Source organism: Hemicordylus capensis, chromosome 3, assembly GCF_027244095.1.
Source record: "Hemicordylus capensis ecotype Gifberg chromosome 3, rHemCap1.1.pri, whole genome shotgun sequence".
NCBI classification, from domain to species: domain Eukaryota; kingdom Metazoa; phylum Chordata; class Lepidosauria; order Squamata; family Cordylidae; genus Hemicordylus; species Hemicordylus capensis.
In genome coordinates, this window is record NC_069659.1 from 324,622,439 (window position 1) to 324,870,404 (window position 247,966).

The 247,966-nt window shown below is 43.5% G+C and overlaps 1 protein-coding gene across 6 annotated transcripts; it reads right to left on the minus strand.

Moving 5' to 3' along the window:
- Nucleotides 1-29,633: 29,633 nt before the first annotated feature.
- Nucleotides 29,634-234,145, minus strand: LOC128349399 (1-phosphatidylinositol 4,5-bisphosphate phosphodiesterase eta-1-like). 6 transcript variants are annotated; one of them, XM_053305602.1, is made up of 24 exons: nucleotides 233,871-234,145; nucleotides 207,343-207,460; nucleotides 118,438-118,584; nucleotides 116,203-116,446; nucleotides 110,051-110,180; nucleotides 107,022-107,192; nucleotides 95,565-95,658; nucleotides 89,748-89,951; nucleotides 87,351-87,471; nucleotides 85,066-85,237; nucleotides 79,362-79,469; nucleotides 74,151-74,312; nucleotides 68,119-68,187; nucleotides 63,115-63,209; nucleotides 62,373-62,470; nucleotides 59,152-59,331; nucleotides 56,551-56,658; nucleotides 55,511-55,635; nucleotides 53,690-53,774; nucleotides 48,403-48,549; nucleotides 44,220-44,299; nucleotides 39,069-39,134; nucleotides 36,380-36,746; nucleotides 29,634-34,384 (listed from the first exon to the last, which is right to left on the minus strand). In XM_053305602.1, exons 2-24 carry the CDS (start codon nucleotides 207,419-207,421, stop codon nucleotides 32,313-32,315), a joined length of 5,124 nt encoding a protein of 1,707 aa, XP_053161577.1. In that variant the 5' UTR covers nucleotides 207,422-207,460; nucleotides 233,871-234,145; the 3' UTR covers nucleotides 29,634-32,312. The 6 variants fall into 6 exon arrangements, with proteins under 6 accessions (XP_053161577.1, XP_053161578.1, XP_053161580.1 ...); XM_053305603.1 differs by lacking the exon at nucleotides 39,069-39,134 and adding an exon at nucleotides 37,247-37,306 and having other exon boundaries at nucleotides 233,871-234,144; XM_053305605.1 differs by lacking the exon at nucleotides 39,069-39,134 and having other exon boundaries at nucleotides 233,871-234,144.
- Between the last annotated feature and the right edge of the window lie 13,821 nt (nucleotides 234,146-247,966).

Here is a 247,966-nt window from a genome sequence, read left to right on the forward strand (position 1 = left end):
TCTTGAAAAGAAGAATTCAGAAATTTGTTTATTTTATTTAACGTATTTGCATACCACCCCAAACGGAAGTCTCTGGGTGGTTTACAACAAAATAATAAAAACAACAAGTGAAAAGGTTAAAACATTACAACAATTTTTAAAACTTAAAATGTTAAAACTATTAAAAATCATCAAAACTCAATAAACTGGCATATATAAATATGCAATATGCATATTTAAAGTGGGGAGGTGGGGAGGGAGAAGGCAAAAGGCAAAGGGAACCAAGGTAATCCAGCTGTGTGTCTGTACAAGTTATTCTGTACACTATTCCTTTCAGTCCACAACTGCCCTCCTTCATTTTACATACTGAGCAATCTGTCTTGTCACATTTCCTATCCTATAACCTCGTTCTCACCAGATGTTGTTTCAATGTCTTAGCTGACTGTGAACCACCACATTGATCTTAATGTCAAAAAATGTTTTCTGACACTGTCTAACAAAATTGTCAGATACAAAAGGAATTTTCAAAACAGGTAACATACTGGGTTGGCACAGTATTTGGAAGTGGAAATTCATCTTGTGGGGAATAGTCCCAATACGAATTGGCATAGGAAACCAGCAAAGAAAGATTTGAGTATTAATAATACATCGGCACATCCACATATTATTAAAACTCACACTATGGAGAACATACTTAAAAGAGCAGTAACAGTCTCATCAGAGGAATACAAAGACCCACCAAAAGAAAGAGCTTTAGCATTGGGACAAAGTAATGGCTACAGGCTTCCTTTAAGAAGAATGGCAGGAATTAAATTTGTACCCGGCTTACCTGTTCTGAAAATTCCTTTTGTACCTGATAATTTTGTTAGACAACGTCAGGGAACATTACATAAGTATGACATTAAGGCCAATGTGGTGGAAATATTTTAAATGAAAACCTCTGCAGAAACATCATATGTAAAGCTGTTCCTCATCACAAGACTCCAATTCCATTTAAGCTGTCAAATGTTTCCTCCATGCAGCTTTTGTATATGTGCAAGACTGACTGATTTGTATGCAAAGATTGTGTGACTGAACAGATGGATTTGACAGCTAGAGCATATTATTTCATACCAAATGGCAGTATTATAAGTGGAAATCTTGTAAACCTGGCTACTGTTCTCTTAACCACTTGTTTAGCAATATTGCCAGCTTGTCGAGGGCTCGTTATTACACACACATGAGATTAGGTTTGTGAGGAAGGCATGAGCACAATTCTCAACACAGCACTTGTGTTCTTTATGGGATTGGCTTTATATTCAAGATACCAGCACTCTGGGGGAAATTAAGATTCTCTGTATGTAAACAAGCAAAAAAACCAAGGGGCTCAGACTGATGCCAGAAAGAACTTTCCAGACAGGAAGACCTTCTGAAGGCATTCCCAGCTGTCCCAAACAGGAAATGGAAGAAGAAGCATCTCAAGGAGATTTTTTTAGCTAACATGAGGGCTTGGTACCTTTTGTCACTGGTTTTGTGTCCCAGTCGTAGAGTCTCTGGGCAGATCCAGCTATTTTATTTGGACTAACAACCATCAGCAGAGTCAAGGGCGGTGCCACCAATGAGCAGATGGGTTCAAAGAACCTGGGCCACCGCCCCTCAGGAGCTGTGCCTCATGCCCCAGACACACACACCCCCCGCATCTGACATCAGACACGGGGGGGGGGCATGATTTAGCTCCCAAACAAGGCCATGCTGCCCCATTTTTGAGCTAAATTGGCCAGCGCTGCATTTGCAGTGTGGGCGGAGCAACTATCCCTGCCTTTTAAAGGCAGGGAGAGCCAATCCTGGCAAGGTGGCCAAATTTGCAGATGACACAAACTAGTGAATTTAGCAAGGAGAGTAGTGAATTCCAAGAGAGACTGTGAGGAGCTCCAAAAGGTTCTCTCCAAACTGGGTGAGTGGGTGACAAAATGGCAAATGCGGTTCAGTGTAAGCAAGTGTAAAGTGGGCAAAAAACCAAACTTTACAAATATGCTAATAGGATCTGAGCTGTCGGTGACTGACCAGGAGAGGGATCTTGGGGTTGTGGTGGACAGCACATTGAAAGTGTTGACTAGTGTGCAGCAGCTGTGAAAAAGGCTAACTCCATGCTAGGGATCATTAAGAAGGGGATTTAAAATAAAACTGCTAATATTATAATGTCTTTATAAAAAACTATGGTACGGCCACATTTGGAGTACTGCGTACAGTTCTGGTCACCCTATCCTAAAAAAGACGTTGTAGAACTGGAGAAGGTGCAGAAGAGGGCAACCAAGATGATCAGGGGCCTAGAGCACTTTCCTTATGAGGCAAGGCTACAACACCTGGGGATTTTCGTTTCAAAAAAAGTTTAGAAACTGTGGGAAGGCATGATTGATGTTTGTAAAATAGTGCATGGTATGGAGAAAGTTGATAAAGAGGGAAAAAATTCTCTCTCGCATAACAGTAGAAACAGGGGCCATCCCATGAAACTGAATGCCAAGAATTTTAGGACTGACAAAAGGAAGTACATTTTCAAACAATGCATAATTAACCTATGGAATTGCATGCCACAAGATGTGGTGACAGCTAACAGCCTGGATGGTTTTAATAAATAAATAAATAAATAAATAAATAATAAGAGGGGTTTAGATAAATTCATGGAGGACACGTCTATCAGTGGCTATTAGTCTGAGGGCTATAGGCCACCTCCAGCCTCAGAGGCAAGATGCCTCTAAATACCAGTTGCAGTGGAGTAAGAGCAGGAGAAAGGGCATGCCCGCAACAATTACCTGTGGGCTTCCCAGAGGCATCTGGTGGGCCACTGTGTGAAACAGGATGCTGGACTAGATCCAGCATGGCTGTTCTTATGTTCGCCACAATTTTCCCCATTGGTTGTAATGGAGAGTACTGTAGCAGTGCTGTTTGCACAACCACTTGTTCTGAACAGCACTGGAACTGCTTCAAAGTCTGCAGCAGCCCCAGGGTGGAGCATTATTGTGACGTAACACTGTACATCACATGGACCATTCAGTTCTAAAACTGAACTAAAATGCCCCATACACCTTAAAGGGGTCTTTTCAATAACTTTCTTTTAAGTGACAAAAATTTCAGGTGTTGGGGGCAAACGTATTGTTGGTGTCACAGGGCGCCTCCTGTGAATTGATAATTGGTGGCCAACATTCCCCACCACCAACATCCAACATCCCTCCAAGTGATGTATTCTGAGAGGTAAACAGCAGCATCCCCAGACTTAATGGATTCATACAATACAAAAACCAGCTTGATTCTGTGTAATGTTGAAGACTCTCACTGTACTTTGCCTAATATTTATACAACCACAGCCTTATATTTTAATAACTATTGCAACCTTTTGCTTTCTGCAGTAAACTGATGAGCTGTATACACAGAAACGTCCCCAGAGTAAATCACCATCTCCTGATGTCTTGGTAAGAAAATTAAGCTGAGTACTCTCAAGCCCCTCCGTTCCTCCTCAATCAGTACATGTGAAAAGAATTTCCTGAAAGCTCCTGATAAAAGTGAAATAGCACCACGGGATGTTCTCCCTTCGGCATCTTACTCCCTGCAATCAGTGTGTCATACTGTGAGAATATATTTTAAACATCCATCACTGCTCAATCAATCTCAATAATTTACCCAGTTCCTGCATTGGCTTTGAGCCTTCGATGTCAACTGAATTCCTGCAAAGTGGTGGTTCTGAATAATTATCAGTTGTTTGCACTGGGAAAAATGAAAAGTAACAAATCACCAGGGCTGGATGACATCCATCCAAGAGTCCTCAAAGAACTCAAATGTGAAATGGTCAACCTCCTTGCTAAAATATATAACTTATCTCTGCAACTGGGCTCTGTACCGGAGGACTGGAAAGTAGCAAATGTAACAACGATTTTCAAAAAGGGATCCAGGGGCAATCCGGGAAATTACAGGCTGGTTAGCTTAACGTCCGTTTCAGGCAAATTGATGGAAAGCATCCTCAAGGATAAAATTGTAAAGCACATAGAAGAACAGGCCCTGCTGGGAGTGAGCCAGCATGGCTTCCGCAAAGGTAAATCATGCCTCACAAACATTTTGGAGTTCAAGGTGATCCACTTGACATAGTATATCTGGATTTCCAAAAAGCTTTTGACAAAGTTCCTCATCAAAGACTCCTGAGGAAACTTAGTGGTCATGGGATAAGGGGACAACTACATGTGTAGATTGCTAACTGGTTGAAGGACAGGAGTGGGGTCCCCCAGGGATCTGTACTGGGACCGGTGCTTTTTAATTTATTCATAAATGATCTACAAGTAGGGGTAAGCAACGAGGTGGCCAAATTTGCAGATGATACCAAATTCTTTAGGGTAAATGCGGTTCAGTGTCGGCAAGTATAAAGTGATGCACACTGGGATGAAAAACCCCAACTTCAAGTATATGCTGATGGGATCTGAGCTATCGGTGTCTGACCAGGAGAAGGATCATGGGGTCATGGTGGACAGCTCATTGAAAGTGTCGACTCAATGTGTGGCAGCTGTGAAAAAGGCCAATTCCATGCTAGGGATCATTAGGAAGGGGATTGAAAATGAAACTGCTAATATTATACAAAACTATGGTGCGGCCACACGTGGAGTACTGCGTACAATTCTAGTCCCCAAATCTTAAAAAAGGACATTGTAGAACTGGAAAATATGCAGAAGAGGGCTACAACAGCTGGGGCTTTTTAGTTTAGAAAAAAGATGACTGACGGGAGACATGATAGAGGTCTGTAAAATCATGCATGGTGTGGAGAAAGTTCTCCCTCTCACATAACACTAGAACTAGGGGTCATCCCATGAAATTGATTGCCAGGAAATCTAGGACCAACAAACAGAAGTACTTTTTCACAAAACACATAATCAACTTGGGAATTCCCTGCTACAAGATGTGGTGACAGCCAACAACCTGGATGGCTTTAAGAGAGGTTTAGATAACTTTGGATAATGAGAAGAGAGCCAGTGTGGTGTAGTGGTTAGAGTGCTGGACTAGGACCAGGGAGACCCGAGTTCAAGTCCCCACTCAGCCATGATACTAGCTGGGTGACTCTGGGCCAGTCACTTCTCTCTCAGCCTAATCTACTTCACAGGGTTGTTGTGAGGAGAAACTGAAGTATGTAGTACACCACTCTGGGCTCCTTGGAGGAAGAGCGGGACATAAAACGTAACAACAACAACAACAACTTCATGAAGGAGAGGTCTATCATCGGCTACTAGTTGGAGGGCTAAAGGCCACCTCCAGCCTCAAAGGCAGGATGCCTCTGAGTATCAGTTGTAGGGGAGTAACAGCAGGACAGAGGGCATGCCCTCAACTCCTGCTTGTGGCTTCCAGTGGCATCTGGTGGGCCACTGTGAGAAACAGGATGCTGGACTAGATAGGCCTTGGGACTGATGCAGTAGGAATGTTCTTATGTTCTTATGCACTGGGTCTGTTACCATTCTTACCATGGCTATTTCATGGATATCAAGAAATTGCCAAGTTACCTGGCTAGGATGGATTTCATTTTTAGGGGATTTGAGACTCTTAAGACATTATGTATGTTGGACTTGTTAAACAATGTGCAAACAGAAAAAGGGAATGCGGCATGAAAGGAGCATACTATTACATAGGGATGTAGAAACATAACTTAAGCTTGGCTCCTTAAGAAAAGGAGGAACTTCTACAGAGAAGCACACTGATTGAATGATAGGGAAATGGGCTGAACAAGAACTGAACCATGAAGCTTGATTTGGTGAACAATACAATCTCATTTTACTTTCATGAGAAGAGATTGCCTGACACCAAAAGCCTGAAACCATGTTGGTCTGGTATTCAGACTGAAATCCTTTTGCAGACTTTGTAATTAATTTATTCATCCATTTGGTTTTTGTAGCACATAGAGGATTGGGAACTGCTGGCATGAATCAAATGTGGATTTAGATGTGCCAATGCTTCATATGGGGAGATGCCACATATATATAGATAGACATTCCAATGTGCATTGAAAAGCCCCTTTCCATCTGCATTCTCACACCAAATATTTCCTAATCCTGCTATCATTCAACTCAGCTCAATACTCAAGCAAAAAAGTAGACAGAGAATCACATGCAGTTCAGTATTGTTGACTGTAAGACTTGGAAAGTGTCCTTTGATTGAGCTGAGGCTAGGATGGATAGATAGATAGATAGAATACAGGCGTTACAAGAAGGCGAGACACATAGTTTCAACCTCCTTATTTGGGCTCTACAAACTAAATCTCTATGTAGGTGAGCCCACCTACATTTGGAGAGGAGAGCTGGTCTTGTGGTAGCAAGCATGAATTGTCCCCTTAACTAAGCAGGGTCTGCCCTGGTTGCATATGAATGGGAGACTAGAAGTGTGAGCACTGTAAGATATTCCCCTCAGGAGATGGAGCTGCTCTGGGAATAGGGATGTGCGGATCAGTCTGGCGGTCCGGTCCGGGGGTTCGTGGTCAAACCGAACCACCTCCCCAGTTCTGTTGGACTGGAACTGGACTGCTGGGTGCAGTCTGGCAGGTCCACATTTTTTTAAAATTTAAAGTAAATAAGAAGTACCTTTAACCCCTTTGGGGGGCTTGCTGAAGCTGCGGGGGGGGGGGTGTTCCACGTGGGTTCCCTCTCCCCCCACCAGCCTTCCTCATCACCACCGTGGCCATTATATAAAGCCTTTTTGGCTCTTTCGGGCCTCCATACGAGTGAGCAGCCACCATTTTGGTGTCTGCCGCGCATGTGCCAATGCCCTCTGCGAGCACCGGGACCAGACCGGTGGGGGTTGATGAGGGGCCTGACCGAACCGGCCTTGTTCCATTCGAGGCCGGTTCGGCCTCGAACCAAACCAGGCCAGACGGTTCCATGCACACCCCTATCTGGGAAGATGATGTAAATATGTTGGCATGGCTGACCCGACAGGATTGATGGTCCCTCCAGATCCACTTCTGTGAGTCAAGATAGAAATTATGTAGATAAGAAAGTAGCAGCTTAGCTGCACGGACGAAAGCGAAGGATGACTCTCAAAGATAAAGTAGTAGAAACAAAATAAAGTCCCCTTGAAACTAAACTAGGTACCCCCCTCTACGATATCTGAGCAATAACTGAAATAAAGGAGCAAGGAAGGAACAGAACAAGGACAGGCTGAAACAAGAAAGGTTGAACAATCATAAGCACGAGGAACACTGTCTGCGGTAGGCAACATTGCTGACAGTACTGTCTCAGGAACAGCGTTTGCTTGATATAGGGCTCAAGATAACCGGCAGCCAATCAGGCTGTCCTGACTCAGCATTTCTAGTCACTCTCCCGCGCAACTTATGCCTGCATGTCTCCCACTGAGCCTTTCTCTTGGGACGTCTTCTTAACACTGGTGAAACTCCAGCTTCCTCCTGATCAGTCTTCTCAGCCCTCATCTCTGCCAGCTGTTCAGATTCCCCTGTCTGCTGCCGTTCCACCTCAGCTTCAGAGTCTGTTCTCACAGCCAAATCCTCCTGCTGTGTTTCTGAGCCTGCTTTTCCAACCAAGTCCTCCCGCTCCTTCTCTGACTCTTCTGACTCAGAGGTCTGGGCCATGACAGAAGAGCAGAAGGTTTCAAAGTTCTCTCCCTGGCTTCTCCAAGATAGGGCTGAGTGAGATTCCTGCCTGCAACCTTGGAGAAGCCACTGCCAGTCTGTGAAGACAATACTGAGCTAGATAGACCAATGGTCTGACTCAGTATATGGCAGCTTCCTATGTTCCACCTGTGTGTAAATGGATGCACAGCACTAAGGCACTATTCAGTGTACAGCATAGCAGGTGGGATCCAGTCTTTAGCAATATGTAAGAGTGGTTGAAGGGCATTAATGATGCAGCACCAAAAAAAAAAAAAAAAACCAGTAAGAAAAAAGAGGGGAAGAAACCCAAAAGGTGCTGGATAAATTGGTATTGTCTTTATTTTGTAGCCTGGCGCGTTTTGAGCATTACTCATCCTCAGAGGCAAATATGCTGTATCTTTGTTCACTTATTTGAAAACGTATCTTGCATTGGCAGGAATTCTAGCAAATTGAGGATTCTCTCAATTTGCCAAAATAAAAAGCGCACTACATGATGTAATGGTGACTGAGTAAGAGAATGGATAATTAATATTGTAGCAATTTTATCATGGGTCAGTTGCAGCAGGCTGTGTCCTCCTAGGGGTTATATAAGGAGATGCCTAAATCGGAGCGTGACACAAGCTGGAGTGAACAGAATTAATTTAAATGAACAGCAGCTCTTCTCGTCTCCCTCTGATTTCCCCCTCATACAATTTTCTATGCGGATTTGAATAAATATTGGCTTATAAATTCAACCCTCTCACACTAATCGACAATTTTTTCTAAGCCCAGAAAATTAATCTTGTTGAAATTTTCTTTCTCAATTCTGATCTTGGGGAGCTAAACTTTCAGAAGTCATTTTTGTGGAAGGAGTTGATGGTTCATATGTTTGTTGAAATATATGTCTATCCTACCCTTCTTTAAGTGGCACAGCGGGGAAATGCTGTGCCACTAACAAGCAGAAGATGGCTGGTTCGAATCCCCGCTGGTACTATATTGGGCAGCAGCTAAATAGGAAGATACTGAAAGGCATCATCTCATACTGCGCGGGATGAGGCAATAGTAAACCCCTCCTATATTCTACCAAAGAAAACCCACAGGGCTCTGTGGGCTCCAGGAGTCGAAATTGACTTGACGGCACACTTTACCTTTACCCTTCCCACAAAAATCTGAAGTCAGAGTAGATGGAGATATCCCATTTATACTCACAGTAGTCCTGTGAGAGACAAGTTAGGCTGAAAGATAATGTTTATGGATAATGTTTACACCTCTTCAATTTGCATAGGAAAGCATGCCAGAGATAGCGATACAGGTGACTGAGAGAACCTCTTAGCAGCCCCTTAATTATTTATTTGCCTGTTTTTAAAGAGATGCTGAGCACTAGGGTTGTGCTTGCAGTCTGAAGATAATTCAAACTGAGTTGCTTTAAAACTTGGGCTTGAACCTACAGAACCGCTTGTGAGGCAGATTTGGGTCTTTAGAAATGTAAAATGGTTTGTGCAGCTGCCTTGCTTTATACCAAGTCAGACACTGGTCCATCTAGTTCAGCATTGTCTACACTGACTGGCAACAGCTCTCAAGATTTCAGACAGGAGTCTGTCCAAGCACTGTTTGGAGATGCTAGGAACTGAAGCGAGGGTTTTCAGCATGCAAACCACAACAGCAAGCCTGTCTCCTTGTCTATTTCAACCCTCACTCCCTATACAGCCAAATAGGGGGACGTCCATGTGCCTACGTTGGTAGTTCTACACCTGCACACAGTGGGGCGGCGAGCAAGGGCTTACCCACAGGAGTGTGCTGGCCACACCAGCCACTCATGAGGGTGTTCAAAATGGTCTCTTGGACACAATGCCCTCACTAGAAACAGACCAGCTTCCAGGAAGGGTAGTTGCCCCACTCCATCAGGGGCGTAGCCAGCCCGCCGGTGGCTGTGTGCGGCTGTGGCGGGCACGCCCGCTAGCCCCTCCCCCCACATCTGACATCAGACGCAGGCAGCCTGGAGGCTCCGTTCGGCCGAGAGAGACTCAATTGCTCTTTAACTGCCGAAGGGGCTGCACGGCCCCTTCGGCAGTTAAACGAAGGCTGGCATTAAATGAAGGCTGGTGCTGCTTTCGCAGCACAGCCCAGGAGCAGCTCTTCCCTGCAGGGAAGAGCCACTCCTAGGCTGCGTTGCAAAGGCAGCGCCAGTCTTTTAGCTCCCAAAGGGGCCGCGCGGCCCCCGCTTGGGAGATAAACTAGCTTCCCTGAGTCTGACGTCAGATGCGGGGGGCGTGTCGGGACTGCTCTCGCGGCCCCTGATTGGTCAGCGGCCCGGGTTCTTTGAACCCATTGGCCCAATGGTGGCTCCACCCCTGCACTCCATAACTCCAGGAAGACAGGGGGACAGACCTTCCAAAAAGGCAGGTATATTAGTGCCAGGGAGATTACAGTCAGGAAAGAGGTATCGGGCAGCAATGTGTTGTAGGACTGGGTTGTTTGAGGCTTCTCTCCTCCACATTCTCGTGCGTCCATTTGGAGTGCTGTATGTGTCCATTTTGCACATCCATTTTGAGTGCTGTATATGTTCACGCTTCAAACCATAAAGGGGGTGCTCCCAGAACTTGCACATTGCCCTGTGTGTGTTGCCCCTTGATGTGTCAGCAACCCACCCTTCCACCCCGGCTCCTGCATGGAAAGGAACCACCTTGTCTTTGGCAGGCAGGAAATGACTGTAGGGGCTGTAACGAAGAAGTGTGTGAGATGTTTCAAAAGGAAAAAAAAGTGCTTTATTTGCAGGAGCAGACTTACAGCAGCCTCTTGGGAAACCTTAAAGAGGACAGCATTCAACAGGGATGATTCAGACCAAATAGATGTGCACAGAAAATGCAAATGTATGTATGGGTTGGAAGGTTTGTGGTTAGGGATGTTACAAACGTGTGTGTGAGGGGGGGGGTGTTTCCAGCTCCTATCACATACATTCTAAACCCGAAGCAAAGCAAGATGGGGTGCAGCAGTGGCTGTTGGGTAATATCTGCCTATGCAGGAGCACAGAGCCTTGTGTGGAACAGCGTGCCTATGTGGTGGAGAAGGATGGGTGAGGGGTTGCTCACCCTCCCCTACGCTCTGCTGTTCCGAAGCAGCAGCTTGTGCATGAGCATCACTCCAGTCTCTCTACTCTTAGCCTTTGCCTCTTTCCAGCCCCAGCATGTATGTGCAGCGGACCTTGTATGGTCCATTTCTTTTTGTGCTGGGAAGAGCAGGAGAGGGTTAGTGTGTTTCTGTGCATGCACCCAGACTGACTTTGAAACCAGGCTCCTGGTCTGGGGTGGTGTGCGGCGGTAAAACCTTTGTCTCTATCAGGGCCTTCCATGGTGGCTGCTGTGGAGCTGCACCAGAGGGCACCTTCTCCAAGTAGTCCAGTTTAGTACAGACTACTTGGCCAAGCAAAAGACATGGATGATACTTTCCTCAGTCAGATTACCCAACTTTCATCTGCAGGAGATCTAACTCTGCTAAGAATGGTAGATCAGATAAATTCTTGACCTGCCTTATCTTTCAGAAGATAGAAGAAGGAACAAGGGGACTCTCCGGGACTTAATCCTTAGAAATAGGAAATCATTGGCTGATCAGATGAAAGTGGTGGGGGCCCTGGGAGAAAGTGATCGTGTCATCCTGTAATTCATGATATCAAGGAGGGGAAACTGCAGGAAGACAGACATGTGCCTTGGCTTTCAGAACAACTGGTTTTAATGATCTCAGAGAAAAATTAGGTAGGATCCCATGGCTAGATATCCTAAGGAGAGAGAGAAATTAAACAACAATTAATCAAGAGCTTCTTGGAAACCCGCAGACAACTATAGTGGTAAATTCCTTTGGAATATCTCTGCAGATAACACCAAACACACATAATATTGTTAAGTGATAATTCTGCTCTAACCTCAATAATGTTATCTTGGGTTAAATTTAGAAATATAATTAGTCTGCATGAGTCTCTGCTGAACCCAGGAGTATAAGTTCAGTCTAAATTGTGCTCTCATTTTTCAGTGCAGCAAGGGGGACAAACAGAACTAGAGGCTAATCGCTTTGACAAGTAACAAGTGAATGGCATGGAATGTAATTGCCTAATGGTGCCGAAGCAAAGAAGTACATCCAGCTGTTCAAAAAGACCCTGGTTTTGCTATTGATCAGTTGCTGGTATATAGGAAACAGCCCACATTCTTTCCTTAGGAGATGCAGGATATCTTTAGATGCATTGGATCTGTATGAGCAATATTTTTAGGTTATCATCCTAAGATAGACAGCTCCATTTTTTTAAAGTAATGTTTTTCTTGTCTTGGGGCAGGATATATGTCAGCTGTCACTGATAAAATGCCTAACAAAAACATCTCTGCTTGTTAAAAGCTCTTTTTAAACAGTTCCAGCATTTCATTCACCCTATCTATCAGTCAGCTGTCTCTAATAGCCTGTGTTCAACACCAAACCCTTTTTAAAATACAAATGTCCAGTTGAACATTTGGCAAATGTCCAGGGGAATTGGAGTTAAGATCTGGAGCATCCTAAAATGCTTGGCAGAAAGTTAGCAACAGAAGTTGGGGGGGGGGCACAGAAAGTGCTCTATAAGCATCCCAACAACCACTTTTGGATGAATGAGAGGCGGTGTGGCATGATGGTGATGCTGTGACCCTGGAATCACCGGCTTTAGTCTCAGTGCAGAGCAATCTTAGCAGCTGGCTTTAGGCAAGTTGTCCCCCAGCCTTAGCTCTCTGTAAAATGTTTGTAAGTCACTGATGAAATTCAGGGGTGAAATTCAAATCCAATGAATCAATTCATGAAATGGAATAACGACATCTTCTGTTAGGGAGTTTTTCAAAGACCACTGAAGTTATGTACACAAGGCACTTTGATCATTTCAGAAATAATGCTTCACAAACACCAAGTATTATATTTTTGTTTCCTTTGCAACTTCACTGAGAGGCAAGTGACTGGTGAAGCTACGAAGCTACTGAGTCTGTTCACACAAGGAGCCCTACCAGGCTTGCACAGCCCTACCTGGGTAGGGTTTGTGTGAAGTGCCGGGATCATGGCCAATCCCAGTTCCCTCCCCCACTGCCCACCAGGTAGCCCAGAAATCTTCCCTGGGCTATTACCCAGGTAGAAGGGCACAAGTGTGTCCTTCTACCAGGGATCCTGGTCATGTGTCTGCTCAGCCTTCCTGCAGCCTGAGACACAGAGCCAAGTGCCTAGAGTGTCCGGCTTGAGGGGGAATCTCCCCTGCAATGAACCGTGTTCCTTGCACAGTGCATTATGGGATTTGTGGAGCCTGGGCAGTGGTTCCCCAGCCCCCATAACACTGCAGCGATCTTGTGCACAACGGCAAGGCAGAAGTCTACAGGAGATCATATGGGGGAACTTGGGTATACTCCTACCTTCTCCCTAGCCACCTGATATTTCGGTCATGTGAATGACCTTAATGTGTCATTAAGGTCATTCTTTGTATATTACTCAATAAAACTGTAACATGTGATGGATATCCTTCAGATCTTCTGAAGGACGGTCTTGTGATTGCTGCCCTATTCCACCTGTGCCTTCTCTCTGGGTGCTTGACTTGTTTCACCTGTCCCCAAGGACCAGAGAACTCTCATGAGAGGAGAGATTTCTGGAGTCCCTTGGCAGCATATATTGGAGGGAGGCACACCAGATGGCATAGCCGGCGGACTGTCTGTAGGCGGCCGCTGAAGCTGGCCACCAAAGGGGGCTGGCCTTTGGTGTGGGACTGAGGTCTGGTGGGGGGGAGTTATAAGGTGGGGTTGGAGGTCTGGGTTGTTAGTTCTCCCTTTTATTGGGTTGTGCCAGGCCTTCTGTTGTAATGTGTTTGGGTTCTCTTGGGCAGAATGATGCTGAGTGTGTGTCCAGTGGCTCAGGGGCAGCTTTTACTGTTGTGGTGGGGAACAGAAGAATTGGCATTCGCAGAGCAGCTGTCTGTTACAGGGAAAGGGAAACCAGTAATTTAGTAACTGTTTCCATTTCCAGCTGCCCTGTCAGCTCTCTGGCCTCGGGGAGCAGTTCCAACTTCCCACATAACCTAGTCTTGCTCCTTTGCAATACCAGGTCAGTTCAGAATAAGACCAAAATCATCCATGACTTGATCATGGATGAGGGAGCCGACCTGGCTTGTAGAACTGAGACCTGGATGAGGGAAGCTAGTGGCCCAGTTTGGGCTCAGCTTCTTCCACCAGGTTACTCTGTTGTGGAGCAGGCTAGGGGATGTGGGTGAGGGGGTGGAGTGGCTGTGATCCATAAGGAAACCATTTCCCTTACCAGGACCCCTGTGCGACAGTTGACTTATATTGAGTGTGTCTTTCTAAGGCTGGCAACTAGGGATAGATTGGGGATTCTGTTGGTGTACCATCCACCCTGCTACCCAATCAACTCCCTAACTGAGCTGACGGAGCTGGTCGCACAGTTGGTGTTGGAGTCACCCAGACTTTTGGTTCTGGGTGACTTCAATATCCATTGTGAGGCTGACTTGTCTGGTGCAGCTCGGGAGTTCATAGCGGCCACGACAACTATGGGCCTATCCCAACTAGTTTCAGGACCAACTCATATCGCCAGCCACACACTTGATTTGGTCTTTTGTTTGGATTGGGGGGTGTTCCATGGGTGGGGGATCCTGTGGTTTTCCCCCATTGTCATGGATGGACCACTACCTGGTTAAGGTTGGTTTCATAGTCACAACCCAGCCCTGCAGGGGTGGAGGACCTATTAAGATGGTCCTCCCGAGAAGGCTGTTGGATCCAGTAGGATTCCAAAAAGCCTTGGAGGGTTTTGATGTTGGTCCTGCCAGTGACTCTGTCGATGCCCTGGTGGGACCCTGGAATAGGGAACTTACCAGGGCAGTAGACACGATCGCTCCTAAGCGTCCCTTCCGATCTCCTTTTAAAGTGGCCCCTTGGTATACAGAGGAGTTACGGGGTCTGAAGCAGCAAGGTAGGCGACTGGAGCACAAGTGGAGGAGAACTTGGCTTGAATGTGACAGGACACAGCATAGAGCCCATTTGAAGGTTTATGCGGAGGCGGTTCGTGTGGCAAAAATCCAATTCTGGTCTGCACGTATTGCTTCTGCAGGTTCGCGTCTGGCAGAGCTGTCCCGGGTTGTGAGGAGTTTGATTCGGGCTCCTTCTAATTTAAACCGATCCCCGGGGACTTTGTTCTGCTGTGATGCTTTTAATGGGTTCTTCATGGACAAAATCTCCTGTTTGGGGGCCGACTTGGATGCCACTGTTTCTGTAGAGTCTATTAAGATGGTGTCCAGCAATCCCTCTTGCAGTATTAGATTGGATCAGTTTCAATCTGTGATGCCTGATGACGTGGACAAGCTGCTTGGGACGGTGCAGCCTACAACTTGTTCTCTGGATCCTTGCCCAATTTGGCTGCTTCTATCTAGCAGGGATTTTGTTGGAAGTGGCCTAGTTAATATCATTAACTCATCACTGAGGGAGAGTAGGATGCCTCCTTGTTTGAAGGAGGCAATGATTAGACCACTTCTTAAGAAGCCTTCCCTAGATCCCTCAGTGATGGGCAGTTATAGGCTGGTCTCCAATCTCCCATGGTTGGGTAAGGTGATTGAGAGAGTGGTGGTTAACCAGCTCCAGGCGGTTTTGGAGGAAACTGATTATCTAGACCCATTTCAAACTGGCTTTAGAGTGGGCTATGGGGTTGAGTCTGCCCTGGTCGGCCTGATGGATGACCTTTACTGGGGAATTGACAGAGTGAGCGTGACTCTGTTGGTTCTTTTGGATCTCTCGGTGGTGTTTGATACCATCGACCATAGTATCCTTCTGGATCAGCTGGGGGAATTGGGGATAGGAGGCACTGCTTTGCAGTGGTTCCACTCCTATCTCTCAGGCAGATTCCAGATGGTGGAGCTTGGCGACAGTTCCTCTAAAACGGGAGCTATTATATGGAGTCCTTCAGGGCTCCATTTTGTCACCAATGCTTTTTAATATTTACATGAAACCACTGGGTGAGGTCATCAGGAGATTTGGTGGAGGGTGTTATCAGTATGCTGATGACACCCAAATCTATTTCTCCTTATCATCATCATCATCATCATCATCATCATCATCATCATCATCATCATCATTTTCATCATCAGGAAATGGCATTCACTCCCTAAATGCCTGCTTACGGGCAGTAATGGGCTGGATGAGGGATAACAAATTGAAGCTGAATCCAAGCAAGACGGAGGTGCTCATTGTGGGGGATCGGAATTTAAGGGATGAGTTAGATCTTCCTGTGCTGGATGAGGTTACACTCCCTCAGAAGGAACAGGTATGCAGCTTGGGAGTGCTCTTGGATCCAGACCTCACCATGGTATCTCAGGTGGAGGCTAAGGCCAGGAGCGCTTTCTGTCAGCTTCAGCTGATTCAACAGCTGCATCCATTCCTTGAAAAGAACAATTTCAAAACAGTGGTGCATCAGCTGGTAATCTCCAGGCTCGACTACTGCAATGCACTCTATGTGGGGCCGCCTTTGTACGTAGTTCAGAAACTTCAGTTAGTCCAAAATGTGGCAGCCAGATTGGTCTCTGGGGTAACCCGGAGAGACCATATTATGCCTGTCTTAAAACAGCTGCACTGGCTGCCGATATGTTTCCGGGTGAAATACAAACTGCTGGTTGTAACCTTGAAAGCCCTGAACAACTTGGGTTAGGGTTACCTTAGAGAGTGCCTTCTTCGGTATGATCCCTATCGCTCGTTGAGGTCATCTGGAGAGGTCCGTCTCCAGTTACCACCAGTACGTCTGGTGGCAACTCAGAACCGGGCCTTTTCTGCAGCTGCTCCTGGTCTATGGAATGCACTCCCGGCAGATATCCGCAGTTTAGGCTCGCTGTCGGCCTTTAGGAGAGCCCTAAAAACCTATTTGTTTCACCTGGCCTTCCAAGGCTTATAAAGTGTTGTTGTTTTTAGAAGTATTTTAATTGGTTTTAAATAGTTTTAATCATTTTTGAATTGTTTTTATATTGTTTTTAGCATTGTTTTAATTGTGGGTTTGTCTTTTTAAAAGTTGTTGTACACCACCCAGAGCCTCTGGATGGGGTGGTTTATATATGTAATAAATGAATGAATGAATGAATGAAAAGTATGTTTTAGATGTACATGTAAAAGATGTGCTGGTACCATGTGTAAATATCATAAAATGGCAGAGCTGATCTCAAACAATTGGGAAGTGAGGTAATGCATATACAGATGCATACCTATGTTTGGTGAGCCAATGGAGGAACTGTGTCAAACTGGGAGAAAATGTCATATAAATGAATGGCATAGAAGACGGTCTCCAGAGTGTATTTCACGTTACTGACTCTCTTCCAAAACAGAATCTTCTTTTCAAATACTTCAGCATGGCAGATCATGCTGAGGATCTGGACCGATTAACCCTTTGACTGCACTTACACTGTCATTTTTTACAGGAAATGGCACCAGGAGATGAAAAATTATCCACTTCTTTGGTTACTCATTAAAAGGTATCTTTTAGAAAAGATAGAAATTTACAACCAATATGAAGTTATTACTGAAAACCAGAGTTACTACTGCCATGCCATCTAAAAACAGAATTTGAAGAGATATTGGGACTCCTCCTCAACTGAAATCTTTAAAGAATTTTGAGGGGAGCCCAAAGAGAGGATTTGATGAAATTTCACATCTTCCTGCATAGTTGAATCTTTCACCATGAATATATCTATACTAGAAATGTGTGTCAGGTTTATACCAGTATAACTGCCATTGCTTTCCCTCAAAGAATACCGAATACCATCGTTAGTAAACTGAGGAATAGTTCAACTTGTTGTGAACTAGCTCTGTGAATATACAAAGGAGGGCCCCAAACAAAAAGAACCCGTTTCTGTAGTCCTGTTACCTGAGGGTATGTCTATGTGAGGAGTACCTTTCTTTCTTCCTGTGCTAGCCTGCCTCCTTTAACTGCTTGGCAGCTCAGGGCATAGTACCCAACTGCCCTCCCTATAAGGTACAGTATTTTGCGACAGAGTCAGAAATCAATTTGAGCATATACAGGTGAAACTCGGAAAATTAGAATTTCGTGCAAAAGTCCATTAATTTCAGTAATGCAAATTAAAAGGTGAAACTGATATATGAGACAGACGCATTACATGCAAAGCGAGATAAGTCAAGCCTTAATTTGTTATAATTGTGATGATCATGGCGTACAGCTCATGAAAACCCCAAATCCACAATCCCAGAAAATTAGAATATTACATGGAACCAAGAAGACAAGGATTGAAGAATAGAACAATATCGGACCTCTGAAAAGTATACAGTGTACTGTGCTTGATTGGCCAGCAAACTCGCCTGACCTGACCCCATAGAGAATCTATGGGGCATTGCCAAGAGAAGGATGAGAGACATGAGACCAAACAATGCAGAATTGCTGAAGGCCGCTAATGAAGCATCCTGGTCTTCCATAACACCTCATCAGTGCCACAGGCTGATAGCATCCATGCCACGCCGCATTGAGGCAGTAATTGCTGCAAAAGGGGCCCAAACCAAGTACTGAATACATATGCATGCTTATACTTTTCAGAGGTCCGATATTGTTCTATTCTTCAATCCTTGTCTTCTTGGTTCCATGTAATACTCTAATTTTCTGAGATTGTGGATTTGGGGTTCTCATGAGCTGTACGCCATGATCATCACAATTATAACAAATTAAGGCTTGACTTATCTCGCTTTGCATGTAATGCGTCTGTCTCATATATCAGTTTCACCTTTTAATTTGCATTACTGAAATTAATGGACTTTTGCACGATATTCTAATTTTCCGAGTTTCACCTGTAAAACTGGTCTAGGAACCCAGACTGGACATATCCTTGAAATATTTGCTGTTAAAATCCATTCATTTTTCATGTACACATTTTTATGCAGCACAACATTTTCTGATCCTTTAACAATACTGACTTTCCCTCTGTCATGCCATTCTTGCTGCTCATTGTGCTGCACAGATTTGTAAAGTAGATGGGCGATGCTGTCCTGAATTGATGTACTCTTTCAGACAGTGAAAACAAATTAATTCAGACCTGCTCACATCACACACAAATGGCTGTTCTTCATTGGGATAGAATAATGGCCTAGTCCATGCTTTGATTTTTAGCCACTAGGCAACAAATATATTCATTAAATGAGAAATGGGGCCAACACACCATTTGACAAGGTTTAATATTTTCTCTCTTGTGAATATCTTTAACGGAAAGAAAAAGAAAGCCAGAAGTCCACACATTTTTCCTTGCAGCATGATCAACTGTACGTCAACTTTTAGACTGCCTTTGGATGTAGTGTGGAACCATCCACATTCAGGCAAAATGAAGAGCTCCCTCTCTGCAGTCTCGCTGACCGCAGAGAAGAGAGGGAACTAGCTGCTAGGGCTTCCTTCTTTAATGAAGGACAGCCCTGGCAGCTGGAGAGAGGGAGGAGCAAAGTGGGGGAAACTGTGGTGCCAGTGTTTGGACATAATGCTGGCACTGTGGAACTGGAGTAATGGCAGCAAAACACGCTACAAACTGAAGATACAAAAGACAGTTCAGGGAAGGACCCCTCGGGTCCATTTCTCTACAATACTGCGGTTGCTTTCATTTAGACGTACAATTTACAAAACTGGAGGTGAAGAGTCCTCCCATGGTATTGTGTTATGTGCGAATGTGGCCTCAGAAAGAAAAGGAAAGAAAGGGAGCAATGGTGTAGGAATTGACTTCTTTTCAGTTGCCATTAATGTATATGCCAGCACATGATATGCTCCATCTTGCTATGAAAAGAGGATCAGAAGCTTTGGCAGCACTCCGGTTTTCTTTCAGGACAGAAAGACATTTAAGGGAATTGCATCTTTGTCTGGTTTTGTTTACTCAGCAGGATAGCTAAGATTCTGAAAGGTACAGGCAGCAAAAATGTCCAATAGGCACAGCATCTACTTTGTTACTGTCAGTCTTCATGACACAAAGGTCATTCATTCTTCTACATTAACTGGGAAATATTACCTCTTTAAAATACACTCTTTCATGCTTCCCCCCCTCCCCAAACAGTTGGATGTTAAGGCCAACCTTTTATAAGCAAACTTTCCTCCCTGGAGATAGTACTAGGAAGTTGAGGTTCTTAAAATAAAATAAAATAAAAATAAAATAAAATAATTTACAAATATACCAGCTGAACATGGAGCAGCAGGCAAGCACACAGACACACTTTTAAAATATTTTATTTATTTATTTATTTATTTATTTTATTTATACCCTGCCCAAACTCACGTCTCTGGGCGGCCACATCCAAAATAGTGGCTGACATGCCCTGCAGTATGTCATGGGCAGTTCAGAACCACCTGTGCTACTCTAAGGCTCTAACAGACACATCTACGCTGTGCTATTTGCATGATTTCCAATGCCATCACATAAAGATGAGTTGTATCAGAACAGCCCTCTTGCCAGCACTGTGTAAAAGCACAGGCAGCTCTAAACCATTCACGTTGGGCTGCAGGGCATGTCAGCCACTGTCAGCATCCCCAAAAGCAAACATCATGCATTTTTAGACAACCTCCACCCATGGGTGTCTGGAGCGGGACAAGAGGAGGCAGAGCCCCCCACGTGGATTGACCCAGTCCCCACTGAATTCAGTGGGGCATAGCCACTACTGGACAAGGGGGGGTCAACAGTCCTTAGGCTGCTGGGGTCAGGGGGAGCTGAGAAGGCACCCCTCCTCCCCCAGCACCCTCTTGCCCCCTTCAACAGTTGGTTGGCGATTAAGAGAGTTGATTGATTGATTGATGATTGATTGATAAACCACCCTTCCAAAAATGGCTCAGGGTGCTTTACATCAAAATAAAAACAAACCAATTAAAATCAAAACTAAATCAACTAAACAATTAAAATCATTTAAACCTTAAAATCATTTAAAACCAACATTAACAATTTAAAACCATAAACCTAATGAAAAACCTGGGTGAATAAATGTTTCCTCACTGCCTTTTTTAAAGTTGCCAGTGATGGGGAGGCTCTTATTTCAAAAGAGAGTGCAATCCAAAGCCCAGAGGAACCAACAGAGAAGGCCCGTGCCTGAGTAGCCACCAGACGGGTTGGCGGCAAATGCAGACGAACCTTTCCAGGCAATGGAGCACGTGGTGAAGAAGATATTGAGGCTATTGAGCCTCCGCTAGCCCGATTTTCTGCAGTCGTGTGAACCACCGGGCTCGGCTGCAAGCCCAGTGGTTCTAGAGTGGGTAACCCGCTCAAGTACCCCTCCCCTAAAAAGCGAGCGCTCCGCAAACATGGTTTTTAAAATTGTAAGTAGCCGTGGCTCCATGCCGCAGCTACTCATGAGGAGATCCCCGGAGGGGAGGTGAAAATCCGCCTCCCAGCTCCAGGGGTCTCACCAGCATGCCCTGCATGCCCCGCCCACTCCCTCCAGCCCCCGCCAGCTCTGTCACGGAGCCGGCAATCATGTGGGCGGCCGATCCGGCCACCCAGGGCTCCCGCTATGGTTGTCTACGGGAAGAGCGGGCTTAGCCCGCTCTCCCCGCTCAGCTCGCCAAACCGGGTCTCACTGATCGTGAGACCCGGCTCATTCCCTTAAATACCCAGAATTAAAGAGAGTGAACTGAGGGCTTGGGGAGTAAAATGGTATGGAACAGAACAGAGATTTTTCAAAGAAAGAAAAAAGTGGGGGCTTAGGTAGAGGCAGGGGTGAATGAATAAATGAATAAAGAAATGGAAGCCCATTTGGTCCCTGTTCAGGACCAGGGACTCCTCAGAGGAGAAGCAGATCAGAAACAAAATAACTAAGCAAGGCACCCTAACTCTGAAAGGAGAAAAGATATAAAGAAAAACATCAGCACTGGTGTATGTTATAAATTTTTAAAATTCTGAAACATCTACACATATTTACCATTAATACCCGAAACAACCACCCTTATTTACAATTATTTAAGAATTTTTGCCACAACTGTATTTCAGCATTAACAAAGTACAAGGACATTTTCTTTCCTCTCCCATGTCACCAGAAGTGATATGATTGATTGATTGATTAAGTGCCATCAAGTGGGTGTCGACTCATAGCGACCACATAGATAGATTCTCTCCAGGATGATCTGTCTTCAACTTGGCCTTTAAGGTCTCTCAGTGGTGTATTCATTGCGAGTCTATCCACCTTGCATCTGGTCATCCTCTTCTTTCCTTTTCTTCAACTTTCCCCAGCATTATGGATTTCTCAAGGGAGCTGGGTTTTTGCATAATGTGTCTGAAGTATGATAGTTTGAGCCTGGTCATTTGTGCCTCGAGTGAAGATTCTGGATTGATTTGTTCTAGGATCCATTGGTTTGTTTTCCTGGTTGTCCATGGTATCCTCAAAAGTCTTCTCCACCACCCAAGTTCAAAAGCGTCAATGCTTTTTCTGTCCTACTTCTTCAAAGTCCAGCTTTCACATCCATAGAGTGTCACGGGGAAAATCATTGGCTGAATGATTCTAATCTTTGTTGGTGTAGACACGTCACAGCATCTAAATATCCTTTCCAAGGCTTTCACTGCAACCCTACCAAGTGCTAGTCTGTGGCTTATTTCTTGACTGCTGGATCCTTTACTGTTGATGGTCAATCCTAAAAGGCAGACGCTATCCACCACTTCAATGTCTTCATTATCACTTCTGAGGCTGGTTGCTTGTTATATTTAGTTATCTTTAGTTTAGTCTTATTTACATTTAACTGTAGTCCCATTTTTTCACTGTGCTCCTTGACTTTCATTACTAGAGCTTGCAGATCATCTGCATTCTCAGCTATCAGAGTGGTGTCATCAGCGTAGTGCAGGTTATTGATGTTTCTTCCTCCAACTTTAAAGCCATGCTCATCTTCTTCCAATCCAGCTTCTCTCAGTATATGTTCAGCATATAAATTGAATAAAGTTAAATACCATGCTACAAAAAAACAAATCAGAGGGAGAGGTGTGATTTTGGTAGGAAAAGATTTCTCAGATCTTTCCAAAGCAGGTCTGAGTGGTGGCAGCAGAAATATCTGGTGATAGGGTGGTCTTCACATCACTCCAAAGAAATGCACAGAGAATGAAGTGTGAGGTTGCCACTACAGGCATGAGAGAAAAACCTGTCATCGCCCCCCCCCACACACACACACCCTGTTCAACTTTGTAGAAAAATCAGGAATAGCTTCCCCCCCCCCCGCAAGTACTTTGTGTTCCATCAATGTATTAGGCTACATTAGTCTGAATACTTAATTGCTCAGATCTGCTCAGTGCATAGGGATGTGCAAAATGTTTTGATGTCAAAATGTTTTGACTCAAAATGGGCTGTTTTGAGTGCCTTGAGCTCAAAACAAAATGTCCTTTTAATAAAGGGCTGTTTGAGCTTGAAACAAAACAACTCAATTTCAATTTGAAATGTTTCAACGTTACAAGAATCATTTTTTTTTTTTGGAGGCCCGTTTCCCTCCCTGCTGATTGGTTTTCTGGTACTGGCTTGTTATCATGCAAACCAAATGTTGTCATGGCAAACTCTGCTCCCATTGGTTGGGGGCAGGGAGGGACCCCAAAAGGAGGGAGTTTCAAAATGTATTCAAAGGGACTGAGAGAACCCTTATAGTGGACCTCTCTTGAAGAGGATACATCAGGAGAGGAGGAAGGAAAGTTTGATTTTGTGGTTTTCTCAGCACTGAGTATAATACACTGTGCTATTGCTGCTATAACTTTCTGGTTGACAAAGTCAGTACTTGGGTGCCTTCCTTCCTTGAGTTGTGGTTTGTTTTGTTTGTGAGATAGTGTAGTGGTGAGAAATGGACAGTGGTGGGTGTGGGTGTGTAATTTTTTTGGTGATTGCTGTGACAAGCTTAATGTCTTTGAACTTGAGATAAACTTGTGCTACACTCACTGCTCTGGTCTGCTCTGCAATCTGCATTGCAAGGTGTACTTAATCAAAATGTGGCTGAACTTGCTCTAGTTGAGCTTATGGCTATGCTTGCTGCTGCTAAGTGTGCTGCTGTGGCAGCTGTGCTAGAATGCTAGAAACGTAAGTAAAGTGTGCCGTCGAGTTGGTGTTGACTCTTGGCAACTACAGACCCCTGTGGTTGTCTTTGGTAGAATACAAGAGGAGTTTACCATTGGCTCCTCCCGCGCAGTATGAGATGATGCCTTTCAGCACCTTCCTATATTGGTGCTGTCCGATAAAGGTGTTTCTGGAAACATAAGGAGTCATAATTGTGGGTGAGAGAGCAACTTCTGCCAATAATGTTACTGCAATGCAGGAACTGTGGCTGGCAGTGCATTCTGGGTCAGAGATTCTTTTTTGGCCATTTTTGGACTGTGTTTGAAATGTACATTCTGCATTGGGAGGGACAGATTCTCTTTTACTGTGTGCTCCTTCAGTGTTTTTCAAGGCATGGCTGCAAAATGCATTACATACTGTGAGTGGTTTGTTCCAGCCTTAAGGAACAATGGGGAAACTCAAAACACCCCATTGTTCCAGTAAGGAACATGGGTAGTTCCTAGGGAAACCAAAGTGGGCTGTATGGTAGGGCATGATGGGTGCTACCTACCACCCAACCCACAAAAGAAATGGGCAAGCAGGAGATTTTAAACATTTTTTAACCTTTCCCCATTCCCCCCAAATTCTCATAGGATCCTATGGAACCACGTGATCAGTAGTTCCAGGACTGAGATTGTAAAAAATTCCTAGCAATCTTTTCCTCTCTAATAAGATGAGCAGTCTAAACTAGTAGATAGTGGAGATTTAGCCGAGATTCATTCAAAATTCTGCTATTAAAGCAATACATTCCTAACTGCTGTTCTTAAGCAGTATTTGAATGTGTCATTTCAGGCTATTTGTGTTTTGTTATACAGTACATATAAGCTGAAGTCTGCCAGGCCATGGGGCTTGCAAACCCAACTGAGGAAATACTTGTTTGTCACTGATTCATAGCTCCAAACATACACTGCACCTTCAAGCATCAAATCTATTTAAAGGCCAAAGTCCATTTCTGAAGGCACCATCCTTTCAAGACTAGTTTTAAAGATTTCAGATCCTGTCTCTTGTAATGCACATATTTTTCCTTGTCGTTTTTTCTAAGCAAAGCCAGCAGAAACCTCCAAATTCAATACAACAGTGGAAATGTATTTTTTACCTTATTACCTGTTGTTTCTTAAGCTTCTATGGTCACAAAGGAATCTTATAAACAAGAGATTTTGCCATGTAGCTTGTATTGTGCCTTTATCACCAAAACAGAGATAATGTGTGTGGATTATTGCATCCACCTCCAGTGTGATTGACTTTCTATTTACTAACTTAACAGCTTTTAGGCAAATTCCTGACACAAGGGTAAAAATTACACCGGTTATGTAAATGAGATGAGAAATTCTTCCTGTGACCTACAGGTGAAACTCGAAAAATTAGAATATCGTGCAAAAGTTCATTAATTTCAGTAATGCAAATTAAAAGGTGAAACTGATATATGAGATAGACGCATTACATGCAAAGCGAGATAAGTCAAGCCTTAATTTGTTATAATTGTGATGATCATGGCATACAGCTCATGAGAACCCCAAATCCACAATCCCAGAAAATTAGAATATTGTGAAAAGGTTCAACAGTCTAGGCTCCAGGTGTCCCACTCCAATCAGCTAATCAATCCATAACACCTGCAAAGGGTTCCTGAGCCTTTAAATGGTCTCTCAGTCTGGTTCATTAGGAATCACAATCATGGGAAAGACTGCTGACTTGACAGTTGTGCAGAAAACCATCATTGATCAAAGCCTCAAAAGGTAATTGCAAAAGAAGTTGGATGTTCCCAAAGTGCTGTATCAAAGCACATTAATAGAAAGTTATGTGGAAGGGAAAAGTGTGGAAGAAAAAGGTGCACAAGCAGCAGGGATGACCGCAGCCTGGAGAGGATTGTCAGGAAAAGGCCATTCAAAAGTGTTGGGGACTTTCACAAGGAGTGGACTGAGGCTGGATTTAGTGCATCAAGAGCCACCACACACAAATGGATCCTGGACATGGGCTTCAAATGTCATATTCATCTTGTCAAGCCGCTCCTGAACAACAAACAACGTCAGAAGCTTCTTACCTGGGCTCAAGAAAAAAAGAACTGGTCTGTTGCTCAGTGGTCCAAAGTCCTCTTTTCTGATGAGAGCAACTTTTGCATCTCATTTGGAAACCAAGGACCCAGAGTCTAGAGGAAGAATGGAGAGGCACACAATGCAAGATGCTTGAAGTCCAGTGTGAAGTTTCCACAGTCTGTGTTGATTTGGGGAGCCATGTCATCTGCTGGTGTTGGTCCACTGTGCTTCATTAAGTCCCGGGTCAATGCAGCTGTCAATCAGGAGATTTTGGAGCACTTCATGCTTCCTTCCGCAGACGAGCTGTATGGGGATACTGACTTCATTTTCCAGCAGGACTTGGCACCTGCCCACACTGCCAAAAGTACCAAAACCTGGTTCAATGACCATGGGATTACTGTGCTTGATTGGCCAGCAAACTCGCCTGACCTGAACCCCAGAGAGAATCTATGGGGCACTGCCAAGAGAAGGATGAGAGACATGAGACCAAACAATGCAGAATTGCTGAAGGCCGCTATTGAAGCATCCTGGTCTTCCATAACACCTCAGCAGTGCCACAGGCTGATAACATCCATGCCACGCCGCATTGAGGCAGTAATTGCTGCAAAAGGGGCCCAAACCAAGTACTGAATACATATGCATGCTTATACTTTTCAGAGGTCCGATATTGTTCTATTTACAATCCTTGTTTTATTGGTTTCATGTAATATTCTAATTTTCTGGGATTGTGGATTTGGGGTTTTCATGAGCTGTACGCCATGATCATCACAATTATAACAAATTAAGGCTTGACTTATCTCGCTTTGCATGTAATGCGTCTATCTCATATATCAGTTTCACCTTTTAATTTGCATTACTGAAATTAATGAACTTTTGCACGATATTTTAATTTTTTGAGTTTCACCTGTATTCTTTGCTGAGAGAAGCCTGATTCAGGCATTAAGCTGTACAGGTGTACGGATGTCTATACACTTGTACACATGTTTGTGTGAATAATTGTACCTGTGTTCATTTTAGAAGAACCTGGTACAAGTCCTTCAAATGCATGAGACATAAGAAGTATACTTGTATATTAACCCATGTTTTAACTTTTTGTTTGTTTGCTTGTTGTAAACCACCGAGAGACATGAGTTTTGGGCAGTATAAAAATATTATAATACCTGCAGTACTGGGCAGTATAAAAATAAATAATACCTGATTTCAATGTAACATGTGAATAACCTGTGTAAACTGTACCCACGTACGAGTGTTGGACATAATGTGTGAATGAGTCTCCCTTGGGCATCCCAGGGTTCTAAACAGAGGAAGAATTTCTCCATGAGTACAGTGTTTGTCTCTTCAGACAAATGGTGTCATTAGGGAGAATTGTGGGGGGAGGGTAAAGAGTGTGTTGTGTGGAGGCAAGGCTTACAGGTGGATTCTTATGGATGCCACACTCAAGGACAACACCCACAAGAACAGTATAGAGCTACTCACAAGAAACACACATAAAGCATTTCAAACCTAGTTATCAGTTGCTTACATTCAAATGTAATGCCTGCTAACTGAGCAAAGAGGCACCTTTTAAAGTGGTGGTTCTCATATATTTAGCAGGAGGAAAGCAACAGTCCACATCCAACCCCTTCAATGGCTGTTGCTGATGTCTCCTTTGTGTTTTCCTTTTAGATTGTGAGCCCTTTTGGGACAGGGAACCATCTTATTTATTTTCTATGTAAACTGCTTTGAGAACTTCTGTTGAGAAGTGGTATATGAATATTCATAGTAGTACTAAATACTGGGAGATAATCTTGTCTCTATGGGCAATATTTCATGATTCCAGTAAAACACAGGGTGAAACAACAGCACCTCTTGAGCAGATGGTCTAGCTCAGGATACAGCAGCTTCCTATGCTCCTATGAAACACCAGGAGTTACTTCACACCACCAGTGACAAGGGCGCTGGAGTGGGCTGTGGGGAAGGCAGGTTATACTCACCTTTCCCACAGACGGATCAGCTTGTGTTGCTGGGCGCACTCCCTCCCTGCACACCCAGACAATTACCCCCTTGGCCAGGAAGTGGGGTCAGGGCTGGGATGTGTCATTTTGGCCCCCGGAATTACCAGGATGCACCGTGCAAATGTGTGGAGCATCCTGGGGATCCTCCTCCCCTCCCCAGGCTCCCCACAGTGTGGCAGCCGTGGCTGCCACATGAGCAAAAACAAATGAGGTAAAGGGAGTGCTTGTTCCCTTAACCTCATTTTAGAGGGTGGCTAATTGGGCGGGTTTTCCACCGTGTTGCTGCTGGGATCAGCCTGATCTTGGGGTTCACATGCATGTGCAAAACCAGGCTGGGCTCCCTCAGCCCGGTTTTGCACACGCATGTGAACATCTCCAGATGTGATGAATCTGTGCACATCTGCTTCAAGTGAATTCTAATGAGGGAAGCTAGAAGATGTGGGGTGCTGGTGGCCATGCACTTAAACAAATGTGTAGTTTGCCCAAAGAAGACCTGTTAACTAACCAGGGAAATCAGCTAAGAGTCCTAGTTATCTTTTAAAAAGTAGGGGGAGAGTTTCTGTCCTTGTGAAATTATGCTTGAAAGTGGGTGGGCAATACCGATTAAAAATCTCAGAAGCTAGAATGCATGCTCAGTAGGATATTCAATCAGAATGTATCCATATGGTGTAAGATAATATGTATGATAATGCATACAGGTTATAGTATTCAGCTTTTCTAGTAGCAGAATGTGCATTACCTTGGAGCAGAACAACTTTAGAGCTGCTTGACACAACAATTAAAAAAATGTACAATTCTGAATGAAGCCTTGGGAAGGTTTCAGACAACCCAAAGAAAGTAAGTGGGAGGGAGTCAGTACTTCTATCCCTTTCCATATCATCTGAATCCAGAAATGTTGGGTTGCCCATGTTGGGTTCCCTCAGCCGCCTGGCATTATCTGCCCAACTTCAGCTCTTGGTTACAGATGGGCAACTGTTGGGTGGTGGCAGAAACCCAACATTGGTAACCCATTTCCAGCTTTGGACATGGAACAGGGTGGAAATACCAGCCTCCTTACTTTCCACCAGTCATCTTGACCCGCCCATTGAAATAGAACTTGAGGGAACAGAAATCCAAGAAGACTGTGTAGTATTTATTTTCCATCTTCCATACTATTTATTCAAAATGTAGAATAATGTTTTGGGGGCAACACAAACCTCTGGTTATCCAAACATTCAGCACAGTCCATTCTGCTATAGAAACAAGTGTTAGGTCCAGAAATACACAACTTATCCGTTTTTTTCAAAGTTGCTACTACAGTCATACCTTGCCAACTGCTAGGGTTCCATTCTGGCAAAAGCTCGCTGTTGTCAAATTCACGGTTGGAGAGGCATTATCATTTATGGGAAATAGGGGGTTAGGGGAACCATGACCGCAAAGATACCTAAAAATAAAGGAAAACATACACACACACCCCAGTGCTTAGAAATCACAAAAAACCGTGTAATATCGCTGAGTCACCAAGAAGAATGAGCAGATCAAACCTCTGGAAAAATTTTGAACCTCTCCTCCCAAATCATTCAAAGCCATTTTAAATTGGCAAGGGACAGCAAGGTCAGCAAGGGTCACCAAGAGAATGAGCAGATCGAACTGCTGAATCCCCCAAAATCACAGACACCCCCCCCCCCAAAAAAACCCCCCCGCTGACCGTGGATACTCGAGTTGCGGTTGGCAAGACCTGTCACAATTTCCCATTCGCATATACTCAAAGTTGGTAAAACTGTGGTTGGTAAGGGATGACTATTCTCATTTACTGGATACTTTCGCAGCCTCCATTGTATAAAAACACACAGTCTTTTAGACTACGAAGAGTTAGGTAGAATAACTGTCCATCTTGTGAATGATCAAGAGTTTTCTTCCTGAAAAGAGTGAATGTGATCAGCACAAATATGCAATTATAAACTGCCAATCACTTGCCATCACTCAGCTTTGTTGCATTTAAAAAACAACACTTAAGTGCTTAAAAATTTATTTTAATGTTTCTCTTCCATGAATACAAAGAATATCCTGTATTAAAAAAAGAAAAGAGGTAATAGGTACAGGTCTTTTACATAGAACAAAAAATGTATCATGCCATGAAAACAAAGCCCCTAGGACAAAGGTGCATTATTCTAATTTATCAAGAAGAGTTTGGACAGGCATTCTTTTTGTTTTTATTTTTACAATCACTCCCTTCTTTCAGCATTAAACAGAAAAAGCCCTTGTCTCAAAACCACAGGATGATAAGAAAGCCCAGCTGCTTCTTTTCTGTTCTGCATGGAGTAAATGTGGCTTAACTGTGTATCACTTTGCTACTGTGCTTCAATTACATTCACAGCCAAATATACTGAACAAATATACAGAAAGCACAATTTTCCCTAAAAAAAATTGCTTTGTGCTCTCATTTCTTCCCTATTCTGAGAAGTTTAATAGATACCAACAACATGTAAACAGTTACATATATATATATATATATATGAGGAAGGACCACTGCTCAATGGAAGAGTATCTGCTTTGCATGCAGAACATCCCAGGTTCAGTATCTGGCATCTCCAGGTAAGGCTGGAAAATAAACATCTGAAACCTGGAGGATGGGTACTATTCGGTGTAGACCATACTGAGTTAAACGCTTCCATAGAAAAGAAAGATAGGAAGACATAATCATTCTATGAATCCTGGGTTAGGTTTTATTATGAGTATACAGTGTGTGCGCCCGTCTCCCACACTTCCTTGGTATATATGATTACTTTTAACCCTCATACATCTGCACCAATGCTAACCATGGTGAATGTTACTCTGGTTCCTTAATAAGGATTTGGGAAACCCACATCCAACCCTGGTTTCAAACCCTGGTTACATGGTTATTCTTGATTATAGTTAACCACTATTGTTAGCACTGATACAGACATAATGAAGGAGAAGGAAAGAGAAAGCCTGTGGCACGTGTTTAGGAGATCAGGAGCATGCTGGTCTCTGATGCCTGAGTTAAAAGTGAATATGTCAGTGTGTTCTTTGTTCTTTAAAAAAAAAAACGAACTTCCTGTTTGGGGAGGAAGGAATGCTCATTTCAAGAGTTCCCTGGTGCCCCTCTTTTCTTGATATTTTAGTATTTGGGATTTTGTTTTTGTCATCACTAGATGTTCTGCAGTGCTGTTTATTTAGTTACACATAGGCATTGTGTGTTAGAACAAGGAGATGGCCCTAGAAAATTCCTAGTCTTTAATTCCATTATAGATGGTAGGGCAGGATTCAGCTAAATTTCACAGAATCAGACTCCATTTAGCTTACACAACCACTGGGAGAAGCCAGAACTCATTCACCATTTTAGAGAACATTCACTCCTAAAGGACTACTCCAAGTATGGTAAGAGTTTTATCAACCACACTGGTTCAAAACAATCAAGTACCCCACAAGGGATTCAGATATCCAGCACACATCTGCATGAGTTCTGTAAAGCTGTGTAAATGATGCAAATCAGCAACTGCAGATCTGGAGTTTTTAGGAGTTCTGCTAAATCAAAATTAGCAAAAACAAAAACAAACTCAGAACTAGGCAAAGCTCCAAAGGAATCCCATACTCAATATAGAATTTTGGGTGTTTCATTCTTTTCAATACTAGGAAGGCAAAAAGAGATCCAACAGTGAAGAGAAGTCGCCCTTGCTCATTCAGAACTCCAGAAGCCAATCAGATACTTCTCATTTGTGCATCACAGATACTGGAACTAAAGTGACTTCCCAAAACAATTCAAATTCTTAAAATCAAATCTCACATAGACATTTATATTTTAAAATGTGCCACTGAAATTTGAGCTCTGTGTCCCATGCCCAGAAATGAAGCTTCCTATGTTCTTATTTTCTCAGAAATCTGTATGTGAAAATTCAAAATTTGAAAAGATAACACATTCTGAATTTAAAATTTCCACCCTCAAAATTTATAAATTTTCAAATGCATTACATAAATTCATCAAATTTATTGAATTCACTTTGAAGGATTTTCAGCTAATTTTGGAGATTGGGGAAATTTGCTTTCATCACTGTATAAGTCCTACTGTACAGTCACCTGTGGGAGCTTACCATTATTATCTATTGGTATCTAATAAATTTAAATCTATTTAAATTTATTTAAATAAATCTATTTACAGGTGTAAATAGCTAATAGCTAATTTAGACTTTACGGCATTTATCAGTTTTCTTCAATAGCAAAGGGCTCTGTTGACTGAAAAATAATCATGTGGTTAGGCTTGTGGTAGATCATAAGTTGATAACCATTCTAGAACTCCCTAAGGATAGCTAAATGATAGGAATATGGAGGGGAAATGGCATTAATTGTAGCATTTTACAGTGACTGATATCTGTTCCACATTCTGTTGCACATGCATTGCAAATACAAGACATCATGACCTACAGCATGCAACCAACAACAAATGCATCATGTTTGTGCATGATCTCTTTAAAAAAAAAAAAAAACATTCATGAAGTTTTACAACATCTATTTACAAAAAACTCTGATGGAAATGGGCACATTAATTTATGACAAGACTCCCAGTTGTGAAAAATGCATTTCTGAGTAATTTAAATGCTCATGGTTGCACTGCTTACTGATAATCCTTCATTCAGTGAGAAAGCTTGTAAACAATGAAGATGTACATTTATACAATTTACAGTCTCAAAAGGAAATAGATTTCTGGTTTATCATCTTCACTTGACTTGGTATCTAGAAGAGAGTCATCAGAATAAAACTGATCATTGTATCCATAGCGTAAAGTTGTACATGCACCTTCTGGGACACCTCGGCCTTCTAGGTCATCTGCGTTGAAGTTATCTAGATAACTAGATATGTACGATCCAGTGGAATGTCTATTGATAATGTGAGGAGATACAGAGGGCTTATTTCTAAAGACTACCCCCGTTACATTACCACTGGCATTAGAAAGTTTTTGCTTGCTGGCTTCTTGTCGCTCCTTGGCACGGCTAGCAATGTTTCGCACTCTGCTCTGACTCCTGGAAGACAGTTTTCGGACCAACATTTTTGAGCAATCGTCATTCTTTTTAGAACAAAATGGCTGGCAACCATCCTCCTGATCAAAAGACACTAGTTTTCTCAACTGTTCTGTCAGAGGATCTGTAGCTTGTGACTTCTTAGCTTTCAGAGCAGCCACCGTCTTGTCTCTCATGCCAGATGTGATGAAACCTCGACTAATGTACTTGTATTTGCTTTCGAAATTGCAAGAGATATCTTCTGAAGTTAGATCTCCAAGACTTTTGGATTTGCACGGACTTGGCTGTTTTTGAGCTGTGGGAGAAGGATAAGGCAAAGCATTCTTGGACCTCAAAGAGGAGTCCATGGTGACTCTTTGAGAGAGGTTTAACAAATTGTTCTGTGTATCTGAAATCTGCAAATAATTATTGTACAGAAGATCAACCTTTTTGTGTTCTGGACAAGGAAGATATTGATTTTTTTCACTTCTACACTTGAAATCCTCAATTAGGTTGGCACTGCAGAGGTCCTTACTGTTAAGGTTCCCAAAGATGCTCTCGTTATAGTGCAGACTGTCCTGATTATGCTTGAGTTTCAAAGGAGAAGCCAGTTGGCTCAGGTCTTCTCTCTTATATTCAAATGCAGTAATCAAGAGGTCTTGGAACCCTCCATCAACCTCCATAAGGCTGCTGCCTGTAGAATTTACACAAGTGAAAGGGACAGCTATATTGTACTCCAAGTCTGAGCTGTCAGAAATGCTGGAGTGGCTATTGTCAAGAGATTCCCAGTTTGTCCCACACTTCCTTTTGGGGTTTGCTTTCAGCATGCTGCCTGGTGAAATGCAGGAAAGCACTGCATTGGTGTCTTTTGCACAATGGTCTTTTGCAACCTTGTCCACTAATTCATGGCTGGAATCTGGAGAAAGAGAGGCCTCATGGATAATTGTGTACAGAGAACACCCTGTTGTCTCAGGGGTGGAGGTCATAGTTGCTTCTAGTGTTGATAATGATACAATAGGTGTTACACTAGGAACTTGGGGGTCAAAAGCTGTATTTGGATAGTTTTGCAATGTACTTGGTAGATACGTAGACTTCATACTAATGTTCTTACTGCTGACTCCAGGAGGACTAGAAATTGCAGCCAAATTCATTTGGTCATTTGTGACATCCAAGTGTTCTATCAGTGATGAGACAGAACTACCCACATCAGTCTCATTGGTTAAAGAGACCTCATTAATGAGGCGAGAAATGTCACTATCTTGCATGGCAGGTGTGGAGTGAAAGTCAGGGACATCATAACAGGTCGCAGAAGATGCATCAGCTAATGTTAAATTAGTTAGAGCACTATTAACAACTGTATGAGATTCAATGTTAGGCTTTTTATCTTCTTGAGGAAGAGAACTTCCTGCTACTGTTTTTTGCTCTTTGGATAGCACAGTATCCTCCATTGACGTTTGAGCCATGCAAGACAGGTCTTCATTTTTTTCTCTTTCAAGTTCTTCCTTTAGATGAGCAGCTGCACTGGAAATATTACTTTTCCAGTACTCAGTGGAGAAATAGGTTTCAGCTATTCCAATTGCAAAGTCCAAGCTTTCCGCCTTTTCACACACAGGTAAAGTTGCACAACCGCCAGTCTTGGGAACACCTTTTTTAAATGGAGATGCAAACTTTGTAAAAGACTCTTTCTCTGGAGGAGAGGAGACCAGTTCTTTCGAATTTGCTTGATCCTTGCTTGTATCATTTTTACTTTTGGCTAAATCAATTTTAAAAAGAAAAACAATAGTTAGGAAGAATGCTCTCTCACCTGCTTATGACAGTTTTGTCTTGAGACAGACAAATGGAGAATGTAAAATTGTTCACAACTGTGAGAGGATTTAATCATGGGGTTGTGCAGGTTTAGTACAAATTATCCAAGTGGTATGGGAAATGGCAAAATATATAGTTGGAGGCACTTCATTGAAGGTTTTAATGCTTCATTACATCATCACAATTATGATGTAATATTTGTTGTAAAGAATGTCAATGAGGTACCATAGTCTGGATATGTGGCATTACCTTCAGCTGTGTTCCTATTCAGATTTGTACTATAAAGAAGCATGGCAAACAAAGACAGAACAAAACAGCTCTGTTAAAAACACCATTGCAAACAAGAGGCATGCTTATCAGAACTCCTGAATTACACATTCAACATCTGGACTCCATGCACCATAGCATCAGAAAAGCAGTGATTTTCTAATGCCACACATTCATCAGAAGAATAGGAATTTTAAAAATTCCACTGGGTACAGTTTGTTTCTCTATCTATATATCTAAAATTCTAGGACTGAATAAAACTATTTTGCATTAATGGTTTAAAGATTGCCATGAAAAAGGACAACTTTATGAACAATGCACAGGCAAGACTCTGGCCAACTTTTAAATAACAGAATAGGGAAAAATGAATTCCGTACTCAGTCCTCTCACCTTTACTCAGGTTGTACAGGGATCTTTTCTAGATCCCTATATATGGCTGTGAAACAAACGCTTGTGTTTTTGGTAAGAAAGGAAGGAGGGATAGATGGGGAAAACTTAAGGATCAATAGGACAATGCCAAACATTACAAACATGTTTGGAGTTAATGGACAGCCTCCATTTCTTACTCTGCGTTTCCACAGTCACTTCAAATGAATAATAAATAATACATCATAAATGCAGTCATTTATGGCTAATGTATGGCTTCATCAAGCAAGCAAATATATAAGTAAATAAATTGTAAAGGCATTTGCCGCTTCATAGCCTGATATCAAATTATCTGTTTGTTTATGGTATATCAATATTTTGTCCCCCAGCTCTAAAGATTAATTGATTTCCACCGTTTTTTGTTTTTTTAAAAGACTAAAATTAAAACCCTGGGTTGGAGAAAAGAATTTCATGTGCTCCATGAACTGTTATTTCCTAGATGTTCACAAAGAAGGAACTTTGAAAGTTTGAACTTTGAAACTTTGATATTACTTGGTAACAAATAAAGATCACAGTTTTTCCTGAAACAATCAGGTTTATCAGAAAGTCAGGTGATCTTTAAGACTGACTAGGTACTGTCACTTGTTCACTGCATTAGTGTGCAAGATCCTGATGACAAGATCATAAAGAAGTGTTCTTAGTGGAGATCATGTCATTAAGAAGTTCCTTCCCTTTGGACACTGAAATCTAAAACTGAATCCTTCTGAAAGTGCTGGAACGCACTATTATACCCACACTTGGTGGCGTGGGACCCCTTGCCTGTGGTATAATCCCATATTAGTGGGATGTGTGTATGAATGCAATAAGCATGCAGGTGGATCTCTCTTGTTCCATCAATACTCTCCCACCCAGCTGGTTGCATGGGAAAGAGCCACATGAATAAACATGCAATCAGCACCTTTGCACTAACTGATGCTCACCACAATGCATCAGCCTGAATGCTGGTGTTCCAATCCTAAACATTTGCACCACCACCATCCCTGCAATACCAATGCAATATCATGATTTGTGACTCTGCAGGTTTCTCTGATGTCAGAGAAATGCTACATTCAGAATCAGATTATTCCCTAGATCACCTGAGTTCTAGAGAGCTACTTGCTGCATTCCCATGCATGTTTAGTTGGGAGATGTCCTATTAAGTTTAGCAGAATTCACTTCCAAGTAAGTGTGCATAGCATTTGTAGCCTTAGAGGTGAAGAACTGAGCTGATTACTAACTTTCTAAAACAAATGCCTTAGAAACAACTTACCAGAGGTATTTTTAGATTTGGTAGCATCAGCAGCTGTGGTAGCATCTTGATCTGGGGATGGCAAACCCACCAGAAGATATTTGTCAACCGGCATGGAAATGGGACGTGCTTGCAAACTCCTGCTTGTGCGCCTTAGAACACCTTCCTTGTCTTTCAGATCTGCTCCCTCAGATGCACTCTCTTTAAGCTCAGTGGCTTCCTGGAAGCCCATTTTGCTCTTCTTCCTGCCCTTTGCTGGAGCGCTGGCTGTGCGTCGGAGAAGTCGTTCCCCGATTGACCTTTTCCGAACATAATTAGCACTGTTTTCCACAGAATTATGTTTGGGGTTCTTGTTAAAAAGTCCCCTGAGTCCTATCAGTTGCTTGTTCTAGAGATTAAAAGAGGAAGAAGAAGGAAGTACTACAGATTTTAGGAAATTATGGCCTGCTTGATAAACGGTTGCTTATGCACATTGTCTGGGTGATGAATGAAAAGGAAACCTAATCAAACAACCAAAAAGAAGCTATTAAATCAAACAAATTCACATCTAGTTGATCCAGGAAAATACAGTCACAGCTCACCATGAATTCATGCATGTTTGAAAACATTTCTCCCCATCAGGAAGGCAGCCTGCCATGACAGCAAAGGAACTTTACCAGAAGCTTCCTAATCACACACGACAAGCTTGCAAGGAATGTCCTGAGGTGAAGGTTGTCCTGCCCAAGGACATGGAGTTGCATCATGACATGGGCCACCTCAAAGCAATAGCTCAAGTTTTCAAAGTCTTTATGGGAAATGAAGTGACATGGCAACTACAGATCATGCGATTGGGAATGGCTCCATAAAAAGAAACCTGTGCCCAGAGATTGCATGCTAAATAAAGGCTACCTTTGTGGCTCCTAGAAAGTGCATTATAGTATAACTGGGGTTGAGGATTAAGGGACTCCACTGAAAGGCAAAGAGAGGCAAACACGTCGGGAGAATTTTTGCAAGTTGCTCACAAGAAAACGATATGAGACATCAAGTGTTTTTATAGAGATAAATATTTAAGTTAGATGGCTATTTCAGATGATTTGCTGCTTCTTTCAAGTGGAGCAGCTCAGCTATCTTGGGGAAGAAATGTAATGTCTGAAGATGCACATCCCAATTATAGCTTCTACTTGAGGCCCATTCACATGCTATGTTCAACACTCATATAATGAGTGAACAGTGTACACAGGTACACACAAGTACAGTCATTTACATAAACACATGTATGAGTGTACACTCGTAGTACACTCGTACAGTATAATGTCTGGATTGGGCTTTGCTGATGGCAATTTGATTAAGTGCAACAGCTCAGAAAAGCAACACCACACTCTCATGAATCAAGGTATGAAAAGTTACAACTGGAACAGCTCAGATGTTGCTTCCTCCCTGTGGCCACGTGCCTAGAAATGCTCAGATTGCTCAAAATGAAAGAAGCATCACATGTTTGAATTAGCCCACAGGGAAGAGGGGCATGCACAATTGCCTAGCCAATAGCATTTGCGAGATGTAGCCAAGTAGCCAGAAGCCAAGTAACCAGCCAAAACTTTCCTTGAAAATTAGTCAAGGAAAGTGATTTCATATCATCTTCTGAGGTGGTTTGCTAGATTTGTTTTTATAGCTAGGCTCATTTTTTCTACTTAACTTGGCTCTGTCTTGCTGTAATTTAAAAGCTCTTCTCTAAGCTGCAAGACAGGGAGGATCCGAAGTGGGTCAGATTAAGTCTTTTACAGAAGCAGCAGAAAATAATCTGTCCTGTCCTCTAGTCTTTTATTGTTCATATTCAATATATTTTAACAAGATGCCCCCTCTGTAATCTAAATATTGAAATGTTATATGCCTTCTAAATACCTGTTTATCTGCCTGTTTTAAAGAAGACCTGAGCTGACTGCCAACATTCTACATACATGCATAAAGAACACAGGAATCAACACGAGGCAAGGAGGAGTCATGGAGAAGAGAGTTAATCAAAGCAACAAGCCACAGCAGCAGCCCCACCCCTAGGCCACCAGGGAAGAAACAGAGAGGTAAAGGGAGAAAAGGGATAGGAAGCGAACATAGGAAGCGGCCATATACTGAGTCAGACCATTGGTCCATCTAGCTTGGTATTGTCTACACAGACTGGCAGTTAGTAGGATATGCCTACTAACAGCAGCATTCAATGCACTATATCAGCCAAACACTAATTTTATCTGACAACAAACTGTATGTACAAGCAGAGCAGATAAACAACTATACATTTGCTCTGCATTATTTCAGAAAAGAATAATGACACTACTAAGTATATAAGCTAGTGGATGCTCTAAGTCAAAGGCTGGCAATGGAAGGCCATGGGGTCCCATCTGGCACCCCAGGGCTTTTTTCTAAGGAATGCTTTCCCCCATCCTCTGTCCCCTGAGATGGCTGATTATAGTTGTCACCACTTAGGAGCAGTGTGGGGAACACAGGTTCCCTTGTGGGCCACATGCTAGCCCATGGCCTAATTGGGTCAGCTCTTTGCTTTGTGCTACAGAAGACCTCATTACTCAGAGCTATTTTGACCCCAAAGGACGACATTATTATTTTCATCTCATACTGAAAATCAAGCAATTTAGCAGCATCTCAAAACGATGGAAGGGGTATGCAAAACCTAAAAACATGCTGACTTTCTGTAACAATGAAGGAAGTTATCCCTTGAACTCACATGGGCAACTGGGATATACGTGTCTGGGATCTCATCCAAGTCAGTTTTAGTTGTTTGATTCTTCTTCTTTTTTAAAAAGTGCATCATTAATAAATATGCCTAAATGGCAGCTCAAAAACTGAAACATATGTTTAGATAGAGACCTGGAGTGATGATAAATTCATATTTTGAAGTGAAGACCTATTTGCTCACCACTGATTTCTAAAAAGACCACTGCCATGAATAATGGTGCAATCACCAGTTAAACAGATGCATAGGTAACAAAATGAACCTTGGGAAAGCCAGGGGACACAGTTTTAAGTAAGACACAGGATGTTTCTAATATTAGCTTTTGGAAACCAGGTATTTTAATAATCATATTCAGTCAGATCACATTTCTTAAAATATACGGTTTTTTTAAGGTATAGTATACCGTATGTATACATCAACATACACATTTCTTAAATGTATAGTAAAAAAGAAAAACATGGATACACAATAATACAATCCTTTATGGCAAATTAACAAACAATTCATCATTCTTCTACTCACTCAGTTCTGTAGCTTCTGATCTAGGCATCTTCTAAATAAGCTTGTAAACAATATTTGATAAAATTTAGTAGTTTAGATCGGAGCTCCGATCTATCCTTGGAACACTTTAGTTCCTTTATATTCAAAGGTTTTACGATTTAGGATGACAGATTTGAGTTCATCCGCTAGATTTTATCAAAGCTTGCCTTAACTGCTAAAAGCTAAAGTTTTGCCTGGTCTGCTCTCAAGATTCTAGATCTAAATGGTCAAGATCTAAACTGCAGCTCAGGTTTAGCAAGATTGATCTTAATTACCAGCAAATCTGCCACAGAAGATTGTTTTGTTTTGTTTTTTAAATCTAGTTTCAAAATCAGTTTTGCTTGCACACCTTGGTTTAATCAGTCTGGGGAGGAGCTGTCTTGAAATGTGCTTGCTTTGATCTAGCATGATTGTTCCTGAGCAGCAGATGATAATTGTCTATGTTGTTGATGTATAGAGAATCAGGTTAAAAAGAAGGAAAACTTATGCCACAATTAAGCAGGGAATCTCTGGATGATACGGATTATCTGGACCCTTTTCAATCTGGCTTCCGTCCTGGATATGGGACTGAGACTGCCTTGGTCACTCTAGTGGATGACCTACGCTGGGAACTAGACAGGGGGAGGGTGTCCCTGTTGGTTCTGCTGGACCTCTCGACAACATTCAATACCATCAACCATGGTATCCTTCTGGGCCGCCTCTCAAGTATGGGAATTGGAGGTACTGCGTTGCGGTGGTTCCGGTCCTTTCTTGGGGGGAAGGGTCCAGAAGGTGGTGCTAGGGGACTACTGCTCAGCCCCGTGGCCATTGGCCTGTGGGGTCCCACAGGGTTCGGTCTTGTTCCCCATGGTGTTTAACATCTACATGAAGCCGCTGGGAGAGGTCATCCGGGGACTTGGACTGAGTTGTCAGCAATATGCGGATGACACTCAGCTCTATCTCTCCTTGTCACCTGATCCTAGGGAGGCAGTGGATGTCCTGAATTGGGGGCTGGAGGCTGTGATGGGTTGGATGTGGGCTAATAAACTGAAATTTAATCCGAACAAGACGGAGGTACTGTTGGTCACTAGGAGAGCCAATCGGGATGAGAATTTACCAGTTCTGGATGGGGTTGCACTCCCCTTGAAGGAGCAACTACGCAGCTTGGGGGTACTACTGGACCCAGCTCTGCTTTGGGAAGCTCAGCTGGAGGCGGTGGCCAGGGGTGCCTTTGCACGGCTTCGACTAGTGCGCCAGCTGCGTCCCTTTCTCGAGAAGGCAGATCTGGCCACAGTTACCCATGCCTTAGTCATGTCACAGCTGGATTACTGTAATGTGCTCTACATGGGGCTGCCCTTGAAGAATATCTGGAAACTGCAGCTAGTGCAAAATGTGGCAGCTAGGTTTTATCGGGAGTTGCCCGGTGGGAGCACATCACACCCATTTTGAAAGAGTTGTACGGGCTGCCAGTACGTTTCTGGGTCCAATTAAAGGTGCTGGTTTTGACCTTTAAAGCTCTTAACGGTTTGGGCCCAGGGTACTTGAGGGACCGCCTGCTCCCAAGGGTTGCTGCCCGCTTGACGAGGTCATCTGAGGGGGCTCTGCTCTGGGTGCCGACAATGAGAGAGGCTTGGCTGTCGTGCACTTGGGATAGGGCCTTCTCTATTGCTGCCTCTAGGCTTTGGAATGCTCTCCCATGGCCATTCACTCCTCTGACTCCATCACAGTTTTTTGAAAGCTTGTAAAATCTTGGCTTTTTACCCAGGCCTTTACATGATTGTTTTATTGCTGCTTCTATGTGTTTTACTCGCATATAGTTTTTATGTTTGTATTTTATAGATTTTAAATTAGATTGGTTATATATTTTTTGCTTAATATTTTTATTGTCATTTTAATTGTATGTTTTTTTAACTTTTGTAAACCGCCTTGGGATTAGTTTTAATGAAAGGCGGTATATAAATGTAACAATAAATAAAATAAATTAAAATAAATAAAATAAAATAAATCTCTAAGAGTAGCTCTTGCTTTTTTTGCTCAGTGAAAGGGAAACTGACCAGAACAAAGGAGTTTGGATTCTGAAATGGGAGGAAGAGGGCGTTTTGTATATGCACTTAAGAAAAAGCATTTCTGTTTAAAGTAGCTCAGTATTTGCCTTCTAGAGCTGCTCACTAAACAACATAGGGAAATTTACCAAAATAAATCCTTCTTCCCATTTCTCAGCATCTACTACCAGGGGTGGAGCTAGGGGAGAGGGGGCCTGTGTTCACCCCTCTTCCCGGAGGCCCTTCGGATATAATGAAGAACACAGGGAGGGGTGGAGCTGGGGGGCCCTCAGGAGCTGCAGGATCCGGGTTCTTTGAACCCATCTGCTCAATTATAGCTACACCCCTGTCTGCTACACTGATTTCCCATGCCCCTCAACTAGTTTTTATTGTTGTTGTTGTTATTATTATTATTATTACATTTATATCCCGCTCTTCCTCCAAGGAGTCCAGAGCGGTGTACTACATACTTGAGTTTCTCTTTCACAACAACCCTGTGAAGTAGGCTAGGCTGAGAGAGAAGTGACTGGCCCAGCGTCACCCAGCTAGTACCATGGTTGAATGGGGATTTGAACTCGGGTCTCCCCGGTCCTAGTCCAGTACTCTAACCACTGTACCACACTGGCTCTCTTAGCATCAGTGCTACTAAAATGGCTACAGCATTCAGTTATTAATGGCATGATCTACATTAAAAATCTATACGCTGGGCAACAGACACCCACCTTCTTGCTTAATTGCACAGGGATGTTTATATTGCCAAGTGTTGTTCTAAAATACTCATCTAAGGAATTTAGCAGAAATTCTGAAAGAGCAGTTTCATGAAAATGCTTTTGTTTTGCCATTTTAAAACCTGAAGCAAGTTTTAAAATATCCCATCTTCTGAAACACAGGGGGATAACAATGGTTCTGCGTGGACATGGATCAGCGCACAATGCGAACACAACTCAAAATGTCTCAGACAAAATAAAGATATCGACACAAACACATCTCAGACAAAATAAAAACATTTAAAGACTGCTGCCCTCAGCCCCTTAGCAGGCAGGGTATACCTAGCAACCATCATATCTGCCACCCACCCCCCTCACAGTCTTTGTGAATGGAGAAAAGGGTGGTTCCTTTATTTGGAAGAAACTGGAAGTAAAGTGGTGGGTGGGGAGATTAATTGGAAAGGAAAGATGGCCAGTTAGCACTTGGGGCATTGTTAACTCATTCAGGTTGGAGATCCACATCAGAAATAAACCTTTGGAGTGCACATATTATACATGTTCATTCATAGTTAGTTAATACTTACATTTACTTAATGCCATTTACTTGCACACTATTTTTATGAAGAACATGTAAACTGCAAAAACTACAGTTTCTTATTCCAGATAGTCTGAGTCCGCCCTTCAAAATATTTGAACATATGATCGTGAAGCGATTACTGCCATTTCCTGTGCTTGGGTAATTACAGTAAATGGCAATTTATAGGGCACAATCCTGATTGTTCCATGTGCAGAAAGCAGGGTGCAAAGCAGTTCTATCAGAGGCCACACTATATTCTTCCCCTTTCTCCCCATTCCATCTTGATACTCAGCCACCACCATCGTGCTCCATATATGCTACATTTCTAGGGAGCCCACCAATGCCTCTTGTTGACGTATCCAGTGACCTGTTCCTCTCCAGGACTCCTGCTTCTGCCAAGTCTAGACTGTGAGTCGAGGGCCTGAGAAGCAGTGGGTTGCTGAATACTTCTTTCAATTGAATACTACCATGAGTCAGAAAGGGAATAACCCTCAAAGTGAATGTTCAGTGCTGATTTAAACACGAGAATGGTAAAGCAAGAAGAACTTTGTGGTGTTGCACACACCCAGAATCTCACTTGAACAAGGTCATGTTGCTTGCTTCTGCCTCACTAGCCCACTGGGCATCCACATGTGGTGTGCTAATGCTGCATTCATAGTGGCCAAGGGACTGGTTTAAATAAGAGGCTGGGCGTGAGCAACACCAACCATGTGGGTAGGTTCTTCTTTAAACCAACCTGATGTGTGATGTAGCACAAACAAATAGCATTGATGGGTAGGCACTGAGGTTGCCTGGTTAGGGGAGGGACAATTATACTGGCCTCCAATAGAGCCATTCTGCTTGCATGGAGCAACCAAGATTTGTCTCATATGAGGAACACAATTTCCCTAGATGTTTGGTACTGTACAATACACATGGGAAATGGTTGTTTATCATCAAGCCTGATATTCTTCCTTAGACTGTTCTGTGTTCAATTCTGTTTTGTGTCCATGTTGTATTTCTCAACTATATTCCCCTTCTTCTTGTAGATTAATTTTGGAAGCTGTTCTGGAATAGTTTGGGAGAGAACTGTACTGTTTTATTTGCCAAATTGGGAAGAGAGAATATTCAGAAAAAAAATCTAAATATCTTAAGGATGCATGCTTAAACATAGTAGCAATTATAAATAATTGCTACTATGTTTAAACACATGTCCTTAAGATATTCAGATTTTTTTCAATAGAAAATGTTCAGAACAAAATGCACACCCAACAATATCCTGTTACTGCAAGAAATAAGACAACAGCTCCTCACTTACCTTTCCATAAATTTCATTGATGGTTATATGTACAAATATAGAGGCTTCAGTCAGTCCCTCCAAGTAAACATGCCGGTACCCTGAAGAAAAGGAAAGCCAGCTATTTGAAATTTTCAGGCCAAGATGCTACTCCCACCAAACTATAAAGGGTTAATATATAATGGGGCTGTTCTCACAACCATAAACAGAGTTGGCAAAGTGCCCAGCTAGGGTAGGGGAGCCTGATCGGTGGCTGTGAAGGGAATGATTGTGTGGGAGCTGGGAAGGACAGCTTTTCATCCATCTTTGATAAAATGCTGAGGACAGAATATGAGTTGGGTGTGCCCATCCGACCCACCTCCTGGCTCCCATACGATCACTCTCCCTTCCTCATAACTTGATCTTGGCAAACATACAGCTGCCAGTCGGGAGCCTTCATCTCTCCCCTACCGCAACTGGGTGCTCCACAGGCCGTCAGGATCGCGAGAACAGCCCTAAGATAAAGAGCGTGCAATGACAATTGAAGTTGGGAAGCCCTACAAAACCTCCAGGGAAAAACAATAAAGTTTGTTTGTTTGTTCCCATTCCTTCAGTGGAGGAATGGAAACTTGCCTCTAGTTTTTGCTAAATGAAAATGCCGAGGCTTTTAGCTTTTAGCATGTGAGTGCTTGATGCAAGTATAACTGTAGTTCCTGTTCTGGATGTTACACAGGAAATGTGAAGAGCATGCTTTCAAGTTTCAAAGTAATAAGCTACAATGGCTATATTTGAATCTACTTTACCCATCATTTAATATAATCTGGGGAGGCCCTGCTTTATGTTCCATCATATTCATAGACCAGACTGGCCTCCATAAGAAGCAGGGAATTTTCAGTTGCTGGCCTGGGGCTTTGCAATGTTCTTCCATTGGCTGTGCTTTTGGTTCCATCCCTTCTGGATACAAGCAGATTAAGAATGTTGTGTTTCAATCCTATTCCAGTTGGTAGTTCTCATACTTGATTAGTGGCTACTATGTTTTGCTGTTGGTTTTGTTCATTTGGGTTTTGATTTGAATTGTTTTGCCCCTATCTTTGGCAATTTTTAAAAAAGGCACTGAAGACATTTTTATTCACCCAAGCTTTTCAGTAGATTTATAGTTTTAATACCTTTAATGTTGGCTTTTAACTTATTTTAATGTTAAGGATTTTAATGTTTAAATTATTTCAATTGTTGAATTGATTTTAATGTTTAAATGATTTTAATTAATTGTAAACTGCCCAGAGAAGCAAGTTTTGGGCGGTATAGAAGTATGTTAACAACAACAACAACAACAACAACAACAACAACAACAACAACAACAACCCCCAGTGAGGCACTACCTTGACGTGGTTGTGGGGCTTGTGTGCTCTGATGAAGGTGAGAGCTATGCCAGAGGTCCAACCATACTGGACAGGTCTCACCAGAGGAGCCAGACAAAGAGTGCCTCTCCCATCAACAATATGGTGAGACGTAACTTTAATAAATCTATACCGGATCGGTCATCGCCCGGGTCAACAAGGACCGCGCCAGGTGCTATAGTCCCTGGACATCTGGTGGCAAGTGGGCTACAGGACTCAGGATCTTCAGTTGAGCAACCAGGGCTGGGACAGCAAAGCTACTGGAAGAAACGTCGCTTAACCGAAAAAAATATACAAAAAATGCCAACAAGGAAATAATAATCTGCTATTACAAGTCTAGTCCAACTAGAAGAGGTTATTTAAAAAAGAATGTACCAAATTTGGAAAGAGAAGCATCCAGATACAGAAATAACAGAACAAAGGCTAGCAGACCAGAGAAGATACATAATAAGAAATAAAGTATTCACAGGAGTTGAGCTGGAAGAACTGCAAAGAGCAACACAGGCTCAAGATATGGAAGAAGAATTACCACCAACTGAAGCAGTTGCTCAGGCGCAGATGGAGAAGGTGTTGGAAATAGAGGATACCACTGTTGCTGAACTGTTTCAAAATCAAAACCAGGCAACCTCCCCTTTGCCTTCACCTCAAAAACCCAAATGCCGTTTAACAGAAAAGCAACAAGAACTAAAGCAAAAAATAACTGAGCACATGAACCAAACAACCACCAGGGTTCGACTTCCCGTTCTAAAAACAGTTGCCAAAAAACAACTTGCTCAGGCATTAAAAGATGTCAATGCTGCACTTGCAGAAATAACAACCAATAATTTGCTTGTTTGTAATCGCCATGACCCCACTTTCACAAATACTAAACAAAACAAGCCTCGGATACCAAACATATAAAACATCAAGTCAAATCAACCATCTGCTGTACATGGACGATCTGAAGTTGTATGGAAAGTCCCAGTCAGAAATCGAATCACTGCTAAACACTATCCATATATTCAGTAGTGATATAGCAATGGGGTTTGGACTAGACAAGTGTGCTGCATTAATAATGAACAGAGGGAAAATAAGAAAAACAGAAGGAATAGAACTGCCCAATGGAAGCAACATCAAGAACCTGGAAGAGAAAGAACCTTACAAATACTTGGGCATTCTCAAGGCTGATAACATCGCACACACTGAAGTTAAAAGAAAAATGGGAAGTGAATACATCAGGAGAGTCAGAAAAATCTTCAAGTCCAAACTCAATGGCAGGAACATCATACAAGCCATAAACACCTGGGCTATACCTGTTATTAGATACACTGCAGGAATAATAGACTGGACCCAGGCAGAGCTAAAGACGCTAGATCGTAAGACCAGGAAAATCATGACCATCAATCATGCTCTGCACCCCCACAGTGATGTAGATAGGCTCTACCTCCCTCGCAGCTCAGGTGGAAGAGGAATGCTGCAAGTCCATCAAACAGTAGAGGAGGAGAAAAGAGGCCTTGAAGAATATATAAGGGACAGTGAAGAAGATGCACTTCAAATGGTCAGGAACGCGAAACTATTCAACACCAATGAAACAAAGCAGGCCTACAAGAAAGAACAAGTCAAGAACCGAGCAGAAAAATTGAGAAATAAGCCCCTGCATGCTCAATATTTACACAATATAAGTGGAAAATCAGACATCACCAAGACCTGGCAATGGCTTAAGAATGGCAACTTGAAGAAAGAAACAGAGGGTTTAATACTGGCTGCACAAGAACAGGCACTAAGAACAAATGCAATAAGAGCCAAAGTAGAAAAATCCACAACAAACAGCAAGTGCCGCCTTTGTAAAGAAGCAGATGAAACAGTGGACCACCTAATCAGCTGTTGTAAGAAGATTGCACAGACTGACTACAAACAAAGGCATGACAAGGTAGCAGGGATGATACACTGGAACATCTGCAAAAAATACAAGCTACCTGTAGCCAAGAATTGGTGGGACCATAAAATTGAAAAAGTTGAAGAAAATGAAGATGTAAAAAAAGTCGGACTTCCGACTACAAACAGACAAACATCTGCCACACAATACACCAGATATCACTGTAGTCGAGAAGAAAGAAAAACAAGTTAAAATAATTGACATAGCAATACCAGGGGATATCAGAATAGAAGAAAAAGAAATAGAAAAAATCACCAAATACAAAGATCTACAAATTGAAATTGAAAGGCTGTGGCAGAGGAAGACCAAAATAATCCCAGTGGTAATTGGAGCCCTGGGTGCAGTTCCAAAAGACCTTGAAGAGCACCTCAACATGATAGGGGCCACGGAAATCACCATCAGCCAATTACAAAAAGCAACTTTACTGGGAACAGCCTATATTCTGCGACGATATCTATAACCATTGACAATAAAATTCTGGCATCCCAGGTCCTTGGGAAGGACTCGATGTCTGGATAAAACAAACCAGTCAATAATACCTGTCTGACTTATATTATTATTATTATTATTATTATTATTATTATTATTATTATTATTATTATTATTATTATTATTATTAAACAAACAAATAAAATTTAAGAATCCCCACTCCAGCCTGGTCATATATCAAACTTAATTACTTCAGTCTTGTCTAGACTTAGCTTCCGATGAGGACTGTTTCCTCATTTGTCTGTATGTGCCTTCCTACTCCCTAGCCCATACCTCGTGTGCTTGGAACATTGCTTGTTCTCCTCACCCTCCACATATCCACAGTGTAGATGGAGACAATTTGCCATTTTCCCTCTGGTGCCAGCCTGCTACTGGACTTCTGGTTTTCAGCTGAAGAACAGACATGAAAGCAAACTGTACTAACCAGGCATAAGGCTGCTGAAGGCCACAGTTCTTTGTCCAACAAAGTCTCGGCCAATTGGATCGTGATCCCAAACAAGAAACCGAACTAATGCTACCTCAGGCATGTGGACGGTGAAAGTGAGAGTTTCTTCCCAAACAGGATTAAAACCTATGAAGGGTAAAGCATAAAATAAGTCTGGGGAGAAGCAAAAAGATATCTATGTAAGCTGTCATCATTATATATCAAAGATTATCAGATGTTCATTGAACAGAGCACTCAGGAGGTACTTTGCTTCTGGTCAGAGATCGTATTCTTCTGGCACCTGGACTAATGTCTGCAGAATATGGTGTCCTCTGAGACTACAGAAACCAGTCACCCCTGCTTGGAAGGATATTGACATCTCCCAAAACAGGAGTAATTTTCAATCACTTACTAAAAGATCCATGAGAGTAGGGATGTGCGAGCTGGCTTGATTCGAACCAGGCTTGAAACTGAACCAGCCTGGTTTAGGCGGTCCGAGTTTGACCTGGATCGACCCTCATTTCTAAGAACTGGCTCACGGGCAGTTCAGGGGGTATACTTGTAAAAGGGAATCCCCTTTAAAAGTACAGGGAGGTTCCCTAGTACAAGGGGTGTGTGTGTGTGAACAAAAGGGTACTTATTACCTTTAATTCCAGGTGGCAGGGACAGTGGACAGCTGTGGCAGAGGCTCCTCCAACCCCGCCTGCCAGTCTCCCAAATGACAGCCCAGGCAGGCTGTGGCCCGGTTCAGGCCTCTGCACATGCAAGGAGGCCATTTTCGTGACCTTCTCACATGCACAGAGGCAATTTGCATCACCACACAAGTCATGGGGTGATGCAAATAGCCTCTGCACACGTGTGGTCACAAAAAATGGCCTTTGCATGTGTGAAGAGGCCCAGACTGGGCTGCAGCTGGCCCAGGCTGTTATTTGGGAGACCAGCAGGCAGGTTGGAGGAGCCCCCACCATTGCCTCTGCCTTCCCTGCCACCTGGAATTAAAGGTAACAAGTACCTTTTTGCTCTCTCTCTCCTCCTTAGGCTAGGGAATCCCCCTTTATTTGTAAAGGGGAATCCTTGCCTGATTCCCCATTACACGTATACCCACCAAGCTGGCCTGCAAACAGGACTGGACCCGGTTTGGCCGAGGCCAAGCCCAGGCTGGCTAAAATTCAGTCCAGTTTTGAACCGAACTGGCCTGGCTGATTCAAACCTGCCCTGAGACAGTTGTTTGCCTATATGACAGTGTTCTTTGGTGCAAGGTCCAAGAAATAGTGGTGTCTCCTATGGGCCGCAAGTGTGGCTCCCTGGCTGAGAAGCTAACACACAATAAGGCAGTCCACACCATCAGAAACTGGGTAAGACAAGCATCCTTCCCAGATTGGGGAGCTACACACAGAGGTGCTTCACACGATTAGTGTGAAGCACCTCGAGGCAGTGTTCCCTCTAAGGCATGCGCGTGTGCTCACACTCTTTTTTTTTTGAATAATGTATTTTTCTTGTTTTTCAACAAGATGACAGAATAGAAAAGAGACACAGGAAAAAAGATAGATAAAAGTAACTTTACCATTAATGTTTCTTAAACATCTCATAATTACATACATCAATCGGGAGGTTCAGCAGCCCTCTGTTCTCCACCTTCCAAAAAACACACACCCACACAAAACTGCCCTTGCCAAGAATTGTAAAAAACCCAAACAAACAAACAAACAAAAAACACAGAAATACCACTTTAATTAGCCGTCTATTCTAGAAAGAAAAGCCAAATCTTGGATGAGGGTGTTGACCCCGAACTCAGCTGTAAATTATGAAAGGCTCCCAAACAGAAATAAATGTTTCATCTGAAGTATTCTATAAGTAAGCAGTAACCTTAACCATAGAGGCATATTCCCATGATTTTAATAACCACTCATCTACAGTAGGGATTATTTGTGGTCTCCATTTAGCAGTATGTAAGCTCCTGGCTGCAGTAATCATAAAGACAGCTCCAAATACATAGTAGGAATATTTCTACTAAGGAATATTTCTACTTAGTAGGAATATACTCACACATTTCTTGATGTCTGCTCAGTTAATTTTAGATCCCGCTCAGGTTGAATCAGGAAGGCCCCACCCATTCTGAATGTAGGCGTGCACACACGACCTTGATACTGCCACCCAGAACAAAATTCATTCCGCACACAAATGGGAAAAAATTAGAGAGAACACTGCCTTGAGCTGGTTTGCGGGTAGAGAGGGCTTAGCCCACAGAGCACTGAGCGGCCAGATCGGCCGCCCACACAACTACTGGCTCCATCATGGCGCTGGTGAGGGCTGTGGGGATCGGGGGCCGTTCATCCCCTGGAAGTCCCAGAATGCCCCGCATGAGCACGCGGGGCATTTAGGGGGAACTCCAAGCCCGGGACGCTGCTTGTAGCCTCCCAGTTGAGGGTCTGCTTGTGTGTCACCGCATGCCATGGCAGCACACGAGCAGAAAAACAAGGTTAACTGAGTGCTCACTCTGTTAACCTCATTTAAAGGGAGGGGGAATTAGGCGGGCCAGCCGCCTTGGAACCACCAGGCTCTCCCGCGAGCCCGGTGGTTCCGACGATCACCACTGCTTTCACCACCGCCTAAGCTAGGCTCCCTTATTATTTATTTATTTATTTATTTATTTATTTATTTGATTTATATACCGCCCTTCCAAAATGGCTCAGGGCGGTTTACAATTAAAACAAACTTATAAAACAATGAAAAGCTAAAACAAATTAAAAACAATAACACAACTAACAACTTAAAAACATTTTAAAACAAAAATTAAACATTGTCCCCAGATCCCAGCTCAAGAAGACACGTAGACTTAGTATGGAAGAAAAGGGCCACAACTTTGTTAACTATTACACAAGGCATGGCAGACTGGAACACCAGGTGATTAATCACCCTTAGAGAACAGTGCGAGCCAATAGAAGCAGGTCAGAACTCTGAAATCCTACCCAGCACCCTACTGGGCGACACACCCTGGCTTGGGAATGGGCAGGTACACCCCACCCAATTCCTTCAAAGCCGACCCCCCCTTCTGTAAGAGAGGATCTGGATACTTCTAGGCATTCGTCCACCCCGGACCGCACAGCCCAAAGGTTGGAGAAGTCCTGAAGCAGGTTCATGGCAATCATTCTCCCCGTGCCGCACAGGCTACAAAGGAGAGATTAACCAATCACCCCTTTTACATATCCAAGGGTGCTCACCGATGTTCTAACCCTCAAATTACCACCCTGCCCGCACTGTTCCTGCCATTGTGGCTGACCTAACTCTAACTACGCACCCAGGACACAGAACGGAGTAGGCGAAAAAAACCCCAACAGTGGCCAATGCGTTGGGAGCAAAAAATTCCTACTCGGCCCCTTCAGGCGGCCAGTCGCTAGACCTGCTCTGTACCGGGGAGGGAGGGAGGGGAGAGCTCCTTCTCCTGTGATTGCCTGGCCCCAACTGAAGAGAGAATGGAAAATGGGGCGGGGATCGGTCGATCCTGGCCGAAACCCCGCCCCTTGACCAAAAGTGTCAAATGGAACCCTTCCTGGGCTTCGTGCAGGACAGGCTGGGACAAACTCCCTCCCATCTGCACAAGGCCGGGGTGTGTGTGTGTTAAGTAATTAAAAACCCTAAATCAAATTAAAAATTAAAAAAATTTTTAAAGCCCTGAAAGGCCAGGCCAAACAGATATGTTTTAAGCCCGCTTTCTGGTGATCGTCAGAATAGCTTCACAATTTTCGATCATGTGTGAGCAAACAATTAAGCAGGAGGAAAGGGGAATGATCATGTGTGAGAGAGGAACTGGGTTGGATGGCACCATCCTTGCATGCAGAAGTTCCAAGTTCCCACCTTGGCATCTCCAAGATAGGGCTGAGAGAGACCCTTGTCTGCAACCTTGGAGAAGCCTCAGCCAGTCTGTGTAGACAATACTAAACCAGATGGACCTCGATATAAGGCAGCTTCCTATGTTCCTATATACTCAGCTCCCAGACCCAGCATTTCACAAGGTAGGAGAAAAAGCCGTCCTACCCATCTCCTCTCTTACACATGATCACTCCCACCTCCTCCCACCTAGTTGTTTGTTCACAGATGACTAAAAACAGAGTGTGCACGCAGCTCCCGAAGCTGGGTTTGACACTTGTCCTACCCAGTTTCTGATCATGAGAACTGCCTTAATCTTTACCACTCAGAGAAAGCATATGTTTAATATTAAACAAACGAGAGTGAAGTATGATACAATTCTGTGATGATAACAAAATCGCCACCTATTCAGAGCCTGTTCATTGACTTCAGTGGAGGGGCAGCTCCACAGAAGCAAGTAGGAACGCACAGTGGTCCAAGACCTTCTGGACCCACATGGAACAAGCACATCAGGATAACTGGTTGCAAGTATGTAGCATCATTAACAATATGCAACTGTGCAATCAGATAGCAGGAAAGCAAACCCTCCTCCCCAAATATATAGAGTTCTATTAATATCAGTCTTGTTATAGGAACAGGCAAATGTGGTTCACCACAAGTTAGTCTCTTTGATTTCAACTGTACTCAGGTCTAGTTCATACATTCTAAAATGGCTTCACGCAATATACCCTGACTGCCCCAGAGAAGAATCCAAAAGAAAAGCAGTTGTATATGAACACTCCCCACGCCCACAGTTTCTTTTGGGGATTCTCATGATTGCAGAGTGGATTTTTTTCATATGGGTTTTTTAATATGGGAATCTCCACCAGGGACTGCAGCCATACCTGAGGATTGCTCACTGCTCATGCTATGGTTCTCTGCATACATGCATTGCCATTTATGGCCTCCAAGTAGGTCTGACATCCTAGCAGAAATACTGTTTTGCAAGTTACAAGATAAGAGGGGTGTGTGTGTTACAATAAATGCTTGAGAATATTGTTCACATAAAAGACACTCTAGGTAGAACTGGGCTTCTGTCCCATTGTAAAGCCTAATGCAAGGGGGAAATAGGATCCAAGGGAAACAAGCATGTTAAAACAAGATTAGTACTAAAATGCACAAAACTTTGGGATAAAAGCATATGGGCTCTATCTTATCCTGCACACTGAATACATCTGCATAACATGATTACTCAACTCAGATTATTAGGTATTCGCTGAACCTTTACAGTGGAATCCTATGTATGTTTACTTGGAAGTAAAACCAAGTATGCTCAAAAAGATTTACTTCTAGATAAGTAATGCCTAGGATGGCAGCCTTAGTCACACCCTAACATTTGGAAACATAACACATAAGAGAGGGTTCAGGTTGTATCTCTTACCATTGTCATCTACTACTCTGGTCTGGTCTTTGCAGCAATCAACTGGCAACCCAATAATTTCCACCTCAACAAAGGGATCAATTATCTGTATTTTTGGAGATGGGAAAAATAGTCCAAATAATCATTATACGTTTATGAAATGCACACATAAAATGTCAACTGAGATTGTTATACCAGGAACTTTTATTAGATTGCAACCAGGACATTAAAACTTACCACTTGAGATCTTAGTTTAGACACAAGCCAAAATGTGGACCCATTGGTATACCCAGATGAGACACTAATCAGGTGTCTCCCATACTGAGGGGCCATGACAGATCAGCAGGATCCCAGGAACAAGCAAGAAGTGCACCCATACAGTTGAGGGTCCAAGTTCTCACATACTACAGGTCAGCTGTGGCCCACAGTCGACAGATGACAAGTACAGCAGCATGTTGCTTTGTCTCTCTAGCATTTCCAGTTGAAGCATCTCAGATAGGACTGGGGGGAACCACTGAAAGTTACTTTGCAGAGCTGCTGACAGTCAGAGTAAGACAATACTACAGGACTGAGTCAGCCATATCTGACTTGGTATAAGGCATCTGCTTACTTATGTGTATCTTATATATAAATGAAAATAAATTACTATAGTTGGGTTATATTGAACAGTACTCTGAAAGGGTGAAAGAACAGATTATAAAATTTGCTGTTCTGGCAACATGGGGCAGTTAAGCATTCAGGTAACTCTAAAGTATTTATGAAAAGACTTAAATCTATGTCTAGTCCAGCAAGTACACAGTTCTGTCAGGTCATAATGCAAGCTCTTAAAAAAAAAAGTCTGAACGTCTTCTGTGGGCAATTTGTTCTACTTGTCTGACATACGGTTTTTAATATCACAATATTTTGTAAAAACCTTTACTTATATACAATGATTTAAGGATATCTTATGTAATACTTCCCATACATTTTTTAGATAAAAGATTAATTAAATTGCTTAATTGCCCTACACTGTATGGACAGCAAATCTTATTAGTGAATCTTTCCATCCCTTGAGGGTGCTATGCCACGAAGGGTAAAAAGAATCAGTAATGAGGTATCAAGTCAAATATTCTGTGTAAAAAAAGAAAAGAAAAGAAAGAGGAGGGATGTTTTCTATTCAGAACAAGACAAGTTTTCTACCAGCAATTACACTATGGAAAAGAGAGGTTCTCTTGTGCCAACGTCAATAATTTATCTTTTCATTTCAAATATAAAATAGTAAAAATCATGAATTATTGAGGTTTACAAACTCTCAAAGCAAAGATTATTAGGAAGCAAGTCCCTACATTATTAATATATAATGCCTTTTACAATTGTATAATTTGGTAAGAATTTTAATTTGAACGCTGGTAATAGCTATGAGTGAGTAACATTAGGTTTGTAGCATGCATATCCTTAAGAAATTTATGTGCAATTAATATACAAAATATTGGATACTCTAATGATATTGATCAATATCATTTGCTAAGCATTAATACATGAGCTCTGCTAATAGAAGAAGTATTTATGCTGGGCAACATCCAGATTGGTTAGTCATGACTAAGCACCACTGAAATAAATGAGACAAGTCAGTCAGGACTAACTTAAGTCCCATTAATTCAGGGCTGCTCAACTTTGGCCCTCCTGCAGATGTTGGCCTACAATTCCCCTAATCCCTGGCTATTGGCCACTGTGGCTCAGGATTATGGGAGCTGTAGTTCAAAAATAGCGGGGGGGGGGGCTAAATTGAGCAGGCCTGCATTAATTTCAGTGGGATTTCGTTCTGACAGTTTGGATGTTGCCCACTGTATCAATACATTTTACCTCTCCTCTGTCTCCTAGCATGGAATCTGGAGGTTTAGGTAGCTGTTGCCCACTGATGACTTTGAGTATAAGTTGCTTCTTAGGGAGAGCAGGAAGTGGATCTGAAGAATAAGGATTGAATGTACCTAGAGCGTACAAAGAACATGGAAAGGTGCAATAATTTAGGCAAGGAATGGAACATATCCAAATAAAAACACCTCCAAATAAAAGGAATTGGAAGGAACACCTCCAAATAAAAGCATACAGTCGTCAAGTACATAAGAACATCATAACATCCTTGCTGGACCAGGCCTAAGGCCCATCTAATCCAGCACCCTGTTTCACACAATGGCCCACCAGATGCCTCTGGGAAGCCACAAAACCAGGAAATGAAAGCATGCCTCCTCTCCTGATGCTACTCCTCTGCAACTAGTATTTGGAGGGATCCTGCCTCTGAACATGGAGGTAGCCTACAGCCATCAGGATTAGCCAGATGGGCCAGTCTTCCTTGAATTGGTCTAAGTCCCTCTTGAAGCCACCCAAGCTGGTGGCCACCACCACATCCCATGGCAGAGAATTCCAATTAATTATGTGCTGTCTGAAAAAATTACTTCCTTTTGTCCGTCCAAAATTTGCTCATAACAAATAAAGCTGAGGCAACACAAGAATTTATGCAACAATATCTACACTTAGCATGTTCTCTGACTCTCTCCCTCTCTCTCCCTCCCCCCTTCCGAGCATTCTAGGGCATTTCTGTACTTAGATTTCTGCCTGCCAGTCTAGATGACAGCAAGCATTGCATATATTCATTAGCCATGGATTACAAGGACAGATTTGTATTAATTAGCTCCTGCAATGGTTTGAGAAATCCCAGTCTTGTTTAGTACATTGCTTTTGCTCTGGTAATTGGGTTCTGGAAGTTGAACTCTATCAGCTTTGCCCTGAAACTTCCATCAGAAAACTGCCATGATTATTGTAGTGAGCATACTGCAGCATGACTGCATAAAATAACGAACATATAACAGCACACAATGGTATCCAAGGCATTTGCACAGTCCTACCTTTGCACATCTGCTGAGGTTTCAGGATGTATCCACAATTCCCATTAATACTAAATTTGGCTTGGTTTAACTGCATCACACGCCCATCAGACTGGTAGTTTAACGCCACTGTAGAATGAACCAAGTTTTGGATTGTTAAAAACTTCATCTGATATAATGTTGCATTATTTTTTATTCTCCACATTTTATATCCCACTATTCCTCCAAGGAGCCCAGAGCGGTATACTACATACTGAAGTTTCTCCTCACAACAACCCTGTGGAGTAGGTTAGGCTGAGAGAGAAGTGACTGGCCCAGAGTCACCCAGCAAGTATCATGGCTGAATGCGAATTTGAACTCGGGTCTTCCTGCTCCTAGTCCAGCACTCTAACCACTATGCCACATTGGCTCCAGGTGGATTTTGTACCCTTCCTACCCCTACTCCCACTCTGCTGTAAGGAACTTTGATTAGGAACATAGGAACATAGGAAACTGCCACATACTGAGTCAGACCATTGGTCTATCTAGCTCAGTATTGTCTTCACAGACTGGCAGTAGCTTCTCCAAGGTTGCAAACAGGAATCTCTCTCAGCCCTATCTTGGAGAAGCCAGGGAGGGAACATGAAACCTTCTGCTCTTCCCAGAACGGCTTCATCCCCTGAGGGGAATATCTTGTAGTGCTCACACATCAAGTCTCCCATTCATATGCAACCAGGGCAGACCCTGCTTAGCTATGGGGGCAAGTCATGCCTGCTACCACAAGACAAGCTCTCCTCTTCTAAACCATTAATTGAAATGGTAACTCCAGCTTCCCCGTCACAGCACCTTTCACTCAGCCCCCAGACAAGTGTGCCATGTGCAATAGCCCGTGTGTGTATATAAACTGATTTATTGAGCTAGTCACAATCACCCACCCATACCTTGGTCACCCTGAGGCTCCACTACTGCAATGCAATGCTGCCCTTGAAGAGTGCTTGGAGACTCCAGGTAGTTCAGAATACTGCAGCTAAACTGTTGTTGGGAGCCCAGCAGTGGGAACATATGACCTCTATACCCCACTGTCTTAAGCTTCCAGTTCATTTCTAAAGGTAAAGTAAAGTGTGTCTTTGAGTCAATTTCGACTCCTGGCGCCCACAGAGCCCTGTGGTTTTCTTTGGTAGAATACAGGAGGGGTTTACCATTGCCTCCTCCCGCGCAGTATGAGATGTTGCCTTTCAGCATCTTCCTATATCGCTGCTGCCCGATATAGTACCAGTGGGGATTTGAAACATATTTCTAGGCACAATTTAACTTGCTGAAATGCCTTTAATGGTTCGGGACTAGGATATCTGAAGGACCACCTCCTCCCAAATGAACCTGCCTGCACACTAAGATCTCCGAGTGGGGCTCTGCTTCAAGTCCTGCAGGTTCAGTGGCATGTTTGGCAGGAACCTTTGCAATGATGGTGGCCAGACTGTGGAATCCCCTCCTATAATGGCACTCCTGATAGGGTAGAATAGTTAGCCCCAGAGTAGCCCCTTTTAACCCCAATGCACCCTGAACAGCTAGGCTATGGGGAGTTTTAGGATTAGACACACTAGACCCAGACCAGCAGTTACAAAATCAAAATGTGGTTTATTTTAGCAAAGGCGTAAGCCAGCAGGCCAAAAAGAGAGAGAGAGAGAGAAAAAGTGCTGCTGCATTCCTTACTGCATTGGTGGTGTCCATAAGCACTTAGAACTTCTACAAGCTGGAGCTACCAGTCTTTGGCCCCACCCCACCCACTTATCATCTGGAAAAGAGCTGGACATGTGGCAGCAAGCAGGAATTGTCTCCTTTGCTAAGCAGGGACTGACCTGGTTTGCATCCAAATGGGAAGCTACATTTGTGAGCACTGTAAAATATTCCCCCTAGGGCATAGGGCTATAGCTCAGTGGAAGAGCATCGGCATGCTTGCATGCAGAAGGTTCCAAGTTCCCTCCCTGGCATCCCCAAGGCAGGGCTGAGAGAGACTCCTGCCTGCAATCTTGGAGAAGCCACTGTCAGGCTAGATGGACCAATAGTCTGACTCGGTATAAGGTAGCTTCCTAAGTTTCACTTTACATTATCACAGGTCTACACTTTTGTATAGTACCACATGATTAATCAGGATAAGAATGGCAAAAGGGACCCCTGCTAACTTGGCAAAGAGGCACCTTTTAACGTGTTGATTCTCTTTATTGAGCAGGGGGAGAGTAACTGGCCCTATCCACCCCCAGCACAGTACCTCCAGTGACTGTTGCTGATGTCTATCTTATGTTTCTTTTTAGATTGTGAGCCCTTTGGGGACAGGGATCCATCTTATTTATTTATTACTTCTCTCTGAGAACCGCCCTGAGCCATTTTGGAAGGGTGGTATAGAAATTGAATGAATGAATGAATAAATAAATAAATACAAACAATATATCAGAAATATTACCTCCCAGAATGTCCTATTGTCAAAAGCATGGCATTAGTGTAGGTTAATGATGCCAAAAACACAATGTTAGAATAGGTAACAACTGAGATGTAGACAAGTAAACCAAGGTAAGATTCATGCATATCTCTCTCTCTCTCTCTCTCTCTCTCTCTCACACACACACACACACACGCTGCAGCACTTACCCAGCTGACAGCCGACATTCCAGTAGGCTAGAGGGTTGAAGTTGCTGGAGTCAATCCGGTATGCAGATGGATAGATTCTGGTGAGCTGCTTCTGGTTATAAAGCATAAACTGCTCTGCCTTCTGTTGCACAACCTGGTGAGCTCTTGTCTCGCTGAAAGACAGCACATTCCCCACAGATCCTGCATGTTGAAGAGGAAATAAATGCCAGGAAAGGGGCTACACCTTCTATGTTACCATTTGAACATTCCTCAGGCGTGGTTTAAAATGGCTTTCTTACAAACATGGGTTTATGCACTCAGGCCCTGGGAGCCCATGGCATAGGAAACACCTAAATAAATCATTCTTGCTCCTAGATGAAAATGTGAATAACTAAATTGACCTAACCATCCTTTTTTTGGGGGGGGGAGTCTCTTTCCACTCGTTTGTGCATTTTTCTGCACCTATTTACAGCTGTTATTCCTTTAATCTGCTGCAGCATGATTAAACAACAACAACAACTTTAAAGGGCTTCTCCATAAAGTGGTCAGTCAGGGCCAAGGTCACAATGAAGCTGTGATGATGTCATGGCTGAATGCAGCCAATCGTATTTGGCTGCATGAGATGATGAGTGACGGCAAATGACGTCAAGGGTTTGCCTTCACTCTCAAGTGCCACCACTTGAAAGTGAAAGGGGACTTCTTGGCCCACTGTTGGAGCAACAGGGTCAATACCCCTTTGTTTTGCTACCACGTGGCACTTTGCTATTGGCACAGTGTTGCATAAAAGCGCATGTGGGCACGACTCAGATTAATGGGTTTTGAAATAAGTTCAATTTCATAAACATAAATATTCATGTTGGCATTTTCGAACCATGTCTACAGCTGCATATTAAACAGAATTCATGTCCACTGTAATGACTACTTCCTTGTAGATGTATAACACAAAACAATTTATCTAAATGAAGAATGTCTGTAATATTCAGATGTTCAGCAGTTCAATTCAGGAAAAAACCTCCAAGTGCTGTTTTTGAGGTGGGGGGGGAGTTGTTTTTGTTTTTTGTTTGCAGAGCATTACATTCAAATTGATTCCCTGGATCTGAAATAGATATTAAGGATGTCTAGAGAATACAAAAAGGATGTGACAAAAATTCTGAACTCTCAAGACAGATTCAGCAAGATGGCTGGTCTCAATCCCAGGGCTGTGTTGTCAGTGCCTTTAAAAAGCCTCATTATTTTGAGCTACTAACAAAAATCTGTGGAAATAATTATATAAACTAAACATATTTGTATCTTGTCTGCTTAGGTTAAGGTGAGGTCAGAGTACTTATGTTCCATCCACTTAGCACTGGAAATGATAACCAGCTGCTTTCCATGCCGCTGAGATTTTGTTTGGGATTATAGTAACTACAATTGCAAGAACTCCTTTGCAATCATATGACTCGGTTTGCAATCACATGCAAACCGCCCTGAGCCATTTTGGAAGGGCGGTATACTAATCAAATCAAATCAAATCAATCAATCAATCAATAATAAATAAATATGAACCAGAAACTTACGCCACAAACAAGTACTTTTGTCCATTTCATTTCAGTTGCAGGGACACCTGCACACGTTCAGCTCCCTCACCGAAAGCAATGGGTCTTACTAGTGATTAACTTGGTTTTGATTCATGCACTTGCTTTTACCGGGGTGGGGTGGGAAGCGGAGCAATGGCTGACATACCGTGCAATGTTCTGCATTCATTTAGCATAACACAGGCACTGCTGCATCTTACTAATGCAAAGAAGATTGTGAAGTACCCAGGGACTTGCATATGGGGAAGTATAAATATGTATTAAATAAATAAGTTGCGAAAAAGCACACTTGCGGAAATGCCAAAATTGCACAAGGGACTTGTGCAATCACCTGGCCATTAGTTCCAGTGGCTGTGTATAAATATATAGAATAAGTTGAGAAAGCACAACTGGTGCAAATGCTGAACTTGTGCAAGTAGGCTTGCACAATCACGCAGCCATTGGAAATAATGTCCAGGCGATTGCACAAGTCCCATGTGCAATTCTGGCATTTCCGCAAGTGAGCGCTTTCGCAACTTGCATTAGGACGACACAGCAGTGCCTGCGTTGTGTGGTATGTCACCCACTGAGTGCTAAGAGTGCCAAATGCTTTGCCTAGTTCTAAATTGTGCACTTTTGTTATTCTTGTGCAGAATCGAGAGACACACACAGTTCCTGTGACAGAATCAGGAGACTTGTGCTCTGTAATTCAGATCCCTCTAACTTAATTCCACCAGATGGAATTAATTGTTAATTCCAATTAATTAATTAATTGTTTCTTGGAAAAGCTGTCAACATGTTTCGAGTGCTGCTTTGAAAATGCTTGTCAAGAAAAGATCCCTCATGTTTGATCCCAATCTTGACTGGAACAGCTTTGCACCCAGATGCTGACTCTGTGCACAGTAGAAACGTATGCACATTAGCTCGGGTTCACATTCAAGGTTATGCAATGGAACAAGTATGAGGCCCACTCACATGTTTCTTGTGGATACAACCTACATCCTAGGGTGAGGTAACCTAGTCTTAGTGAGAGCTAGTGTGCTACAATCCACACTGTAATGCAATAATAATTCTGCACTTTAAATAATGTTGCCCGCTTACCGCAAATCCCTGGAATAGGGAATGCCGCCTTGGGATTGTTTTTAATGAAAGGCGGTATATAAATTTAACAATAAAATAAATAAACAAACAAACAAACAAATGCTTTGGGGTGCTATTTTATTGAATGTTGTTTCCAGTTTGAGCCATGGTTTTACTTTTCTGCAAACCTGTGAGCACATGAGCCAAGCGCATAAGATAATGGAAAGTGCTTTAAAATGGCATTTGATGTTGAGTTTGAAAATAAAATGGACTGACTGTAATCCACAGACCACTTGATCCAGGGGACGCTCACTGAAATCTCGTTGCTACCTCCAGGACTACAACAGGAGTAATGATCTTGTCAGTGATTTCTGGATCACATATCTTGGGTACAGATCACTGGGAACTTCTCCTGTTCAAGTCAAACTGGTATGAATGAATGAATCATTGAATGCTGAGCAGTAGCAAAATATACTCTCAAACAACTTGTATTGCATTGCAACATTGCTTCTGAACACATTCCCAATGTGCTCAGTCTTTATCAAGTAATAAATACATGCCCTGCAAAAGGAAAACATATGCCTAAGTATTCACACACAGTGGCCTTACCATCATCAACTATGTCTTGAGCAGCCACAGAATTTGTGTATACCACTAAATCAGAAAGATCACGGCACAGCTTCATGGTTTTTCTCCGTCGGCCCAATCTGTCGAATAAAGAAAAATATTAATTAAGAAAAGATTATTTCCTAAAAGTAGATAAAAGTGTAGACTGCCTTCTCTAGCATGCCTTGCTATCTGACATCAAGCCCAGAAGAATCTACTTACAAAGCATACCAGTCTTTTCTTAAATAACAGCAGTTATCATCCAACTAGAAAGCACACCATAAAAAAATATATACAAGAAAATAGAGAAAATAAATAGGCTGGCTAGAAGATGAAACAATTTCCAAGACTGATTCATTTTAACCCTGTATTTTCTTCTTCTTCTCTCCTTGCATCTATCCAACAGAAATAGCAGTACCTGGATATAAATCAGTTATATTATTAAGTGAAGGCAAGACTCACAAGAAACTTGAGGCAATAGGGAAAGTAGCTTGGTATCTACAATAAATTTTAGATTTTATTTATAATACTCACTTTCATAATTAACAGAGACAGTCTTTGAGGTACAATTTATTCAAACTGTTTTCATCTAAGATTGAATGTGCCCTCTTCTCCACCTCCAGTGCATTTCAGCATTGCTGCTGCTCATTCCAAAAGTAATTGCTATTCACATTTCATGAAAAGGGGGCATTAGCAGAAAGCTTGATCTAGCAGTGAATGGCTAGGGGGAAGTGACAATACCAACCTGCATAGTTGCCCAGCTTCCTTGCCAGAATAATTTTGTTGAGAATCCTCGTCGTCAGATGTGCTATGAGATTTGGACCTTGGTTTACCTGCCTTCTGTTTGAGAAGCCCAAAGTAGATGTATTAGTATTGTGAACATCAAACTATATGAAGCAGCCTTATTGGTTCAGTATGGTCTGGTCTAGCTAGTAGTGACTTTCCAAGGTCTCAGGAGGTAGTGCTTCCCACCCCAGCTTTCTTGTAGCCTCTTACCTGGAGATAACAGGGACTGACTCTCAGACCTTCTGCATGCAAACTGGCATGCTGCTGATAAATGGATCCTCCCCATTGTGTATTACACTAAAAGCTGTTCAATTTTGTTGGGCTGCATTATTCATTGATTAGAGGACAGGGCCCTCAACATTACCACCAGATTTATGCTAATTTTCCCAACAAAGTATATAAAGTAAAGTGTGCCATCAAGTCGATTTCGACTCCTGGCAACCACAGAGCCCTGTGGTTGTCTTTGGTAGAATACAGAAGGGGTTTACCATTGCTGTCTCCTGCGCAGTATGAGATGATGCCTTTCAGCATCTTCCTATATCACTGCTGCCTGATATAGTACCAGTGGGGATTCAAACCAGCAACCTTCTGCTTGTATAATCCAACCAAAATTAAGAGTTTGTAGGTCCTGTTTATTTCAGCTGGAGAGAATGAAGCATATGCATAACTCTCCAATTGAATTTGATAGCACTTGGACCATTGAAATGTTATCGAGATCATATACACCAGGGACTACAATCCCCAGAAGCCTGCACGTCCTCCCAGGAGCCATACAGGCTATCCAGTCGATCTTGCCTTCTCCCTCCACTGCAACGGGCAGGAGAATGACCTATCACCTGGAATATCCATTGGCTGCAACAATGCAGTTAGTTCACAAAAAATACAATAGCTGAGATCTTGACTAATAAAATGCACATGTAAGGAAGGTCTGTGAGGACGTACCAGGTGCCCTTGCAAAACTCCCCCAGTCCTCCTGTGTGTATGTGTCTGCTATTGTGCCAGACAGCTCTTTCCAAATGGTGCTCACAATCCGGACAGGCTCTACAAGACCGGAAACACATCATTGCTTCTCAACATTGTGTTGCCAGTCTTGTTGAGCCCTTCCGGAGTACGAAAGTGCTCAGAAGCAATGTTCCCTCTAACAGGGATTCCCAGGTGTTGTTGAATACAACTCACATAAATAAATCGAAAAGATTTAAGATACTCATTTACAAGAATGTCAGCAATCCTTAGTGCACATCTGTCAGAAGCAGAAAACAGGGAAGCCTGCTAATTTTGTGCTGCTCTACAGATTTTGAACGCAATTGTATGTTTTAGGTAGCATGAATATCACAATCATTGTATGGCACAAAGTAAAATTCAAAAAGCTAATAGGAAACATTGTTAAAGTTACCCCTGCTAACTTGGCAAAGAGGCACCTTTTAACGTTGTGATTCTCTTTATTTAGCAGGGGGAGAGTAACTGGCCCTATTGACCCCCAGCACAGTACCTCCAGTGACTGTTGCTGGTGTCTATCTTATGTTTCTTTTTAGATTGTGAGCCCTTTGGGGACAGGGATCCATCTTATTTATTTATTATTTCTCTGTGTAAACCGCCCTGAGCCATTTTTGGAAGGGTGGTATAGAAATGAAATAATACATACATACATACATACATAATCTCCAAGCAAAAGCCATTGCAGCTGGGGATTCTGGGAGCTGCAGTCAACAGCATCTGGGAATCCTTCTTAGAGGGAACACTGCTCAGAAATATGAGCCCTTCGGCACAACAACACATATACGAGGACTGCGGGAGTTGCACAAGAGCCTTCTATACTGATTGATTGATTAAGTGCCATCAAGTCAGTATCGACTCTTATCGACCACATAGATAAATTCTCTCCAGGATGATCTGTCCTTAACTTGGCCTTTAAGGTCTCTCAGTGGTGCATTCATTGCTGTTGTAATTGAGTCCATCCACCTTCTGCTGGTCATCCTCTTCTTCTCTTTCCTTCAACTTTTCCCAGCATTATGGACTTCTCAAGGGAGCTGGGTCTTCGCATAATGTGTCTGAAGTATGATAGTTTGAGCCTGGTCATTTGTCCTTCGAATGAAAATTCTGGATTGATTTGTTCTCGGATCAATTTGTTTGTTTTCCTGGTTGTCCATGGTATCCTCAAAAGTCTTCTCCAGCACCCAAGTTCAAAAGCGTCAATGCTTGTTCTATCTTGCTTCTTCAATGTCCAGCTTTTCTTCAAAGTCCATACTCCCCAACGTGGCAGCTATTTTGGAGGCTGCCACGCCAGCACAGTCAGACCCTGCATGGCTGACCGTGCAGGCGCAGCGGCCTCCAAAATGGCCACTGTGCAGGGGAATAGTCCCGGAAAGAGCCAAAGATGTCCAAACCAGATGATTTTTTAAAATGAGGAAGGCCAGCGGGGGGGAGGGAGGGGGAACCTCCACAGAATCCTCCCCTTGCCACCTTGGAGAAGCCACCAGAGGGGTAAGTTTAAAAAAAAGATACACACACCCCCAATTAGTATTATTTTACTAAAAGGCTTGACAAACCCCTGAACGGGGTGTGTGTATGTTCGGTCCAGGGTCGAGCCAAACCGGGTGTGGTTCGGCTAGTTCCCAAACCTTCTAACCAAGTTGGATTGATGTTGAATAGGTTCAGATTCTAGCCTGTTCACACATCCCTATAGGAAAGACCAGCAAAATGCAGCCTTTGAAGCATGCCAGGATCTGAAAGGGCATACACTAAAAACACTCCAGCAAATTTTGGCTACAGTTCTTATAAATGGTTTTAGGCTGATGGGGTTATCTTATCATCTTTTGAAATGTACTGCAATCTGCAGCAGTTGTTTTTAAAAAAAATCTCAGAAGACTGTACACATATACAATTTTCAGTAGAGCATCACTAAATATCTCTCTAGCCAGAAGCATTAAAAAATTCAAAATATTCTAAGGTTTAGATCATCATTAAATCTAGTCAGTCATTTCTTGCAAGGGTCATTAAGGAGAATATTCATTTCATTTTTTATACAGATATGAAGAAAATGGGTCAGGTCTAATTAAGCTAATTAGCTGAAATGATCATATTATTGAAATATTTTGCAGTCTTCAAAGCAGTCAGTAACTGTAAGTTCTTCAGAGGCTGATATCTTTAATAAGCATTTTACTATATAGCATTTGTTCTCTCATCAGTGTGCTGGGAATTTCAATTGTTAATAGCACCCATTAGCAAATATAAGCTGTATTTGTGGAACTCATCTTCAAATTGAATTAATAGCACAACTCATTAAGTTTCCTTCTTAGTTCCTTGAAAGCCACAGAAATTTTACAGATGAGAGAGAATGTGTGTGTGTACACAAACCTGTAGCAGAAGTTTATTAAAAAGAAAATGAGTTCTAAACAGATCTTATATCTTTAAAAACCCCTCAGCATAAAGCTAAGTTCTACGTTCTGCAGCCTTAATTTTGAAAAATTTGGGCCTGGTTATAATCAGCCTGAACTATGCTTATTTTCTTTTATTTAATATATTTCTATATCCTGTCCTTCAACACAAACACAATTTAAAATGCAAAATACAATGCAATAAATACAAAGTAAAATCAAGCGACAATAAAACACAGCAAGAGAACAGCACAGGAGCAGATAATTCTATCAATAGCAATTTAAAAGACCTGGGAAGGTAAGAAAAGGTCTTTGTCTGGTACCAGATCATCATCAGAGTAAGCACTAGGAAACAAACATTCTGCATTCTTTATTACTCTCTCTCCTTCTCTCTAATAAAGTTGCCAGCTCCTAATCTACTAGTGCTATCTGCTATCATTGGACATTGGCAATTGACACAAGCTTCTGGTGGCTTCTCTCCATTCTGAGTTTACCCTGGGCCAGTACTGATTTGAAGCTTACTACCGTGTTTCCCCGAAAATAAGACAGTGTCTTATATTAATTTTAGCCCCCCAAAATGCACTAGGGCAATTAGCGGTACAACAGAAATTACTGCTAGGTCTTACTTTCGGGGTAGGTTGGGGGAAAAGGGTACTAGCAGCTTTCGGGGAAACAGGGTACTAGCAGCTGGTATGCAGAGTCTATACTGAAAACATGTGGGTTAGGTGTAATGGGTGGGTCCATAGCTCAGTAGTAGAGCATCTGTTTTGCATGCAGAAGGTCCCTGGTTCAATCCCTGGCATCTCCAGGTAGGGCTGGGAAAGACTCTGAAACCTTGGAGAGCATCTGCCAGTCCGTGTAGACAATACTGCACTAGATGGACCAATGGTCTGATTCAGCAGAAGGCAGCTTCCTATATTCCTCTGTAAGTGCTACCAGAAGCTGTGAGAAATGCTCCAGCGACGTCCTTAAGGTACATTATGTCAGCCCCACATAGAAGTTAGGGATGTGCCAACTGTATCCCTTATTGTTGGTAACTCCATCTTCAATGTCAAATGTCCAGGCTACTTACTGTATGTGCAAAAGCAGTTACATTACTTTTGCAATGTAGCTCTAAATCACTGTTCTGCATCACATGCTTATTATTAGATTATCTTCAATAAGCTTAAATGCACATTGTACTTTCCATGCAAATACTCATTCTCTCTAAGCAGTATAATGCAGCTCTGAATCAAGAATGCACATATCTTGCGTCACTACTTATTTCATAGATCTAATGATAATCTCTGTTGCCTATTTGGGACAGCTATCTGCAAAATAACAACAACAACAGGAGCCAAAAATCATAAATATTACCAAAATCCCTAATAATCACACCAGAAAAAATTACTTACAGGGCACCAGGGTATACAAGCTGGGAACCTTGCTTTTTAACATAGTTTAAGAACATTGATTTCTAAAACTGGATCCAAAGCTGAACTATTCATCCTTTGCAGTTGATACTTTTCTGCAGTTTCTGCCTTCTTGGACTCATTTTATATAGTAAAACCATTCAACTAACATATAATGAAAATTCCAATTCTGCTTACCTTATGTTTACCAAAGTTGCTCATTAGTTTACTGTGGGATTTCTTGCCACTATCTTTCATGTCTGAGTTCTGTGAAAAAAATAAGTAATCAACACAGCTTGGGACTTAGGAACAGTTTTTAGTAAAAGAATGTTATTAATGCAAAATTAAAAGACCACCTACTCCCACACAAACCTGCCCAGATGTAAAATATAATGAGACATGCTTCCCTGAATGTCTGAGTCTTTGAAAGTTAAATGGGTTGCAACCAGGGAAAGAGCCTTCTATGTGGTGGGGGCCCAATTTTTAGAATTCTCTCCCCAGGCTGGCTTGCTTCACACCTAATTTGATGAGTTCAGAGCCCTAGCTATAATTAAACAGTCGGGGGGGGGGCGGTTGACAAATGCCCATGGGAACCTGGGGGCAGGGGCGCATCTAAGGTGGGGCAGACAGGGCATGTGCCCCGGGCACCATTTGAAGGGGGCGCCATTTTTTAAAATTAAAAATAAAAATAAAAATGGCCACTGAAAACAAAATGGCCATCGTGCATGCTCAAATGGCCTCTGTGAGGCCCTAGGCCATGCCAGGCCTTGCAGAGGCAATTTGAGCATGCACGGTGGCCATTTTGTTTTCATTTAAAAATATATATATATTTAAAAATGGCCACCACACATGCTCAAATGGTCCCTGTGAGGCCCTAGAGGCCAGTGGGGGAGAGGAACCTTTGCAGACCACGCCCCCACAGCCTTTAGGAAGCCCCCCGAAGGGTCTACAGGTTAAAAAAATTAAAAGAAACTTTAATATAAGTCACTGTACACATATTCAGATTGGCACTATGTACAGAGAATCAGGGCTTGTGAAGACTGAGCTGAAGCTTATGAGCTAGGATTGTATTCTTTTGATCTTATTTTGCTTCTTGTGATAAGTGAGTTAAATGTGATGTATTAATAATATGGCTATTAATGGTGAGTTTGTCTTTTGAATCAGTGTGAAATCCTTAGTATTAAGGCCCACTGGGAATTTTTTGCTCTCTTTCTCTCATTTTAACTGTCTTTCTGAAATACTAGAATATATTCTAAGAATTGACACAGTTTACTCTGCATATCCTTTAATTATTTTCAGAGTATCTGGGAAAAGTCAAATTCTCCGTTTATTTTTAAAACGTATGTAATAGTGATGCTACAGTGCATAGTAGAGAATTAGACAGGCACTTCTGTTTAGTTTTCCAAGTACACCTCCACATAGTATTTGGGTATTTCATGAGCCCCAGCATACTGAAATTTGTAGTTTTCCAGCATTTTTTTTGTCTGGCTACGTCCACTGCTAAATAGTTTTTGAAAAATTAAAAGATTAACGAGCTTGAAATATCAGTATTTTTCAGCTGATATTATGGTAAAGTTATCTGAAAGATGGGTGTCAGATGTTTGGACAGGGGGCGCAATTTCAGTGCTTGGCCTAGGTGCTATTTCCCCTAGATACACCTCTGCCTGAGGGGCAGGGTTTTAAGAATTTGAATGACAAGGCAAGGAGAAAAGGCAATGTCACAAAGGTTAAGTATAACGGGATCACATCTGGAACAACCAGTTCTTCAGTTCTTGCTAATTAATTGACCATATGCTATACTTTAATATCTAGCAGTCAAGATGTCTTGTGTGGTTCCAGGAATGAAATTATTTGCATATGATCGTTATGGATTGCAGATGAAATACAGCAGGATTTTGGTGCCTCAAATAAACAAAGGCAGGAGATAAAATAGAAAGCAGACCCAGGAGCTGAAGGGGGATCAAAAGGAATGCTAACCAAAAGGGGAAACACATTGACCTTCATACTTTTAAAATTCTAAGATAAATGGGGAATAAAAAGTCCAAGGTCAGAGACAGATGTGATGTTTGTTAGGCCACCTGAGATTCATTGTACAAGTGATCCCATGGGTCATCTGTTTGATGATCTGTGGCAGGATCCAGTGTTACTGTCAGAACATCACATCCTTTCATCTCTCTGAAGAGCTGAAAAAGGCACTGAAATACATTTCCTCAGCTATTCACACTGCAAGTCCTTCCAGTTACGCAAGACGTAGCCTATGGCTTAAACATTTTTTTCCCCCATTAGCTTTCTGTGAACAACAAGAGAGTATCCCCCACCCCCACCTGACTTAGTCAAGCCTGACAAACTCTTAACCAAAATTTTCAGTTATTTATTTTCCGGTCAGGATGCAGTTTATACAGTGAGGAATCTCCCAAAAATGCACATCTCGCCTTTACAGACACATTTTGAGAGAGACTAGAAGCATGGGAAGAGGACGCGCAAGTTACCCATGTTTCCTCTCTCACCACCTCCCTGGAATGTCCAAAGAGTCCAAATTCACACATGTGAATGAGATGGAAGCATTCCCAAGAGAACAATAAATATCATATTTCTGTAAATGAGAATGCATAGGCTTTTTCAGACACACAAAGGAGAAATCTCAACCCAGTCTCAAGCAGGTGCCACTTCATTGCCTCTCACTGATGGGAGAAACTAACATCTCCCAGGCACAAATAAAGAACCATACAATACCATAAAGCCTCATGAAATTAAAACTAGGTACTTCTGAGCAATTCTTAGATGGCCACTGTGGCTGTGGATGCGAGCTGGCCAACATTATCTGGGGACCAAGTTTGAGAACCCCTGCCACAGGGTGAACATAGAGATTGAGAATCTAAACAAGTAATCCCATTCTTCATCTGTCTATTCTACGTGCTTTCTGTTCACTGAGAGAGCACAAGCCCTTCAGCAGGATGAAGACTTGCAACAGGCACAGTTATGAGCGTTGTAACATGGAGCACCATTGGGACATGTGGGCAAGAACTTCGAGGACAGGGCAGGTGGCACTGATGGGGAGGGCTCCAGGATACTACTGCCCACAGAGACCTTTCAAGAAGGGAACCAGCTCATCATAAAAGGGCAGCATTTTCCTCACCACCTCCACTTGCTGTTGAAAGTGGCTCATCTCCTTGCAGAAACAGAGGTTCTCCTGGCACTGGGCAGAAGTCCAGGTGCCACCCATTTTCACCATTTCCTCAGACAGCTGGTGGAAATCAGTCCCATTGCAAAACTGTATTGCAGCACTTGAGTATATTTATTTATTTACTGGATTTCTGTACCCCCTAATATAGAAACCTCTAGGCAATGTACAGATTAAAACATAATATAAAATATAAAACATTTAAAATTCATAAAAACAGATTAAAATCACAATAGAGAAGAAATATTAAAATTAAAATTTTATATAAAATTTATTTAATGTATACATTTGGTATAAACAGGGGTAGGAAAACCTGGCTCTTCAGATGCAGTTGAACTACAACTCCCATCTTCCCCAGCCATAATTTATTGTCGCTGGGAATGAAAGGAGTTGTAGTTCAACAACAGCTGGAGAGCTGTCTACTCCTGGCTTTGGGGCTCATTCACTATCAATGAAGGCTCCTGTTTGTGTGTCTATAACTTTGTTTTTTCTTAACCTTGTACACCTGAGAAGTGGTGGAGCTGGAAGGAAGGATGTGGCAATATAAACTGAGATGATACTGTCACCAAAGACAAGACTCAACTCAGTGGCAAACTCAGGGGAAACAGAATAAAGTTGCTAAGCACAACTCCAGACTCTGGCCATCAGCTGCATGCTGCTTTCCCAGACAGCAGGCTTTACTGGGGGTTTTCTGCAAGGCTTTACTGCAAGTTTGAAGTTGCCCCCCAAAAACAAAGCAAAAAGTGGATTTTTAAACCCCGGATATAATTTTTTTTTTTTAACCCTGGGCTACACTAATGCACGATGAAAACCCCGAATTGTGTGTGAAGTGCTTCCTGATAGCTCGCAGAGACTTTGGAGGTAAATTTGGCCAATATGTCCTCCATTCCAGAGAAGTTGCGAACTAAAAGCCAGGTGTGAACAATTCCATGGAGAGTTTCTGCAATTTATGTTAGAATGACCACTGGAACACACAGTTGTCATGCAAAAAACAGGAGGAACATGATGGATATACGCTTCATACCCAAGTTTGGTGGGGGAGGGCAGAGACTAGTACTGTGCATGGACAGCATTAGAATTCAGTTCTAAGCTGGAAACCATCTTATTATCAAGTCTTCTTTGGGAAAGTAGTGCATTTACCTTGTTTTAATCTTGTACTGGGAACAGCCTTGAGAGCTCTGAGAGCTCAGCTGTACAGAGGAAACAATCAGTATGAGCTAGATTGTGAGTGGAGCTGGGCTTAGAAATACAGAGCACTGAGGAAGATGTCAGAACCCGAGTAAGACCTGCTTGTCTGCTTTTGGTTTCCATCCATTCAGCAATCATGCCTCCATGGTGCAGTTGCCTCCAGAAGCAGGAAAGCAACCATTAGGGATGTGAGAGCCAGCTCAAAGGCTCACCTCCAAACAGAACCGGGGCCCTCAGTCCAAGGCCTGGTCCGAGTCAAGCCATCCTCCAGCTCAAAGACCCGAACTGTGAGCTGGCGCGAGGGGCCCAGCAACTATTGGAGCATGACCAGGCCTGAGATTCGGGAGGCCGGTGGGGGTTGAAGGAGCCCTCGCTATCCAATTCCCCGCCATCCCTGCTGGATTTTAAGGAATATACTCCACATTGCCTCCCGCTCCCACAGCCGCTGCCATCCCATTGCCACTGCTGGCTTGATTTTAAAGAAACATACTGCAATTTTTCTCACTCCCTGCCATCATATCCCTGAGCCATTTTGGAAGGGCGGTATATAAATCAAACAAACAAACAAACAAACAAACAAACAAACAAACAAACAAATATCCCTACCACGACCACAGCCACTGGCTTATTTTTGAAGGTATTTACTATATACTACATTTTTTCTCCCTCCACCCCTTACCCTTGGCAAAGCCCTTTACTTGTCAGATTCCCCTTTACAAGTTTACCCCTTGAGCCGGCTCCTGACCTGGCTCAGGGGGCTTGATGATCGGACTGGACCAAGCCCCAGCTCGATCAAGCCCGAACTGCCCAGTTCTGTTCAAATTTAGCTCGAATTTGAACCGAACCAGGAAATCCAGTTCCATGCACGTCCCTAGCAGCCATAGCTGCAGTTTGCCAATTTGGACTTCACAGCAATCCATTATTCATATAAACCACCGTTTGCAAAACAGCTTCAAAACATAGGAACCTAGGAAGCTGCCTTCTACCGAGTCAGACATTGATCCATTTAGCTTAGTATTGTCTACACAAACTGACAGCAACGTCTCCAAGGTTGCAGGCAGGAGTCAATCTCAGCCCTATCTTGGAGATGCCAGGGAGGGAACTTAGAACCTCAGATGCTCTTCCCAGAGCGGCCCCACCCACTAAGGGGAAAATCTTACAGAGCTCACACATGTCCCCCATTCAAATGCAAACCAGGGTGGACCCTGCTTAGCAAAGGGGATGATCCATGCTTGCTACCACAAGTCAAGCTCTCCTCCCATGACTCTTTTCTGGTTTAACTGATTTCAAACAGCTGTCAATTCAGACATTATGCCAAACAGTGAACTATGGTCTGATATGTCTGGATTGAGCCAATAACAACAGACCAACTGCAAGTCAACCCACAAAATGCTCAGCCACCAGTCAGATTTTAAAACCTTCCTAAACAGAACATTTGTGATCACTAGTGAGCCTGACTTTTTACTTTTTCCTAAAAAATGTGAGAATTTTTTTACTATTTTTCCAATTAAAAAAAATAGAGAGATAGGAATATTTATGCCCGATTATCCAAGAGAATTTTCTGCAACTCTGCCAATTCCCAAGAACAATCAAATATAAATATATCCCCCTAATTCAGAACCTCTAAAATATCTTCTAATATACTCTCTCTCTTTGCCTCCTGATTTGAAGGGAGAGAAAAAAAGATAGCTTCTTTGAAAAATGTAGCTCTGTAGGGTGTTTTGAACATTTTACCCTGCGGGCTTTCTTAGATATAATGCTAGTGAGACTATTTCTTTTAGATGGCAAGCCTGCAATAAATCTAATCCAATATCAGCAGCATTGGACTTGAGGTACCCAGCAAAATAGGAAAAATCCTTACCTGTTTGAATTTTACATTTAAGCCCTCATGTGTTGCTTTTAAGAGTGCCCTCACAGTAAAGCTGTCGGGGTCTTCTTTGTCCCTGATCTGAGATTCCTTTAACAAGGATTCAAGTTTCTTCCTTATAAAAGATTCCATCTGGTGCTCAGTGGTGCCATTACTCTGAAACAGATTAGTAAATCCCAATGCAAAATGTTAAGTGATCTTGAAAAACCAAATAGTACAGGATCTAGGTTCTACACACACGAATTATTCTCCCTACAGGTTCAGTTCTACTCCAAAGAAGTGTAAGTAATGGTAATTCACACAACCATTTGAAGAATGTGAATTAAGTTTGTCAGGCTGGAGGTATGCTCATGGTGAAATGTTCACATGATGGTTTTACCATACACATACGCTGAAAGTCTGCATGCATTTTTGGCATCACCACAAAACTGCCCAAAGTGGGTTGAGCAACATCATGGCAACCGTGTTTGTCATGAAGCACTCACCTAATCATTGCTACAGTCAGAAGGAGGGATGACATTACTTCAACTGTGGCGAGACAACTTGAAAATGTAAACTTGCCCTGTCCCACCCCGCAGAAGCAGCAGCACCACCACCACCACCACCCATCTTGAGAAGTCAGTCTCCTTTCTCTAGTTGAGTCCAGCTCTTTTCCAACTGGGATCTACTTGCCATAATGTTTACACCCTGCCGCCGCCACTACCCATCCTGCCCTGCCAACCCCCTGCCTTTGCTTCAGCTTCCTCAAATATAAGAAGGCTTAACCTGGGGGAATGGAAGGGATTAACAAGCAGCAGGGAAGGCTTCCCTCCTCACAGGACCTCTCCTTAGCTTCTGATGATGCACAGACTGTCACTTCTTGCTGTGGACCATAGGGTTGAACCAAATGTTACAGAATGGGCAGGTTCACACTTAATGAAGAACCAGAGAAAAATGTTACCTCCCTCCCAAAAGCATGCTCTCCTCCCACCCATCTCTGCATGAATGCCTACTACATTTGTAGGTTAGGATATTGACCCTGGAGCTCAAGTGGGTTTCAGACCTCAGGTTCCTTGGAGCAATATGCTGAGATGGGTTCATGAATCCAACCAATCTCAGCTTGTCATAACCAACAAAGGAAGCATGCATGCACGTGGGGATGGGAGCAGGGAACGTGCTCTCCTGGGGTGGAAGGAGGTGGGGTGAACCTCAGGTTCTGTGTTAAATGTGAACCTGCCCAATGTTGATTTGTGAAATTCAGAAGGTGTTACATTTGGGCTTACAGTTTAAAAACCTGCTCCACTCCTGTCCAGAGTCTTGCATATCCCTTTTCATAGTAAAATAAGAAGGTGAGATGGGGTTCAGCTACAAACTGTAAGCTGACACCCATCCTTGTGCATTATGTTGCAAATCCCATTTCCTAAGAAGTACTTCATATTCTCTACTGTGATTTTCAGGTTTCCTTTACAGAAAAGAAAATGTGTCCATGTAGAGTCAGATTTGAGGGGATATAACTTTTGTGGTCAGTGCATGCACTTGTTTTGGATTGTGCTTTGAGCACCCAAACTCAATCCACCTTTCTGCATGAGCCAATCTCAAAGTGCAGAAGTCTGTGTTAATCAGTGTCTGCAGCATGTTGATCTTCACAGTCATTTGAGAAAACAGAATGCAGCTTTTTCAAAACAGCAATGTATCCAGGGTTCTTCATTTCCATTAAGTGTTAATTTGACTTCAGAGAAAGAATAGTTTGGTCCTTGCATCAGACAGGGCTGCAATGAGCATCTGATATTGTGAGGAACCCTGAGATAAGAGAGTCTTTAAAAGGAGTGGGCAGATGGAGCTGTTTTGAGCATCTGCTCTCTTTAAACCAAATCTGATGGGACCCTGCAATATTAAAGCAACCAAGCAATTCCCAAACATGCCTACAAAATGTTTATGTCCCGATAGCTTATGCAAATGAGGAAGCTTGAAAACAAAAAGTTTGTTCTGCAAAAGTACTGCTGAACACAAAAGCTCTGCTGTGAGCAAGGTGAACAGTTAAAAAAAACCAAATTCACATGTTCACATTCTGACCTATAATCGCATCTGCTCTTGCCAACTCCTAAAAATGGCCAACTTTGTACCAGACTGTTACTGAATTTTTTGACTCTTGTGGAAAATTTTGAATCAGTCAAGTCTGACTTCCTCTCAGCTGGAACACAACATCTGTTTCATGATAAAACAGCACGGCTACATTGCCACTGACTGTAAGGAATTAAAAATCCATTACCATACAAAAGTGTTAAGCATAAATGGAACAACAAGAGAAGAAAATTGATGAGGGCAAAAAAAAAATTTTAAAGGAAAGACTACAGAAACAAGTTGCAAACTTGGAAAGTGAGACAAATCCTTAAGAACCAGCAAGTTGAATATTTCAAGTCATGTATTATTATTTCTTGTTTACACAGTCAGACAGGTGTTATTGACTGATTTGTTTTATCCAGACATCAAGTCCTTCCCAAGGACTTGGGATGGCTGAATTTTATTATCAATGTTGTTGTTATAGATATCGTCGCAGAATATAGGCTGTTCCCAGTAAAGTTGCTTTTTTTAATTGGCTGATGGTGATTTCTGTGGCCCCTATGGTATTGAGGTGTTCTTCAAGGTGTTTTGGAATTGCACCTAGGGTGCCAATTACCACTGGGATTACTTTGGTATTATTCTGCCACAGCCTTTCAATTTCAATTTTCTTCTATTCTGCTATCCCCTGGTATTGCTATGTCGATTATTTTAACTTGTTTTTCTTTCTTCTCGACTACAGTGATATCTGGTGTATTGTGTGGCAGATGTTTGTCTGTTTGTAGTCGGAAGTCCCATAATATTTTTGCATCTTCATTTTCTACAACTTTTTCAATTTGATAGTCCCACCAATTTTTGGCTACAGGTAGCTTGTATTTTTTGCAGATGTTCCAGTGTATAATCCCTGCTACCTTGTCATGCCTTTGTTTGTAGTCAGTCTGTGCAATCTTTTTACAACAGCTGATTAGGTGGTCCACGGTTTCATCTGCTTCTTTACAAAGGCGGCACTTGCTGTTTGTGGTGGATTTTTCTACTTTTGCTCTTATTGCATTTGTTCTTACTGCCTGTTCTTGTGCAGCCAGTATTAAACCCTCTGTGCTTTTTTTCAAGATGCCATTATTAAGCCATTGCCAGGTCTTGGTGATGTCTGATTTTCCACTTATATTGTGCAAATATTGACCATGCAGTGGCTTATTTTTCTATTTTTCTGCTCGGTCCTTGACTTGTTCTTTCTTGTAGGCCTGCTTTGTTTCATTGGTGTTGAATAGTTTCTCATTACTGACCATTTGAAGTGCATCTTCTTCACTGACCTTGATATATTCTTCAAGGCCTCTTTTCTCCTCCTCTACTGTTTGATGAATTTACAGCATTCCTCTTCCACCTGTGCTGCGAGGGAGGTATAACCTATCTACATCACTGCGGGGGTGCAGAGCATGTATTATTATTATTATTAATATTATTATTCTATTTACACACAGTCTACCAGATGTTATTGACTGGATTTGGTACTTTAATTATCGGGCCCTTTCCAAGGGTCTAGGATAACCAAAGAAAAGTTAAAGATAGTGTTGTAGTATTCGTGCTATCCCGAGTAGTGTGGCCTTCTGTAGCTGATGTGTTGTAATTTTATCGATGCCCAAGGTGTCAAGATGGTGTTCAAGTTCTTTTGGTACTGCACCAAGGGCACCAACAACTGTTGGCACCACTACTGTTTTCTTTTTCCAGAGCTGCTCAATTTCAATCTGAAGGTCCTTGTATTTAGTTATTTTCTCCAATTGTTTTTCACTGACTCGTCTATCCCCTGGGATTACAATATCAATTATAACCTAATTCTTCTCGATGACTGTCAGATTCGGCGTACTGTGAGCTAAATGCCTATCAATTTGTATTCTAAAATCCCAAAGGATTTTTGCCTCCTCATTTTCTGTGCCTTTCTCAATCGGATGATTCCACCAATTCTTACTTGCTGGCAATTTGCAATTCTTGCAAAAGTTCCAGTTGATCATTGCAGCAACTTTACTGTGTCTTTCCTTATAATCAGTCTGTGCGATTTTCTTACAATATACAAGGTGCTCAACCATCTCATCCACTTCCTTGCATAACCAACACTTACTGTCTTTCTGGGTCTTATCAATTTTTGCTTTTATAAGATTTGTTCATAGTGATTGTTCCTGGGCTGCAAAAATGAGACCTTCCATTTCTTTCATCAGTGTCCCCTTCTTTAATTACTGCCATGTTGTGCTATTGTTGACTTTCAATTGCATGTCATTAAAGAACTGACCGTGCAATGATTTTCTGTGCCATTTTTCTCATCAATTCCTCATCTGCTGTTTTTTTATTCCTTTATTTTCAACAGTCCTGTCTTACTCACTTCCTGTAGCATTTCTTCTTGGCTTTCATTGATATATTCCGCCAATGCTCGTTTTTCTTCTTCAACACTGTCTGACTTGCAACATTCCACGTCCACCTTCATTTCTTGGCAGGTACAGCCTATCAATATCACTTCTTGGGTGCAGGACATGATTGATGGTCATTATTTTCCTTGTTTTCCAATCCAGCGCATCCAATTCTGCTTGTGTCGAATCAACAATACCTGCTGTATATCAGATTACAGAAATTGCCCATGTGTTGATTGCTTTGATAGTGTTACCACCATTAAGTGGTAATAATAATAATAATAATAATAGTTATTATTATTGATACAGCATTATCATTTATTTTATACTTGATTTTAAATTTTATCTAACTGTTAATTTTAAGTTTATAATGTGATTATATGAGCTGCCTTGAGAGCTAGTTATAGGAAGTATAAAAATGTGCTACGTACATACATAAAATTATCATTGCACATGGCTTTTTAAAGGATACAGTTCCCTGCCATGAGGAACTTGCTCATTTCAACCATGTGGAGGCTGAGAGAGTGATGATTAAGTGGGTAGGATCCATGACAGGCCACAACTACATGGTTCTTTTACTTAGCATTGTAAGATCTTGCCACAGGGAAGCAGCTCCCGCAGAAAGTGAAAATGAGGCCATTATGGGTTCAGGGCATTCTAACCTAAAATGTAGTAGGGAAGTATGACCCCATCTGAATCTAAGCTGAGTAGGAAATGCAGGTTTACACACCATTGTGGGGTGGGGGTGGGCACTTGCAGCTTATAGACTCACATAAGAGAGCTTTAACTTGCAGTCATCTTCAATTTCATCAGCACTATCTTCATCAGAAACGTCTCCTTCTTCAGCATCTGCACCAAGACTATAGGGGAGCTTTTTACCCTGGAAACAAGCAAAATAATGTAATGAAAACAGAAGTTACTAATATTTTAGAAAATGGCATAAGAAAACAATCAATTTCTTCTCTTCATTCCGACATCCTTCAAACATGTGATACCTCATTTCCTCAGAGTCTCCTTTTCTCTAAGTTAAACCAAAAACAGTTCCTTCTAGTTTTCTTCACATGATCTGTCAAATACCTATTTTATCATCCTTGCAGCTCTCCTTAGACCATTTATTATTATTATAATATAACTCCCGTAACAAGCATGGCACTCTAGAGAGTAACTACAGAGACGGGTCCCTGCCATGAGGCGCATACAATTGGATGTGACATCTTATTTGACATCTGCTATGAGCAACCTTTGTAACTTCTCAAAATACTTCTTCGCCTCTGGTGTCCAGAAAGGAGCACTTGAGGTGAGAGCAACCCTTCACAGTTTTCCATCACCTGTGTATTTGTTATGAAAACAGTTTGTTCTTTCACTAAAATCATTAATGAAGAACTTTGGGCAGTGCCAGATGCTGCAGTGATCTCTGCAGAACTCTGCAAGATATATCTCCCCAGTCTAGTGTCAATCCCCAAAATAAAGTACAGACTGAATATAATGCAACAGATAATGCAATACATCATATTTATTTTTATAATTTGATTTCTATACCGCCCTTCCAAAAATGGCTCAGGGTGGTTTACACAGAGAAATCATAAATGAATAAGATGGATCCCTGTCCCCAAAGGGCTCACAATCTAAAAAGAAACATAAGATAGACACCAGCAGCAGCCACTGGAGGGATGCTGAGCTGAGGTTAGATAGGGCCAGTTACTCTCCCCCTGCTAAATAAGAAGAATCACCATGTTAAAAGGTGTCTCTTTGCCAAGTTAGCAGGGGTAACTTTAACAATGTTTCCTATTAGCTTTTTGAATTTTACTTTGTGCCATACAATGATTGTGATATTCATGCTACCTAAAACATACAATTGCGTCAAAATCTGTAGAGCAGCACAAAATTAGCAGGCTTCCCTGTTTTCTGCTTCTGACAGATGTTTACTAAGGATTGCTACATTCTTGTAAATGAGTATCTTAAATCTTTTCGACACTAATGTCAAAAGCACAGGCCTGCAAGCACAAAAGCGGAGAAACATGCTGGTTCTAATAGTAGGAGATCACTTTATATAACACAGTATGCACTTTGGGACCGGTTTATTATCACATAACAATGACAAATAGAATGCCAGCCCCTTGCTACATTTTACATTCCTTCACTGTCTATATTTTCCTAGTTCCTCTTACCAAGGCTGAAGGAACATTCAGCTTTCTCACGCCTGGCTCTATGCAAATATAATCGTTTATCTTCTTTAACCGTAGTTAAGTGATATGTCTCAATACCTCCTCCATGACTACAAACGAGGATGTGAAACAATAGTTTGAAGTGGGCTTGCAAACCATAGCTTTTGGTGAGTTTTTGTGAATGCTTGTGTTTCAAGCATATTTCAAATTTCAAAAACATGTTTCCATTTTTCTGGATGTTTGAGACCAACGCGGCAAGCGGATTCCCACTAGGGAGAGTCCACTTACTGGTTGTAGGCTCACATCCACTAGCAGGGAGTGGGTTATTATTTATTGTTTGTTCAATTTTTAGACCGCCCTTACAAAATAGCTCAGGACAGTTCACAAACATCAATACCCTTTAAAACAATTTAAGAGCACTGGAAAGCCAGGCCAAACAGGTAGGTCATTGGGCTCTCCTAAATTCTAATAAAGAATTCAAATTACGGATGTCTGCAGGGAGCGCAGTCCCCAGCAATTCTTTAAACCTATTTCCTCAATCAAACCCATCAAAGGACATCCATAGAATGTCTAGGAGAGGAGAGCTGGTCTTGTGGTAGCAAGCATGACTTGTCCCCATAGCTAAGAAGGGTCTGCCCTGGTTGCATCTGAATGGGAGACTTGATGTGTGAGCACTGTAAGATATTCCCCTCAGGGGATGGAGCTGCTCTGGGAAGAGCAGAAGGTTTCAAGTTCTCTCCCTGGCTTCTCCAAGATAGGGCTGAGAGATATTCCCGCCTGCAACCTTGGAGAAGCCGCTGCCAGTCTGTGAAGACAATACTGAGCTAGATAGACCAATGGTCTGACTCAGTATATGGCAGTTTCCTATGTTCCTCCTTCTGTCCCCTCACATTTCCACTTTCTGCCCCTCCATTTTGGCAGCACTGGGGTGCATCGGCACATCAGAATGTTGCCTGAAACCTTTGTGCACTGGCTCATTGGTATATTCATTGATCTTGAACCCGAATCCCACAGAGCATAACATGCACGTCATGGAATACAGCTGAGACAAAAGGGTGGAAGAAAGCCACCTGCATGAAAATAAACCCATGTGGGGGACCTCACTCTTATAATGTAAGGTAGGAGAAACAGAGGGCGATAGATGTGTGTGTGCTGTGGAATGCGTACCATTGTTTGTGCTACCAGGGCTCTATGTGTTTGTGAACAAAGCACCATAGTAATGATTCATGAGGGACTTCTCCCCCTGTCTTCGTCTTGTTCTACCATCCTTTTCTTGCCAAGGAACACCCAAGGTCCAAAACATGCAGGGGAAAGCGAGCTTTCTCCAATGTGTTTCTGTCTCTTTAAATGCATGAACTCCAGGGATGTGGCATCCAGCATTCCCTCTAACAGGGAATCCCAGATGTTGTTGACTACAACTCCCAGCATCCCCAGCTGTGATAGCCTTTGGCTGGGAATTATGGGAGTTGTAGTCAACAACTTCTGGGACTCCCTGTTAGAGGGAACATGGGTGGCATCCCTGTTGCTAAGCAGTGGCAGGACAAGAAAGACGATGGCAGAGGGTGGGACAGCAGCTCCCAGTGCTGACCAGCAAGAAACACGGCTGCCCCAGAGCAGATGCATTTCTGTGCTGCTCTGAGCTGACCTCTCAATGGTAGCAGGAGGGGCTTGTGCACAAACCCCTGCTAACTTGGCAAAGAGGCACCTTTTAACATGGTGATTCTCTTTATTTAGCAGGGGGAGAGTAACTGGCCCTATCCACCCCCACCACAGTAACTCCAGTGACTGTTGTTGGTGTCTATCTTATGTTTCTTTTTAGATTGTGAGCCCTTTGGGGACAGGGAGCCATCTTATTTATTTATTATTTCTCTGTGTAAACCGTCCTGAGCCATTTTTGGAAGGGCGGTATAGAAATTGAATGAATGAATGAATGAATGAATGAATGAATGATTTTTTTTAAAAAAAACACGAAAGTTATAATGGCAGCAAAAGTCAGACAACACAATGCTGCCTTCCAACCTCAGGTTTCGCAGTGAAACTCACTACAAACTGAGGGTTCAAATTCGGGTTTGGGAATGAAAACAGGCCTGCGGTTGGGTGGCGGCACCCCGACTTCATGCTTTTGGATGATCACAAACTGAAACCAGTTTGCCTCTGGTTTGGCATTATGTCAGAACATGGCCATAATCCATTGCTGACATTCCAAAATCCACAATTCTTACCAGAATTAAACTGGAGCAGAACCCATGGGATATTAAAATGTTGGAACAAGAACAGAGAGGAACCTAGGGGACCTGATAATTCCTATACAAAACCAGGTCTCATTGGTACCTTCCTGAACATACCCCTTTGGAGGAAAAAATGGTTTCACTGTACTTTTGAGATTGTAACAAAGGTTAAGGCAACAAGCCATGGTTAGCACTAACCATCACTGTTATGCCTCCACCAGCCTTTGTACTTCAATTTAGGCTCCTGTAATTTGATAATGGACTGGCAACAGTGGAAACATTTAGGTCGATGGACTATACAAAGGCACACATATTGAGGGCATTTGAAGGATACAATGATAAAAACATTATTCAGCCATGGTTTAAAATTCCAGGGTCCTCATATTTCTCCAGTACAGTATGACAAGACCATCTTAAAAACACATACACACATTGGGACTTGACAGCCAATATAACAGGAATAACAAAACCTTTAGGAAGACAAATTCTTTGACAGGGTGGATTCATGGAGAGATGGGCTATTCAGAGGGCGCACTTTCTTTTTCTCCCTAAAGGTTTTCAAATGCTCCTGTCCAAGGAGCACTTTTTTTTTGTCAGAGTGCCTTTGTGTAAAAGGATCTTTGGCTGTCTCATGCCTACCTTTGGCAGGCTATTCTGTTCCGTAAAATGAGAAGGTTAAGGCTGACACTCTGTTGCAGCCTCTGAATCAGAAGCAGACACAATAAAGAGACAAGAACAAGTGGTCACCTATCACAACTCACAAGAGCAAAGAAACAAAAAGAATTCTCTTAGACTTCTCTTGCACAGAGCATGTGGATATGTGCAGTTCATTTCTGATCGGCACATATTTTACCGGGGAATTGGCAATATTACAACAATGATTTTTTTAAAAAATAGAATTTGACCATTCAAAAAAAATTTGGTTAACAGACCATCTGACTTTATATAAGGCATCTTCATATGTTTAGGTACATACATGAAAGGAACTTTACGTAACCAAAACACATAGCTATCTGCAAGACTACTTTATAAAGTACTTACAAACTATTTTATCCTTTATGCATCTAAGGTTTATACTTGTCTGATGCTATAGTAAGTGGGGCTTTCCCTTGGTTATTTTTAATAGCAGTGTACAGTGACGTGCTGCATCTATCATGCTATTCAGAATGCCAAAACCTTCCCTAGAAAAGTAGATCAAACTGCAATATTTTGAAGTGTATTATTAATAAAAGGTCTGACTGAGATTGAAGCTCCGGAAATTAAATGCACATGTTACCGAGTGTGCTCACCTGCATCATTGATTTTGATTCGTACCAAACACCAGTAAGGAATGTCATTCTACAGAAGATACTTTCTTTGCTGCAGCTGCTGTCTCCCCTGTGTTTCTTTTTAGATTGTGAGCCCTTTAGGGACAGGGAACCATCTTCTTATTACCATGCTTTTTCTGTGTAAACTGCTTTGAGAACTTCTTTGTTGAAACGCAGTACAGGAGGTTCCTTGAATCTCACAGGAGTAACATTCCAGGAAAGTTCCACAAATATTAAAACTACAATATTCAAATACTAAGCCGACCCCCACAAAATGAGGTTGGGTTCCGGAGAAACACACAGGCTGCCTGGGGAGGTTTAAAGTTTAAATGCCCATTTCTCTCTGTGTTTCTCAGCTGGCATGTGGGGATGTTTTTAAAAAACCCAGAGCAGCTGGTGCATGGTCTGCTCCAGGCATACCAATTTAGTTAGGGGGTCGTTAAAGGGGTTCGCTAAGTGAAAAAACCCCATGAATAACTGAAACTACCCCCACTAATAACTAAATTGGCATACAGGGAAGATGCCCATGAATGGACAAAACTGCAGGAGATAAACCCACAAACGTTGAGAGTCTCCTGTATAACAAATAGAACATCAGCCTATCTCTGCGACGAGAGAGAGAGAGAGAGAGAGAGGGAGTAGTTCCAATACATTTTCATTTTCCCCCACACACCACAGCACAACTTAGGAGGGCAAAATCTCATCTCCCAAAAAGAACATAAGAGGAAGAAAATGGGTTTGGCAACTAACAAGTGTCACTTTCTATAGTCATTTACCTTGACTAGGATTTTGCCTTTCAGACTCTGAGGACTTGGAAGCTGCTTGGAATCCCCACTGCTGACAGAAGCCAAGTCCAGTTTGTCACTGAAAATCTCCTTGAGGTATTGAGCAATTTTCTTTTGCTGTTGAATACTGCAGTGATTTTCAATAGACAGTATAATTGGAAACCTAAAGGAGGGGAAAATCCACAGTCTTAGCCATTCATCTTGACAAACACCTGACCCTCCACAGTGCAACTTATAAACACAGAACTTTTATGCATCTGCTGGTTTTATAACTATGTTTCTACATCTTTTTAGGATCACAATCATCTTTGAAAATCCTCCCTAAGTAGGCATGAAAGCTGGCTTTTAGGGAAATGGAGACTACGTCTTAATAAATAAGCATAATGATGGAAGAAGAGTGGAACTGGAATGTCATGTCATGCTTCCTTACCACCTCCCTTCCCAAAATATATTGGCCCTTTTCCAAGGCCTTAGCCTGTTCCTCTGAATGGAACATAGAGAGATGCCTGCATCTCTAGATTACCCATAATTCTGAGGGAGAAAGAACCATAGTCTCTAGTTATGTGGCTCTTTCTTCATGTATTTCTTAACTTCTGCAGCATGCCTGCTTTCTTTAGTGACAATGGAGCAGGGACTTGCTTCCATTCAGGCCTGATGCTTAAATATACTGAGAATCAGTGGTGAAGCCCTTGGGTCTCTAATGAACAGATTGTTCCCTTCTCCCGATATTCCCTGTTCTCTTCTCTCAATCTTTCTATTGGAACAGCCAGGATCAGGAATGAGGCATGGAGGGAGGGAGGGCAACTTAAACGCTTTGGTGCCTCCCCACATGGTGCTGGACTAGGTCACACTCCCACACATACAGGTGAAACTCGGAAAATTAGAATATCGTGCAAAAGTCCATTAATTTCTGTAATGCAAATTAAAAGGTGAAACTGATATATGAGACAGGCGCATTACATGCAAAGCGAGATAAGTCAAGCCTTAATTTGTTATAATTGTGATGATCATGGCATACAGCTCATGAAAACCCCAAATCCACAATCTCAGAAAATTAGAATATTACATGGAACCAAGAAGACAAGGATTGAAGAATAGAACAATATCGGACCTCTGAAAAGTATACAGTGTACTGTGCTTGATTGGCCAGCAAACTCGCCTGACCTGACCCCATAGAGAATCTATGGGGCATTGCCAAGAGAAGGATGAGAGACATGAGACCAAACAATGCAGAATTGCTGAAGGCCGCTAATGAAGCATCCTGGTCTTCCATAATACCTCATCAGTGCCACAGGCTGATAGCATCCATGCCACGCCGCATTGAGGCAGTAATTGCTGCAAAAGGGGCCCAAACCAAGTACTGAATACATATGCATGCTTATACTTTTCAGAGGTCCGATATTGTTCTATTCTTCAATCCTTGTCTTCTTGGTTCCATGTGATATTCTAATTTTCTGAGATTGTGGATTTGGGGTTTTCATGAGCTGTACGCCATGATCATCACAATTATAACAAATTAAGGCTTGACTTATCTCGCTTTGCATGTAATGCATCTATCTCATATATCAGTTTCACCTTTTAATTTGCATTACTGAAATTAATGGACTTTTGCACAATATTCTAATTTTCCGAGTTTCACCTGTACTCCACTATGGTATGACCTGGAGGGGGGAAGCTTCCAGGGCATCAATGAGAGCTTTTATCTTGAAACAAATACAAGCTGGAGGTGGCAATCATGATTGGGGCCATGCTGGGAGGCAAAGGGTTAAAGTCCCAGCTATAGTCCTGATCCACGGTCAGGATAATGGATATTTGAAAAACCCAGCACCTTGGCTCCACCCGTGAAGCAGACCTATCATCCATTTTGGCCCTTACTTGGAAGTAAGTCCCATAAAACAGATAACACTAAGTACAAAGACATGCCTAACCAGATTGTATCCTATAAACAACATCCAGACTAAGTAAGAGTGATGATCTGCCTGATCCAGCAGGGCTGTTCTTATGTACTTATGTTCTTGTGACTAAATCCCCACTGAAATAAATGGGGCTTAAGTTAATCATGACTCATTGATTAGTCATGACTAAACTAGTCCAGGTTTTGCTTTGTCTTGAAACAGTATATATAGTTTGCTTTAGCTTTTAAAGGATCCGTTATTAAAAATCGCAAATGCTAAATCTTGCAATATAAACACAGCCGTAGCACAGCATGATTTTGATGTGTAGTTTAGGAAATGGGTCTACCTACTGTGAATGCAGAAAGTTCCTTTTCTACTTACTCGTTTTTGGCAAAAGCATTTTTGTTGATCACTTCCACAACATCCTTAAAAAGTATTTTGGAAGTCAGAGTATAACCATGATGCACAACTGGCTCCCCATCTGGGCCATCCCAGCAGTCCACTATCAGGATAAGAACATTAAACATTAAACAAATATCCTTTTGAGGAACAAACTGCCTGCCACCCCCCAACTTCTTATGTTCTTAACTCTTTAACTGGAAAGATGTTCAAACCATGTATAAAATGCCTGGCACATGCAAATCCACTTCTCAACAAATGGACATTCTCTTATTACATGCTCTTCTAAAATCTATAGAGCTCACGCTGGCAAATGATTAAAGCAGTGTTACACTATTATCAACATCAACCATAATTAGCAAGACTACCTGCCAAGAAAACCATGGCAGATGTCTAAGAGTTCTAACTCCTTTTATTCAGCTGGAGTATATTCTGGATTGTGTTCAAGAATTGAAATCGTTGTTGATCGAATTTGATCATTTGCCCCCGCCACCTTGACCTATGTTAGCTGAATATATAAGGCACAAAACTGGTCATATGAACCTATGAAGAGGCACAAAACTAGTCATATGAACACACTGAGGCTCTACACATGGTCAAGGCCGCTCTCCCCACAGACGATCATCAGGCTAGCCCTGGGCGGCTGGATCAGGGCAAGTGCGCAGGACATCCTGGGGAGACCCCTGAGGCTGGGAGGCTTGCTGTTGCCTCCCGGCCGGGGGTCTACTTGCAAGTCACCACAGTGCGGAGCTGCACTGTGGCAACTCATGATCAACTAAACGGGGTTAGTGGAGCACTCGCTCTGCTATCTCCAAGGGTTTCAGACAATGGCCTTTCCAAGCACTATCTAGAGATGCCAGAAATTGATCCTGGGCCTACATGGAACTTCCCCACTCATTACAAAGGTCAGTGTAAAAGGTGCTCAGAGGCATTCCTCCAATTAAGTGAACCAGAAAGCCTCATTTGCAGAGCAGAATGTAGACAGGATCAGGTTAAAGGAATATCCCATTAACATTGGGATTAAAGTGACTTATTTCTTCCTGGTTTTTAAAAATGTAATTTATATACAAAATACATAAAAGTACATTAAATAACATTCTTAATAATTTTGGCAGATGATGGGAAAATATACAACCATAAACCATAAAATATACAACCATATACAACCATAAAGATCTATCTCATTCAGATAGGTTGTTAAGTAGATAGATATAAAGCTATCAGACAATAAAATTTAAAATGAACAAAAATAGCACTACTAAATGTGTTTTCAATATGAATATATTTTGTGTAGAAGTACTTTCGTGATTGGCCCCATAAATGAGACCAGTGGACTTGACCAAGACAAGTGCATAGGCAAATGCCATAAAAATTTGATTCCATATTTTCCACACTGTTGGAAATGATTACCTATGATTTTCTAAAAACAGCAATAGCTATTTTCGTCCTATTATTACCTGTGAGAATATTAACAGTTTCTTTTGTAAACTGAATTTTGTGGTTTATGGCACATTTTGATTTTAAACGGTTAAACATTGAAGTGCTAATGGAGTTTACATGCATATGAATGGAATCTATCACCAATATTATCGAAGACGTTCTCAGAAAGTATCTTACCTCTTTATTGCTACTATTACTTATATACTGCTTTTCAACAAAAGTTCTTAAAGCGGTTTACATAGAAAAAGAATATGGCAAATATAAGTAAAAAGTACTTTGTGTATAAGTAAACAGAGCACCACTGTATAAGACTTTTGCAACACTTTTCAGAACTCTGGTATTGTAATAGGAGTCAAGACTATTTAAATTAACAATTGCAGAGTTTTGTTTCAAGTTTCTGCAGAGACTTTTTTTTTTAAAAACCCAACCATAATCACTCCAGCAAGCCTTCTGAAGAGTCACATTATAAGGAGGAGCAACAGCTCACTGTTAGAACACATGCTAAGAGCCCCTGGTGGCGCAGTGGTAAAACTGCCACCCTGTAACCAGAAGGTTACAAGTTCAATCCTGACCAGGGGCTCAAGGTTGACTCAGCCTTCCATCCTTCCGAGGTCGGTAAAATGAGTACCCAGAATGTTGGGGGCAATATGCTAAAATCATTGTAAACCGCTTAGTGAGCTCTGGCTATAGAGCGGTATATAAATGTAAGTGCTATTGCTATTGCTATTTGCAGAAATCCCAGGTTCAATCTCCGACATCTCTAAACAGGGCTTGGAAAGACCAAGTCTGAACCCCTGGTGAACCCCTGCAAGCCCAAGTAGTTAATACTGAGCTAGATGGACCAATGGTCTGATATGAGCCTGACAAAATTGACAGTGTTATAGTGTTTTGACTGAGTGCAAAATCTGAATAAAATTAAGTTTTTTAAAAAGTGGACACCTTCAAGACATCGGCAGCCATCTTGTAGGACTCGGGCATACATCTCAACTTTTGACTGAGAGAGAAGCTGGTCTCCAGTTAGATAGGTGTTGTGAGAAGAAGCAATGTAATAATTGCAGAGGGGTTGATCCATATCTTGGTATACTTCGCTGTGTAGTGGGTTGAATACATCACAGGCAGGGCTGCGCATGAAGTTGGTAAATCCTTAAAGGAATGAGAAACAGATGGGCCTCAGTACAAAACTATCCTAACCAAAAAATGTTTCCGCTTAATAACAAATGACAAGGAAGTTGCTTAGTCATTCAAAACAAATGCTAATTCTGATTTGTCATTGACACTTGCCTTGCTACCAGCCCTACCAAGTTTATCAAGCAATTCTTTTGCCTCATTAATCTTTGCAAACAATAGGTAAAGGCAGGTCACAAATCAGAGAGGAAGAGAAAGAGTGCTTTCTCATGTGCAGTACTGGGTCATAACCCTCATGAAATTTTTATTGGTCTGTGCCTTGCTTTCATCATTGTCAAAAACATATCAGTTTAAAGCTGCTTTTAATCTACTACTATTACGGATACTTATTTAATGCTTTTAATCTCCCTGAACTTGACAGTTGAAAGTAGCTGCTCAGAAAGTCTGTGTATCACATTTTATAGCAATGATCTTCACTATTTTTCAAATACTATTTTGGCAAAACAACAATAACAACCCTTCCATGTAAGAGCCATTTCCTATCTCTCTGACCTCCATGCAGTGATGCACTTTTCTCAGAGTCGGGAAGGGCGCTTTAAGAGAAACAGAGCCGTGTCAAGCCCCAGTGCCATCTTCAAAGGCAAGCACAGAGTGCTGGGAAGCGTCATCCCAGACAGGGATGTGCACGGAACCGGTCCGGAGGTCCTTTATGAGCCTCCAAACTAGTTTGAAGAACCAATGGTTCCGCCGGTCCAGCGCTGGTCGGGGTGGCTCTTTAAGGGCAGGGAGGCTGCACTTATCCCTCTCGCCACTTTTCCCCCGCCGGTGCTCCGTATATTTCCCAAAATCCATGGGGTGGCAGCGTACCTCCCTGCCGCCCCTTCCCCCGTTGTTGGCCAGAAATAAGGAAGTACTGTGTGCGCCCACTGTACAGTTGGACCACTCCTACAGATGCTAAAGTTCTCTTAATATTTAGCCAATCCATTTCCTTTCAATCCCTGCAACAGAGATAAAGCCTACTCCTTCTTCTATGTGAGCCCTTCAGATATCTGAAGACAGCTGCTCCCTTAGTCTTTTCTTCTCCAGGCAAAACATTCCCAGCTCCTTTAAACATTCCTCACAGGACTTGGCTTCCAGACTCTTCGCCATCTTTATTGCCTATCTCTGAAATTGTTCCAGTTAATCAATAACCTTCTTAAAATGCAGAGCCCAGAACTATTCAGAGTATTCCAAGTGAGGTCTGACCCACACAGAATAGAGCAAGGCTATGACTTCTCTTGATGTGGACACTACACTTATTTAAAATTTTGGTTCTATGTTCCATCAGGGCTCTGGGAGCTCCAATGGAAACATGGAACTTTCCTGCCTCCAAGGCTTCATTGTGCATTTCAGTGAAGGGGTGTTGTAGTCTATCCAATAATCTTTTGCAGTTTGTTTGTTTGTTTGGACATTTGTCCTGGGCCGGCGGGGGGGGGGAATCCTGTAGAGAGTGTGTGGGAGGAGTCAGAAAGGAAATGGGAGGAAAAGGAGAAGGAGAAAATGGAGGTGTTGCTGAATAAACGTTTAGTTGAATCTACATAAGATTTCTTTGTGTGCTATAAACAAAGAGGGAAGTAGCTATAAAACAAAGGGACACATCCATTTTCCCATCAGCATTCTCAGAGCCCCATAAAACAAATGACTTATGCTGGTGCCTTACCATGCTGAAGGCAAGCATGACATTAAAATGGGGGATCATAGCAAGAAGCAGCAAAGGAAAGACAAGAGATATGAGTAAGTCCCTCTCCAACCCATCCCCCTTCATTTACTCCAGTGCTCATCTACCACTTACTGATGAGAGAGATTATATTCTGGCATGAACATAAATTTATGCTGCATGCATCTAGGCCAGGCCTACGCAACTTAGGCCTCCCATCTTTTTTTTTAACAACAACTCCCATAATCCCCAGCCACAGTGGCCAATAGCCAGGGATTATGGGAACTGCATGCCAACATCTGCAGGAGGGCATAAATTGAGCAACCCGGATCTAGGCACACTGTTGACTCACAGTATAAATTAAGGAACACTGACAAGCAGTAGATTTAATTTTAAAAAACTACCCCAGCTGAAACAAAGTGGGGTTAGTGCTGACAGAAAAAGCACTAAACAAATAGAGCCAAAGATCTCCTTCTACAAAAAACAACAATACCAGAAAGATTCAGGCAGAACAATATAAGAAAATTTCAATAATAAGTGAACAGCAGTATAAGGCTATGAAGATCCCAGAACTCCAAAGCCTGTTTATTAAGCTTGTTTTCAGCCTGTGTTTACTTCAGCCTCTCAGGGAGGACATCTGCAAGAAAAATTCTCTTAGGCCCTGGAGACCTTCACTGTGCCAATTCCAATGTGCAGATTCAGGCAAGATTGCTCATGATGTCTACTGCAGTTCCATCAACAAAATCATCCCACTAGAAAACACAGCAATGCAGGGCATCATCTTTGCTATCAGAATTTACTCCACAACCATCCTGAGAAATTAGTTTTCATCTCTAGTCTTTGAATTCAGAAATTATCTCCCTTTCCTTGATGCTGCCATGAACAATTTAGAGCTATATATAGGCTCTGCATGAACAGGGTGCAAATGATGCAGCCAAGCCTGCATGCATGGAGTGCTTTTTTAAAAGTATGTTGAGATTCCAGTTGCCCCATCCTTGATGGTCTTCTAGCATCATTTAAAGAACAAACTTCTTTTGTTTTGGCATGCTGTCTATCTAATTTGTTATCTTCCTTCTTTGTATTATAGTTTGGGTCCATGGTTTGTTTTTATTGGTTTGTCGTGGTTTTAAATCAAGGCTGCACAACTTCAGCAGACCACCTGTTTTTGGACTACAGCTCCCATCATCCCCAGTCATAGTGACCAATGGTCAGGTATGATGGAAGTTGTAGTCTAAAATCTGCAGGAGGGCTGACGTTCTGCAGCCCTGTTTCAAATTGACATATAATTTGTTATTTAGTTTTGCATATATACAAAGACCCCAAGATAATAATCACCATCATAAGAACACCCCAAAATCAAAAGGTATTACACTAGGCTCTTTTAAATCTGCTCCAGTCTGAAGCCTACTCTAGGAAGAGAAGAAGCAGACCTTAGGAGGTAGCAAGCTTTTCTAAGATTTTTTTAATTTCTTCAAACAAACAGGAGCAGGGGGAGGTTTTGAGGGGCTGATATCTCTTTAGGGAAGAAGTTCCTCTGTGTGTGTTTGTGTCTGTGTGTTTGGTTTCTGCCAGGGCTTGTTTTTATGGCTGTGTGGCTTTTAGATTTAGTTTCTCTCTTGCCTGGAGAGAGAACATGGGAGGAGTCAGCTAGGGCTGAGGTGACGCACAAGTGGTGGGAGAGACCACATTCCTGTTGAGCCTGTTTGCCTCAGTTTGAAGCCCACTCTCTACTAGGGATGTGTACGAACCAGTTTGGAGGCCCTTTTATGGGTGGCTTGAAATTCGAAGGTGGGGTAGTGGTGTCACACTTTAAGGGCAGGGGAGGGTACACTTACCCCTCCCTCCACTTTCCCCACGCCAGCGCTGGATATTCCCCAAGTCCTACATTTGCTCTTTGGCCGGCAGCAGCTGGCACGTGTGCAATCGGTGGGCACGAGCATGTGCACGTTGTGAGCACTTGGGTATGCTGCCACCCCGTAGAACTTGAAAAATACCGGGCGCCGGCAGGGGGAAAGTGGAGGGAAGGGTAAGTGCATCCTCCCTCACCCTTAAAGTGCAACACACACACACCCTGCCATCGAGCCACCCAGTGTGGTTCTGTGCACATTCCTACTCTCTACATAAGAGGCAATGGCCAGCAAGCTTAACGAACAGGAATTAGCAAACAGGGTCATTGGAGTTTTGCATAGAGTTTAGTGGGGGAAGTGTGCAGGAGAGCTTGAAAGGAGCCCCCTTGATCACAAGGAGCCCAGCGGGAAGAGAAGGAAAGTACTACTCCCTCTTCCATATTCTGGGTAAACAAAGTTTCAACTGTTGAATAGCTGACAACTTCAGCTAAGAACCAACTTTCAAATAAACAATCTCCAAATACTCTAAACAGCCAGCAAAACCAGATATGAAAATAGAAAGCCAGCAGGGGAGGGGTGCTTCACAGGGTTTTGCACAGAGTGTTGCGTGTATGATTATCTGCTCAATGGATAGAACTAGAAGATGTGTGCTTGGTGCATGGAGCTCCTGGCTCTCAGGAAACAAGTTCATTCTTTCAAAGCCAAGGTGGATGATCTGGAGAAGCTCAGAGAGTCAGAGAGGTACGTGGAAGAGACCTTCAGGGATGTAACAGAGGCATCCCACTCCCAGGCTGATGGCTCCTCTCCTGACAGGGAGAATGAAGGTATCCGAGAAGCAGAACATCATTCTGAGGAAGAGGAAAATGTTCCATAGAAGGGACCCCTTTCATTTATCCTTGCACAGGGATACTCCTCTGGAGTGTGTGGGGGCTCTTAGTAGTGGGGGATTCGATCATTAGAAGTATAGAGAGATGGGTCTGTGACCCACGTGTAGAACTGCATGGTGCAAAGGTTGCAGATGTCACGTAGTGCTTTGTAAGAATCAGTTGTCATGGTGCATGTCAGTACCAACGATGTAGGGAAATGCATTTGGGAGGTCCTGGAAGCCAAATTTAGGCTGCTAGGTACCATAGTGAAGTCCAGGACCCCCAAGGTATCATTTCAGAAAAGCTACCAGTTCCACATGTAGGGCCAACGAGCTGAGGGGTCTCAATGCCTGGATGAGATAGTCATGCCAGGAGAAGGGGCTTAGAGTTGGTAGGCACTGGGATACATTTTGGGGCAATCAAAGCCTGTACAAAAGGGATGGATTCCACTTGAACCAAGATGGAACAAGAAGTTAAAACCAAAAAGGACTGGGAATCACTGCAAAAGGAAATCAGGAAGGTGTCAAAGAGAGACAGAGCTGTAATAATGAGTGACTTCAATTACCCACACATAGACTGAGTAAATTCACATTCTGGTAATGACAAAGAGGCCAAATTTCTAGATACACTGAATGACTGTGCCCTAGAACGGCTGGCCATGGAACTAACCAGAGAGAAGGTAACCTTGGACTTAATCCTGAGTGGTGCCCAGGACCCGGTGTGAGATGTCAGTGTCATAGAACCTTTAGGGAACAGTGACACACGTCGAGTACTTTCTGTTACTTCCAGTCGAAGAGGACACGAGGTGGCAGGGATGTACGCTGCCACCCCAATGTACACTTTTGAAATGGAGTGCCAGTGGGGGAAACACAGTGGATGAGGTAAGGGCACGCTACCTTCGAAACAGCCGAGTGTTTGAACCAGTTCGGAGGTGCTCAAAAGGGCTTTCGAACAGGTTCGTGCAGATCCTTACTCTCTACAGGATCCCCACTGGGATAAACTTCTAAACAACAAAACATGAAAAGATACTGGATAGAATACAGCATCTTTTCTCCATCAACTCAAACACCTCCATTCTTAGTGGGCTGCCCTTGTACTTCAATTGCCTGCCACAACCTTTACATATCAAACCATGCCAAGGAGAAGAAAATGCTGCTGAGCCTTTTTCTGCATGACAGCATTACAACACATCATCTAAAACCAGAAACGTTAAAGATGTTACCTTCTATGCCCAAAACATTTTGGGTCTTGTTTTCTTCTGAAATTTCAAATTTCCGAATGATGTCCAGACAATACTCTGTTGTCACATTATTCATCTGCACCAAAGACAACATTAATACATTTTTGATCCTTCATAGTATGTGACCAACATGCCAAAATCTACTTCAGGCCCCAGCATCTACTTCAGAAATCCCATGATCACACACAGTGTGCAACCAGCCAACCATGAATACAACTGTCAGGAACAGCATTCATCAATGACCTTTAAAGGAGCTGAGGATTTTTGTGTGTATGATTTTTGGTGGAGGGTTTGTTTGTTTGTTGTAAGCATCCCAGCTTGAGATGAACCCCATAGAGAATTAGCAACCACGACTAAAACAGTCTTTGTTTCATCACAGCAGCTGTTTGGTCAATAGCAAATAAGTTTCGATAATAAACACTTTAACATCTTTCCAGGCTGAATTACATTCCTTTCCCAAAGAATGTGAGGTGCCAATGTATTATGTTTCCCCCCCACTGAGAGTACATGACAAAACAAAACAAAAAAACCCAGTGGGGAGCTACAAGTGGACCCAGTCCGCTGCAGTGAGAAACTACAGTTGGCCCCAATGTGTTTCAATGGTGTGCATATGGTGGGGCGGGGCGGGGTGGGAAACTGTGTAGCTGCCTCACCTTTTACAGGAGGAAATCCTTAAAGTTACCTCCTTTTTCATTAATTCATTCATTTAAAATATTTATGCACCACCCCTCCAGTGTCATACTGCTCAGGGAGGCTCACAAAATTAGTGGAACATAAAATAATATAAAATTAATTTTAAAATGACTAAAAATGGGACCCAAATAAAAGCAAATTTAAGGTTGGAAGTTTAAAAGCCCAGCCAATAAAAGCTGCAAATAAACATTTCGAAACAGATGTTTGTTTGTTTCTTTTAACCCTGAGAGAGAGAGAGAGAGAGAGAGAGAGAGAGAGAGAGAGAGAGAGAGAGAGCATAGCAAAGCTCTTCTTCTGGAAGTGTGTTCCAAAGCTGAGGTGCCACAATAAAAAAGGCCCTGTCTGGTCCCTGCCAACCTAATCTCAGTCAATGGTGAGGTTACCAGCAGGGCCTGAGAAACATGTGAAATGTCCCTTACTGCAAACCTCACCCTCTGAGATACCCTTGCCCTCCTAATTAGTAATGTAAGGAGTTCTTGTCAAAAGACAACCAAATGTAACAAATGAATGCTTGTAAGAAATGCTTCACCTGCAGTCAGTTAAGTTTCATACACTGGGACCATATGGTGGTTATTTGCTCTGCATGTCTTTGTGCTCCTCTATACAACCATGACCTCCCATTTTAAAAAAATTATCCTTATTAGAAAGTCCTCTTGGTTTCTCTCCAAGCACAAAATTTGTGGACACAGTAAGGGACAGGTAGCTCACTTTCCCTCAGCTGACACAACTGTCTTCCCCAACAGACCCAGAGATGGGACCTGAGCATTGGCTGATAGAAATTACTCTCAGTGAAATGAAAAGAACAAGTTAAGAAATTAACTTGTTCTTTTCATTTCAAGTGGACTACTTTGACTTATTTTCCTCAGTATGTTGGTCAATGCTCTCTACAGCTAGCAATATTTCTCATCAGCAAAAGAGAAGTCACATGCACTATTTTGGCCTCTGCCACTTGTCACCCCATCTGGTCTTGTGGTAGCGAGCATGACTTGTCCCCCTAGCTAAGCAGGGTCTGGCCTGGTTGCATTTGAATGGGAGACTACATGTGAGCACTGTAAGATATTCCCCTCAGAGGATAGAGCCGGTCTGGGAAGAGCAGAAGGTTTCAAGTTCCTTCCCTGGCTTCTCCAAGTTAGGGGGGGGCTGAGAGAGATTCCTGCCTTCAACCTTGGAGAAGCCACTGCCAGTCTGTGTAGACAATACTGAGTTAGATAGACCAATGGTCTGACTCTGTATAAGGTAGATTCCTATGTTCCCATCCTTAGACACCCACGCATAGATTCACCATGTGGAAATGGAATGTGGACTTGCCTCCTGGCAACAGTGTGTCATCAAATGAAAGGTACTTGCTTTTCCCTTCAGCTAGCTAGACTCCATTGCTCATTGGTCAAACTATTCCTGAGGTAGGCATAAGAGTGTCAGTGTGTCACATAAGCCCTATTCAGTGGTTATAAATAAGGAGGTTGTAATTGCCTACAGCCTCCAAAAATGCACCAGAAGTCTGACCCGGCACACATAACCTGGTAGGTCAGCCTTAATCAAGTCTGATGGCGGGCACTTCGATGATCAGCAGGCTCGGGCTTCCAAGCCTGCCTATCACAGAAGTGCTCACCATCATGCACATGTCTCCTTATTTATAACATCTGATTAGGGCTATGGAGCTCCCATAGAAGGAGCTCCCCATTCACCTTGAAGAAGAAACTCCACACACATGCACAGAGTCGAGCCAACCCACCGAAAATAATGTGGCGCTTGGTGCAAAAGCAGTCCACATGCACACTGAAGCATACATGGAACTCTGCAGCAGATGCAAGAACTCTGCTCATCTTTAGGATTTTGATTAGATTTCAGGACATAAACTAAAGTCCTGATGTTCCAGATGCTACACAGTAGGAAGGTGTTATTATCCAGACAAAGATGAAGAAGTATTAAGCTTTTTTCTGTAATTGAGGTATAGCATGCAACTTGCCACAGTAGCCACTTACCCCAGCGTGATTTCAATGACATTTAATGCAGTGTGTAATATTCATTACATAACCATGATGGCTCCTAAAGAGCGGGGGAACCCATTGTCAGTATTTCTTTAGATTTCTATAATCCAAATTTTGTCTGACGAAACCTTATAATCTAAAACTGACCCCTTGTAACATACATTATATTTCCTTTGTGCTTTGATTTCATTTGTTTCCTGCTGAAGAAAAACAACTCTGTATTCTTATCCATGTTTCAGTCATTCAAAACACATTCCCTAGAAATGCTCCCTTTAAATTGTTACTATTACTACTGTGTATCACCATACTGGTACACACAGCATATTAATGAAAAATATTAGAATTTCAAAAGCAAATTGCCTGGAAGATACAAAGAAAAATATCTCCCTTAGACAGGGTGATAAGGTTTTCTCTCTTTTAAGATTCCACCTCCCAGCAAGATGGCAATGCCAGTGACTAGCCCTTTTCAGATGTTATAGCAAAACAGCCTGTACACACTTACAAGAGCAGAAGTAGATTGGAAATCCCACCCCGGTTTGTCACTCACCCGCCTTTACTGCACCACCATATCTGTGATTGGGAGGAGCTTCCATGATTGAGAGGCTCGGGTGCCCAAACCATCCAATCACAGAAGCTCCCCACGTCACAGAGAGTGTTAGCCACTTCAGACAAATGCGGCTGTATCCATGAGCAGAGGAGGGAGAGTGACAAGCTGAGGCAGGTCGTCCAACCCACTTTAGCACTTGTAAGTATATACAGGCTATTTTGCTATAACATCCGAAGAAGCCATATATTATCAACTTTTTAAATTCTGTGCCAACAGTTTAATGCACTGCCACATGCCCTGCCATGTCATAAAATGTTTTTTTTTTTGTCTTCCAAACATATATACCCCGCTTTGAAGCAAAACCATCAAAGCAGCTTACAGATTATTGTGTTATGCATCCTCACTCTCATACACAGTTCTAAAGGCAACCCTTAAACATGATTCAATATGTAACAAAGAAAAATCACAGTCAATGCTGCACAGAACTGCTGAATTACCGCTCAGTCTGAAAGGAAAAGCCCTCTTATAAAACTCAGTCTTTGCCAGTTTCCTAAGTAACAAAAGAAAGGCAGCCATACAAACTTGCATAAACACAAGGGTTCCAAAGATATGGTGCCACTCCAGAAAAAGCCCTGCTAACTGGGCAAAGAGGCACCTTTTACCGTGGTGATTCTCTTTATTTAGCAGGGGGAGAGCAACTGGCCCCATCCACCCCCAGCACAGTACTTCCGGTGACTGTTGCTGGTGTTTGTCTTATGTTTCTTTTTAGAATGTGAGCCCTTTGGGGACAGGGAGCCATCTTATTTGTTTGTTATTTCTCTTTGTAAACCGCCCTGAGCCATTTTTGGAAAGGCGGTATAGAAATCTTATTATTATTATCATCATCATCATCATCATCTAATCAATACCTGATGAGCCTTAGAAGATGGTAAGGTAAAGTATGCCGTGGAGTCAATTTCGACTCCTGGCACGCACAAAGCCCTGTGGTTTTCTTTGGTAGAATACAGGAGGGGCTTACCGTTGCCTCCTCCGGCACAGTATGAGATGAGCAGCATCTTCCTATATCACTGCTGCTTGATATAGTACCAGCGGGGATTCGAACCAGCAACCTTCTGCTTGTTAGTCAAGCATTTCCCCACTGCGTTACTTAAGGTGGCTTGGAAAGTGGTAGCCGAAGATAGGTGGTAGCCGCAGATAATGATAGCACTCTCAACAGGGCCTCCTCTGAAAATCATGGCCAACACTTTGCTCTCCCAAGCTGGACTACTTTTAGTCACCCCCAGGTTTACAGGCTGTATATCTAATCACCAGGTGCTAGGAATGGCCATCACATTCATGATTTCCTTGTGAGCTCCCAGAAGCATCTGGCCACCCTTCCTGTTGAGATCTGGCAAGGCAATTAACAAGAAGAGACTCCCATGGCAGAGGATATTGAGGGAGTGGTTTTAGACAGACTTGAGCTCCAGCACTTTATTTTAAAAATATTCCACTCTCATCTCTGTATATCCACATTTTTATTATTTTTATCTTTTTATGAATTTTAAATGATTATATTTTTATTATGTTTTTAATTCTGTATATCGCCTAGAGATTTTATATTTGGCGGAATATAAATTCAATAAACAAATAAAGTAAGTAAATATCCCGAAGGATATTTGACATACATTCCAGATGCATGAGGTTTAGTAGGATAGTCCAATAGGACAGCCATATCTAGATCTTTAAAGATTTTCACCAGCATTTTAAATTGTCCCCAGAAACTAAATGGCAAACCAATCTGTTGTTTTTGTTGTTGTTGTTATTATTTTATTTTTTAAATGAATAGACTTCTTTTCAACAATGGTAACAAAAAGAAGTGCTACATGTTAATAAATTGGATGTAGAATTTTGTACCAGCTGAAATTCCAAGCAATTTTCACAAACAGCCTCACAGGGTGTGTTACAATAGTTTTATATAGAGCAGGAGTAGCCAACCTTTGCTCTCCAGCTGTTGTTGAACTACAGCTCCCATCATCCTATAATGTGTAGCTAGGAATTATGGGAGCTGTAGTTCAACAACATCTGCAGAGCCAAGACTGCCTACCCTGATCTATAGCTAGATATGAATCAGTATGATGCCTCTTGTTGTTGTTGTTGTTTATGTTCTTATTTGCATAGAATATATATTTAAATGTAGCAGCTCTGCTTCAGAGAACACGGTGGCTTGCATGTGCTACTTGGCTTTGTGCTTTCTATTTACAAATAGCAACCTCTTCCCCACTCCTTCAAAATCTACTTTTCAAACTGCAAGGTTCAAGATCACCTTGTTGTGTGGTCAGCTTTGGGAATCAAAACTGCCAGGAAGTCATACTATTAATGCTTGGGAAATTGATATTTTTCAATAGAGCACAACATCTGCCTAAATTGTGACCACTGGATATGCAATTGCATTAAAGTCAGTGGTGGAAACTCTGGCTTGTGATTTCACAGATTTAGATCTGGCTCATCATTTACTTCCCTCTGAGAAGTCCTGCATGGGATGACAATCTCCAGAAGCCCACATGTTTTCCCAGCAGCGCGTGGGCTTACATAGGAAGCTGCCATATACCAAGTCAGACCATGGGTCCATCTAGTTCAGTATTGTTTTCACAGACTGGCAGCAGCTTCTCCAAGGTTGCAGGCAGGAATCTCTCTCAGCCCTGTCTTGGAGATGCCAGGGAAGGAACTTAAAACCTTCTGCATGCAAGCAGGCAGATGCTCTTCCCAGAACGGCCCATATCTTACAGTACTAACATGTAGTCTTCCATTCAAATGCAACCAGGGCGGACCCTGCTTAGCAAAGGAGACAATTCATGCTTGCTACCACAAGACCAGATCCCCCCCCCCATACCAGATCTCCCCAGGGAGCATTTCCACACTTCCTGCCCACCCTGTCCTGAACTCCCTGTGCTGCCCAGACATCTCCACACCATTGCTGGAGAATTAAAGGGCCCCCACCACCAGGAATGCTATCTGGGACACTTGTAGTCTAATGCCTCCTGGTGGTGGGTGCAGGGAATTCCGATGTCAGAATTCCGAATTTACCAAATTTCACAGTCCTACAATCCAGCCAAAGTAATGCACATTTAAATTGTGCTAATTTCAGTGGTGAATTAAATAACCGTTTCACACTTCGCTCCTGCCATCCCCAGAAATAAATGAGATTCAAGGGTGCTTCACTTTTACTGGATCACAACCATCATTTTAAGGTACCTGGTAATTCAATTGTCCCAGTGCCGTGAAACCGTACCTATCACTTCTGATCTCAGCTCAAGAGATTTGTATTGATGCTAAGGCCTATTCCTTTCTCTAGGAATACAAGTAAACAAACAGTGTTGGTTGAGTGAAATAAATCTCAGCACTATAAGTGCTGAAGTAAAACTGAATTCTCTATGTTTAACCAGCCTTATTGGCACAATGACCAGAATGGGAGACCTGCAGGAGCACACTTTATGAAACAAAAACAGTGCCATTCTATATCAGTACTTTTATTAGGACCAGAAATTAGAGAACATGAGACTTCTATGAATACTGAAGGAGGAGATGGAGCTGCACTTATGTGGGAAGGGCAATAATTGTGCTCCTCCCATTGCACTTCACATTTTGCATTTTTTACAAACTTTGATCATAGAGTAAGGAAGCATTTCTGGCAGCTATTCAAATGGAAGTATAAAATAGGAAGTACTGTCTCAGTTTGTAGCTTAGAAACCTTTAAACATATCTCAACTAAAATTTTAAAACCTACTGGTATCACATAGGACATCAGAAATTAGAGCTCTTCATTGGTTAAAAAATTGATTAAGTGGATGTGTCAGGTTCTGTTTGATTGCAATGTTATTCCTAGCAAACCCTTGTACAATACAAACCAGTTACTGAAAAATGTAACTCTGGTTTCCTCAAGGCTCTTTGAAATCAGCATGGTGTTCTATGTCTATGTTGCTGGAATGGAAATTCTAATCTGGTCAAAGCCTGTTCAAGGAGAGATGCCTTCTCTTTTGAGCTCTTCCGGAAGCCACTTCACATTTCACAGCAAAAGATAAATCCCTACATTTCCACCGTGGTTGACTTCAGCTTTTCTGTAACACTTGGAAGGCATTCGAGTGTCTGAAAACATGAGGTAAATATGCAGCTGCACCGTCAGCCAATTGTGGTAGAAATGCAGGAACCCATCTTTTCTGAAACATACAAAAAGACCCTAATTGCAGGATAAATAAACAGTTTATTTATGTTTAAAAACCCGTGTTCACTTGACAGATGGCCCTTCCGACACCACAGAGGTAGTGGAAGAATGCTCCATGCCCAAATGCAGCCCTTTTAAAGGAATCCACTCCTCACCAAACGGGTGAGCTTAGTTCAGATTTCAGAATGTGGAACTTGAACTGGATTCTGGCAGTTGTCAGAGCTATTGGTGGTCTTGCAGGCCATGTTTGGCTAATCCCTGATCCCACTATCTGCAGACTCCAGCTGTCCTTTACTGGCACCCCAACATTTGTCATCTACTTGTCCATCCAGGCAGCTAGCTTCTTTCCTGTCCTGTGCAAACCCAGCCATCCTCAAGAGATTATGTCCCATCCTTACAGGTCCGATGCCGCCAAAGCAGGGCAACCTATCTCTGAAGCTTCCATATATGCTCAAATATGTACACATCAACTTATAGCTTTATAATTTACAAGCTCCCTTGGCTTTCAAAATCTCCTATGGATATTTTCTAGAAACCACCATAAATTGTTGCGCTTTTTAATGATAAAATCATGCCTTTTATTACATCAATGACTGGATTTTATGGAAATTTGTGTTAATACGAATACGACAAATATTTATATATCATTTTTCAACCCAAGTTCCCAAAGCGGTTTACATACAGAAATTCATTAATTGATTGATTGATTGATTGGCTGCCTGTCCCCAAAGGGTTCACAGTCTTAAAAAGAAATATAAGAAAGACACCAGCAACAGCCACTGGAGGGATGCTGTGCTAGAACAAATCCATGAGCCTTGGATTGCAAGGAAGGGCAGATAGAAGAGCAAAACTGAATACACTGAGGGCAATAAAATTCTTTGTATTACACTCATGTACTGCTCACAGTCATGAAAAATAGGCATTTAACAGAGGTTGTTGTTATTCTTGTGGTCCTGGAGATAACAAAGCAGTTCTCTAGATCCTCATCCCAAGCAACAGCAGTTATGCTTACTCAACATTTGAAAGACTGTGATCCTACATTTAAAAATGTCGGAGACCTAAGTATAAAGGTTTGGTGGGGCTCTTCAATAGGCTGGTTGAGATGTAAAATGGAGCCAGAATTAAGCTTTGGTAACATATCCTAGCCTTGGGAGCACTTACTCTCCCATCCCCTTTGTATACTGAGGTCAAAAGAATTCTACTTCCAATTCTGGTCCTGAACAAGCATGGATTGCTCATTATAACTGACCTGAGCAATCCCGGCTTATCCAACCAGAATCTCAATGAAAACCAAGATGTGAACCTGGGATTCAATCTCAGCTTGAGCTCACCACCAGCAGATACCTGCCTGATGTGCATTTAGTTAGTTCTTCCTTTGGGCTTGTGACCCAGTGCTAATTTTGTTAGGTTGATTTGTGATGGCCTAATATCAAGTGTGGATGGTTTTGCTTTGAGGTAGGGGACCTGTAAGCACATGTCCACAATCACAAAAATATTGCTTTGGAAGCTCTGTGCTCTAACCATCCAGGCTCCCCAAACCAGCTGCTATTTTTTTGTCCGGCACCAGTGCTAGAATAAAAATTGATCACCCAATTCTGAAGTCTGCCCACTCCTGCCTTCACTGGACTAAATTCTACTGGTGTGTAAGTGTCAGCTTTCAGGCTCCAGTGATTTCTTATTACTGAAGCACTTACATTCATCCCTCTTCTGTTACTCACTGGCAGAACTTCAAGGCTCAGTGAGCTAACCATTCCACTGGAACCCATTGTGGCCTCCAGAAAGCAGGTCATAATGTTGTGCATGCATGCAGGCCTATGAATGGATAAGCAGGTGTTTCTCAAAGCCACTGATCCAGGGTGAAGTAATGGACACAATATAACTGTCTTACATGAGCACACTTGAAGAGCTCCTGCTATTGTGATGGGGACAGAAGAGCCTGGGCCTATGACAGCTGACAAATGTGTTGCTAATGAACAACAGATGACAAGCTGAAGTTGGATCAACAGTGAAACAAAACACCAATTATTTATAAGCAGGTGTGGGCAACGTATATAGCCTGCAGCCCAGAGACAATGAAGCCGGCAGCCGGTCTTTACTGGACCCCTCAAACTCACTCCATTTGAAGTTCTTTCTTGTTACAGAAACAGGTTTGATAACGTGATGAACAAGCAGAATTGTTTTTCTGGTGGATGTCCAAGTTCCACCCCCACTACCTGCCCCAAGTTTCTGACATTTCAGCAATATGCAACTTACACCCACACCTCTTGGCTGCTGTAGTGAATTGAGTTGTTAAAAACTGGGAAAGGCATTTCTGCCCATGGTGTGTTAGAAGCTATGGGGTTTGAACCAGGAGCACTAGAACTCAGGCACAGATTTTTCTTTCTATATTCTATGCCACTGGAGCTGGGGGGGAGGGGGAGGAGGAGGGTAGAGGAGAAAGCTGCAGGTGGTTTTGGCTGGAGCACGACATCACAGGCTGATATACCTACGAAGGGAGGTATAACAACCATCAGCAGGTGTTATGGCAGGGGTGGGCAAATGTGGCCCTACAACTTCTATCATCAGCCGCAATGTATCTTTATTATGGAGATGTGTGGGGGGAATGTGCACACTACTCTGTGTGCCTGCATTCCACATACGTTGTTGCACAATGCAGCGAGAAGGGACTTCTTGCGTAGTGTTCTCCTTTCCTCCTGAAGCTCTCTGTGACCACAGAAGCATGTCAAAGAGGGCTGAGATCAGTGTTCCCTGTCACAAGGATTCCCAGTTGTTGCTGACTACAACTCCCAGCATCCCGAGCTGCAAAGGCCTCTGGGGATCCCTGCTACAGGAAACACAAGCCTATGATGTGTTTCCACAGGGACACAGAGGACTTCAGGAGGAAGGGAGAGCAGTGTGCAAGAAGTCCTGGATCACTCCATTGCACAACAGCACATGCAGAATGCAGCCATGTGGAGCAGTGTGCAGACTCTCCCCGCAGCCCAGTAACACCTGCTAAAGTACATGATTCCTTAGCCGGTAGGTCAGCCACTGCCTAGAACTCTCCTTGTCCTGTGGATCAGGTGATCACAGAGAACCAGTCCTCCATCACTATAAACCTCTGAGGTCCACTTTACAATTGGGCAACTTTTGTGAAGCCACCAACCTATCCCTCTGTGCCTTCAGAATAGCTGAATGGAATTTGCCAGTCCTCAGAGCTGAGAGCTTGAAATAGTAACAAGATAAGTTCATGTGTGCAAAAAAAAAAAAAAAAAAGGTAGAGAAGTTGATAGCTAAAAGATCAGACAAGATAACTCTGTGAGCTTGATTAATATAGACTCTTGAGTACCTTTAACATTGAAGCCTACACATTTAAGTCACTGGCTATAAGGAGCAAAGCAGACCAAAGATTCACATTTTCTCCTCCATTTTTGTATATTGATATTAGAGTTAAAGACATGTCTGTTGGTAATACATACGAATATGAGCATCTGCACCACAAATAAAGACACTTGTTCACATACTGCGTAGCAAAAGTCGGGCAATTAAGTACGCCCATGCTGCTGTACATGTCTAAAACAGCACCCATGCTCTTATGGAACAGGGCTGTTCTGCTTGACAAAATTTCACAAGTGCCGTTTCACAACACTACCTCTGTTGGAAATAATTGCACCATTTTAAGTTAAACTGGAGCAGCCCTTTTCCTCATCAGCACAGGCAGTGTTTTAGACACAGGTAGCCGTGCAGGCAGAGAACCGCCCACATTTTGCTGTGCTGTATGTGAGCCAGTCACTTTTTAAAGTGCTGCTATCAATATTTTTTAAGGGTCAAAGATTTAAATGGAAGAAGTGGTAAATATTTCCAAAATAATTTCTTTTCCTGTACACTTTATCTATTTCAGCCTCCAAAAGTTTTAGCTGATTAAATGATAAAAGAGAAGGGGTCTTCCTGCTGTGCATTAAGGTAAAACTAGTCTTTATGAACAAATTTTTATTTCAGTCAATGACTAGGACAGTCCTTACTTATTTTCCTACCTTTTGTTCTACCTTCAGGAACTGAGCAAACTCCTCAACTGTGAGGTGATCTTTCTTGTCACTGTAGCTCAAAAGCAGCAAGTAGAGGTCACGTCTTAATGACATCATCTTGTAAAACACAGAAAACTCTTCAAAGGTTAAGGTACCTTGATTGTCATCTGTGTCAGCCTCCTGAAGAACACCAAAAGGGTAAATGAATCAGTTAGCAGGAAAATATTTTTCATAGAAGAAACAATACTTTTTGAACATCCAGTCACTCAATTTAGTCCTTGTACCAACTCATGACTTGCATTAACCATGGTTTAGAATCAAAACCACGGTTTGGCCTACCAGATATATGACAGATGATTCGTGGTTAAGAGCCACTTGTTTCCTTCAAAATTTCCACCTTCTCATCATTCAGCATTATGATTTCACATCCGTTTCTATCGTGTAGCAGTCTATATAGCGATAGCCACAACTATGCTTCATCAATCACACCAAAACCATAATGAAACTACCTTCACTAAGTACTACCTTTACCACATACTACCATCACCACAGGGTATCCTAATATGCGTGCCCTACTTTTTGAGATAAAATCTTTGCAAAGCAATTTCAAAATGTAAGCACAATAATAAAAATAATAAAAGCAAACATTCATTTAAAAAAACCCAAAAAAGATGTCATGACTGAGCCAATGTAATGCTTCAAAACATCACTAAATCCAAAATTATTGCAATTTTTAAATTATATTCTGCAATTGCCATTGAGAATCTATTCTATGTGCCAGCGTCCCACTCAGAACAGAGCAAGATTTAAATTTATCTACTGCATGTATCACATGCAAGTAGTGTTTGAATGGGTAGCATTAGCTGCCTCCTGATATATGCAAAACTGGCATGTGAGTAGTGTATGCCAACAGAGTTCAGGCTTACACACCATACAGTGGTCCCTCGACTTACGAAGTTAATCCGTTCCGAATGCACGTTCGGAGGTCAAAAATTTCGTAAGTCGAAAAGCGCACCCACGGAGGTTTAAAAAAATTCGTAAGTCGAGTAAGCCGCATCTAAAAATTCGTAAGTCGAGGAAACCGCATCTAAACCGCCAACGGTTTCTGTTCGTAGCTCAAAAAATTCGTAAGCATGCGGCCATTTTTGTCGTTCGTAAGTCGAAAACATCGGATGTCGAGTAGTTTGTAAGTCGAGGGTCCACTGTACATACGTTAGTACGTTAGTTAGTTAGTAAAAACAATGGTCACCAATCACTCTGCTAACAGCCGTCACAGAACTCAAGACATAAGGCAGAGTGCAGAAGATCTGAGGCGGTACACAAATATTTCGTTTGCAACCCTCTTGCCTCAAGGATTTTTTAATTAGCAGTCAATTACATATGCATTTTATTAGGAATGCACAGCAAGGGCTTATAAGGAACCTACATGTGCAAAGGAAGAATACCTTTGAATACCAGATATTAACATGATGAAGGATGTTTGGATGAAGTATACAACTACCAAACAGGATGCATGCTCTTGCTTCCTGCTCTGGTCTTTCATGACAGCAGTTAGCTCCAGAACAGGACAATGCGTTACCCCACTGTACCTGCAGCATGATCCTAAGCATGTTTACTCAGAAATAAGTCCCACTGAATTCTGTGAGGTTTACTTCTAGGTAACTGTGCATAGGAATTGAAGCTTTGACATCCTTAAATCTTTATCCTTGTCCAAAAATGCCAAGTGCAGGAGGAGGAACAGCATTAAGTGTTGTGCTTACAAATATTTATTTTAGTGAGACGTGCCATGTCAAAGCTTCATTGTGAATTTTATAGCAATGCAAACTTCATCTGACTTTCTCCAAGTAGTGTGATCTGAGGCTTAACTGGCTCTATATGAGAAGTCAGCCCAATGCTACACTCCTGAATCATGAATCAAACTGGAACAAAAACAAAGAAAAGCTACAACCATTTCACTTATGCTGCCAAAATACTATTCAAGAACACAACAGCAGGTTTCTGTAAAGAAACAAAAAAATAAAATACTAAACCCCATCTTGATTGCTATTTGAGTTTGTCCTCAGGGAAGAAAGGAGAACTTACAGTATGTTATTATGGGTTAAGAGGGACAACTTTGAGCATCTGCTTAAGAGGATTTGCTTGGGATTTACAAAGCATTTCACAGCAGATTCTTAAATATTGTTTTCTTCCATGTAGGTGAGTCCCCACAGAGACAAACTCAAATAAGTCTGCTTTCTCTACTAAGTTTTAGACAGCTGACTGTAAGCCATTCAAGGAGGAAAAGTGAAAGAAGGGTTTCACATAACACATCCAGAAATACTATCAATCACTCTTCTAAAAAGATGTTTGGGTTTTTACAACCTATTTAACCCACACTTGCAGATTCAACGGTAAATGTGATTTGTTTGTTTGTCGTATTCCCCTGTATAAAATCTCAGGGTGGTGTGCAATTTAAACAAATAGCAACTAAAGCCTAAAAGTCTTATAAAACAGGTTAAAACCATAAAACAAACATTAAAGCTTTAGAAGTAATTTCTCCAAAGAAAGAGTTAGCTGTTTGATACACCCTGGGCGTTTGGGAATTTCTTCAATGCAGCCTTGTGCATCCCATTAAAGTTTGTGTTGGCACTAATACTGGGGAATCCCCCCTCTTCTGGCTGCACAATGACATAAGAAGCTGCTTTACTTTCAGTTAAAATAATGGCATAAGGGCACTGCTAATAAAACACAAGGCTCAAAGGCATGGGGTCTGACAGTGATTAATCATTGCACTCATCGCAAAGTCTATTCAGATCTTGGTGCCCGGTCTGCCATTAATTAAATGTTATAATTCAACTGAGGGAGGGATACTGCCAGACACTGGCAATCCAGCCAGAGCCAGATGTTGACATGACATGATTAGCTGGTCCCGGTTGCCTCCTCTCTATGAAAAATTAATTACATTGAACTGCCCCCTCATTAGTCTGTGTCAATAACCTCAGGTTTCTCTTTTGAGAGGCAAAGACTTATTTACAAACAGAGAACAAAAAGATGCTCACCTGAAACATTTGTCTTACTTTTCTCCGGGGCAGGTTGACGTTCAGTTTATGCATCAACTGGTGGATCTCTTCAATATTCAGCAAGCCATCACCATTCTTGTCTGCTTCCTCAAAGGTCTGCTTCACCCAAGTGCAGATAAATTAAGGAAAGGGTAGACGGCTTACCCTTTAAGGGTAAGGGCAAATTAAAGGGTAATTTGGCTTACACCAAATGTTTTGGGATTTGCTTTTAAATTATTGAAAAATACAAAGCATAAAAACCAAGTTATATAACTCAGGCACCAGCGGACAGTAGGATGACAAGGAGTGGAGGGTCACTTTCATGTACAGTTGTTTTCCTGTGTGAGAGCATATATAGCATAGATCGGACCTCCTCCTGCCACTGGAAATACCAAGACATGCATAGCAGCCCAAAAGGTTAAGTGGCTGGGGTTCACTAGAGAAACAAAATCTATTGTTTTCCCCTACCATTGTTCTGCCTGAGGCAAAGGCTCTGAACCAGTTCAAAATGTGGCATTTTTTAAAAAGTGCTTAGAGTGCTGGACTAGGACTGGGGAGACCCGAGTTCAAATCCCCATTCAGCCATGATACTTGCTGGGTGACTCTGGGCCAGTCACTTCTCTCTCAGCCTAACCTACTTCACAGGGTTGTTGTGAGGAGAAACTGAAGTATGTAGTACACCACTCTGGGCTCCTTGTTGGAAGAGTGGGATATAAAATGTAAAAACATAAAATAAAATAAATTGTTTTGGGTGTTTTCAATGAGAAAATTGAAAATAAATAGTTTTTAGAAGTTTTAAAGCAGGTGGCTTTTATGAAACTTGCACTGTTTCGTGCTTTGCATCCGCATTAACGCAATAATTGGTTTGGGTCCAAGGTATTTAAGAGAGCCTCATTTGTCATGAGCCCTCCTGCCCATTAAAATAATCTGGGGAGGTCCGGTTATAGCTACCATCAGCTCGCTGGGCAGCTACTCGGGACCAGGCCTTCTCTGTGGCTGCCCCAGGGCTCTGGAATGCACTCCCTGTTAAAATCAGAGTTTCTTCATTTCTGGCTGTTTTTTAAAAGCCCCCTAAGACACATCCATTTTCTCAGGCTTTTAATTATTTTTAATTGGGTTTATATCATAATTGTTTTAATAAGTGTAGCCTGTCTTTATATTTGTTGTATTTTAGCTTCTGTACACTGCCTAGAGATGCACATGTCAGGCGGTATAGCAATAAAATATATAGCAACGTAGAAAGATGCCATATACCATGTTCAGACCCTTGGTCCATCTTGCTCAGTTTTGTCTACTTTACACTGACTGGTGGCAGCTCTCCAAGGTTTCAAGCAGGAGTTTCTCCCAGCCCTACCTGGAGATGCTGCCAGGGCTTGAATCTGGGACCTTCTGCATGCAGAGAAGATGCTCGACCACACTGAGCTACTACAGTCCCATCTCAATTCAATGCATAAATCCTCATGGCTGACATTCTGACTAAACTGATTCAAGGAAGTCCCACTAAAACGAAAAGCACAAGTGGGGCATGGCTGATGTGTCCTGTTCATGTCAATAGGACTTTCTCAAGCAAATTTAGTCAGGAAGTCAGCCATTGTGTTCAAAGGGATTTACTCCCAGGAAAGCATGCACAGGATTGCAGGTGTTTTTTGTTTTGGTTTTTTGTCTTTGCTTATTTATTTTCTCACCTGTATCTTAAAAACCACAGCACAAAGGATGAGTTAAGTGCTGGCCTTAAATGATGACAAATTAAAGTGAGCAAAGCTGTTTTTGCATATGGCTGCACCACAGTCGGTGAGGTTAAAGCAAGGCTGAATTATTGCTGATTAAAAGATATTCCTTCTGCAACTGGGTGGCCAGATGTCACTAGATGCCAATTGAAGAAGAATGGATGTTATGCCAGTATGCCGAACAGGGAAGCTTCTGAGGAAACAGTCTCTGCCTCTACGAACAGGGACTTCCAGGGTGTTTCAATCACATTGACAAGGCACTGTGGGCTAGATGAACCCTAGAGCATATGGTAATAGCTTTACCAAGACACCCAACTTGGTGTCTCCTTCCTTGCAGCAAGCTATTTTTGTAAAGAAGGTGCTACTGCAAACTCATGGATCATGATCTCAGGGTAAGATCTCATTCACAATAGATCCTGAGAGATACAATAGTCAACATTAATATACCACAAACACTTTTGTGTGTTGCACATGAAGCTTCCCGGACTATATCACACACACACACACACACACACACACACACACACACACACACTCTCTCTCTCTATTTATATATATATATATATATATATATATATATATATATATATATATATATATATATAATGAATTTATATATAATTTATATAAATTCAATAGATAGATAGATAGATAGATAGATAGATAGATAGATAGATAGATAGATAGATAGAATCAATGTTAACTGTGCATGGTGAGAAGTAATGTCTCCTTCTGTTTGTCCTGATTCTAACCTGATCAACTTTAATGGATGGTCCCAAGCTCTAGCAATATACAACAATGAGGGGAAAAATGTTCCCTCTTAACTTCCTCCAGACTATGCCTAATGCTGTGCAACTTTGGTTTGCACAACCACAAGGATCATGGTTAAGAAGTTAATCAGGATAAGTGATCCCAACACAGCTGGCTGTGTGAACCCAGAATTCCAAGGCAATGCTTGTCAATCCTAGTTATCTATCCAGACTAAATGCTGGTGAACTGGAGCAGTTTTATCAGGATTGCCCTGAAATGTTGGGTTCACACAATCAGCTCCATTGGACTTATTTAACTTTTTAACCAGGATCCTTGCAATTGTGTGAACCCAGCCTTTATCATGTTCTTCCATTTGCCACAGTCATCTTGCCTCACAGGGAAGATGCTCCAACCTCTTGATAACGTTCAGTTGCTTTTTTAGTACATCTTTTCCAGCTCGATAAGGTCTCCTCCTGTCAATTACTTAACTTCACTGAGCCTTTCTCCTCTTGGTCTCCCCCTTCAACTCTTACCATCTATCTAGCCCATTCTCAGCAGATGCATCTGCCTCCCGAATCCATATCCCCTGGTGGCTTCTGTTATGTTTTCACTCCAGCTGGAACCATTACAGGGGTCATTTCACCCTGGAGTCTCCCATCTGCCAGAACTGATAAGTCAAACAAGGTTTGAAGTAATGTTTCAGCACAACCCGATGCACGGCAACAACAACGTGCAGCCTCCAAAAGCCAGGGATAAATATAGAAAGTGCAGAAGGAGTTTATGGAGCTTGTAATTTGCCACAAAAGGTTGGTAACTGTTTCTCCATCTTCTGACAGTTAGAGCTGAATTTTGGAAATGGGAATTACTAGGTGCGAGACAGAAGGCTTTCTCGCTTCATCCAGGCAACTTGAGTTCAATCAAACCAGGTCATGATCCAATATGTTCATCAGGAGAAGAACTTGCTTTCCTCAGCATATTAAACTAGTTTGAACACAGTTAACTCTTTACATAGTGGGATTTTCTTTTCCGTTTATTTCCTGCTTCACAGTGTGTTTGTCTCTAGTCTGTGAGAGAGCCAAGTGGTACTGAAACAGCACAGTGCTTCACCCAATTGCTTTTATAATTCAAGCACGCATTTCCTTCCACTGCTTTGTCTGTGAGCAAAACCAGACTATGGGGCTATTCACACGACTGTAGAAAATCTGGCTAGCCTCCACTAGCCCGATTTTCTACAATTGTGAGAACCACCCAGCTCGACTGCGAGCCTGGTGGTTCTTGAGCGAGTAACCTGCTCAAATAGCCCACCCCTTAAAGCGAGCGCTCCGCAAACCCGTTTTTAAAAAATCATGAGTAGCAGCAGTGCGGCTCCGCGCAGTGGTTACTCACGAGTAGACCCCAGGGGGAGGCTGAAAAACAGCCTCCCGGCTCAGGAGTCTCCCCAGTATGCCCTGTGTGCTCACGCAGGGCATACTGGTGCTTCCGGGGGCTGCATGGCCTCCGAACTCCCTAGCCCCCGCGAGCTCCATCATGGAGCCGGAAATTGTGTGGGCGGCGGATCTGGCTGCCTAGAACTCCCGCCCTGATCATCTGAGGGTCTGCGGCTTAGCCCACTCTCCCCGCTGAGCTTCCCAAACCGTGTCTCACTGATCGTGAGACCCGGCTCTATTTGTAATCTAGTTAACTAAATACTGGTTTAAACCTTTCCCTGCACTTCCAGCAGAGGCAGGCTCATTGGAGAGAGAGCCTGCTGAAATGTCCCCAGCTTGAGAGAGCTCCATAAGGAGGTAAGGGAAATAGTATTGGGAGAGGGGTCCAGGAAGCTAAGTTAGTAACTGAAAATGTGTGTCTCTTTAGGAGGAAAAGAGAGGTGGAGAAAGAGAATAAAGAAGAGGTGAGGGAGGTAAAGATCAATTCCTTTCCCACCAAAAAACAAGTATGGGGAAAGGAAGGGTAGAAGGCTGGAAGCCAGAAGGCGAGGGAGCAGGAGCTCTTGGTTAGCCCTCTTGCTAGGGGGACCAGAACTGGGGAGATCCTGCTCCTGCTGCGAAAGATCTACCTGAACATGCCTTGTCTATTTAGGAGCAAGTTGGGGTATATAACCCATAGTGAATAGGGATGTGCATGAACCCCGTTTACGGACCTCCGAACTGGTTTGAACACAGGGAGGTTTGACGTTGGAAGGTGGGGGGGGGTCATACTTTAAGGGCAGGGGAGGATACACTTACCCCTCCCTCTGCTCCCCCCCCCCCCCCCGCCTGCCGGCGCTCAGTATTTGCAAAGTCCTACGGGGCGACAGAGTACGTCCCAGCCGCCCCGTCCACTCCCTGGCTGGAAGTAGCTGGCGCACTTGCGCACACCAGGCGTATGCACCACACTTGTGCTCGCACGCCACGCTTGTGCACGTCGGGTGGGCTCTCAGGCAAGCACAGCGTGTGCGTGCACGAGTCCAGCGTGTGCACACGCGCTAGCTACTTACAGCCACTTCCGACCAGAGAGTGGACGGGGCACTGCCACTGTAGGACTTTGCAAACACTGAACAGTGGCGGGGGGGAGCAGAGGGAGAGGTAAATGCACCCTCCCCCACCCTTAAAGTCCAACCCCCTTGCCATTGAACCACCCCCACCTGGTTCCATGCACATCCCTAATAGTGAAGGGATGATCTCCCACACAGTGTGAGAAACAAACAACACACACTTATAACAACATAAAATTCTGTCACCAGAACTAGTTGCCTCCCTCTGCTCAGTTGCAGGATGCATCCAGAAGTACTAGAACATTACTGTGGAGGAGTGCTCAGGAAGGATTGTGCATTCAGCTTATCAAGTTTCCATTTAAAAAGTGGTTTTGAGTCTTTGCAGGATTAACAAAACCAAAGGAAATCTGAGCAGCCAGCACTTACTTTCCTTGTTCAGAGGAGGAGAATAAAAAGGAAATGGGAGGAATGTGACCACATGAGATGGTACATAGGAACATAGGAAGCTGGCATATACTGAGTCAGTCTTGCTTAGTATCATCTTCACAGACTGCCAGCAGCTTCTCCAAGGTTGCAGGCAGGAATCTCTCTCAGCCCTATCTTGGAGATGCCAGGGAAGGAACTTGAAACCTAGATGCTCTTCCCAGAGCGGCTCCATCCCCTAAGGGGAATATCTTACAGTGCTCACACTTCAAGTCTCCCTTTCATATGCAACCAGGGCAGACCTTGCTTAGCTAAGGGGACAAGCCATGCTTGCTACCACAAGACCAGCTCTCATCCGTATTACTGGCGGCCTCCAGAAGTATCAAATGAAAAAGTACACCTTATGCAAAAAAAAAAACACTGCATTCTTAAAATAGGACTGTGGAGCTTTCCCAGACAGCAGGCTTTACAGGAGGCTTCATTGAAGTTGCCTTAAAAACCCAACACAAAAAGTATGTGGTTTTTTTACCCCAGATATAAATCTGGCTACACTCCAATGTGCAATGAAATACCCGAATTGTATGTGAAGTGCTCCCTGATAGCTCACAGAGGCTTCGGGGTAAATTTGGCTGATATGCACCACCTCCATTCCAGAGGAGAGGCAAGCTAAAAGCCAGGTGTGAAAAACTTCCGGGAGGAAACCCTGTAAGTGGGAGGCATGCCACCGTGCTAGACCAAGCAGAGTCTGACAGTTAAGGTTTAACTTCTTGAAAGGATATTGATCATGTGTCCTCTGTCGTTTAGCAAGCGAGTCTTCATCACTTATCCCGGCCATTAAGTATTTTAGCCCAGTGATCCAAGTGCGTGCTTCCTCTGGGTTAGAGGTGATCAGATCCAGCGGATCCATATGGTTCCCGTGGTAAATGGTAAAGCAGCAGCTTGGATCAAAGTTGCCTTCAGCATGGCGATGGAATATTTCCGATTGACGGCCTTCAGTGACTTTGTAGATAGAATCAATTACAACTGCAAAAGGGAGGGATAAAATAAAAGGGGCTCAGAGGGTCTTGAAGATCCCAGGCTTGAGAACAGTTCATGATGCAGTAATAAACATCATGGTGCTCTAACAAACATCAACATGCTGTTCTTCTTTAATGAATCAGGCCCAGGAGCCAGCATGGTGCAGTGGTGAGAGTGTTGGATGAGCAGCGTTCCCTCTAAGGCGTGCGCACGCACAGTTTTTGATGGGTTTTTTGATGCTTGTAAATTATGAAAGGCTTCCAAATAGAAACAAATGTTTCATCTGAAGTATTCCGTAAGTAAGCAGTAACCTTAGAGGCATATTCCCATAATTTTAATAACGACTCATCTACAGTCGAGATTATTTGTTGTCTCCATTTAGCAGTGTGTAAGATCCTGGCTGCAGTAATCATATACAAATACAGCTCCAAATACGTAGTAGGAATATTTCTACTAAGAAATATTTCTACTTAGTAGGAATATACTCACACATTTTTTGATGTCCGCTCAGTTAATTTTAGATCCCGCTCAGGTTGAATCAGGAAGGCCGCACTCTGAATGCAGGCGCGCACACACTGCCTTGATACTGCCACCCAGAACAAAACTCATTCCGCACACAGATGGAAAAAATCAGAGAGCACTGCTGGGGAGACCCAGGTTCAAATCCTCACACTGCCATAAAACTCACTGTGTGACTCTGGACTATTACTACTACGGATATTTATATACTTCTCTTCAACCAAAGTTCACACAGTGGTTTACATAGAAAAACAAATAATACATAAATAAGATGGCCCCCTGTCCCCAAAGGGCTCACAATCTAAACAGAAACATAAGGCAGACACCAGCAATAGCCACTGGAGGGATGCTGTGCTGAGGTTGGATAGGGCCAATAGCTCTCGCCCTGCTAAATATAAGAGAATCACCACTTGAAAAGGTGTCTCTTTGCTCAGTTAGCAGGACTAGCCACTTATCACTCAGCCAAACCTACCTCACAGGCCTGTTGTGAGGATAAACATAACTATGTATACTGCTCTGGGCTCCTTCGAGGATAAGTGAGATACAAATGCAAAAAAACCACACACACACCATATTTTCTGGTAGAAAGGCCGCATCGGCATAAAAGTTGCACCATTGAAAAACAGCTGACATTTTAAAAAATCACATCAGAAATGCTGCATCAGCGTCAAGGCCACAGCTAAAGCACCTTTGGTGGGAGGAGCAAGGGGCCAAAATGCCCCCACACGGAGCACAAACGGCGCTCCATGGGAAATGGAAAGGCAGGGAGCATGCAAACCCAGGGTCAGGAAGGTCCAACTGCATTGTCGCTGCTCCTCTTCCACTACCTTTGTTCCTTCCAGGGCCTCCCACCACCTGGAGCCTATTGTGGGTTGGAGGGTCCTGCTGAGCTGCTGCTGCACCTCCTTCCCTCACCCCTTAATTCTGGCGTAAAGGCCACATCAACATAAAGGCCGCAGGTACCTTAAAGTAACTTTTGCCAACGTATGCACTGCAGCCTTTCTACCAGAAAATACAGTAAACAAAATTTAAAAGAATTTTCTAAAAGAGAGAGGTTGTGTATTAACTTTGTTTTAAAATATATTATAGAAGGTTTCTTGTTTGATGTTGTGTGACATTACACCACTCCAAAAATGAATTAACTGGGGACATGAAAAAAATGCCTCCTCAATCCTCTCAGACAGCTACAGTTCAGAAAGAAAATGAGGTGTCTTATTTCAGGTGTTGCAGATGGAGATGATCCCCTGCTATCCCCCGGCTGACCTTAGCCACTATGACGGCCTGCATTGTCACCAACGTTAGTCACAGGTAATGCTAACCAGGTTTCAGTCCGATAAGGAGAAATTCTGTATGAAAGAAGGGAAAGCTTGGTGCCACATTTAAGAGATCAAGGGTGCTCCATGTGTCTCATCTATGTGTAAATTCAGCAGTGGAATCCAAAAGATGCACAAGCCGAAGGATATCTAAAGAGAACTTACTCTTTGCCTTTTCACTTTTCCTGGACGGCCTCCATCTGATGCAAGTCCTGTGTTCATCAAGGTAAAAAAGGCGCACGAGGCCTTTGGCTCCATTCTTCAGTTTAACCATCTGAGTCCCAGACTGCATTACACTCATACATCTTTCAACTGAAAAAGGAGATGGCAACCAATTAAACTAGAAGAACTATTTTCTTCTGCTTAAACGTTCACACAGAATAATTGCTGCAGCAGTTATCCACAGAGCAACTACCATATAATCCTTTTAATTTTAATCTTAATCGTATACAAAATAAAGTTGGGGATTAGCTAGCCTTTTAAAAGCTTTACAACATTAGAATCAAAATGGTTACATCATTAAAATTAAATCCATTATTTACAGCTCAATTCTTTCCACGTTTTGTCAGGAGCAAGTCAGTGTATTCAGTGAGGCTTACTCTCAGGTAAGTGTGCACAGGATTGCAGCTTTAGGAAATTGTAACTACCATACACAGAATTCTTTTAGTCTGCAAAACAGTAACACATTCTTGTTCAATAGAAGAACAATAAATGGTTTTACTAAAGACTTATCTCAGAAATGCAGATCAAATAATTGATGACAGAATTCAGAAACTGGAGATTCTAAAAATACCCTGTTTAAATCTCTAGAAAATTCAGTCAGTTTTAAATCCCAACACATAAAGACAACATCCTGATATAACATTTCAATAACATCCATTATGATAATTTTCATTAATACCAAACCCTAATTGTACGCATGTCTCTCTAACAAAAGAACAAGAATAATATAACTAAATTTAAACTTTCTAACTTAAAATAAGTTGTTCGGTTAGGCAGTTCAAAAGTTAGTCCACTTGTACCTCAAATGTGTCCGCCATCTTGAACTGGGGTAGATGACATCATCCCAAACTATGCCATTGAGGTGTCCCTTTGTGTCACTCACTACAATTCCACCAAATTTGGTCCAAATCGATTAGGCAATCCACAAGTTAGCCTGCTTGCACCTCAAATGTTCACAGATCTGCCATCTTGAAATGGGGTGGATGACATCATTACAAACTACACCCTTGAGCAGTCCCTATGTGTCCCTACAGTGGTAGCAAATTTGGTTCAAATCAGCTAGATGGTCCACAAGTTAGCCCACTTGCACCTCAAACGTTCATGCATATGTCATCTGAATTGGTGTGGATTGCATCATCACAGACTACATCACTGAGAGGTCCCCTATGTGTCACTTGCTACAACTGTACCAAATTTGGTTCAAATCAGTTAGGCGGTTCACAAGTTAGCCCACTTGCACCTCAAACATTTACACATCCGCCACCTTGAACTGGGGTGGATGACATCATTACAAACTACGCTGTTGAGGTGTTCCTACAAGTGGACAGCATCTGGATAACATCAGTATGGATGTTGGTACAATGAAGGGTAACATGGTACAATGAAGGATAACATCAGCATGGATGAAAGCGCACTTTACTCATCCTGTCCCCCTTTTCAAGCATTTATTGCCACACATTATGTTGGTGGCCAACCTGCAGTGCTGGAGTGGCACCAATCTGTGGCAGCCAAGAGTGACCACAGTCCCACCCCCTGCCGCACTTGCACAGCATCCTATAGACCTTTCTAGCTCTTAGGAGCTGCACAGCCTGGCACAACTGCTGCCATGTGTTTAAAAATTAGGGCTGCGATCCAGAAGGCTGTAAGTGGAAGAAAAACAATATGGTTATGCAGTTGCATGTGTAGATGTGCAAGCTCTTCCACAACCTAGGTGCAGCTTGTACTATGTGAAAGAGGTTTCCAGTTGTGGGGCAGGCGCTTTGGATGCTGCTCCATTTTCCTCACACGCAGACCCTGTTTCCACATGAGGAAGAGGATGTCTGGATCAAGACATAGCCCAGGAGTATTACGAGTTACCTGGCAATGCAGACCTACTCCAATCGCTTTGCCACATGCAACAAACACAGAAGAGACTCAAGTCTGCAGCTGACACTGATCTACATGAAGGGCTGAAAAATTATTACTCTGATATCTTGATATCTGAAAATTGGTTATGGCTGTACTGAAATGCACAGGATCATACTACTCTATGATATTACTACCGGTACAGAAGATGTTACATTTTGCCATACCATGTTTCTCATCGAGAATTTCAGATATCACTCTCTGTTCGCTTTGCTTCCAGTAAGGGAACTATAGGTGTTTCCAGAGATCTGCTATTGGCTTTCTCAACTTGCCAACTTTTCCACAAGTTATTTTTTTAATTCAAATCAGCTGCTGATTTGATTGGGGAAGTGGTGGTTGACAGGGGTAAAGTGTGCAGTCAAGTCAGTGTCGACTTCTGGTGACCACAGAGTCCTGTGGTTCTCTTTGGTAGAATCCGGGGGGGGGGGGTGTTGTACCATTGCCATCTCCCACGCAGTATGAGATGATGCCTTTCAGCATCTACCTATATCGCTGCTACCTGATATAGGTGTTTCCCATAGTCTGTAAAACATACCAGTGGGAAATCGAACCAGCAACCTCTGGCTTGCTATTCAAGTCATTCCCCACCTTGCCTTGGGTGGGGTGGAGTTAATCATTCCTCCTCATATCATTTTCCTGATCAAATTCACCTTGCTCCTGAAGTTGTTACTAGTTCTGGTGGGGGGAAGAGGGGAGGTACAATACAGTTATCTGAATTTTCCCTGACTAAAGGAGGAAGATTTCAGTGGGAAATATAAACCTATGGTGGAAAAATAAACCCCCAGCACCACTGCCCCAATTCAATTAGCACCTGCCCCATGGCTGTGAAGCTTCAAAATTTCAGTCATAGTGAATAGCAACAGGGCAGTGGATGACAACCTAACAAAGCGCTTGCATAATAAGCAAAGTTGCACTAGCACAAGAAGATCAAATCATTGAGCTAAAAAGATAGGGATTTGCATAATTGCGCAAAAGTCCCCTTCAGAACAAATTAGACAGTTGTGTAGCATTGTGCAAGTGCAAGCCTGCTTCCTCCAGAGTAGGTAACGCAACACTAGTCTGGAACGCAAGCTCCAAACTGAGTGAAACAGCTTTGTGCAAGCGCAACATCCTTCCAAAAGCCAAGATGTCAGCAAGTGACCTGGATAAATTGCTCTAATAGACAAATAAAGGTGTCTTATAGAGCATCTTCACTGCTAAAGCTGACCCAGACAGAGATATTCATCAAGCTACTGAAATTGAACTTGCGCCATGTCATAGAAATTACTTGTCAGATACAGTAGACAAGTGCAGTCAGTCACATTTCAGAAGGCAAACATTTTACATAAAGGTAGGTCATTTATTCAAGACAGACCATTTTTTGCCCCAGCAAAAATGTATGGTAATCTGCTTGAATCACATTATATAGTGAGAGTAGCATTACTTTGCAAGTCTCTCTAGGATTTTGCCTTAGAGAAATCATTCACAAGATTATCATTTTCATCTTTCTTGATATATTCACATATACCCAAAGGCTCGACTCTCTCTCTCTCTCTTTTTTAACAACCAGCTTTTTAGTATGACAATTTAATTACAAAAATAAAGCCTTGCAAAATTGTGGATATAATCAAACAAGAGAGCCAATATTAAGTAAACAGTAGGCCTGTGCATATTCAGATTTGAAAACTCAGGTTTTATCCTAAATTGATTAAAAAAAAAATCTGTAAAATACGAATCAGATTTGGTGGGGGGGGGGTTGGATTGATAAAGTTGGACTTAATTCCAAAGTATAAAAAATAATTTTAGAAATATTTCAGAATTTAGCAAAATGGAATAGGATTTCCCCCCACAGAGATGAATGGAGAAATCGTGGGGTGGGGGTGGAAAGATCACCAAAAATCACCTTGGACCATCATTCCACCAACATGTGGAGGAATCTGCCCTTTGTCTTCATCAAAAGGGGTAACAGCATGCCCCTTTTGCTCCCCCTTTTATATTTCCTGAATGGATGGGCATACAGTTATGAAAGCTGGCACACATGAAGTCCACATTAAAGGGACTCTGTGTTATTTTTTTCAAGGCTATGGGTAACTCCTGACTTTTTTTGGCGGGGGAATAAAAATAGGGGGGAAAGGGCCAAACTTGGATTCTTTTAAGACAGATGTTTTTCAAAAGGTTCTGGATCTGAAGCCCTCCCTAGGACCATAATTCTACCCCCATGTGAAGGTGAAAGGCATTTCTTTGATTTTATATTGATTTTTGTCTTCCCCATTGCAGAACCATACAGTCAGTAAAAGTGAAAGTACTTTGAATGTTGCTGTTTTTGTGGTTAGAAACAATTTATCACTCTCCCTTCTAGGCATTAAAGGATTAAAAGGTGTGAAGTACTTTTAATCCTTTTTATAATGTCTGCCTGTTCCTGCAATAGGGAAAGAAAGAAAAATATAAAATCAAAGGAATGTCCTTTTTCTACCCCTGGGGGTGGAATTATTATTATTATTATTTTACATTTATATCCCGCTCTTCCTCCAAGGAGCCCAGAGTGATGTACTACATACTTGAGTTTCTCTTTCACAACAACCCTGTGAAGTAGGTTAGGCAGAAGTGACTGGTCCAGAGTCACCCAGCTAGGTTCATGGCTGAATGGGGATTTGAACTCGGGTCTCCCCGGTCCTAGTCCAGCACTCTAACCACTACACCACACTGGCTCTCTATTATGGTTCATTGAGGGCTTCAGATCCAGAACTCTTTGCAATGTTCTGGCTTTTGAATCAAAAAAGAGTTCACCATTTTTAGCTCTTTATTTTTTAAATGATGAATTTCTTCAAATTCACTAGAGGGTGCCCTGACCGCCTTCCCCACATGTGTGGCACATTTTAAGGCTCTAGGGCCAACCACTGATTTTTGGTGATTTTTTTTTTTCAATCCCTCATTGACCACTATTGGGGGAAATCCAAATTTAAGTTGGGATTCAGATTCAAATTCCAAATCCGATCCAATATCAGACATCCCCAGATCCCATAGGATCCAAATCCAATATTGTCAAATTTGGATTGAATCAAATCTGAATATTCTGAACACACACAAGCCTAGTAAATAGCACACTAGAGAAACAGGGAATCAGATGTGGAATGGCTGTCACTTTGAGCCATGCACTGGGATGTCCAAGAGATTCCTGTACGGTTAAGAGTTGCACTAAAGGAAAATTCCACCAGTACAACTTCTCCCATCAATTTAGCATCATATGGGAGATGAAATTCTTGTACAAGAATTTGGTACAAATTCTTGGTACAAGAACATTCTCAGGTGCTTAACTTGGTAACACCTTACACATGAAGAAGACACATTTATTTTCTGTAGTAATTAGTCTGGAGACACCTAATGGCACAGCGGGGAAGTAACATGCCTATGGAGCAAGAGGCTGCTGGTTCGAATCCCTGCTGGTATGTTTCCCAGACTATGGGAACCACCTATATCGATCGGGCAGCAGCTATATAGGAAGATGCTGAAAGGCATCATCTCATACTGTGTGGGAAATGGCAATGGCAAACCTATCCTATATCCTACCAAAGAAAACCACATGGCTCTGTGGTTGCCAGGAGTAGACACAGACTCCATGGCGCAACTTTACTTTACTTTAACTACCCCCTAGTTCAGTGGTTCCCAACTAGGGTTCCTCCAAGTGTTGCTGAACTACAACTACCAGTATCCCCAGCCACAACAAATCGTAGCTGGGGATGATGGGAGTTGTAGTTCAGGAACATCGGGAGGAACCCTGGTTGGGAACCACTGCCTTAGATCCATGATTTAAAAAACCCCAATGTAGCCTCCTGTTGCTCCATAAGCACAAAGAAAAATTGAAATCCACACTTTCACCCCATCTTTAACCACCCTGTTGTATGAACAAAAAGTTAAAATATGGAGGGATAACTAATCCACATTAAGTGATCATGAGAATGCACCCCACATAGATGTTATCTAAAAAGAATAAGAAGTAGTCTGACCAATAGTGGAGCCTCTTTAAAAAAGAAATCCAGAGGTGAAATCATTGTTTCCCCTAGATTTGCAAGAGGGGGCGGGCGGGACACCTGTTTTGAAAAGACATCCAGAACTATGCTTTGCTTTGTTTTGTTAACAGTAGGAAATGGACTCAAAAAACGGAACCAAAGGAGGCACTTTCTATTTCAACAGAGTAACACAGGGCTTTAATCTAATATTCTGGCTGTAGCTGCAGATATCTCTCCAGTAGAGATAGCAGATCTTCAAACTTTTGAAAGCCCAGCAACAGCCTATTACAGCCTGCATCTCTGCTCTGGAAGTAGAGGCATTATCAAAAATTATCTGAACAGCAGAAACATCCTGTTACATTTTCTCAAAGTAAACTCGTGCCCATAACAAAACTGGCCCCTTTCTGTGGAAATGTATCTTTGCCTCAGAATCAAAGTAATATATAATATAATTTCCTTTAAATACAATATACCTTAAAAATAATATAATATAATATTCAATATGATATTTCTTTTTTTAAAAAAGTAAGGCAGGCTGCAATTGTATGAGCACCTAGTTTAAAATACGGTTTACAGGGACTTACTTCTAAGTAAACATAACATAGGATTAGACTGCATGGCTACAATCCATTGCACAGTTACTTCAGAGTAAATCCCATTAGACTCAACGTAACATACATAAGGTCAGGATGTTAAATGTTTGCTTAATAATCAGAAAAGCAGTTTTGAATGACGGTCACACTTCGAAAGGATAAACTTGCTATTTAAAAACCAATTGCAATAGCAGCCCCTAAAACAACAATTAATATTTGCTATTTAAACAATCTACATTTGGCGACCGTGCCTGAAATAATCACAAAGCATTATTCTGCCATTTACAAATAACCTCTTGAAACAAAACAGATTGGCGTGTCAGAAACAGCTGCTAAAATAACTAGCCCCTATCACAGCTGCAGCCACTATCCCACCCCCTCTTCCTCTTCCTCCCTGTTCTGAAGGAAGCACTCTGAGACCGAAGCTCTGCAACAGGTACAAACCCATTTGGGCCAGGCGGCATCTGTGTGAAGTCGCTACACTTCCCACCACATGGTATATCTCCGATGCCAGCACAGAAGCCATTGATGTGTGAGGAGTCCAGATGTTGCTGCAAAGCTTTACGACAGGCAGATGATATTTATTCCACCTGACAGCCGATGCTTCCAGGCATCGAGTAAGTCAAAGAGCTGCTGGGCTGGGACCCACTAAGCTGAAAGTCTGAGTAGTAACCCACACGTGGGCTTGGATTCAAAATGCACTCTTAATCTGCATAGCTGCAGCCGCCGCCAATACCACCTTCCATTTGTCATTTATCCCTGTGTAAAATGAGGGCTTTAGCATCCCGCAATTGCCTTGGGACAGCCCCTCTGTATTACAGAATCACTGGTATAACATGGCTGTTACACTGACCCCTCAGCAGCCCTTTCCAGTGTAAGCCCTGTATCTAAGCAGTTTATGCATCTCTTTGAATTATGCATAGCCCCACCATAGTTAAAAAAATAAGTATACATGCACTTTATTAACAAGGCACAGGAAGCATCATGGTGTAATGTCAAGTCAAAGAGCAACTCCATGGGCTAGAGGATCGTGGTGCACCCAAAAAAGTACATGAGCCAGTTGAGGAGGTCAGTACTATCTGGGGGGGATGAATATTAATTATGATTTTTGACAAGGTCTCCTTCCCTAGAGATGGAAAATAGGTGATAGCATTGGAAGAGTTTCAGCTTTCAGTGTGGGCTCATGCTTTGATTGTCCTGACCATCAGGCCTTCAGTGGCCAAATTTGGAATAGTGTTTTAAAAGCTTGTAAAAGTTTTAAGAACACAGAAACTACTGTACAATTTTAGCTATGTTGTCAGGAATGAAAAGGGGTAGCAATGTCCTCCAAAGTTTACTTCATGGAGAGAGTACAACATTGTTACTTTAAGCCTGACTCTAAACCTTTCCTCTGTGCAAAAATGACTGCAGTTTTACCTTAATTGGAGGCAGGTATTTAAAAGGGGGTGATAATAGGGGTGTGCAAAAAACCTGGTTTGGTTCGAGAAGAACTGGACTCGAACCAAACTGGGCCTAGTCTGGTTCTGTGCACACTAGAGCCGGGCCTGGTCCGGCTTGAGCCCAAACTAGTTTGGACCCACTTCGGGGGTGGGGGAGAAAATTGTTTACAAATAAAAATGGTAGACTTACCGCCATTGCAGGGCTTTGGGGAATGCTGCCGCAGCCGTGGGACAACATCTCCTGAGGATACCCCTCCCCTACCTGCCTCCCCCATCTCAAACAGCCCATTCTGGGCTGTTTACAGCCCATTCCAGGCCTCTCTGTGCTGGCACTGGCCATTTTGGAGCCTGCCATGCATGTGCACTGGACATCTGGAACTTGCACCCTGGCCCACCAACAGGCTGGGTCGTGTAAAAAAAACAACCAAACGACCAGCCCACCAGGTCCAACTTGACCTTGAGCCAAACTGAGCCTGGTCCAGCTTGAGAGCTCTCCCTCAAGCCGGGCCAGTTTGAGTGTGAGCCGGTTCGACCTCAAGCCAACTTGCACATCCCTAGGTGATAATACACAGAAAGCTGTAAGGGCAACAATGCTATCACTTACTTTCCATCCCTAGGGCCGTAGATGTTGCCAAAAATCACTACGAACATGAGCAAGACACAGCTGCATGAATAGGGTCTCGGGATTCAAACCTCTAATTCATCAGGGAATGAGATTTGCATTTCAAAAATGGCAAACAAACTGAGCAAGATACTTGGCAAAATTGTGACTACTCGTATCCCTTCTATCAACAGATGCAAGACAAGCTATACATTATTTGCTGCATGATTAGAAATAGAAATGACACTTGATTTTACAAGCCGATAAAAATGTCCTTCCATTAAAAGTCTAATGTATTATTTTTTTCAAAAAACCTTTCAAAATTACAATCCAAGAAGGAAAAGGAGGTTTACAGTGGCTGGATTTTATGGAATTATTAATGTTACAATCATCTGACTAAAGGGAAGATTAGATAACTCATGAAGAGCACTACCCAACAATGGAAGTGTAATTAAAAAAGGGGAGATAAACTGTACTTCTAAATTAAATGCCTAAAATGACTAACAAAACAAAAGCAGGAGGCACAAAATCATAAAACTCAGTAACAAAATGGCATACAATCTGCCATCAGAAAATGTAATCCAAATGGTCACTGGCAACACAGAGGGGAGATAGTGGCACTGATGCCATTACCTCCCACATGACCCCTATGTCCAAATTTCACTGGTGCAGCATGGAAGCCAACCAGCAAAGCAAGAAACATACCATCTGGTTGACATATGCCAGCATGGTGTAGTGGTAAGAGTACTGGACAGACCAAGAAGACCCAGGTTAAAATACCTGCTTGGCCATGAAGCTTATGAGGGTAGCTCTAATGGAGCAGGGTAGGGGACGTCTCTGTGCTGCCAGTGCCTGTGGGTCTTCCGGGGGCCACCCGAGACTCTCCCCACCTTAACCAGGTGCCTAATGTTGCTAAGCCATGCTGCCACCCCTTTCTGTTCCCCCTTCCCACTGCTGTCACCACCACCAAGCTGCCCCTGGAAGGCTTTGTGTGTCCTGCAGGCCATCTGCCAGCCTGCCTCTCGTAGCCAGTCACAACACAGTCCAATAACATCATGGCACCGACTTTCACCAGCACAATGACATCATTAGGCCATGATGTGGCCTGGCCCAGCAAAGGGAAGCAGGAGGGGTGGCAGCACAGAGCATGAGAGCAGCAGGTGAGCAGGCAAGTAGAGCATTAGAAGTGGGCAAGTTGCAGCGGCAGCAAAAGTGAGAGAGGCCTCCTTCATTGAATAAATAATAATAATAAATAATAATAATCTGTACTACACCTCTTTCTCACACTAACCTACATCATAGAGTTCACAACCCTGTATGCTGCCCAGTGCTTTCTGGAAGAACACTGAGGAGAAAAAAATGAATTAGGCCCACAGTTTCACTTGTAGCAATCCCACTTACTTTGCAAAAGCCAATGGAAGAGAAGCCATTCCAGTTCCTAAAACAGACACTGCTCATCTCTTCTAGCTCTTCCTCTGCCACAGCCAAGTACTGTCACAGCGGAAAGTGCTGAGCTTCAGTTTGGTAGCAGAGATCCTTGTGTGCAGCAACATTTATACTTATGTGAGGATCTCGGGATCAGGATATTTGGGGTTATAATTCTAAATTACTTGAAGACACACTTGTGCAACTTGTAACTAAATGCAGCCCACTACCTCTGTACCTCAGGGCTCCATAAACCTGTTGGTTTGCTACCTGCCTGGAAATGCAAAAACAGAGGGCTTCTGTGCGTGCCTGGTGGGCCGCATTCACCTTGACAGGTGGCTATTTGGGCAGGTCTGCTTTAAAGGCATCAACTTTATTAAGATTATCTAATGTACTCTCTTGCAGCTGTTTTCTTTCCCATGGTGAACTTTAACTTGGACACCCAGCATCTACAGTAAATGCTGCTTTCCCTTCTATGAGTGAAGTTTATCCAAATCCCAAAATGCAGCACTAATACCAAGAACAGGCCTGCTCAACTTAGCCCCACCCACCCCCCAGCTGGTTTTGGACCACAACTCCCATAATCTTCCGCTACAGTGGCCAATAGTCAGGGATCATGAGAGCTGTAGGCCAACGCGGTCGCTAAGAGTCGACACCGACTTGACAGCACTTAATCAATCAATCAATCAGGCCAACATCTGCAGGAAGGCTGAAGTTAAGAAGCCCTGATCTAGACTATAATTCCCTTTACCACTAGTATCAAGAAATTGTCGGAAGTTATTCTAACTTCTGGGCTATTTATTATATAGAAAAACATAAATGACCTGACAAATGTTCTATGATGGAAACTCACTTCTGACGGCGTATGAATGGGACACTGACTGCATGTGCAGTTCACAGAAACAGTCCTTTGTTTCCCCTATCCCTTCCTTTTCAGTTTTCCGAGATACAATATTTTACTGAGCTTTACTGAGCTTGGAGCAGGCTTAGCCAAATCTGTTTAGAAGTCTGTGAAGTCAGGTGTTTTGGTCCTGTCCGATTGTTGCACCATTTTGGCTTGAAATTCATATGGTAGTTAATATGAAATTGCAGTCATCATTAGCTGTTAAGGACATTCATGTTTTGTTGGGGTACATCCCCAGCCTATGGAATCTAGCATCATATCAAGAATTGTGGATTCTTTGTGTTTGGGGTGTTGCCAAAAAGATTATAATACAACACGGGAAGGTCAAATTCACTCCTGAACTGCAGCTTTGGATCACTGATATGTGCTCCTTGTCAGCATCTGAACTGGGTTTCTTTTTCCGTCAGCAAGGTAAGGAAGAGGAATTTTCAGCTATTTGGCCCAGTTTTAATGAATTGTTTGTGCTTTGAAACGTAAGGCATATATCCTTGAAGGTGTCCTCCCACCACCCGTTCCTCTTGCATTGGTTGTATCTTACGTTTAAGTTATGTTTAAGGAATTTTTCTTTTTAAGTTATATTCACAAGTATTATTACAATCCTTGGTCATGGTTGTGCACTGTAATCATATTGCAACAAAGAAAAAAGAAAAGTCTGTGAAGACAAGATTACGTTCATGGATTCGTATCACACAAGCCTACCCCTATAGCTATAAGCCTCAAAACAGCACTACAATGCCTTACCCTCATGCTACCAGTGCAAGCCTGAGATACTGACCTCTGTGCTCTACAGGTGCCCACCTCAGCTGGGGTACCAACCTGTCTGAGCATTCAGCTAGTGACTCCAAGAGCAATCCCTTGTCCACCAGGACCTACAGAACCCTAGATTCAGAGTTAGCTCCTACATGCAATTCATCTCTTGTGTGAATTGTGTGAATCATTGCTTGACTAAAGCCTTGAAGCCCATCCCTGATTTGGACCATGCATCTGCTTCTGGCCCAAATGAATGGATAGCTAGTTCTCCACTGGATCCTGGCCACTTGTAACCCAACCATTGCTAAAGTCTCACTGTGGCCAAAATCCTGGAGAAACTGGAGGCCAGATGAAAAGAAAGGGAGCAGGAACTCCAGATGATGTGTCTAGCCAGGAACAAGACAGGAAAAGAACTGGGGAACCTGCTCCCAGTGCCTGCTGGGAGGGAGGCTGGACTTCTTGTTATCTGATACTTCTACCTGAAGATAACCTATCTACTAGGAGCAAACAGAGGAAGATAACCCTCTGTTACCAATGACTTCCTACACTGTGTGAGACTAACACCACTTTCTCTTCTGCAGCTGCTGACTAGAATATCTTTCAGGATTTCATCACCGTTTATTGTTGCCACCCTAAAAGCTCTGTTTGTTCCAATGGAGAAACCATAAGAACATAAGAACAGTCCTGCTGGATCAGGCCCAAGGCCTATCGGTTTCACACAGTGGACCACCAGATTACTCTGCGGAGCCCACAGGCAAGAGGTAAGGGCATGCCTTCTCTCCTGCTGTTGCTCCAGACTACTAGCCATTGATAGACCTGTCTTCCATGAATTGGCCTAAGCACCTTTTAAAGTCATCCAGGCTAGTGGTCATCACCACATCCCAGGGCAAAGAATTCCACTGATTAATTATGTGCTGTGTGAAAAATTGTTGGTCCTAAATTTCACAACCTTCGTTTTCATGGGATGACCCCTGGTTCGAGGGGACCCCTGGTTCTAGATGGTCCCCCTGGACTATTTCTCCCCCTGGGAGAAATTGCTTAGGAAGGGTGTACTCTGGTGGCCACCAGTCATTTTTAGATGGATAAACCATGTTGCAACTAGATGGCCTGAAAGTCAGTATTCAGAAAGATTGAATTTCTATCACCCACCACATGCATTTCAGGTCTTCTAGCAGTACTACTGTGCTAGGCCCAAGTGAGCATTTTCAGAGACACAAGTAGATGGTAAGGGTTCATCTGGGGGTGGGGGTGGCCCTGAATGCGTAGATAGTACTTGCAGCACAGACTTGGACATGACAGCCTTTGGGTTCCTCTCATATATTTGGTTCCCAAAGATAAGCTTATTCATTTTTGCATCGTCTTTATGCAGCCAAGTACTTGAGTTAGCTTCCACATTTCTATTCAAATGTGTATCCCCATTTGTGGTCACTTCCAGAAGTAGCCCTGAGCCAAGGAGAGGTGGTTGCTTCAGGCACAGATGCAGAGAGGGGCACAGGGGGGAGGAATCACTGGGATCTTGCCACCATGAGTGCCACTGCCACCCCACCATCTACTGCCATGGCTGTTCCTCACCCTGCTGGGTCACACTGTTCATTTGTGTGAGTGGCGGGGTGGGGTGGGGTGTTCCTATTGTCTTTAGCCTCAGGGAGCAAAGTTTCTTGGTCGCCTGTGGGTGCTTCCTTTCCTTGCAATCCACTTGCTGCTTTACCTATGCTGTGATAACATGCTTTGTGACCCTGGTCAACTGCTATACAGGGGGGCTAAAGCTTTGTTCCACAGCTACAGCATTAGCTAACACCTGTCCACTTCCTTCAGCTCTAACAGAACATTAACTTGTGTGAATTCACATATGCATTTTAAGCCATGGCCAATACATTGCAGACAGAGGTGCACCTAGATAATTTTGGAGCGTGGACCTAGAGGCCTTTGGAAGCCCCCTGCAAGTTAAGCATCATACACACACACACACACACACACACACACACACACACAGACACAGTATTTTTAACTTGTGGGTTCTTGAGGGCACAAACATCAACTGAACTCACAAGCATGTAAGAATATAAAACAGGCATATGTATGCAAATATGCATTAGCAGAAACACTTCAACACACAACGTAACATACTCCCATCCCATATATTTATTTCCCTGCTCCCCCCTCTGTCTCTAAAGCACCTGGTGCAGGTCACAATCACACTCAGTCACCTGGCACGATAGAGAGCAGAGCAACATGGTGACCACACAACCCAGGTCAGACTACAGAGGATTTGCGGGGGCCCAGGGCGTGTGGAGGCACTGGACTTCGGCCCCAAAGTCCAAGGGTAAGAGCGCCTCTGATTGTGGATGATTGCCAGTCCACCATATAATAGGACTTGCATGATACATCTTCAAGCTCCAACTCCCTTTCCTTGGAAACTGTCTGATTAGATTGTTCTAATACTTCGTATTTAAATAGCACTTTTCAAATGTTCAAAGCACTTCCCATGCATTATGGAACTAATCTTTGCAACAGCCCTTTGTGAGGTATGCCAGGATTCTTCCTCCTTCCTGCAGATGGGAAGCTGAGGCTTCCTTAAGTCCACTAAGTGAGTTTGTGGCTAACATGAAATTTAAACTGCAGGAAATTCCAGTTTATATTCCTATGCCATGCAGTTCCGGTGGACTAGCAGAAACAAATTGTGTGAGCATGGTATGGCTGCAGATTAGTGCAAAACAAACCTTTTATTCAGAACTGGATAGTAGTAAGCCCTTTGATCAAGTGTGGAAGAAGACACAACCACTTAACTCGAAATTGTGGCAAACTGCCAAAAATGCTTATAATTACTCTGCTCCTTCATTACACCAAGCAGAATGTAGCTTTATTAAACAAACATGGCTAATGAGTTTACACAGCTTAATCACCACTACCACATGGGAACAGCTTTTCAATAGAGAACCTTTGTACATCTGACATTGCCAGAAAGAGAAGCAAGTACAAGAGTTAACATTTCCATCTATCTGTGGAACTAGATAGTCCAAGACAACAGCTTTCAAAACTCTACCCTGAGAGTTCTGAAATGCTCACTGGATATATTTTATCAAGTCTTGTTCTAGCTTCTGGTTCTATTTGGTGGTTATATTCAGACGCTTTACCAGCCATCTCCCTCAAAGAGGGTGGATAAATAAATAAATTACATTTTAAAAAATGAAATCTGGTGGTTGTTTCTTAATTTAAAATTGGATTTTTAAAAAAGTAAATAAAATACTAAATTTCTTATTTTAAAAATACTGTGGTTAATTTTAAATCTCATAACAAACATGCAATGCCAGACAGCCTTGATACCTCCCTCTATGACACCTTGGACCCGGGATCACTGGAATCTGGTGAGTGACCTTCGTTGTGGGGGAATGCAGGTTGAACTTGGTGCTCAGTAGTGATTTGTTTTCTTGTGCTTTTTACAGATGCTGGATAAAAACCTCATACCTACCTGAAAGAAGTATTGTAACCGGAGACATCTCTTCGCCTGCTGCTGCATCGTAAATTACAGATGGCTCATCAAGTGTGGCGGGTTTACGACACTCTATTCTGGAGGAGGCATTTTAGCTAGCTTGCCCCTCCTCCTGGGTAGGTCCATTGGGAGGGAGGCTGTGAACAACCAGGCAAGCACTCTGCCCTGGTGTGGCAGTGTCTCCACTCCTGGAGGTCAAGGGGTGATGCAAGGGGCAAAAGTCCTGATAGGGGCACAGGATCTTCAGTGCTCCAGAGTTCTTCTGAGGTGGAAAACTGGCTCTGGATGTTCCAAGCCTGGAAGGATCTGGGGGATGATAATCAAGCTCTGGGATCCAAGCTGGGATAGACTGCTCTTACTCCGATAAAGTCTCCTCCGGGTCAGCATCCGGGAGAACCCTGACAGCAACAAAGATGCTATCTTTGTCGGGACTTAGAAACCAAGTCCTATATGGAATATGGTTGAAGCTAATGGGTATGTGTACCTTGGTGAAGAGAAGAATAAGGGTAGATATAATAGCCTTCTTCAAATATCAGAAGGGCTGTCAAATAAAAGGAGCAGCAGACTTGTTGCTCCCAAGTGCAGGACTAGAACCAATGTGTTGAAATTAGAAGGAAGCAGATTTAACTTTGCTATTTGGAGGAAATTTCTTATTGTAAGAATGTTCAGCAGTAGAACAGCCTGCCTCAGGCACTGGTGAGCTTTGCTGGAGGTTCTCAAACAGAGGCTGGGTGGCTGTCTGTCAGGATGCTAGAGCAGATTGCTGCACAAAGCAAGGGGTAACCCCTAAGCAAGGGATTCTAAGACCATGGCTCGATCCAGCCAGCCACTTCTTATATTCCTCAACAAGAACCTGGATATGACGAATATTTATATACCGCTTTTCAACAAAAGTTCCCAAAGTGGTTTACATAGCTATGAATAAAATACAATGGCTCCCTGTCCTCAAAGGGCTCACAGTCTAAAAAAGAAACATGTTAGACCCCAGCAACAGCCACTGGAGGGATACAAGGGGTGTTCAAAAAGTTTGTATTCTGACATATATGAACAACTCCAATCTATGTGTTTTTGTTTTTCTTGTGTTTTGATTTTCTTATTTTTCTCCTGGACTCACTTTTTCTCACTTGTTCCACCTGTGTTCCAGTGCTGGTCGTCCAGCCACCCATCAACAGTAGTCATGACCTCAGAATCACATGAAAATTTCATCCCAGGTGCTCCTTAATTTGGGGAAACAAATAAAAGTCAATAGGGGCAAGATCTGGGGAATAGGGAGGGTGTTCAAGTAGTTTGAATCCTGCATTACGAATGGCAGCCATTGCAACATGGGAGTGCGTCATCTTGAAGGAAGAGCATGCCTCATCACAACTTCCCATGCCTCTTCTACTTGATTACTGCATAAAGTTGACTGATTAGGTTGGCATAGTAATTGCCAGTAATTGTGGTGCTATGGTCCAGATAGTCAACCAGAAGGACACCCTCAGTATCTCAAAAAGTGGAAGCCATCACTTTGCCTGCTGATGCCACAGCACGAAACTTCTTAGGTGGCAGTAACGAGGTATGCTTCCACACCATGCTTTGCTTCTTGGTCTCAGGATCAAAGTGATGGACCCATGTTTCATCCATCATCACGATCCAGGCCCAAAGGTTTATTGGATCTTGATGCAACATGTCCAAATTGGCTGATGACATTTGTAAGTGATATTCCTTTTGTTCTTCTATCAACATTCGTGACACCCATCTGGCACTCACCTTCTTCATCTTCAAATTGTCTGTCAAGATGGAATGGACGCTACCATTTGAGATTCCTACAGAGTCAGCAATTGTCCTTACTGTCATTCTCCTGTCCTGCATCACAACATCAGGCACACTGTTGATGTCTTCCTGCACAATAGATGTTGAGGGCTGTCCTATGCATTCTTCATCTTCACATTATTCTCTGCCACATCTGAATCCTCTCTGCCACTTCACAACAGTCGAATAGGCTGCTGCCTTCTCCCCCAATGTTTGGTGCATATCAGCATGAGCCTCCTTTGGGGCATGCCCTTCAAAGACAGGAACTTCATCACTGCCCAGAGTACATATTTTTTCATTTTTCACAAATTCACCAATTTGCCTCAGAAGACCATCTTCAGCAAAAAAAACCAAAACCCACCCCATTATGCGCTTGTGGTTGGTTTTGTGTGTGTGAGAGACCAGCTACTTGCCCTTGAAAGGTTGAGATACACTAGGGAATGACTCCCTAGGGTACTCTGCAGTACAATGCCAAGCTCACCTCCTGATGCAAAACCTTTAAGAATTATTTCAGAATCAGCTCAAACTTTAAGGCCTAGTCATACGAACAGGCAACAACAAAGGTGACAAAGTCAGCAGCTAAGACTAGTACAAATCAGTTTCTGAGTTCTAGCAACAGATCCATGAATTTAGCAGGCCCAGATATAGGTTGTCAACCTGTTTCCTGGCTCCTGCTCAGGGAGCATGAAAAGAGTTTGTTAGATCATGGGCTGGGCAGTCAAGCTACTATGCTTCACACTTCTGACCTGGCTGTCGCCCCCACCCCATGAAATGAGAGCACAGCACATAATCTCCCACAGTATTGCAAGCCATTTGCATGCTCTCACTTTGCATAGGGCCAAAGCCTGGCCAGACTGTAAACAGAGCAGGCAACTCCTGGTTCAACTGGGACCTATGCAGGATGAAAACATAAGCCAAAGTAACCTGACTTTCTGATCCTTCGGCCTGTAGTTCTCCCTCAAGAGAAGGATTGATGTAAAGGGAAAGTCTGCAGTTCTGATATTGAGAATGAAGAGAGGACTTCCCTGCTTTCAGATCGATGAGTTCTTATTAGACTTTGAATTTCTCAAGACTTACTGGCATCATCATGATATGACCCTGGATCCAGGACTTCCCCCTTAACTGAGAAATGAGGCATGGTGGGAAGAACCGATGATCCAGACCCGAGGCGACCCTGTTCCATTGGGACACCACCAGTGTTCCCTCTAAGGCGTGTGCGCACGCTCACAACTTTTTTGATGTCAGCTCAGTTAATTTTAGATCCCTCTCAGGCTGAATGAGGAAGACCCCATTCTGAATGCATGTGTGCACACACTGCCTTGATACTGCCGCTCAGAACAAAACTCATTCCACACACAGATGAAAAAAATTAGAGAGAACATTGGACCCCACACACCCCACATGTACACACATACACACATATACATGGAACCAGAATCTGTATCTATACCACAACCCAAGGACACAGTCCTTTGAGGACCTACCAGTCTTAGCAGAGGCTCCTCGCTCAGAGCTTAAGATCTGACTTGGACCATAAGGTCTTCTTCAGAGGCCCTTCTCCGAGTACCCCTGCCAAAATGAGGTGAAGTGGGTGACTAAGAGTGAGAGGACCTTTTCGGTGGTTTCACCCTGTTTGAGAAATAGCCCCGCCAATGAGGGTCGCCTCACGTAGTCACCTTTTAGATGCCAGGTGAAGACCTTTCTGTTCACTCAGGCTTTTTAAATTTGATTTATTTATTTATTTTTAATGTAGTGTTTTGTACTGTATTTTGTATTTTATATTGTAATTTGTTTTGTGTTGTGTGTTTAATTGGATGTTTTTATTGTGTTGTTGTGAGCTGTGACAACACAAAAGAACAATTTGTTATGGAGCAGCTAACAAAGTTTATTTATTATTATCTATCTATCTATATACTTGGTATACGGAATACAGTATACAGTCCCTTGGAATACAGAAGAACTACGGCGGCTGAAGCGGTGAGGTAGACAACTGGAGCACAAGTGGAGGAAGACTTGACTTGAATCCGACAGATTACAACATAGAGCACATTTTTGAAGATCTATGCTCTAGCAATACGGGCAGCAAAGAAGCGATTCTTTTCTTCTGTATTGTGTCCACAAGTTCACATTCAGTGAAGTTCAGGGTTGCGAAGGGGCTAGTTAGTGTCCCTCCTCCCTCGAATCAGAATTTGGAACCATCTATTACCCGCTGTGACGTATTTAATGATTTTTGTGTGGATAAAATCTCTCATATTCAGACTGACTTGGATTTAGATCCCACAATTACTGTAGTGTCTGAATCAGAGGTATCCAGCAATTCCTCTTATGCGGTCAGGCTGGATTAGTTTAGGTTTGTGATTCGTGAGGATGTAGACAAGCTGCTTTGCCTACCACCTGTTCTCTTGATCCTTGACCAACATGGCTAATACTATCTGGCAGGGAAGTTGCTGTAGAAGGCCTAGTAGAGATCATAAAGATCATAAATGTTTCTCTGAGGGAAGGCAGGATGCCTCCTTGCCTTAAGGAGGCAATTATTAGACCACTTCTGAAGAAGCCTGTCTTGGATTCCTCTGAGTTGACCAACTATAGGCCTGTCTCTAACCTTCTGTAGTTGGGCAAGGTAATTGAGAGGGTGGTGGCCTCCCAGCTCCAGGCAGTCTTGGATGAAACTGATTATCTAGACCCGTTTCAAACCGGCTTTCGAGTGGGCTATGTGGTGGAGACTGCCTTGGTTGGCCTGATGGATGATCTCCAATTGGGAATTGACAGAGGAAGTGTGACTCTGTTGGTCCTTTTGGACCTCTTGGCAGCTTTTGATACTATAAACCATAGTATCCTTTTGGAGAGTCTGTGGGGTTGGGGGTGGGAGGCACTGCTTTGCAGTGGTTTCGCTCCTATCTCATGGGCAGATTCCAGATGGTGTTTCTTAGAGACTGTTGTTCAAAATCTGAACTTTCGTATGGTGTCCCTCAGGGCTCCATATTGTCTCCGATGTTGTTTAACATCGACATGAAACTGCTAGGAGAGATCATCAGGAGATTTGGTGCAGGGTGTTATCAGTATGCTGATAACAACCAGATCTTTTTCTCCAGGTCAACATCATCAGGAGAAGGCATAACCTCCCTAAATGCCTGCCTGGAGGCAATGATGGGTTGGATGAGAGGTAACAAGCTGAGGCTGGACCCAGATAAGACAGAGGTACTTATTATGTAGGGTCAGAACTCAGGAGATGATTTTGATCTGCCTGTTCTGGATGGGGTCACACTTCCCCAGAAGGAACAGGTACACAGTCTGAGGGTGCTTCTGGACACAAAACCCTCCCTGGTGCCCCAGGCTGAAGCAGTGGCCAGAGATGCCTTTTATCAGTTTCAGCTGATATGTCAGCTGCATCCATTTCTTGAGTTAAATGACCTCAGAACAGTAGTACATCTGCTGGTCACCTCCAGACTTGATTATGCTCTGTGTGGGGCTGCCTTGATTACGCTGTGTGGGGCTGCCTTTGTACATTGTCCGGAGACTGCAGTTGATCCAGAATGCGGCAGCCAGGTTGGTCTCTGGGTCATCTCGGAGAGACCATATCACTCCTATCTTAAAAGATCTACACTGGTTGCCTATAGGTTTCTGGGCAAAATACAAGGTTTTGGTTATAATCTATGAAGCCCTAAAAAGCTTGGGCCCTGGGTATTTAATGAATGGCTTCTTTGCTATGAACCACACCGCCCATTGAGATCATCTGGAGAGATTTGTCTGCAGTTACCACCAGCTCGTCTGAGTATGGGAGTTGGTAGTTCCCCAGGAGAGGGAACTGGCTGAATACATTAAGCCGGGGGAGGAGGACTCAGGTGACAAATGAACCTCCTCCTCCCCTGGCTGTTCCTGAGGCTGACCTTTTCAGCGCCTACCCAGTCATTCTGGAGTGCAAGAAGGGCAAGGAGCCCACCTCACCCACTGGGAGTTTGACAAGTATAAAGGCTTTCTGTTGGGAATGCCGCTCCCCGTGCCTGCGCAATGAGGCAGAGGCCGGGGTTATGCCTCTGAGGCAGGCACGGTGGCTGCCATCTTGGGCCTCCACCACATGGCCAGGGCTGGTCAATCGGGAGAGAGGGCAACAAGAGACTTGCTGGTGACTACTCAGGGATGGGCCTTCTCCATTGCTGCCCTGAGGATTTGGAACACACTTCCTGATGAAATAAGAGCCTCCCCATCTCTTACAACTTTTAAAAAGACACATTTGTTCACCCAGGCTTTTAATTACATATTGTTTCAATTGTGTTTTTAATAGTTTTAACATTTTGAATTTTAATTGCTGTAATGTTTTAATCTTTTTATATGTTGTTTTTATTGTTTTGTTGTGGACCGCCCAGAGACTTGAATTTGAGGCAGTATACAAATGTGCTAAATTATTTATTATTATTATTATTATTATTATTATTATTATTATTATTTATTACATTTATAAACCACCCCATCCAGAGGCTCTGGGTGGTGTACAACAGCTTTTAAAAGACATAAAAACACACAATTCAAAACATTGCTAAAAACAATACTAAAACCATTTAAAACCAATTAAAATACTTATTTAAAAATCAACACTTTAGAAGACTTAGAAGGCCAAGCCAAACAAATAAGTTTTTAGGGCTCTCTTAAATGCGAAGAGCGAGCCTAAACTGCGGATATCTGCCGGGACTGCATTCCATAGACCATAGACCACGTACGTACGACACTAAGGTCGTACCAATCGGAGGTAACAGAACAGAAGCACCGTGGTGATTGGGCAGTGGGGATTCCATATGCAGATAGGGAAGAGGAGCAGGTAGGGAGTGAATGGGTGTGCGAGCAGCAGGGAGGGCACGAGTGAGTGAGCAAGTGGTGGGGAGGGGGCTAGTGAGAGTGGGTGGCTGACACTGCGCAATAAAGCAGGGGCTGTGGCAGGGGGCAAGGTAAGCAACAAAGTCCTAGTGCACAGATGTTTTGTGCGGGTTCAGCTACTAGGTATTTTTTTTAGGGAAGGGAAGGAGCCAATTCACTCTGCCTGGGCAGTAGCTATAAAAACCAGCGGTCTGCTGCAAGAAGCTGCTGGAGCAACATCCCTTCTGTGTTGTAGTGCCAGCTCTCATTTCCTTGCCCAGTTGAGGTCCTGACTCCTGCCTTCAGAGCTGTCCAAAGTCTTGGCTCAGCCTGGAACAGGATAAGTCAACAGAAACCTGGAAAAGTATTAGGTATATTAACTATAACATTAGATAAATTAGCTATACTAGTGGGCCCGGGCACAGAGCATCTGTGCCTCTAGTGCGGCCGGGCCCACCGCCGCCTGCGCTGCGGCCGGGCCTGCCGCCTTACCTCCGCGGCCGGGCCCGAGAGTGCCGCCGCCGCCGCCGCCGGGCCCGAGAGTGCCGCCGCCGCCGCCGGGCCCGAGAGTGCCGCCGCCGCCGCCGGGCCTGAGAGTGCTGCTGCAGCCGGGCCCGCCGCCGCGGCCGGGCCCGCAGCCGGGCCTGCCACCTCGCCTCCGCGGTCGGGCCCGCCTGGCTCCCCAGCCATGGCCGCCGCCGTTCTCCTGGGTGCGCCAGGACCAATCAGGCGCCCCTGCAGCCCAGCCAATCAGCTGGGCTGCCGGGACGCATTTCTCCTGGGCACACCCAGGAGAAATATATATATAGATGTGTAACAGTTTATCACAGAACTCAGGAAGGAAATGCTCTTTCTCCCTCCAGTCCTACACCTGGCAATTGCACCTTGTGGAATTCTTTCTCTCTCTCTCTTTTGCAAAGAGAAAAGAGAGGCAGGGTGTGGTTGGCAAGGTCATTCCAGGGTCAGCCACAACAGACGTGGGACTTATGATCTAGATATGCTGGCATGCAAGGAGGAAAAGGATAAATAGCAGGCAAGCCATTGGTGATCCCCTGAACTAGAGCAAACCCAAAAATAGACACCAAGCTTATCCTAAAAATACTGTCTTTACTACAGAACATGATGGATTTTAAAACCGGCACGCTTCATTCAAGGTTGCTGCCCAGCCAGAATTCAACCAGTCTATTGGATAAAATAATGTTATCCTTTTGGCCACGCGCCAGAGTGAGAACTTGCAAATGGAATCTCCCCCAGCCCAAATTCCAGCCAATCCATTCTTGCTGTACGTGTGCTGCTCTACATGCCTGTGGTGGGGACATTTGTAGCATGGTGAGCATGAGTGTTTAGGAACGCTGTGTTGTGAATGCAACAGCATAAACACTGTGCTGCCACAAAGAGTGTGGCCCCTTCATAAGAGGATTATGGGGGTAAGTTGGAGCCATTTGCAGAGTGCATTAGGTGTAGGGTTGCCAAGTGACCAGAAATAAAACAGCCTGGCCCTGTATATTTAATAGCAGACTCAACGGCAGAAATCAGCAGGCAAAACTGTTCCACAGCATGGAGATTAATATCCTGCTAGTGTCTGCAAATCAAACTGCTGTTCCAGGCAGAAGTGCGGGGATCAATAAGGCAGCTAGCAACCCTTATCAGGCAAAACTGGACACTTGTTTGACTCACCTGCACAACAGCAGAGGACTTCTAGCCCCAAACACAACCTAAGTGCCCCACTCTGTGCTCAGTTTGCCATCTCACCCTAGGCTACCCCTCAGGCCACTCAGCAAGCGTGAAACCACTACTACCCTAGACAGGAAGCCTAAGGCTGAGAGACGCAGGACACCAGATGCCATAGCACACCAGGGCAGGCAAGGAAGCATTCCCTTCACAATGAAAATTCTGTCCCGGCTCAGAGGTGCTCAGCCCTAATCGCCACGTAGCAGGCAAATCTGTCTACTCTCACACATGGCTTGGTAACATTTTAGTTGGACTACTGCCATGCGTTCTTTGTAGGGCTGCTCTTGAAAAGCAGAGACTGGGCCAGTTCAGATGAACACCAGCCAGCACAAGTGACGAGGATGGGGATGTGTTGAAAGCATATCCATTCCGACATCACTTAAGATGTCCCAACATGCTGCTGGGGCAACCTTTAATTGTGTAAGAGGGGCATTCACCAAATTTCCCCTCCACCTGCACTTCAAAGCCCTGTTTAGACTGCAGTGATGTCCACGCAGGTTCGCTCTCGGCATGTTCCCATACTGCTCACATGTTGCCGCCAGTGCTCATGTGAACCAGCCCTTTGAGACAGAAGACTGGAATGTTATAAAACCACTCTCTTTAGGCTGTCAGAGAAATCCATCTTCTGCTTTAGAGACGATATTAATAGCAAAATCTTTGAACTGCAAAGAACAAAAGGCCGACAAGCCTAATGCCCAGCTGAAAGGCAAGAGTATCCACAAAGCAGCTCTCCCAAGATAAATCACTCAGTGCAGGTTACAGTGTGCCATAATCAGAGAGTATGCACCAGAGGAAGCTGTTTGCAGGGCCAACAATTCAGATGACTCCAGAAATTAGCACATCATAAATCTGAGGGCTTACCTTTAATCATGTGAAGATATCGCTAGTCTAGAGGATTGTTATTCCAAAGCACAGAACTTCCCTCCAAGATTCTGGCCAATTAGAACCAAACAAGAGCTCTTCTTCTTCATCAGCCAATTACCCATCAGTCATCACGGCTTCCCCTCATTGACTAGACAGAACACTGGAAGGCAGGAGCAGACTTGCTTCTTACTGAGTCACTGGGAAGGATCCTGCTATGCAATTTCCTTAATATTTCCAGAATTATAATAACTAGAGACTTAGCTTTAAAAAAGCAAAAAGCTGAGAAGCCAAGCCAGTGAATGTTTTAGAACAAGCACTAGGTGTTATACCTAAAATCCAGACAAAACCCAGCTCTCCAGATGTAATGGCAACTCTTGTAAGAGATGCCCAGTAATCTTCGCTTTCACTCCATTTAACAGGACCAAGTCACACAATAATAAATACAGAAAAAGAGTGCCTGCTAGCTCACTGGAGCTGGTAGTTCCATAGTCAGGGGGACAATGCAGTTGTTTCAAGCCAAGAACAACAAGCAACTGCTTACCAAATTGTGCTTTATTGTGCCACGTACGCTGGTTGTCTGGCCTTCTTCACATGCACTAGCAGCAATGTGGGAGCACGAGGGAATGTGCATCAATGACCTCCCCTGGAGGATGGGGCAAATCCCCACCCCATGCAATTAGGCCTGTCCATGTGGTTCAACCCACAGCCACAGCCATGCCGGATTACACTACAGAGAAGCAGCTTTTTGTGCTGCTCTGGGCAACATGCAAAAGGGTGCTCATGGATTATGCTGCCAAGTGAGGAATGTGTGGTAAAATGATTGTCTATATCAGTGTTATTCATTGCAAGGTCTGAGAGCCAGTGCTCCCACTGACCTTTAAGGGAAACAGCGCCCTCTCAAGTCTCAGCACCATCTTGCATAGTGAGCATGGAGATGTGTAGTCCTTCCCAGTTCTTTCCCTGTAGAGCTTTATGGAGAAAGACCGTGGGAAGGACTACACTTCCCAGCAGTCCATGCAGACCTAAAATGGCACTGGGGCTTGTCTGTTTCTCTTAATGTCCCCTCTCCCAGTGCTGAGAAACGTGCAGCACTGAAGGGAATGTCAGTGCCATGGAAACTGGCTCTCACAGCAAACAATGTTGCCAAAGTGGCCCCCGCTTGAAAAAATAATGCCGATCACTGACCACAACCCCGCAGGAGTCGCAAAAAGCAAAATAATATTTTAAAACAATCCATATAGAAAGTCAAAGATCCTCTCCCAAATCTTGCCAGATTAAAGTCAAAACCAATCATTGGGTGCCTTTACAGAACAATGGCCAACACCCAGACCAACACCATAATGGTACAGCACTGTTTTCTGTCACTACAGATGGAGAGGGGGAAATCCCTCCTCCCCCCTGCAGCCACCTGTGCCTTCCAAAAATATGAAACCAAGGGTCCTCCAGTGCTCAGAGACATATTTTCAGGAGGCACAGAGGACTGCAGAGGGGAGAGGGAGTAGCTGAAAATCTCTCTCTCTCTCTCTCTCTCTCACTCACACACACACACACCTACCTCTTGCAACAAAAATGCCTTTGCACAGGCACTGCATTAATCTGGATGTCAGCCAATGCTTCTACAAGGCCTCCAGGCAGGTGACTTCTCAAAAAAATGATAATTTATAAAATGATTATCTAAGCCACCAGCACCGCTAAAAAGCATCTTGCATTCTCTCATCTGACCACACAAATTCCACATGATGACAAAATCCAAAACGTAGAGTAGGAACTGATTTTCCATCTCTCCCACAATGACTTAAATCCCGTAGCAAGACAACCCTGGATTTCCCTGCATCAGATCATGCATCTTTATCATTCACACGGCCTTTTGAACTACCAAGGCAATTCTCAGTTTGTCAAGCACGGATTCCACATGCTGCAGCAACTTTAAAGGGCAAATATAAAGGAAAAAAATATCTACTTGCCTAATTAAGAAGTTCAGTGGTAGAAACTAAATCAGGAGCTATGGTCTCTGTACGGGTTCAATTCACATAGGATCTGTTCTACTTCCAGCTTATGCAGGCTCTGAGAGTACCTCTGTGTAAGCAGGAAATCCAGCCAGAGTGAGGCAAGTTATTGGGAAGAACTGCAGCTTTTTGCATATATTATGCTTCACACTCTCCTTGGCTGATGGAAAAGCAGAGATCAAGGCACGAAAGCACCACCACACCTTTCAGGAATTTAAACTCATCGATGAGTGTTCAGAAAGGATAAGTGTTCAGACTCATCATTTCTTAGTAAATTGCTTATTTGTTTATTATTTCAGTACACTAATGAAGCATGTACAGCACACAAATCATGCATCTTTTTTTTTCCTTTTCTTTTAAATTTCTATTATGATAAACCAGCACCTAAAACAATTTGTGGACAAAACACATATCCCAAGAGAAGCATGGGCAGATACTTCTTTCCTGTGGTCCAGTTCATATGTAACATGAAACAATGGTTTAATGTTATGTGGCTGAACCAAGATGAGCCTCAGGCTCACACATTTCCCCTTTCCTACTCCTGGGGGGGGGGGGGAGTTTCAAGGTCCCATTTGCAGGTTGGAACAGGTCACAGTTTCCCACTTCATCTGAATATGGGAAACTGATATTTGTTCAGAGCAGCGCAAATTAGACCAGGATTATCAACCCATAATTTAATCCTGGTTTGTCAATTTACTGTAGTTTGAATGAATTACAGTTTTCTCTATTCAGATGAACTAGGAAACTATGATTTGTTCAAAGGTACAAAATGGATACTTTAAATCGCCTTCCCTTGCAGGTGAAGGTCAGAGAAAAGGGCAGAGAGAGTACACAGCTCATGCACATAATACTAAACAATGGCTTCATATTATCTATATAAATCATTCACTTGGCCATTCATGTGTGGCAAGGCTTTTGCGGCGGAACTCTCGCGACACGCTGTGAGAGCTCCCGGCATTGGGTGGGAGGTCGTTGGAGGATGACAGCCGGACCCGGCCGCGGTGGGGAGGTGGCATTAATGGAGGGAGCGGCAGCGGCAATGGAGGTGGCCTACCCATCCGGCCACAGTGGGGAGGCGGTGGTGGCGGCGGGCCCGGCCACAGTAATGGAGGCGGCAGTGGTGGGGGACCAGCCCGGCCCGGCCACAATGAGGAGGCGGCAGCGGGCCCAGCCGCGGTGAGGAGGAGGCGGCAGCCCCACCGCCAGGAAGGACCACCAGGAAGAGGGCAGCCGAGAAGGTGCAGGGGAAGGGGGAACCGTCGGCTCCAAAGAGTGCACAGATGCTCTGTGCGAGGTCGGCTAGTTTTATTTATTTATTTAGTACATTTTTGTAATAAATTATGTCTTAACTGGACCTGTGACTTGATTCTATACTTCTTATGAGCTTTCCATATACTGTCTTTGACCACTGGTCCATCTAAGTGAACACTGTCTACACTGGGGAGCAGTGGTTCTCCGGAGTTTAGGCAGGGGTCTTTCTCAGCCCTACCTGGAGACTGAAGCTGAGATCTTCTGCATGCTAAGCATGCACTCCATTACTGAGCCCCTCCCACTAATTATGAAGTTGAGGGAAGGATCCATGTATGATGAAACAGAGTTACATGGGGAAACACCACCACTGTCGTCCCCTTGATCCAGCCTCTTGATACTTCCATGGGTCTTCCCAGTGTTCCTCCTCTCCCATATGGCTTCTCCACTTCCATAGCGTGGGAAGTAGTCATGGAAAAGAGGCTTCCATGTAACTCTCGGATGCCATCAAGCAATTTGAAATTATTTGGAGACAGAACTAAAACAGCAACTTGAACTGTTTTTATCAGCTGAGTGAAGGAAGATTTAACTCATCTGTTTGTTCACTTGCAACACATTATTTCCACTGAGCAATTAGACACTAGAATGAGATTTAGTATTCAAGTTCAGTTCCACATTGAATGTATGAGAATATAAAGCAGCCTTGCACCAAGTCCAATTGCTCTGTTTAGCAACAATTCTCCCGGGTCTCGGAGGTCTTCCACAGCCTATTACCCAGGATTTGCTTTTTAATATATCCTGCCTTTCTGTTCTATCACTGCAATGCCCAAAGCAGCTAAAGCAAAAAAAAAAGTAATAAGAGCAAATAAACAGATAGTACACTTTACAGCTGATCCGTGTGGTGCAGCAGCTACATTGATGGCCTGGGACTGGGGGAGATCCAGTTCAAATTCCCACTTGGCCCCAAAGCTCACTAGGTTATCTTGGTCTAGTCACTCTCATCCCTAACCCACTTCACAAGTTGGATGCGAGGATAAACTTAGGAGTGGAGAGACAATGCACTCTGCCCCAAATACCTTGGAGGAAGGCTGGGATTATAATAACCACACATTTTGCCTCTTGGCTGGCAAGTGATTGTGGATGGGTTGGGGTCCTGCTGAATTTCTGCCTGGATATTTACTCTAGTAGGTGGCATTTTGGGTGAAGAACAGTGCATTGTAGAAATGCATCTGGCAGAAATTCACCAGGGCACCTCCAGCAAGTGACAGAGAAACAGCACCTGTTGAGTTCTACCTCGAAGTCTCTCTCCCCAGCCCAAAGTCGAGCTGAAAGACCTAGCTTAAGTGTGAGTACATAGAGACTAATTTGTAAAGCCAACCTAATATAAAGAGACTGTACAGTCTTTACTGCTTATGAGGCAGGAAAATAAAGGTGACCCCCACGACGTGCAATCTACAAGTTCTTTAGAGCACAAGTGAAAATTGTAAGCACTTTCACTCTCAGCTTCATCCAAGTTTTTTTAAATGTCTGAAGTGTAGACAGGGGTGGTTCTATCATGAGGCCATGCGAAGTGACTGACTCGGGTGGCGAGTGTGGGCACACTGTCCCCCACTGCAGACATCACCCCGACCGGCTTGATGCTGCCACCTCCACCTCAACGGCACTGCTGCTGAAGCCTCTCTCTCAGCTTCTTCTCTCAGTCTCGCACCTCACTGACCCAGACTTCTCACCCTTTACGCTTGCCACCAGCCTCAGCTTCTGGGCTGTGCCGTTGCCACTTGCCATTGGTATGCTGTTTCAAGACAGCATGGAGCTTGCCTCTGGCTGGACTCCCCACTGCTAAGCCAGCATCAGCTTGCTCGCTCTCGCTCTCTCCCCGCCACTCTCTCCCCTGCTAGAAGGGAGAGCGAGAGCGTCAGAACACCCAAATCCTAAGCCCTGCATGGCTTCAAAAATAAAACAATGTAACACGAAGGGTTCACTGCTACTTAAGGATAATAATAATTTTACATCATAATTTTAAATTATTTTAATAATTTAATAATTTAAATAATTTTTAAATAATAATTTTAAATTATGACCATACATTTATGCCTTACCAATGCCGTTATTTTATTTTTACGTGTAATTATTATTAATCAAAAGCTGCTAGCCATTTATGTGTAACTGACTTTCTATTAATATTTTTCTTTTTAATTATGTAAAGATTTTTATTTCTTTTTTGGTCAAAGACCGTAAATAAAGTATGATGATGATGATGATGACATTTTCCCTCAGGCAATATGAAATGATTATTTATGTAGACACTTTCTTTCAAACAACATTATGGAAACAACTGTAAATTAGGGAGCAATCACAAACACAAGTGGGTTCCCCTTGAACATTTAGGAGGTTGAAGTTGCCACTGTTTATTTCCATGGCCTGGTGAAAATCTCTTAAACCATGGCTATACCCATGCAAGCCATGGCTGGCGAGTAAGCCAGGGTTTGAAAACAGGGTTTGAAGTGGGTTTGCCAGCACAGTTTTGAAGGAAGCTGGCTTACATTGACCATCTTTGCATTGGTGCACCATGAATAAGAGACGGGCAGTGTGCCTTCCACAAAGGTCCCATTTGCAAATCCTCTTCAGGAAACCAGGAAACGAAGTTTGCAAGCGTGCAGTTGTTGCCAAAAAGGTGTTCATTCTGAGAGTGGCAAACATTCAGCTTCCACAGTATGCAGGAGTATAATTCCTGGCACAGGATACAAAGGATGAAGTCTCTCTCGTTGATTCCAATGAAACAGTTCAGCTGACTGCTCAGTCAGGCAATTAATGCACTCTTTGAAGCAGTGCCCTTTGCTTTGTTTATATCCTGAAACTGAAAACCAACTAGAATATGGTCGTCTGGAAAGATATTTTGTTGCATAGCAGCCAGCACTCTGGTGAATCCTTGCTGTAAGAGCCCTATGCCGATGTTCTTCTCTATGTGGTAGGGGGAGGCGACAGAAATAATGGTGATGGTGATCCCTCCATATGCCTGATCTCCATGTACAGGCCGAAACATACCCATAGTAGCATATGTACATAAGGAGAGCAGATTCCCAGATGCTGTTGACTACAACTCCCATAATCCCCAGCCAGAGGCCACTGTAGCTGGGGATGCTGGGAGTTGTAGTCAACAACATCTGGAAATCCCTGCTAGAAGGAACAGTGAAGGAGAGTATTGAGTACACCTGGGGCTTTTTAGTTTAGAAAAAAGATGACTGAGGGGAGACATGATAGAGGTCTATAAAATCATGTATGGTGTGGAGAAAGTGGACAGAGAGAAATCTTTTCCCTCTCTCATAACACTAGAACCAGGAAACTGATTGCCAATAAATTTTGGACCGACAAAAGTAAGTACTTTTTCACATGAAGCATAGTCAACCTGTGGAATTCCCTGCCACGAGGAAATTGTTGGTGATAGCCAACAGCCAGGATGACTTTAAGAGGGGTTTAGATAAATTCATGGAGGACAGGTCCATCAATGGCTACTAGTCTGAGGGCTATAGGCCACCTCCAGCCTCAGAGGCAAGATGCCTCGCAATACCAGCTGCGGGGAAGTAACAGCAGGAGAGAGGACATGCCCTCAGCTCTTGCCTGTGGGCTTCCCAGAGGCATCTGGTGGGCCACTTTGTGAAACAGGATGATGGAGTAGATAGGCCTTGGGCCTGATCCAGCTGGGCAGTTCTTATGTGGAACCACATAATTGGTACATCCCATTTTTCTACTGTGCCACTCATGAAATTCTCATCTGTCCACATAGTCTTCACATTCACATTCTGATGAACTGGTGGAGGTCATGGACATAGACAGGACTGGGCCAACTATTTATTTATTGGTCGCATTTATATACCATCCTATAGAAAATCTCAGGACAGTTTACAATCCAATCAAACAAACACCAAAACCTAAAAATCATATAAGCAGATTAAAATCACCATAGATAAAACTTTAAAACATCATAAACAAAAAGCCGGATAAAACAGGTGTATGTTCAAATGCCATTTAGAAACAACCATGGGGAGATTCCAATTTCATTTGGAAGTGTGTTCCAGAGCCTTGGGGCAACCCTAGAGAAGGCCCAGTTTTGGGTCTCCATGAAGCGAGCGGGTGACAACCGCACCAGACCTCCCCCAATGATCGTAATAGGAAGCGCAATTCATGAATAAGAAGGTGCTCTCTTATATTCCATAATCTTGACTACCATGATCGTTCTCCACTCCTCTAGGTGCACAAAAGTCTTCAGCATCAGGCTATTCTCAACAAGCAATGGACCCTAAAAAGGGAGAAATGGCACTGGGGGGAAATGACTGGCAACATGCAAGTAGAATGAAAGTGGCAAGAGAACAGAAACCTATTTTATTTAAATATTTAAATCCCACCTTTTCAACAAGCCCAAGGCAGCTTCTAACATTCCATTTTAAAAGAAAGCATGAAATACAATAGCTAAAAGATGGTACAAGGATTTTCAAAGCAGACATTCTCAAAAACTAAAATTGCATATAAAAGAGAGATTCAAAGCAACTTTGAATAGATAGACAGTTAAATAGCTTCCTTAAGGAGATTTCGATCAGTCATACTGGTTTGTAGTATGTGGGATGCGCAACCACAGCGGCTGCCAAGCAGTAAGGGTGGGGGGCAGGGCGCTGTACCACACCACTACCACCAAAGAAAGGGCAGAAAGGGAAAAGCAAACACTCTGTGGGCAGTTATAAAAAACAGCTGATGGTGCTCAACCCGCCAAGGGAGAAAAGAGGCTGCTGGGAGGCAGGGAACACATGTATACTTGTCTCTTCTGCCCTTTGGTGTCTAATCTGGGGAGAGGTGGCTACAACAGCTGGGGCTTTTTAGTTTAGAAAAAAGACGACTGCGGGGAGACATGACAGAGGTCTAGGAAATCATGCATGGTGTGGAGAAAGTGGAGAGAGAGAAATTCTTCTCCCTCTCCCATAACACTAGAACCAGGAGTCAAACGATGAGCTTACCCATGTGTAACATTCACTGCATGGTTTTTGCAACTAGCATCCTTGTTCCCCACCCCCACCCCAGTCGGCAGCCACCGCCACTGCCAACAAGTACTGGCTTAGATTTATAACCCTCCCTTATCATAAAGGTATAAGGCAGATAAAAGCAAAACAGAACAGACACAGCAGAATATGATTAACCTATCACTGAGGGATAGTAGGATGCCTCCTTGTTTGAAGGAGGCAGTGCTTAGACTACTTCTTAAGAAGCCTTCCCTAGACCCATCAGTGATAGATAGTTATAGGCTTGCTCCAATCTCCCATGGTTGGGCAAGGTGATTGAGAGAGTGGTGGCTAACCAGCTACAGGCAGTTTGGGAGGAAACCTGTTCTCTAGACCCATTTCAAACTGGCTTTAGAGCAGGCTATGGGGTTGAGATGACCGTGGTCGGTCTGATGGATGACCTTTACCAGAGAATTGACAGAGGGAGTGTGACTCTGTTCTTTATGATCTCTCAGCAGAATTCAGTACCATCAATCATGGTATCCTTCTGGTCGCTTGGGGGAGTAGGGGATAGGAGGCACTGCTTTGCAGTGGTTCTATCTCTCAGGAAGATTCCAGATGGTGGAACTTGGTGATGGTTGCTCTTTGAAACAGGAGCTATTATATAGAGTCCCTCAGGGCTCCATTCTGTCATCAGTGCTTTTTAACATCTACATGAAACCACTGGGTGAGGTCATCAGGAGATCTGGTGCTGGGTGTTATCAGTATGCTGATGACACCCAAATCTTTGTTGTCATTATCATCAGGAAATGGCACTCATTCCCTAAACGCCTGCCTACAGGCAGTAATGGGCTGGATGAAGGACAACAAATTGAAGCTGAATCCAAGCAAGATGGAGGTGCTCATTGTAGCGGATCAGAATTTGAGGGCTGAGTTAGAGCTTCCTGTGCTGGATGGGGTTATACTCCCCCAGAAGGAACAGGTACACAGCTTGAGAGTGCTCTTGGATCCAGGCCTCACCCTGGTATCTCAGGTGGTGGCTATGGCTGGAAGTGTTTTCCATCAATTTTGGCTGATTGGACAGCTGCGTCCATTCCTTGAAGATTACGATCGCAAAACAGTGGTGCATCTGCTGGTAATCTCCAAGCTCAGTCCAAACTTCAGTTAGTTCAAAAGGAGGCAGCCAAACTAGTCTCTGGGATTATCTGGAGAGACCATATTATGCCTGTTTCAAAACAGTTGCACGGGCTGCCGATATGTTTCTGGGCAAAATACAAAGTGCTGGTTATCATCTTTAAAGCCCTGAAAGGTTAGGTCTGGGTTACTTTAGAGAGCATCTTCTTCTGTATGATCCTCACCACACATTAAGGTCATCTGAAAAGGTCTGTCTCTGGTTACCGCTGGTATGTGTGCCGGTGATTCGGAACCACACCTTCTCTGAAGCTGCTCCCGGGCTGTGGAATGCACTCCTGGCAGAAATTCATAGTTCGGGCTAATTGCTGGCCTTCAAGAGAGCCCTGAAAACTTATTTGTTTGGCCTGGCCTTCCAAGGTTTTTAAATCATTCTTAAATGTTTTTAACTGGTTTTTAAACTGTTTTTAAATTTGTTTTTATATAGTTTTGAGCTGATTGTTTTAAATGGTTGTTTGTTTTTGATAGTTATGCACCTCCCAGAGCCTTTGGATGGATAGGGAGGTATAGAAATGTAATAAATAAATAAGATCATCCTGAGGTTAGTGTTGGATCAGAACTGGGGAAACCTGGGTTTGAACCTCCACCAAGCCATGAAGTTCATTGAGTGACCAAGTTGGGCTAGTCTCACAATCTTTCAGTTTAAGCTACCTCACCGTGTAGTGGCAAAGACAGGGAGAGGAGTAGAACCATGTACACAGTCCTGATTTCCTGGAGGAAGGACAGGATAAAATAAAGAAATTCACCGGCTGACATCCTGACTAACAAAGCACCAGTGCATGGAAAGAAGCATTGGTGAAATACTAGTGCTTCTGAAGAGTTCCAGGCTAATGCTGAACCAGTGCTATTGAGAGGAGGGGGGTGTTAACAACCTCCTTTTCCCCAGGAAGCCCCCTGTGTCACCCAAAAAATATATCCCTGCACAATCCTCAGGAAAAGATTCTCAGGTGGCACAGAGTGCTTCCAGGGGATGGAGAGATCATTGAAATTTGCCCCCACTGCTGAACCGGCAGTAGAATTGAGTTAGTTTAACTTTTCAGAAGCACCAGTGCGTCATTAATCAGGATATCAGCCAATAAAAATTTTCCCACCGTTTTCAGGATCTGACCAGCTACAACCACTTCTGCAAGATGTTCAAGTGGGAGTGGGAGTTCCAGAGTCAATGGAAAATGTTCAAATGTCCCATCAATAAGGACACATTTAGGACACATTCCAGAATAATCACACTTTTGACAGTGCAATACGACAATACAAACCCACAATGCATTAGAAATTCGGGTGCACTTACTGTCTTCAAACATGCAGGGATAATAATAAGCAAGCCAAAGAAATCCTACTTTGCATCGAGGAACAGAGGAAGCTACCTTATACCAAGTCAGACCCTCGGGCCATCTAGCTGTGTATTCTCTACAGATTGGCAGTAGCATCATCATGCAGTGCTAGAATTCAGATATTGTATGGGTAGGTGAACATTTTCACCACACATACCCCTGGAAGAGAGGAGAGCTGGTCTTGTGGTAGCAAGCATGACCTGTCAAGCAGGTTGCATATGAATGGTTGCATACAAATGGGAGACTAGAAATGTGAGCACTGCAAGATATTTCCCTCAGGGGATGGAGCTGCTATGGGAATTGCAGAAGGTTTCAAGTTCCTGTTCTTGTGCAGATCTGACCACCAGCCCAGGTTTGTCCAATCCCCTAGTGCAAGCAGAAACAGAACAAAGGAAGGAGAGCTTCTTCAGGGAACTGAGAAGAGTGTTCTCACCTGCTATCTAATCAATGCTTGATCCAAAATCAGTGCCAGATTTGAAGCAGCTTCATTCCTTCAACACCTTTCAGAGTGCTGACACTACCCTGAAGGTCGATGCCTGTCTTGAAAAACAGCATGCAACCACAATGACCCCCAAATGTGAATGGTTTACCAAGATCCTCTGATTCTGATTAGCAAGGAAACAAGCCTGCTGAAGAAGCTTGTGAAATGCAGCTGATGACTTGGGTGTGCTCATCAGGGAGTCATTAATCCATTCACTGCATGCTCCCTCCCCTTTCTATAGATCAATTTTATATCCTGCCAAAAAGCTCGGGACATGCCCCCCTCCTTTTATTCTCAAAACAGCCCTAAGAGATGGGTTAGGGTGGGAAAGGATGAGAGGCCCAAATTCACCTAGTAAGCTTTGTGACTGAATTGAGACTCAAATCCAGGTCTTCCAAGCCAATGCCTAACCTACAATACAACTCTGGCTTCAAGTCCGACATGATTATAAACACACAAACCAATCTTTCCAATACTTAGAAATTATTAAAAGACTTCTTTTTTTAAAAAAAAGCATCGAACAGTGCCATAATGAATAAAAAGCAGCCATTTCAAATGCCTCATTATTATTATTATTTTATGCAGCACCATGTATATGGTGCATTACAGCTCCATAAGACAAGAGAGACAGAAGACGGATTTCTGCAGCTAAGGAGCTTCCAATATACAATTCATCAGCAGAAAAGACAAAGCAAGATATCAGGGGTAAGTGTTCGCAAATGGGAGTTTGACATATTTGTTAGTTATGGTTGTGATGAGATCCCCCACCCAGCTAAAAATCAAGCATTACCAAAAATATTGCAGTACAGGAGAGTCTTTGCATAACAGCAGAAGAATGCAAAATTGTGAAGTGTGAGCAGTATGTAAACTTCTAAAGCAGAGCTGTACAAATTCAACCTTCCAGCTGTTGTTGTACTACAATTCCTATCATCCCTAGCCACAGTCTAACTAGTAACCATCGATTAAGGGAGTTATAGTCCTCAAATTTCTGCAGCTCTGTTATAAAGCAATGTAAAGATGAGAGGATAAGTATGAGGCATTAGGATGTTAACTTTATAATCACTGCAGTTTGTTTATTTCCCATCCCTTCTTCCAAGAATTCAGAGCAGCATACATGATTCCCTCTGCCCCATTTTATCCTATCAACCTTGTGAGATAAATTAGGCTGAGAGTGATAAGCCCAAGGTCAGTCAGTACACTAATATAACGGCTGAGTGGGGATTTGAATCTGGTATCTCCAACCTAATTCAACACCCTAACCTCTCCAACATGCTGGCTCAGTAGTTGCCATGTCTTGTCAAGGCAACACACTGACCAGGAGAAGCCCCATCCAGATCCTATCCAATTCCAGTACAGGAAAATGTACAGGAATGTACAAAAAGTGCTGCCCCTATTTGAAGCTTTTCTTTATAATCATGAGGACTAAAAGAGCTGAAAGTGGAAAACTGAATCAGCTGCGTCTGAAATACAGGGGGGCCTCCTTATTCGTGGGGATTCTATTCCGTGGCTGTACCGCAGACACGGAAACCGCGGATAAGGAAGCATTAATCCCTATGGGATCGTGAGGGTTACATTCTCGGTTGCCCATTTTCACATGAATATGTCCCCAAACTGGCCAAAAATGGTCAAAAATTGGCTGATTTTCAGGGGGGGCTCCTTACCTGTCCCCTCGAGTCACATTGTGCCCCCAAATGGCCAAAAATCAGCCAAAAATCATGCTTTCCCCCATTTTTTAAAAAATGGGAGCCATTTTGTGGCTCCGGGTCCAAAAATGGCAGCCGGAAATGACCCCCATGGTCATTTCTGGCCACACCCAACCCGTGGATATGCAAGGTCAACTCCCCCCACACCCCGCATATACAGAGATCAGGTGTCATTTTCCTGACCATGGATACGCGAAACTGCAGATGACGAATCCGCAAATAAGGAGGTCCACCTGTATACTCCCCAGCTTGGTGACTGATGATGCGATCAAGAGCAAAGTAGATTTCTAGATGCAACATCTATGCAGTTAAACAGAAGCATCCAAGCAGAGAACACAGTTCATCTCATCTCATTAAAATTATAGTGCAGGTTACGTGAGTGGCATAAATGAAAAGTGCAGGCGATTGGCCTGTAGTTGGGCAGAACCTGGGAGTCTGACTGAGCATTCCCTGTCCTTTGACTAGCAAAAAGGGAAACGTCTTTGTATGGCTGCAGCACTGGCCATAAAGGTTGCAAAGACACATAAATAGAGAAGTTCCAAGTCAGACACTTGAGGTTATATTTAGTCGAGAAAAAGTGGCCGCAGAATTACCTTTAAGTCAGCCGTGACATAAATGTTTCTTTTTGAACCCTGCTTATCAGGAGACACACATTTTCAAGCCATTAAATTCTAACATGACGAAAGTAATTCCTGTGGCTGAACCAATTAAGTCTTCCCTCCCTCCCTCTTCTACTTTAAGGATTTTAGCAAAGCTGCCCCTTTACAAAGCTAATCCTTGTCAATTATTAAAACACTTATTCACATATCCATTACCTTATAAAATGCTGCACGTAAGACAGATGGGCTGGCGCATTGCCTTCTTTTGCTTCAGCATATGCATGAAATTAATCCCCTAGCTCTCTATATACAAAACACAGGAGAGCTCCAAAAATATAAACACAGTTCTTGGAACTCAGACGCACTGAGGCTTTAGTATATGTGATGCTCCTCTAAATAGCAAATGGAGAGACACTTCGCCTTATGGGGCTAGCAGATATAGTATTTTTCCCCAGAGCTTCTTTTAAAATTCAGAAGGTATTTCCTAGGAGAACTCAACCCAACCAACCTCCTCCCTTATTATTATACTACAACTACGGTTATTTATATACCACTCTTCAACCAAAAGTTCTCAAAACAGTTTACATATAAAAATAAATAATACATAAATAAGATGGTCCCCTGTCCCCAAAGGGCTCACAATCTAAAAAGAAACAACATACCAACAACAGCCACTGGAGAGATGCTGTGCTTGGGTTGGATAGGGCCAGTTGCTTTCCCCCTGCTAAATATAAGATAATCGCCACTTTAAAAGGTGTCTGCTCAATTAGCAGGGGTAACATGACAGCATGATGCCATTTTAAGTTAAGCTAACCATGGGCTTATTTTCAGGTTACCACCCAATCCTCCAAATAATTGCACAGAAGTACTAGCTTACAGAACTAGCTTCCTAGCCTATTCACTTTTCTCATACCTATGTCAGTCAATTGTGGCCTAAAAGAAGAAAAAGGTATTTCACAAAGTATTTACAAGCCTGTACTAGTAAGTTAGTGATCAGAAGCTATAGGTGTGCTAGACATTCATTTTTATTTCACCTTTCTTCAACAGAACTCCAAGCAACTTACATGGAGTTCCTAGGCAGTCTCCCATTCAGGCACTAACCAGACCCAGAATGCTTAGCTTCAGCAAGGTGGCTGCATCCCTCTTCAGACCACAGCCCAGGTCCGCATAGATTATTAGTTATTATATAAAGCACCTAAAACTTCTAGATGCTGTTCAAGAACTTGGACACAGGTTCAGCCCACAAACTTACAATCTAGTGGTAAAGACAAGTCTCATTAAGGAGAAGAAAGGAAGGCACGTCATTTGGAAAAGCCAGAGTGAACTGATGTGTTTTAGAGAAAGAGCGGAAAGGTGTGGCCCCATCTCCAAATAAAGACTGGGGATGGGGCGATAGCTCAGTGGAAGAACTTCTGCTTTGCATGCAGAAGGTCCCAGGTTCAATCCCTGGCATCTCCCGGTGGGACTGAAAGGCTCCTGCTTGGAACCCAGTACTGAGCTAGATGGACCAATGGTGTGACTTGATATAAGGCAGCTTTGTATCCTATGAACTGTACTCCTGGTCCATTTAGCCTAGAGTTGTCTGTTCTAAGAGGAAGCAATTCTCAAGCAGCCTTTCACAGCTCTCCTATTCAATATCTTTTAAGTGGAGATGCCTGTGACTGAACAGTTATGTAAGAGACATGCTGCACCATCAACCTGTGTGTGGCATTCACCTATAATTTCACCTGCTGCAAAAAGGCAGCCTTTCTCTCTCCACTGAATTGTGAACAACCATGCACAATGTCTTAAGTTGGTGAGGAATCGGACCTGCTGATCTCCCCACAGGGCACAATGAGCCCTCTTTGGAAGCACTACAGAGACTCTCCCAAGATGAATCATCCCCTTAAGAGCAAGTGAAATATCTGCACTCTGAAGATCACACATTTTATACCAGTACCAGAACTTTGCTAAAATAGTTGTGTGTGTTTTTGTTTGTTTGTTTTTAAAGCACGAAAAGAAAGAGCAGAAAGATTAAGTTGTATTTTCAATAGACATCAGAAATTCCAAAAAACATTTTGCAACAAGTGAAACCAGCTTCCTATGACACTCAGGAGTAAAACCTTGTTCCTGTTACAGTCAATGGGACATCCAAGTGCCTTAATGAAGCCATTATCTCTCAGTGGTCTAACTAAAAGTTAAACTGTAATTTTTGCAAATCAAGGCAGAAATGCCTCATTTCACCACTAACAGAAATACAAATTATATATAATAGATAGATAGATGGAATCACACACATTAGTAATTCATTATATCCTGCTTTTAAACTATTTTCTACCCTAATGAGGAGAAAATTGGATGGCTGATTAATTCACCAAGAATATTTTTGGTAACAAGCAATTGTTCTTCATTCAAGATCATACACAATTAAGAATGGAAATGTTAACAGAAAGAAAGTCCACAAAATAGTAATCATTCTTTAAACGGATTGGATTTTCATGGTTTTTAAATGAATTGGATCCAAAGGTGGAAAAGCACTTCCTCTATGCACGGGGGGGCTGATTTTCCTCCCAGACTGCAAAGCCCTATGCTACATCACACACCTCTTCCAGAGGGTCCCCTCAAACCTTTGGGAAAGCTTTTCAAGGGAGCAGGGGGATGAGGGAGAGGATGGCACCCCCTCCCCATGCACAGAGAGATCTTTGTATTCAACTTTATAAGCCATAAAATGTAAGAGGGGAAAAATTATTGAATGAATAATCAGACCCCAAAAATGTGAAAAATCAGCTTCACAGCAATTTTACAACCTACTATCAGTGTCCAAATACAGATAAACAGCAACAATACCATTAAAATGACAAAGTAGTAATTTAATACACAGGATGAAGTATTAAGCATCCATGCTCAAAGACTTAGAGGTATGCACATATATGCACCTTTCTACAATATACTCATCACCTTTCTGCAGGATATTTTCAACATAAAAAAAAATCCTTACCTTTTTCTGGGCTTAAATTTTTATATACTTCGAGGTCTGCCATTAAATTTGTTACTGTTATACATTATTGGCAGAGAGAACAGACATTCTTCCCAAAGCAAAGTCTAAATTAACTCATATTCCCAGGGATAATATATTTGCAACACAATCCTTAGAAGTATCCAAGAACTTTGCCAATCCTGCCCAACGCGAACCACGATAAACTCTATGTTATCCATGGCATGGATTCAGGAAGATTAAAACAAAAATCCAGAAAGTGATCCAGGACAACATTTGCTCCAAACTGAAGAGGGAAAGGAAGCACCAGTCTGATAGGAAACCTGGAAGGCTCTGCTTTGTGCAGCTGCTATTGTGGAAATGCAGGAGCTGTGACCACTTTGGGTATGAGACATGCATGCACAGTGCAATGATTAAAATCCTCAAGGCACTAAATGTGCATGAAGCATTGTGAAAAGCAGGTCTCTAAACATCAAGGAAGAAATCTATCACAGATAACCCTTCTCCACATTTTGGATTTTAAAAGTGAGGGAGTGACGTAGGTTGAATGCTGAGGATGAAAAGAAAAACAGAATCCCACTTGGGGAAAAGAAGGTCTCAGCATCTCTTGCTCAGGGAATTCATGAAGTGGAAGGAAGCAAATGGGGACTGGAGCTCATTCTGAGCTTTTCCCAGAGTTTCTATACAGCAGGGGGAGGGCACTGAATGTACTGAGGCAATACTGGAAATATATAATGAGCTAAAGTAATTTGAATTGAATTTATTAATATTAATTGGATTTTGATCCCACCTTTCTTTGCATTAAAATAAATTACCATTCCAATTAGGTTTGCTTTTCTCTTTCTTTAAATGGAACCTATGGTCCATTTAGAAGCAGCCTGGCAGCAAAAAATTCAATAGGAACAACTTGCTTTGACAGAGAGACATGCCTGTTGAATTCTGCGTCATAAGAACATAAAAACAGCCCTGCTGGATCAGGCCCAGGGCCCATCTAGTCCAGCATCCTGTTTCACACAGTGGCCCACCAAATGCCGCTGGAAGCCACAGGCAGGAGTCGAGGGCATGCCCTCTCTCCTGCTGTTACTCCCCTGCAACGGGGACTCAGAAGCATCCTGCCTTTGAGGCTGGAGGTTGCCTATAGCCCTCCGACTAGTAGCCATTGATAGACCTCTCCTCCATGAAGTTATCCAAACCCTTCTTAAAGCCATCCAGGTTGTTGGCTGTCACCACATCTTGTGGCAAAGAATTCCACAAGTAGGTTATGCATTGTGTGAAAAAATACTTCCATTTCTTGGTTCTAGATTTCCTGGCAATCAATTTCATGGGATGACCCCTGGTTCTAGTGTTATGGGAGAGGGAGAAGAATTTATCTCTATCCACTTTCTCCACACCATGCATGATTTTAGAGACCTCTCTCATGTCTCCCCACAGTCGTCTTTTTTCTCAACTAAGAAGCCCCAGGTGTTGTAGCCTTGGCTCATAAGAAAGGTGCTCTAGGCCCCTGATCATCTTGGTTGCCCTCTTCTGCACCTTTTCCAGTTCTACAATGTCCTTTTTTAGATGTTGTGACCAGAATTGTACATAGTATTCCAGGTGTGGCCGCACCATCATTTTGTATAAGGGCATTATAATATTAGCAGTTTTATTGTTAATCCCCTTACTAATGATCCCTAGCACAATATTGGCCTTTTTCACAGCTGAGTCAACACTTCCAATGAGCTGTCCACCACGATCCCAAGATCCCTCTACTGGTTAGTCACCGACAGCTCAGATCCCATCAGTGTATACTTGAAGCTGGGTGTTTCTGTTGCAATGTGCATCACTTTACACTTGCCAATATTGAACCACATTTGCCATTTTGTCACCCACTCACCCAGTTTGGAGAAATCCTTTTGGAGCACTTCACAATCCACTATGGATTTCACTACCCAAAAGAGTTTGGTATCATCTGCAAATTGGGCCACCTCGTTGCTTACTTTTTCTTACTTCTTACTTCTGCCCTACTTCTAGAACATTTATGAATAAATTAAAAAGGACCCGACCCAGTACAGATCCCTGGGGGACCCCACTTCTTACTTCCCTCCATTGTGAAAACGCTCCATTTGTACCTACCCTCTAATTCCTGTCTTTCAACCATTTAGCAATCTTGTTCCCTTATCTCAAGTTTTCTCAGGAGTCTCACACACAGCTAATAAACTCCCACACAGCTAATAAGGTTGCAGAACTTCTGACACTTCCTGATGTTGAAGTTCCCCACATCTGGATAGGGATTTAATGTTTACTCTTGCTACTGCAGAGCTTGACGGATCCCAGGCACCAGGGAGCCATGGTGTCTAGAAATTTAACCATAATGGGTAGGATAACTAGGATATTCAGGGGACGAGCTATTTAATGAAACCTTTATGTGTCCCAGACTGTCTTGTTTTTGTTGTGTGTTAACATAAAGAGGACAAAGAGAAACCTATTTACCCTCACCCTATGCAAGGCCCATCACTAAGTCTGGTAATTTCGTCAAGTGTCCATTGTCTGGCTCTTAGATCCAAAGCAAATTTGTCAAGGCTTGGTGTAAGCATTAGGATGCATGCTCCAGAACGTCTTACTGCCTATTGGGCTTTCCATCTTCCATGAAGTTATCTTAGTCATTCTTTGTCCAATTCAGTGTTTTAACAGCAATATAGTTCACCCATGATGACATGACAAACCTTTGGGTTGATGAGCATTTATTTTGTTGCTGCACCACATCTTAGAATTGAGCTCCACCATACTTTTCTCCCACAACCACACCTTTGGAGTTCCTGATGATGATGATGATGATGATGATGATGATGATGATGATGATGCCAACTATCTAGAAATACTTCCAGATCACCTTCCAATTTGCCTAAGCAATGAGATAAATCTATGCTCTGTTCCCCTAATCTCCAGGTTCCCAACCTGCAGTACTCCAGATGTTGCTGAACTATAACTTCTACAATCCCCAGCAATATTATATTTTAACTAGGGATGATGGGAGTTGAAGTAGCGCAGGCTGGGAACCCCTGCCATAATCTTTCACTGCTCCTATCCTCCCTTCCTTGTACTTGGCAGGCCAGTTTCTCTCCTTCAGATCTTCTGGCCCTCCAAATCACTGATATCCTCATATGGTCTGGAAGGTGACAGATTCTACCACCATTTTCTCTTCTTTTCTGAGTCCAACAGACAGCAACCACAAGCAAGCCTTTGTCCCTGGAAACCTATATACTACAAGATAAAATTAATCCATTTGTCCAGGTTTTGAAAGATTTGGGCTTTATTCAGTATGCAAAGGTATGGGTCCAAAGTTTAGTGATGCAGGAAATGCTGTATAGGTTATCCATGGTCGAGTAATTGACACCCGACTTCAGTTTACACGTGGGGGGAAAGCCCCTCCCAAAGGTTTAGTTCCACATATCTGCGGATTGGAGGGTGGCCGGAAATGACTTCAGAGGTCATTTCTGGCCACCATTTTGTAAAATGGAGCCATTTTGTGGCTTATTAAGGTAAAAACACAACAGATTTTTTCCATGAAAAATTGTGGGGGAAATTGATAATTTGGACTTCGGGGCGGGGGCACTGCAGGATAGTTAGAGGCCCGCAGAGCATGGTAGGGCACTTTATTTTGCCCCCAATTCCTGTGGTGAGCATCCTGGGATTGGGACCAGCAGCAGAGTTTTACAAAAGGTAAAGCTCAAGCCTGTGTCTAAAATGGCTGGTTTGCAAGAAACTGAAGTGTGAACTTTGGTTCTGTGAGCCAAAGTAACTGAAGTGGAATTGTTTATTGTGTAGTCAAGGCCTGAGGAGCAGGGAGAATTACTCCATCCTGCCTTGGAGTTTGTTTATGCATTGTGCTATGTTGAGTCCATCATGAGAACTAGCTTAAAACTTGCTATGTTAATCATATTTAGGTGGTCTTAGAAAACCACATTTTAGATATCAGTACATGTATGTATTGGAGTACATACTTTCACACAGTAACTGCTGAATTGCTTTTACATGATATCTCCTGATAACATTTCTTACCTGCTATTTCCTAATAACAATTCTTTGCATGCTATCTCTAAATAACATTTCTTGGAACGGAAAAGGCGCCAATTAGGACCACAGACCGGTCGAAGCTGGGCACAAACAGGATTGTTTCCTTTTTGGATTAACTAAACAATAATCCTGGACCCCACCATGCAAGGATGGGAGACTAGAGATTGTTTACATTAAGGATGGAAATTAGAAAGAAATGATGCGGCTGTCTTGGATGGGAGCTATGACAAACAGGTTTTGGGAAAGGTTATAAAAGAATCCACCTCTCCCACACAAGGGAATGCCACACCACAGCACCACCACACCATACCACTAGCCGGATACCCACAGAAGTCCCTGTTAGCTGGCCTAACAGCATTCTGCCTCAGCCTGTGCTCCACGCCGCCATCTTTTCTTCCCCCTCAATCCCTCCGCCTTTCATTCCCTTTGCCTTTGGCTCATATTTCTCTACGTCAGCAATGAGCTCTCTTCTCTCTTCTCCCCCTCCTTTCTCTGACTTGGCCTCTCGGCTCAGAGATTATGTGTGGCTTTCTGCTTTCTGTTTGAGCAACCTTGGGTTATTTGGGTCATTGCTAAGCTTTGTGTTAGCTACATTAAAGAGGAGAAGAGGTGATTTTAAAAACGGCTTAAACTGCTTGCAAAAGTAGGAGGGAATCCCTTTCGCTACTAGAGCTGGGCTATGAGATTGTTTTGGTTTGTTGCTACACCTCAGGAGAGATAAGACTGAGTTTTGGCTGCTATCCCAGACTAGACAGGAATGTGTCTCCACTCTACTCAGAGCAGAAATTGTTTTTTGCTGTTAACTGTTTCAGTGAGGATGAAAGATTTTAAAATGTTGTCGAGAACTCTACATTACAATGAATAAGTATTTTGCTTGCATGCCTGTGTGCTTAATTGCCTGAATGTAATCATAGTTTCAATAAAGCCTTTTAAATTATAATCTGTGTGGGACGCTTCTTATCTCCCTCTTTCCCAAATGTACATGATCTCAGGATAACAAATCAAAAGTAGTCTGGTTGACTACAGTTGTCTTAGTGACAGACAGGCTGCTCACAACACTTCCACATGATTTTCAACCTCCGGGAACCTAAACACAAACACCCCAGCCATTCAGTAGATTTTAATGCCTCGGCATCCACGGTATTATTGTCGAACCGAATCCCCACAGATACCGAGTTCCACCTGTATGTGTAGATGGCTCAAAGTTTAATCCCTGGCATCTCCAATTAAATATCTCTCAGACTGAAATAAATGAATTTACCAGAGACCTTTAGGAGTTGTTGCCAATTAAGCAGACTGTAGGCCAGTTCAGACGAAACCTCACCAGCCCTCACAATTATAAAGGGGATGTGCTGGGAGTACATCTGTCACAGCATCTTCCACTGACATTCCAACGTTATCCTGGCACATTGCATGGGGGTACTGTTCATCTGAATGGCCGCTATACACACACACACAAATAAACAAACTAACCAGGGCAGTAGACATGATTGCTCCTAAGCATCCTTTGACCCGCTTGGAAACTGGCCCTTTGGTATGCACAATAACTATGGGAGCTGAAGCTGCAAGGTAGATGACAGGACTGCAAGTAGAGAAAGACTCAACTGGAATCTGACAGATTACAATATAGAGCTCATTTGAAGACCTACACAAGCAATATGCGCAGCAAAAAAGCAATTCTTTTCTGCCTGTATTATATCCACAAGCTCACGTCCAGCAAAGTTGTTTAAGGTTGTGAGAGGGCTAGTATAAGCCCCTCTTCACTTGAATCAGAATTTGGAACCATCAATTACCCTCTGTAACATTTTTAATGATTTTTTTGTGAATAAAATCTCTCGTATTCGGGCCAACTTAGATTTAGACTCCACAATTATTTCAGAGTTTAATACAGAGGTGTCCTCTTATGTGGTTAGGCTGGATCACTTTCAGTTTGTGACTCTTGAGGATGTAGACAAGCTGCTTGAAACAGTAGGGCCTGCCACCTGCTCTCTGGACCCTTGTCCAACATGATTTATACCATCTGGCGTTGGGGTCATTGTAGAAGTCCTCTGAGAAAGGCCAGGATACCTTTGTGTCTTAAGGAGGCAATTATTAGACCACTTCTGAAGAAGTCTACATTGGATCCTCAGAGTTAAACAACTATAGGGTTGTCTCCAGCCTTCTGTGGTCAGGCAAAGTAATTGAAAGTGTAATGTCGCCAGCAAGCCATATTTCAGGGCAGCACATATTGCAGCTCTCTACTCCAGTGTCTCAATCATACTGGATAATGGGCTCATGATCTTAGCACACACTTCACCCTGCCTAGTCAAGGGACTTGGTTCCAAATGGGTCAATAACAGGGATGTGCACAAAGGATTTTGGCACCTCTGTTTCGAGGCAGCAAAATGCTTTGAGCTGCCCCCACCGAATCGTTTCAGCGGGGGTGAGCCGGCATTTTAAAAGGAGGAAGGCAGGCCTTACCTAACCGTCCACTGCCCCCATCACCCCAGTGCAGTACTGTCAGGATTAAATCCACCCCGCGTGGCTTCAAGGCTCCTCTCAGCAGCCAGTGTCAGCACAGAAATGGCATCTAAGCATGCGCAGATGCCATCTTGAGTGGTCAGCATGGTGTTGCTGACCACTCACGATAGCATCCATGTATGCTCAGATGCAATTTCTGTGCCAACACCACCCGCAGGCTGCTGGGAGGAGCCCCTGCTGGGGCGTTTAATCCCGACAGTGCCGCAGCAGGGGTGGGGGTGGAGGAGGAACGATGGAGGGGCAGGCAAGACCTGACTTCCTCCTTTTAAAGCACCTGCTCTCCGCCCCCAGATGTACACGAAACGCTTTGTGCACATCCCTAGTCGATAAGCACTGGCTGTGCAGACAGTGTGCATTCAGGTTTAGCAGCTAACAAGACTTTAAATGATGCTCCAACCCCTTTAGCCAGGCTATTCAAACTCCACTTCAAAAGGTAAGTCGCTGAGGGGAAGAATCTCCTTGTCCAAGAGAGAGAACAGTCAAGCACTCTTCAGGAGTAACACAGATAAGCGGCACATTGGCTGGCAAGGGCCCAGTGGAGAGGCTCATAAAAACTATAGATGTGTAATCTTTTTATACCTGAAAGACATCCTGGTCTTAAGGAGAGTCAACTGAGCACAGCTTTATTCACCACATTTGCATACAAAGTACACCAGTCCCTCTTGCCTTTGTTGGGCAAGCTTCACTCAGAGTGATTAAGTGGCAATGAACTTCTTTGTCTTTCATGGAATCTAACACCCACTGGGTAGGCAGACCGTCTTGGAAACTGCCTCAGGGCATGTTTTGAGGTGTATCTACCTCTGGCCAAAGCACATAGCCTTGGAATCTGTTTGGATCACTATTCTATGGACTCACATACACACAAGCTGTAGCCCTTCACTCCTTGCTCCACTTTCCTGCCTTTTACCCATGAGGAGACCTCTCTGCCAACATGCAATGAATGCACCAGCTAGGAAGGGCAGGTAAACTAACCTCTTGCCCTTCTAAGACTCCTTGCCACTTCTCTCCCTCCCTTCCGGCTTCCCAAGCACTTTTCATGGCAAGCCTTAAGCCAGGCTCTGGTCTAAGAGCCTGAGCCAACCTGATTCATTCTTAATTATGACTTCAAATTTCAAATTTCAAACTTCAGTCAAAATTGATTGCATTGCCTAACCAAATGTTTGTCTTATGAACCCCTATTTTACCCTTAATAAAGCCTTGAAACTGTATTCCTGTCTCCTCATTTTTCCAATATGCCAATTGGTTCCTGATGCTGGAACCAAACTGCTCCCTCAACCCAAGCTAATTTCCCCACTTTAAGCTACAAACATAGTTGAGATGTCTAGCCAGCAGCTCAGGGCAGTAGTGGCCTCCCAGTTCCAAACAGTCTTGGAGGACACTGATTATCTAGACCCATTTCAAACTGGTTTTCGGGCAGGCTATGGTGGAGATTGCTTTGGTCGGCCCGATGGATGATCTCCAATGGGGAACTGATGGAGGGAGTGTGACTCTGTTGGTCCTTTTGGATCCTCAGCGGCTTTCAATACTATCAACCAAAGTATCCTTCTGGAGCAACTGAGGGGGTTGGGAGTGGGAGACACTGCTTTGCAGTGGTTCTGCTCCTATCTCTCAGGCAGATTCCAGATGGAGTCATGGAGACTGTAGTTCTTCGAAAGCTTTTATATGACAGCCCCCAGGGTTCCATACTGTCTCCAATGCTTCTTAACATCTGCATGAAACCGCTGAGAAAGATCATCAGGAGATTTGGTGCAGGGTGTTATAAGTATGCTGACGACACCCAAATCTATTTCTCCATGTCATCAGGAGAAGGCATAATCTCTCTAAATGCCTGTCTGGAGGCAGTGATGGGCTGGATGAGAGATAACAAACTGAATGATGGAGGTACTGATTGTGCGGGGGTCGGAACTCAGGGGACAATTTTGATCTACTGGTTCTGGATGGGGTCACACTTCCTCAGAAGGAACAGCAACGCAATCTGGGAGTGCTTGTGGTTCCAAACCTCTCCCTGGTATCTCAGGCTGAGGCAGTGGCCAGAGGTAATTTCTATCAGCTTCAGCTAATATGCCAGCTGTGCCCATTTCTTGAGATAAGTGACCTAAAAGCGGTGGTATATCTGCTGGTAACCTCCAGACTTGACTGCTGCAATTCGTTCTGTGTGGAGATTCCTTTGTACATAGTCTGGAAACTCAGTTGGTACAGAATGTGGCAACCAGGTTGGTCTCTGAGTAATCTCAAAGTGGCCATATTACTCCTATATTAAAAGAATAACAGTGACTACCAAAAAGGTTCTGGGCAAAATACAAGGTGCTGGTTATAACCTATAAATCCCTAAACAGCTTAGGCCCTGGGTATCTAAGAGAACGTCTTCTTCATTATGAGCCCCTTTACCCATCGAGATCATCCAAAGAGGTTCATCTGCAATTACCAGAGGAGAGCTGACTTGTCCCCATAGCTAAGCAGGGTCTGCCCTGGTTGCATATGAATGGGAGACTTGATGTGTAAGCACTGCAAGATATTCCCCTCAGAGGATGGAGCCGCTCTGGGAAGAGCATCTAGGCTCCAAGTTCCTTCCCTGGCATCTCCAGGAGAGGGCTGAGAGAGATTCCTGCCTGCAACCTTGGAGAAGCCACTGCCAGTCTGTGAGGACAATACTGAGCTAGATAGACCAATGGTCTGACTCAGTATATGGCAGTTTCCTATCTTCCTATGTTCATCTGATGGCTACATAGGGAAAGACTTTCTCTGTTGCCACCCTGAGACTCTGGAATGAGTTCCCTGCTGTAATAAGAGCCTCTCCATCTCTGACAACTTTTAAGAAGTCTCCAAAGACACTTTTTTCCACCCAAGCTTTTTAACTGGACTTGTGGATTTACATCATTTTAAAGGTTTTATTTTCTGTTTTAATTTGTTTTATGTTGTTGTAAACCGCACAGAGACAAATGTTTAGGGCATTGTACAAATATGATACATAAAATAAAATAAGTAACTCAAGGTTGGGAAATTCAGGACCAACAAAAGGAAGTACTTTTTCACACAGCACATAATTAATCTATGGAATTCTCTGCCACAGGATGTGGTGATGACCACGAGCTTAGATGGCTTTAAAAGGGGCTTAAACAAAGTCATGGAGAACAGGTCTATCAATGGCTACTAGTCTGGTGGCTTTAAGCCACCTCCAGCCTCAGAGGCAAAATGCCTCTAAATACCAGTTGCAGGGGAACAACAGCAGGAGAGAAGGTAAGCCCTCACCCCCTGCCTGTGAACTTCTCGAAGGCATCTGGTGGGCCACAATGTGAAACAGGATGCTGGACTTGGATGGACCTTGGGCCTGATCCAGCAGGGCTGTTCTTATGTTCTTAAACAAACAAAACAAACATCTAGAACACCCTTTCAGATGAACCCTTTCAGATGAATCTAGAACACCCTTTCAGATGAACAGGGTGCACACACACAATAAAGGGACATGCTGGGAGGGATCGGGACATCCACAAAAGACATCTCAATGGGCATGCTCTTGGCATATCCCTCACTGCCTGGGCAGTAAAATATCATCCAACCCAGCCCTGTATTAGGCTAGATGGACCACTGGCTCATCTCAGTATAAGGTAGTTTTAGATATCCTATGTAGGATCAAAGCTCTACCTAGTATATTAGGTTGTGTTTATACCTATTTCTTAGGTGTCACTGACTTGCATGTTTTTGGTCTTTCTTCCATTCTCATGTATAACCAGGGTCCTCTGTTTTACTCTCAGTCTTTAACCCCAGCAGTAAAATGGAGAACAAATATCCACAAAAGGTGATCAAGGATTCTTGGAGGCAGAGATTCTACCTCCCGCTGTTCCTAATTCTTCTTCTGCAAAACAGCTAGACTGCACAAGCACTATCATAACTTGTCAGTGGCTGGCTGGCCAGCTGTCAATAGGCAGCCATCTACATTCTATCCTCAGTGGAGACACCTGGCACATTGGAGTTGCCAGCAAGAAGGAGCCCCTGCTGTCCCTGGAAAGCTTGCCCATATGATGCAGAAGAAATAAGGGGAAGGAAGCTAGTCAAAAAACAAACAAAACCAGATCCTGCCAGTCTATCATATGCTTTTGCTGGAAGTAGGATTCCATCCAGTGTTCCCCCTAACAGGGACTCCAGATGTTGTTGATTACAACTCCCATAATCTCCCAGCAAAAGCCATTGCAGCTGGGAGTTCTAGGAGCTGTAGTCAACAACATCTGGGAATCCCATCAGCAAATCTTTGTATAGGCTTTACATTGTTTTCTATAAAATTAAACAGCACTGTTATTGTGCACAGGACTTTCCAGTCTACCTTACTATCAGGCTTTCACAGGGGTCTGCTCTTGATTCATGCATGCCGGGACAAGGGTGCAGCCCAAATAGGAACAGTCAAGGCTGGAACAAGCAGATCAGAATCTGAGGAGCCAGAGATGGGTGTAGTCAAGACCAGAACAAGAGTAGAAAGGATCAGTGAGTTAAGGCAGGCACTAAGAGTCTGTGTCTGCTACTGTTCATAGCAAAGAGCTGCTCCAACTTATGAGCCAGGTCTGAGCTTTATAGGCCTGTGAGCGAGGATTGATCTGCTGCATCAGCTGACAGTTACTGCAGCCTAGGTGGCATCCTTGCACGGCAAGCTAGCTGGACTTGCATGGAAAGCAGAGCATTGGTGGTACTAGAAATAAAGCACCTGGTCCTGCCTGCTAGGCAGGGAGTTAAATCAAGTCTGAGCCAAAAACTGGAACAAGCTTATTTTTTTTCCTGAAACAGAACCTAGCCTGCACCATTAACTGGAAGTCCTCATCACACCTGAACAAAACAAAACAAAACAAAAAAGTATCTGGCCATTGGTTCAACCAAACGCACGACCTGATGTGGTACACTCACTGGCTCAACCAGAACAAACACATCAATAAAACCAATATCTGAAAGGATTTATATGTTTTGGGTTTGTACAGGCTTCTATAATCTGCCCTCTTCACATGCTGGCCCTGGGAAGCATTAGGCAAGGACTGGACTGGACTGGACGCCTGCTTGTCCCTTCCCCTGCTTGTTCCTTTCCCCCTTTGTGACAGTGGTTTGGTCAACATGGAACAGTTGTGCAGTGACAGCTCGGAAGGGCTGAAAAGAACATTCATGTGAAGTGAGTCAGCAATACAATATATTGCATTGCTATGAGTTTAAACTCATATTGACCCCACAAAGATCTATTATGAACGAGGCAATCTTGGGAGATGATTTGTTGGCGAGTCTAAATAGACGTTACAGAAGGCTGTAATGCTGAGTACAAAAATTCAAGTCAAGCATGATGGAAACAGAGTAGGCCAAAGATCCATCTATTTAAGATTGATAATCATTTGTTTCCCTCATCCTATTAAGCCAGTGTGGTGTAGTGGTTAGAGTGCTGGACTAGGATTGGGGAGACCCGGGTTCAAATGCCCATCCAGTTATAAAACTCAGTGGGTGACTTTGGGCCAGTCATTTCTCTCTCAGCCTAACCCACCTCACAGTTTCGTTGCGATTATAAATATAACCATGTATGTTCTACATACATGGGGCTCCTTAGAGAAAGAGCGGGATAACTGTATATACATTAAATCAATTGAAAAATATATCACAGTGGCAGTTCCACTACTATTTACTAAATCCTTTCCATTCCTCCTCCTCTGAAATTGCAATGTGCTTCCAATTGTACAATTAAAATTGACAAATAAATGCTTATTTTATTTGCTTTAAGTTCTTAGAACTTATTTTGTTTCCTGCATGCTTCATAGTACTTATGTTGTAACCATTTTATACTTATTAGCTTATTCCACCCTACTGTGCAAACAATAATTTTAAACAACATGCCACTTCTGTTTTTTCTCACACGAACCAGAAACTAAACCAGTTGGTTATGTGTGCTAAACTAGTTACTGAACCTTTATTGGCCTGAACTAGAACAACTTCCGTTGCAGTTAAACCCAAACAGAACCCAAAAAACCTAATGGCTTGATTCCTGGCTGCTGCACATCCAAATTCAAGAACCCTACACTCATTTGACCTCACATTAGTTATATATATATAACTAAAGTTGAAAAATAATGACTTGCCCCAGGTCACAACCAAAGCAGAGCTGGAACTCAGATCAGATGTTAAAAGACCAAAACCTATGGGCTTGTGGCAAACAGCTGAAGCCCAGGGGCTCGGTCCAGCCCCCAAGGGCTTCCCACGGGGATCTCAGCATAGCTCCTGATCCAAGAGATCCCCCTTTTATTCTACAGCTCTGCCATCTTCTCCCATAAGCCAAAACACTCCATCCTCCTTGGTATGTGTGCAATAACAGAAGGTTTCCTTCTTATTATCCTTAGGACCAATTTTTACAATCCGCAGTATCAAATGATCAAGGCTCTCCATGGAGTGTATCATTTCAGACTATAGATGTGAGATGGCGGGCAATACATTTTAGTTATACACACACTCACAGATTTACCCAACCTGTAATTCATTCCATATAATGGACAGACGGAGCCCCCTCCAAGTTTTTATTCAGTCATTGTCTTCCATGATGCATCTGAAGGTCTACAATAAATCACCCTGGTGAGTTCACCTTCTTTTTTTATAGGGTTTGAGATAATCAAATTACATACTATCAAACATCAATTACTGCACAGGCTTTGATATTTAGCATCCATAAGCAAATCTCAGCAAAGTTATAACTTTGACTTTATTATATTATGACATAACATGCTCTGTACAATTTTCATTTTAATTAAGTGACTTGTATAAAAAGGAATTCAGCATAAAGACTGCCTGCCCTTTACAGTCAAAATTGCCCTGATTTTGTTCAGACAGTACAGGACATCACAATTTTTTTCATGAGGCAAGAACTACCCTGGAGTTTGTAAAATAAACAAACAGAAAATCAGAAAAGTTGAAATCTTCAGAAGACTCATCTCAGCTTTCCTGAAAATAACACCTCCTCACGACAGACTAGGCATCTTCACCCTCAATGGCTGAACCTACATTTCTGTTTACGTTACTACATATACACAGCCTTTCTGTCAAGGTGGTTCATAGCTTCCAATTATGGCATACAGATTAAATGACAGTATATTTATTATTATTTATTCTATTTCTATACCGCCCTTCCAAAAATGGCTCAGGGCAGTTTACACAGAGAAATAACAAACAAATAAGATTATACAAAAAGGGATGGGGACATAAGTAAATTCAGATATCAGAGCTTCCATAACATTTCATCAACATCATGCCCTCTGACAGTGAACTCATGTGGACACAAAAAAAGGGTCACCAGAGGCAGTGATTTAGACATGCCCAGGGAACTCCCTAGATATGCAGAATATCACTGGATTATAAACTGAAATAAAAAATATTAAACCTCAAAAGCTTAAACTGGTCTTATGGTAGCAAGCTGGCAGCAAGAGCTGCTCTTGTGGAAGCAAGCATGACTTGTCCCCTTAGCTAAGCAGGGTCTGACCTGGTTGCATATGAATGGGAGACTTGATGTGTGAGCACTGCAAGATATTCCCCTCAGGGGATGGAGCTGCTCTGGGAAGAGCAGAAGGTTTCCAAGTTCCCTCCCTGGCTTTTCCAAGATAGGGCTGAGAGAGATTCCTGCCTGCAACCTTGGAGAAGCCGCTGCCAGTCTGTGTGGACAATACTGAGCTAGATAGACCAATGGTCTGACTCAGTATACTGTATGGCAGCTTCCTATGTTCCTAAAGCTCAAGAGATAAAGTCCTTTCCCTTTCCCTCCTCCTGAAACCACCCACCCAAACGGATACCTATCAGTTTGGAAACACAATGGGATTCTACCTACCTGGAATACTTGTAGGTGTGAAGAAATTTATAAACTAAAAGAAAAATATTTTAAAGCCCCACAAAACAGACCTGCAAGCTTCCAGGATATTGCAGAATGCAAAGGGCACAGATATGAAATTGATAAAGTCAGAGGTGCTCTTACCCCTGGACTTCCGTGCCAAAGTCCAGGGCCTCCACACACCCTCAGGGCCTCCACACCTCCTGGGGCCCCCCAAATGTTTCGAGTCTGTTTTGAGTGCTGTGGTGGCCACACCGCCGGCCAGCACTGTGGCAGGTGGTGAGCGTGTATTCTGCAAGCAGCTCTTACTTCTACCCCAGGAGAGAAAAGAAACGGTCTGAAAGGAATAAACAGTCAGGCTATGTGAATCTATCAATTAAGCCTATGGTTGAGATCCAAAATGTTGAAAGCGTCCATTGAAAGCAGGGCAGGGGATAGCAGGAGAACTAAATTTATCTAGCCCTTAACAGCTAAGAGCAAGTGTCCCAGAGTGGGATGCATATGCTGACTTTAAAAATCCACCACTTTGAACTTTTTAAAGAAACAGTGATATAAAAATTGGAATAATTGGAATAATAGCAATAGCAGTTTTAAAAAAGATGGTTTACGTGGGAGCAAAGGGGGAAAGGGCCACCTTTTCTACTGTCCAGAACACACTTTAGCAGGTGAAGGCCTAAAAGGGAATGGGAAAGAAAGAAGGTACCCTTTCCCCCCTTCACCACCACCTAAAACTCTGCACCCTAACAAGGCCTAAACATAACAACAAGGCTCCTTGGCCTCAGCTAAGCCAAAAAAGAATGTTGTATCAGCTCTCTGTTGCTGATGGAATGCAGTTCTGGGAGACGAGCCAAACACATACACAGCCATATGAACAGATACACACCCACTGTTGATGAAACTGCCTCAAGGGTGATTGGTCTGCACCCCCAGTTCGGGCGAATGTGGGGAATTTAGCTCAAGAGGGAAGACAGTTCCAATCAGCCTTAATTTGTGCACGCGTACAAACTCAATAAAATCGGCTTTTTTAATTAAATCAAAAAGCAGGTTATTAAAAGTAAAATCAAACTCAATTACTATGTGGCCCTAGTTTAAAGGCACTACAAATATGCTAAGAAACAGACTATGTAAGGCACATTTAGCTTAAAGTTCCAAATTATGTGAAATTCCCAGGTGGGCTAGAGAGGTACTTTAAGATAGAGGGGTAAGGTTTCAGAAATAAGAGAAAGGGATAGGTTCAGCCCTGAAGAAGCCGGGCAAGAGGCTATATCACCTGTCCTGAAGAGGAGAACACTAAGGTGGTCTGCTGGAGTTTCTTGGTGCAGTCTGATGGGGTCCCGAGCGAGAGGCACCAAGATGTTTCGCAGTGGGAGTCACAGGGAAGCACACTGGGTCATGAATTAGGGATACTTATATCCCAAAACATGCCTTGAGGGCACTTGTCTTTTGTCCTGCTCTGCTGAACAGGGGAGCCCAGACAACCTTTTTGGAATGTATTGTGTCTGATCTTCCCTCCTGTGTAGGAAGGTGTGTGAATCGGCTATTTTATTCAAGACTGATTGTGAGAACAATTGGAGTGTGCAGGTGCGTCCAGAGCATCCTGTGCTGGGAAGGGCTTCCCAAGAGTTCTATCAAGAGTTTCAATGGACACTTCTTCAAAGTTACATCACTGACTCATCCCTATTGTAATGGAATCTTATCCGCCTTCGCTTCCTGGCCTGAGTGCTTCGTTAACAACCGGTGTTCTCTCTCTTGTGAGAGGAAGAGGGGAGTTTAGATTTCATTCCGAGTCCAAAATGATCTTGAATTCCAGACACTTGCAGTAGCTGGTTCTAGAGTCTGCTTAGCCAGGGCCCCCTCACAGAAAGAGGGAGTGTGGATCTAATCCCCTTTCCAATTTGTGGGCCTTGAGGCCAAATCTATGGGCAACCAGTCCACTGACAACTAAGCAACTGGTCCCCATGTAAAAGATAGACTGGGAGCTCACATTGTGGTGCAGCCTCTGAGCATAGCAAAAGTGCAATCTCAAAGCCTGGAGATGCAGTTGCAACCACGGAGGCTCCTGGGAGTGGGCAGAATAAGCATAGCTGGTAACAACACACACACACACCCCAGTACCACCACCTCCCATTGTTTATTTATATATATATTTCAAAAACAGCCCAAGTCCCAAGGTAGGCAGCAACCATTTTTACAGATTGGCAGCAAAGAGCTCAGAACACACCTGAACAATAAATAGCCTTGAACTACTGGGGATACAGAGAACCACTGAGTACTGTATTGATTTTACACGCACCATTGACAAGTTCCACCTGGAAGAGACATCCAAGCATATAATAGAAGCCGATCCCCCTTATGAATTCCCCCTCTGGACACTGCCGTGAAAGCATAGCATAAGGAAGCACAAAAATGGCTTGCGCATCTGTTGTCGGTGCTTCTTGAGACACCCAAAGCCACCCTTTCTTACTGACACCAGATGCCAATTTCCTTCCCTGGCCGAACTCCATAACAAATTGACTTGAACCACTAGACTCCAGACAGAGTACAAATCTGAATGTTTTTCTCTTATGCTCATTTCTGATCACAGCTGTTTAAGCAGACGACGGAAACCAGTATGAACAGCTACTGGTTGCCCATAAACAAAACTGAGGTTGGAAGTAGGGAGGAAGGTTTTAATGACCAGAGCTGTGAAGTTTTAAAAGAGTCTCCAAGGAACAGTTTTGGAATCAAAGAACATCACTGGGTTCTGCACAGTATTTCATCAGTTTACAATTGATGTTTATTCCTAATTACATCCCATGTGGTTCAGGAAGCATCCTCTCCCACCTCCTGCAGCACCACTTATATTATGAAAGTGATTCTCAAGTTTGGGTCCCCAGATATTGTTGGACTACAACTCCTCTCACCCCTGGGATGGCTATTGTGGCTGGAGATGATGCGAGTTGCAGTCCATCAACATCTGGGGACCAAAGTTTGAGAACCCTTTAATTATAGTGTTTCCATTTTCTATATCATCAGGCACTTCCAAGATGATCAGAGGCCTGAAGCACCTTCCTTATGAGTCAAGACTCCAGCATCTGGAGCTTTTTAGTTTGGAAAAGAGGCAACCACAGGGAGACATGATAGAGGTCTATAAAATTATACATGGAGTAGAAAGAGTGGACAGAGTTAATTTTTTCTCCCTCACAACACTAGAACTAGGGTCATCCCATGAAACTGAAGGCTGGGATATTTAAGACCTACAAAAGGAAGTACTTTTTGACACTGCATGTAATTGATCTATGGAATTCTCTGTCACAGGATGTGGTGATGGCCACTAGATTGGATGGCTTTAAAAGGACAAATTAATGGAGGACAGGTCTATCAATAGCTACTAGGCCACTTCCAGCCTCAGAGGCAAGATGCCCCTAAATACCAGTTGAAGGGGAGCAGCACCAGAAGAGAGGGCATGCCCTCACATCTTGCCTGTAGGCTCCCCAGAGGCATCTGGTGGGCCACTGTGTGAAACAGGATGCTGCACTAGATGGGCCTGCCTGATCCAGCCAGGCTGTTCTTATGTTCTTAGCACAGTGAATGAGTCAGAAGGCCTCAGTTCAAATTCCAACTCTGTCTCAGACTCCCCAGCCAACACCAAACCAGTCATTATTTCTTATTCAGATCAAGGCTGGGGCTTTGCCTTAAAGGTAACTGAATTTCTCTGTGGAACCCCCTAATCCCTCTAAGCAGCCCAGTGTGGTATAGCAGTTAAGAGTACATGACTTAGATTATGGAGATCCAGGTACAAGTCCCTACTCAACCACAAGGCCTATTGGCTGACTTTGGACTACTGACTATTTCAGCCCAGCCTGCCTCACAGGTTGCTTGTGAGGAATGAGGGTGGGCAACCCTATAAGCTGCCCTGAGCTCCTAGCAGGAAAGGCAGGATGAAAATATAACAGCATAACACCTGTGGTCTGGCATACACGCTCCCTGGTTGCTTCCAAGTCCACCCAGCAACTTTCTACTTGCTGCTCCAAGATCCCAGCCTCTTTGGCACAGATCTTGTCCTGCCATTGATCCGACCTTCAGTCTGATCTTTCTGTCCATGATTAGGCAGCCAGCTTCAGCCTCTTGAAGCACTCTATGTGCTTGTCCAACTCCATTCCATCCCTAATTTCATTTTTTTAAGTTCGGTGGATAGATTATGCACATGCTCAGAGTCTACTGATCACTATACTTTGGCTCAGGAAGGACTATGTTCCCACAAGAACCAGGCAGAATATTTTCATGCAGATACTAGACACTAAGAGAGGGGACTTCAGCAATCTGATAGTATATATTCTGCAGACTGATTTTTTTCCTTATAACATCTCATGGAAGCTCAGGTGGAGGCGGTGGCCAGGGGTGCCTTTGCACAGCTTCGGCTAGTGTGCCAGCTGCGTCCCTTTCTCGAGAAGGCAGATCTGGCCACAGTTACCCATGCCTTAGTCACGTCGTGGCTGGATTACTGTAACGCGCTCTACGTGGGGCTGCCCTTGAAGAATATCCGGAAACTGCAGCTAGTGCAAAACGTGGCAGCTAGGGTTTTATCCGGAGCTGCCCGTTGGGAGCACATCACCCCCATTCTGAAAGAGTTGCACTGGCTGCCGGTTCGCTTCCGGGTACAATTCAAGGTGCTGGTTTTGACCTTTAAAGCCCTTAACGGTTTGGCCCCGGGGTATTTGAGGGACCGCCTGCTTGGGGTTGCTGCCTGCTTGACAAGGACATCTGAGGGGGCCCTGCTCCGGGTACCGACAATGAGAGAGGCCCGGCTGTCGTGCACTCGGGACAGGGCCTTCTCTGTTGCTGCTCCCAGACTTTGGAATGCTCTCCCAGTGGCCATTCGCTCCTCGGACTCCATCACGGCTTTTGGAAAGCTTGTTAAAACTTGGCTTTTTACCCAGGCTTTTACATAATCGTTTTTACTGCAGCTTCTGTGTGTTTTTACTTGTTGTATTGTTTTTATGCCTGTTTTTTATGTTTTTATATTTTTTAGCTTGATGTTTTTATTGCCTTGTTATTGTATGTTTTAACTTTTGTAAACCGCCTTGGGGTTGTCTTTTAACAAAAGGCGGTATATAAATGCAACAATAAAAAAATAAAATAAATAAAAACATCTAAAGTATCTGTTTGCTCTGCACACACTTCCAAAGTGTACCTTCCCTCTGTTTGGCAGAATGCGAGTGGAGACCATTGGCCCGCTCCCTGTGTTTACCAAGCTGGACCTGGGGTCTACAAATATTACTATTACTAGTATTACTTACTGATTGATTGATTGATTGAGTGAGTGAGTGACATCAAGTCATTGTCGACTTTAGCAACCACATAGATAGATTCTCTCCAGTATGATTTGTCTTCAACTTGGCCTTTAAGGTCTCTCATTGGTGCATTCATGGCTAGCTAGCCTCCATTTATGCTCACCTCCAGCCTTGAAACCCCTCCCACAAGTCCTCTGACACACATATTGGCTTGGGGGAGAGATAGGGATTGTCCTGAAACATGGAGAAGACAGGAAATAGTGGGAGACTTCACACAATCACTCACACAGACAGTCTCTTACTATCACCGCATCCATGAGTAAGCAAGAGTTCGGGGGAGAGTACATGTGTGCTGCTGTCTGACCCTCTGGCCAGAGGCCTAGGAGAACTCACCTCAGATGAGCAGGATTTGTGGATGCACAAGCTGATACTAAAATGTGTGAGGTAGAACAGCGGTGCAAGTCCCTCCTCTCCACTGTGCACATGGTGTCACATGCATGGCAGGTGCTGCACACATGGTGGGCTGACCCCTACAACCTTTTCACTCTTTTCCTGAGAAGCAAAGAGTCACATGGATAACCCACCACACACACCGTGTTGTGTTAGGGTTCTCCTTGGTTTGTATTTGGATGGGTGACTACATGTGAGCATCATCTGCTGTAAGCTTTACCTGCAGAAAGTTCAATCCCTGGAATCTCCAAGTAGGGTTGGGGGGAAACCCTGCCTTAAACCTTGAAGAGCTGCTGCCAGTCCATGTAGGCAGTACTGAGCTAGATGGACCAGAAGTCTGATTCAGTAAAGGGCAGCTTCCTATGTTCCTACAAGGATGGGTCTCCCATATGAAACCCTATCTGAATTTAATACATGTGGGAAAGGGGGAGCTAGTGACTACCCATGCTCCCCAATGCTAATGCATATGTTGGCCAGGTGGCCATGAGCTCAGCTTTCATGTACCACATCCAAATCACATAATCCCACTCCCATGCTGTACATGGCCATTTTGGTAGGACGGTATAAAAATTGAATGAATGAATGGATGAATGAAATAATACATAGTAAAGTGTGCTGTCAAGTCGATTTCGACTCCTAGCGCCCACAGAGCCCTGTGGTTTTCTTTGGTAGTATAAAGGAGAGGTTTACCATTGCCTCCTCCCGCACTGCCCGATATAGTAGCAGTGGGGATTCAAACCGGCAACCTTCTGCTTGTTAGTCAAACATTTCCCTGATGCACCACTTAAGGTGGTAATACATGGTACTGCCTCCTTTCTTATCAAAGCTAAACATGCAACCATCAAGTCTATAGCTACTGGGTGTGTTGGCAGTGCCTGCAAGCATAGAGCCATTCATACTTCCCCATGTTAACTGAACACAGGAAGGATTTCCTGTGAAAGAGGACTTAGGATTTTGTTTTCAAATTTAGAAGATGGTGCATTAATTAGAATTCCTATTAGAAGGCAAGGGGTTTTGCGGGGGAAGGCGGCTTGAAACACCTGTCCAAATAGACAGGTTTGATTTAAACCTACATGACGACTGAGCCATCACAGTCCTTCCAAGTTTCTTTACTTGCTTCCCATTGCTGTCAACAGCAACATCTAGAGAGAGCTATTCAAAAGAAAACTCCAGAGAGCACCTTATGATGGCTTTGATGTTGAAATACTAGAAAAAGATAGTCTGCCTTAACCATTCCGTTTGATATTGAAACATATCAGAAATTAAGGAATTGTGGTCCAACAACATACAGGCTATCATGTTATTACTGCTAGATGTCATAAGGTAATTGGCTCAATTTCCTGAGGCGATTCTCATGATCAGCTTAGCCCACTCTCCCCATAGACGATCGGAAGGCAACTCTGGACGGCCAGATTGGCCGCCCACACAACTGTTGGCTCCGTCACAGAGCGAGCAGGGGATGCGGGGATCACGGGCCACGCGGCCCTTGGAAGTTCCAGGATACCCTTTGCAAGGCATCCTGGAGAGACCCCTGAGCCCGGGAGCCTGCTTGCAGCTTCCCGGTCGGGGGCCTCCTTTTGTGTCGCCGCGTGCCACGGCAACACACGAGCAAAAAGATGAGGTTAACGGAGTGCTCACTCCATTAACTTTGGCTAAAGGGAGGGGTATTTAGGGCAGCTAGCTGCCGGGAGCCACACGACTCCCATTGCAGTACATGATCGCCCAAAAGCAGGCTAGACTCCCTTAGCCCAAGTGATCGTGATCGCAAGAATCGCCTCCTTGATTGCTAGCAGACATCAAATATTCGATCAAAGGATTCCTTTGGACCTTGTTTTCCTAAGTTGTTACTGTGGTATTGACAAGACTAACATCCTTGGGCTTGCTCATAAGCTTATAATAAATCCCATCTCCTGAACTTTAGGGCAACAAGTTAAGGAAAAACAAGCAAACTATAGCACAGTCATTTAATATGGCTAAGACTCTACTACAAGCACAAAGGAACCCGAGTGTCACCCAACATGGTAAGAAAATAAGCATGGCTAAAAGACCCTAGGATGCCTGCATAAGCCTCATTTACACCCTTAAACCAGTTGTGGGTACCCCAACTGTCAGGAAAACATTTCAGCAACTGGGCTCAGACACAACACTAAACCATGGTTTGTTTAGCTAAACCACAGTTTTTCACTGTGTCTGAACTCTACCCTGTCCAGCAATTAGGATCTGAAGCCATGGTATGAAATGGATTTGCAACCGACAGTTTGTGGTAACTGTGGTTTCCTGTTATGCTTGAATTCACAGACCATTGACAAGACGAAAGTGAGGGCCACTGCTCTGCCTCAAGATACCACTATACCATGGAAACAGAAGTGAATTTCTAAAGGTTGGTCCTGAGCAAACAAAAACAAACAGCTCTCAACCATGGCTTGTCTGTTGTACATCTGAAGGTATAACCCATGGTGCGGGTTTTTAGTTTTGGTCAGCACAAACAATGGTTTTGCATTGTGTCTGAATCCAGCCAGTGAGTACTATAAAATGATTACCAGCCTAAACCTTCTAACATATACACAGAAAGCATCCTTAAATTTGATTCCTTAGCCACAGGCTTGTTAACAGCTACTTGCTTAGTCATTTGTGGCAAGGAAAAAATCTGCCTCTGAATGGGATTTAGAAGGAAGCTTTTAGAAAACAGGAAGAGCACTGGGTTTTCTTTCTTTCACAATATAGATATGTAAGCAAGGATGCACAAATATCGGCTTGGCTTATTAGCCAGTTTCTAAGAACATAGGAAGCTGCCTTATACCAAGTCAGACCATTGGTCCATCTAGCTCAGTATTGTCTACACAGTGGCAATGGTTTCTCCGAGGTTTCAGACAGGAGTCTTTCCCAGCCCTATCTGGAGATGCCAGGGATTGAACCTGGGACCTTCTGTATGCAAAGCAAATGCACTACCATTAAGCTATGGGCCCCATTCTACTTGTGCTCCTCTTCTCCAAGTCATTTGGGATGTTTAGTGGGGAGGCAGGGATTTCTCTCACTTGCACTGGGGTATGGAAAGGGTTAAGAGAAGGGGAGTGTCTTCCGTGCCTTACCCAATTGTCAGATCCTGCCACACTTACTGCTTAACCTTCTCCAAACCCCAGCAGCATAAATGAAAGTTCAGGGGAGGGTATATGATCCCCTGGGCTTTCTTCTTGCACTCATCCTGGCCAGGTGATTTGTGGAAGCTTGTACACAAGATAGAAAACATTTTTGTGGGATAGTAACCTTTGTGAATTTAGTTTACAGATCTGCCTTAGGAGAACATATGAAACTGGTGTATATGTATCAGTCCAAGGGTCTATCTAGCCCAGTATAATAAGGGTCCATCAAGCCAACTGCCAGGAATGCTCCAAAGACTCGATAGCATGCTAGTTGGGAAAGAGTTTCCAAGGAGTTGGGAACATAGGAAGCTGTCTTTTACTGTGTCAGGCCATTAGTTCATCTAGCTCAGTATTTTCTACAGTACACTGTATTGTCTCAGTATGGGTGTTGACTCAGTAGATTTAAGGTCGACTCTCTTAAGGTAGACTCAGTATTGGTGTTGACTCAGTATTGACTCAGTATTGCCCAAGATTGAACCTGGAACATTCTGCAGGCAAAGCAAGTGCTTTATCACTGAGCTAGAGCCCCGTACCCTAAGAAGAATGTTTCATGGGAACATAGGAAGTTGCCTTATACTGAACCAGACCACTAGTCCACCTAGTTCAACATTGTCTATACCAGTAGTTTCCAATCTGGGGACTTCCAAGTGTTGCTGAACTACAACTTCCAGGTAGCTGGAAGACATGCTGTAGGGTAAGGATTTTTTTCATCCAGCTTCTACTCCCCACTTCCACCTTCTCTCAGCCTCGTTATCTGGGGCTGCGCTCACTCTAATTGTGTTTTGATATCTTTCACCTGGGCTGGGCTGCTAGATTGGTGGGGGCGAGAGCCTCACTTGTTGGGCTTCTGACCTGCTGGCCCTTATTAGGGTGGGCAGCACTTGGGTGCGCAGCCACTCGCACAAGCCACCGGCAGGGGGCAACCAAACCCTAATAAGGCCTTTGGTGGCGGCCTTCAAGATTGGAACCAAGGCCAATTTACTGTCTTGGACTCCTTTCATATAGCGCCAGGATTCCTCTTATTGCCCAGCTACTTACAGCTATGTACCAGGGCTCTGGTACAGGTGTAGGAATAGAGGTCACTTCTGGAGGTTCTGGGGTGGCTATCACAATTGTGGTGGGGAATAAAAGATTTTTGTTGGCAGGTCAGCAGGCCATTACAGGGGAAGAGAAACCAGAAATTTAATAGCTGTTTCCCTTTCCAGCTGCCCCATCAGCTCTCAGGCCTTGGTGTATAGTTCCATCCATCCTCAGAACCTGACCTTTGCAATGCCAGGTTGGTTCAAAACAAGACCGAGATCATTCATGATTTGATCATGGATGAGGGAGCCAACTTGGCTTGTATAACTGAGACCTGGTTGGGGGAGGCTAGTGACCCAGGATGGACTCAGCTCCTCCCTGCTGGGTAGTCTGTGGTCAAGCAGGTTAGGAGAAGGGGGTAGGGTGGAGTGGCTGTGATCCATCGGAATAACATCTCCAGTTGCAGGGAAGTAACAGCAGGAGAGAGGGCATGCCCTCAACTCCTGACTGCAGGCTTCCAGCGGCATCTGGTGGGTCCCTGTATGAAACAGGATGCTGAACGAGATGGGCCTTGGGCCTGATCGTCCAGGGCTGTTCTTATCTCTCTTACCAGAATCCCTGTAAGACAACTGGACCATATTGATTGTGTGTATCTTGTCCTGGGGACTCTGGATAGACTGGAGATTCTATTAGTCTACCAACCACCCTGTTGCCCAACTGAGTCCCTAACTGAGCTGACGGAGTTGGTTGTGGGGTTGGTGTTGGAGTCGCCCAGGCTTTTGGTGTTAGGTGACTTAAATGTTCACTTTGGGACTGGCTTGCCTGGTGCAGCTCAGGAGTTTATAACGGCCATGACAACTATGAGCCTACCCCAATTGGTCACGAGGCCAACACACACTGCTGGTAACACTCTCAATTTGATCTTTTGCTCAGATCAGGGTCGTGTTAAGTGGGTGGAGACTCCTAGAGTATCTCAATTGTCCTGACGGACCACCATCTGGTTAAGGTTGGTTTCATGGCCACAACCCACCTCTTCGGGGGTGCAGGAGCTATTAGGATGGTCTGCCCAAGGAGGCAAGGATTCCAAGAGGCCTTGGAGGATTTTAGAGTTGGTTCTGCCAGTGATTCTATTGATGCCCTGGTGGAAACCTGAGATAGGGAGCTTACAGGGCAGTAGACACTATCGCACTTAAGCGCCTTCTCCATTCTGCTTCAGAACTGGCTCCATGGTATACTGAACAGCTACGGGAACTGAAGAGGCAAGGGAAAAGACTAGAGCATAAGTGGAGGAAAACTTGACTTGAATCCAATAAGACATGGCACAAAGCCTATTTGAAGGCTTATTCTATGGCAATATGTGCACAGGGTGGCCAGAACCTCAGGGGTATACTCGGGCCGTAACCCAAAATTTGGCTTTTAAAAAGCCAAATCTGGCAACAGAGATGTGCAGTGAAGAAGTGATTCTGCACGTATTGCATCTGCAAGTTCGTGTCCAGCAAAATTGTTCAGAGTTGTCAGGGGATTGACTCAGGTTTCCTCCTCTCTGAACTTAGATCCTCATTTCTCATTTTCCTGCGGTGATGCTTTCAACAATTATTTTGTGGATAAAATCTCCCGCATTCAAGTTGACTTGGACTCCATAGTTATGGAGGGATCAATTGTAGAGACATCCAGTAGTTCCTCTGGCTCTATTTGAATGGATCAGTTGCAATTTGTGACTATTGAATACATGGACAAGCTCCTTGGAAGTGTTCAGCCTACAACTTGTCCTTTGAACCCGTGCCCAACACGGCTTAATAACATCTATCAAGGAGGCTGTTAGAAATGGCCTAGTTGTCATCATAAATGCCTCGCTGAAGGAGGACAGTAGGCCTCCAGGTTTGAAGGAAGCAATTGTGTAACTTTGCTTAAGAAGCCTGCCCTAGAGCCCCCAGTGATGGATAATTATAGGCCAGTCTCCAATCTACCTTGGGTGGGCAAGATAATTGTGAGGGTGGTGGCTGATCAACTCCAGGCAGTTTTGGAAGATACTGATTATCTAGATCAATTTCAAACTGGCTTTAGAGTGGGCTATGGGGTGGAGACAGCCTTGGTCAGCCTGATCTCTACCAGGGAAAGGACAGAGGGAGTGTGACTCTGATGGTTCTTTTGGACCTTTCTGAGGCTTTTGATACTACAAACTATAGTATCCTTCTGGATCATCTGGGGGATTTGGGAATAGGTGGCACTACTTTGCAGTGGTTCCGTTCCCATCTCTCTGGTAGATTCTAGATTGTGTCGCTCAGAGATAGTTGCTCTCAGAAAAAAGAGCGATTGTATGGTGTCCCTCAGGGCTCCATCCTATCTCCTATGCTTTTTAACATCTACATGAAACTGCTGGGTGAGATCATCAGGAAATTTGGAGCAGGGTGTTATCAATATGGTAATGACACCCAAATCTATTTCTCGATGACTTCATCAGGAAATGAACAACCCCCCTAACTACAGGCAGTAATGAACTGGATGAGGGATAATATATTGGAACTGAATACAAGCAAGATGGAGGTACCCATGCTAAGGGGTCATAATTCGAAGGACATGCTAGATCTTCCAGTTCTGGATGGGGTTGCACTCTGCCTGAAGGAATAGGTATGTAGCTTGGGAGTTCTCCTGAACCCAGGCCTCACTCTGGTTTCTCAGGTTGAGGCTATGGCCAGGAACGATTTCTATCAACTTTGGTTGATATGACAACTGCATCCATTCCTTGAAGACAGTGATCTCAGAACTATGATGCACTCTCTGGTAACCTCTAGGCTTGACTACTGAAATGCGCTCTACTTGGGGCTGCCTTTGTATGTGGTCCGGAAACTTCTGTTGGTTCAAAATGCAGTGGCTAGATTGGTCTCCAGAGTGTCTTGGATAGACCATATTATGCCTGTTTTAAAGCAATTGCATTGGCTGCCAATAGGTTTCTGGGCAAAATATAAAGTGCTGGTGATTACCTTTAAAGCCCTAAACGGCTTAGGACCAGATTACTTAGGAGAGCGCCTTCTTCTGCATGATCCCCATTACACATTGAGATCATCGAGAGAGATCTGTCTCCATGTACCACCGGCTTGTCTGGCAGTGACTCGGGAGTAGGTCCTCTCTGTAGTCACTCTTAGGCTGTGGACTGTGCTCCTTATTGGCATTCATGGTTTAGCAACTTTGCCAGCCTTCAAAAGACCCCTTAAGACACATTTTTTTCAGCCAGGCTTTTGAAGTACTCTCTGAATGTTTAAAATTTAATGGCTGTTTAATAGTTGGTTTTATTTTGTTTCTATTGTGTTTATTTTTGTGAACCGCCTAGAGCCTGTTGAGTCAGGCGGTACATAAATTTAATTAATAAACAAACTCCCGTCATCTCCAGCTACAATAAATTGTAACTGGGGCTGATGGGAGTTGTGGTTCAGCAACATCTGGAGGCCTCCAGGTTGGGAACCACTGGTCTATACTGACTATCAGCGGCTCTCTGAGCTCCACCTGGAGATTCCAGGGACTGAACCCGGAACCTTCTGTATGTGAAGCAGGCCCTCTGCCACTGAGCTATGGCTCCATCCCATAACATCATATAATTCTAGTAGATACTTTGAACAAGAATATACAAGAACTTATGATACATTTGCACCAAGTTTATTTTAAAAACAAACCAACCATAATGTGGCTTGTTACCAATCTGAATTGCCGGCTCAGAATTTTAATTTTCTGCTTCACTGGTCCTTCTCTTTCAGTATCAAAACAATACAGAAACACACACTTCAAAGGATAATTTTGCTAAGGTGTGATTAATGGGAGGGCAGAACTTTGCTCTTCTACAATAAATAGTGAAAGATAACAATATTTTAGAATTTTGTACCTAATTATCCAGTTTAGATACAAATTATAAGGTAACCCATGCATGAAAGGTCATGCAACAATGAACCTAGCCCCAGAAGCTTTTTTTTTTTTTTCCCCTTCATTCGTGCAGAACAAGTGGGAAGGCATGAAGCTGGAAAGACAGACAATATAGGCAGAAAATGATATACTAAATCCCAACTGGATGCTCAGAATGTTTTAGGAAGATATGAGGGACAGTGCAACAATAAACCTCCCTGAGCCATTTTTGGAAGGGCGGTATCGAAATAGAATTAATAAATCATCATCATCATCATCATCATCATCTCCTCAAAGCATTTCGAGATAGGAATCTCTTCCTCAAGTGAAAATATGCATCAAGAAAGATGAAAGACTTCTCTCCAATAAGTAACTGAGTTCCTGCCCAGAAATGACTTTTCCCAGCTATAAATTATAGTTGCATCATTCCCCCATGTTGCTCATTTTGGTGTGGTGCAATCCCTGTTGTCTATTCTCAAAACATTTTAAGCAAACTCAGAAGAAAAACCAAAACTAAAAGAAGTTACAGGTTTCTCCAGAAGATTGTGAGCCCTTTGGGGACAGGGATTCATCTTATTTATTTATTATTTCTCTGTGTAAACCGCCCTGAGCCATTTTTGGAAGGACAGTATAGGAATCGAATGAATGAATGAATAAAATGGCTGAAGACACACAAAAAAATTATTTTATTTATTTATTGTCTGTTTAAATATAAAAATAATATCTCTATTTAAAAGTTTAAAAACCTATATAAAACAGTAATGCATAACACACAAAGCAGCAGCAGTTTTAACAGAACCTTCACTTAAAAGCCCAGGTGAAGAGCCACATCTCGTTTCTAAAAACTGTCATGCAGGCTGAGGAGCCGATGCCAGCCAGGAGAGCACTCCAAACCCTGGGGGCAATGACTGAGAAGGCCCCGTCCCACGTGCTCAGTAGCCGAGCCTCTCTCATCTTTGACACGTGGAGCAGAGCCCGCTCCAATGACCTTGCGAAGTGGGCAGAAACCCTTGGAAGCAGGCTGTCCTTCAGATATCCAGGGCTGAAACAAGTTCTAAGTAGTATAAAATTAACAGCTCAGAGACCAATTGTTGTGAGGAACATTCCATCACAGGGTTGCTTTTCACTGACACATATCCAAAGAAATTTTACTAAAAATAAGCATAGTACACCCTTTTGAATGTGCACCTGTAAAGGTGCAAAATAAGTTGACTGTGAGGTGTTTGGGTATAGGTGCTTTTAGCATGACCAAGAAACAGAACCTATGTCAGGGTTATGCAAATATGGGATAGCAGTTCTCAAACTCCCACTGAATCCTATGCAACAAAGTAAACAAGCTCCATGATGTTTCCGGGTGAAATACAAAGTGCTGGTTATTACCTTTAAAGCTCTGAACGGCTTGGGTCCAGGCTACCTTCTTTGGTATGATCCCCATCGCCCGTTGAGATCATGTGGAGAGGTCCATCTCCATATACCACTGGCTCGTCTGGCGGCGACTCGGAAGCGGGCCTTTTCTGTAGCTGCTCCTGGTCTATGGAATGCACTCCCAGCAAATATCCAAAGTTTAGGCTCGCTGTCGGCCTTTAAGAGAGCCCGAAAACTTATTTGTTTAGCCTGGCCTTCCAAGACTTGTAATGTGGTGTTGTTTTTTAAAGGTATTTTAATTGGTTTTAAATGGTTTTAGCACTTACTTAGCAATAGCACTTACATTTATATACCGCTTTATAGCCGGAGCTCTCTAAGCGGTTTACAATGATTTAGCATATTGCCCCCAACATTCTGGGTACTCATTTTACCGACCTCGGAAGGATGGAAGGCTGAGTCAACCTTGAGCCCCTGGTCAGGATCGAACTTGTAACCTTCTGGTTACAGGGCGGCAGTTTTACCACTGCGCCACCATGGTTTTTTTAATTGTTTTATATTATTTTTAGCACTGTGTTTTGAATTGTTTGTTTTTATGTCTTTTTAAAGTTGTTGTACACCACACGGAGTCTCTGGATAGGCTGGTTTATAAATGTAATAGATGATGATGATGATGATGATGATGATGATGATGATGATGTTGTTGAGTGAGGCCAAAGCTTTCTTCTCATTCTCATTTCAGACACCAGGATCAGCAGCACTGGGGAGGAAATTGAGTACCCACCCAGTTGCCAATAGGTATAAGTGCCCCACTATTTTCTCCCATACAGATGAACTAGAATTACCTACCTTTCCTCCTTCACTGTTTGTTAGACTTGATGGGCCTTTAGCTGGTATTAAGTATTATAGCTGCAGTAGTGATTCTGTACTAAAGTTGTGATCCATTTTAAGCATTCCACCAAGGCATGAAAATTTTCTTTATAAAACATAGATATTACTTGTCCTATTAATGTGACATTTGATGCGGAGAATCGCTTAGATCAGGGATTCTCAGCGTGTGGGTCCCCAGATGTAATTGGACTTCAACTCCCATAATTCCCAACCAAAGGCCACTGGGGCTGGGGATTATGGAAGTTGAAGTCCAATAACATCTGGGGACCCACACGTTGAGAAACCCTGGCTTAGATGAACTGTACAAGCTTTTCAAATTTCAAAAAAATGGGATGAAAATTGTAGTTTAAATTAGAACTTGACAAATCCTAGCCACTAGCTTGTCATGACACCTAGAAATGTATGTGTGGCACCCAGGTAAGGCAATGGATGTGGACAAGTAGGAGGCAGCAAGAAAGGCAAACGTGGATCGCTCCCTTCTCCTCCCGCTCACATCCACATTTGCTCAACCATGGTTGGCCATTGCAGATATATGGGAACTTCCTGTTAAGGACTGACAGAGAGATCTGAGGGAATCCAGGATGTCTCCTGCCATTAAGAACAGCACCATTGCCTCCCTCAGCAGCCCCGTGGAACAACGAGAGAAGGTTTATTTCCCTTGAGCACCAATCACATCAACCTGTTGTTTATGCTGCTGCTGAGGAGAGTCTCACAACTCACCCACCTTTCCTCCCCATACTCAGATCCTAAAAACACACGGCCTGAGAGTTTCCAGTTATGCCTTGCCCCAAGAAACTGTCTGGATAGCCAGAGGGACAAACAGCCTTTTGCACTATAACTGGAGTTTTGATCCTGAAGTATTTAGTGCTGGTGTATGCTGAAGTATTTAGTGCTTCACATGCATGATTCATATTAATGCTTATAAAATTCTAGAATAAACAAGTCTTATGACCACCTTAAGTGGAGCAGCATGGAAATGCTTGACTAACAAGCAGAAGGTTGCTGGTTCAAATCCCCACTGCTACTATATCGGGCAGCAGCAATATAGGAAGATGCTGAAAGGCATCATCTCCTACTGCACAGGAGGAGGCAATGGTGAACCCCTCCTGTATTCAACCAAATAAAACCACAGGGCTCTGTGGGCACCAGGAGTCAAAATCGTCTTGATGGCACACTTTACTTTACCATCACTGAGCAGGGCTTTGAGTCTGCATCTCCATTGTCCAAATTCAACTTTCTATCCACTGTATCACATTGGGGGTAAGACTACCTGAATACCTTACAGGATAATTGCAAAGGCAGTTGAAATCATGCCTATGGGGGAATAGTAAGGAGGATGTTTGGTTAGCATTTAAAACCTGCCACTCTTCTGGCACATCTAGCTAGTGATCCAAATGGTTCCTGCCCGGTCAAGTCACCTCCAGAATTGGGGCCACTGTCCTTAATTAATAGCAAGGAGACCTGCTGGGGAAAGTACCGACTAAAATTATTAGTTCTAATCCGAGCTCTTCTCTGTCTCTGGTTTGATATTCTCTCACACTGTACACACATATCAACTGCATTTCTTTGTTAGTGAAGAAAACTGACATTTTTGCTTCAGGGCATGCAGAATCTCCAGGGAGAACCAGACAACATCAGCTACAGCCTGAATGTCTGTGACTAGAAGTTTCTGACATACACAGATCAGAATATTAATATCATGCAAATAGAGCTATTAACAGTTTTTCCTAATAACATTAGAAAAGGACAAGGAGCCCTCAGGCAATTTTGGAGTCATGAGATACTTGAGCTTAACATGCATGGAATGTTTATGCACTGCTCAGCCAGGGTTTAATATAGTAGACGTTTGCTTTCCTACACACATATTGAGTTGCCTGCTGACCTCTGCTGGCTTCAGTGAGAAACAATTTTACTTTTCAAGCTGCATTCCAGGGAACCTGGGGTTCTTGGGAACTTAGCGGGTGTCGCTTCATGAGACAATCAGTAAACACCAGACATGCTACCCTAAAAGGCAACTTGCCCAACTAAGATCTTTCTCTAAAATGTGAAGATGCAGGAAATGTTAAATAATATATGGACTGGTTACCCAATCAATTCAATAAAAACAGCAGGGAACAGCAACCACAGGACCAGTATTTTTATACACACATCACCCTAGGAGCTTCGTGCGAAAGGATGGCTAATGCATTTCCTCAATAAACGCATTTGGCACAAGCGTTTGGTTATCTGTATGGCAGATCTGGGCAAATGTTATTTGGATCTAGGAGCCAGTCCAAACATTTGACTCTTGACAAAATTACCAGACGTGGTGACAAAGACTGTGAGGGGGAGGGTAAATGAGATTCTCTTCCTCCCCTTTACAAGTAACATACTTAGAACAGGAACAGGACATCCTGGGACAAATAAAGATGTCATAAAATGACTCTGCCTCTGAATATCCTAGTCTAGGTGCCACAGTTAAATTTCTAACCTGTCACCTGGGATCTGTCAAGCCCTGCTTTGACATTTTTTACCTTTGCGACACCCCTGTGAAATTCGTCACCATTATTCTCATTCCACAGATAGGAAACTGTGGCCAAAGCTTCATCATGTACTCAGACACAGCAGGAATCCATGGAAGAGGTGGGATTTCCCAACCTAAAGCTACTAGACCATACTGCATTTAAAGATAAAATTTGGTGAGACATTAGAGAAAAGAGCTCCAAAAAGTGTGAGGCAGACATTGAGAAAAGGTCTTTCTTACATGGCCTTGGTATCCATATTTGATACATAGGTGGCTATTTTTTGGAACCACCACAAAATACTGAGCAGCAAGTGGGCACGCTACTTACAGCATATATACAGCCTTCCAAGTTCATACAATCTCTTTGTCCTCCAACACAGGACTGGTTCACATGCATGTCGACACTCTATCAAGTGATGGCTTGCATGCACAAAAGGCAATTTCAGATCCAAAACCAGAGAAAGAACTTTGATGTCGCCTCCTAAGAGCTGTTTTTCAACGGAGCAAACTCACAGATTCAGTCACCAGTCAACAAGCATACTAACATATACAGGCATGTGTGAGCCAACCCTTTATGTTGCCCCTCCCTCCACTAAAGAAGGAGGGTCAACGTAAGTGAAGTTTTAAAGTTGTAAATTTTAGACTTTTTATCTGCATTTTAAACTGCTTTAATTGTTGTATTTTTAGAATGTGAACCACCCAGAGACTTGTGTATGGGGCGGTATAAAAATTAAAGAATTTTCTTTGCTCTCTAGGCATTACTCTCTTCACATATCCCTCAGCCTAGCCTGCCTCACAGGGTTGTTGTGTAGATAAACATAACCATGTACATCACTCGCCTTGGGGTTGTCTTTTTAACGGAAGGCGGTATATAAATGCAACAATAAATAAAAAATAAATCACTCTGGGATCCTTGGAGGTAAATCAGGCTATAAATGTAATAAATAAAATAAATACCATTGGTCTGTCTAGCTCAGATTGTCTACACTGATTGGCAGTGGATTGCCAAGATTTCAGGCAGGGTTTTTCCCCAAACCCTTTCTTTGCTCCTTGATAAAAAGAATCAGTCCTCACTTAAGTTTTAATACCTGTTGAGACTGCAGCAGGTTCCTCACACTACCTGCCCAATTATGACTTATCACAGTAACTGAAATGGGAAAACTACAGTCATTCTTAACATAACCAGATTAACAGCACTAAATGACAAAGCACCAGATAGATTTCTCTGTGAGCCAGACTGATTTAATATGACAGGATTCCAGCACTGCTCGGTTCACTCTTAGCACAGTGGTCTCCAAGGTAAAGAGGAAGGGGGAAATTATATACGGCACAATGAATTCATTGCTGCCCGATAAAACACGGTTTTAAACAAAAGGCTTAAGTTTCAGACAGGCATCAAAGAGAAGGGAGCATGTGATCCTTCCAAATAGCCAATTATAACACCAAAAAAAAAAAAAAATTAAAGGGCTGTTCTCAGAACTGATCAAAGAAAACGAGCTGTTCATTAAACATGTCATGTCTGCTTTTCACATAGTCAATTAAATAACCCTAACATCCCCAAAACTGAAGAAATAAGTGAATCAACCATGTATTATGAGGCTAACCTAACAACAACTAAAGCTGTAGTTGACTTATGATGTTTAAATAAAAGTAGCTTTGTATCTTACAAGAACTTGGTTCTTTGAGCGAATTCTCCAAAAGTAGTAGAGGTCGCTGCAAACATAATTGGACTTTGGAGCATGTGGATTAGTATTACTTTTTGAAAACCATCATCCATTTGAGAAAGAGCTACATCAAAAGAGGTCACCAGGTCACCATAGTGGATGTGTGGACTTATTTGGTTTGTATTACATCACTCTCCATACTATGGACTTCACCAATCCTCCAATGCTACATATTTGGTTTCATTGATATGATTTCCAATCATTTATGTTTTGTCTCATCTGAGATTGTAAATATTTTCAATTACAGAACTACACTGGATTAAGTTGTTGCTTACTTTTCATTGCATGGTTAGTGTATAGTTTGGTGGGGATCTTGTTGTTTCTTGTTGGTTTGATCTTAGAGATACCAGTATACACTATTTATCTTCTAAATAAAATAAAGTTCATGAGCAGGGGAAAGTTCCTATCAGGCCTCCTCTACTAATCAGGGCAAGTATCTAGAAGGGAAATTTTTAGACACAATGGGACTTACCTCTGAGTAAACACACATTGGATTGCACTGTTAACCAGGTTTCCTGATTAACATTTTTTGAAGCTGGTTAATCCTGATTATGGATGAACTTGGTTAGCCGTAGCCCTGCATACCAACACTTTCTCACTGAAGTTAAGGTAGAAAGAAAGAATGTGTAGGAAGGAATTCATGATTTAATGGCCTGCTCCTGATCTGTGGTTAAGAGGGAACGACCCTTACATCCTCCCAAGCCCTGTATAATTTATAACTGTACTTCTTGCATTGAAGATTCAATGCCTGGTCCATACAGAATGAACCAACAGGTAGAGTTTTGAGACAAATTAGTACAGGCCTTGACAAATTTTATTTGGATCTAGGAGCCAGCCCAAAAATGTAGGAGCCAGACAACAGAACCTAGGAAGATGCCTTATACAGAGTCAGACCATTGGTCCATCTAGCTCAGTACTATCTACACAGACTGACAATGGCTTCTCCAAGATGGCAGGCAGCCCTATCTCAGCCCTATCTCTCTCAGCCCTATCTTGGGGATGCCAAGGAGGCAACTTGGAACCATCTGAAGATGCTCTTCCCAGAGCGGCCCCATCTCCTAAGGGGAATATTTTACAGTGCTCGAACATGTACTCTCCCATTCAAATGCAAACCAGGGTGGACCCAACTTCGCAAAAAGGACAATTCATGGCTGCTATCACAAGACCAGCTCTCTTCCACACTTGCAAAATTATCAGTTTGATGGACATTGTGGAGGAAATGGGTAAATGGGCTTCTCTTTATCCCCTTTATAAATAACATTTAAAGAACTCTACCTCTGAATATTCCAGTCAAGGCACCACAATTAAGTTTCTAGGCACCATGGCTCCCTGGTGCCTGGGATTTATCAAGCCCTGAGAGTGGGCTACAACACTCGGACAGCAGGCGAATACAATGTTTTAAGTGTTCTTCCAAACGGAGAACTATTTGTTTTTAATTGCAGAGTTGCTTTGTTTTACATAAGGCAGCACTCAAAATTATCAGTGTACAACAATTATTTGTTGTATTGTTTTTATGCCTGTTTTTATGTTTTTATATTTTTAACATGATATTTTTATTGTCTTTTTATTGTATGTTTTTAACTTTTGTAAACCGCCTTGGGGTTATCTTTTTAACGAAAGGCGGTATATAAATGCAAAAATAAATAAATAAATAAAATAAAACCTGAAGTGATACACTCCTCTCACCTCGGGACCCAACCATTCCATTCTGTTGCATGAGTAGACCACACTCAAGCTACACAAAATGCATCCAGGTCTGCAATTCTGAGAGCACCAACATCACCTAGTCTTGATTATTCAGCAGCTGGCTTCATCAAAAAATTGCAATTTCCATCTTTCTGTGTTAAATTTAACCAAAAGGACTGGGCTGAAACAAACTCTATTTCATCCATGTTTCCACTTTACAACCTATTTCTGACTTGTAATAATTTCATAAACTTTCCCTACATTAAGAGAGCCACCTAATGGCTCAGCGGGGAAATGGCTTGACTACCAAGCCAGAGGTTGCCGGTTTGAATCCCAACTGGTATGTTTCACAGACTATGAGAAACACATATATCAAGCAGCAGCAATATTGGAAGATGCTGAAAGGCATCATCCCATACTGTGCAGGAGAAGGCAATGGTAAACCCCTCCTGTATTCTACCAAAGCAAAGAAAACATAACTTCTACCAGCTTATCTGACAAAGAACGTAAGAAAAGCCCAGCTGGATTAGGCCCAAGGCCCATCTAGTCCAGCATCCTGCTTCACATACTGGCCCACTAGATGCCTCTGGGAAGCTCACAGGCAAGAGCTGAGGGCATGCCCTCTCTCCTACTGCTACTCCCCCACAACTGGTATTGAGAGGCATCGTGCCTTTGAGGCTGGAAGTGGCCTATAGCCCTCAGACCAGTAGCCATTGATAAGCCTCTCCTCCATTAATTTATCGAAACCCCTCTTAAAGTCATCCAGGCTGTTGGCTGTCACCACATCTTGTGACAGCGAATTCTATAGGTTGATTATATGTTGTGTGAAAGAGTAGTTCCTTTTGTCAGTCCTAAGTTTCTTGGCAATCAGTTTCTTGGGATGACCCCTGGTTCTAGTGTTACGCGAGAGGGAGAAATACTTCTCTCTATCAACGTTTCTCCACCATGCATGATTTAGGGAGGCTGGCTGAAGGTGGAATGGCTGAAGATGGGCACAGTTCTTGGATGGGAGGAGCCAAATCCTGATTGGTCTCAGCCCAGCCAATGTGGAGGACTGGCTCTCTGATTTTTAACTCAGTTGCTGCAAAGTGGGTATGCTGCATATGGATGGGCAGAGATCCCGAAGACAAGATGGAGAAGAAAAGAATAGCAGTGGATTTCTAAAGAAGGTGAATCCAAATAACCCCACACTCCCTACCAAAACACTCCATATGGTAGAGCCTCCTGAGGGCTGTCAATGCATGCTGTGCTCAGGGACAAGCTGGCAGCAAAGAGAGGTGGGGTTGAGTTATACAGGCAAGAAACAGGAAGGAAAGAACTGTGCACAGGTCACATGCAGTGTTCCCTCTAAGGCGTGCGCATGTGCACACGCTCACAAGTTTTTTTTATATCCACTCAGTTAATTTTAGATCCCGCTCAGGTTGAATCAGGAGGGCCCCATTCTGAATGCATGTGCACACACTGCCTTGATACTGCCGCCCAGAGAAAAACACATTCTGCACACAGATTGGGGGGGGGGGGGGGAATTAGAGGGAACACTGGTCACATGTTCTCTGAGCTCAGTTGTCTTCCACCCAGATAATTCAAGCTCATTCAAGCTGCAAGAGACTATGCCCCTTCATAGCTTAAAGCAGGGATGGTCAACCTGGGGCTCTCCTGCTGTTGTTGGACTGCAACTCCCATCATCCCCAGCTGCAGTTGCTGGGGATCATGGGAGTTCTAGCTGGCTGAAGAGCATCACATTGGCCATCCCAAACTGTCAGGGGGCATATTGCAGAGAGGGAAAATTGGTCTTGGAGAACGTGCATCCTCCAAGTCTCATACCATTTCACCATAAAAATGTTCATGGGTCCCCACTTTTATTCTTCACAAGTCAAACCTATATCCAAAGACATGAAAAGAGGGGCAGAAAAGCAGCAATAATTTTTGAGCAGGATATTTCTAGAAAAGTATGGATGCTGGAATATGATGTAATTTTTTTTACCAACAAAGCCTCAGTTCTGGTAGAGCAATAAAGGGACAGGATAAAATCAATGTTTAGTGAAGTGCAAGTGCTTCATATATTTTGTTCACAAAAATGTAAAAGACATGATCATTATTATTATTTGAAGCATTCACCACTTCATACCTCCAATGTGGTGAATATTGCATTTCCAAGATAAGAATTTCAATTAGTTCATTCTAATTGTAATTCTAGCTTTAGAACAAAGCGTAAGATATTAGTTTTTCAATCCTTTTCGCATTAGCATCAAAATTAGCATGAAAGCAGGTATTTTCTGTAGAAAACAGGTGGGAGGAAATGAAAAATGAATACGAACCATCTCCCTGCTGAGCAAAGAGGCACCTTTTACAGTGTCAGGTCTCATGTTTAGCAGACGAAGACCAGCTGTCCCTATCCAGACCCAGAACAGAATCCTTCCAGTGGATGTTGCTGGTGCCCTCCCCCACCCCACATTTCTTTTTATATTGTGTCAGTCCTTTGGGGAAAGGAAACCTTCTCATTTCTTTTCCTATGTAAACTGCTTTGATAACTGTTTTTTGCTGGAAAGCAATTTATACATATTTGTAATATAATAATAATCCTCACCTCAAAGAAAAGCCCTGATAAATTAAGAAAGTGCTACCAGCAACAGTAAGCCACCTAATGGTGCAGTGGGGAAGTATCTTGCCTAGGGAACAAGGAGTTGCTGGTTCGAATCCCCACTGGTATATTCCCCAGACTATGGGAAACACCTATAATCATCTCATACTGCACAGGAAAGGCATCATCTCATACTGTGTGGATGATGGCAAAGGTAAACCCCTCCTGTATTCTACCAAAGACAACCACACGGCTCCGTGGTCGCCAGGAGTAGACATCGACTTGACGGCACAACTTTACCTTTACCAGCAACAGTAAGTACAACATCTCGCTCCCACACTCAGAAGTGAGTAAATTTTCTTGGGCTGCCTTAAGGTACTGGCCACAATCATACGTAACCCGAAGCCAGAGTTGAAGGAGCCTCCGGTTGAAATTTGTGTATGTCCAAATGTGTGCAACCACAATTCAGACCGAAAACCTACCCACAGATTGTTTATTTATTTATCATATTTTTATACTACCTGATATGTACATCTCTCTAGGTGGTGTACAAAATTTAAAATATTTAAAAGTCAACAGAGATTAAAAAACATGAAACAATAAAAACATAAAACAGTTATTAAAACAAATTATTAAAATTATTACAATTGATTCTAATTAAAAGCTTGTGAGAACAGGAGAGTCTTGAGGGTCCTCCTAAAAACAAACAAAGAAGGAGATGCTCTTATTTCAGCAGGGAGCAGATTCCAAAGCCCTGGGGCAGCTACAGAGAAAGCCTGGTCCTGAGTCGCCACCAGATGAGCTGGTGGCAACCATAATCGGACCTCTCCAGAAGATCTTAAAAGGTGGGAGGGTTCGTGACAAAAGAGGCGCTCTCTTAATAGCCTGGACCTAAGCCATTAAGAACTTTATAGGTAAGAACCAGCACTTTGTATTTCACCCAGAAACATATCGGCAGCCAGTGCAGTTCTTTCAAAACAGGTGTTATGTGGTACCTTTGAGTTGTCCCAGAGACCAATCTGGCTGCCGCATTCTGTACCAATTGTAGTTTCCAGACTACATACAAAGGCAGCCCCACATAGATCGCATTACAGTAGTCAAGCCTGGAGGTCACCAGCATATGTACCACTGCTTTAAGGTCATTCACCTCTAGAAATGGAAGTAGCTGACGTATCAGCCAAAGCTGATAAAAAGCACTCCTGGTCACTGCCTCAACCTAAGAAACCAGGAAGAGTTTTGGGTCCAGGAGCACTCCCAAGCTACGTACCTGATCTCTCAGGGGGAGTGTAGCCCTATCCAGAACAGGCAGATCTAAACCATCTCTTGGGTCCTGCCCCCTCCCCCGCCCCCCCGTCAGTACCTCCATCTTATTTGGATTAAACTTCAGTTTGTTATTCCTCATCCAGCCCATTACTGCCTCCAGGCAGGCATTTAGGGAAGAAATGCAATTTCCTGATGAAGTCAACATAGAGAAGTAGTTCTGGGTGTCATCAGCATATTGATAACACCCTGCACCAAACCTCCAGATGATCTCTCCAAGCTGTTTCATGTAGATGTTAAAGAGAATCGGAAACTGTATGGAGTCTTGTGGAACTCCACACTTCAGTTCTCACTTTGCAGAACAACAGTCTGCAAGCAACACCACCTGGAATTTACCAGAGAGTTAAGAGCAGAAGCATTCATTGTAAAACAGTGCTACCCAATCCCACCTCCCTCAGGCAGTCCAGAAAAATACCATGGTCAATGGTATCAAAAGCTGTAGAGAGATCCAAAAGGATCAGCAGAGTCACACTCCCTCTGTTGATAACCAGTTGAAGATCATCCATCAGGCCGACCAAGGCAGTCTCAACCCCATGGCCCACACGAAAGCCAGTTTGAAACGGGTCTAGATAATCTGCATCATCCAAAACTGCCTGGAGCTGAGAGGCCACCACCCACTCAATCACCTTGCCCAACCATGGAAGATTAGAAACAGGTCTGTAATTAGCTAACTCTGAGGGATCCAGTGCAGCTTTCTTCAAAAGTGGTCTAATAATAGTAATAATTCATATTAGGAGTTTCCCTCCCCAGACTCCGATTTGTACAGGTTGAGTACCCCTTATCCAGACTGCTCAGGACCAGAAGTGTTCCAGATTTTGGACTTTTCTGGATGTTGGAATCCGGATTTTGGAACAAGCATAAAAGAAAGCGAAGAAGGCAAAGATGGTGTCAAAACACATGGCGCACAGCTCGGAGCAGCAGCATGCTGCCAGGAGCCGCTGGAAAGTTACCAAGCCACACATGCTGCGCTTGAGCGAGTGGCTTCTCCTACAGGCAGTCTGTCAGCAGTGGCCCCCCTGCAGGATTCCCTCTCCATGCTCTTGGGCCTCCAGGGCAAAAAGCCAGCTGATGTGGTGATGGGAGCCATCTTGCCGCCCACGAAACTGGAGGCTGCCGCACTTGTAGGGAGGGAGGACACAGAGCCTCCTTAAGCGCCCTGGTACCGGGCAGAGCACTTCTGGCCCCAATCAGAACACAGTGTAGGAATCTGTGAGCAAGTGATCTGAGGCGTTTTTTTAATTTTTGTTACGGCATGGTGTCTGGATTTTGGATCATTCCAGGTTTCGGATGTCTGGATAAGGGATACTCAACCTGTACCTTCATTTTACATGCAAACATGGCACCACAGTCCCCCACTGCGGCAACCAGAGTTGAGGGAGAAAGCTCCTCCCTCGCTCTGGCTGGCTGCCAGGGCTGTCCTTCAGTCAAGAAGGAAGCCCATGCAACCAGATCCCCCTCCTTTCTGCAGTCTCTGTGACTGCAGTTCGCTTCCTGTCCATTACATGCGAATGCAGACAGGAGATCGGGGGGGGGGAGCAGAACCGCGAGTCAGTTGGACCCGCAGTTTCGCATTACATGCAGATGCAGCCGCTATGTTCTCTGATCTTTCAAACCATGGTCTAGAGAACAGTCTCCTCCCCCGCTCATTCACAAGAACACTTTCTCATGTATTAAACCTCAGTTCATCCAGACATCTAAACCAGCAGACTGTGGTTTGTGCAAATGCTCCCATCCACGACGGCAAAACAAGTGGGGGTGGGTTGCGAAACCAGGATCGCAGAGATCAGGATCAAACCATGGTTTGCAATACCAGTTTGGAGAAATTGTTCACACTGCAGTCTGCTGGTTCAGACATCACATCATGCTCTGAGGATACCAGGAATTGTTCAGTCAGGCATACAAGGGCAGGAGGGGATACAAAGACAGGAGAAATGTGTGGCATATTTCTGATCCTTATGACAATAGTTTGAAAGATGGGTGATTGTGATGTCTGAATAAAACCTTGCTATGTTGCAGTTACATTGTCTTGTGCAAGCTACTTCGCAAACAAATATTCAAATGTCTGTTGAATCTCTCAACTTGTCAGGATAAGATCTCCCCTCATCCAAGCTAGCTGTAGCCAGAATTCACCAAACAATGAGGTTATTGTCATGATCTTCGAAAACCGGGTTAGGGGAGCCCAGCCCTATAAGGTTTTCAGAGGTTGTGTGCTGCAATGGTTGCCTCGCAGTTCCCAGCAGCAAACCTCCTTAACTGCCCCCATCCTTAAAGAGTGCTCCACTAACCCCATTTCACCGATCATTAGTTGCCATGGCGCAGCTCCCCATCATGATGACTCATGAGGAGACCCCCAGCCGGGAGGCTACAGCAAGCCTCCCAGCCTTGGGGGTCTCCCCAGCATGCCCCATGCACTCTTGTGGGACATGCTAGGACTTCTGGAGGTCGGACGACCCCCGATCCCGTGACCCCGTGACAGAGCCGGTAATCATGTGGGTGGTCGATCCGGCCGCCCAGGGCAAGCTCCCTGCTCATCTGCGGGGAGAGAGGGCTAAGCCCTGGTTAGGCTCTATTCACGGATCATGTGTAGAGCCTCAATATACATATTGTTTCTATCTTTTAAGTTCTTTACACAATTGTGAGTATTTTACTGAGAACTATCATTGTCAGTGGTAAGTAGACATGTGCACGGTCCAGAGCAGTCCGGACCGGCACCGAAGGGGGGCCTTCCTTTTAGGGCAGGGAGGGCATGCTTACCCCTCCCGCCTCTTTGCCCCCGCCAGCCCCCGTATTTAACAGAATAACAGGGTGCTGGAAACCAGCCACCCCCACCGCCGCCCGCCCCCCGCCGCGAGCAGATTTACCCCAAAAACTACCGATACCACTGCCGCCGCCACCGTCGCCCGCCAGCCCTCCCTCCCTCCCTCCCAGCCGCCCGCCCGAGTCCTCACCCGATGCTTTGTAAATAACGAGAGGAGCTACCGAACAGAGCTCCTCTCGCTAGGAAGTCCTGCAGCATATTGAAGCTTTGCGTGCGCGCATGCGCGCGCCGCAAAGGACACCAATCGCCGGAGGCCTGGTCTACCCGCCTTTTCCCGGCGGGTAGACCGGGCCTCCGGCGATTGGCGTCCTTTGTGGCGCGCGCATGCGCGCACGCAAAGCTTCAATATGCTGCAGGACTTCCTAGCGAGAGGAGCTCTGTTCGGTAGCTCCTCTCGTTATTTACAAAGCATCAGGTGAGGACTCGGGCGGGCGGGCGGCTGGGAGGGAGGGAGGGAGGGAGGGAGGGCTGGCGGGCGGCGGCGGCGGCGGCAGTGGTATCGGTAGTTTTGGGGCTAAATCTGCTCGCGGCGGGGGGGGGGTGGCGGTGGGGGCGGCTGGTTTCCAGCGCCCCGTTATTCTGTTAAATACGGGCGCTGGAGGGGGCAAAGAGGCGGGAGGGGTAAGCAAGCCCTCCTGCCCTTAAAGACATACCCCCCACCCGGACCCGAACCAGCCAGGGCCGAACCGGTCCGGCAGTTCGGCCATTCTTTAGAATGGCCGCCGGACCGGTTCAGACACACCCCTAGTGGTAAGCAAAATGGGAAAGCAACTATTAGGAACAGCACCAGGAGGGTTGAGGAGAGCACCGGTGGGGGGGGGTCCCCTACTCACATACATTATCACTGTCACTCCTCTACTGAAGCCCTTGAAGACTGTGTAAATAAACGGTCACTGCCACCCACTCCTGACAGATCCCCAGCCTCTCTGGCTCAGGAAAAAAGGGCTCTGTTAAGCAGCAACAGCTGCCATGGAGGGAAGGACAGAGGAGGAGAACATCTCACTCATTATTTTTGACCCCACTGATGCTAACCTTCTTTGAAGCAAAAACATTGGTGCTAGCAGGGTCAAAAAGAGTGAAAAAAGATCATGCTCCACTCCTTCCACTAAGAATATCCCTCCCACTAGGAAGTGGGACATGCCAGAGGCCCTGAATCATTTTTTAAAAGGGTCTCTGGGGAAAACTTTCAAATCCCAGCGGAAGGAGAACGCTATAATAGCAAAGGAAGTAGAGCACAATTGTCTCATATTCCTTTGGTTCCCACCAGCTTGGGCTCTCTCCCTTCCTTGACATCTCTGGTTAGCGGTATATGGGCCTCAGTAGGAGCTTGACCATGCCAACCACTGGCTCTGGAGCCTTCCCTACATCCTACAAGAGGCTGGATTGTTTCCACTCACACAGGGGCAAAACCCTCCACCTGTGAACGAATAATTGCAAAAGATTGCTCCTATTTCAATATTAGAAACTAGAAATGCTGCTGCACACCCTTTGATTAATTTTAAACTGCTGAAAAATCACAACTCACGATGTTCAACGATGTCTCCAGACAAGAAAATCCAATTATATTTTTAAAAATCTTACAAATTGTACATGGTGGATCGCAAAATGTCAAAAGGAATGAACGCCTTTATTTTAAGTCCTTTGCTGCCCCCTTGTGTAGAATTTCAATGGCTTAAGCTACAATCCAGATACAGCTCATAAACCTCCATTCCCTGCAAAGGTCAAAACCTCTTGTCTACCACAGTTTATGACTTCCCCCTACTCCAGTAGTTAGCAAGATCCATTATTCTAGCCTGCTCCCCGGCACAGAAGTATACATACATGTGTACCCTGGCTAATGCAAGATGATACCCTACAGTGACACAAGGTCTGCTTCACACATTCCATTTTTAGGCATACACTCTCCAAAAACTGAAGTGTGAATGGGACAAGCAGGGATTTTAAGAATACCTGTATATTCGTCATCAGAGAGTTCCACATCAAGTCTACAGATAGTGACAAACCACACAGTGTAATGCATCAAAGAGCCCTTAAGTGACATCCTATCTGTAGTAAGAAAAAGCAGGGTTACTCAGCTTCTATCATTGCCAAGAAACTCACCTTTAATATCATAGAAACACAGGAAGCTGTCATATACTGAGTCAGATTAGAGTCTATCTAGCTCTGTATGCTCTTCACAGACTGGCAACAGCTTCTCCAAGGTTGCAGGCAGGAATTAGGGATGTGCGGACCGGTCTGGAGGTTCGAGATCAAACCAAACCAGCCCCCCGCCCAGTTCCATCTGTGAATTTTTTTGAAAACTTTTAAAAAATAAAATAAAGATACCTGCAGCCCCTTCGGGGGGCTTCCTGTAAGCCGCGGGTGTGTGGGTGTGTCCGCAAAGGTTCCTCGCCCCCCCCCGCTGGCCTCTGAAATCACCGCCGCGGCCAGGTAAAAAGGTCTCTTTTCAGCCCATTCGGGCCTCGTAACTGTGCGCGGCAACCATTTTGGCCACCGCTGCACATGCATAAATGGCCTCTGCAAGGCCTGGCATGGCCCATGGCCTTGCAGAGGTCATCTGTGCATGCGCGGACCGGACCAGGGTGGTTTCGATGGGGCCGGACCAAACTTGGCCGGTCTGGTTTGAGTCCAGTCTGGACTCGAACCGAACCGGGCCAGCCGGTTCCATGCGCACCCCTAGCAGGAATCTCTCTCAGCCCTCTCTTGGAGAAGCCAGGGAGGAAACATGAAACCTTCTGCTCTTCCCAGAGCAGCGGCTCCATCCCCTGAGGGAATATCTTACAGTGCTTACACTTCTAGTCTCAAATCCATATCCAACCAGGGCAGACCCTGCTTAGCTAAGGGGACAAGTCATGCTTACTACCACAAGACCAGCTCTCATATCATTGCTGGCAGAAGAAGTTTTTGTGGAGTTCAACAATGCCCCAGAATGCCAGGGGCATAGGATGTCACATAAAAGGCCGGAGAGCCACACCCACCTGCAAAGCACAGGATGCCACTCTAGCCGCAGTGGTGCAAGCCTCTGGTAGGACCACCCCACCTGAGAAAAAACAGATCTATAACTCCCAGTTCTCCCTGAGCCCTCCCACTGGTCTTAACAAGGTGGTGTGTGCATGTTAATGCTAATGCTGCACTGGTCACTTCCAGCACCAGTAGAACAATATGGACAATGTGATCAGCATACCCAAATCTAGGCAGCAGAGCTCAGGCAAGGCCTCGGCAGATGATTTTGTGCTCCCTCGTAATCAAGGGAACCATTTAAGGAGAGAGCAACTGCCACCACTCTCACGTTTCATAGATTCAAGTAGGGATGTGCACGGAGCCACGGAGGCATGGTCCGGCACTGGAGGGAGTGTGTCTTTAAGGACGGGGGGGGGGGTAGTACTTAACCCCACCCCACCCCGGCACTCTTCCCCCGCCCCCCGCCGCTGGACTTTTCTAAAGCGTTCTTGGAGCAGAAGAGTTCCTCCCTGCCGCCCCTGCCCCCATCATTGACTTCCTTCCAACAAGCCGAAAAAGCTGGTGGCGCGCGTGCGCCTGTCTCCGCTAGCGCGCACGAGCCGCATACATCATTGTGATGTATGCAGCGTGTGCGCCGCTGGTGACGGGCATGCGTGCGCAGCAACAGGCGCATGTGTGGCGCCAGCTTTTTCGGCTTGTTGGAAGGAAGACAATGACGGGGGCAGGGGCGGCAGGGAGGAACTCTGCCGCCCCAAGAACACTTTAGAAAAGTCCAGCAGCAGGGGGCAGGGGAAGAGCAGTGGGTGGGATAAGTACTACCCCCCCACCATTAAAGACACACTCCCCCCCACCCACCGGACCGGTCCGGAGGCCTTTTGCATGGCCCCGGACCAGTCCATGCACACCCCTAGATTTAAGGAGATGCCTCTGAATTTTTTTGCGAATCTTTCCTACCACTTTTTCCAAAGAAAACTCCAGGCCTTCCTCCTATGCAACCCTACCCTTAATTGCAGGGGTGTAACAATAATAGGGCAAGGGGAGACAGTTGTCTGGGGGCCCACTGCCTTGGGGGGCCCCCAGAGGCAAGTCACATGACTGACTCCCCCAGCCACACACCCGCCCGGGCTTCCTTCAGTTGTATTCTTAGTACTCCAGGAGTGTTAAGACCTGGAGCTACCAGAACAGCATGTCTTTCTCTAGTACCATTAAATGGCTTGCATCGTCCACAATTTACAAAACCTTTTAAATAATTTAGGATGATGTTCTATTGTGGCACATAGGAGATAGATAGATAGACAGATAGATAGATAAATAGATATAAAATTTTACTATGCTTTTTGTAACCACTATTCAGCCTCATTTAAGATTTCTTTACTCGATGAGCTGAGCTTCGGGGGGGGGGGGACATTGTAAAATCTTGTCTCTGGGCCCACTCCAACCTTGCTACGCCCCTGCTTAATTGAGATCTCTTCTTCCAGGGATAAGACATACAGGGCATGGTGGCTAGCTTGCTAATACTCTTGAACTGGAGTGCTTCTGCATCATTCCTAGTATAAGGTAAAGCCAGGGGATCTTTCTATTAGATTGTCCTCTTTATCCATGGGAATTACTGGAGATTCAGAACTGTGCTCACTTTGCCTACCTCAGCTTTAGGAGAAGGCTTTGAAGAACTATTATTGGATTAATGACAGCATGATTAAAAAGAAATCAATATTAAACATTACATCTGTGCCCTTTTCTTTTACTCATATTAGTTTATTGTATTTTGATTAACATTGTGCAAAGTGTAGCAAATCTGTGAGGTGGGGGAGAGAATCACATTTCCATAAGTAAGTTCAGTTTCAAACCGGTTCTCTGTAGGGAGATAAGTACCATTCGTTAAAGAGGCACCACTGTGTAATTTCTGCTGTGCAGTGCAATTTCAGCTAGGTAAGAAACAGGAGATGCCAGAAACTAAAAAGATAACGTAACATACAGCTTACCATGAAATACACCATTGTCCACCAAAAAATGCCTGCAGTACTGCAGACAGCTTCTCTTATCCAGGTTCCAGTAACTCATTGTTAGGAGACTTTCTTCTCAGCATCAAATACAATTATCCTGTGAAATTAAAGAGGAGATCAAGGTATTGTTAAGGTGGAAGTGATCATTCTGTAGAAAGGGAGAATCTTCTAATAGTATTAGCCCAAATAAAAATATTTTGTATTAATTTCTGTAGAAAAAGATACCCTGCTTTACCTAATGGCACAGCGGGAAAGTGACTTGAATAGCAACCCAGAGGTTGCCGGGTCGAATCCCTGCTGGTAAGTTTCCCAGACTATGGGAAACACCTATATCAGGCAGCAGCGATACAGGAAGGTGCTGAAAGGCATCATCTCATACTGCATGGGAGGAGGCAATGGTAAACCCCTCCTATATTCTACGAAAGAAAAACCAAAGGGCTCTGTGGTCACCTGTAGTTGACATCAACTTGATGACACACTATACCTTCGCTTTAATAGTTCCACAGTTTTTGTCTGCGCATCAGTCACTTCTGGGGTCAGTAATTAAGAATATGAATATTTATAGAACGCTTTTCAACAAGAGTTCCCAAAGCTGTTTACAAATAAATAAATAAATAAAAATAGCTCCCTGTCCCCAAAGGATTTTTTTTTAGCTGCTTTATTGTATTTTAAAATCTTTGTTCCCAATCATTGATTGATTTTAACTGTTTTGTGATATTTGTGAATCGCCCTGAGCAATTCTGTAAGGGTGGTCTAGAAACTGAATGAATGAATGAATGAATGAATAATCTGGAGTGGGGTGTGGGCAGAGACATAAGATAGACATCAGCAACAGCCACTGGAGGGATGCTGTGCCAGGGATGGCTAGGGCCAGTTGCTCTCCCCCTGCTAAATAAAGAGAATCACCAGTTTTAAAAGGTGCCTTTTTTCTCAGTCCATCATCAAGGTACCTAAGTAGGAAAAGAAAAGCCAGTATGCCAAAGACATGGAAGGTACACAATGGTGTTCAACTATAAAAATGACATACTTCATAAGATAGATCAGAATATAATTGTATAACCACAAAAGTGGATTTTATGTTCCTCAGAAGGAGGTACTCACTGCCTCTTCACTGTTCCAATCTCTCCAAGGACAGGGAATCAACTCCACCCTTTTCTAGAGAATAAGCATATCCCAAAGTCTTTCTCCATTCTTTCAGGTTATTGTTATGCCCACTGTATCCGTTTTCATTTGCAACTAAGCTCTCCAACTCCCCCATCTTGGCTCAATGACTTCTAGTATTTGCATATAAACATTTATACATTGTTTCCCTTTCCAGATGTTGTTTGGCCTGCACCTTCTCCCCTGCAGCCTTTTGATCTCTTTGACGGGCTGTCATATCCTCCCCAACTCTCATGTCCAAATTCTCCCTTATCCCTTTTTAATGATCCAAAACACATGCAGCTTCATACCTTAGGATTTCGCCCGCCCTGAATCAGACACAGCCCAGCTCCTGGCTGCTTCCCCCTACCCCAGGGACCAGTTTAAAAATTAAGCACCAGCAGTCTCGTTTCATTGTGACTGAAGTGGAAAACATCCCTTTGTCCAGGTTCAGCTTGTCCCAAAACGTTCCCCACTGCCTACCAAATCCAAATACTTTCCCATCCACATGTTGAGACCTCTCAACTTCACCTGTTGAGCTATCCGTGGACATAGAACAGGTAGCATTTTCCAAAAATGCTGCCTGGCTATGTTCAGTATCTAACATAGCCATTATATGAACCTGTCCATGAGTTAAGGTAATCTCTAGGAGATCCATGTCCCAGTGCCCCACCTTTTGAGGCAATGCAGGCAGCAGATGCAGAAAGGGCCTCTTTAGTGATGAAACCCAAATCATGGAACTTTCTCCCAAGAGATGTGCACTTGGCACCTTCATTGTTATCTTTTAGGCAACAGGCACAGTTCGTCCCGTTCTCTTGGCCTTTAGTGGTCTCTCTGAGAGCTTACGGTATTTTTATTCACCCCCAATTGATCAGCTGTGTTTTTATCTGCTGTTTTGCTTTTATCGGTGTTATAATGCCTTGCTGATTTCTTTGTTTATATTGAACTGTTAGCTACCTCGAGACATTATGGCAATGCAGGACACAAAACTCTTAAGTAGATGCTATGATCAAGAAACGGACCCCAGGGTTCGTTCTGCCACAGAAACAGAATGGCACAACTACTTCTCAGGATGGATTCTCAGAGGCTTCAAGAAGCATGTTTAGCCACCCACAACCCAATGGTGTTCCGAAGTGCACCCTTTTATTTCCTCCGATTTAAATGAATTGTTGCCATTCACTCCTATGGAATAAAGAAAAGAGCTGACCTTGGGCCCATTGTTGGGGCCACTCTATCCTCAACAGCCTGTGCTCCATTCTCACTGATAGGGATTCCTCAGGGGGTGCAATTTCTCTGCACAGAGCACGCAGCAGTACAACGAACCCTTCACCCAGACCCCTGCAATATACAAGCCCTACATTCACACACACTCAATCACAGTGATTTCCTCCAAACATAGCCTGCCAATCACAACTTCATAACCTGACAGTTTGTAAACCGTAGTTAAGTCACAGCTCCCAAGATCAGACAACGCATGGAACTGTGGTTTAAATAGCCAGGACTCTTCCAGCACAGCTCCTACCGGTAGTGAGAAGGAGGGAACTCCTGCAGGTTTGGAACTCTTTAAGCTCAAGTTCACAATGGTCTGAACTAGGCCAGTGATTAGTATTTTGCTAGTTAATAATGACAGTTAAAGTGAAAATGCATAATAAGCAAGGTCAATAAAGTGAAAGATCTATATAGAGCTGAAAATCTGGTGCCTGCACTCAACCAGCTGAAAATCCTTAACAATTAGCCTTCAGAGCCTGTAGCCGTTTTGAATGTTTGTCTACCGTTTTGTGGCATCAGCCCCAAACAATGCAAACAATTGTAACTATTATTTTCAAGGACTAACATATAACTCATTAAGAAGCTGATCATTAGATTTCTCTCCACAAGGCTTCCTTTGTTCACATCATTTTATTCAAGGCATTTTTACAAATTGGAAGGAGGCTGTACAAAATCCATCTCATTGAAAAAAGGGTCTGTTAGGAAAGATATTTTTTAAAGTCAAACTCTCAAAAGCATGCATTCAGAGGGATTAAGGCATGTACTGTTTTCCTTCCACAATGGAGTTTGTCCAAAAAAATGTGGTTTCTCAAAAGACAAAGACTTTTCTTAAGACAAAGAAGTGGCCAGAATTTCCAAGAAAGAAAACCACTCCAAACTGGAGGGGGGGGACTGAACACAATAGATGCAGGCAGCATGGTGTGGCTCACCATGGCAGAGCTCAAAGTGGTCCCAAACCAGGCTCCTATCGGTTCAGGACCATTTTGTTGGTGGTGGTACTGAGGCTGCTGGTTCGTTCTGGAGGCCACCACCACCACTGTCCATCCAGGACTGAGAAGGTCCAGGAGGCATAAGTAGTTCCTGTTCCTCCTCAGTCTCAACCGGGCAGGCAGGAGTGGGGGTCACATTGCTATTGGGGATTGGAGAGATTGGAGAGAACGATCTTGCTGAGCTAACAGCTGATGACACCTCCTACTCCACTGCCACAGGAAGTGCTTCTTGCTTGCCAGAGGCGGACCCCATGTTGCCTTTAGAGACCCAAGTGGTCTCTGTGGCATGGAGCACCTTTTACCAGCAGAGGCTGGTATGCCAAGTGCAGCGTATTCTGGACAGGGACAACCTTGCCACAGTTATCCACGTTCTGGCAACTTCTAGGATTGATTACTGCAATGCATTGCTTGTAGGGCTGCCTTTAAACAGAAGTTAATTCAGAATACAGCCGTTCGACTGCTAATTGGGACTGGTTGCTGGGAACATATTCCTTCAGTGCTTAAAGAGTTCCACTGGTTGCCAATCCACTACCAAGTGAAGTTCAAAATGCTGGTTCCTCCCTTTAATGTCCTATGGCTTGGGACCCAGATACCTGAAGGAATACCAACCACATGTTCCAACCCGTGTACTGAGATAATATTTGGAGACGTTTCTTTGTGTTGTTTCCTTGGGAAGTGAGGTGGATGGCAATTGGGAATGTGTAATAAAAAAGCTTGCATGCATATATATAAGCTGTATCAAGTAACGATGTCATTTCACCTATTTTGCACCTATCAGAATCCAAAGCTGCTAAAAAAAGCACCCCGCATCTGCTACTTGCAAGTAGCCAACATATATAGGAGTGTATTTGGTTGTATGTTGCTATAAACTGATGTTTGCAGTTATGCAAATTCTACATCTGAGAGGTGAGTTTGCTCAGTGTAGTGGTTAGAGTGTTGGACTAAGACCTGGGAGACCCAAGTTCAAATTCCCATTCAGCCATGAAACTCATTGGGTGACTCTGGACCAGTCACTTATCTCTCAGCCTAACCTACCCCACAGGGTTGTTGTGAAGATAAAAAACATGTACACTGTTCTGGGCCCTCAGAGGAAGAGTGGCATATAAATGTAAAAATAAATATAGTTTTAATTATTACCATTTTTCTATCCTCAGTCTAAGGCTCTTGAGCTTTTCAAGCATTTGAAATGACAAACTTATTACAACCACAAGAATTTCAACAAATGAAACAATAAGAGGCAAGGAGATAACAGAGATATCTTAATCTGTGAAGGCAGGAGTCTGATAGGTTGCCAGGGGAAGAGAATTCCAAAGGTGAGGGGGGCCACAACTGGAAAAGGCCCTGCTGAGCAATGACAAACAGCTATGCCTCTGAAAGCGGAGACGAAGTGAACAGAGCTGTGGAAGAAGAACTTCGTGACTGACCCGTCTTTTACAGAGCAGGAGGCCCCTCTAGTACCTTGTGCTCTGTTTAAGGCTTTAAAAGCCAAGACCAGCACTTTGAATTGATAGCCTGAGCAGCTCTTTACACACCAACAGAGTGTGCTCTTTATAGCCTGTACTAGTCGTATTTTAAAAATTTCTACAGACTGCTTTTCTCTTAAAAATATGCAAAATGGCATATGATAAAAAACAATAGCAGATTTAATCATCATAAAACAGCAGCTGAAACAGCAATGAAAATATTTCTAAAAGCTTGAGAAAATAGAACTTTTTCCTCTGGAGCTTTCCCAGACAGCAGGCTTTAATGTGAGTTCAAAGTTGCCAGGGGGGGAAACCAGATGCAAAAAGTAGATTTTTTTTTAACCCCAGATATAAATTGGGCCACACTCTAACGTGGAATGAAAAACTCAAATTGTGTGTGAAGTACTCCTCGATAGCTCGCAGGCATTTCATGGCAAATTTGGCCAATATGTGAACACACTCCTCCATTCCAAGTATCTTTGAGAACTGCAGTCCACAGCTGGGTTTCCCCTTTTTCTTTCACTAACAGAGAACATTTTTACTCCAACATGGCAACAGACAATTCTATCAAACCATGATGTTTATGTAAAGGTACATGGTGCACCAGTTTATGGAGGCAGGGCCATTAGCCCACTGGACTGTTTCAAATGAACTGCCTTTCTAGAAACACTTGGTTGTAGCATTTAACCTCAGAGATGCTGTTGCACAGGCACAGAGAACCATTCTCACCAAGATGGCAGAAAAGGCCAAGGAATAATCCCTGTCTCATCTCTTTGCAAAGGTCCAAAGAGCTTAACTGCATTAAAGTGAGAGGTCCACCAGGAGAGGAAATAACTAATCTCATTTTCCTTCAACGCCTCTTGCAACTCCAACCTTTTGTTTGAACTCCACCAGTAAAGTACATTGGATGGCTAGCAGGGAATCCTATTGATTGGCACAGATGGCTGTTTACTGCTCCCTTCCCCCACTAGCAAAGCCCAAGCCTGTACCGCTCAACCACAATAACAAACACACAAAAGCACAGCACACGTGCAATTAGGGTGACTCATTCTTTGGGTCAATATTTTGCTACACAGTAGAAGTGCCCCATGTTCACAATCGAAGAGCAACACATTGCCGAGATCAAAAAGTGTAGTCATTTGTCCTTCTATTAGTTCAAGAGTTCAAAAGAGGCCAGATTACACCTTTTACCAATGACCAAGGATATCACCTTTCTTGTCTATCCACAGAAAACAAACAAACCAGCCAAGACTAGAATCACACACCAACTGAGATTTCAGTATTAAATGTAAAAGCCACCTATTGGTGACTACCTTCAACAGATGTCAGTCCATCTTAGTGATAGAAGCTCTATATGCCTAGCATTGGCAACTAAAGCAGTGGCCATTTTAATACCACAAGTGCTAAAAAGGAATGTGTTAGACGAGGACAGTACCCCCCGCTAGTCCTATCAGGATAGATAGATACACTCATCCATTTATGTCTAGGCAGGATATTGTTACTTTGATTACTCTTTGGCTATTATTCAACCAATATGTAGATACTGATAGTCAAAAAAATATTTCATTTCAGATGAGAATTTCGGTGCTTACAGTTTTCATTCACATGCTAAAAAGCATGCAAATTGCAAGTTAAGGTGGACACTTTAACTTCTGCATCATGTACTACTACTACTATGGACATTTATATATCACTCTTCAACCAAAGTTCTCAAAGCGGTTTACAAAGAAAGAAAGAAAGAAAGAAAGAAAGAAAGAAAGAAAGAAAGAAAGAAAGAAAGAAAGATAGATGGGCCCCTACCCACAAAGGGCTCACAATCTAAAAAGAAGCATAAGGTAGATAACAGCCACAGCCACTGGAGAGATGCTGTGCTGGGGTTGGATAGGGCCAGTTGCTCTCCCCCTGCTAAATATAAGAGGAGAATCACTTTAAAAGGTATCTCTTTACTGTAAGCAGTAAAGATTTTGTACATTCTCATAGATTATGCTGGCTTTAAAAATGAGGCTACATTAGCCAACATCAAGCCTTGGTCTAAGTGCACATTGGGCTAAGGAGGGATGCTTCCAAGCAGAACAGATGCAGCTTCCCCACTTGCACCTGATGAATTTCTGCCTGAAAACACCTAACTTGTCTACTTAAATTTGAAAGTTTTTCATTATTTTAAAAATACACTGCTATATGAGCATTCTCTGTAAATGTTAAAATTTTACAGCACTTTAGGATCCTTAAGTCACCTCATTATATTATCAAACTGTATTACTTTATTATTAAATATTCAAAGGATTGTGTTCTGCAGTTTAACACAAGATTAGGAGGTTGTTTATAAGATTTATACTGTATCATAACTGACAAAAGTGGGCCAATACTACTAATCCATTAGAAAATGAAGATTAAAATACAATGCACAAGTTGGAAAAATCATTTGAATATCCCAGGTCACCTTTTAAAAGGTGTATCTATTTGTCCCAATGAGAAAATACTACAAACGATTTAGCAATACAATAGAACAGCCTACACTTCTATTAATCATTAGCTGGGATTCAGAAATAAAGAGAGATATTACCAACAGTTCTATTTATTGCATTACATTCTGCAGGATGCAATGCTTTGCATAGCAAGTTTAAATATTAACCCCACACTTACTTCTTTCCAAGTAGTGATGCAAAATGTGAGATTTCTGTTAAGCCATTTTGTGGAGTGCTTCTGAGTACTAAGCCAAAAAACCTTTAAAAGATTCTGATTATTGACAGGATAACTGTGTTCAAATCTGAGCCATGAAAATGTTGAGTTCATTGGCCTCTTCTGAGTGTTAGATTTTCCTAGCCTATTAGTGAGTTTTAGGTACTAGATGGCATCATGTTTACTCTTCATTATTCGGAAGGCTATGGACATTTACTTGCCAATCATAGTTATCACTACATCGTTTATTAATAATAATTATTATTATTATTCCACCTTTCCTCCAAGGAGCTCAGGGCAACATAGAAAGTTCTCCCAAAGTTCTGCATTTGTCCTCACAAGAGAAACCTACAAGGTCAGTTACACTGAGACACAGTAACTGGCCAAGGTCACCCAGTAATCTCCATGTACAGATGACAATTTGCCATAAATCTCCCTGGTCTTAGTCTAGGACTCTAACCACTATACTACATTGTATTTCAGTCCACTCCTGCATTGGTTGCCACTCTGCAACACTGACTCTGAACATGCACCCTTAAATACTCATCTAATGCATTTTAAGGTTGCACTTATTTAAGTGCAAAATGACACAAAAAGAAGCCACCATAAACAGTAACATTAAAACACAGCCACAATTTTAAATGAGACAAAAGTCAACTAGACCAACCACAGGACCAAAAAAAAAAAAAAAAAAGGTTCTGCAAGCATTTGAAAGCAAGGAGGGCTTCTCAACAGAGAGGTCATTCTATAACACTGGGGCCATCTCATAAAATGAAAGTATACAGAACAGGGTCCAATTCACTGACAAAAGGAATAAATAAAGGAAGGGGGAAGCTCAAATCAAGAAGGCAATGTGGGAGGGACATGATAAACACTTTAAAAAGCCTATTAAGAACATAAGAACAGCCCTGCTGGATCAGACCCAAGGCCTATCTAGTCCAGCATCCTGCTTCACACAGTGGCCCACCAGATGCCTCTGGGAAGCCCACAGGCAAGAGCAGAGAGCATGCCCTCTCTCTTACAGTTAAAGTTGTTTTGCCCTCAAGTCAGTGTCAACTCTTGGCGACTATGTGGTAGAATACAGGAGGGGTTTACCATTGCCTCCTCCTGCGCAGTGTGAGATGATGCCCTTCAGCACCTTCCTATATCGCTGCTGCCTGATATAGAAACATACCAGCAGGGATTCAAACCAGCAACCTCTTGCTCGCTAGGCAAACCATTTCCCTGTTACTCCCTTGCAATTGGTATTTAGAGGCATCTTGCCTCCGAGGCTGGAGATAGCCTATAGCCCTCAGACTAGTAGCCATTGATAGACCTCTCCTCCATTAATTTATCTGAACCCCTCTTAAAGCCATCCAGGTTGCTGGCTGTCACCACATCTTGTGGCAGAGAATAACTAACAGCACCTCGAGTGAGGCTTGTTCTCACTCCTCTTGCCTCATCCCAGTTACCTTACTCTTCCGGCTCGGTCTGGCTGCAAGGTTAACCCCAGGTGGGGAACTGGGCAAATGACCAGCATGAATGCTAAGGGTTAATGCCACAACCAGGAGTGGCAAGGGAGAGTAAGGCAGCTTTGACGGGGGCAAGAGCAGTGAGAATGAGCCGAGACCTGTTTACCACCACCACACAGCACCCTAATCCACCTGTACTGGTCACCATTGCCTCTAGCCTGAAAGGGGAAATGTCCTTAAGGCTAGAAAGCAGAATGGTTTCAGATTCCGCTAATGCAATTTAGATTTAAACAATCTAATTAAATCTTGCATTAAATCTAATGCAATTTAGATTTTAAAGAAATTCTGAGAAACCTATTTAATAGCACACCCTTTAGGAGCCACATATCATTTAGTTTGCACCCTGCAGAGGCTACTAAAGGAGAACATTTGTTTGCACCCAAGTGTTACCATACTTTGTTCGCTAGCATTTGCCTCTGGGTAAATGCTTGCTGACGAGTCTATCATGTAACAGCCAGTTTCCAAATACAAGTCTGGTCCCTGCATGAAGAGGCAGACAAGCACCAGGAGAGATGGAGGCTTCTCCCCAATCCCTCCTAGTATTCCCTAGCTGAACTATGAGACAAACATATCCCCCAATTAGTAGCTCGAGACAGTTGTCTTTCCTCTTCTGTTAGTAGTCAGAAGATGTGGTTTCATCCCTGAGGTTCCTGTCCCTCCTTCAGGATGCTGTCAGGACCTGTGGCTGTGCTACTTTGCTTTGGCGTTGAAATGTTTGCTCCTGGGGTTACGGCAGGTGAGCACCACCAGGCAAACCATCTGCCTTTGTTTTCTCTTAGCTGTATTAGGAGAGGCTTCAATTACTGTTTTCCTATGGGGGAGGAAAAGAGGTGCACCATAACAAAGTTTAACAACTCAAACCTAAATAGAACCCATGAAGCTTTCTCGTGTGTGGAGACTTTATGGCCGGGTCTTCAAAAATGCACTGTAATATACACATGCAAAAACAAATGCCAGGGGTTTTATTGTACTCCTTGTGAATGCAAAAATACTTCATGAGACACCAAATTGCACATTTTAACCACTCATGTTTTGTTTTACTGAAATGTGAATGGTAGTTAAGAATGTAAATGTTTGAATCATGTGCTCAGTACACAGTATAGTGCTGACAACACCACTCTGATAGCTGAGAATGCAGATAATCTGCAAGCTCTGGTAATGAAAGTCAAGGAGCACAGTGATAAAGAAAACGAAACTAATGACAATGGGCACAACAACCAGGATCAGAATTGATAATGAAGACATTGCCTTTTAGTGTCGGCCATCAACAGTAAAGGATCCAGCAGTCAAGAAATATGCTGCAGGCTAGCACTTGGTATGGTTGCAATGAAGGCCTTGGAAAGGATATTTCGATGCTGTGCTGTGTCTATGCCTACAAAGATTAGAATCATTCAGACACAATGGTTTTTCTAATGGCATTCTAGGGATGCAAAAGCTGGACTTTGAAGAAGCGAGATAGAAAAAGTATTGATGCTTTTGAACTTGGGTGCTGGAGAAGACTTTTGAAGATACCATGGACAGCCAGGAAAACAAACAAATGGATCATAGAACAAATCAATCCAGAATTTGCACTCGTGGCACAAATGACCAGGCTCAAACTATCATACTTCAGACACATTATGCAAAAACCCACCTCCCTTGAGAAGTCCATAATGCTGAGAAAAGTTGAAGGAAAGAGAAGAAGAGGATGACCAGCATGAGGTGGATGGACTGGATTATGACAACAATGAATGCACCACTGAGAGACCTTGAAGGCCAAGTTGAAGATCATCCTGGGGAGAATCTATCTATGTGGTCACTAAGAGTCAACACCAACTTGACAGCACTTAATCAATCAATCAGTGTTTCCCAGACTATGCAAAACACCTATATCAGGCAGCAGCGATACAGGAAGGTTCTGAAAGGCATCATCTCACACTGCATGAGAAGAGCCACTGGTAAACCCCTCCTGTATCCTACCAAAGAAAATCACATGGCTCTGTGATCGCCAGGAGTCAACACCGACTCGATGGCACAACTTTACCTTTATATCTCAGTGCAAGGCCCATGGGTCAGTGCCGACCCCCATCAATGCTAAAAGCATCTACTTGACTAACTGTTTATTGAGCTTGTGCAAAGCTTTGGACAAAGCTGAATATCTTGCATAGCACCCCGGCATCATGTGGAGTAAACTGTTTCCACTGTGCAGGGCTGCTGTTTGCCCAACATGCTGCTGGTAGGTATCCTTTAAGGGAAAGGTAGCCCTCTTGAGTCCTTGCACCACCTTGGAAAGCATACATAGAGTGTTGGGAAATGTAGCCTTTCCCAAAGCATTGTCCATAGAGCTCCTAAGAGAGGGCTCTGTCTCTCTTAAAGGGCCCTGCCAACACTGAGAAAAGTGCAGCACTGTGAGGTCAGCACAGTAGGAAATGGCTCTCACCAGTGCTCCCTCTAACAAGGATTCACAGATGTTGTTGACTACAACTCCCAGAATCCCCAGCTGCAATGGCTTTTGCTTGGGGATTGTAGTCAACAACATCTGGGAATCCCTCTTAGAGGGAACACTGGATCTCACTTGAAGGTTTTTTGCCAAAGTGGGCCCTGCTTGAAACATAGTGAAGATCACTGGTACAGCTGGTTAATATAACTGTTAGTCTCATTTTAGTCTTCTGCAGTGCCAGCATTCATACAATCCTTTCTGCAACAGTTTTTTGCTAACAGCTGAGCACAGTATGCCATATTGCCTGCATTTGAAACTTCTAGTACATAGCTCAGCGACAGATACTTTGCAGATACAGATCAGTTCCAATAATGTGTTAGGTACCAGGCCAAGGTTGGTGGTTATGGGATACAGTTCACCATTCACACTTTTCCGGACAAACTGTTTTGGGTCAGGAACATTCATGCCTAGTGTCTTCCAAATAATGCACTGGAAATGGACATACAAGAGATGGTAGTGCACTAAATTTTCTATTAGACGCAAAAAAGCAGTGTCAAACTCATTCCTTGCAGTGATAATTTTCTTCAAGTATTGCCCATACTGCAGTGAATTCAAGGTATCCCTCTCAGGATTTCCACCATACACAGACACAAGAACTTTGCAGCCAACTCGTGAACAGGAATATCTGCTGATCCAAAGAGATGAGCCCAAGAGTTTAGCACACCTGAACTGCACAAGTATCAAAACACTACTGATTTAATAATGCACTAATTGCATCACATCCTGTCAAAGTGTATGCAGAAATAATTACCTGGCATTCCTGGTTCAGAAACAGGTATATGCTCAGTATCCTCTGCCATGAAGATGGACGCAAATAACTTATTTAGCTTCTCTGCAACCTCCATATGCATTCAGAATGGGGCTCTCCCAATTCAACCTGAGCAGGATCTGAGCGGACATCAAAAATGTGTGAGTGCATGCACACGTGCACGCTTTAGAGGGAACACTCCTTCAGACATAGCACTGGAACAGAAACTTCTTTGATTGCCCTGTGGGATGACCTGAAGAGGGTGAGGGGAGTGCAATCCTGTTAATTTTCTTGAATCTCTCTGTGGCTTTCCATATGATTGGCTATGGTATTCTTTTAGACTGACTGACCGAGCTGGGTGTGGGAGGCACTGCTTGGAGATGGTTCCACTCCTATCTTGAGTCCCATTTCCAAAAGTTGGTGCTAGGGGAACTACTGCTCAACCCCTTAGTTTGTGCTTGCGGTTCCTCAACTGTGCTTGGGGTTCCACAGGGTTCCATTCTTTCCCCTATGCTATTTAACATCTACATGAAACCGCTGGAAGAGGTCATCCAGAGTTTTGGTCTGAGGTCTCATCAGTATGTGGATGACACTCTCTCCTTTAGTCACTATACTCCACTGTGATGACACATGCAAAGAACTCATTCAAGCTTCTCTGCAGTCTCCTTATCCACCTTAATAATCCCTTTCACACCCTCATTATCTGAGGATCCAACTACCTCCCTGCAGGTTTTCTGCTTCTGATATATATTCAAAGAAGTTTTTGTTGTTCCCCTTGATACTTCTAGCTATACACTCCTCAAACTCTCATTTTGCATCCCTTATTGTCTCCTTGCATTTCTTTTGCCAGAGACTATGTTCCTTTTTGTTCTCTTCATTTGGGTAGGACTTTAATTTTTTGAAAGAAGCCTTCGTCCCTTTTATAGCCTTCTTGACTCTACTTGTTAGTCATGCTGGCATCCTCCTCAACTTGGTGGCACCCTGTGTTCCCTCTAGTGTTCCCACTTGTGCACATGCACACAAGTTTTTTTTATGTCCACTCCATTAATTTTAGATCCCGCTCAGGTTAAATGAGGAAGGCCCCATCTGAATGCATGTGCGCACACACTGCCTTGATACTGCCACCCAGAACAAAACTCATTCCGCACACAGATGGAAAAAACTTAGAGAGAACACTGGTGGTACTTTTCCTTCTTCTTTGTATACATTCCAACTGAGCTGCTATTATTGTGGTTTTGAATAAATTCCATGTTTTCTGGAGTGATTTTATCCTCCTTTCAGCTTCCTTTTTACCCATCCCTTCATTTTTGACAAGTTCTCTCTTCTGAAGTCCAACACATCTGTGTTGGACTTCCTGGGCAATGCTCTATTCCCTATAAGCTGAATTGGATCACACTATGGTCACTGTTCCCTAATGGTTCTACAACTCTGACATCTCGCACTAGGTCCTGGACACTACTCAGGATTAAGTCCAAGGTCACCTTGTCTCTGGTTGGTTCTGCAACCAACCTTTCTAAGGCACAGTCATTTAGCATGTCTAGAAATCTGGCCTCTTTGTCATTACCTGAATGTGAGTTTACCCAGTCTATGTGTGGGTAGTTGGAGTCACCCCATTATTACAATTCTGTCTCTTTGATGCCTTTCTGATTTGCTTCTCCAACTCTAGGTCACTCTCAGCATTTTGATCCAGAGGGCAATAGCACATCGCTAGTAACACATTTGCTTTCAGTCCTCGTATTGTCACCCATAATCATTTTGTGGAGGACTCCAGTCCTTCTAGGTATTCTAGCTTGTTGCATTCTATCCCTTCTTGAACATACAGTGCTACTCCACCCCCAAACTGCCCCTCCCTGTCCTTTCTATAGTGTTTGTACCCAGGAATGTCCCACTGGTTCTCACTGCTCCACCAGGTTTCCGTTCTGCCCACTACATCTATGTTTTCATTAGCAACCAAGCACTCCAGCTCACCTATCTTGGCTCAGAGGCTTCTGGCATTGATATATAAACACCTATACGCTGAGTCTCTTACCTCATGTCAGTGTGTGCTATCTCCTTACAGTCACTTGACCTTTTTGACCAGCTGTTTTGTGTGGTGTATTGGTTAGAGTGCTGGACTAGGACCAGCGAGACCAGAGTTCAAATCCCCATTCCGCCATGATACTAGCTGGGTGACTCTGGGCCAGTCATTTCTCTCTCAGCCTAACCTACTTCACAGGGTTGTTGTGAGGATAAACTCAAGTATGTAGTACACCGCTCTGGGCTCCTTGGAGGAAGAGCGGGATATAAATGTAAAAATAAAATAATATAAATATAAATAAATAAATAAAATTTCCACCTGCTCTGTTCCTGGTTCTACTCTGTCCCCTTCTGGTTTATCTGAAAGGTTTGCACCCGTGCACCTTATGGGATTTTGCTTGCCGAACTAGATATCACTGTTGGCAATCCTTCAGGCATCATTTTAGAAGCCGCTCTGCAACCTTTTAGATTTCTAGCACCAGCAGTCTAGTTCTATCTTGGTTCAAGTTGAACCCATCCCAGTGTGAAGAAGTAGTGAGTACCTCTCCTCTGAGGACCATAAAATCCACTTTTGTGGTTATAAAACTATGTTCTGATCTATCTAATTTGTCCCATTTGTATAGTTAAACACCACTGTGTGCCTTCTATGTCTTTGGCATATTGGCTTTCTCTCCGTGCCTTCTCTGAGGTGTATTGTGTGAAATTGGACTTAGGTACCTTGATGATGGACTAAACAAAGAGCCACCTTTTAAAACTGGTGAGTCTCTTTATTTAGCAGGGGGAGAGCAACTGGCCCTATCCATCCCCAGCACAGCATCACTCCAGTGGCTGTTGCTGGTGTCTATCTTATGTTTCTTTTTTAGATTGTGAGTTCTTTGGGGAGAGGGAGCTATTTTATTTGGTTGCCCCAAAATGTATCCCAGTACCTAACAAATCTAAACCCCTCTTCCTGGCACCCTGGAGGAGTGCTTTAACCTTGCCTTAATTCAAAAGTTTTTGACATGTATATCCCAGGGTGTAAGGTATCTGTGAGAAATAAGGGGCTATCCTAGCCTATTAATCTTCACCAACATTTTACAATTGCCAGTCCATATTATACTTCCATTTCAGATTGTGTGCCCTTTGGGGACAGGGAGCGATTTCTTTAATTATATCTATGTAAACCGCTTTGGGAACTTTTGTTGAAAGGCAGTATATAAATATTCATAGAAGTAGTTTCTAAAAATGAACAGGCTGCTACTTTACCTCTGGGAACAATCAAAATACACACATTATCCAGTCTAGGGTAGTTCAAACAAGAATACAAAAATAAAAAGGTAGCGTGTGCCGTCGAGTCAGTGTTGACTCCTGCTGACCACAGAGCCCTGTGGTTGTCTTTAAAGCTCCTCTCAAAATTGTTCCTTACTTCCTTCAGGAGATCTACCTTGTTCTTAAAAAACAGACCATAAAAACAAGAGTTCATGTTTCGTCGTCTTTTTTACTGCAGTGAAAGTTACAGGGGCCATAACTCAGTGGCATAGCCCAAGCTTCACATGAAGAAGATCACAGGTAGCATCCTACCATCACAGCTCAAGGACAGGAAGCAGGATCAGAAGAATTTCTACCAGTCAAGATCACAGTGCACTGGGTTAGATGGACAACAGATGTATTAACAGTCCGTCAGAGAAGAGTTAATGTTTTCCATAGAATTCTCATGTGGTCAAGCTATGGGCTCAATATGTAACCCAGGGCTTAAATTAAAATCTACGAACAAATCAGTGAAGCCTGCATACGCCTCTACACATACTGTACAGATGGTGTGATCTGCACCACTAGTCATTGCTTACTGACACGAGAAGAGGTCATTAATCTGAACTGACACCCAGCGGGGTGAAACACCACATTTACATTTTAATTTACACAGAATAATATCTCTATCAAAAAAAAATAAGGAAAAGGAAAAGCAGCAACCAATATTTACAGGGAAAAGCCACTATGAGGTGTGCATCCAAAGGTTACACTAACATATTTAGATTAGATTTGCAAGGATATATTAAAATACAAAATACAGCCTTCATTGCAACAATATGAGTATCAGATACAAGATGAACTAGAGTCCGTAAACAGCCACATTCAACAATCCTCCAAACCACTATCATGAATGAACCACAGTGAACCTTGCGTCTGCAAGCTTTCCTCTCCACTGAGCATTATTATTATTACTAATAATCATTTATTCAATTTCTATACCGCCCTTCCAAAAATGGCTCAGGGCAGCTTACACAGAGAAGTAATAAATAGGTAAGATGGATCCCTGTCCCCAAAGGGCTCACAAATCTAAAAAGAAACATCAGATAGACACCAGCAACAGTCACTGGAGGTACAGTGCTGGGGGTGGATAGGGCCAGTTACTCTCCCCCTGCTAAATAAAGAGAAGAGAAGAACATATTGAAGGGGAGCATATCGAAAGTTTCCACTTTTGCTTTTGAATACGGCACACTTCCCTGTTAGATCCAAACTTGAGAAACCAGTTTATTCAAAAGTGAAATCAGAAGCTTTCAGTCTCTTGAACCAGACCTTAACAGCCATGCCACAGAAGCTCTCAGTGTAACTGCTAAAGAAATACAAGGTATAGCTGAGGAACATATGTTCCGAATGATTTTTCATGTTAAAAGTCTCTGAACGTAGCAAATTAATCGAGTATTTATTGCTAATTGGTAGTTTTTTACTGAGCTGGCCAGTAAACAGGTTAGATGGATGATTCATCTCACATTTATAGTTTTGTCGTCTTTTTTATTCTTCTCGCTGCCCTATCCCCATCAGTAGAGTGTCACCCCTTATGCTAGAAAGACCTGTAAACATACATGCCCTGTAGTTTATTATTTAGTACTCCACAAATCTAACAACCATAAATGTAGTTTCAACGAGATTCCTTCACTAGCTATTTTTGATCAAACTGTTTTGATCCTGTGGTTTGTTTCTTTTTTTAAAAAATCATTAATTTAAATTGCAGTGTTGCATCACTCCACGCTTGAAAGATTTCATTATTAAAGCAATCATACACTATGATTCCGAGAAGACAGTATTACTCTCCCCACTGCCCGCCCTGCATACACTCACTTCCAATTTTGATGCTTCTGGACCAAAGTCATCTTGAAACATAGGCCTCACAGGGTGAGAGGACAGAGGCATTTACTCTATTCCCTAGGCAACCTCCCCAGCTGAGCTGGTATTGTTAACATAATGAATCTTGCACAGCTAGCCCTAGAACCACCAGCTGATGCCTTCTCTACAGAAAATAAGTAATGTGAAAAATGGGAAATGCTCTTCAACCAGGTCTTCTGATGTGTCTTTTATATTCAGCCAATAAATCACAACATTATGCTGCCGGATAGCCTATCCAAAGCCAGTAAAAATTTTGCCACTGGCAAACAATGAAGAAAGAATTTCCCCCTAAGAGCATTGGAGGCTGAGATCAGATGGGTGCCTCTCTCAGAATGTCAGACGCAGCATCAGTTGCTGGGATGTCTCTAACCAGATTCCAAGCATAGTTCAGCGAATCTCAAATCTTCCTTATTTACTTGACAAGGTAAACATCTGCACATGAAAAGGCAACTGGAAAAATGTTAATTAAGATATTCCCAGTCTGAACTACCTCATGAAGAAAGAAGCCTGAAATGTATGATAATCATGAATTCATCAGCCCTTGGCAGATGGATATATTCCTTTATTATGACTCTCCATATTAGTGCTTTCACAGTATTCACATTTCTTTTCCCAAAGAACCTGCCTTCCCATACTTATCCTTCAAAACCAAAACATGTTCTTCTAAGAGGGATATATGGCTACAAAAAATAAAGAGGTCCTTTAGGGTACAATCCTATGCTTTTTAAAAAAAAAAAAAAAAACCTATTTGAGCGACATAGACTCTGGAGTTAGTCCCTTTTTGCTGGTGGAACTTCAAATATACTAAACTACCGTATTTACCCAAATAGAAGACAACTCTGAATTTAAGACGATCCCCTTTTTTTAAAAAAAACCACCGGCTAAGTATAGGTTATACTTGTATTTATCCAAAAGGAAGAGGACTCTGGATTTAAGATGACCTTCTGACTTTTAACATCAAAGAACTTGGGGAGAAACCTAGTCTTGGATTCAAGGAAATACAGTACCATCTATATCAAAGGAACACTATACTGGAATATCTGCATTTCCAGAATAACTGTATCTTTACCACCAGAGGCCACAGAACAAAACAGGGACAACAGGACAGAGAACAGATGTCTTGCATCAAATCCTATACATCCCTAGACTCCAGACAAGCCCCGAGTGACAACCTAACACCAACTCCAAAGGTAGTCCATGTCAAAAGGCACCTATTGAGGTCAATGGAGAAAAAATAAAAATGCTGAAACCCAACCCACCCACACCTCCTGCTTTGTAGTGGTGTGCACAGAACCAGCACTTGCCAGATCAAAGGTGGGGGATCTCTTTAAGGACAGGGGAGGGTGCTCTTACCCCTCCCGCCACATTTCCCCCGCCAGTGCTGCCTTTTAAAATGGTCCGGTGGGGCGGCAACATACCTCCTTGCCATCTCGGTGCCTCCTCGGACCGCAAGTTACCACTGCACATTCACAGCCTTAAAGAGATCCCCTCCCACCTTCGAACCGGCCGAACCACCGGTCTTTCAAACTGGTCCGAAGAACCATAGAGGGCCTCCAAACCACTTCCGTACACATCCCTACTGCTTTGTCTACACCACCCGCTTTGACACAATAAAGTATAGGACTCGGATTAATTCTGCACCCAGTCTCAAAAGAACACTTCACCAGTACAGGAACCCCTGAAAGGAAACCATAATAACTCAGTAGATAGGGTGTGTGGCATGTGGCGCTCTCTCTCTCAGGTGGCATAGCATGTACGCTTAAAGCACACAAAAGTGAACCCAGGTGCAGGGGCATAGCAAGGTTGGAGTGGGTCCAGAGACAAGATTTTAAAATGCCCCCCCCTTCACTGAAGCTCAGCTCACGAAGTAAAGAAATCTTAAATGAGGCTGAATTATAGAGAGAGAGAGAGAGAGAGAGAGAGAGAGAGAGAGAGAGAGAGAGAGAGAGTGAGTGAGTCAGTCATATGACTTGCCTCGGGCGGGGGGGCAGACAACTGTCTCCCCTTGCCCTATTACAGTTACACCCCTGCCCTGGCAAAAGGACACTATGCGCCAACTATGGTGAAAGGACACTTTGCACTAACAGCATGCTGACACACAGACACCCATATGGAATTCCCACTCCATCAGCCTTAGAAGGAAGGATGCACCCCAAACAGGTAAGCAAGAGGGGAGGGGAAAATACCTTGCCTCCAGGTATGAATGCTGCAAACGTCTCTCGTGACTCTTCCCTCCCCTTCAGTACTATCAACAGTGCCTTGGCTAAGCTGGGCTGGCTAACCAGCGCTCCCTCCCTCAGCAGAGAAGAGCAGGTGACAGATCTCCACACAGAGAACTAGAGTCAGTATGTTCTCCATTGAGGAATGCCAAGCAATCCACTCCAACCATTGCTACTGTTTGAAAAGTACTCAGGAGCCCTTTTGTTCTTCGTGGTTGCAGTTTGGCCACATGAACACTCATCGCACCAGGAGTGGGCTTTCCATGAGGCAAGGTGAGACAGTCACCTCGGGCATCAGATTATTGGGACACCAGCGAGACGGCATGACGCTCTTTTGCACCCTGTTTTTAAAAAGGGGAGAAGAAGGGGAGAAGAGTGCATAGGAGAGTCAGGTGGGCAATGGCCTTGAGCCACCACCACACAAGAGTTCCACTGCAACTTCCCACAGGGGAGGGAAAGGTCATGCCAAGGTGGTCCAAGATATTTTTCTGCCCGAGGCAAATGATATGCCCAAGCCTGCAGATGAGTGCGCAGCATTCTCAGGCCACGCCGCCAAAACAGCAGCAGCAACACAGAAGCATTCTCAGACTACTCTACCATGCCAGGCAAGGGCGGCAAAGAAATTTCTACCTCAAGGGAGCACCCCTGTGAGAGAAGCAGGGGAAACAGTGTGCCCCAGCAAGGCAAAGAAGGGTGGTGTCAGTGTTGGGATTTATGCGTATACACATTGTCTTACTTCTTGCCACTGATGCATCGTATGCATATCTGCGCATAGGCTTGGGGTAGAGTTTAGAACGTTGGTGTCAATCATCACTTCTGTAGGCCGAATGGTCAGTTTGTATTTCTCCCTGGATGCTGGAGATTTATGATTCTGTTAGGATGGTCTTTCACTCAGAGTAGGACTGTTGTTTACAATTTGGTAATAGTTAAATAACAAACCTTAGTAACTTTGTTCAAAAACTCAACAAACCTCAGCTCCCACTCTGTTACACTCCGCTACAGACAGTGGATGGCATCCATTATGGCAGGGGCCCAGCACTTGTTGCCACCTCCTGCAATGCTCTCTGCATCCTGAGGTAACTGCCTCACCCTGCCTCACGGAAGAGCTGCCCCTGCAGCCACTGCACTCTCTCCCCCAAGAGATGCAGAGTGACTAAGACAGGAGCAAGCAAGGGCACAAGCACCACCACTGTTCCCTCTAAGGCTTGTGCATGTGCATGCACTCACACGTTTTTGTATGTCCACTCAGTTCATTTTAGATCCCGCTCAGGTTGAATCAGGAAGGCCCCACTCTGAATGCATGTGAGCACACACTGCCTTGATACTGCCGCCCAGAACAAAACTCATTCTGCACAGAGATGGGAAAAACTGGAGGGACCACTGAGCACCACATGGGCACTCTAGCAGTCCCAGATTGCCAGTCGTGAAAGCGTTAGCCAGCATGCTTATGGCTAGTGTTCTTTGGTTCAGACAAATGCCACAAAAATGTGAGCAGGGCAGGAGAAGGAAGTGAATGATGCATCAGGGGCAGGATTTTTGGACCTGCTTTGGATGATACACAAGTACGCTGTCCTTTTCCAAAAATGTTTAAAGAGGGCTAACAGGCCAGCATAACAGGGATAATAGCTTAAGTGCAAGTTTGCCCAGCCCAAGAAGTATTAAATGGAGTCATAAAAAGCACAATTTCTTTGTTGTCATAAGGCCCATTCACATGTTATGTTCAATACTCGTGCAAGTGTACAGTGTACACAGGTAAATATCTGTACATAGGCACAGTCATTCAATATGTTATGTTGAATGCAGGTAGAGAAATACACTTGCTGTCTGAACCATGCATTTGAAAGGCCTGTATCCAGGTTCACTGTTAAAATCAACACAGGTACAGTAATTCATAAATACACATGTACGAGTGTACAGACAACTGTACACTCATATAGCATAGTGTCTGAATCGGGCTATAACAGAATGAAATTCTGCAGAAACTGAAGATCTATTGTCTACTTCAAGAGCACACAACAGATAAAGATCTCTTCCTGACCAATATAGTCATTGTAATCAATGTTGCTGTGCTCATTTTAAAAGCCAAGGACTTCGACACTGTCATTCTATACATTCTTACTATGGAGCAAGTCAATTAAAAATAGAGCAAACATTGTTTATTTCTCTTTCTTTTTACAGAATCCAAGAACAAATTATTCAGATCCATTGTTGTCTCCATACCAGTTAAGCAAGCTATAAATCTAGACAGCACTGTACTAAGATCTTCTGTCAGTTTCATCACCCACCCCTGGATTTTCCTACCCAATTATTCAACTCCCTGCTCTTTGCAATTTACTTCCAGCAGCCAAATGTAATCCATTTTTACTGGGAATAAGGGAACTGTTGGAGGATACAACAATACAAGTCAGCAACTGGGCACAAAATCAATTTCACTACAAAAACTTCTGGGGACTTATGAGCAAGTACTTGATTTTATTCCTCAAGCTAATGTGGTGTGGGTGATGGAGTGACCTTAAGCAGCAGGAAGAAAACGGCGATTTAATTGGAATGCCAAATGTTCAGGCCAAGAATGCATTATGCTCTCTGCTTCATCTCCAGTTGCTCACACAGACAAAGGGGCTGGTTCTGCCCCCTTTTCACAGAGCTGGGAAATCAACTACCAACACATTCCTCAAAATGTTCCATCAACTGCACTCGATAGATCCATGATGCTTATTTGTGCAAATCAGTGCAAGGGGGGGAAAGGATACCAACAAAAGTTCTCCTGCATGATTGATGGTCATATAGCACTTAAAGCAACTGCAGTGGCTGCTTGAAAGGAGCAGGAAGAACAAAGGCAGAGCTGAGCTAAGCCCAAAGAATTGCCAAGACTATTGACACAGGAACCGGAGTATATTGACATGCACCCAATGTAACTGCTGTTGGTAAGCAAGCCCTGCTAGCAGCACTAAAACTCTGTTTTGAAAAACAAGGAAACAGGGCTGTCCAACTGGCTCACTGAGCCTCCAACGGCTCTCTTGAGTGAGAGACAGCTTGCCAAAGCCTTAAGGGGGCAATGCAGTGAGCTGGGGGCCCAACAGGAAAAGCCATCAACTAATCTTCAAAGGTTAGCCTTTTGCTCCATCTTTCCTATCCATCAGCTCATCTGTTTAATACATAAGTGTCTGTTGCAGGAGGAAGGCGTTTGGAAGATGCGTGTATACTTCTTGATAATGCCTTGGCAGCTCTTAGGAAGGGGAGCACACTCCCATGCACCTGGGCATCAATCACAAGCATCACTTCTGCCTTTGTTTATGTATAACTTTAGCCAATATCAAGACAAAATAGCCAAGAGAATTTGGCCTCACTTAAAGCACCTCCTTTAAGTGCACTGTCAGTGATAAGAGAATTAAAAGGGGGAAACCTTCTGGCACAGCCATCTTTTTAAGAGGGGAAAAAAGAAATATAGACCACTCTTTCAGCTTACTCCTATGCATGTTTCCTTTGACATAAAGAATTAAATGGGACTTACTTCCAAGCAAGCATATAAAGAAATTGGCTGTTAAACTGTGTGCAAAAGGATGCTTTTGCACAACAATCAGCTTTTATATACAGAAAAAGTGTGTACACCATCACATGAAATCTATACACATACTTTTTGGCACACACACACATGAGAAATCACAATGGATGCCATAACCATGTATATAGGCAAAGTAGTCTTTCCAGCACATTTTTCTGTGTTTACTCAGAAGTAAATCCTACTGAGTCAAACGGGGCTTACTCCCAAGTAAGTGGGTTTAGCATTACAGCCTTAGACATTCATAAGTTCCATGGATTTCAGTGGGACGTGCAAATGTGAAACAGAGCACTTGACCATACCCAAGATCTATGGGACTACTCTAGAACAGGATATTTTAAGTATTGCTTCAGCCTTCTAAACTGCGTTTAGGGTCACAGCATGAGTCTAACAATACTGATTACAGTCATTAGTATTATTGCTACCCATAACAGTTACCATTTATATAGCACTTCCAAAGTGTTCAAAGCTTTATATATACAGCCCTTTTAAAATCAGCACAGAATTGCACTTATCCTCAACAACCCTGTGAGGTGGGTGACTTTCTTCCCCTTCCATTTTACAGAGCTGAAGCTGATGGATAATCTTTTCCAATCAGTTATGAAGCCACAGCTTTAAATCCAGGTCCACCTAGATCAACGCTCAATTCAAGAACTTTCAAAACTTAAAAACCTAAGCCCTATTCACACATTATGTTCAACACTCGTTAATGTGTACAGTGATTCACATGTTATGCTGAACACAGCCACAGCAGCCCACTTCCTATCCGTATTCTGCATTTGAAGGGGCCTGTACCCAGGTTCACGTTTTAAAACGAACACAGGTATAGTCATCCACACAAGCACATGTATGTGTGTACAGACATCTGTCCACACATACAACATAATGAGGTCATTCACACAATATGATCTCATACTGAGGTCATTCACTCAATCTACCCAGGTTTGGGAGCTGTGTGTTCTCCCAATTAACAGTTGTGTGGAGGCAAGGCAAGAGGAAAACCTGGGTAGAAGTGACTGTGTGGAAGCAAGGTAGGAGAAAAAGCTACCCAGGTTTTCTTCCTACCTTGCCTCCACACAGTCACTTCTATCCAGGTTTTCCTCTTGCCTTGCCTCCACACAACCAAAAACTGGGAGCACACATAGCTCCCAAACCCCAGGTAGAACACAGCTTTTGATTGTGTGAATGACCTCAATGTCTGAATAGGGCTCTGGACCGAGCAACAGGAAACTCATCTTTGCAGGCAATCCTTATATTAACTTATGAATGTGAGTATGTGGCAAAATCTTCAGAGAGAGAACATGCTCTGAGTTTGGAGTTTGCTGTCTGATCTGCAGGGGTCATCCTTTCATGAGCTGAAGCAAGCATGAGTTCAGGGGCATAGCTAGGGGAGAGGGGGCCCATGTTCATCCCTCTCTCTGGCAGCCCCCCAGAGTGAGGGAGATAATGAAGAAAATAGGGAGGGGTGGATCTGGAGGGCCCTCAAGAGCTGGGGGCCTGTGTTCTTTGAACCCTTTTGCTCAATTATAGCTACGCCCCTGCATGAGTTCATGCAGCAGTTTCTTAAGTGCCAACCAATGTCCTCCCTTCCCACCATAGGGGCAGCTTTTTAGACCTATCTGGCCCTTGCAAGCTTTCAAGAAGCATGAGGAGGCTGCTAGCAAACTTCCTCACTCCTCCCCCCTGCCACACACACACACACACACACACACAAGCACCACTTTCAAGGCTTGCAAGAGCTGGTTTCTAAAGGAGGCTGGTCCCAAGAGGGTCACGAGGCAAGACAGCAGCGCAATACCTTGGGCCACCCACCCCTGATAAGGCCTAATTATCACTCCCTCTTGAGACCCCTGGACTTTGGGGCTGAACTCCACACTCCCTGGGGGCCCTCAAATCCTCTTTAGTCTGTCCTGGGTGGTGTGGTCACTGTGCTGGCCCGGCCGGGCAGCTGAGTGCAATTGTGACCTGCGCCGGTTGCTTTAGAGATGGGGTGGGCGGAGTGGGGAAAGAAATATGTGGGATGGGGATATTTTGACGTTGTGTGTTGAGATGTTTCTGCTGAGGCATATTTTCATAAGTATACCTGTTTTATATGCTTACATTCTTGTGAGTTCAGTTGCTGTTTGTGACCTCAAAAACTTGTGTGTTAAAAATACTGTGTGTGCGCACGTGTAGGGGGAAGATGCTTAGCTGGGGAGTGGGGGTGCTCCAAAGGCCTTTAGGTCCAGGCTCCAGAATTACCTAGGTGCACCTCTGGTCTCTCTCCCCAATACATCCAACAAAGGGAGACTCCAGTAGCTTGTGTCTGCCCCCAAAGGCGTGGAGAGAGATGCGTTTGGCAAAGTGGGTTCTTTTCTGGTGGAGAGAACCTGCACGGTGGAACCTCGTGGCGGGGAGAGGCGTGTCTGCTTTGACCATGGAGGAAGGGGGTCGAGAAGAGAGAGAGAGAGGGGCCTCTTCCCCAGAGGCCATGAGAGATGGCTAGAAACGAGGGACTATCTGGGAAAGCAGATGGGAAACAATAAGGAGCCCCCTCCCCCGTTGGGCGACCTCTCGCTTTCCGAAAGAGCACCAGGTGGGCTGCGACGCTGCCAGACGAGGCGGCTCCAACGCAGTCCCAATGCGCGCCCCCTCCGCCTTAGAAGCACACACTTCGCCGGGTTGCAACCAGCTTTGAAGACTGCAATCCGACGCACGCTTACTCGCCAAGTAATTCCCAACGAACTCAATTTGGGACTTACTTCCCCTTAAACATACGAAGGGGCGGGCTGTCAGAGAGCCGAGAATATAAGGAAAGAGTATTTGATTTAAGGCTGTGATCTCAAGTTAAGACTTGGAAAGTAACAGAGGAAGCGACAGGGCTTACTACCCAAATACATGCAGCCAGACCAGTGCCTTTCAGGATCTGGGGTACAATCCCTTCAGGAAGTTTCGCTGAGCAGGCAGCGAACCTGAAATGAATGGGAGCTCTAATCCTATCCAGTGAGGCGTACTCCGGTGGATTGGGTCCGTCGCCTGTTTTCTTCAAGCGACCGCACCAGCCGAGCTAGAAGGCTAGGACTCAGTACAGCCTGTTCAAACGACTCACAAGGATCCTACCCAGAGAGATTGTATTAACAACCCGCAATCAGGTCGCCACTATTCCAAGGCGACTCCCCGGACAAGGTACTCTCCGGGCTCGCCTCTGAAACTTCACACGCGCCCGCCCGTCGGTGTCCCTGCTGCCTGGAGCCTGCCTGCCTGACCCGGCGCCCAACAGCTCAACCACCCACCCACGGGACTGGCACTCACCTCTCAGGTCCCAGCTTCTTTCAAGCCTCTTTGCACTCTCCGCCGGTGCCCTGAATCTGAAAGGGGATCAATGTCTTATTTTCCTCCCGACCAGCCAGGCACCGGCACCAGCTCCGCTTCGGCGGCTACTGCCGCCACAACCTCCTTTCTCATTCAAACGCACAACAAGCCACCCCCGACGGCGCGGCGACGGGCTGAGAAACCCGGAGTGGATTCCACTGGATGGGAGTTCCCAGCGCAGGCTGGTGAGAAAGGATTAGCTGGCGGCTAGTCAGCTTAAATGGCCAAACTTAAACTGAAGCAGAGTCCAAAAATTGACTTTAAAAAAAAAAAAGATTCCCTCACATCGCCCCCACCACCCATGTGTAATCTGCGATGTATTAAAAATGAGTGGGGTTACTTGGAGGGAGGGAAATAAAACTCTGCACCTGCTCAGAGAAATTTGCTTCTCCACTGCCATTCCATATACCCAGGACTGCACTGTGGACCATGGAGACCTGGGTTCAAGTCCATTCTTAGTCACAAAACTCACTAGACCAATTATTATCTTGGCCTAATCTATTTAACAGGGTTGTTCAGACACTAAAAGGGTAGGGGAGAAGATGTGTACTCACCACCCTGAGTTCCTTGGAAAGAGGGCGAAATAAAAAATGTAATAGATACTCTTCAAAATGGTTTCTGAAGATTAGCCCTGCCTCAGATTAAACCCTGTTCCTTTTCTACTATTCCATTTTATATTATATGTAGAACATTATATTAATTTCTATTGTATCCCACCCTTCCTCTAAGAAGCTTAATGCAGAGTATATGGGAATTATGCCATTATTAGTTCACCATACCTCAATACATGAAGATGTGGACTCATATTTACACACACACACACAGAGAGAGAGAGAGAGAGAGAGAGAGAGAGAGAGAGAGAGAGAGAATATGGGGTAATGAAGCAAAATTTGGACTGTAAATCCTGGCATCTCAGTAATCAACAAAATATAAGGGAAAACTCATTCCACACCAAACAATGTCACACATTATTAGAAAATAACAAGTACATGTGAAGTTTACAAGCTGGAGCATTAAACAGACCAGTGCTATGGTCCTGGTTACACCAGTGACCAGGTTAGGGCCGGTTCAGACGATGATAGCCCCCAGCACATGCAGTTTGGATGGGGATATCCTGAGAATATGCCCACTGAGACATCCTCTGCAAGAGAGGTCTATCAACGGCTACTAGTTGGAGGGCTATAGGCCACCTCCAGCCTCAAAGGCAGGATACCCCTGAGTACCAGTTGCAGGGGAGTAACGGCAGGAGGGAGGGCATGCCATCAACTCCTGCCTGTGGCTTCCAGCGGCATCTGGTGGTCCACTGTATGAAACAGGATGCTGGACTAGATGGGCCTTGGGCCTGATGATCCAGCAGGGCTGTTCTTATGTCACAATTCCATTGCCCTCCCAGCACTTGCTCCAAACATCATGTACTTGGAGCACATGTATAGGGGGCATTCACATCATAGCCCCCCACAATAGATAAAGGGGTGTGCTAGGGTGGTGGCACTGGGCACACTCTTCACATGCCCCATCCTAATAGTGTGTGTCAGGGTGGTCTGTGGTCTGTATCGCTTGAACTGGCCCTTCGTTGAGATCCTATGCACTCACACACAAAGATGGAAGGAGAAAACAAGAGCAGCGAAAAATCCAGAAAGGTGCGGCTGCACCAATCACTCCCCCCAGCAATCCCCAACACCACCATTATGCACCAATCATGAGGCAGCATGCCAGTGACACCCCCATGGGTCAGACATGGAAGGATCCGATCATTCATGGCAACAGGGAGATACACCACACCATGCTGCACACACATACACACTGCCTGACCCAAGGATGTCACAGTACTTTCTACCTGTATGGGCTGCTCTGGCACAGGCAGCAAGATGCCAGATACAAAAGGTCTACCAGGGAGATCTCAACACTCAGGAGTTCAAGTCTCCATTATTCCACAAGTGTGCTTTCACACACAACCACTGTGGATCAGTTGCCTGGTTCATATGAGGGGCACTGCCTTTTGCATCAGCCATCCTAGCTGGCCACATACACAGACCTTCAATGCTCCTTGCCCGACTGTGTGGGGCGGGTGTCTAGCAGCTCATACTATTCATCCATCTCCCTCCCCAGCTGACTGTCTCCATCATCAAGGCAGCAGTAATCCAGCTGCTTATAAGCCCTGACATAGTCTTCCCCTTGTTGGAGCTCATGGGGGCAGAGCGGAGAAATGAGCCCTGGTCGGTGCCAGATTTAGGCATAAGCTAAGTAAGCTATAGCTTAGGCCTCAGATTATGAGGGGACCTCTGAAAACAAAAATACGACTCAATTTCAAGTTTTGCATAATGTATTTTATTTAAAAGTATTTCTAATACAAATAGAGAGACCATATTACTCCTGTATCGAAAGAGCTACACTGGCTGCCAATATGTTTCCGGGCAAAATACAAGGTGCTGGTTATAACTGATAAAGCCCTAAATGGCTTGGGCCCTGGGTATTTAAGAGAATGAGGCTATTCCCACAATCAGTAGAAAAGGGGCTAAGGGAGCCAAACCTGCTTTCTACTGATCGTGGGAACCACCGGGAACCATCGCCCATTGAGATCATCAGGTGAGAGGTCCATCTGCAGTTGCCATCAGCTCATCTAGTGGCTACTCACGGACAGGTCTTCTCCGCTTCTGCCCGAAGCTTTGGAATGTACTCCCTGCTGAAATAAGAGCCTCCCCAAACTCCCCTTAAATGTGGTTAACAGAGCAAGCGCTCCATTAACCTCATTTTATTGCTCGGCATGGCAACACATGAGTGGACCCCCAGCCGGGAGGCTGCAAGCAGCCTCCCGGGCTCTGGGGTCCCCCCAGAATGCCACCACTTCATAATGCCCCTCTGATCCCCGCAGCTCAGGGGTCCCCCTTGGGGGTCACCCCAGAATGCCCCCCTGATCCCCACAGCCCCCACCGTGACGGAGCCAGTAGTTGTGTGGGTGGCCGATCCGGCCGCCCAGGGCTCTAGGCATGATTGTCTGCGGAGAGAGCGGGCGAAGCCCGTTCTCCCAGCATACCTCATCGAGGCACTTCACAGTAATCGTATGAAGTGCTTCAGTGTCTTCTTCGTCATGAACCCCACCGTCCATTGAGATCATCAGGAGAGGTCCATCTGCAGTTGCCATTGGCTCATCTGGTGGCTACTCGTGGACGGGTCTTCTCCGCTGCTGCCCCGAAGCTTTGGAATGCACTCCCTGCTGAAATAAGAGCCTCCGCACCTCTGACAATTTTAAAAAAATCTTTAAAGACATATCTGTTCACCCAGGCTTTTAATTAAATACTGTTTTAATAGTTTTAAAATATTGTTTTAAAATGTTTTAACTTTTTGCTGTTATTTATTTTAACCAATGCTTTAATTTCTCTGTTGTCATTTATTTGTTTCAACTAATGTTTTAACTTTCGTGTTGTCATTTTCTGTTGTAAACCTCCCAGAGACGCAGGTTTGGGGCAACATAAAAATATGTTAAATAAATAAATGTCTTGTTGCAAGATAACTGTTTTTGTTAGATTGTTAGGTTTTTTTGGTTGCACCTTTGTCAACTAAACAACAGTCATATTATTTCTATTTTTGTTGTCTTCTTAAAATATTTTTGGTGGTGGTGGCAATGCTTGTCATAATCCGACTCTGGTCCTGGTAGCAGAGAGGTCCCTGCCCTACTCTCCTTCAAAGTCTCATCCCGAGGCCAGCCGGTGTAAGAAACAACTGAGGAGAGGAGGAGATCCCTATCTGCTAACTCTTGCTAACAATGTTTTTACTGAACAAAATCAGATACAGAGCAACATCTGAAGCAAGATGCATGAGTGGGGTTGCCAAATATCTCACCCTAACAGGGCTCTTGTGCTACTGCAGATTGCATGGGAGTAGCAGGCATTGGTTGGATGTGGCTCCAACAGTTACATAATTGTGATGGATCTTGCAAAGCTACAGTGGTAGCAGCTGTAACTAATCATATCTGGATGTTCAGTAAGCATTTGCAAGCAAGTGGCTGCCTGACAGTAGTGCCACCGGAGTGCTCATGAAGTGCCCTGGCTACACTGCCCCCGTTGAGGGAGAAAGTTCAGTGGCTAAGGCATGACCTTTCTCTCCTCTGTGGGACGTTGCAGTGGAACTTTGCATGCTGTGACTGTTCTGTTCCGCATGATCAGGCTTCTGTCCTGAAAAAACAAAAAGGGCTCCTAATAAATATTTGGCCAGCAGTAGCAATGATCACACTCTCCGGCATTCTCCAAAGGACAAGACATTTGCCCCATGCAGGAGACACAGTTATTAGCTACTGCAGGGTTAAGCCATGATCTGAGAGACTTTGCAGCATTCATACTTGGGAAGGTATTCTCCTTCCCCCTTGCCTATCTCTGTGGAGTGGATCATCCTTGCATCCCCAGCTGGGATGAAGGGATGGAAGTTGGGTGTTTGTGGTCCTGAGACAGAGTCGCTACACAGAGGTGCACCTAGGTAATTTTGGAGTCTGGAACTAAAGGCCATTGGATTCCCCCCTCTCCCACTGCAAGTTAAGCATCAACCCCTTACACACGCACACACACCATGACACACGCAGTATTTTTAACACATGTGTTCTTGAGGGCACAAACAGCAACTGAACTCACAAGAATGTAAAAATACAAAACAGGTATATTTATGCCAATATGCATTAGCCGGAACATTTCGACACTCAACATATCCCCATCCCACATATTTCTTTCCCCAATCCCTCTTCTGTCTCTAAAGCACCCGACACAGGTCACAATAACACTCGGCCACCCCGTGGAACGTAGACCAGCGGCGCGGCACCCACACCACCCAGGACACACTAATGAGGATGTGGACAGACCCAGGGGTATGGAGGCCCTGGACTTTGACCCCAAAGTCCAGGGGTAAGAGTGCCTCTGTTGGAATTCTGGGAAGAAAAGTCTGCCGCCTCAGTCTCCCCTCACCTCCACGAGTGCCCACACCCCGCCGGCTGCCACCTCATCTCCGCTACCATCCCCGCCACGCAAGCAGCGGTTGAAAAAGGTTATTTAAAAAGATTTAACTTGCCCCCAACCTGCCCTCTCCCCAAGTCCTCAAGCTAGGGCGGCAAATCTTTTTTGACTTCAGGCAGCAAAGAAATCCACCCCTGAGTGAAACAGCATGTGGGACACAGATGGGCCTTGGGCCTGATCCAGCGAGGCTGTTCTTATACTCCAGTGCACAAGCATGGCTCCAGAAGAGGGGCAACTGCTCCCTCAGAAAAGTAGTTGCCCCCCTAGCTACTCCCACTTTCTGTTTCAGAAGGGTAACATGTAGGACACAGCTCACCTGCCCAGAAATGCACTTTCCCCTTCTGTGCCCCTCTCAGGTTTTCACCTGGTGCCATCACAACATGGTGCATCTCAAGATACAGCATTGCAGAGGACTTACACCAAATCCTGTACTACTCCTGACTTTTTAAAAAGCACAGGATGCACCCATAGATGCTTAAATCAGTGTATCAAATCAGCTTATTTACACTGGAATATAATTTTTGGTACAATTAAATTTGCTCAACCTTTTTTCAAGATGTTTTCCGTATGAAAAATAAAATAAAGGGTTTTTTTAGACTTTTAAAGGAGACTGAATACAATCTATTAGTTACTGATGCTCTCTCCTCTTCTCATAATTCCAATATACGGACCATAAAACTGAATCAAGGGGTAGTCCCCTTTCTATATTGCTTTCTTAGTTATCATCAGTATTACCTGCCATCAGGCTTTTCGGCTGAAATGCTCGAGGGGGTTGAAATGAAACAACTATTATTTATAGCCTGTCTTTTGGCTTAAGAGGCCCAAAGGCAATAGTACTAAATGCACCTGGAAACTCCCAGCCTGAGTGCAAATCAGACAATTCTAATATAGTTGTTGTGTCACTTAATCAATAGGCTGCCACAAATGTGGATACCGCTGGCTCCAAGGCATCTTTTAAAACTGCTTGACACTAGCTTACAGACAATTAATAATTCTGGGACAATTTTAACTTAAAAGAAGTGATATTTTATTTGCCAATCTCATAATTCTTAATATAATTCTAGTGTATTATTACAATTAGAATGTTCAGCTAGATGTGAGAGTTCTGGAACCCCATCTGGATTTGACCCTAGCCCAAAAGAACATAGACATCTTTAACACACAATTATCCCTGTAAAACCATCTTATGAAATTTTAGACCAAAATGGAACAATAGGATAAGACCAAACCATAGGAATAAGTGTTTGAGCTCCTCTGTATGACAAAAACATCCACTATGTGCATTCTGCACAGCACATTTGAGCATTCAGTTTGCACTTGTGCACCATGACCAATGAGGGCAAAGCAGGAAGTGTCTTTTCAACAGATATTACAAGGGACCCACAGTTCATCTGGGCAGCAAATTGTAGTAGCGCACAAGTCCACATAATGTAGCCACTGCAATTATGCTTCATGATCTCTGGATGAACAATCATTTATGTGTTGGTACATACATTGTTTCATAGATGTGGCTCGCCAGTTCTCCAGACTGGAGAACGTTCCAGGAACAGCAGTTCCTCATTGCCTTGTATGGAGATGGCACTGGAGACTATAGGCATGTTGGTGATATCCCTTTTGTTTATAAAGATAAATTGCTATAAGCATTATTCTGTTGAAAGGCAATAAATAAAAACAGAAACATACAGATGTTGCAGATGGATGTAGGTTGGTTCTTATGTATTATCCTCCAAGTTCAATCCATGAGGTGTGAGGGTCCTGAGTGAATATATCAAAAAATGTTCAGGTTTGCCCTGGATCTCATGATGTGTTTGTTGCTCAACAGGAAATACTTCCATATTGGTGAGACTGTGGTTGCCTGAGTTAAAGAGTTTGGCCACAGGTTGTTCTAATTTCTTTGTTAAGATGGCAAATTTGTGGTTCCTGAAACCTGTCTGTGAATGTTTTAGCTATATAGATTTATTTTTTATTAACTAAACTGAAATATAACGAGCAAGGCAAGACATTTTGGCTTCTGCCTTCTTCAGCTGCTCTGATTATAGGGAAGGTACAGTAGCTGTAGTGACATTTATGGAATGTTCTTAATGAGAGTAGAGAAAGAGCTTGAACTAATTTCAGAAAGGAACAAAAAGGTAATCAACACAGCCTGAGTAAAATCAGCCCTCCAGTTAAAGTCATCATCTGTAACATCAACTGAACATAACATCTATAAGGAATCTTTAAGTACTGTCACCACCAGGCATACCATCCATATACCATACCAGGGTTCCCAATCCCAACCTGTGGTCCATGGTGGTCCACAAGGATACTGCAGGTGGTCTGTGGAGGGTTGGGGGCAGGGGAGATAATGTAATAACAATATTATCCTATGTACCTTTTATAATATTCAGTGGTAAATTATTATTTACAATGTAATAAATATCCTTCACAAATATCCTTTTGTAATATAACATAATAGATTATTAGAAATAGCTACATTTTTAATACTCCTTGATATATAAGTTTGACTCCCAAAAGGCATAGGCTGTGTTAAAAAATCTTGTAACAGGCTTGCTTACATGGTGGTCTGCAAAAGCTTTTGATGATGATATAGTGGCCCACATAAAAGAAAAGGCTGGGAACCACTACCATATATTGGGGCGGGGCGGCGCATTTTTTGGACCTTGCTCCTTTCTTATGCACTAGGAGGGACGTGTGTTTAAAATCCCCACTTTTGGAGTAATCTCACCCTATAATGTACCAGGAAGGATGCACCTTTCCGGGTGCATAAGAGAGTGAGCTGGCTCCAAAAAGTGGGACATTTGAATGCCCAGTTTTTGGAGCGGACTCAAAGGGAGTCAGTGCTGCACACTAGTCAGTGTCCCATGATACACCAGTTCGGAAACACTAAGGCCATTCTCACGACCAGCCCTACCTGGGCTAACACTGCCCTACTTGGGTAGAGCTGGTCATGAGAACTGCCAGGATCAGTCCCAATCCTGGCACTCCGCCAAGTAGCCTGGACTTTGTACCCGGGTTATAAGTGAGGTACGAGGGAGCGCATGCCCCCACCTACCTCACCACCTGGTCGTGTGGGCGCAAGGGCTGCTGGCAGCTCCTTTCAGGCTGCCAGCAGCCATTAAAATCATAGAGGCCGGGGGAAGAAGCGACCCAACCTGAGGAATTTCCACAATGCACCACACTGCTCACACAGTTCATTGTGGGATATCTGGAGGCGAGGTGTCCTTCCCCCAGTTTCTGGATCAGCGTGACGCTCACTGCCGTGCCGATCGTGTGGGTGCATGAGCTGCGTTATCTAGAGCTGCAAGGATTGGGGGGGGGGGAGGTAGACCATCCTGCTTTCCTCCCAGCCCTCTCCAACCCCAGCCAAAGTAATAGTCACCACTGATAAACGCCCAGTAGAATAACATCTCTCATTTGTCCAATGCCATTGAGCAAATCTCCTCAGTATTTAATTAGAATTAGTATTCTAGCTCTAGAATACAAATGCTCATTAGCATGCAATCAAGTCAAACAAAAGATGACCATCTCTTCTTCACTTGATACAACATTATCTCATTCCTCTTGCAATGTGCATACTTAAAATGCAGCAAAGCTTCTGCATTCTCCTCCTGGTTGCATGTTGTCTTAAAGGCTCCAGAATTGCTTTGTAATCCAGCACCAGGAATTCCAGCATATTCTTGCCTCTATCCAGTTCTCCCTGCCTCTATTGTTTGCTGGTTCAAAGTCTGCTGGAAGAACTAAGCAGCTTTTCATTCACTTATTTCAAATTCTCCTCCAATGAGAGAGAGCCAAGAAAGTTTGGGGTGCATTGTTTACCCAACTGCCATTAATTGCAATGGTATCTTGCCACTGGGAAATGAAGGAAATATTCATAAAATATGTGGAAGCTCTTGGAAACTGCAGATGGAAAAGAGCCACGTCAGGCATGGAAACCACCAATTTTTGCAAGTGCCGGGGGTAATTTACTCCAAGGCAGGTTCATTAATAAAGATAACAATCCTCTTTTATCTACTAGTGCTTTATTGGTACATTGTAAGCATTCAAAGCTGAGTTCCTGTACATTATGCTACTACTGCTTACAAGAACTTGGTAAGGTTAAAATGATTTTTCCTATATTTCAGATATGTGTGGTGAGTGGCTGATGATCAGAGAGCTGCGATTGATTGACCATTTAGTTTCATGTGTAGTGTGAAACTAAACATGTTTACGCAGTTGCAGAAATATCTCGGACACAGAACTTCAGCCATAGTGAGTCCACAGCTGAGGTGAGATCTAAGCAGAGCGCTCCTAGCTCACACACTTTCCCCCCCAGTTATCATTTTATTACTGTTGTCCTTGTTATAATGATGATCATTCAAAGAAAGGTGGTGAGAAGGGAAGAAAAGGAAAGAGACAAGGATGCTTATGGGGGGAGAATACATCAGTGTCCTGCAGCATACAAAATTTCATAAATAGATCAATATAGAGTTTCTAAATTTTGGCATGGGTTTCTTCGTTAAACATGTGATTATTGACAGCATAATGCCTACTTAGGCATTATGCTGACCACTCAAACAACAAATGTACAATGTACATAGGTAAAGATCTATACATAGGTTCAGTTATTCACACATTATGTTGAACGCAGGTTCAATAGTACAGTTCTGATCTGTACCATGCATTTGGGGGGTTGTTCCCAGAGTCACTTTTTAAATGAATGAAGGTACAGTCATTCACACAAAATCATGTATGACTGTACAGACATTTGTACATTCATACAATATCATGTTTGAATACGGCTGATGTTGTTAATTCAAATGGGGCCAAGGTGGAAAGGTCCTCAGTCCAGTTATAAACCCAAGTCAGTTTTCCAGTGCTGTAAAATAATGTGTTTGGCAGGCAACAGCGCATGGGACAAGCACTATCTCTGTTCTCTTGAGCGGGTTCCAGACTGTTGGCAGATAGCCAAGAAGGATTACCCTGACATTGAATTTATGGTCTGAAATCAACACCAAATTTATAATGGAAAGTACTTCTTGCCAAAAAGGGAGAACAATTCCATAGGGCAATTCCATATTGTGTACGTTAGCATCAACACACATACTAAATGAGCTCTTCGTAGACAATGTGCAAGGAATCCTGATGAATCAAAGGAACTGTAGAGTGTTAAAGTGTCCTCTGGTCTTTGCTTTGCTTTACTCTAGAGAGACCACAAAAGGGAATCATTGTAAGTCTGATTTGTCAGCTTGGGAGAAAGCTCTGAGGAGAGGAGCCTGAGTGGGAGAACTGTGACCCCTAGGAGCAGCCAGCTTAAGTTTCACCTTTTCATCACTATCCAGCCACGGATTGGCTGAAACCATAGAAACAACCCATTGATGTGGTTCAATTCAAGCGAAGTGGCTGCAACTTCACAGCAAAGCATCATGGGCCCCAAATGAAGAAACTTTATCCAAAGGTAATTGGATGTGACATGGTTGGGGAGTTGTGCCCCTCATAAATGCCAACAAAGAGACAAGGAAAGCAATTTCCAGCTGGAATTTTCCAGCATTGTCATGCTAACAAATAGCAAGGGATTTCCAAAAAACGAGCGTACCTGCACAAAAGGATTTCTCATATCTCACCACAGTAACTTGATCAGCTATTTCTGGACTTTTTGCAACTATAGTTAGTGGTTACTTGAATGAATTATAGTAATCTCCTCTGGGAGCCAAAAGGGGCAATGGCCTTTTTTAAAAGGTGGAATAAAATCCTGAAGATATGCAAGTCAGCAATGGCTCGCCATCAGGTCAGGGTTTCATTTCACTCTTAACATATAAATTATGCTTTGAAATTGCGCTTAAAAGAAAGTTGTACAATGGTTTAGGACAGGGGTACCCAGCCTTTTTAACAATCAGATCTCTTCTGTTACAAAAGCTTCAGCTCAGGTACCCCATTGAGTGAGTGAGTGCACATGTGTAATTTAAATGTTACAGTTATGACAGGCTACTCATGTCACTGGCTGACAGCCCTACTAAGTCACTTGTAAGAACTCTCATTGAAATTAATGGAGCAAGTTTTCTTATCCCATTAATTTCAATGCGAGTACTTGTGCTAATTTTCTGATGACATCGGTCAGTCAGGCTGAGGTGAGGGGTATGCTGAGCTTCAGCACCTAGCCAGCCATTCGGGAGCAGAGGAAAAGGGGGTTCACTCTCCCCCACTTCTGCAGCAGACATTTTTCTCAGGCCTGAATACACGGCATTTTTCTCAGGCCTGAATACAGTGACAGTGACTGGGAGTTGCAGAAGGAAATCAGGGAGGTGTCAAAGAGAGACAGAGCTGAAATAATGGGTGACTTCAATTACCCACACATAGACTGGGTAAATTCAGATTGCCAAGGCCAGATGGTTGTGCCTGCAACCTTGGAGAAACCACTGCCAGTCTGTGTAAATACTGAGCTAGATGGACCTATAGTCTAACTATGGCAGCTTCCCATGTTCCTATGTAAATATTAAATTGCTGACCTCCTTGCAAAAATATATAATTTATCCCTACAATCAAGCTCTGTACTGGAGAACTGTAAAGTAGCCAATGTAACACCGGTTTTCAAAAGGGGATCCAGGGGGGATTCGGGAAACTACAGGCCAGTTAGCTTAACATCTGTTCCAGGCAAATTTATGTAAAGCATTCTCAAGGATAAAATTGCTAAGCATATAGAAGAACAGGCCCTGCTGATGGAGAACCAGCATGGCTTCTGCAAAAGTAAATATTGCCTCAACAACCTTTGGGAGTTCTTTGAGAGTGTCAACAGGAGTGTGGATAAAGGTGATCCAGTTGACATAGTATTCCTGCACTTTCAAACAGCTTTTGACAAAGTTCCTAATCAAAGACTCTTGAGGAAACAAGAGTTCTTGTTTCCTCAAGAACTCTTGGGGACAGGTTCATGTGTGGATTGGTAACTGGTTGAAGGACAGGAAGAGGGTCAGTATAAATGGAAAGATCTCTAAATGAAGGGAAGAAAGAAGTGGGGTTCCCCAGGGATCTGTACTGGGACCAGTGCTCTTTAACTTGTTCATAATGATCTAGAAGTTGGGTAAGCAGCAAAGTGGCCAAATTTAGTGAAATCCAAAAGAGATTGTGAGGAGCTCCAAAAGGATCTCTCAAAACTGGGAAAGTGGGCAACAAGATGGCAAATGTGGCTCAATGTTAACAGGTAATACATACTGTGGCAAAAAAACCCAACTTCAAGTATACGCTGATGGGATCTGAGCTATCAGTGACTGGCCAGGAGAGGGAACTTGGGGTCGTGGTGGACAGTCTGTTGAAAGTGTTGACTCAATGTGCGGCAGCTGTGAAAAAGGCCAATTCCATGCTGCTGGGCCACTGCCTGAAACTGGATGCTGGCCTGGATGGGCCTTGGGTGGGCCTGATCCAGCAGGGCTGTTCTTATGAGGACACATCAGCTTCAAGCTGGAGATCCTCAGATAGGGAACAAATAGAGCAGCTGCAGCGTACGGAGGCAGGAGAGCGCTGAGTACGTAGCCCCTGAGAGCCCTTCAAGTATCCCTAAGGATACCAGTACCCACTGTTGGGAATCCCTGGGTTAACTAAAAGGTAGATTTCCTAGACCTTCACAGAATTCTAAATCTAGAGAAGTCCTGCCAGAAAGGAAGCTCAATCCCCTATTTTAAGGCAGACTTTTCTATGCATAAAATATGCTCTTGACCCCGATGTTGGCTGAAACTCACTACGAGAATCCACTTACTCCATTGACTTTTACATATTCATCCAATTCTCTGCCACTATAAGGACTAGAAATCTGCTTTCTGTGAAATGGTGTCATGATCCAAACCCTGAGAAGTAGGGCATAGTTTGACCCTGAGGAGGGGGGAACACTCATCCTAGAGGAGCCAGCCCCACCCCACGTCCTGACACCAGACTGCAGTCTGAACACACCAGCTGGGAGACGCTAGAACCAGCCACCACTAAGTTTTTTTCCTCAAGCCTGCACACCGACACTGGCAACAGGCCAGGGAAGATTTGATGGAGTGGAGAGAAGATGCTACATTATAGACAAATCTCTCTGCTCTTTGAAAGAGCCACCTTTCAAAGTGGTGATTCTCTATATTTAACAAGGGGAGAGCGAGACGACTCCCCCTGCTGTTTACGTTCCGAATGCGACTTGCCCGAACAGAGGCATTTTGCTGCTGCTGAGCAGCTAGTCTGCAAAGCGCCAGTCAATGCATCTTTGCAATTGGTATAAGCTGTTAATGCATTTTTGCAATTGGTGTAAGCTGTTATAGCAATTACAAAAATGCACTGACTGCAGTGTTTTCAGTTTTATGCTAAATAGAAGATTTAGGTTTTGCTTCCTAGGAGTCTGCGTTTGTCCTGACCCGAGATCAGGAACAGGTGAGGCAAGCTGTTATATCAGCTGCAGTGGCACAGTGGGAAAGCAGCTTGCCTAGAGTGCAAGAGGCTGTTGGTTCAAATTCCGGCCGGTGTGCTTCTCAGACTGTGCCTAGTAAATACATCTGTAGTTGCCTATATCGGGCAGCAGCAATATAGTGAGGTGCTGAAAGGCATCATCTCACACTGCGCGGGAGGAGGCAATGGTAAAGCCCTCCTGTATTCTACCAAAGACAACCACAGGGCTCTGTGGGCGCCAGGAGTCAACACCGACTCGACGGCACAATCGACTTGCTGTTATGCAACTGTGGGAGAAAAGGGTGAGGGAGAACAAACATTATGTAGATACACTGCAGCACTATAAGGGCAGGAGGGTCCCAACCTTGGGTCCCGATGTTGTTAGACTATGAGAGTATTCACATCACTGATCGGGAAGGAAGGCGAGGCTATGAAACCTTCGCTTCCCCTCAGACGATCCCTTGAAGGTTGCTGGTAGCGTGAACACACTTCCAGACAGGCCGCACTGCATCAGGCTTCATGGGACACCCAGGCTGCATGGAGCTCTGGAGGCTGGAAGGATGTGCCCTGACCTCTGGGTATCCCACAATGCACTGCGGTGCTGAGTGTGGTGCATTGGTGGATTCCTGCAGGGGGCGGGCACTCTAGGCGCCC

What these genes read in the sequence shown, in the direction of transcription:
- LOC128349399 (XM_053305602.1), bottom strand. Translation starts at nt 207,421, where the DNA reads ATGAGTTACTGGAACCTGGATAAGAGAAGCTGTCTGCAGTACTGCAGG. An exon ending in AAATGTTTTGGGCATAGAAG is followed by an intron (nt 89,952 to 95,564) that starts GTAACATCTTTA and finishes CATTCCTTTAAG; the next exon opens with GATTTACCAACTTCATGCGC. An exon ending in GCAAGTTAAAGCTCTCTTAT is followed by an intron (nt 74,313 to 79,361) that starts GTGAGTCTATAA and finishes AATCTGTTTCAG; the next exon opens with AGTAATGGCACCACTGAGCA.